At 39.2% G+C, this 288358-nt stretch overlaps 6 protein-coding genes and 1 non-coding gene across 10 annotated transcripts in view; 3 read left to right on the top strand and 4 right to left on the bottom strand.

The window, feature by feature from the left end:
- The window catches only part of LOC123758646 (neuroblast differentiation-associated protein AHNAK), a 124735-nt gene extending 91424 nt beyond the window's left edge, over positions 1-33311 (top strand). Inside the window, exons 3-7 of the mRNA XM_069334370.1 lie at positions 6874-6974; positions 10808-10882; positions 15609-15753; positions 19481-19686; positions 20421-33311. Of these exons, the coding sequence (XP_069190471.1) occupies positions 6874-6974; positions 10808-10882; positions 15609-15753; positions 19481-19686; positions 20421-32471 (12578 nt within the window). The 3' untranslated portion in view covers positions 32472-33311. The remainder of the gene's footprint in view (positions 1-6873; positions 6975-10807; positions 10883-15608; positions 15754-19480; positions 19687-20420) is intronic.
- A 25524-nt stretch (positions 33312-58835) lies between these two features.
- LOC123758647 (citron rho-interacting kinase) lies at positions 58836-128209 on the top strand. Of its 2 annotated transcripts, none has more exons than XM_045743172.2 (40): positions 58836-58976; positions 61814-62041; positions 62248-62423; positions 63329-63409; positions 65847-66010; positions 67918-68104; positions 68412-68525; positions 69537-69696; positions 71171-71348; positions 71759-71891; positions 73612-73758; positions 75177-75317; positions 75607-75738; positions 77157-77465; positions 77580-77672; positions 78383-78560; positions 80014-80228; positions 82680-82811; positions 82995-83111; positions 84488-84601; positions 85367-85495; positions 86410-86507; positions 87997-88216; positions 89770-89978; positions 92301-92439; positions 98187-98358; positions 100138-100315; positions 101782-101896; positions 104144-104274; positions 106061-106265; positions 106512-106625; positions 107727-107840; positions 109175-109322; positions 110568-110754; positions 114470-114624; positions 115799-115884; positions 119100-119226; positions 121884-122048; positions 123396-123537; positions 128108-128209. In XM_045743172.2, coding segments are annotated over exons 2-40 (5817 nt in total). In that variant the 5' UTR covers positions 58836-58976; positions 61814-61830; the 3' UTR covers positions 128109-128209. The 2 variants fall into 2 exon arrangements, with proteins under 2 accessions (XP_045599128.2, XP_045599129.2); XM_045743173.2 differs by having other exon boundaries at positions 58841-58976; positions 61826-62041.
- Positions 128210-138386: 10177 nt separating this feature from the next.
- Positions 138387-142594, bottom strand: LOC123758950 (uncharacterized). Its single transcript, XR_011230072.1, has 3 exons — positions 142471-142594; positions 141861-141947; positions 138387-139555 (listed from the first exon to the last, which is right to left on the bottom strand). It is a non-coding gene; the product is annotated as an uncharacterized protein (transcript).
- A 2575-nt stretch (positions 142595-145169) lies between these two features.
- On the bottom strand, positions 145170-259161 carry LOC123758648 (pre-mRNA cleavage complex 2 protein Pcf11). The gene is made up of 21 exons (XM_045743174.2): positions 258787-259161; positions 226334-226459; positions 216814-217008; positions 212420-212569; positions 210829-210882; positions 204444-204545; positions 198859-199639; positions 177395-177656; positions 172426-172455; positions 170245-170603; positions 168713-168856; positions 168501-168583; positions 166736-166907; positions 163323-165279; positions 162546-162772; positions 161341-161567; positions 153892-154135; positions 152488-152594; positions 151887-152012; positions 150383-150617; positions 145170-147358 (listed from the first exon to the last, which is right to left on the bottom strand). Exons 1-21 carry the CDS (start codon positions 259159-259161, stop codon positions 147189-147191), a joined length of 6126 nt encoding a protein of 2041 aa, XP_045599130.2. The 3' UTR covers positions 145170-147188.
- Positions 259162-268826: 9665 nt separating this feature from the next.
- On the bottom strand, positions 268827-270594 carry LOC123758651 (general transcription factor 3C polypeptide 6). The gene has a single exon (XM_045743176.2). The coding sequence runs from the start codon at positions 270592-270594 to the stop codon at positions 269995-269997; it is 600 nt and encodes a 199-aa protein (XP_045599132.1). The 3' UTR covers positions 268827-269994.
- On the bottom strand, positions 270585-276389 carry LOC123758652 (uncharacterized). Of its 3 annotated transcripts, none has more exons than XM_045743179.2 (3): positions 276250-276389; positions 273149-273276; positions 270585-271055 (listed from the first exon to the last, which is right to left on the bottom strand). In XM_045743179.2, exons 2-3 carry the CDS (start codon positions 273257-273259, stop codon positions 270810-270812), a joined length of 357 nt encoding a protein of 118 aa, XP_045599135.1. In that variant the 5' UTR covers positions 273260-273276; positions 276250-276389; the 3' UTR covers positions 270585-270809. The 3 variants fall into 3 exon arrangements, with proteins under 3 accessions (XP_045599135.1, XP_045599133.1, XP_045599136.1); XM_045743177.2 differs by having other exon boundaries at positions 276182-276336; XM_045743180.2 differs by lacking the exon at positions 276250-276389 and adding an exon at positions 276108-276131.
- Positions 276390-279549: 3160 nt separating this feature from the next.
- Positions 279550-287400, top strand: wbl (endoplasmic reticulum protein 29-like protein wbl). Its single transcript, XM_045743181.2, has 2 exons — positions 279550-279793; positions 282460-287400. The coding sequence occupies exons 1-2, from the start codon at positions 279674-279676 to the stop codon at positions 283084-283086; spliced, it is 747 nt and encodes a 248-aa protein (XP_045599137.1). The 5' UTR covers positions 279550-279673; the 3' UTR covers positions 283087-287400.
- Positions 287401-288358: the final 958 nt, after the last annotated feature.

The raw sequence follows: 288358 nt of genomic DNA, 5'->3' as shown, positions 1-288358 counted from the left end.
TAAAAATGAGGACCTTAAACATAATACAGAGTACAAAACACAATCAAAAGTGCCCATAGTAGGAGAACAGCATGTAAAGGATTTGGGAATAATAATGTCTGACGACCTAATGTTTAAGGAGCATAACCAAGCAAATATTGCGACAGCCAGAAAAATGATAGGATGGATTACGAGAACTTTCAAATCCAGGGATCCCATCACAATGGTTGTACTCTTCAAGGCACTTGTGTTGTCCCGTCTTGAGTACTGCTCAGTACTCACTTCCCCCTTCACAGCAGGAGAGATTGCTGAAATAGAGGGAATACAGAGAACATATACGGCACGCATAGACGCAATAAAGCACCTAAATTATTGGGATCGTCTCAAAGCTCTCCAAATGTACTCACTAGAAAGGAGACGAGAGAGATACCACATAATATACACATGGAAAATACTGGAGGGCCAGGTCCCTAATCTACACAGTAAAATAGCAACATACTGGAGTGAACGATATGGAAGAAAATGCAAGATTGAACCAGTGAAGAGCAGAGGTGCCATAGGCGCAATCAGAGAACACTGTATAAACATCAGAGGTCCACGGTTGTTCAACGTCCTCCCAGCGAGCATAAGAAATATTGCCGGAACAACCGTGGACATCACTGGACTGTTTTCTAAGAGAAGTTCCGGATCAGCCGGGCTGTGGTGGGTATGTGGGCCTGCGGGCCGCTCCAAGCAACAGCCTGGTGGACCAAACTCTCACAAGGCGAGCCTGGCCTCGGGCCGGGCTTGGGGAGTAGAAGAACTCCCAGAACCCCATCAAGCAGGTACTATACAAGGTGTATACTATACAAGGTGTATACTATACACGGGGTATACATGGGGCAGAGGGTGAGGGGCAGCGAGGCAGTGTTGCCATATATTACCAAGGTCACCTGAGGCACAGTGTTGCCAGTGCGAGGGGCGCCACACACCACCCTGGAGAACACTCAAGGTGCAGTGTGTGTGTGTACTCACCTAATTGTGCTTGCGGGGGTTGAGCTTTGGCTCTTTGGTCCCGCCTCTCAACTGTCAATCAACAGGTGTACAGGTTCCTGAGCCTATTGGGCTCTGTCATATCTACACTTGAAACTGTGTATGGAGTCAGCCTCCACCACATCACTGCCTAATGCATTCCATTTACTAACACTGAAAAAGTTCTTTCTAACGTCCCTGTGACTCATGTGGGTACTCAGTTTCCACCTGTGTCCCCTTGTTCGCGTCCCACCAGTGTTGAATAATTTATCCTTTTCTACCCTTTCAATTCCTCTGAGGATTTTGTAGGTAGTGATCATGTCTCCCCTTACTCTTCTGTCTTCCAGTGTCGTGAGGTGCATTTCCCGCAGCCTTTCCTCGTAACTCATGCCTCTTAGTTCTGGGACTAGTCTAGTGGCATACCTTTGGACTTTTTCCAGCTTCGTCTTGTGCTTGACAAGGTACGGGCTCCATGCTGGGGCCGCATACTCCAGGATTGGTCTTACATATGTGGTATACAATGTTCTGAATGATTCCTTACACAGGTTCCTGAACGCTATTCTGATGTTAGCCAGTCTCGCATATGCCGCTGATGTTATTCTTTTTATGTGGGCTTCAGGAGACAGGTTTGGTGTGATATCAACTCCTAGATCTTTCTCTTTGTTTCATTAAGTACTTCGTCTCCTATTCTGTATCCTGTGTCTGGCCTCCTGTTTCCGCCGCTTAGTTTCATTACCTTGCACTTACTCGGGTTGAACTTTAGTAGCCATATGTTGGACCATTCATTCAGTTTGTCTAGGTCATCTTGTAGCCTCCTACTATCATCCTCTGTCTTAATCCTCCTTATAATTTTTGCATCATCAGCAAACAATGAGAGGAACGATTCTATACCCTCTGGGAGATCATTTACATATATCAGAAAGAGGTGAAACCAACACACACACACACACACACACGTGTGTGTGTGGGGGGGGGGAGGGGGGGAGGGGGGTGTAGAGCCTTGGTGTACTCCCCCCTTCCCCCCACACACACATTCGTATAGATGGAGATTCGTTTAATTCGTGCTGTGTGCTGGCAGCCACAGCCGCCTGCATCACAAGGCTGGCAGGCCGAGGGTCTAGGAGCTAGATCTCACTCCCCCGTGGTCACTAACAGGTCAACACAGCCACCACAAACATAGGCAGTGTTGGGAGTGGATATTATCACGGCCACTAGCACCTACCCGTGCTGGGTGGTCAATCGCGCATGTTGTGATCATGTCTCCTCTGATCCTTGGCTCCTCTAGGGCTGTGAGAAGTATCTTCCCCGGCCGGTGCTTGGGTCTGGGACACCCTGGGATGCTTTCACTGTCTGCGCTCTCCACTCACATTTCAGGATACTGTCTCAGCCACCAGGGATACTCACACAGTCACCAGGGATACTCTCTCAGCCACCAGGGATACTCTCTCAGCCACGGCACCAACCACAGGTCCTGGTACAGAACAAGGAGAGCTGCTGATGGTGTGAGAGTATACAAGACCACCCGCCTACACCCAGGAGGTGTAGATGGTCCAGTGGGACTTATACAAGGCCCAGGCAGCGGTCCAAGTCCCAGGGTGGGGCCCCCACTGGGCACAGGGCCTCCCAGCCTGGAGATCTCACCTTGAGAAGGACGTGTGTGTGTGCCAGGGAGAAAGTGGAGAGCCCTCCCAGAACTGGGTCGTCTGGCTCGGTGGTTCAGGGCCATTAACAAGCCTGTGCCCGCTCAAGCCCTTCTACATTCCAAGACGGTATTCCTATTCAAAAACGTTCTTAGGGCGGACCGTTGACAAGCCGTTGGCATCCGGCGCAACCTGTCTTCACGCTTAAGGCATTGTAATTTTGACGGTAGCGCGCATTTGGATATAATTCCGCACATTCTCCCTAAATGTTGAACTAACGATGTCTTTGCGGCCGTTGAGCCGTTATTCAAAATTTTGAATTCAAATTCAAACATTTTAATCATAAATGGTATTTATGGTTAAATTACTTTGCAAGCATAAGTAAAGTTAGGTAGAGAGGGGCAGGGTGAGGTACAGAGGGGCAGGGTGAGGTACAGAGGGGCAGGGTGAGGTACAGAGGGACAGGGTGAGGTACAGAGGGACAGGGTGAGGTACAGAGGGGCAGGGTGAGGTACAGAGGGACAGGGTGAGGTACAGAGGGACAGGGTGAGGTACAGAGGGACAGGGTGAGGTACAGAGGGGCAGGGTGAGGTACAGAGGGACAGGGTGAGGTACAGAGGGGCAGGGTGAGGTACAGAGGGACAGGGTGAGGTACAGAGGGGCAGGGTGAGGTACAGAGGGACAGGGTGAGGTACAGAGGGACAGGGTGAGGTACAGAGAGGGCAGGGTGAGGTACAGAGGGACAGGGTGAGGTACAGAGAGGGCAGGGTGAGGTACAGAAGGGCCGTGGTGCGGTACAGAGGAGCAGGGTGAGGTACAGAGGGGCAGGGTGAGGTACAGAGAGGCAGGGTGAGGTACAGAGGGGCAGGGTGAGGTACAGAGAGGCAGGGTGAGGTACAGAGGGACAGGGCGAGGTACAGATGAACAGGGTGAGGTACAGAGAGGCAGGGTGAGGGGCAGGGTGAGGGGCAGGGTGAGGTACAGAGGGGCAGGGTGAGGTACAGAGGGACAGGGTGAGGTACAGAGGGACAGGGTGAGGTACAGAGGGGCAGGGTGAGGTACAGAGGGACAGGGTGAGGTACAGAGGGACAGGGTGAGGTACAGAGGGGCAGGGTGAGGTACAGAGGGACAGGGTGAGGGGCAGGGTGAAGTACAGAGAGGCAGGGTGAGGGGCAGGGTGAGGTACAGAGGGGCAGGGTGAGGTACAGAGGGACAGGGTGAGGCACAGAGGGGCAGGGTGAGGTACAGAGAGGCAGGGTGAGGGGCAGGGGTGAGGTACAGAGGGACAGGGTGAGGTACAGAGGGGCAGGGTGAGGTACAGAGGGGCAGGGTGAGGCACAGAGGGGCAGGGTGAGGCACAGAGGGGCAGGGTGAGGTACAGAGGGATAGGGTGAGGTACAGAGGGACAGGGTGAGTTACAGAGGGGCAGGGTGAGGTACAGAGGAACAGGGTGAGGTACAGAGGGGCAGGGTGAGGTACAGAGGGACAGGGTGAGGCACAGAGGGGCAGGGTGAGGTACAGAGGGGCAGGGTGAGGTACAGAGGGGCAGGGTGAGGCACAGAGGGGCAGGGTGAGGTACAGAGGGGCAGGGTGAGGTACAGAGGGGCAGGGTGAGGTACAGAGAGGCAGGGTGAGGTACAGAGGGGCAGGGTGAGGTACAGAGGGGCAGGGTGAGGTACAGAGGGGCAGGGTGAGGTACAGAGGGGCAGGGTGAGGTAGAGAACACATGAGAGGTGTCGGGTCTTAGCCCCCGGGGCTGTGTTTCAAGGTCCTCTCTGCTCACTCCCCAGGTGTGTGTGTATGTGTGTGTGTGTGTGTGTGTGTGTGTGTGTGTGTGTGTGTGTGTGTGTGTGTGTGTGTGTCTGTGTGTGTGTGTGTATACTCACCTAGTTGTACTCACCTAGTTGTGTTTGCGGGGGTTGAGCTCTGGCTCTTTGGTCCCGCCTCTCAACCGTCAATCTGTTATACTCAAATTCTGTCAGTTGAAATGTAACCAATCACAGGCGAGTAGGCCTCTGACGTCATGCCAGACAGAGGAGCATCAGGCATGCTCCCAGCAGCCTCAGTTCTCCACACAGACTCAGAGTAGAAGGACCTCGGCTAGGCAGATATATACCTTGCTATCTCAGTCAATAAATATATACAGAAGCGACTACTGTGTCTACCTTCTAACCCGAACAAGGCAAACGAATAAATCAACATGTGTACAGGTTCCTGAGCCTATTGGGCTCTATCATATCTACACTTGAAACTGTGTATGGAGTCAGCCTCCACCACATCACTGCCTAATGTATTCCATTTGTCAACCACTCTGACACTAAAAAAGTTCTTTCTAATATCTCTGTGGCTCATTTGGGCGCTCAGTTTCCACCTGTGTCCCCTTGTGCGTGTGCCCCTTGTGTTAAATAGCCTGTCTTTATCTACCCTATCAATTCCCTTGAGAATCTTGAATGTAGTGATCATGTCCCCCCTAACTCTTCTGTCTTCCAGCGAAGTGAGGTTCAATTCCCGCAGTCTCTCCTCGTAGCTCATACCTCTCAGCTCGGGTACTAGTCTGGTGGCAAATCTTTGAACCTTTTCCAGTTTAGTCATATCCTTGACTAGATATGGACACCATGCTGGGGCTGCATACTCCAGGATTGGCCTGACATATGTGGTATACAAAGTTCTGAATGATTCTTTACACAAATTTCTGAATGCCGTTCGTATGTTGGCCAGCCTGGAATATGCCGCTGATGTTATCCTCTTGATATGTGCTGCAGGAGACAGGTCTGGCGTGATATCAACTCCCAAGTCTTTTTCTTTCTCTGACTCCTGAAGGATTTCCTCTCCCAGATGATACCTTGTATTTGGCCTCCTGCTCCCTACACCTATCTTCATTACATTACATTTGGTTGGGTTGAACTCTAACAACCACTTGTTCGACCATTCCTTCAATTTGTCTAGGTCTTCTTGAAGCCTCAAACAGTCCTCTTCTGTCTTAATCCTTCTCATAATTTTGGCATCATCAGCAAACATTTAGAGAAATGAATCTATACCCTCCGGGAGATCATTTACATATATCAGAAACAAGATAGGACCGAGTACAGAGCCCTGTGGGACTCCACTGGTGACTTCACGCCAATCAGAGGTCTCACCCCTCACCGTAACTCTCTGCTTCCTATTGCTTAGATACTCCCTTATCCACTGGAGCACCTTATACCAGCTACACCTGCCTGTCTCTCCAGCTTATGTACCAGCCTCTTATGCGGTACTGTGTCAAAGGCTTTCCGACAATCCAAGAAAATGCAGTCCGCCCAGCCCTCTCTTTCTTGCTTAATCTGTGTCACCTGGTCATAGATTTCTATTAAGCCAGTCAGGCAAGATTTACCCTCCCTGAACCCATGTTGTCGATTTGTCACTAAGTCCCTTCTCTCTAGATGTGTTACCAGGTTTTTTCTCACGATCTTCTCCATCACCTTGCATGGTATACAAGTCAAGGATACTGGCCTGTAGTTCAGTGCCAGTGTGTGTGTGTGTGTGTGTGTGTGTGTGTGTGTGTGTGTGTGTGTGTGTGTGTGTGTGTGTGTGTGTGTGTGTGTGTGCGCGCGCGCGCGCGTACTCACCTACTCGCCTATTTGTGCTTGTGGAGGTTGAGCTCTGGCTCTTTGGTCCCCCGCCATTCCCCGCTCTCTCTTTGTCTCATAACGTTACAATTGGCAGTAGCTGAACTCTAATAGCCACGTGTCTGCCTAATTCTGCAGCCAGTTGTTACGTTCTGTAATAATAATTATATGGCTCCCCATTGGGCAAGGGAGCCCCTTAGGCTTGTTCTGTTGCCCCTAGCCATCCCCACGGTCACCCACCCATCCACTAACCAGTCCCAGCAGTGTTGGAGCAGACTGCATAGTGTGGACTAGTTCTCACGTCCGTGAACCGTCATCACCACGGGAATATAACGTGTAATATATTATATATATAAAATCACCATTCCTTAACTACACAACTACATTTGATGTGTGTTTTATGTACAACTTTGAGAGAACTTTATAGTTGTGAATTAAGTCAACTGTTATCTATCTCTGTCTCTTTCTGTCTGTCCCTGTCTGTCTCTCACTGTCTCTCTGTCTGTCTGTCTCTCCCTGTCTCTCACTGTCTCTCTGTCTGTCTGTCTCTCCCTGTCTGTCTCTCACTGTCTGTCTGTCTGTCTCTCCTTGTGTGTGTGTGTGTGTGAGCCAGAGAGTAAAGGCCCCATGTGTTACAGAGAGGAGTGACGGAGGTGGAGGCGGGGCGGGTGTGAGCAAGGCGGCCACCACCACGGGCGAGGCGGCAACACCTGAGAAAGCCATGACCACATTAGAGAAGGTGGGTGCTTACTTCTCTATTACACCCCCCCCCCCCTACACCACAGCCTGTGTACTGTGTGGGACACTAGACCACCAGACCACCATAGTGTGGGACACCAGACCACCATAGTGTGGGACACTAGACCACCAGACCATAGTGTGGGACACTAGACCACCATAGTGTGGGACACTAGACCACCAGACCATAGTGTGGGACACCAGACCACCATAGTGTGGGACACTAGACCACCAGACCATAGTGTGGGACACCAGACCACCATAGTGTGGGACACCAGACCACCATAGTGTGGGACACTAGACCACCAGACCCTAGTGTGGGACACCAGACCACCATAGAGTGGGACACTAGACCACCAGACCATAGTGTGGGACACCAGACCACCATAGTGTGGGACACTAGACCACCAGACCACAGTGTGGGACACCAGACCACCATAGTGTGGGACACTAGACCACCAGACCATAGTGTGGGACACCAGACCACCATAGTGTGGGACACTAGACCACCAGACCATAGTGTGGGACACCAGACCACCATAGTGTGGGACACTAGACCACCATAGTGTGGGACACTAGACCACCAGACCATAGTGTGGGACACCAGACCACCATAGTGTGGGACACTAGACCACCAGACCATAGTGTGGGACACCAGACCACCATAGTGTGGGACACCAGACCAACATAGTGTGGGACACCAGACCACCATAGTGTGGGACACCAGACCACCAGACCATAGTGTGGGACACCAGACCACCATAGTGTGGGACACTAGACCACCAGACCATAGTGTGGGACACCAGACCACCATAGTGTGGGACACTAGACCACCATAGTGTGGGACACTAGACCACCATAGTGTGGGACACCAGACCACCATAGTGTGGGACACCAGACCACCATAGTGTGGGACACCAGACCACCATAGTGTGGGACACCAGACCACCATAGTGTGGGACACTAGACCACCATAGTGTGGGACACTAGACCACCATAGTGTGGGACACTAGACCACCATAGTGTGGGACACCAGACCACCATAGTGTGGGACACCAGACCACCATAGTGTGGGACACCAGACCACCAGACCACCATAGTGTGGGACACTAGACCACCATAGTGTGGGACACTAGACCACCAGACCATAGTGTGGGACACCAGACCACCATAGTGTGGGACACTAGACCACCATAGTGTGGGACACTAGACCACCAGACCACCATAGTGTGGGACACCAGACCACCATAGTGTGGGACACTAGACCACCAGACCATAGTGTGGGACACCAGACCACCATAGTGTGGGACACCAGACCACCATAGTGTGGGACACCAGACCACCATAGTGTGGGACACCAGACCACCATAGTGTGGGACACCAGACCACCATAGTGTGGGACACAAGACCACCAGACCATAGTGTGGGACACCAGACCACCATAGTGTGGGACACTAGACCACCATAGTGTGGGACACCAGACCACCATAGTGTGGGACACTAGACCACCATAGTGTGGGACACCAGACCACCATATTGTGGGACACTAGACCACCATAGTGTGGGACACCAGACCACCATAGTGTGGGACACCAGACCACCATAGTGTGGGACACCAGACCACCAGACCATAGTGTGGGACACCAGACCACCATAGTGTGGGACACTAGACCACCAGACCATAGTGTGGGACACCAGACCACCATAGTGTGGGACACTAGACCACCATAGTGTGGGACACCAGACCACCATAGTGTGTGACACCAGACCACCATAGTGTGGGACACTAGACCACCATAGTGTGGGACACCAGACCACCATAGTGTGGGACACCAGACCACCATAGTGTGGGACACTAGACCACCATAGTGTGGGACACCAGACCACCATATTGTGGGACACTAGACCACCAGACCACCATAGTGTGGGACACCAGACCACCATAGTGTGGGACACTAGACCACCAGACCACCATAGTGTGGGACACCAGACCACCATAGTGTGGGACACCAGACCATAGTGTGGGACACCAGACCATCATAGTGTGGGACACTAGACCACCAGACCATAGTGTGGGACACCAGACCACCATAGTGTGGGACACTAGACCACCATAGTGTGGGACACTAGACCACCATAGTGTGGGACACCAGACCACCATAGTGTGGGACACCAGACCACCATAGTGTGGGACACCAGACCACCATAGTGTGGGACACCAGACCACCATAGTGTGGGACACTAGACCACCATAGTGTGGGACACCAGACCACCATATTGTGGGACACTAGACCACCAGACCACCATAGTGTGGGACACCAGACCACCATAGTGTGGGACACTAGACCACCAGACTACCATAGTGTGGGACACCAGACCACCATAGTGTGGGACACCAGACCACCATAGTGTGGGACACCAGACCACCGTAGTGTGGGACACCAGACCACCATAGTGTGGGACACTAGACCACCATAGTGTGGGACACTAGACCACCATAGTGTGGGACACCAGACCACCATAGTGTGGGACACTAGACCACCATAGTGTGGGACACTAGACCACCATAGTGTGGGACACTAGACCACCATAGTGTGGGACACCAGACCACCAGACCACCATAGTGTGGGACACCAGACCACCATAGTGTGGGACACTAGACCACCAGACCATAGTGTGGGACACCAGACCACCATAGTGTGGGACACTAGACCACCAGACCATAGTGTGGGACACCAGACCACCATAGTGTGGGACACTAGACCACCAGACCACCATAGTGTGGGACACCAGACCACCAGACCACCATAGTGTGGGACACCAGACCACCATAGTGTGGGACACCAGACCACCATAGTGTGGGACACTAGACCACCATAGTGTGGGACACTAGACCACCATAGTGTGGGACACTAGACCACCATAGTGTGGGACACCAGACCACCATAGTGTGGGACACTAGACCACCATAGTGTGGGACACTAGACCACCATAGTGTGGGACACTAGACCACCATAGTGTGGGACACTAGACCACCATAGTGTGGGACACTAGACCACCATAGTGTGGGACACTAGACCACCATAGTGTGGGACACTAGACCACCATAGTGTGGGACACTAGACCACCAGACCATAGTGTGGGACACCAGACCACCATAGTGTGGGACACCAGACCACCATAGTGTGGGACACTAGACCACCATAGTGTGGGACACCAGACCACCATAGTGTGGGACACCAGACCACCATAGTGTGGGACACCAGACCACCATAGTGTGGGACACCAGACCACCATAGTGTGGGACACCAGACCACCATAGTGTGGGACACTAGACCACCAGACCACCATAGTGTGGGACACTAGACCACCAGATCACTATCATAGTGTGGGACACTAGACCACCAGACCACCATAGTGTGGGACACTAGACCACCATAGTGTGGGACACTAGACCACCAGACCACCATAGTGTGGGACACTAGACCACCATAGTCTGGGACACTAGACCACCATAGTGTGGGACACTAGACCACCAGACCACCATAGTGTGGGACACCAGACCACCAGACCACCATAGTGTGGGACACCAGACCACCATAGTGTGGGACACTAGACCACCAGACCACCATAGTGTGGGACACCAGACCACCATAGTGTAGATAAAACAATGGTTCATAATACAATGTTCTGGAACTAATTAGTATAATATTTTACACCCTAAATCTAAACTTGTGTTATAATGGAATATAAATGACCTGGCCTTGGAGAACCGGGGTTCGAACCCGCGCCAGACATGGCGATAATGTAAGTGTTGTGTTGTGTCCCTCACAGCTGGTGCAGGCGGTGCGGTCAGGCGGGTCCAGGACCAACTCCCCCAAGAGGGCCATGGACGACTCTCACATGGCGGTGAGTACCTGGGTGGTGGCTGAGTGGAGACAGCTCGGGATTCTTAATCCAGGCTCCGGGGGATCGATCCCCGGCGATGGCGGGGTGGGCAGAGTTTGTAAAGGGCAGTGTTACAGCCTGTTTGAGCCATTAACCGGGTTCTTCCTGCTTATGAGTCTATGATATCACCGCCACGTCAATGGTTAGTTATCAAGAGTTAGCGGTAGCGAGTAATTGTGCGAGGAATAAAGGAGGTAAACAAGATTATATAACACTAATGTATTATGTATGTCATATTACTACACATGTGTACACTGTGTCACTCTCGTACAGGACATTTAATATACCTGCAGTGTTCTTCAAATCGCGGTGAGTCCACTGTGTGACGTGTAATGTTACACCATACACGTCGTCCACGCTCAGTGGGCAGCAGCGGCGTCTTCACCTTCCTCAACCAACCCGTCCTCTTAAAAATAACGTCACTTTTGGCTGGTATGCGCGGCACTATGGCCAAATTTGGACGTAATTTGAAATGAAATCGACTCACAAAAGTGACGTACTGTTCCGTTTTCTGTTCGAGTCGTCCGGCCGACTCTGTAAGGTTAGAATAGGTGACTTTCAATTCACGTTTTTCATACCGTTTGAAACTTTATGAGAATTTCCTGCCCACCTAACCTATCAGAGGACCCTTAACTTACTGCTGTTGAAAAAAAAATCCCAAATTTATTTTCATTTTTTTTTTCATTTTCCAATTACGTCCAAATTCGGCCATACGGGCAAACGGCCAAAAGCGACGTTCTTTTGAAGAGGACCTCACGGCGCGGACCAGGCAGTCCTCGCACCGTGTCGTCACCGTGTCCCAGTATACACCACACATCTGCTCTCCTGGATCACCCTGACAGAGGTCTTCGTCAACACCCTGACAGAGGTCTTCGTCAACACCCTGGCAGTACTCGTACACAGACGGCCAGTATTGTCGTCTGGTAACTGCTCTTGGTCCGTCGGTGGCCACAACCGTGCACCACTACAACAGCCAACACACCATAACCAACTTGTCCTCTCACAGGAACAAGTCAGGACTTCGGGACTGCCCAAAGTGGATTGTTTTCCACAGTGCACTAGACTCTCCATGTCACCTCGGTGGACATACAAGTCATAAACATGCCGGGAGAACATCGGCTGGCAACCTTTCACCGGGGAACTGTAGATGTAAGCGAATGCACAAGCCAGATTCACGAAGTAGTTACGCCAGCACTTACGAACCTGTACATCTTTTCTCAATCTTTGGCGACTTTGTTTTCAATTATTAAACAGTTAATGAGCTCCGACAGCCCGTCCTCCAAACAACACCCGAAAGTGATTCCATCCACCCGCCAACCCCCCTGGTGTTTATGAATGGAAAACGGTTTACACACGACTCACAACTGATGACGTCCGAACACGTCCGGAACAAGTGCTTCACTGACGAGTTGTGTTCGAACCACAACGCTGTAAATGCTTCACCCACGTACTACAAATACTAATAATCGCCAACAGAACCTAAACACCTAACCTAACCTATGCCTATATATGTACAATATGCTAATATATTATAATATTAATTTATATTTGAGAAAATTCCCATTTTGAATGGACAGCATGTTAAAATTGATAAATGCGTCTGTGGGGTCGATCGCTGGATGGAATGGACTTGAGACGAGCACAGGTTGGCTCCGAAGCACCAGGAGGCTGTTTGTAACAATAACAACAGTTGATTGGGAAGTTTTCATGCTTGTAAACTGTTTAATAAATGTAACCAAAGCCGTCAAAGATTGAGGAAAGATGAACACGTTCGTTAGTACTTGCGGTCCAGACATGGGTACTCGGGTTGAACTTTAGTAGCCATATGTTGGTCCATTCGTTCAATTTGTCTAGGTCATCTTGTAGCTTCATACTATCTTCCTCCATCTTAATCCTCCTCATAATTTTTGCATCATCAGTAAACATTGAGAGGAACGAATCTATACCCTCTGGGAGATCCTTTACATATATCAGAAACAGTATAGGTCTAAGGACTGACCCCTGTGGGACTCCACTTGTGACGTCTCGCCAATCCGAGACCTCACCCCTCACACTGACTCGTTGTCTTCTGTTGCTTAGGTACTCCTCTATCCAATGGAGTACCTTCACTTTCATTCCTGCCTGTGTGTGTGTGTGTGTGCGTGTGTGCGTGTGTGCGTATGCGTGTGTGTGTATTCACCTAGTTGTGTTTGCGGGGGTTGAGCTTTGCTCTTTCGGCCCGCCTCTCAACTGTCAATCAACTGTTTAGTAACTACACTAACTACTTTTTTTTCCACCCCCCCCCCCAGGAAGCAGCCCGTGACAGCTGACTAACTCCCAGGTACCTATTTACTGCTAGGTAACAGGGGCATTCACCACCACAATAATCACCACCTCCCCCTTATAAGTATCACCACCTCCCTCTCCCCATCAGCCAACCACTTGGGCTGGATGGTAGAGCGACGGTCTCGCTTCATGCAGGTCGACGTTCAATCCCCGACCGTCCACAAGTGATTGGGGCACCAGTCCTCCCCCCCCCCCCACCCCCACACCGTCCCATCCCAAATCCTTATCCTGCCCCTTCCCAGTGCTAATAGTCATGGTGGCTTGGCGCTTTCCCCTAATAGCCCCCCCCCCCCAGCAGCATCACATGTAGACCCACTACTAGCTAGGGAAGCCCCCCCCCCCTCCGTGGACGTGTCGGCACGCTGCCTGAGCCACATCACCTCCCCCCCCCCCCAGCACAGCCTCTTGCCCTCCTCTCTCTCTCTCCACTAGTACTCTGGAGAAGTGCATCACCGGACAACAAAAATCGTTCTAGAGCTAAGTCAACTCTCGTCCCAGGACAGGTTGAGGGCCTCAGGGCTAACAACACTGCAAACTAGGCATGACAGGGCGGATCTCATCGAATTTTTAAGACTACTGAACAATTTGGAGGATATTGATCCAGACAAGTTCTTCAAAAGTTCAGATGTAACACAAACAAGGAGCAACGGGTTCAAGCTCAAGAAGCCACAGTGTAGGAATTAAAATAGGAGATGGTTTTTTACCACAGGGTTATAGACGCATGGAACCGCCTACCCGCCGAAGCCGTCAATATCAAACACTTCAATTTTAAAACCCAGCCTGAAAGAATCAAGCTGGGGGGACCGTTGGCAAGCCGCCGGCTTCCTGTCCTCGTCGAGGCTACTAGTGTTAGTGATTTTTAGGTAAACTCAGGTAAAATGAACTAAATACACTTAAGTGACAATGTCGATTTTGTACTTAACAGCTGGTGTTGTATTGACCCCAAGATAGTGAGCCTGAGGGGGTCAACACAGTTGTATTGACCATCTTAGCCACCAAGATGGAGACCCTGGGGGGGGGGGGCAACACTTGTATTGACCATCTTAGCCATCAAGATGGAGAACCTGGGGGGGGCAACACTTGTATTGACCATCTTAGCCATCAAGATGGAGACCCTGGGGGGGGGCAACACTTGTATTGACCATCTTAGCCACCAAGATGGAGACCCTGGGGGGGGCAACACTTGTACTGACCATCTTAGCCATCAAGATGGAGACCCTGGGGGGGGGCAACACTTGTATTGACCATCTTAGCCATCAAGATGATGCCAGAAATATTAACCTATAAATCTTATTTTAAAAGATAAATGTTTTCTGTTCCCCTGAGTAGGGAATATAATTTATTTGATCAATTTATGCTGAGGTAGTTGTTATGGGACTTCAAAATCTGTTACAATATATCACTCCAAGAGATGTTAGCTAAAGGGACCCGCTGCCTGAAACGCTGCCCTTAGTGGCTGCGCGAGAATCTAGACGCACATTTAAATTCAAATTCTTATTAAAGTACATACACAGAAGATGAATTACAAACATAATGTTGGATTTATAGATAGGCACAATAACGTGGCTTAAGTAATCGACTTGAGAATGGTCCAGGACGGACCGAAACGTCGTCGTCCCTTCACCTTCTAGTGTGTCAATTTATAGATAGAGCTAGTACATACAATACCTAAAGCCACTAATACGCATCGCGTTTGGGGCAAAACATAATCGTCAACATGTCTGCTTCCACAACCCACTATACCTTCTTGTATATAAAAACTATATATATATATATATATATATATATATATATATATATATATATACACAAGATGAAGTATGTTTGAAATTGGTAATAATAATATATTTTACTAACAAAATATGCAAAGGGTCAGATAAAAATATTTAGCAGGTACAGTGTTTGTACATATATAGTCATAATTACATGCAACATTTTGGACGCGAGCTCAAGATAATGAGTGTACTTATATTTATTTACATTTTAGGGTAATACTAATGAGTGTGTGATGATGTTTAACGTTGCTTGCTAAGGAAGGTCGCATCGGTTGGCCTAGGCCAGATTCACGAAGCACTTACGCAAGTACTTACGAACGTGTACCTCTTTCCTCAATCTTTGACGGCTTTGGTTACATTTATTACAAGCATGAAAACTTGCCAATCAACTGTTGTTATTGTAATAAACAGCCTCCTGGTGCTTCGGAGCTCATTAACTATTTAATAATTGTAAGCAAAGCCGCCAAAGATTGAGAAAAGATGTACAGGTTCGTAAGTGCTTGTAACTGCTTCGTGAATCTGGTCGATTCGTGTTCACGACAAGGGTCCGGTGCAAGATATAGCAGTAATAATGTGTGGTGTTGCAGGAGCCGACGGTGGTGGCGGTGCCTCTTCGCGGTCATGACTTCACTGGACTAGGCTTCAACATCTCCGGGAACATGAGGGACGGCATCTACGTCAGGGACGTCCTGCACCGAGGTCCAGCCTCAGAGTCTGGCAACATCGCTCCAGGTCAGCCATCTTGTCTTACCTTGCCACAGTATGGTAATATTCTTCTGTGGCTTTCCTCCGCCTGGTAATGCTCTTTTGGCTCTTCCTTCTCTGGTAACACTGTTTTTGGTTCATTCCTGTTTGGTAATACTGTTTATGGTAATTACCTGCCTCGCAAATTGTGTTTATTTTCTTGCACTTTCGCGAATCAGCCGCCAAATGTACAGTATTTATTTATTTATATACAAGAAGGTACATTGGGTTTATTAGAGTACAGAGACTTAAAGTTTTACATTCTTGTAGAGCCACTAACACGCATAGCTTTTCGGGCAGAAACGCCCGAAACGTACAGTAGTCAGTCTCCCATCATGGTCTCATTATTCTCTCCTTGATAGTGACCATCTCTGGGAATTCTCATTACCTGCTGATGTAGACCTGACCAAATGTAAACTGTGTCAACAAAATTATTCACACACCCTCCGTCACTATGTGATGGAGTGCGAAAAGATACGTGAATTCAGAGACAATTCTATAACAAATGTTCCAGAAATGTGTAAATATTTAATTCAAAATGATCTGGTACCAGAAATCTTAGCCAAATATCCCCAGTTTGCTAACTGTAGGAGTAACTGAGTGACTGTAACCTATCCACCGCTGCCCACTGGATGGGGGGCGGTGTGCAGGACAAACATATCAATTGTGACACTAGCTCTCCACATATGTCAGTTGCTTAATTTAGAACCTGTACTTGAGGTTGATCTAGAGCCCATTGATGATGTGACGATGTGCATTGAATTTTGTAACTAGCTCATCAAGATTGTAACTTGCTTAGCTAAATGAATTGTGGGGTTCAGTCCCTGAGCCCATTATGTGCCTCTGTAACCCTTTCCACCACCGCCCACAAAATGGGTATGGGGTGCATAATAAATGAACTAACCTCTCACCGTGCGGTACATCCTGGAGCAGGTGCACGCCTTGCTCCTCCGATTGTGCTCCCATTCTCTCCCTCAATTTATCAAGATGATCACCCAAGACATGGACTTGGAGGGACAGACATCTTGCTGCCCATTATGCTGGAGTTCTTCACCAGGGTCTCAACTTGCTCCACGTAGTTGTGTCCTTGTGACTGCCAAGGAAGCCCCAGGCCACTGCGACAAAGGTGTTCCAGCATCTTGCATTCCAGGATCTTATTTGTGGTCCCACAAAAATACCGGCTTTAAACCTTGCTTCAGTAGCTTAGGGAAGAAGTCTTGAAGGTACTTAAAGGTTGCCAACTCGTTATCTAGAGTTGTGACACATTGTTCCACGAGGCCCAATTTGATGTGCGGTGATGAGATTGGAACCTTCCAGAGGCTCCCACTTGACGTTCCTCTCCACACAGAACAATGTTTGTTGTGGTCAGTCGTGGCTGTGATGGTGACCTGCTGTCCCAAAGACAAACATGGGTGGTAAACCTGATAAAACAGCCATGGAGACCCTTCAGGAATTCCATATCTGGAATGTTCTGGAAAACAGTAAATTTAAAATACAGTATCACTGTTCTGGTTACAAACAAGGTTTGCTGAAAATAATAGTCATTTTCTATACTTTGGAGGCATACGCAAGCACGAGATAACACATACTACCCACTTAATATCATAACAATTCTTGTGTTGGAGGACAGGAAGCCAGAATGTATTCATACACGTTAGGCTTTTATCAGAGCTTTACCCTACACTACACTACTATCGAAGCCTTCCCCCCCCCCAGGTCGAATTACTGACCCTGCTCAGGATACAACCCCACAACAAGCTGACTAACTTCTGAGTACCTACTTACTGCTCGGTGAACAGGCACCGAAACACCCACAGATGGCGCCGAAACCACCTTCATAGTCCAATGAAGGTGGAGATACCGTAACAGCATTGTTAAACCCTACATGCAACATCTTGCATTTTTCAATATTGAAAACCATTTGATAGTCTTATGGTCACTTGTGGAGGTCATGTATAGTAGTACAGTACTTATTTCTAAGTGAACAGAGGCATCAGGTGAAAAGAAACTTTATCAACACAGTCCCACCCAGGTATCGAGCCCAGGATCCTTGGTTATGATCTGTGGATGTAGACTACTGTGCTGCAGGACCAATAAAGTTTATTTGCTTACATCTAACATAGTATTCAGTATTACCCCAAAAATGTACAATACACTTTTTATCTTAAATTATGCCCATTAGTGGCTTTATAAAATATACAAATACTGCAGCTACTATGTAACTACTGTAATCTAATTGTAAATAAAATACTATTATTATTATTATTATTATTATTATTATTATTATTATTATTATTATTATTACATAACACTGATGCAGTGCAAATCATACTTTATGAACTCCACAATTAGTCAGAAGACTGACAAATGCTTTTCAATATTGAAAATTGCAAGATCTTGCTTGTAGGGCATAACAATACCCATCATAACTATCATATCAACAGCACAACCATGCAGCAGATTGATAAAGAAAAGAACCGTCTAGAAGTTATGATCCCACCAGTCTTCAGGAGTTGCTCAGCACATAGGAGCTACTGTAAAAAAAAATGCCAACCAAACCTTAGGTATAATAAAATGCTTTGATTTCTAGAAAAATAATGTGGCTATTCAGCTGTAAATCTCTGGTGTGCACCCTTCTGGATTACTATATCCAAGCATGGAGGCCTAAAAGGGATATAACTTCTTTGGAAAAGTTAAATGCAAAACAATATTTATGCTAAAACTAGGCCAACTCTCATACCACCAATGGTTGAGGACCTCACGACTAATAGCACTATAAACCAGACACAACAGAACTAATCTCACCAATAAATTTAAAATACTGAATAAACTTTAAGAGATTTATCCAACCCGCTTCATTCAAAGGTCTAATGTATCTCACACATGGGGGGGGTGGGCAACAACTTCAAGCTCAACAAGCCACAATGTAGGACAAAGCAGGTGATGGTTTTCACCATAGGGTAATAAACCCATGAAATTGCAATTTGATGTAACCTGTAAATGCAAAGACAGAAGTCTAATCTAAAATCCAGTTGAAAAAAATTCTCAGGCATAATGGAGGAAACTTAAACAAGCCTCCATATTCTTGTCTCCATCGAGGTCGCTAGAGATAGTGGCCCTCAGGTAAATAATAGTTATTTAATTTAAGGTATTATCTTCAAGATCATAAACCCTTAGGTTCTTAGCAATCTTTTATGGATTAATTACGGTATGAGAGGCCTTCATAAGCCTACATACACAATGTCAATCTTTTGCATTATTGATTGCTTCAGATATGCTGGAAAAGAATAACAGTAAATTTATTAAACAAGCACAGCCCTTAGTGAAACCATGCTGAGAAACCTTTATTAAACCTTGTTATTCAAGATACAGTATTTGTGGAGGACATTTGCATTATCAGTTCATGCAATTTTCCCCACAATATATGCAAAACTAATTGATCATCAGGTGTTAATATTATTAATATTAATAAATGAGTGTTCTCCGGCCCAACCACTATGACTGGATGGTAGAGCATAGGGTTTTTCTTCTTACAGGTCAGCATTGAATTCCCGACTATCTAAGTACAGTAGGTGGGTGCCATTCACTTCCTCCATCCTATCCTAAATCCTTATCTTCATAGCCCTTCCAAGTGCTAGTCATAATGGCTAAGTGCTTTCTCCTGATAATCACCTTACCTTACTTTCAGGGATTAATAAGCTCTTGTGTTCACCAGGTGACCGGGTGCTGGGGCTAGCTGTCAGCACAGAACACATGGTACACGAGGATGCTCTTACCCTCCTCAGTTATGCCTCGCCATATCCTGTTCTGCTCCTCCTGGAGAAGTCAGTCTCTGGGAGCGAACGTCGTCTCCCAAACGTTTCTGCGGCCCGTCCTGTTCACCCCTTCTACAGGAGTCAGTCCATTGACGACCTGGCCAAGGTAGGTCACTGCCCCTCTGCCTCTACTCGACGTGCAATTCAGCAGTTGCCGAACACACCCCTGTCAAGATCTGAGGTTTGTTGAGCAAACCCTATTCAATATATCAAAAGAAAAATAATAAATAAAACTGCAGAAGGCCTATTGACCCATACGAGACAGCTTGTATTTATGTCCACCCAAACTCATTCAAGTCCTCGTCTAGGCCATTAGTGTGTTAGTGGCCCTCAGGTAAATTCAGGAAACACTCTAACAATCCCATGTCAATTTTGTTACCCTGCAAATAATTTTGACTCCAGATGTGATTGGGGCTTGTTTTGACAAGCATGTCATCAGTATCATATGTGTGTTGACCTAACCCCACTTGATATGTCCAGTCAAAATCAGTTTTGACATCTAACATTGATGAAGGTTATTGATGCTGGATAATAGCTGTTACAAGCATTGTATAGTAACTTTGCATATACGCATCCACTAAAAAGAAATTGCCTGTGTGATACCATGTTGTATTTCTCACTGTATAGTATTACTGATGTTAGTAAGCATGCATTCATGCACTAAACACTTAATCAGAAAATACATTGGGGTCATGTACAAGAACTCTTACATTTATCTTATATGATACACATTATTTGATCAACAATAATTAACACTAGATCTCTCAGTAACATGAATTTTACGAGAACATACATGTTATATGCATGAGAATGGTTTTCAACTCAGGTGAACATTTGCAGATTGGTAAGGCGGACATGTGGAGAGTCAGCCGAGCACGGGTATACGAGGGACGAGCTGGCATATCGGAGGTGCCCCGCCCAGATCTAGTGAGCGGCAGGGTGGAGCTGCCCAACCTCAGGCTCACTCCTGGCATTGGTCTACCTACTGCCATTCCTCCCAGGATGAATGCTGCTGCCCTTGTCAAGCGGGAGGCCCCCGAGCGACACTCTGAGCGGGCTATTGACGTTCCAGGAGCCGTGGTCAACATTCCAAATGTCTTGGTCACAAAGCCTTCTCACACCATAACAGCCGATATTTCAGAACTACATCCGGAAAAATCTGATTCAAGATTAAAGTTTGGCATCAAAGTGTTGCCCGACTTGACCGGAAAAGTGCCAAAGCAGGATCTGGACTTGGAAGCAGGGGGAAAGGTATCGGGAGAGGTGAGTTTGCCTTCCCTCAGCCTGCCACAACCACAAATCAGCGTTGAAAGAGAGGTCGACCCATTGGCAGGGATTGATGGCCTAGATGCTGTAAACAAGAAGACAGCAGGTGTAAAGTTTGGGGTTAAGCTTCCACAAATGAAGCTGGGTGATATGAAGGGTGAGGCCGGCAAGGTGAGTGGTAAGGTGAGAGGCATGCCTGAGGGTGGCCAGGTAAAGGTTGTGGGTGAGGAGAATATTAGTGTGTCCTTGCCTGCTACAGACCTATCTGTTAATACTAGTATAGATCAAGATAAGATATCTCATGAACCCAAAACTGATGATGAGAAACAGAAGGCAAAAGGTTCATTCGGTTTTGGTTTTGGCCTCAAAGGCTTCAGCAAAGGTCAGAATTCAGAATCTGAAAATGTAGATGAGACAGGGGCAAAAGCAAATGAAAAAGACTCAAGAAAATCCAAAGGCCTAGGTCTAAAGGACTTTGGTTTTGGCTTTAAAGGACTTGGCAAAGATGATGATGATGATCACACCGCTGCCTCAGATGAAGAGAAAGTAAAGTCCAAAAACACAATTGGGGTAAGTGTTGATGTACCAGACGTTAACCTGCCCATCGTTGACTTTGAACGTGCGAAAAAGGCATCTGGTGGTGATGATAGTGAACAGTCCTCAAAATCTAAAGAAGGTCCAGGCTTTGGAATTAACTTCAAAGCACCAGAAATATCTATGCCACAGTTCAGTTTAAGGGGAGAAGCGAGAAACAAGGATAAGGAAAATGACTCAAAGACAGAGAGCATGAATGAGAGTGATAAGGACGAAATTGACAGTGGTGGTTTAGCCTTCAGGATGAACGTGCCTGATATCAGCTTACCAGATCTTAGTTTTAAGAGAGGAAAGACTAATGCTGAGGGAGATTTAGCAATTAAAGCTACTGATCAAATGCCAGATATTAATGTACAAAATAGAACCAGTATAAGCTATAAACCTGGAGAAGTTACTCTTCCCAATGTGGATTTGCAAGCTCTTGGTGAGGCCGAAGCCAGCCATGACTCTGATGATAATAGTGACAAAAAGAATAAGGGCTTTAGCTTTGGTCTTAAGGCTCCAGATTTTAGCCTGCCAAGCTTCAGTGTAGGAGGCCGAGGTGGAGGCGATAAGCACTTGGGTAAAGACTCTGACAACTCCAAAATCAAGGATAATGGCAAAAATATAAGTCTTCATGCAGGGTTACAAGGCCCTAATATACAACTTCCAGATGTAGAGCTTAAAGGCAAGGCTGAAGTTAGTGAACTTCATGAAGAAATGGAAAATACATCAGATGATGATAGTGGCAAAAAGAAAACTAAAAAGAACAAAAAGGGCTTCAGTTTGGGTCTTAAAGCTCCAGAATTTAACTTGCCAAGCATAAGTCTAAGAGGCCATGCTGAAGGGACTGGAAATGAGAATTCAGATAATGAAGGTAATGAGGATAAGAAAAGTAACAGAAATTACAGCGTAGAACTGAAAGGTCCGAACATTGACGTCCCAAGTGTGTCTTTGAAGGCACATGGAGATACAGCTGAACCTGATGATGGTAGCATCGTATTAAAGGCTCCAGACATAAATCTTCCAAGTATAAACTGGAGGGGTCGTGGAGAAGGACATGAAGGTGAGGTTGAACTACCTAAGCATCTAGAGAGAACGTCTGACAAATACAGCATCTCCAAAAAAGACATAAATCTTGATCTTCAGGGTCCTGACTTCAGTCTTCCCTCTGTTGATATAACTGCTGAAAAAAGAGACAAAGGCCATCGTGACCAGAATGATGATGATGATGATAATGATAAGGAAAAGAAGGTCAAGAAAGGTCTGAGTTTTGGATTCAAAGGACCAGAGATTAGTTTACCCAGCTTAAGTCTAAAAGGTTATGGGGATGGAGATAAAGAACAAAAGGCAGATTCAGATGATCAGGATAAAACTAATGGCAAATCCAAGAAAGGCTTCAGCTTTGGACTCAAGGGGCCAGACATGAGTTTACCATCCATTAGTTTAAGAGGCCATGGACAGGGTGATAATGAAGAAAATGAAGACCCAGAGGAGAAAGACAGTGATAAGTCAAAGACTGACCTCAGTTTGGGTGTAAAATGTCCAGATGTAAACTTTCCAAGTGTGAGTCTAAGAGGAAGCGCTCAGGAAATAGAACAAGATATCAGGGATTCAGATGATGAAGCAAAGAGTAAGAAGTCCAGGAAAGGTTTCAGCTTTGGATTTAAGGGTCCTGACATTAACTTAGCCAACATGAGTTTAAAAGGTCAAGGAGAAGGAAATGAACATGAAATAGATGAATCAGACGAAGAAGGTAATGCAGAAAAGGGTAAGAAGCCTAAGAAAGGCTTCAGCTTTGGCTTTAAGGGCCCGGATGTTAATTTACCCAGCATGAGTTTAAAAGGTCATGGGGAAGGAAATGAACATGAAATAGATGAATCAGATGAAGACGGTAATGCAGAAAAGGGTAAGAAGGCTAAGAAAGGCTTTAGCTTTGGCTTTAAGGGTCCAGATGTCAATTTACCCAGCATGACCTTAAAAAATCATGGGGAAGGAAATGAGCAAGAAAAAGAGGAATCGGACAAAGATAACCCTGAAAAAGATAAGAAATCCAAGAAAGGCTTCAGCTTTGGATTCAAGGGCCCCGATGTGAATTTACCAAGTGTGAGCTTAAGAACCCATGGGGAAGGAAATGAAGAAAAGGTTGAATCAGATGAAGATAAAACAGACAAAGATAAGAAGTCAAAGAAAGGCTTCAGTTTTGGATTTAAGGGGCCAGACATTAACGTGCCTAGTGTGAGTCTAAAAAGCAGTGGTGCTCATGGACATGATGGCATAGATGTTGAGTCAGATAATGCTGACATCAAAAACAAAGACAAGAAGTCCAAGAAAGGCTTTAATTTTGGCTTTAAGGGCCCAGATGTTAACTTACCTAGCATGAGCTTAAAAGGTCACGGGGAAGGAAATGAACACGTAATAGATGAACTAAACGAGGAAGGTAATGCAGAAAAGAGTAAGAAGTCCAGGAAAGGTTTCAGCTTTGGATTTAAGGGTCCTGACACTAACTTACCCAGCATGAGCTTAAAAGGTCAAGGGGAAGGAAATGAACATGAAATAGATGAATCAGCTGAAGAAGAAGATAATGCAGAAAAAGGTATGAAGTCCAAAAAAGGCTTCAGCTTTGGCTTCAGAGGCCCAGATGTTAATATGCCCAGCATGACCTTAAAAAGCCATGGAGAAGGAAACAAAGAATTTGCTGGGGAAGATGAAACGGAGAAGGAACAATCAAAGAAAGGCTTTGGGTTTGGGTTCAAAGGTCCTGATATTAACCTACCAAGCTTCTCTATGAGTGGTAGAGAACAAGTAGATTTAAAAGGAAAGCCTGAACTAGATGAGGAAAGCAGCAAGGGTGGCAACAGAAAAGGCTTTAGCTTGGGGCTAGTGGGACCAGATGTCACCTTGCCAGATGCAAGCTTGGAAGTTAGTAGTAGTCTCTTAGAGGATGAGGAGAAACGTATGTCTGACAGAGATACGAAGCTAAAGAAAGGTTTCGGGCTAGAATTCAGAGGCCCAGATATAAATGTTCCTAATGTCCGATTGCGGGGTCATGGTGATGGAAAGGAGTCTGAGAAAGAGGAAGCAGATGATAAAGATAGCAACAAAAAGGACAACAAATCAGTAAGAGATTTCAGTTTTGGACTAAAAGCCCCAGATATTAGTGTACCGAGCATTAGTTTAAGAGGGCACGATGAAGTGAAAGATAAAATGGAGTTTGATAATGAAGAGGAGAAAGACAAAAAGTCAAAGAAAGGCTTTAGTTTTGGATTCAAGGGTCCAGATGTTAACTTACCCAGCATGAGCTTGAAGGGGAGCACCCATGAGATGGAAGGCAAAAACAGAGAATCAGATAATGAAGATGGCAAAGACAAGGATAAGAAGCCAAAGAAAGGATTCAGTTTTGGATTCAAGGGTCCAGATGTTAATCTGCCCAGTATGAATCTCAAGGCCAGCGCTCATGGGATGGAAGATGAAAACAAAGAGTCAGATGACGAAGATGGCAAACACGAAGATAAGAAGTCAAAGAAAGGCTTCAGTTTTGGATTCAAAGGTCCAGACGTTAACTTACCCAGTGTGAGCGTCAAGGGAAGCAGCCATGGGATGGAAATGGAAAATAGAGAATCCGATAACGAAGATGGCAAAGACAAAGATAAAAAGCCAAAGAAAGGCTTCAGTTTTGGATTCAAAGGTCCAGACATTAACTTACCCAGCATGAGCTTGAAAGAAAGCGGCCACGAGATAGAAGGCGAAAACAGAGAATCAGATAATGATGAAGATGGCAAAGATAAGGATAAGAAGTCAAAGAAAGGCTTCAATTTTGGATTCAAGGCTCCAGACGTTAACTTACCCAGCATGAGCTTGAAAGGAAGCACCGATGAAACTGAAGGCAAAAGCAGAGGATCAGATGATGAAGAAGATGGCAAAGATAAGGATAAAAAGTCAAAGAAAAGCTTCAGTTTTGGATTCAAGGGTCCAGACGTTAACTTACCCAGCATGAGCTTGAAGGAAAGCAGCCATGAAATGGAAGGTGAAAACAGAGAATCAGATAATGATGAACATGACAAAGATAAGGATAAGAAGTCAAAGAAAGGCTTCAGCTTTGGATTCAAGGGTCCAGACGTTAACTTACCCAGTGTGAGCTTGAAGGAAAGCAGCCATGAAATGGAAAGTGAAAACAGAGAATCAGATAATGATGAACATGACAAAGATAAGGATAAGAAGTCAAAGAAAGGCTTCAGCTTTGGATTCAAGGGTCCAGACGTTAACTTACCCAGTGTGAGCATGAAGGGAAGCAGCCATGGGATGGAAATGGGAAACAGAGAATCCGATAACGAAGATGGCAAAGACAATGATAAAAAGAAGAAAGGATTTGGTTTTGGATTCAAGGGTCCAGATATAAATTTACCGAGCATGAGCTTGAAGGGGAGCACCCACGAGATGGAAGGCAAACACAGAGAATCAGATGAAGAAGAAGCTGGCAAAGACAAGGATAAGAAGTCAAAGAAAGGCTTCAGTTTTGGATTTAAGGGTCCAGACGTTCACTTACCCAGCGTGAGCTTGAAGGAAAGCAGCCATGAAATGGAAGGTGAAAACAGAGAATCAGATGTTGAAGATGGCAAAGATAAAGATAAAAAGTCAAAGAAAGGCTTCAGTTTTGGATTTAAGGGTCCAGATGTTAATCTACCTAGCATGAGTCTCAAGGCCAGCGCTCCTGGAACAGAAGATGAAAACAAAGAGTCAGATAATGAAGATGGCAAAGACGAAGACAAGAAGTCAAGGAAAGCCTTCAAGTTTGGATTCAAGGGTCCAGATGTTAACGTACCCAGCATGAGCTTGAAGGGGAGCACCCATGAGATGGATGGTGAAAGTAGAGAATCAGATAATGAAGATGATAAATACAAAGATAAGAAGTCAAAGAAAGGTTTCGGTTTTGGATTCAAGGGTCCGGATGTTAATTTACCCAGTGTGAGTCTCAAAGGAAGTGCTCACAGAATGGAAGATGGAAATGAAGAGCCAGAAAATGAAGATGGCAAAGATGAAGATAAGAAGTCAAAGAGAGGCTTCAGTTTTGGATTCAAGGGTCCGGATGTTAACGTACCCAGCATGAGCTTGAAGGGAAGCACCCATGGGATTGAAGGTGAAAGCAAAGAATCAGATAATGAAGATGATAAATACAAAGATAAAAAGTCAAAGAAAGGCTTCAGTTTTGGGTTCAAGGGTCCTGATATTAGCCTACCCAGTTTTACCTTAAAAGCTCATAGAGATGGAGAAGAAGGCCAAGATTCGGACAAAGAAGATAATACAGATAAAATGGGTGGGTCAAAGATTAATTTAGGATATGATATTACGAGTCCAATGGTAAGTCTTCCCTCGTTAAGTACGAGAGTCTCTGGTGATTCGGAAGACAAGGAAGAGTCAAGAGCTGAATTAAGAAATAAACACAAAGATCACCAAACCCATGAGGGATTTACGGTTGGTTTGAAACACCCAGACATTAGCCTTCCAAGTGTTAATTTGAAAGGCTCTGAACATGGTGATGGAAACAATGAATCAGATGTTGAAGATAGCAAAGATATTCATAAAAAATCCATGACAGCATTTAGCTTTGGGCTAAAGGGACCAGATATTAAAATGCCCAGCATGAGTTTGAAAGGTCATGGATATGGGGATGATGATGAAGAGACACATGGTGAGAATGACAAAGATAAAAAGTCTAAAAAAGGCTTCAGCTTTGGATTCAAGGGCCCTGATGTTACGATGCCAAATGTCAATCTGAAGGGTCCTGATGTCAAGATGGCAAGTATAGGCATAAAAAGCAGTGTGGAAGCTAACACAGATGATGATAAAACCAGCTACTCACACAGGAAGGAAATGGATCTTGGGACTGCTAAGAGCTTTAACATGGCACTGAAAAGTCCCAGCATAAGCATACCTTCAGTAGATGTGAGAGCTCATGGTCAGCCAGACATCGAGACTACACGAAGAAATGATGAACAAGTGGATTGGGAAGATCAAGATAAGTCAAACAGAGGGTTAAGTTTTGGATTTAAAGGCCCTGATGTTAGCTTCCCTAGTTTAAATTTAAGAGGTGCTGAAGAAGCAAGCATAGATGCTGGTGAGAAAGAATTTGACATAGACAAAACTTCAAAGAAAGGCTTCAGCTTTGGACTGAAAGGTCCTAAGGTGAGTCTTCCTGGCATGATCTTGAGAAGTAGTGGATATCATGAGACAGATAACAAAGACATTAACTATGATGAGCAGGAACCAGAATCTAAAAGAAATTTCAACATTAAACTTAGGGGTCCCGAAGTTGGCGTGCCCAGTTCAAACTTGAAAGTTTCTGGTCAACTTGGACAAAATGATTATGAAAAAGAACCTGATGAAAATGAAGACAAAAAGTTAAATAAAGGCATTAACTTTGGCTTTAAAGGTCCTGATATAAATATACCGAGCTTTAACTTGAGAGGTCGTGGAGAAGAGAGGGATCAAGGCAAGTCAGACGACGAAATGACACACAATGAAGTCGTGAAAAATGAAAAACGATTTAACTTTGGAAGCAAGAGACCTGAAGTTAATCTTCCAAATATAAATTTGAAAAGCAGTGGGCATGAAAGCCTACAAGAGAGAGAGAAATATTCACTGGAAGGTAAACCCAATAGTGGACTCAGCTTTGGAATCCAAGGTCCTGAAGGACACATTCAGGGCTTGTCTTTAAATAGCCAAGAATATAGAGGTAACATAGATACCTCTAATTTTGATAACATTAGCAAGGAAAGATTTGATATAAATTTCAGAGGACCTGATGTCAAAGTATCTAAAGTTAATGTAATTTTGTCTGAAGAAAAGGAAGCATTAAATTCATCAGAAACAGGCAAAAATGAGGCTGCCTTAAAACAAAAAGGTGAGCACTCTCTAGGAATTTCTTTAAATACTCCTGACATAACTTTCCCAAACTTTGGGAGTCAAGTCAACAAGAACAATAATGACACCAAATTAATTTTGGGTAAAGAGCAGAGTGTGAGCCTTCAATTCCATCCTCCAAGTGTGACTGTACCAGCATTATCAGCTGGATCAGTTAGTGTAGCCAGTAACCAAGATGCTTCTGTTTATTTGCACAACCAGAACATTAGTATGAACCTCCAAGATGCTGATATTCCATCTGCTAAGATGGAAATTACCCATGATGATGATGATGTCCTCAATGCTCCAAAGAAAAAAGGAAAATCAGGCTTCGGATTCAACCTAAATACTCCTGATATTAGCTTACCTGACTGGGATCTCCATTTAGGTCAGAAGGGTGAGAGAACCAAAGAATCTCACATGTCTGGGGAAAACAGCCCTGAATTTGACCAAAATGCAGTAGGCATTAGTGGCGGCAAAGTGGTCAAGTCTCACGCTAGTGGCCTGGCAATGGAGATTGAAAATGAACTCCTGTCTCGCAATTTTGGTATTGAAGTGCCAGGTTTTGACGAGTGTGATTTGCCAGAGGTTGATATTGACCTCAAGAAAGCCAAAATTGATTTACCAGAAGTGGATCTACAGTCTAGGGTTTTGGAAGCCAGATATTCTGGAATGAGTTTAGAGGGGGAGCAACCCAAGACAGAAGGAAGCAGTTCTTTGATAGAGATGGAGAATGCCAGACTCTCCCCTGGGTTTGGTATGGCGTTTGGATTTAAAGGCTTTAAGAAACACATCGGTCTTGAGCCTAGAGACAGCGGCATCCTGACTGTAGAACCTGATATTAATTCCAGGAGTATTGAAGCTAAAGTTGAGAGTCCTGCCGTAGCCATCCCCGAGGGCACTGTTGCTGCTATGAAAAAGGAGATACTAGATGCATCCACTGATGCATCAACACCAAATACCAGACATTCTGGTGTTACTGTTACACTGACTGAGCCTCAGACATCATTAGCTACCCCTGAAGGTTTCCACATCAAAAGCAGCAAGTTTGCAGGTGTTGGGGAGAGCACACAGGTCAGACTTAGAGCAAAAGCTCCTGCTATTCCAGTTGTCACCACAGATGATGATGAAGGGGACAAAATAAAAGGAAAATCAAAGTTTAAAGATGAAGAAGATGACGAGAAGACAAAATCAAAGCACAAATTTGGCCTTGGATTTGGATTTCGAGGCTTTAACCGATCATCAGACAGTGAGGAGGATTCACGAGAACCCACTTCCCTGACACCTGATCCCGATCGGCCTGAAGTTAAGGATGACAAAAAGAAAGGACGTGGTAAGATGAGCTTTGGATTTAAAGGCTTTTCACGATCCTCTGACACTGAAGAAGAACATGTAGAAAAAGTCTCAGGGGCACCAATGGACAAAGAGGGTGAGGATGATAAACCTCGACCGAGGGTGAAGGGAGGATTAAATTTTGGATTTAAGGGGAGAGGCAACAGAAGCTCCGACTCGGAAGATAACAATGACCAAGAACGAGTGGGTACTGACCCTCATGCCGAGTCTGGTAGCATCAAGCATAAACTCAAGCCAAGTCTCAGCTTTGGTTTCAAGAGCAAAAACAAGAACTCTGACATGGAAAGCGGGGAGGCAGAGGTTGAGGCGATGCGCCGGGACCAACCAGACGCTGAAGAAGAAATTAAAGTCAAAACCAAATCCAGCCTTAATTTTGGTTTAAAAGGCTTTGGCAAGAATGAAGGCAAATATGATACGAGATCAGATTCTGAGGGAGGAGATGCAGATGAGAGGCGTTCTCTGGACACTCGTGGCGATGATGCCCCACGAGCAAAGACGCAAAAAGGATTGGGCTTTACATTCAGAAACCGAAGTGGGAGAAGTACTTCTGATTCTGAGGGAGTTGAGACAGAGGAACGGGTAGATTATGACACTCGTGGTGGTGATGAAAAAGTTAAGGAACACAAAAGCAAAGGCATCCGTTTAGGCTTTAAAGGCTTCAAGAATCTCAAGGGAAAAATCCAAACAGAATTTAACCGCATGCGACATGACAGTCACTCTAGTGAAGATGAGGCAACACGTGAGGGGGCTGTCAATGACCATCCAGGAACAAATGAAGCCAAGCGGAAAAAGAATGCCAAGAAAAAGAAAGATAAGGAGAAAAAGAACAAGAAAGAAGATGAAGAGGTTCTCAATACATCAGAAGAGAATGCCTTAGCTCTTGCTGCTGCAGCGGCTAAAGAAAATAGACGAAAACGACAAGAGAAAACGTGTAGCTCATCTTCATCCAGTACTTCATCAAGCTCTGATGAAAAGGATGAAACTCCAACGGAATTAAAGAAGAGAAAACGTAACAGAGGGAGGAGTCGCCAAGTGGCCACAGGGATGACAGAAATAACCATTAATGAACGACCTGTTGATGTTGAGGTGAACGAGATGGTGGAGGCAACATCACGACAGGTGGATGTGGTCTTACCCCCACTACTGGCGACATACACCTCCTCACAGCCTGATGAAGTTGATTCTGCCCCATCTAAGCGCCGTGCCCCTGAACCTCCTCATGCCCCTATCCCTGCTGCTCGGAGCAATGTTGTGGTGCGCGAAGTAAAACTCAAGTCCTACCAGCCTCCTGTAGGAGCTGCAGAAGTAGTAGAAGTGATGCAGAGAACAGTACTTGAGCGACGAGTCCCATTAATGTCTTTTAATGATGAAGTCTCCATCGCCTCAGACAGTGAAGGAGAACGGGCTATTATTAGAGCTCACATAGAACCAGTAACGTCATCTACACCAAAGCGACCACCTACAGACTCCGAAGAACTGAAACGAAAAGCAGCTTCTTTGGGAGATCTTTCCCGCCTACATGTGGAGCCCGACACAGTCAATGTTGTGCTGGAACGTGCCATGTCCTTAGATCTGACAAGAGCTAAAGCAACTGTCGCAATAGATAATGCCTCAGGGCTTCACCGTCCACATCGTCTGCAACTTCCAGATTCATCTGCAACTTCCATAGAAGAGGAAGAGGGGGTTCGGGTGGGATTGCGAGTAGAGGGCGGGACTGGACTACGACGTGCAGAGCAGTGGGGTACTCTTGAGCAGGCACTTCTCTACAGAAGAAACAGTAATGGGAATTTAGATGATGCCATATCTACATGTGTGATGGAACCTGAAGGTGAACCTATATCTCACATTGAAATTAGTGGTTCAACATCAGTCACAGATATCTCAAGCCAGTGGGTGACAGCATCAGAGACTTCAAAAAACAGCATCAGTTTGCAGCACAGTGCAATCAATTGTGAGGACTCCCCAGCATTAGCAGCCAGACCTGCTCCTGTGGGTGGCACCACTATAACACTTCTTGATGGTGACACAACAATAATGGGAGGGGCTGTTGAGGTCACTCCTGTCACCACAGCTGAGGACCGCGTGGTGGTGGTACAGGCACATCCACCTTCACCACATGAGAGAAAAATCAGCAGTTTTAGCGTTCAGCTTCGCCACGTAACCTCTCAGCAGACACCTCAAATCCAGAAAATGGTGACCAGCAGCAGCTGTAGCAGCAGTCGTAGTAGTCTGAGCAGTGACAGTGAAATTGAAGCTGGAATGGTTGACGAAGTTGGTAGGAGAGGAGTGACTGTGACTGTTGCACCCCGCATCAGTAGTGTGGATGTGGGTGGCTCAAGCTCTACAGCTGTGCCACCACCCATTCCGCCCAAGCCACGCACATCACGCACTCAGTCACCCCCTCAACTGATAATGGCACGTCATGAGCCTGCACTTGTCACTGTAAGAGAGAATGGTGCTGTGGTGGTGTCCACTGACAATCTTACCCACCTGCAGGAAGGCACCATGGATCACTTTACTACTGATAATGTCAGCATTGAAACAGTAAACATAGCTGGCGACACTATCATAGTGGACTCCCCGGAAAATGGTAACAACTTCCCTGCTTATGTCCTACGTACCGACCACATAGCCACCATGCCCCAGAAGTCGCTCACTCAGATAACAGTAGAAGGAGGAGGGTACAGAGTTAATGATGGAGCCCTGAGTCAGACACTGATTATCTCCACCCCGACACACACACACCTCTCTCCTCCTGGTCCAGACTCCCCACCACCCACTCTACAGCCACCACAGTAGCCGACCTATCATGACTAAGAGTTGCACTAAAATTGACTTATTGTCACCTCTATTACCCACCATGACCTGAGACGTCATTGAGGGACCAGGTGACATGTGGTGGTCACCCCTGCAGAATTAATCAAAATCTTTTGTCATTGCAAGGTGGCTGAAGCCACAACTTGTAATACAGATAGCACATGGGGCTGGCCACTACCTTACACTGCATTGTGCTGGCTATGGCATCACACCATATGGTGCATGCACCTCTTGCACTGTGTGGTTCAAGCCCCTGCCTCACACTGTGTGGTTCAGGCCCCTGCTTCACACTGTGGTGCAGGCTCCTGCCTCACACTGTGTGATGCAGGCTCCTGCCTCACACTGTGTGGTGCAGGCCCCCGCCTCACACTGTGGTGAAGGCCCCTGCCTCACACACTGTGGTGCAGGCCCCTGCTTCACACACTGTGGTGCAGGCTCCTGCCTCACACTGTGTGGTGCAGGCCCCTGCCTCACACACTGTAGTGCAGGCCCCTGCCTCACACACTGTAGTGCAGGCCCCTGCCTCACACACTGTAGTGCAGGCCCCTGCCTCACACACTGTAGTGCAGGCCCCTGCCTCACACACTGTAGTGCAGGCCCCTGCCTCACACACTGTAGTGCAGGCCCCTGCCTCACTTTACCACTCACCTGTAACCAAGGCTCCCCTCATTTTAATCAAATTATTTATATTCAAATTATATATACTGTAAGTTAATATTTCTTGCTTTGACACAAACTAAATATATATATATATATATATGCAATTGACGATCACAAAACACTGATCATTTTATGCGGAAAATCCACAGAGAAATATGAAATGAGGTGAACGTTTCGGCTCTGTTAAAGCCTTTGTCTTGGAGCCTTGGTCAGTCTGGTGTTGACAAAGGCTTTAACAGAGCCGAAACGTTCACCTCATTTCATATTTCTCTGTGGATTTTCCGCATATATATATATATATATATATATATATATATATATATATATATATATATATATATATATATATATATATATATATATATATATATATATATATATATATATATATATATATATATATATATATATATATATATATATATATATATATATATATATATATATATATATATATATATATATATATATATATATATATATATATATATATATATATATATATATATATATATATATATATATATATATATATATATATATATATATATATATATATATATATATATATATATATATATATATATATATATATATATATATATATATATATATATATATATATATATATATATATATATATATATATATATATATATATATATATATATATATATATATATATATATATATATATATATATATATATATATATATATATATATATATATATATATATATATATATATATATATATATATATATATATATATATATATATATATATATATATATATATATATATATATATATATATATATATATATATATATATATATATATATATATATATATATATATATATATATATATATATATATTTAATTAATTAATTAATTAATTAATTAATTAATTAATTTGAAACATTTAATATTTCTCACTTCCAAATTGTGTCAGCTTAAATCCAAATCATGCCTTATAACAGAAAATATAATGCTAACTTACTCTCCTTCTAAACCAAAGCTTCACTCTCCATTACTTTGAAAACATCTTTGATCAAACCACAAAGTCAGGCCATTTGCTCAAGCCCCGCCTTATTCCAGCAGACTGAGTGTGTGCTGGACACGTCCATGTCTTCCAGGAAGCTTGTCACTAGTTCTTGTTGGACGCGTCTTTGTGTCGAGTCATCTGTGTTTAGGTTGTATATTTGGTCTGATTATTCCCTTGCAATTCTTTCTGGATAGTTGAAGTTTAGCATCTTCATCAACCTGCCATGAGGCTCAGTCCTGTGGTGGGCCTCCCATCTAGGTTCTAGTTAGTCCTCCCAGGAGCTTTGTAGCCTCACCCCTTTCCTCCGGTGAGAGCTATCATCCCTTTCCTCTGGAGTGAATTACCACTCCCTTTTCCTGGTGTGAGCTACCACTCCCCTTCCACTGGTGCGAGCTACCACCCCCCTTCCAATGGTGTGAGCTATTACCCCCTGTCCCTGGTGTGAGGTATTGCTGCCTTCCCAAGGTGTGAGCTACCATCCCCCTTCCCAAAGTGTGAGCTACCACCCCTATCCTCGATACAAGCTACAATCCCCTCTCCTGGATAAGAGAAATCTCTCCTGTGGATGCTGCCATCAGGGAAACACTGTGGTATTGTCCACAAGCCAGTGAACAATGTGGCTCACATGGCAGAGTGATCCTGTTTTTGATCATGGCTATTTAGGAGACCATTTTGATAACCATTCAATTTGTACATGCAATGGGTTGCAGTCACCTTCCCTCCTCCCAGGATATATTTTCTCCAAGGAATGGAAGTTGTGATAATGGGCAGTTCTCCTGGTGTATAGTGGTTCCCGTGGTGTTTGAGTCTGTCTAATGTGGCAGTTTCCACGATGATTCCACGTCTCTTGTCCTGTGTGGTAGTTTGCATGCGGGATATTCTTTGTTGTGTGTGATATGAGGTATTCTTTGTCCTGTGCAGCAACCCTTCCCACCGCCTTGATGCGGGGCTGCCATAAAGCTGAGACAGTTCCCATGCAATGACATCCTCAATTTGTAGCCACGCTCTCATAATATTTGTCACCTCATGCACTCTCTTTGCTTCCCCCTCCCCCCCTACACCTCCTTCTGCCATCCCTTGCTCCTCCTCCTCCTCCTCCTCCTTACTTTGCCACCCCCCTTGTTCCACCTCCCTCCGGCATGGGATTTAGCCTGGAGCCACCTCCAGCAGTCCCTAGTGTCCCTTCATCACCCAGATACCTCTTACAGACTGAGGCCCAGTTTTGTACTCTATTTTTATTAGCCTGTTTTTATTTTATTTTTAGAATATTACTCCTTTCTTCCCAGTGTTGTATTTTTAAAGCCCATTGGCCTGTAAATCATGAACAATTGTTTGTATTTGATATTCTATACTATGTATATTGGTTAAAGGTCTGAGATTTATGCAACTGTAATGAATTTTGTATTTAATAATTCAGTTTCATATAGAGGTGTATATAACAGAAACTAATAAATACGAGTAGCATAATCTTATCCATGATAATATTAATAATAATTCTAAGGATAGTGATAAAGATAACAGATTAAATAAATCAGCTGTTGAGATAGGATATAAGGGAGGTGCCATAAACATGGAACTTTGGTTATCTAGCTGTGAACTTGACTAGACATTTGTTGACTGCTGTGGAAGGTGAATGAAGGTCCCAAAGATATCTGAAAGGCTCCTGAAGAGTTCCTGAGAGTGTCCAAGGGGTACCTAAAAAGAGTCCCTGAAAATGTATGAAGGTCTTTGAAAAGTGCCAAAAGGTGTCAATGGGGGCCCTATAGAGTTGCCAGTGGTTTCTTAAGGCCCCTGAAGATGTCTAAAGGTACCTGAAGAGTGCCCAGATTTATCAGAAAGACCTTGAACTGTGCCCAAAGGAGTTTTAAGGTGTCTCAAGGAGTGTGTGCCTAAAGGAGTTTTTAAGGTCTCTCTTCAGACACCCAAAGGTTTTGGAAGTTTCTTGAAGAGTGTTCTAAAGTATGAAGGTGTGTAAGTTCTTGAGGGTGTCTGAAGGTTCTTAAAGAGTACCTGAATGTATCTCTTTTTAAAGACCCTAAACAGAACCTAAAGGTGTCTGAAGGTCACTGAAGAGTGCCTGAAGGTCTGTGCAGTGTTCCTGAAAGTCTACAAACTTTCAGAAGGTCCCCAAAGAGGACATAAAGGTCCTTAAAGAGTACCTGAAGGTCTAAAATCTCTAAAGAACACCTGAAGGATATCTGAAGGTCCCTAAAAAGCACCCTGAAGTTTGCTAAAGAGCACCTGCAGGTCCCCAGGGGGTAACAGAAGAGTCATGCCCCTACTGCCAGTGTTAGCATCATGCCACTCAGCTGTGAATGTGATATATAAATGTCCCAGCTAAGCCCCCGTGCCAATAGCAGTAGATCAAGAAACCAGTGATGTGATGCTAACATCGTGCAGTGCCATGAAACATTAATTCAGGCTGACATTATTGATTGCCATTTTGTATATTTTACTAAGTAGGCCTACTTAAATTTTAATAAGTAGGTTTACTACAATGGGGCTTCCACAGCAGAGTCAGGTCTGTACAGTCTTTACTTTGTACTCTTTAATAATTAGATTATTACGAAGTAAAGTTTGAGTCTGCATATATAGATATTAAAGTTAGAGTAATCAAAAACTAACTGTATCCTAATTCAGAGTAACTCAGCTGATGAGACTGTTATTGAAAGTTAATGTGTCTTCAGTATTAAAACACTCTCATCCTAGAGCTTCAGTGACTCATTCTATTCAAGAGCAAATTTGAAGTTCTGAGATAATAGGCAAAAAGCATAGGAAAATGTCTTGTGTGATAATGGAGACCAATCAGGTGGCCTACAAGGTCATATTTTATAACATAGCATCTATTTATATACATTCCACGACAAACTACACAGGGACAAGCTCAAATCTTGACAGCAGAACTAACCAATCAGCTTCAAGTTCAAAATAAAGCAAACTTTGTATATTTCTGTATGATGTTGGCTCATCAGTGTTAACTCCAAAACTGTACCGGCTGTTCAAAAGTACCGTTGCTTGTTATATTTTTTGTAATAATATATTACTAAAAAAATGTTGCTCTGTGTAATTTTATATCACATAACTTGTTTTGTTCAAGGATGATATAAATGAAAATTATTTTTTAACAATTTCTGTTTTCCTCTTCAATATTCTTACCGTGTGTGTGTATGGCTGTACGTGTGGATGTATGAAAGACCATAACTTGGCATTTACCGCAATACGAAATGTTGTGAAGGTTGTGAACTGCGAGTAAATTAGCGAGGAGTACAAGAACATTGTAACTGTCAGAAGTTAACTCACCCCCCCCCTCCCCACCCCACTCAGTATCATATTACACTACTCTACTCTCTTCTCTGCTACCTTTCTCTCTCTCTAATCTCGTCTACCTCTGATCTCTACTACTTCCATCTCTCTCATCTCTGCTACTCATCTATTTTTCTCTCTATGTCACCCCCCCCCCTTTTCCCTACCTCTCCTCAACTTCTTACCTCCCTTTGTCTCCCTACTTCCCTCGTCTCCGTACTTCCCTCGTCTCCCTGCCTCCTTTCATCTCCCTGCCTTCCCCCCCCATCTCCCTAACTCCCTTCATCTTACTGCCTTCCTCTAGTGACCACTACCAATTTAATTTCTTAACCTGTTGAAAAAAGTATTGTGTAATATATACTGAAGTATTGTGTAATATATACTGTATACAGTATTACATTTGATGAAATATGTATTTTCTCCTCTTGGATACATTACATTATCAGAGTAATTTAAGCAATAATTGTATGAATATTTGTCTAGACTTTCAAGAGAAATCAACAAAATAGATTGTTATGCTGTGTTGGTTCCAATTTTTGTCCAGAGTAACTATTCCTTGAAGTTTATCATGAATTTTTGTAATTGTATTTATGTACTGTAATTTCCAGTACAGGTATTTTATAGATGGAAATACAGTAGATTCAATTATATTTTGTAATTAATATTTTCAAATGAACAATCACTTTAATTTTTTAATAAGAAAAGGAATAATTATACAGTATTTGTATAATAATAATAATAATGATAATAATAATAAATTATTATTATTTGATTCCATTACATTTTAGTCATTATATGTGTTGTTAATTTCTGGCAGTTATGGAAGATGTAAAAATGAGGAAAAACTTTTTATACATTAGCAAACTAACACTTTTCACATATACAAATATATATAAGTTGTCTGTTATCGTTGTCGATCGTTCATATTCTATTTACACTAAATATAAAAACAGTATATGACAATGTGGTTGTGTTGTCTTGTAATCATCAATGTATGCTTAGCAAGTTTGTCAATAAAAAATATATCATTCTGTATATAGATACTTTTATTCAAAATCATATTTAAATGCTTTACAGTATTTATTTACAGTACTGTATTCACCTAGTTGTGCTTGCGGGAGTTGAGCTCTGCTCTTTCGGCCCGCCTCTCAACTGTCAAATCAATCAACCATTACTACTATTTTTTTTTCACACATATCCCCCCCCCCCCCCCAGGAAGCAGCCTGTAGCAGCTGTCTAACTCCCAGGTACCTATTTACTGCTAGGTGAACAGAGGCATCAGGGTGAAAGAAACATTTTGCCCATTTGTCTCCGCCTTCACCGGGGATCGAACCCGGAACCTCAGGACTATGAATCCGAAGCGCTGTCCACCCAGCTGTCAGGCGCCCTCAGGGTGATTGATGTTTATAGCATTCTACAGTGATCTTTTGTAGCATTTTTATAGTATGATCATTATAGCCTACAGTGTGACCTTTATAACATTCTACATTGCCAATTGTAATGTACTCTAGTGTGATTTCTGTAGCATTCTACACTGTGATCCTTATAGCAGTTTACAGTGCGATCTTTATAACATTCTACATTGTGATGTTCATAGTTTACAATTGCAATTTTCATCTTGGGGAGATTCATTACCTGCCATAGATAATGATATCCCCAGCCTAATTCTGGCAATTACAATGTCACACTGTCTACCTCAATCAACCAAGCTGACGAGGTGTTTGACCTGTCATCTTCAATCCGGTGCCCCCAGAAATCACATAAGACAAGCCCATGACATCACCCTAATATGAGAAATGTTGAACAAAAATACCTGTATAAAACCCAAGATGTAAGAAGATTACAAATTCTGGAAGCAATTCACATAAGAATAGAACAAGCTACCATGAACACCCAAATCACGGAACTATTTACTCTACCCACCATGAGAGTAAGGACAAGACCAGAATATAATGAGGCCAACACAGAAGACACTGCTCAACATAACAGGCCTATTACACCTGATAGATAGATAGATAGATAGATAGTTCCTGAGAGGAGAAACCTCAGAGTGGCAAGATGCCATCACAGTTTGTACTGACCTGTCCTGTTTCTGATACAGTATGTAAACAATCTTTAAATGTACAGTATAGACTTTAATTGGTACAGTATTTTTTTTTTACATTCTTGTAAAGACACAAGTATGTGCAGCATTTTGGGCAGGTCCTTAATCTAACAGATAATTTTAAGTAGGTAAATTCTAGCAGAATTTATCAAATGAAAACAAGTACATTGCAAGAAAAAAAAATGAGATGAGAGAGATTAGTAAGTATATTAAAGCACATTGGTATATTAAAGCTCTGATTGATTACATTGACAGCTTGATTGGTAATTTAAACAAGATTAACAGACACCGTACAGCACGTTGATAGCACATATAAGAAGACAGCAATGATCACAATAGTAAAGTTGTTTGGATTAGGTACATAAGGATTGGGAGATTGGGTAGCACTAGATACAGTGCAATTTAAAAGCACAAGGTAGGAAACTATGAAGATAAAATTAGGTACTTTTAGTTTTGTTTTTGAATGAGGCAAAAGTTGGACAGCTTTTCTATTCATTAGGGAGCGAGTTCCATAGACTGGGTCCCGTTATTTGCATAGAGTGTTTACACAGATTAAGTTTGACCCTGAGGATATCAAAGAAATATTTATTTCTGGTGTGGTGATAATGGGTCCTATTACATCTGTCCAGGGAGAGTTTCAGAGCAGGATTTGCACTTAAGAACAGGGTTTTGTAAATGTAGTTGACACAAGAGTGTGTGGAGTAAGTTTATGTTTAGCATGTTTACTGAGTTAAACAAGGGGGCTGAGTGTTGTGTTCCGAACCTTAATGGAATCTGACCCATATATCAATCAGGTCAACCCATGTGTTGCGTTTCCAAAAGGGTCGCCCATGTTAGAATCGGTGAACGCCCTAGTAATATTGTTGAAAACATCTTAATAACTTATTAAACCAAAGGTCTTTTTATGTCAGAAGAACGGCAGAAACTGGATCTATATATGAAAACTCTTTCAGGACAAAATTTAAAGTAAAACTAAAGATATTTGTAGTTGTATAAAAGTTGCATTTTTCATCGGTCGTAGAGCCGGAAATCTGCAATATTCATCTCAGAACAATGCTTATTTCACGCAGAATCGTTAATAAACGTAAGATTTTTATACATCTCAAGAAAGATAGAAACATAATCTTCATTTTAAATGCCTTACCATGGGCATATTTGTATTTAAAGCAAAGATACATGTATTTTTCTAATCGGCGAGCTCCGATCCCGCACAGATCGAGCAACGGAGTAACTCTCTCTCAGAACAATGCTTATTTCACGTAAATTCGTTAATAAACGCAAATGTTTTTATATGTGTTGAGAAAGATAGAAATATAAGCTTCATTTTAAATACTTTACCATAGATATATATAAAGTTCTAATGAAGATACATGTGTTTTAATAATCGCCGAGCTCCGACCCCGCACAGACTGATCGACAGAGCAACTCTCTCTCAGAACAATGCTTATTTCACGTAAATTCATTAATAAACACATATGTTTTATATGTCTCAAGAAAGATAGAAATATAAGCTTCATTTTAAATACTTTAACATAGACATATATAAAGCTCAAGTGAAGATACATACGTTTTTATAGTGGCATTCAGTAGCTTGTCGGTCATGGAATGCAGAAGCCTACGCACTTGCCAATATAGTGTGTAATTAACAAAGATACGCTTATAAAGCCTAAAATATTATATGCCTTCAGAAAGACAGAGATATGCTCGTTATTGTGAGTGCACCAAAGGAAATATATCTTGTTGGAGGACAAAGATATATCAATTCTAAAATAAGTTTCGACTCTAGCTCGGGCGAGAGATAGCGCGACTCTCGCCCCATCTATTGGAGATTCTGTTCACCTAATGACCCAAAGCTACTCAAAGCCTCCTAGCATTACTTAAATAATGAAGAAATATGGTATATTTATTCACTATAATGTTGGTGCTTAATGCAGAACACGAGAAAACATATATTTACTATAAAATAATATACTTCCATTATGAAATAAGTAAATATGTGGCCTCATAGGAAGTCAACGGTCCAGGTGTCAATGTTGTGGAGCGACTTATCCAAGATATATTGTTGTCTGGAAAGTGTTTGTTGGCATATCAACCTTCTGTACACAGTGATCCAGTCGTCGCACTTCTCTCCTTAAATGATCGCAAATTTAGTTTATTATAAAAACAAGTAGAATACGTATTTCTAATAATATCTAACATAACTAGCCAGAAAATATTTAAGACTTATTGAAAAATACATGTCTGGAAGTTAAATCGACTTCATAGAACAATAGTGTTGGTCTATACTAATCGTTATTCGTTAGTATGCGTTCGCTACTTAAAACATTTACTGTACTGATGTAAAATCTCCCATGTCTCTTCGCACATGGAACACCGAACCTTACACATTCTCTGATATATTGTTTAATTAATAGAGATTCACTAATAAAGCTTATAATTGTATATGTTATCAAAAAGGCATAGATAAAGTCGTTCTTACGTTTTAGTCACAGAGATTAGATACTGTATTAGTAAAGTTCATTTTATTCAGGAAAGTACATTTACAAATATAATATTGGATTTATAGATAGAGCTAGTACATACAATACCTAAAGCCACTAGTACGCATAGCGTTTCGGGCATATTATTGAGAGAGGAAAGATATTTATATTTAAACAATTTTTTTTTTTTTTTTACCGACGCTCTCCCTATTGATGAGAACTACAACAAGGGCGGCTCCCCTGGGAGGGGAGTTCTGTAGCGAGTAGATTATCCCAATAATATACTCGCTCCAAATGCTTTGTTAATATTCGTGTCAACCTTTGGAGATGAATGAGGTGAGGCGTTGCCCGGGCAACACGGTGAGGTGTTGCCCGAGCATATAAGCAGCAGAATAGCAAACATTAACCAGAGTCTACTTTCAAGTGTGGTCTAGAGCAGACACTTGCGAGATACTGTTGAGCGCTCAGTGCGCTCAACTCACACCAAAGTATCACCTGTGTACTTCTGTATATTCGACCAAATATATATATAGTATCTTAGTGTCTGTGTTTATTTGTCACCATACTTTACGTAACAATAGAACCGTTACATTAGTGACCCCAGAGAGTTTCGACGATACCCAGCCACGATGGACTACAACATGGACTCTCACTGGACCTCTACTGCTACTGTTTGCTGTGATGGAACACTGCCAACACCCTCGCCACAGCTATGATTTTCATCGCGTCCATCTCTGCATTTTCATCTACTACGGCTTGCTGCTCCACAATCGTTACTCACTCATCTGACAGCCTCATTAATGATTACATCATGTTGGATCTACAGCTTGTCCTGCCGACTCTCCGTCGCTGCCAGGGCACTGCTTGTCCTACGCCCACGACAGCTGCTCTGTCATCAGATTCATCTACACGTTCACTGCATTTTGATACTCGGCCGACTCAAGCCCTTTGCGCAGTACAGGACTTACAGCTTGCGTTTCCGACACTTCGTCGCCTTCAGGACAATTCAGCTCTAGATGTGATTACCTCGTTGTCCTAACTACGTGCCTACATTACCTCCTAATGTCCTGGTGCCCGAGCCCATCCGCCCCGGATCTAAATGCTCCACCAGCGACCCAAGGACGCAACAATTATGCACATTCTTCTCTCCTGCTACACCGAGCTTGTCCACACACTGCCTACATCTTTTAGTACCAGACTACAATTTCCACAGTCAACAATGTAGTACTCGGCATGTACAGTCCTAATCAACCCAAGACGCTACAGCTTCGACACAGAGCAGACAGCAGACTACGACCGCATCGAGCCGCCACGCTCTCGCTCCCCGAGTTTAGACACTCACAATTCTCAATCGAGCCGCCACGCTCTCCCACATAGAGCTCCACGACTTCGGCCTCACTCAGCTCTCTGCTCTGCTCCAGGCTTCGTCTCAAACGTCTGCGACACTGCTAAATCCAGAGACACATCCGCCGACTACGCAGTTCACTTTTCGACCACAGTTACCAGCAGCACCGCCACCTACGACAACGGATGATCCTGTACGACCTCCCACCCTACAACCCCAGTTACCAGCCGCACCACAAACGACGGACGATCCTGTGCGACCTCCCACCCTACGACCCCAGTTAGATGACATCAACGAAGAGGAGGAAGTTAACTTTGATGGTTATGTAACGCGAGCAGGGCGTACAATTCACCGACCAGCTAAGTTCCTTGATCAAGTATTTTTCCTTTCATCCCCTGGGAGGGGGAGTTCTGTAGCGAGTAGATTATCCCAATAATATACTCGCTCCAAATGCATTGTTAATATTCCTGTCAACCTTTGGAGATGAATGAGGTGAGGCGTTGCCCGGGCAACACGGTGAGGTGTTGCCCGAGCATATAAGCAGCAGAATAGCAAACATTAACCAGAGTCTACTTTCAAGTGTGGTCTAGAGCAGACACTTGCGAGATACTGTTGAGCGCTCAGTGCGCTCAACTCACACCAAAGTATCACCTGTGTACTTCTGTATATTCGACCAAATATATATATATAGTATCTTAGTGTCTGTGTTTATTTGTCACCATACTTTACGTAACAATAGAACCGTTACACAGTACATGATAGTTTAAGTAGCGAACGCATACCAACAAATAACGATTAGTATCTATAACAAAAATATTGTTCTATGGAGTTGATTTAACTTCCAACCATGTATTTTTAAATAATCTTTAACGTTTTCTGGCTAGTTATGTTAGATTTGATTAAAAATACGCATTCTACTTGTTAACATCATAAATTAAATTTGCGATAATTTGAGCAGAGAAGTTCGACGACTGGATCACTGTGTACAGAAGGTTGACATGCCAGCAAACACTTTCCAGAGAGCAATATATCTTGGATAAGTCGCTCCACGATATTGTTGCTTGGACCATCGACTTCCTTTGATATTACATATTTACATCTTATTTTGTTATGAAATGATATTTTTTCAGAGTAAAATTATGTTTTCTCATTTTCTGCATCCAGCATCCACATTATAGTGAGTAAATATACCATATTACTTCATTGCTTACGTAATGCTAGGAAGGTTTGAGTAGCTTTGGGTCTTTAGTGGACAGAATCTCCAATAGATGGGGCGAGAGTCGCCCCATCTCTCTCGACCGGGCGGGACTCGAAACTTAAATTAAAATTGCTATATCATTGGTCTCCAACATGATATATTTCCTTTGATGCACTCACAATAACGATTATAGCTCTGTCTTTCTGGAGGCATGTAATATTTTAGGCTTTATTAGCGTATCTTTGTTAATTACACAACATATTGGAAAGTGCGTAGGCGTCTGCACTCCATGACCGAAAAGCTACTGAACGCCACTATAAAAACATATATATCTTAACTTGAGCTTTAAATATGTCTAATGTAATGTATTTAAAATAAAGCTTATATTTCTATCTTTCTTAAGACGTGTAAAACATTTGTGTTTATTAACGAATTTACGTAAAATAAACATTCTTCTGAGAGAGTTGCTCTGTCGCTCAGTCTATGCGGGGGTCGGAGCTCGGCGATTATTAAAATACATGAATCTTCATTAGAACTTTAATTATGTCTATGATAAAGTGTTTAAAATGAGCCTTATATTCCTATCTTTCTTGAGGCATATAAAAAATTTACGATTATTTACAAATTTACGTGAAATAAGCATTGTTCTGAGAGAGAGTTGCTCCGTCGATCGATCTGTCCGGAGTCGGAGCTCGGCTATTATAAAAGTACACGTATCTTCGCTTTAAATTTAAATATGCCCATGGTAAGGTATTTAGAACGAAGCTTATATATCTGTCTTTCTTGTGACATATAAAACTCTTACGTTTATTAAGGAATCTGCGTGAAATAGGCATGGTTCTGAGATGAATGCTGCGGTTTTCGAGTTTGACGAGCGATGAAAACTGCCACTTTTATACAACTACAAATATCTCCGGTTTTACTTAAAATATTTGTCTGGTAGAGGTTTTACATATAGATCGCGTTTCTGTCTTTCTTCTGACTAATAAATAATTTTGGTTTAATCAGTTATCAAGATGTTTTCAACAATATTCTTTCAGCGTTCGTCTTTTCCAACTTGGGCGACCCTTTTGGAAGCGCGATACTTGGGTTAACCCATCCTATAGTTGGGTCTGTTTCCAACTGGGGTTCGAATAGTTGTCTGAAAGCAGAGTTTATTATTCTGATAGTAGATTTTTACTGGATGATGATGGACTTGCGGTGGTTTGCAGTGGTTGAATCCCATGCACAGATACCATAGTTAAGATAGGGAAAGATTAGTGCTTAATATGGTGAGATGAGAGCAGATATAGGTACATAATATCTGATTTTGGAGAGTATACCAACTGTAATAATATCCACTAGACAAGGGTTAAGGAGACGCGTCACTAATTTATAATACACATAATTATATATACACATAATATACATGTGTTATAATACACATAATTATAATACACATATTTATAATACACATATTAATACACATTAATACACATAAACTAACTCTGCTTTCAGACAACACTCAGCTCCCTTGTTTAAATCCCTAAACTTGCTAAATATTAACTCCCTCCACACATTCTCTTGTGTCAACTACATTTACAAAACCCTGTTCTTAAATGCAAACCATGCTCTGAAACTCTCCCTGGACAGATGTAATAGGACCCATTATCACCACACCAGAAATAAATATCTCTTTGATATCCCCAGGGTCAAACTTAATCTGTGTAAACACACTATGCAAATTAAGGGACCTAGTCTATGGAACTCACTCCCTAGTGAATTGAAAAACTGTAAAACTTTTGCCTTATTTAAAAGCAAAACCAAAAAGTACCTAACTTCATCTTCTTAGTTTCCTACACTGAGCTTTAAATTTGCTCTGTACCTAGTGTTACCCAATCTCCTAATTTTTATGTAATATCAAACAACCTTATCATTGTGTTCATTGCTGTCTTCTTTTATGTGCTAGCCATATGCTGTATTGTGACTACCAATTTTTGTCAACTATCATTCAAGCTGTCATTGCAATCAATCTTATATTGTTTCTGCTGTATTGTGCCTACCAATTTGTTGTCAACTACCATTTTAAGCTGTCATTGCAATCAATCTTAGCTGATGATGATGATAAAGATTAAGCCACTCAAAAGGTGGCACGGGCATGAATAGCCCGTAAGTGGTGGCCCTTTTGAGCCATTACCAGTATCAAGAGCTGATACTGGAGATTTGTGGAGGTGCGACTGCACCCTGCGTGACGGGAGATGTCTCCCGTAATTATTAATTAATTTTTTTTTTTTTTTTTTCCCAGTGTTCTGAGGTTGCATTTAACCATCAAGCTGTTATCGTGGGGGAGGATACTGCTTCACAGTCTTTATGAGGGTGTCCAGCTGCTGGACACCTTTGTTGACCAGGAGAGTGGCTGTGTTGATGGCTTCAGGGTGGCCACTGCATGATTCAGGAACTCTTAAAGCTCTTCTAAGGTCATTGGTTGCTTCACATTCCAGAAGATAGTGAAGTAATGGCTTTTCTGTGACAGTTTGGCAGAAGATGCACTCTCTCTGTCGGGTTTCACCAATCTCCCAGTTGCATCTGTAACCTAGACGTAGTCTATATAGCCTAACTGCTATTTCCCTGTGGATTCCTTTTGGGATATTTAACCTTTCTAATTTGGTTGCCTGAAGATACCATGTTGCAGATGGCGAACCTTCAGCTATTCTCTGGTGTAGGTAGGCTTTGTTGAGATGTGAGAGTTTTTTGGTGATGATGTTTTTTATGTTCTCTAGGCTGGGTTGAATTGTTTTATGTATCACTGGATGACGAGTTGCCAATTTAGCAATTTCATCAGCTTTTTCATTTAATGGGATTCCAATATGGGATGGGATCCAGTTTAAAGTTATGTTGAGGCCTTTGCCTTTAGCGACTGCTCCTTGATACAAAATGGTGGTAATTATTTCCACATTATCTTTCCACTGTTTTTGTCCTAGTATTTGAAGTGCAGCTTTTGAGTCTGTGTGTATGATTGCGTTTTGAGTGTTTTGTGCAATCACATATGCGAATGCCTGTTGTATGGCGAACAGCTCAGTTTGGGTTGATGATACTAGTCCTCCCAGTCTCCAATATGCCTGAACGCTGGTCGTGCAAAGAGCAGCGCCAGCACTCTCATTTTCTGTGTCCACCGATCCGTCTGTGAAGATGTGGGTGGCTCCTGCTACTGCTATGCTATACATTTGCTCTTCTATTATGCGCCTTAGGATTGTCGGATCATAGGCAGCCTTTTTCATTGGGAGACTTTCTATTACTATTTTGAAAGTAGGCTCTTCCCACGGGGCGGAAGGAGTGTAATTTGGGTGTGGATGATCACCCTCTCTATCAAGAATCATGTTTTTTAAATGTAGTCTGTTTATGACTTTTCCTGCTCTTGCAACCCAAGAGTTTCCATTGTTTTGGCCTAGTCCAACCACCAAGGCCTGCCGTACTGGGATTGGATCAGAAGAAATAATTATCTTACTGATAATTGTAGCTGTCCTTTGTGATATTCTTTCTTGTAGAGAGGGCAAACCCGTCTCCAGTCTAAGAGTTTCAAGCCTCGTCCACATGGGGGCTCCCAGTGCAGCTCTCATAGCATTGTTTTGGGCAACTTCAAGCTTTTTCCACTGTTGGTGTGATAGATTTGTGAGTGCAGGTGCGGCATAATCGATCACTGATCTGACTGCCTGTACATAGTATGTGCGAAGGACTTGCAGATTGGCTCCTCCAGAAAGGGAGGTTAGCGACCTGAGGATTGCCGTCCGGGCCGCAGTTCGCTCTCTCAAGTATGTGACCTCAGCATTAAAATTCATGTGTGTGTCCAGGATGATTCCTAGATACTGATAGGTGTCGACCCATTCTATTGGTTGACCCTGTACTGTGAGTTGGATGTTGGGCTTCGCTATTTTTATGGGCATGGCCTTTGACTTTGAGGGGTTAAGTTTGATCCCAATCTGTTTTGCCTCTTTACTGATGCAGTCTAAGCATTTGGGTGCAAGGCGCGCCGCATCCCTTCCTTTTATGATGATGACAAAGTCGTCCGCGTAGTTTAGCAGCCTGCAGTGATGTGGGAGTTTCAACCTCATTATTCTTTCCATTAAACAGTTGAAGAGAAGAGGGCTAAGAATACCTCCTTGCGGTGTACCATTTTCATGTCTTTTGTACTCAGAGACTGTGCCATGAAGTTTTACTCTTGCTTCTCTGTTTATGAGACAGTTTTTGGTCCAGGAGAGCAGGTTGCCTTTGACCTCTTTGTCAATGAGGCAGCAGAGAATAGCTGGGGCGCTAGCCAGTTCAAAGGCTTTTTCGAGGTCCAGGAATATCAGCATTCCTGGTCTGTCATTCAAGTGGGCTAACAGAGTTATAATACATTCCACTGTGCCAACCCCTCTTCTATAGGCATACATATCATGGTGCAGTTTAGGCATTTTCCACTCCAGTCTGTTGAGTGCCATTCTGTCAGCCGTCTTGGCTGCACAGCTTTGGAGAGAGATGGGCCTGGGATTAGCTGGATCTTTGGGTTTTGGGATCGGCACTATGTCTGCTCTATTCCAAGCAGAAGGTCTAGTTTGAGAAGTCCAGGCTAAATTAATTAACCTTAGGTATGCAGCGTCTCCCTCTGGGCCGAGGTTTCTAATCATTTTATAGGTTATTTTGTCGGCTCCAGGGGATGTATCTTTGGAGTTTTTCTTAGCCCGATTGAGCTCATCCAGTGTGAAGGGGGCATTAGTGTCAGAGACTTCTTCACATGCTGTAAGGATTTTGTGCCACCTTTCTTCCTCTAGTCCGGTCTGTACTGCTAATACATCTGGTGGAAGTTGATTGCTGGCTGCTCTCTCTGCAAACCTGGTTGCCAGTACTTCGGCTTCCTGTTGAGGATCTTTGGGGTGTGGAGCTTTAGGTGTTTTATTCCCTTTGGCCCCGGTGAATTTGCTGCCACATCTCCCCGAGAGAGGTGTGTTCATTCAGGTGTGAACACCATTCTAGCCACTTTTGTTCTTTTATTTGTCTGGTCTCTCGATGTACATGTTCCTTGACCTCACAAAGTAAGATCCTGTTGCGGTCACTTGGCTGCTTTTTGTATAGCTTTCTTGTTCTATTGAGTCTATGGTTGAGTTCTTTGACGCGTTCGCAATAGTACCAATGATCTTTATGGTGTCCGGTGGACTGTTTTTTCAGTGGGATTGAGTGGTTGGCTGCACTTCGAATCGCTTTGACAAATTCTTGTTCTGCCTGATTAATGTCTTCGGGAAGATCATAGTTTCTTTGCCACTCTGAAATGAGGTTTTGAAATCGGTCCCAGTTTGCTAAAGCAAAGTTCCAGGATTCAGATGGAGGCGGAGGTGGGGTGGGTAGGTCTAACTGAAGATCAATTTGGACCCCATAGTGGTCGCTTGTGAGTGTGGGCTCAACTGACCATGTTGCTGCATCTCTTAGGGAGGCTGAAACGAAGGTTAGGTCTAATCTGCCTCCTTGGATGTGGGTAGGTTCATTCTTGTTTAGGATTTGTATTTCTGGAAGCTGGTCCAGTAGATGTGTAATGTGTATGCCGGCTTCATTTGTTTCGTTCGAGCCCAGTGCCAATCGATGATGGGCATTAAAATCTCCACAAATGATTGTGTTTGTTGTTGTCGCGTGTCCAAATAACACAGAGAGATCCATTTCGGCTTGTGGAGACCTGTACACATTGAACACTTCAAGTTTGTCGTGTCTTAGCTCAATGGTGACTCCCATTACCTCTGTCCCTGCTCCACAATTGGGTGGGCTGGTTATGGATTTGGAGATCAGGTCACTTTTTACATAGATTGCACATCCCCTGGATTGCCCATTGATCCATGGAAGGAAGAAGCCTCGATAGCCTGAGATTTTAGGTTCTAATCCGGCTCGAAGCAAGCTCTCCTGTAGTATCAGGATGTCTATGCCTTTGGTTGCTGCTATGCATTTCAAGTGTTGCAATTTAGTGCGCAGTCCTTGCGCATTCCATTGCAGGATCTTTAGAATTCTAGGTTCTTGGAATGTGCTGATAATTCCGTGGTATCCATGGAGTCTGATGAACACGCCATGGAAGTTGCAATTGGGGTATAGGTTCTTAGTGGTCCTGAAATTGCCTCATCAATGTCGCTTTCCGACGACCTGAACTCTATCTGCTTTTTATGGGGGTGCCTCTTGCCCTGCTGTCTTGACGGTATGGATATTACATCTTCGAATTTTTTGAGCTTGTGCTCAATTGTCTTCCGAGTCTCTGTGGTTTGCTTGATTCCATGTGAAGACAGCAGACTTTCGATTAACTCAGTGACCAAAGTTTTGAGCATTGGCCAGAGAGCGTTCAGTTCAGTGGGAGCACTATTTAATGTTGTGCAGGTTGAGGGCCTAGTGGCTTTTAGACCCTTCTCGGTGGTAACTTTGGCACTGGAATTGCTACTCCTATTGGCCCCAGTGTGCTTGCTGGATGAAATGGGAGGCCGACTGCTTTGAACATGAGTCTTGTGTCCTCCATCTTTCTTTTTGTCCTGTACTGTCTTCTCACCCTTCACCATGGCCGATGGTGAAGGGCCGTGTGCCCCCTCTTCCTGAATGGGTAGACCCCACGCGGTTTTAGTGGGCATGGGAGCTGGTATTCGTTTTGGTGGGGGTTTCGGCTCCGCTGTTGGCGTGGTGGGGTTCGTTTGAAGCCTTTTGAGCCTTTCAGGGCATTTCAAGTTCCAGGCATGATGTGCCTTGGAACAATTTGGGCATTTTGCCTGAACAGGGTGGTTTGCCTTGAATTTATCAATACATGTTTTTGTATCATGGGACTGGCTGCAGACTCCGCACCTCACTGGGCGTTGGCAGCCATCTTTGTGATGCCCAAATCTCTGACATCTAAAGCATCTTAGGGGTTCTGGGGTGTAAGGCCTGTGTTGGAACACCCCCCAGATTCCAAGGTCAAGTTTTTCCGGGATCCGTCCTCTTACTGTGAGAAGGACTTGTCGAGTTTCTTGTTTTGTTCGTACTTGGCATCTCTCTGCTGACACCACATAGTTCAGCTTTTCGAGATGGCCAAGGGCCATATGCAAGGGATAATGGAGGACAATGACTTTACTTATTTTATCCTCTGGTTTCAGTTCCTCACATTTTGCGTAATTTTTTAGAATCGTAGCGGCCGACTCGTCTTTTGGCCTCAGAATGTATTCTCCTTTGAGATTAGGTTTTGCCCTGACCTGGAGCTGGGGGTACTCTTTTTCCAGGTCCACTACAGTAGCGTAGGAAGACTTACCTTCCGTGTGCTGCACTTTGAAGACCGGAAACGTAGATCTAGTCTGAGGCGCTGGGAGAGCTGGAGAAGCTGGAGAGATTAATGGGCGATGGGTCGTCATGGAGTGGCTTGTCCTGTTAGCCTTAGTCACGTGATGCCACTCGCCGTCACTTTCGGAACTGGTGTCCATTATCGATGGTCTTTTCATACTCTGAGCAGCATTGCTGGATCGATTATGAGTCAATTGGAATTCCATGATGAAATTTCAAATGATCACTTGTGGAGTGGTCTGGTGAGTGAAGGACGTGACGTCTGGTGTACAACTGAAAACAACTGACTAATCTTAGCTACCTATTGTGCTTTAATATACTGTACCTACAATTTTCTCTCATCTTCTTTTTTTTTTTCATTTCATGTAATCTGTTATCATTTTTTTGTCTATAAATTTTGCAAGTATTTACCTCCTTAAAATTTTCTTAGATTAAGGACCTGCCCGAAACGCTGCGCGTGCTAGTGGCTTTACAAGATTGTAATTACCATATTTGTATCCTCACATTCCTTATGTACATTCTTGTATATGCATAAATAAATATTCTATAAGTGTACAAACCCGAGTGGGGAGTGAGAGAGCGTCTGGACCTGCAGGTCATAAGCGACCACTCACAACGGTTGTCTCTCACCAGCGCCTCTCCCATTTTCTCTCATCTCCGCTGTGTTATAGGGGACACTGAAGTCATTACATATTCATCCCTCGTAAAAATTGCCGATTCAAATTTTTATTCAGGTAAAAGTACATACATAGAAGATGAGTTACAAACATAATGTTGGATTTATAGATAAAGCTAGTACATACAATACATGCTGATGATGCCATAATTATCAGAGGGATTAAGACAGTGGAAGATCGCAAGAGAATACCCGAAACCCGAAACCTGCCCGAAACGCTGCGCGTACTAGTGGCTTTACAAGAGTGTAATTACTGTACTATGCTATGTATTCTCACAAACCCAATGTACCTTCTTGTATGTATATAAATAAATAAATAAATAAATAAATAAATAAATAAATAAATACAAGATGACCTCTGGACAAACTGAAGGGAAGGGCAAAATTTAAAATTACTACAGTGTAACGCATGTTTACTTGTATGTATGTGAGTGATAAGACACGAAGAGTTTAGTGTTTTTTTTTACATTTGTTTAGGATAGTCTTGGTTACAGCAGTCGGTTTGTTGATATAATGAGATGTTGTGATACCTGCAACCCGTCCTCGACTCAAGTCCATTACATCCAGTGGTCGTCCCCACAGACGCATTCAGATTCAGATTCAGATTCAGATTCAGATGTTTATTCAGGTAAGGTATATACATACAAGTGATGTTACATTAATGGATTGATATATAGATAGAGCTAGTACATACAATGCCTAAAGCCACTATTACGCAATGCGTTTCGGGCAAGAAAAACATTAATATCTAGAACTTAATACTAATTGAGCATAAAGAATAAAAAGTGTTGAGAACAAATACAAATAAAGATAAAAAAAGGGGGAACATGACTGAAAAAGCAGCACAAATACAATAGGTTGACAAACAGTGTTGATTAAAAAAAAAGAAAAGAAAATAACAGACATGGGTTGACAATAGAGGAGTGAGGTAGATTACAGGGAATTTATTAGGTAGTGTTTAGTTTTTATCTTAAACTGGTTGAGAGAGGTACAGTCTTTAACATGGTTGGGAAGGTCATTCCACATTCTGGGCCCCTTGATTTGCAGAGCATTTCTAGTTTGATTAAGACGTACTCTAGGAATATCAAAACTGTATTTATTTCTGGTGTGGTGCTCATGGGTTCTGTTACAACCTTCTATGAAGCTTTTAAGATCAGGATTGGCATTATAGTTTAGCGTTTTATATATGTATAAAACACATGAGAGAATGTGCAGTGACTTAATATCTAACATATTCAGAGATTTGAGTAGGGGTACCGAGTGATGTCTGGGGCCAGAGTTGGATATTGTTCTAATAGCGGCTTTGTGTTGGGTAATTAGAGGACGTAAGTGATTTTGGGTAGTAGAACCCCAAGCACAAATACCATAGTTGAGATAAGGATATATAAGGGAGTAATAGAGAGTCACCAGGGCAGGGCGTGGTACATAATATCTGATCTTAGAAAGAATGCCCACAGTTTTTGAAACTTTTTTTGATATATTTAGAATGTGTCCCTGGAAATTCAGCTTGTGGTCAATGAGAATGCCAAGGAATTTGCCATCTAATTTGTTACAAATTTGGGTATTGTTTATTTTGAGATTTATAAGACTAGAGGATTTATTGCCAAACAGAATATAGAAAGTTTTGTCAATGTTAAGGGTGAGTTTGTTGGCAGTTAGCCAAAGATGGACTTTATTTAGCTCAGTATTTACTGTGGCATTTAGAGCAAGAGGGTCAGGACTGGAGTAAATGAAGGTTGTGTCGTCAGCAAATAGAATTGCAAATAGAATACAAATTGAATTCATATGTTGTTGTTATAGATTCAGCTACTCGGAACAAGTTCCAAGTAGCACGGGCTATGGTGAGCCCGTAACTTACCTGGCACAGGAACGGGGCAAGTAGCACGGGCTTTGGTGAGCCCGTAGTTGCGCATTCATAAGTTTTTACATGCTGTTCATTCAAAACGGGAATTTTCTCAAATACAAATTAATAATAAAATATATTAGCATATTGTGCATATATAGGCATAGGTTAGGTTAGTTTAGGTGTTTATGTTCTGTTGGCGATTATTTGTATTTGTAGTACGTGAGTGAAGCATTTACAGCGTTGTATTTTTTTTTTTTAGATATATACAAGAGTTGTTACATTCTTGTACAGCCACTAGTACGCGTAGCGTTTCGGGCAGGTCCCTGGAATACGACCCCCGCCGCGAAGAATAGTTTTTACAACCAAGTACACATTTTACTGTTAAGTTAAACAGAGGCTACAGTTAAGGAATTGCACCCAGTAAATCCTCCCCGGCCAGGATACGAACCCATGACAAAGCGCTGGCGGAACGCCAAGTGAGTGTCTTACCACTACACCACGGAGACTGATGATCAAGTTCGAACAAAATTCGTCAGTGAAGCACTTGTTCTGGAAGTGTTGGAACGAAATCAGTTGTAAGTTGTGTGTAAACTGTTTTTCACTCATAAACAGGGGGTTTGGCGGGTGCATAGAATCACTTTTGGGTCTATTTGGAGGACGGGCTGAAGTGGCTTGTTTGATAAATGCTGAGGGTATAGAGGGGAATTGTCTTACTGTGGATGAAATGCTAAGTGATCATTTTGCATTACAAATACAGCTTAAACTAGATAAAAAGCATGCCTGCCTTCAGAGGAAAAGGTTAAAGTTTAATGAGGGAGAATTAAGGGGTCTTGTTGGCCATATTAAGTCTTGGTATGATACTTATAAGCCAGTTTCGGCAGAAGCATTTTATGAAGATTTAATTAAGGAGGTCGATGTATTTAATGCAACATTGAACCGGAAAACATCTAGTATAAAAAGGCATCCCCCCAGAAAAGAAAATTATATACATGACAAGATGCTTAAAGGGTGGACATTAACAATGAGGAGAGCTCACAGGGATTGGAATAGGAATGGTAGGACTGAGGAAGGGAAGAATGCTTTACTGGCAGTTGCTAGGCTGTGTGGGGAGAAGAGAAAGGAAATTAGGAGCAAGTATTGGCAGGAATTTGCAGAGAAAGTTGGGAGTAACAGAAACTTGAAGGAAATCTGGCAAGACGTAAATAAAATAAGGGGTAAAAAGCACAATTTTGTTGCACATCCAGACCCGCAAGGAATTGCAAATGGGCTCGTAAATAAATGGGCGGAAGCTGCCAAACTTAGTTCATTACCCGCTGTAACGAGAGAGTCATTAGATTCTTGGAAAGATTTAAGAAAGGATTTTATACTTATAGCAGGTAACAGTGGTGATGTCACTTGCACAGTGACATTACCAGAGAAGAACTAATAATGGCGATTAAAGTTGGGAAATCTACAGCACCTGGGGAGGATGGAGTAACTTATGAAATACTTAATGAACTTGCCACTATGACGAAAAGCCCACTTTTAGACCTCTTTAATATTAGTTATAAAGAGGGCAGTATTCCCAGTAAATGGAAAAAAGCTATGATCATCCCTATCCCTAAAGCCAATGGAGAGTATAGACCTGTGTCTTTAACCTCGTGTTTTTGTAAAATGATGGAGAGGATCATTTTAAATAGACTTTTATATATAATAGGTGATCAGCTGTCTAGTAATTTGTTCGGGTTCCTCAAAGGAAAAAGTACCTCTGATTGTATTATTAAATGTCTAGCTAATGAAAATGATTATTATAGAATTTTCATTGATTTACAAGGAGCTTTTGATAAAGCCAACAAAGAGGTTATTTTATATGAATTAGCTGGTCTTGGTGTTAAAGGGAAATTATTGCGCTGGATAGGGGATTATCTTTACGAAAGGAAGGCTCAGGTGTGGTATCAAGGTTGTATGTCAGGTGTGAGGTCTTTTGAACTCGGCACACCTCAGGGAGGAGTGTTGAGTCCCACCCTGTTTAATGTACTAATGAATAAGATAGCATCTGAGAGATACTCAAATGGGGTAACTCCGATCATATATGCCGATGATATTTTGTTTCAGGGCAAAGATATTTCAAAGGTTCAAACAGTGTTGGACAATTTCGGAAACCTGTGTCACCATATGGGATTGGTGGTTAATGAAAACAAAACTAAGTTTGAATGTAGAAGTCGGAGCCCCATTGTTTTGAAAATAAACGATAAAAATATAGAGAGAGTTAATATATATAAATATTTAGGCATATATGTTGGATATACCCATGAGAGTTTGGAAGCTGAGATGAACAGACTGTTGGGTCAATGTCGGAAGAGATTACAACCTCTGAAGGCTTTGGCATGCTGTGGAAAGGGAGTGGGAGTCCCTGTGCTACGAATGTTATACTTGAGTACTGTAAGATCTCTTATTGATTATGCTGCATCTGTCATTTTTTGTTTTGGTAAAGGTAGGATGGGCAAGTTGGAGAAGGTACAAAATGAAGCAATGAGAATTATCTTAGGATGCCCAAGAAATGCTATGATTGAGATAATGAGGATGGAGTTGAATCTGCAGAGTATTGGGGATAGAATTTCAGAGATAAATGTAGCCTCTGCCATTAGATTAATGAGAGGTGGGGGAGCTAATGAATTAATCCTCTCGGTTCAAAAGGTGGGAAGTAGTGAACAGTGTATGATGAAGAAGAGAGTATATATGAATAAATTATGTTATAATGTTATAAAGTATGATGTTATTACAGAGTGTGTTGCTGTGCCCAAGAAAAAATTTACACCACCATGGGAGGATTGTAATGTAGATGTAGTAATTACTCCCTTGCATAAGAAAAAAAGTATGTATGAAATAGGAGAGCTGAGGGCAACATATGATTGTATAATTAGAAAACTGCCTACGGAAAACACTCTACATGTATATTGTGATGGGTCAGTAGCTAGGGATGGGAAGGCAGGATGTGGAGTCTTGATCAGGGAGTACACTGACATCGGCACTGTAGATACTGTTATTGGACGCCGCTTAACTGACAATGTCTCTTCAACGCCGGCTGAACTCCAAGGAGTATTAGCAGGATTACAGGAAGTAGTCAAATGTGGTAAACATGCTTGCTTCTTTATTGACAGCAGAGGAGCGTTAGAGTCTTTGAGGAGGCGTCTGCTCACGTTAGAGGAGCGGGAGCAGACGCCCAGTATATCAGAATATTGTGATAGAGTGTAGAGAGAATGTTAAGAGACTAGAAAACACTGGGTATAAAGTAAGATTCATGTGGATCCCTTCACATGTGGGAATACTGTTGAATGAGGTAGTTGATGACATAGCGAAGAGAGCCACTGAAAAAACTCTTGTTGATGTTGTATGTCAGTTAACCTTGAAACAAATAAAAACAAGACTCAAGGTGATTCAGGAGGGTGAAGAAATGATAAAGAGAATGGCAATGGTGGACAGTAGTAACACACTTAAGAATTATTCAATAATAAATACAAATTCGTCCTTCACTTATGGTAAAGGGAAGTCTACTTGGAAGGATTCCATTTACATGAGATTACGATTAGGATACAAATATATCTGGCAATACGGTGTTGATGTCAGTGAAAAAGAGAAGGAGTGTAAATTATGTAGTATGCCGTACGCCCACACCTTAGAACATTATGTATTAGATTGTCACCTTATTGAAAAATATAGAAATAAGGAAATAAATAGTGTACCACATCAAATTGTTTGGATGTGTGATAATGATATAATAGACAGTATACTTAGGAGCTACAAGAATTTTGCCCCAAGAATGTAACAATTATATGCTGTACTTGCTGTATGCAATGTTAAATGGGATTCTTGTACTGTTATATGTCTATTTGTACTCACTGAATTTGTGCGCCCCTTGAGGGACTTGAAGTAGAGGGGGGTAGAAATAGCCTAAGCTACTCTATCCCTTTGAGATGTATTTATTGCTTATCTCAATAAACATACTTGAACTTGAACTTGAAATGTCTCCCGGACCAAATGGTGCTCAATATACATTTAAGATTTTCTGTATGTATAAACTGGCTGCCTGTTCCCCGACAAAATAATTTAGTATTAAATTCAGGTAAATAAAAGTCGATATGTATTTAAAACCAATTTAATATAGTCTACCATAAGATTATAAAACTAGTTTTCTGTAACGTCGTGTTTATATTAGATAAGTAGCAGTTAGGTAAGACACTAAATTTAAATTTTATGAAATACATATTACTGAAAGGCCATATATTTTAAGCTGGACTAAATTAATTATAATATAAAAAATAAAAATATGTTGCATTTACTAAGCAAAATGTCATAGAATGATGATTTAATATGTGAAGTTAAGTGTTCGCTTGAGCCTCTGGGATGACAGGAGGACCAATCAGTGCGAGACGAGGAGATGAACACAGTTTAAACCTGGTGTGAGGTGTGTGTGTGTCGTTAATACTCTCCCTGGCGAGCTTCCGCGCCTCCTGCTGCTGTGTGTGTCCCTCCAGCGGCCAGGTTGCCTCGTCCTGCAGGTGAAGAACCTTCCACACTGTTAAACATAACATTATTGTTAAATTACATCACTTGTCTGTAGTCACTCTCTTCAATACATTGCAGTACATCGGATATTTATCTGAATTTACCTGAGGGCCACTATCTCTAGTGGCCTCGACGAGAACAGGAAGCCGGCGGCTTGTTTAAGGTCTTCATTGTTCCTGACGATTTTTTCCAACTGGATTTTGAACGGCAGTATTCTTGGCATATACGGCTTCGGCGGGTAGGTGGTTCCATGGGTTCAGATTCAGATTCAGATTCAGATGTTTATTCAGGTAAGGTATATACATACAAGTGATGTTACATTAATGGATTGATATATAGATAGAGCTAGTACATACAATGCCTAAAGCCACTATTACGCAATGCGTTTCGGGCAAAATCTAATAACCTTGTGTGTGGAAAAGCATCTCCTGTTCTCAGTCCTACAGTGTGGCTTATTGAGCTTGACACCGTTGTTCCTTGTGTTACATCTGACCTTTTGAACAAATTGTCTGGATCAATATCCTGCAATTTGTTCAGTACAGTATTTCAAGTTTCAATGAGCTCCTCATGTCTGGTTTTCAGTGTTGTAACGTACGGTTATGTTACGTTGTTGGGTAGATTAGATACAGTGTTTGGTGGGTTTTCATATTCATTTAGTAGTCTTGGATACAGCAGTCAGTTGTTGGCAGTGTTGTAGACGTTGAAACGGAGTTTGGAGCAGTGAGGCTGAGTGAGGCCGAAGTCACGGAGCTCTATGCAGGAGAGAGTGGCGGCCCGATCAGGAATGGTGAGTGTCTAAACACGATGGGGAGCGAGAGCATTGTAGCTCGATGGGGTTGTAGTCTGTCTGCTCTGTCTAATTTTTGTTGCCCGATGTTACACTTTCTCCAAAGCAGCTATTTCCTTCTGAAGGTGAGGTCTCCATGCCTGGATACAATAATCAAAGTGAGGGCGCACCAGAGATTTATGCAGATGAATAACTGCCTTACTACCTTCCCGCCAAACACACATCGAAACTATGACGTTGGTTCAACGTTCGAACAAGTTTTAACACCTAACCAGTTATAACAACCAATATAGCAAGTTGTAACAACGTTTTAATACGTCATAAACACGTTAAGTCAAGATGTAACAACTTTATTACGTTGTAACAAGCGGAAAATAGAGACAGTTTCGGTTTGTGTTTCCAGGGTTGTTACACTATGGGTGAAAAGGTATTGCCTGTTTTCTTCCCTGCATCATGGCAGATGTCAGTACATTTCTGTGAATGATGCTATGATGCACTGCCCTTAAATATTGCCATTCCACAGTATACTATAAAGGGTTCACTCCTCTCATTTAAGGAACTTGGTACATCATTGCCATATTTACTAGGTAAATTCAGGTAACTACATATGTGATTTAGAAAGATCTATGCAACACCTTAAGCCAATACTCATTGCTGATGATACAACCTTTTATTTTCTCAAACATGATCCCAGTTATCCAGACACAATACACTAAAATAAAAAAAAAAGTCTACATGTGGCTGACCACAAACACTTGCCCTTAACACTGATAACATAGGGCATACAGTATAGTACGTATTGGGAAACTCTGCCAGTCAAATAGATGAAATGATAAAAAATACCAAAAACCAAGAGCAGAGCAGAAGGGAAATTGCTTGGCATACTCCTGGACAACAAATTGAACTTCAGTTGCTTCAGAACTTTTGTGTTTCGTATTTTCCTGTTGTCAGGAACAAAATGCCTGTACTGTATTTTAGCTTATCGATGTCCCTCTTGGCCAGTAATTGACTCATGGTGCAATCTATAGCAATTGGCTAACTCTGGTACAGTACCTGTTTACTACTAGGTAAATATAGGCATTAGGTGATAGGAAATGTCCAGATGCTCATGCCCTGCTATGGAGATTGACTCCAGGTGATGATGTAGACTCCTATACTATTATATCTGTACCTTGCTTTGTCCTGATGACACCAAACTTCACTCGTCTAACCATCTCGCTTATGGTATCTGTGCCCGGGGACCTACGACTCAAAACTACTTCAGACACATGTTTACTCGATACAAATTAGCAATTAGAACAATAACACACTCCAACCCCAGACAGCATGCTGCACCCATAAATCCATGAACATGCTAAATATACAACACGGCACATACTGCACTTAAATGTTCTGTACTCTCTATAGAACTCTGAAGTACAATACTACTCCTGCCCTCAAACATTCCTTAGGGGACTGTAATAGAACCCATGGGCACCACATGAGAAATGGGTACAGTACTGTATACTGTATTTTTTATACAAAAGCCTAACTGTACTAAAGCAGAAGTTCGATAAAATGCTGTATAGTACTGTAATTATATTAACAATTTAAAAGAGAAATAAAAAATATTTTATTAGCATAAAGTACTGTAGTTTATATATCTGCTTTACCAAATAACATTTTATCATGTACAATATATATTTCTTCATCATAATAAAACCAATTGTTTTCCTGTAATTGTTAGTATGTATTAAATACATGCTGTAAATGGGTTTTTATAATTATGTGCCACTAAGCTATAGAATCTAAAATGAAGTACTGTAGTCTGTTCCTTTTAGCATTAAGCATCACTAAAAACTATTGTCTGCAAAGTTTTAAAATTTTGTTAATTTATTGAATATACAGTATATTTTTAGATATAATGACCAAAGTTTACACTTAAACAAGTCTCCTAGTACACTGCAGTATACTGTACTGTATACTATGTAGGGTATTTATCTTATATTGTGTTCACAATGGATATGATGTATAAATGTTATAAAAGTATAAATTCTTGTACAGCACCTTTGACAGGAACCATGGAAGAGCCTGGCGTGGAGCCAATTGTTAAGCGCATCAGACACTTGAGCACTCTGGTGAGCAGCTCGGGACTGGACGTTGACTCGGACGTGTCGGCCCGACAGCTTGTTGGCCAAGAGTGGCTCCTGGATGCTCTCCTTGTGCTGTATGAAGAGTGCAACAATGATCAACTCAAGCAGGAAAAATGCATAGCCGATTTTGTGGATAAATGTAAGGAATTATTTTAAATCTGTTCTTAAATAGTGGATGCTTTACTCTTGTACAGTATTTTGTTCTAGGATTAGTTTTGTTGAAAGGTACATCAGCAATGGTGGAGAAACTTGTTTAACCAGAAAGTTGCTGTGCATATGGTTCTTTCAGTTATATAATATTTGTATAAGGTGATGAACAAATTTACTCAATTCTTTCCTTTTCAGATCGCAGCACTGTTCATGAACTACGAAAATTAAGAGTCAACTTGAATGATTTTGAGCAGAAGAAAGTAATTGGGAAAGGCCACTTTGGCATTGTGCAAGTAGTTAGAGAGAAAGCCACCGGAAATGTGTTTGCACTCAAGAGTCTTAGGAAATCTGACACAATAACACGGCAACATGTAAGTGGTTTGAACTCTTAACTTATTGGGATAGTGAAGGGCAGTACACTAGGTAATAATTACTAGGTAAAATGCCACAAACCTGCTGAATACAAGCAGGTAACTTCTTGGTTGAGGAAGAGGCATTCCTGGAGGTGATGTTTATAGTGATCTCTTGAAAGATGTGTTAATATTTTGTACTTTTTAAATAATACAGTATTATTAAATGGAATTGAATAAACTCTAATTTTCACCTATTATTCTAATTTATCAATTCAGTGCTTGAAGAAAATAGACATTGAGGCTCTTGAGATGCAGCATTGAATATCATAGTGAAATGAAAGTTGCACTAGGCAGCTAAAACATCATAAATTGTTACACTTCAGTAATGAAGGTTTTCACATTGTGTAACACTCGTACATCTTGGAAATTGTTTCATGTTGAATACAGCACATAGTATGGCTTTGAACGTGTGATAGTGTTACAGTGGTTAGTATTGCTGATCTACTGGATTACATTAGATCTGTCAGTGGTTGGCAGTAGCTGTTCATCCCTCCTTATAGCGGGTAGATAATGGGTTATAAAATGTCTGGACAGTAATTAACACACTACTGTGATAGGCACCTCTAAAATGAGTCAGTGGGTATAAATTGTACAAATATTTTGTACTATATATTTTTGTTGCCCCTTGTCTCTTGAATTAAGACAGTATGGGATTATTAGTTAAATGTGTTAACTTTACAAATTCTTTCCTAATGAACACTTGACCTACATGTTAAAAACAGGAAAAATTACATTCTGACCTTCCTGGAATCTTGTCATATGTAGGTTATGGTCTTGGTCAGACCAGAAATTCATAATGCCATTTCTAAATTTACTGTTCTGTTTATTCCATTCATGTTATTACAGCTTAATTTTTTCTGCAGATTGCCTTTTACGAAGAAGAAAGGGACATCATGGCAAAGAGCACCTCTTTCTGGATAACGCAGCTGCAATATGCCTTTCAGGTAAGCTGCCCTTATGTTGTGAAGAAAAGAAGTAGGTAAAGAACCCATAAGTTGTAATGAAAGTTGTAAATTATCAGAAAGCTTGTTTACTATTGTATGAAGCTGAGCATTTAAGAGTACAAAATGATTAGGGCAAAGCCATGGTGAATTTTGAATATTTATAGAATCTCTGTACAATATTGGAGACGGAGTCATAATAACGTGGCTGAAGATATGAAGACTAAACCATGTACCAGAACATGAGGAGACTACGACGTTTCGGTCCGTCCTGGGCCATTATCAAGTTGATTGTGTGATCTTTACGTGATAATGGACACAATTGACTTAATAATGGTCCAGAACAGACTGAAATGTTGTCTCCATTTTCTGGTGTGTATTCACCTAGTTTTCACCTAGTTGTGCTTGCGGGGATTGAGCTTTGCTCTTTCGGCCCGCCTCTCAACTGTCACTAACTATGTACTATTTCTCTCTCTCCCCCCCCCCCCCCCCACACACACACACACACACTGGCCAACATACGAACGGCATTTAGAAACTTGTGTAAAGAATCATTCAGAACTTTGTATACCACATATGTCAGGCCAATCCTGGAGTATGCAGCCCCAGCATGGAGTCCATATCTAGTCAAGGATAAGACTAAACTGGAAAAGGTTCAAAGGTTTGCCACCAGACTAGTACCCGAGCTGAGAGGTATGAGCTACGAGGAGAGACTACGGGAATTAAACCTCGCTTCGCTGGAAGACAGAAGAGTTAGAGGGGGACATGATCACCACATTCAAGATTCTGAAGGGAATTGATAGGGTAGATAAAGACAGTCTATTTAACACAAGGGGACACAGGTGGAAACTGAGTGCCCAAATGAGCCACAGAGATATTAGAAAGAACTTTTTTAGTGTCAGAGTGGTTGACAAATGGAATGCATTAGGAAGTGATGTGGCTAGGTCACAGGGGCATCAGAGTGAAAGAAACTCTGCCCATTTTTGTTTCTCGCCGGCGCCGGGAATTGAACCCTGGCCACAGGATTGTGTCCAGTGTGTTATCCACACAGCCACCGACGCCCGTGTGGTTTAGTCTTCTGTACAGTCTTGGTATAGTGCTAGCTACTCCTCCCCAATCCCACTTATATTTGCCTAACATTATATAATTTTTTTTTAAACCTTAGGCAGCGGTTATAGTCTTATGTTGATTGGTGGGGTAATGCAGTTGTCATCATTTGATTAAAACAATTATTGTCTGGGTTTTACACGTGTATGATGCAAATAAGGATATAATGCCTCTGTGGATGTAATGGAGTTTACCTTGACCCGTGAAAAAGTCCTGCTATCATTTAATGGGTACATTACTTGGTGAATGCTGTTATCGTCATACATATTACTAGGTGAATGCGATCTTTGTATAAAATTCCTTCATAATTACATATGTATACCAATGATGTTCATATGGTTTCCACAACTCTCTATGGTTGTAATGAGGTATTCTGGGTAAACTAATCATCAGTTGAACTCTTATCATGCCTTACGTGTACCAGGAGCCCGACCTCATCTGTGGAGGCCACATTGGTGACTTATGCCTTGGTTTCCATCTATTCTCTAGCCCATGTGATGCCATATTAATTCATCGCCCAGAGCATAACACTGTTGAATATTATGTTCATAACCTTTTCACTAATCTATTCTAGTTGTAGTGGAGTATATCGGGTAAATCGGTCCTCGAATGAAACATTATCATATGTTATGTGAATTATGTGTTTTATCAAGTTCTTCAGCACACACACTTGTAAATAAAGAGAAACAAGTAATAAACAGTAAAACATCCAAGGATAACACGGGAAGCTTCGGTAAAGTCGGGCATCATGTGTTGACAGATGCTAGACACGGCCACCACGCAACCTTCCAGAGTGCCTCCACCCGGTGAAACGATAAATGTTCACATATCATGTTTTTCTTACATTTTGCATATAAATTAAAAACTCTGTAATGGATTTTTTTTTTTTTTTTAAATTTGGTCATAAGCAGGAATGACCATTTTGCAATAGTTGTCTAAGAGTTAATTAATGGGTACTGTATGTGTGTGTGTATATACTGTACTGCACTATTAACTCCCATACTGCCCTCACCAAGATACAGTACCTTGTTCAATGGGTGGTGCGCTCACTGAGAAAACTTGTTTGTAGGTATAGCAAACAATTCAAAAGTCTAGAGTACATAGGGCTCGCATCTGCTTCCTCGGGCCTCCAGTAAACAGACGTTATCTTGAAAAGCGATAGTCCCTCCTGGCTGTGATAGCCTCGGTTGTGAGTGAGTGTCCAAGGATTTCCAAGGCATTCAGTATAATTCTCCGTATCACACTGAATGCTGGTGCTAAACATGGCTCCATATTACTCTTTCTCACCCTCTGTGGATGACAATCACTTGCTAATATCTTATTTTTTTTGCAGGATGACTTGCAGTTATACCTTGTGATGGAGTTCCATCCTGGAGGTGATCTGTTGTCACTCTTGGATCGGTATGATGGCTTTTTCTCTGAGGACATGGCCCGCTTCTACCTGGCAGAAATTACACTGGCAATTCATGCATTGCATTCCATGGGTTACGTTCACAGGTAAGGAAGAACTCTGCTACATTAAAATTAGTATTTATGCCCATCAACCTGGCCCCTCTGCTAATGAGATGGGTGACATTTTTATACTGTTATTTCTATCTGGTAGAACCTACAGTTTACCTTGGAAACAGACAATTAAATATTCTTTGCCTAGACATGAATAGACAAGGTTTGTGATGTACTGTACTTGCCTAGTTGTTTGTGATGTACTTGCCTAGTTGTGTGGGGGTTGAACTTTGGATCTTTGGTCCCGCCTCTCAACTGTCAATCAGCTGGTGTACAGATTCTTGAGCCTATTGGGCTCTATCAAATCTACACTTGAAACTATGTATGGAGTCTTCCTCCACTGCATCACTGCCTAATGCATTCCATTTGTTAACTACTGACGCTGAGAAAATTCTTTCTAAATGTCTGTGGCTAAATGTTTCAGTAGGATACTAAGTTTCCACCTGTGTCCCTTTGTGTTCCACCCAAGCTAAATAGGTTCTTTGTCCACCCTGTCAATTCCTCTGAAACTTTTGTAGGTGGTGATCATGTTTCCCCGTACTCTTGTCTTCCAGGGACATGGGGTTTAGCTCCCATAGCCATGCATCGTAGCTCATACCTCTCGTGAGCAAATCCACAAGGCCCGTGATGAGGGGTTCCATGACAGGTGGCAGCGGTATCATACCTCTGAATCTTCTCAATGCACTCCAGTTCAAAATCTACAAAACCAACTTCTTAAAATTATTTCACTTTTACTCACCTTGATAAAAGGATGAAAAGAGGCATAATAATCAGGTTCCTTCTTAAGACCTTTAGAATTTGTAGCTCTGAGACAAGGATCAATATATTAGTGAATGTGTCCTCACCTTTGAGGCTTTGTATATTTCATTAGAGAATGCAATAAGAGGGGGCAACAAATTTACAGTAACACCAATAGACTGGAGCGAGAACAATGGCTCGTCCTTTTAATGTGACACTGTAAACATCATCATTAACACTCGCTCATCTTAGACAGGTAAGCAGTTCGCTAAAGTTGGTTTATATCCAAATTAAGAACAAGAAGTTATGGTTCAAAGTGTTGCATTTTGGTAAATAAGCTATTTTGTTCAGAAAATTTATGAGCAGTGAACAGGAGGTCCTTAATTGGGTCCCACAAGATGTAAAAAGAAAAAAAAAGATAAAAAGATTTGCAAAGTTGACTTGGGGAGAGAAAATTTAACCATGGAGCACTGCAGCAAGCCTGTTGGCCTGTCCTAAATGAGTCCCAAAGGTTCATGATGTAAAATTTGAGCATATAGAGATGATACACAGAATATAAATAGCCTGGTATGTTGTCTGGCACAATTGGGGTTGATGGACTAGAAATGGTGAATGTTTGGTACTGAACTAGATCAAATACTTACCATTTTGTGGCAGTCAATTTTTGTAAAGTGCTCACTCGCACTTTGAGCACAAAATGGTTATTAAACCTTTCCTGGAATATGGCTTGATCTACTTAAAAAATTTATCAAAGCATCTTTTTAAATTGCAAGAAAAGATCTGGCCCCTTCAAAGCTTGAATATTCATACTTTTGAAAATGCAACAATGAATTTTGTGCACCAATGCACCAAATGTATCACATTTGAAAAGAGAGGGACAACATTTCAGTCTAAAACGGACCAAAATGTTCGCTCTTCCTTTCTTTTCACCTGCGAGAGTTGGATGTTTAATTTTTGGCTATGTTATTGTGACAGTCTGCACAGGATGCTAAGCCTCTGAACTTGTGTTGCTTTAAATAGTATTATAGTTTGTATGAATGATATGAACATAAACAAAAGAATTTTGCTGAAGTCTTATTCTAGGCATTTAAGTATCACTTGCTCTATTAGCCAAATTATTTATAATGGCAGTGTAATAAATTATAATTTGATTTGGTTTTTAGGGACATTAAGCCTGACAACATTCTTATTGACCGTTGTGGACATATCAAGCTGGCAGACTTTGGGTCTTCAGCAAAACTTACATCCAGTGGAGTTGTGCGAAGTAAAATGCCCGTAGGAACTGCTGACTATATAGCACCGGAGGTTCTCCAGTCGGTCAATGATATGGCCGGAGACATAACATACGGGGTAAGTATACTTTCCAACTTTCTCGGCATAACAACTGGTAAATAAGAGATTCTCGTGCAAATGTGGCTGTATCCTCATGAAAGTGCATGCGTGTAGGTACATGCTCAAATGTACCTATGTGAGCATGCAGCGGAGAATATTTATCCACTTATAAATGATTGATAACTTGGTTAATTGTGACAGCTGTTACAACAGCCTTATGCAAAAGTGTCAGTGTAATGCCTTTATAAATGAAACTGATTTTTTTTTTTTTTTTTTTTTTTTTTTTTTTTTTTTTTTTTTTTTTTTTTTTTTTTTTTATATACAGATTGAGTGTGACCTTTGGTCTCTGGGAATAATGGCTTATGAAATGCTATATGGCCGCACACCATTTAAAGGAGATCAAGTTGGAACAACCTACAGTAGTATCATGGATCATAAAGTAAGTCTTGCCTTTTATTAAACAAGCGTTCTATATGTTTAATGAATTGCTAAAGTTGATTTCTTGACAATGAATGATAGGAGATGCAATATTCTATTTTTTTTCCACATCTGGTCTGTTCTCGCATCATAATACAAATTTCCATCTAGTCTATATACTGTAACACTCTTTATTATTGCTAAATGGACTGTATCAAATTTGACATTGCTCAAATTATTTACACTAGGCCTATACATTAGGTTTATGCTCTTTGTTTACGTTCTTAGCTTGACTTCCCTCAAGACCACATACATATACTGAATAACCTGTGTGACATCTCGCAGTCCTGGCATACACTTTATATCAAACCACTCGCTCATTTACAGCATTAATTTTCATATGCACTGCCTTGTACATGGAAACTTATCACATCATTTAGACACAGTTGACTAGCCCTATACATTGGTCTCCATTGTCCATTCTATATTAACTTTTGTCATGTGCACTTTCCCCAGACTATTAAAACTATGTACTCATTATAATCTGTCCGACATGCTTTCTGTCGGTTATTTTTATACGAACCACAATACCCTCTTTGTTCATCACTGATAAATATCCCTAATTTACTGCACTTTTTGTATGACTATTCTGCTATACATTTTGCCCACTGCACTTTGTAAACTAATGCCTTTTTAATTTTCACTTATGGTCACTTTGGTTTATATAAAATTTTACAATTATTTTCCTGTCTTGTGCAGTTTTGTAGTCCTTGCTTCCTGGCAAATTTTCTGCACCCACTGTTCCTTTTTCTCCAACATACAATAATTTTTGTAGAATTTACATATTTTGGCTTCTCCCCTCTTCTATATTGGCTGTCATACGATCATGCACTCTCCTCACACCTTCAAATCTAATCATGTTGACATTGGTATTACTTTTATTGCTTCCACCCATCAAACTTTCAAGTATTCTCCTCACCTTTTTTCTAATGTATAGAAGGATTATTAGGTGATTTTATAATTTCCATTTCAGAATACACTTGTATTTGATGCCAACAATGAAAACCCAGTGAGTGAATCGGCTAAGGATTTGATTCGTAATTTGTTGGTAGATTCAAACCACCGTCTAAGCCATTCGGGTCTCCTGCAGCACAAGTTCTTCCTCCATATTAACTGGAATGATCTTAGAAATTGTAAGCTTTACTTATTATATTACACATTCTGGTAATCTATTGAAGCTTGTTTTAATGTAATGTATTACTAGTATTATTATGGTATTACCCTCCCCTCTCCCTTCACTTTCTCTTTCTGATTTCTGTTCTTTATTATGATATAGATTCCTTCTGGTCTCCTGTCATATTTTTTCATTATCATTACCTTGCACTTGGTTGTTAGTTATTTCTTGGTTATACTGTAACTTGGTTGTTACAGTTCAACCCCAACATGTATGGGCCTAATTCTGAAGTTTGTAAAGGTCTTTTTGTAGGGCTCGACAGGCCTTAGTTGCTACTTTCCTCATTAGCTTGGCATTTACAGTATATGCAAATATTGACATGCATAAATTCACTCTTGAGTAGGTCGGTCACAAAGCTTCAGAACAGCAATGGGCCTAAGATAATGTCTAGTCCTGTTTCTGTTGGGGAACTTAACTTGCAACATTCTACTAGTTTGACTTCTGTGACTTATTTTTCCTGTTTATCATTTATTTCCTTACCCAGTTTCTTGTTATCCTAGCTTGCCTCTCCATCTTGTACACAAGACTTCTATGAGGTACATTAGCAAATGCTTTGGGTAGCAAGCATTTTTTGTTTTTTTCTAGATTGTTGGTTTCCATTTTCCTGTTGTTTTATTGGTGACATTGTCATGAAAGTATTGACAAGTGTCATATATGATTGTTACCCTCTAAAGTTGGGGTGTCCCTTCCATAATGAAGATTATCCTTACCAGTTGCTTCACCAATTTCTTTCTGATTAATTTCTCCAAGGCTTATCCTAGATATTGGCACTCATTCCTGGTCTTAACACTTGTTCCTGTGTGTTCTTAGCTCAGTGGTCAGTTCACTTGGCTCTCGACTATATGGTCGTAGGTTGGATTCCCCATGTAGGGGAGACATTTGGGCACATTTCCTTGCACTTTGATACCTCTACTTGCATTGCAGTAAATAGGTACCCGGGAGTTAGGCAACTGTTATGGGTTGCATCCTGAGAAAGGTCAGTCATTAGCCTAGGAGGGAACTCGATAAGCCTAACGGGCTTCCTGTCCCCCAACAATTGGGAACGCGTTCTTGCATATTGAGCCTAGACCTAATTCTAGACCCTGGTTAATTACCTCACTCCTGAGTAATCTATTTGCACAAGGTCCAAATGTTGGCAGTCGTACTAGAAATGATGTTTACAGGACAGTTATGGGGGTGCATAATAGACGAACTAAACTAACTTACCAGAATGGTGGTTCAAGTCCCACTTCATATAGGTTTGAAGGTTCAGAGTGGTATGTAGGTTCACTCGCACTACCACTGAGTGTAGTAGGAGTATCTCTTGCCTCTGCAGACTTTTGTTTAGCTTTTAATTTCTAATCTACTCGGGGTGTTAAGTCGTGGACGTCTTTCTTACCAGCCGGTCGTCTCTCGGAACTCAACTAATACGTGCCTTATTGCCTTCTTTGCAGCTGCTCCACCATTTGTTCCTGTTGTCAACGGAGTAGATGACACAAGTAATTTTGAGGAGTTTGAAAATGAGAAGAGACTACCTAGTGTTGATGCCTTTCTTATCAGGCAAGGATTCACAGGGAAGAATCTTCCTTTTGTGGGCTTTACCTACAACAGGAAACAAGAAAATGGTGAAGGGTGAGTGTATAAAACTGTTTAAATCTTGGTGTGTTATAATTTTTGTTAGTTTATATTATTTACCTATTTCTTTTATCCTGTAATATATTCTAATGTTGTATTTATAATAATAATAATGTTTATTCGGGTAAAAGTACATATATACAAAATGAGTTACAAACAGAATGTTTGATTTTTAGATAGAGCTACAGTACTGTATTTACATTTAGAGGTTTAATGTTCTGCCAATGAGAGCCATGCCTTGCATCCATATCTATTGACACTTTTCTCTGTTGATCTCATGCATTCAAACCACATCTACTCCATTCACATACATCTGGCCAGACTGGTTATAGGAAAACTTATCTTAATTTGCCATGAGTACATGATTAAATTAATATTTTTTATGATAACATTACATAAATTTGCAGAAGCTGTTCCTGTAAATCCCGAGGTAATGCAGCAATAAACATATCGATTCTTGATGAATCAATCAGAGAACCATCATACCTAGAAGCCCAGCTGAAGGCTCAGAAGAAGGAAAATCATGAACTTAAATATAAGGTGACAGTGCATTGATTATTGTATGTCTTTACAAGATGGATTGTATGTCTTTAAGCCACAGTAAGTTATCGTTCATTGTCTTTATAGATGGCTCGTTCACCATTTCTTCCATGTATCTTAATTTGTACATGAGATGATCCTTATGTTTTCTATTCTCAATGTGCTTCTGACACACTCCTAGTTAGTCTTCCTCTCTTCGTCTTTACTCATGAAGCGTTTTGGCACTTTTTGTGACATTTCAAACACTATACATAATCAACAGAGAGGAAGTAGGCTAATTATAGGAATGGATAACCAAGCCAGGGAGGAAATACAGTAATTGCAAGTGAGAGAGAACATAGGAGAAGACGAAAGAAGTGAACTGGAATGATGAAAGTGCTCAGAGAGAGATGTGGAGCAAGGGAAGCACGACAAATATAGGAACAGGGCATAGGTGAATAAAGGAAAGAAAGTGATAGATCATAGAACTGCAATAAAACATAGTGAAAGCAAAGGAACACTTTCTAACAATACCAGCACTGTATTGCCAATATTCCTAACCCGGGTTTTTAATAACCGAGAAAAGGAAGTATTTTGAATGAGAGTAATATATGTAGTTTAGGAAGAGTCGTTCACAAGTACCAATACTGTGTAATTAACTGACACTACTTGATAAGGATACTAGGTTGTTTGTGGGATAATAATTTAATTGAAGGAAAGGATATTTGTAAGAACTATGGGAAAATAAAGTTAAGAGCTGAATGTATTACCTAGAGGGCACATGTCTATAGCCCTATGAGACGGTTGATCTTAAGGAAAGACATTGATATTGGAAAATGGTAACATGAGTTTGAAGCAAGTTACAGTAAGCATCAGGTAAGAAGTTGTGATGCTGAAATATGTTGCTACAAATGAGGTAACGGCTCCTTATGCCTTGTGGTTACTTTGTGGTGATTCTGGGGATCAACGTCCCCGTGGTTGGTGTTTTCTGGTCAACCAGGCTCTCCGACATGACTGCTCGCTGCCTGATGTATGAATCACAGTCTGGTTGATCAAGTATCCTTTGGATATCTGATGCACAAACATTGTGACTAGCCTGATGGCACTGTTTTTTATCATGATTTACCTAGTGATAAAGTGCCTGGAATGTTATTAAAATGCAGGTATCTGTACTTCAGAATAAATAATGCATTGGTTTCCCTCCCCACTAGCAAGCATTGAATAACCTGTGTTTTAGTATTTGATTCAAATCTAAATTCCATTATCCAATCCAGTCAGTTACCAGACTAGCCCAGGAAACTAGCACTTGTGTTCATTGTTTTTTTCTATGTAACACTTATTAGTGAGGCAGAGTTATGTCCTTGAGTGTGGATAACAAAGATGTGTGGTTCTGCCTCCTCAGGGTGGGCAAGGATTGTTGTTTTCTCTTCATGGTGGAAGAGCAGTGTTGGTATGTCATGACACTTTTATCATTGGTTTAGACAACAATATATGCTACCATGAGCTGTGTTCTCTCTCCACATTCTCTTCCCCAATTCAAGTTACTGTACCAGATATTTATAATTGGTAAGTTTTTTTGAATCATTCCAGGATGTACCTATTAGTATGTTTAATCATTTGCTGTGTCTTGATCCAAATTGTATCCTCAGCCAACAAGGTTCCTGACAGTGTTTATCTAAAATATGATTGTTTTTAATATATAATTTATTTCAAATTTCGCATTGGAATGTTTTATGTTTAGCTTATGAACATGCAAGAGAGTGAAGTTGGGCAACTGATAAAGGCAAAGGACTTCAAGCTAATAGAAGCACAGTGTCGTATCGAGTTCCTGGAGAAGGAGCGGCAACGCCTAGAGGAAGAGAATGGCAAGAAGGGGCGTGCTGCTGTGGTTAGTACATCCCATCTTGTGTATGTAAGCATGTTCTTATGCAGGCGATGAGTCACAATAACGTGGCTAAAGTATGTTGACCAGACCACACCATTGAGTCCTGGCTTTGTTGTTTTTGTCAACAAGCATGTTCTTGGTTTTTTAAATTAGCAATCTGGTCCTATACTGCTTCCCTATCTTCTGGATGATGCGTCTTCACTCAATGAAAGTGGTGAATAAGAGATTGACTCAATATCATTATTGATAGTTCTTGTCTTAAAATTACTGTATTTTAAGCATTGCTATATAGCCAATAGTATTCATATAAATGATGTGGCTTAAGTCTGCTTATTGCTGTACCATCGGATAATCGGTACCATCGGTACCATTGCTGTAATTTAGGATATTAACCTCCAATAAACCGTCATCATCATTTGCTGACTATCATTATAATTGCCAGGTTTTTTACCTGTACATGTACAAAATATACATGTGTTGAAGGCTAGTCCAAATGCAGGCACCATGTGGAATAAACCTCATATTGAATGAGGTGGAGATTAAGGCAAGAGGCAATTCTTCCTGGCCAGGACATGAACCCAGATTAAATTGCCCCACGTCTCTCAAAAGATTTGATTTGGGTTCCTGGTCAGGGAGGCTTGTCCAGGTCCCAATTTAACTGTTTGTCATGTTCACCCAGCAGTAATTGGGTGCCTAGTTTTTAATGGATTGGCAGGTCATGTTCCGGGAAAAATTAGTAGGTAAGGCTTACCAAGAGTTATGTGCAGGGATGCATGCTAACAGGAATCTGCATGCAGCTCTGGTTAGCTGCAAATCTAAATAGTAAATCTGCAGGTTAGCTCTGCATGCTAACAGGAATCGGTAGTAGTCGGTTCCTGTACCCACCTGTGTGTAGGAAAAATGCAAATGCAATAGATAAAAGCCTGTTTTATCCTGGAGTGACTACAGAAAGCCACTAGTGAACATAATATTTTGAAGCCCTATTTGGCATTAAAGGGTTCACCAGTTGGTTTTTCTCCCGTCTTCTTTCCCTGATTGCCAACAAATGGCAACACCTATAACCTGCATTTATGATCTAAATCATACTAAGTAAAATAAAAAGTGTGCAGTACTCAAACTAAACAATTATTATTCCTTGTCAGCAACCATCTGTTGGGCAAACAGTGTACAGAATTTCCACGAAGTGAAAGACTTTGTTACAGAGTGTCTGATGTAATGGGTGCAATATATCGTTATATATGTAGTTTGATAAAACTGAGATGGAAATGTAAAATTGTCAGTTGATACAATTAGGGCCGGGGCATGATTAGTCACTTCGCATCATGACAGGAAATATTGGTAAATGGTTAATAAAACTGTGTGGGTCTTGGAAGTAACCTTATACTTTATTGGAATAATTAATAATGTTTTTTCTCCCTTAGACATATAAGAGGGACTTGGCATTGGAGAGGGCAGATCGGGCCAAAATTGAGAGTCAGACTATTGAATTAATTAGGAGTATGAAGAAGAAATGGAAGGATGCAGAAACTGAGAAAATTGATGAGCTGCATAATAAATTAGAGGTAAGTCTTTTCTTGTCTATTGAAAACTGAATAATAAGTTAGAGGTACCCTAAGTATTTTGCATCTTTTTTTTTTTTTTTTCATAATTTTTATGCCAAATACTGTGCCATAACTGGCAAACAAAAAAATATTTAATGCAAGATTTCTAGATTCTCAAACATTTAATATATTCTTAAATAAAAATTAAATAATGAACATTATTTCTAACATAATTAATTCTAATGACAATTAGAATCCTTTTACTTTTTCCACCTTCATGTGTTTAATAATTTTATTGGCTTTGTTGTAGGCGTACGCTGAAGAGCTAAATTTCGTACGAACGCGGCACCATGAGGTTGGAAAAATGCTTGTCGAAAGAGAGAAGGAGTACAGAGTAATAGAAATTGAGAAATTGAAGTTATTGAAGATGCTTAAGGAAAAGGTAATGACTAAAATTATTTGAGTGTGACTTAGTAGGCACGTTAAAATTAACAAATAAATTTGACTTATTTTTCTGCTGGTAATATTTTGAACATAAATAAAGGACATATGAAATGCCTGGATAGATTTTACCAACTCTGCTGTCAATGAAGTACACTTGTCTTTAGATAGAGCAAGTTATGAGGTTTTTAAAATGGATCTAAAATAATTATCTTTTCGGTTCATTATATTGCGATCTCGGGTGTGTGTGTGAGATGGGTGGGAGGGGAAAGGAGGTTATGTTGCCTGCTCTGGGACACTTGGTCTAGACGAGGTAATGGTGCTAATGTTGGATACCCGTGCTCAGGTCTCCCTCTTCCTGGGAGACCTGAGCCTGATTGGTTTCTGGATGTTGTGCACAACTTCTTGTCCTCTCTTCTGTGCCTAGTGTCATCTTTATTCGAAGATGTTACTATGGCTGTTGTACTTTTGTTAGTGCTGGCCACGAGGAATACTTTTCAAGCTACATGCATTGCAGCATCTGACAAATTCATTGCGGGTTTCGTGTAGGCAGTCTGTTTGTGTATGGCACTGCATCGTTGCAATTTTTTTTTCATAAAGGAAAAGTTAAAGTTCAGCCAGTCATGTGTTTACACTCTTGATCATAGTCTATCAAAACCCTGCTATTGCAACATTCTTCTTGGCAAAGTCCCATTCTGGGATTCAGGCTTAGTGCTTTTTGGAGCTTGGACAGGGCCATTGCCTCCCTCTTACCTACAGCTCCTTCTCTGGCAGGGTGTCACTATGGGCCGGCAGTTATGTGTTTCCTTCAGTTGACCTCATCCATGGGTCACCTTTGCTTCGTAGTGCTTCCTGGGGCAAGTCCCTGTTTACTTGTGGTAGGTTCTAGTTTGTGCACCATGGGGTTCCTCAGAGGAGCACTTGAGGGGCTGTGTTCAGTAATTGTGTGTCAAGTGGAATGAAGACTTCCTTTCTTAGCAGTCCTGTGGTTATTCCCTAATTGTCAATCTTTGGTTAATTTTTCCAGAATGTAGTGGTTTGTTCTTTTTGTATTGGTGATCAATCTTTGTTGGTGACTTGAGGCTTGTTTTCAATCCCTAAATTACATGGCAAGAGTCCATTTGCAAAGTTCCTTGTTACAGTATATCCCCAAATCGACCAGAGACAGTCATGTTGACAGTAACCTGTGTGGACCCCAGGCCCTGGCTAAAGAATCGACTTAATGATGTATATAAAAGATGTGTATAATTGCTCTAGTATGTTCATTCATGATGTTATCAATGGACAAGGGATACAGTATTTTTAATGTTATCGCCTTTTATTTTTCATTATTGTTTTATGGGCTGATTCCTTTACTGCATGAATTCTGAAAATAGGAAATGGGGGTAATGATGATGGATTTAATTTCCAACCAAACAGGAGAAGCAGGAATGCATTAAGAATGAGTGTAAAGGAACATGTCAGGCAACCAGTGAAGCCAAGAAGCAGCTAGAAGATGCAATGTTAAAACTGGAGACTGAAAGAGAGAGGGCCTCGAGTACCACAACACAGTTGGAGGAAGCATTGATACAAATAAATACATTAGAGACAGAAATTAGTGAGAAGAATCATGTTGCACAAGAGCGGAAAATTGTAGAGGAAAGATTACAGGTGCTGCAGGAGAAGTTAGAGAAGGCAAATGACGAACTGACTGCATCTCACGCACTCCTCAAGAATGCTAAAGAAACGGTAAGTAACTTCCCACATGTTCCATTATAATTCCAAATTGAGAAACTGATTATAGGAAATAATTCTAATAATTAAAATATATAATAATTTCTTTGTTTCTTATTATATCTTCAGGAGAAACTTGAGAAACGGAAGCAAATTGGTAATCTTGAGGACCAGTTAGCAAGAGAGAGAGGGGAATGTTCTCGGTTGCGGCATCAGTTACAGGTAATAACTGGGATGGGTGTAGTTTTTCACTTTGTTTACCCTTATTATTCAACCTGTAATGTGATTTAATCGAGAATTAATTTCAGCATCTTGAGGCAAGGCTTAAATTTTTACCCAAAAATTGACTCATAATATCCAATTTCAAAATAAACTTTTCTGTGTTTACAGGAGGTAACAGCTGTATTGTGCCAATTGATTCCTTAAATGCCTGAAATATTCTTAAAATCATATCTTCAAAAGATTGAGAAAGTGGATAAAGCAACATTTTTGAGATTGCTAACTTTTAACAGTAGTGGCAATACCGTACTGAAAACCTGGGTGTTATTGTTTGCTGAATTTACTAGTACAAAATTAGATAAAACTGGCAGTGGAAGCAGTCATTGATATACAGTAGTAACAGAAGGTTAAGATGACAGTAGGGACTGTCACTGATGGAGTACGGGAGAAAGGATAGAACTTAATAGTCTGTAGAATAAACACATTCTCAGGGTAACAGTAGCAGATGAAGGAGTATTGATCAGCTAAAATAGGAAGCGATTAACCTGAGAGTTTGCTCATGAAAAAACAAAACTATTAAAATAAGTTAGCATAGACAGTCTGTTTAAATAAATTTAAATGGTTTTATAATGGTTTACAAGAGAAGTAAGTTGTCCTTGCAAATGGAAGGCATTAATCAGTCCTTTACTGATAAATGAATTTTATTCATTCAGGAAATGTCTGGGCAATTGAATGAGTCTATGGCAAGTTTAGAGAGTGTAAGCTCTACTCGCAGTCTGAAGGAGGAGGAACAGGAAGGCAAGATAAGAGAGCTCCAGCAGGAATTGAAGAGTATAGCATCCGATAGGGTGAACCTCCAAAGCCAGCTTATGCAGGTCAAAGTCAGAGAAGGTAAGTGCTTTAATTCTTGTCACTTGGAAAAAATGATCATTTTTGGAATAGGTTTTGTAGAAAAAACAAAAAAAAATATTGAAGAGAAAGAGCAAAGAAGAAATCCTTGAATTTGCACAGTTTATCAAAGTACAGGATTTGTGCAGATGTTTGGGTAGGGTTTGTTTCAACAGATGCCTCTGTTCACCAAGCAATAAATGAGGTATCAGGAAGTTTGTACCCAGCTGTTGTGGGATGTATCCTGAGTGAAGAGCAGTTGTTGGCTATGGGCACCTAGATAAGCCTTACAGGTTTTTTATATCTGCAACAGTAAGAACTTTTCAGTACAGCAATTAATTTGTATTTGGTGTGGTTTATCTCTGGTAAACCTCGGGATAACTTAGACTTTAATATATTTGATAGTACCTCAGCCCGTGTTATAATGATGTACCTCGGGCCCATGGTTCAGTAAAGTACTGTAATAATACTTCAGTACCTGAAGCAACTGTTGATGTTTGTTTATTTACCATGTGTGTGAAGTGCTTACATGTCGGCGAAGAAACTGTAGGGAGTGTGAAGGAATGAATGTGTGTGTGTGTGAAATGTAGAAAATAGTAGTCAATAAGTGCAACAATGAGTCTGGGGGTAGAAATAAAGTTGTCGTTGTTTTCTTGTCATTACATAACTGCTCCTTTTATATTCTGGTGCATTCTCCAGGTTGTAGGATCATTGTAATTATTCCCACCAGGAGCTACTGTATTGTATACTCCGTACTCATCCTGTGAGCGGTAGCACGAAAGAATTACAGAAGACATTAAAGATCTCGGAGTAAACAGTGGGAATAGCTGGGTAAAAAGGGTAGCCACAAAAAAATTTAGAAGTTATTAATTTTTGGACATTTCAGGAAAGAAAATCTGCAGTGACAAATGTTCAGCTAACTTGAGTGGTGGTGGGCACCATGTGATTTGGATTAACGAGCAGTCAGTACAGTATTTGCTTAATGGCTGGAAAGTGGAATGAGATTTTAGTATTAATGTTACAATACTATGCATGTTTTTTTTCCGCATGATATGGGAAAGTGGTTGTTATTTGGTCTTGTGGATTTACTTCCATATACCTTTGACATACAGGATGTTGAGAGGTGTGTATACTCCGTGCCAAATAAGGGTCGTTCTGTATTGGAGTGTACAGTATACACATGTATAAGGTCCAAAGTAAATCAGTTAAAAGTGCCTCTAGTTTTTCTCTGGTGCTGTCTTGCATAATTTTATTGAATTAATTTGCTTCTGTTGTCAATTTAATTTTTTATTATAAATTTCCCATTCAGTGGGATGGGGACCCATTAACCTGGGAAACAAAATGGTATTAGTCAGTTTAGCATTCTGTTTCCATTATACATTGTTCAGTATATATATTTCTCGGGTGTTTTTGTTCATGTAATGCATTGACCTTTTTCCTTTCCTATTATTAACAGGAGAACACAAGTCAAAGATTTCCGAATTGGAGTTTCTCCTCTCCAGACTTGATGAAACTGTCCGCACCTTGGAAAGCAAGAAGTCTTCCACTCAGGCTTGTGAAGAGATGTATCGGGCAAAGTTGCAGGTACTGGAGACCCAGCTGGAAGCTGCTCGCAGTGCTCAGGTTCAGGAGAATGAAAATACAAAGAAGTTATCAAATGAGCTAACAGAGGTAATGTTAATAATTGTATGGAAGTGACGATAGAACATGTAATTGTCTGTATTACTTGACTGAAATGTTGGTTTCTACAGTTACTGAATTTGTATCTGTCTTTGATGTCTTGCTTCATATGGTGGAGACATAGAATCTTGGGCAGATCTGTGTCTGCCCAAGGCCCAAAAAATCCAGACCATGATTTTTTTCCAATACAGTATGGCATATTTTTACTGCCATATTGGAAAAAAAGTAAATATCCCCGTTTACTGGAGGTTTGAGGAAGCAGATGTGAGCCCTGTGTACCCACGGGAAGTTTTATATCTTGATAGTACTTTAAGACATCCTTTATTGTCTCGCGCAGTGGGGTCATAAATGACGAGACCATCCCTCATTGTCATGCACATTTGAAGGATTAAGATTGCGAGATTAAAAGTGGAAATTCCTGAAGGCAAGCATTGGCTTGATATTTGTTTAGTTCTCAGCCAAGAGCACTGACCACTTCCCCATATCTTCAATTACTATTGCTACTACAGTACTGTATTTTCCAATTTACCTACTACAGTAAATCTTGCTATTTTAGTCCAAATTTTTTATTTCCTTTAAATTCTCACCTGTGGTAATTTTAGAAATATTGATTAAGGTTGCAAGAGCAAATAGAGTAAATTTACTTTGTTTTCATTACTAATTGCACTAAAGGAATATATTGTAAATATCCATCTTATTTCTTAAACGGGAGGTAAGTTTGGGTAAAATTTGAGATTAACAATAACACTGAAGGAAAACATTTTATCGTTTATAAAATTAATGGAATTGTTTAAATTTGATTTGTTTAATTTGATTAAATTTAAAGGATTTGTTTAAATTTGATTAGGTTAGGTACATTATATATCACAGAATTTAATAGTAATAGTGAACCTATCACAGAATAGAATAGAATAATAACGTTGAATAATAATTTAATGTTAAGGCACTTGGGTGGTTTAGATTGAAGGGTTGTGTGTGTGAGTGATTGACCCCAATGTTTGGAGATAGGCAATTTCAACAGAATTTCTTTTTGATAATCCAAGGAAAATGTTAATATTTTCATCGTTGTGTGTATACAGGTACTGTATTATGATAATTTTGGGGAGCATTGTTTACTTGTGTGTATTTAAGAATTTTGATAAGGTTGCTTGGTTGAGAATAGATTCAAAATGAAAATGTAATATATCATAAATTACTCTTAATAAAGATTTAAGGTGCACTTTTCTTTAGCATAAATAGAATAGTCTTCCTTTAACAGGATTAAATTTTTTGCACTCGGGAATTATACGCATTAGATTTGTTATCTAGTGGTGAAATTGCACTTGTGATGGTTTTACAATAATAAACAAAAACAGGTTTTGTGTTTTTTGAAAGATTGAAATTGGTCCATTCTCAAGAAAATCAAATGACAACTTTTCAGTTTGTACAGTATTTTACATGTTCAACTAAGCCTCGCCCACAAATCTTAAATCACGTCATTTTGGGTCTTTACTTAACATTTCATCCAAACTTATATTTGCCTTAAAACCCCAATTAAAGGTAGATTTATTCATTCTATTTAATAACAATTGGGATATGCACAAAATATTGTCGCATAGTATCGTACGATAATTTACTTTCAATATCAGTGTTGTGCAGGGGATGAGACACAATAACGTGGCTAAAGTAAGTTGACCAGAACACACACTAGAAGGTGAAGGGACGACGACGTTTCGGTCCGTCCTGGACCATTCTCAAGTCGATTGTGATAGACTTGAGAATGGTCCAGGACGGACCGAAACGTCGTCGTCGCTTCACCTTCTAGTGTGTGGTCTGGTCATCATCAGTGTTATGTTTAAGATACAATGATTGCACAGGCATGTCACAAAACATTTGAGACAAAGATTTATTATTGCCTTCCTGTGAAGCTACTCATGGATGGGATAGTGTTGAGAGAAGGTCTTGTGTGAAACTGCCCCTCGGTGATAGTTCCAGGAGCAACACGGTTATGTACTGGTATATACTGTACCTGGTAGCAAATTAATACTAAAAATGTTAATTTATGCAGGATTAGAAGTTTAGTAGTTTATTTTAAGCTGTAGGAGTAAAGTTGAAAGTTTTGATACTTGATTATCTTGCAAATGTGTGAAAATTTACTAAAGGCTTAGCATAATTAGACAGTTTGTTTAAAGACATGGTTAGTTTTATTCAAATATTTTTTATGTAAATCAGTGACTGAATTTTGAGGGTTAAGTTACAGTTGTACAATATACACTTTAATGATAATGTCTGTGCTCTCTGTTATTGTGCCTCTCAATTTAATGTGTAATTTATGTAAACCAATTACAACTGTAATACCATTTATGAATATAGCTTTTGATTTGAGTGAGAGCTATGTAAGTTTATTTTTTAATACTTTATACTGGGTATATTTAAAAATACACAATGTAATTGATTCAACAGGTACAGAAGCAACTATCGGACAGCAGGCTGGATATGCGTGTTGCTCAAAGAGAACTGAAATCCGCCCAAGACACCATCTCATATCTACGTGACAAAATTCGAGAGCAACGTGGTCAGCTGGATGAAAAGGAGGTACTGTAGATGCAATTACTTACCATTTTGCTTTATTTATTTTGTTGAATATGCCCTTACAATGCTGTCTTGTCTCTCTTTCTCTCTCCAGAATTAATGTACTCTTTTCCAGTCTCTTCCCTCTAACTTAATAAAAGAATGGAATGGGGTGTGTGGGTGATTTTAATGTTAAACTTTTTGTAGACTGTTGTGCAAGAAGCGGCTGATGCAGATCGTGATCTTCGTATGACTATTGATGATTTAGAGAAGAAAATAAAATCTCGGGAGGAGGAGATGGAAAAGCAGAAGGCTGATCACCAGGTTGGTAATTTGAATTAAATTTTCATCAGATTTGAATGATGTAAATTTCCACTTTGCCTTGCATTTATTCAAATTTTCCTTACCCTCAATTGTTTTTTCTTCCTTGAATATCTGTGTATTTACTTTACAAATTCACTTGTGTTTCTTGATGGCACTTCTCACCTTTTAAGTGAAATGTGTGTGTACTCACCTAGTTGTGCTTGCAGGGGTTGAGCTATGACTCTTTTGGTCCTGTATTTGTGTCCTGCTGCATGCTAATTGGTACCGGTACCTGGTGCTTAAAGAACTGAATATTGTAGCTCGGTGTTGTATTCACTCTGGTAACTAATTAGTGTTTGATGGCCGACCGGCATGTTGAAAACTTGGATAAATGTATTGTTTTCTTAAAGATGTGTAATTCTTTAAGGTGTTTGGGGAGGATTTGACATGAAGCCAAAAATAAACCTCTTGCACAAGGAAGAATTTCTTATCACTATAGCAGTTCACACTCTTTCCTTGAGTCGGTGCATAAAAGATCTACCCCTACTTGGGTTGCTTAAAATATTTAAATACAGTATAGTATTAAGTTTTTTATACAGTACCAATATCTATGAATTTTGTGTCAATGTTTCAAAATAAATGCTCTAGAGCATAGAGGCAAGAAAATTGGCTCTGTATATGTATTATTGTTTAAATAGTATTCCTGAGCATAATTTTTTTAAAAGCCTTTCAGCGTTCTTAAAAAAATAGTATTGAAAAGCTGCAGTAATGATATAAAAAGGATTGTTAAGGAAACAATTTTCATCATTTGAGATGTAATGAGAATGATTTGCATTATCAGAGGAATAACATTAACATAGTGTGCTACACTGAAACTAGTCCTCTGACTGCTGTAGCACTAAGAATACAAGAAACCAAAGAATTACTATAATATAAATGGGCATATTTTTAGCCACACTAGTTCATTTATTTATTTAAACATGCAAATATTCAAATAGTGGGTACTAACCATTTCAAAACAGGGCTTGGCTTGTATGGAAATTATATCAAATAATACTGTAATTGGGATGTTTTGTGTTCTCCGTGCATGTTTTCAATGCCTGTCGAGGCTGGAGGTGCACCACCATAAATTGTGAAGTCAATCTACAGTACTTAAAATTAGGTACATATAATCAAATTTATTTTATCCAATTTAAAAAATAATTTCCTGAAGGTGGTTATTATAAAACTCTCGTGCCCATCAAAGGTAGCCACTGACTTGCATGCTGATTCTTCACTGTACATCAGTAACCTCGCAAACATTATATGAACTTCAGCGATGGTCCATGCTACACTTATTTTACTTCCTTAATCTTCTGTTTACAGTATTTAAATACAATTGCTTGTCTTTGTTTTAGCAAATAATATCAAGAATGGAGGAGAAAATCAAAAGTCAGGAAGATGTCAAAAAATCATTGGAGCAAATGGAAAAGCAGCTTCGTGAAGCTCGCCAAAAATCTGACAGCATTAAGGTATGTAATCTGGTTTACCAGAAGTTTATACTAGGGATTTGCAGTTTGATTTTATTTGATTGTCATAATTTATATTGCATAATTAGATGAAACTTGGTGTGGCTTTTTTTTTTTTTTTTTTTTTGAGGATAATTCTTCAGGTTATAATTGGGAGTCTTTTGGGCAAACCAGATTTGAGGAGAGGGTAATTGACCCCTGACTACCAGTGTTTAGAATTACTCTGCAGTACTATCTTCTCTCGGATCACAAAAGATGAACTATGTAGTAACATTAATATTGGTAGTTGTAATGATGATTTTATTTTTGAACAGCATTGATATGTTGATTATAGTTTGATGACATTGGTAGCTCTCTTGCTCCTCGCCCTGATGTTTCCTCCGAAACACTCGGATGGCTGAACATAGTGTACTGTCTTGGAGCCTAAACATGCATGTTGAAGAGGAAGAATGTTTGGTCATTGTTGATAATTATGATTTTATTGTTCATAACCTCTGATCACTGAGTGTTCATAACCTCTGATCACTGAATTACATAACATTTAAGCACATTCTAACAACGTGGTGTGTATATAATGTATCTTCTCAGTGTTCAAGCCACAGAATTAACATTATTTCTCATTAATCCAGAAAATTTAACATTTCCAATGCTTTGATATTTCATAAAGCAATTAGTTTGCTTGTGTTCCTAGCATTCAAATAAGAGTTTAATGTGAGATTGGTTCACTTGATATACATTGAGAGTTCTGATGTTTGCTTTTTATTTTAGCTTGAAAAAAGAGGATTGGAATCGCAGATAAAGATGATGGAGTCAGCCAGGGAAAATGACAAACAAGACAAGCAGACTATTCAAGGGAAAGTTGATGACCTTCAGAAGAAATTGGTGCATTCAGAGTTGGTAAGTGACTTGAATATGATTTGTAAAGGCTACCGGTATTCTGAAAATGGATATGAAACCATATCTCCATAATTATTTATAAGAACAAGTTCCAAAGATATTTAATTGGAAAATCTAAGGGTAAAGAGTTTTGCATGTGGAGAAGTCAGTGGGCGTGGTTCATTGTGTCATAGTCCTACTTAGAAAAATAAGTTTTATTGTGCTAGATTCTGAGAAATACTGGTAATGGAAAAAGAAATCTCTTAATAGACAGGTTTTCCTGGCAGTTGTTAATATGATAGGATCAAATTTAAAAGTGAGTAAAAATTTACTTTCAGAGCATGGGAAATATTAGGATATGAATGCTATCATTCCAAATGCATTTGTTTAAAATTGGTCCCAGTTAATCATATTTTGCCATGTGCCACTTCCAGTCTGGATTCTCTTCGTCTTAGTGTATGTCACCTCTCCTCCCTGGAAAGTCCTATTTTTGTTCTGTTAGCTTCATGGAGCCATCAGGAGCTACCCCAGGAACCCAATATTGAATATACAGTAATGAAATGCCTCTTCTTATATGAATGGCAGTGGCTTCCTGACTCCTTCCATCCTCTACAGGTTAGTCAGTTCATTGGTGTACTGTTCATCAGCTCCAGAACTGACTAGAAGCCAGGCTGCCTGCTGCTGGTATTTGGTACTATGAGTATCATGATACAGTACAGTACTTTTGAATGTTTCTCTTGTTCTGTGTAAATTGTTTGCAGAGTTCTTTGTGTTTTTTGGGCTTTGGTTTTTGTTGATGCTCCAGTTGTCTGTAAAGCCGGTCTTTACTCAAATCTGGATCGGGTCTGAAATGACATTATCCACATTTGGAGATGTGCCTGCACAGTTGTATAACAAAAGCAGCCTTTTAATACCCTCTGCATCATCTTTTCCAGGTAATATCTCAGTTAAAGGAAGTGTGTTCGTCTCAAGATGAGGAGCTCTCTCTGATGGAATCCCTGTCAGACAAGATTGAGCTGCATGAAAATGAAGAGTATGTATAAATTTGTCTTGGTATTAGTAAAGTTATACTTGAGAGCCTGACAAGATTTCAAATTACTCTTTAAGAATTATATGCAGAGACTAGATTATATAGAATGTAAAGCCAGGGTTAGAATTTATATTGTTGGTAAGTCAACATTGACTTAGTCAATGGTAAGTCACTATACTGTACTTTAGGAATGTTATAGTGAATGTAGGTTTTAGCAACATGATAATATAGGATCCTTTTATTGTATCTTTGGTCATTTGTATTGCCCATCAAATATTCACATCATTGATCACGGTATTTACTCATTTCTTTCCACAATGTATCCGTAATATTTTCCTCGCTCATTACGAGGTATATACATGACCACAACATGTATCTTTCACTGTTAGAATGCAATTATAGTGGTAAGTCCCATATTTTCCTCCCATGTTCCTCACCATCTGTATGCATACTCTCCTGTATACTTGCACTGCCAGTCCGCCACAGAAAACACCAACGTATAATTCACACTTAGTGAAGCACAAAGCCAAACTTGGAAAGTGCAGAGGTTTACTGCAAGAAATGTCCCTGAAATAAGTGGATTTGGCTCTGAAGTTAGCTGTAGAGAAGTGAATCGTACATCCCTAGAAAAGGAATATATATACTGTATATCATATAACTATTACATGCAAGATACTTGAGGGAATAGACAATATAGAAGGGCAAAATCATCTTTTCTAAATTTATAAAAAATTTTAACTAAAGGACATAGGTGGAAGTTGGGAAAACTCCAGTGACTAATAAATGTAAGGAAATACTCGTACACTGTATGGGCGGTTGACAAGTAGTGAATACAGAACTGACAAGTAGTTGCCAACTGACTAGTTGGCAGGGATTAAAGAGCTGAGCCTCCCTCCCTCTTTACTGTGTTAGGCAAGCACGTACTCTCAAATCTCGCACTGTGTAAACATGTTTTCCCACCTTGTTTTGTTTCATGTAGATTTTGTATGTCTAATTATCCTTTCTTATAAGCAAGGATATTTCTTGTATTAATTTCATTCACCATTTGGGTTTTCAATGTTTAGACTGGTATGAGGTGTATATAATTGTGTGTGTTTTAATGAAATTGAAATATAATAGAGTATATGGTAGTGAAAGTTGGATGTGTACATATGCATCAGTATTTCTGATACTGGCCGATTTTTACTATGTCTGTCTGAAACTGTAGCCAGTGCTTTGGTAACAAAAATTTTGTTTATACAAAGGTACAGTTGTAACATTGACACAAATATCAAGTACTGTATCATTATTTTATAGCATCAGAGTATCGGTTAATAATAATACGATATTGGTCAAAAATTTATATTGATACATCTCTAGCAAGTAGGTGTATAACTGTAAAAGTGAGGTTGTCGTTTGTTGATCTGCAAGGTAACATGGTTATCATAACTTGGATATTATCAAATGTTTAATTATTTATTGATTTTTATGAACTGCCATTGCTTTTTTAAAGGACCAAATTAAAGCAAGATATAGAGAAGCTTCAGGATGAATTGAAAACAACAAAGGCAGCTGTCAATGAAGAGAAATCTCTCAAGCTGTTCCAGGAGAGGAAAGTCAAGGACCTGGAGACTCGCCTTCGCGAAGCAGATCAGGAAACGGATAAACAAATCCAGTGCCTCAATAATGAGTTGCAAGAGTCTGGGAGAATCAATCTGGAGCTGCATGAGCAGGTAACATTTTGTTATTCTCCATTATTTTTTTTTTTTTTTTTTTTTTTTTTAATTTCTCCTTGTTCCATTCACCTGGGCTCTAGGAGACTCGAACTGCGGACCTCGCATGTGTGTGAGGCCGAAGCTCTATGGACCGAGCTATTGAGTAGTCTTAGAGCCCAGGTGAACGGAATGTTTATTTCCACATAAGTGTGGATGACGCCTTATATTTCTCCTCTCGTCTTGTTTTTGCACTGTTTGGCAATAAGTTATCAAGTCAGCTTTACAGTATAGTTAATGAAAACCCTAGATTTCAAATGAGCTTTTATAACATGTCAATACAGCAGCAGCCTTTGGTGTAGCACTTTGTACCCTCACCCACTTGCCTCATGAGTGACAGCAACCAGGAATTGAACCATGGGGTGAATGAGATAGTTGGTTGCTGAGCCTTCACAGTTTACCCAATGCACCCAACAACATCTGGGGTCCTGGATGCAAAATGTTGAGCTGCTAATGTTCCAGGAAAATACTGTTGAATAAGCAAACTAATTAAAGAAAGAGATTCCTCATCTTCCCCCAGTTTACCAGATATGATAACAATTACCTGCACTATAAGTGAAAGCAAGATTAGGAATAGAACTCTGGACTGAATTATATTCAGATGGGGATAGAGACCTTGGGTAGAACAAGTGTTCTCATCCAGATATGAAGATGGACAAAAATTCTGTTGATAAAAGGTCTCACAATGAATTGTGGCAACATTTACAAAGAATTTCACTCAAATTAACATACATTTTCTTATCCATCCCACAGTGCAATTTCTGGATCTCAAGTTTCTTGCTTTATAAAAATAAACATTCCACCTAGCTAAAAATATACATAAAACAATCTAACTTCAGATTTAACAGAGATAATGCAAACATAGTAATTTGATTATAAATTTGTCCTTGCCCTGTTGCTGCTGCTGCTTTGTTAGCCTGTTTTATTACTTCTATGTTAGGTTTGCTTTCTTAGGTTTGGTACATATGCCTACCTTTGATAGGTCTGTTCAGTTGTTCCTATTTCTACCTTTACAGTGCACTCTTGAAAATATAGGTAATTATGCTCCAGATTTGGGAGCATCATCCAAATCCCCGTACTCGGAAGGCTTTAATATTTTTGGTGCTGTTACTACCACTGGTCTCCATTTTACTTTGACTTTACAAGTGACTTGTCTTGAGTGTTGGTCGATATTTTATTCCCATGTGTGTCTTTGAGGAGGCTATGTATCGGCTGTAGCTTCCCATAGTCAGAGAAAGTCTTGAACACATTAAAGGGTGCCCTTAGCATATCATTGCCTAAACTCTGAAGAGCTACTATGGTGGTGGTACTACACTCAAACTGGAGTTTCATTACACTCGCCGCTATATTTCATTACTTGTAATTATACTGCACAGTACTTTCCTTTATGAGAATGCTGCTCTATATTTAATTTTTGTTTAGAGTTGTGGCAGCATAGGAAACCGCTGGGTACCTTTTTTATTGCTTTCATGTGATTGAACCACATCTTGTATTAATTTGTTTTCTCTTGACAGATTGAGGCACTAGATAAAGAAGTGAATGAAGCAATGGCTCTTATTCGAAATTTAGAGCAAAAATTATCTGAAGTACGAGGCCAGCGTGATCTTGTAGAACAGGAGGCTGCTGGGCACATCCAACACATACACACCCTCAAAGACTCAAACTTCAAGCTGACAGAAGGACTGGAGACGGCGATATCAAAAGCAGAGCTCTATAAAAAAAGGTGTGTAATTTAACGGAAGTAATTTTTGCAAGCCGAGTGCCGTTTTAAAAAGATAGGACATTCAGCCATTAGAACTTGCTATTAAAGGAAGCTGCATAAGCTTTTTGGCCCTGTAAGGCTGCTCCTATTTTTATCTACCCAAACTTGTTTATGTATATGTCTAACCTTCACTTGAAACACTCTAGCAATCTCACATCAATTATGTTATCTGGAAATTTGTTCTAGAAATCTATAGCCCTATTTCCAAACTGACTCATTTACCAAGATCTTTTCTGAATCAAAACTTATCCTATTTGTTTTCATTAATATTTTTGTATTAGTATTTTGTCAATATGTTTAACACCTCATAACAGTATTCCCTTTGTTATATGGGTCACAGAAACTAACATGTTTAACTAGAATAAGTTCCAGTTACTGCACTATGTAAAAAACTAAAATATCAAAATGGAAACCTCACATAAGTCAAATTACACTATTGAAAGAAAAAAGTGTAAAAGATTTAGGAGTAATCATATTGGAAGACCTTTTAAAGAACACTACAAAGTAGCTGTCGCAACTGCAAGAAAAATTACAGGTTGGATAACGAGAACCTTTCAAACAAGAGATGCCATTCCAATGATACTTTTAAGACACTAATGCTCTCTTGAGTGGAATATTGTTGCACAACCACATTCAAAGCTGGTGATATTGCTGACTTGGAGAGCATGCAAAGATCTTTTATTGCTTGAATCCACTCGATACAATGTCTAAATTATTGGGATTGCTTTAAAATTTTAAATCACTATTTCCTAGAAGGGAGACATGAGAGGTACATAATAATTTAAATTTGGGAAGTACTAGCTCCAAATCTGTCCACTCAGACGTAACACCCCATGAGACTAGATGGCACGGCAGGATATGTAAAATTGACCCATTGAAAAGCAGAGGTGCAATAGGCATGCTGAGAGAGGACTCAATCAACATCAAAGGCCCAAGACTTTTCAATTATAATTTCAATTATATCATCCTTTACTCTCTCTTTCTAGTGAATGTAAAAAAGCTTTCTCAAATTTTCAAATTTCTGGGATTAGCATCGTCACCCTTCTCTGTACTTGGTCAACGGAATTTATGTCCATGCTATAACATGGTGACCAAAACTGGACGGCATAATCTGAATGAAACCTAAAAAGGCCCAGATTAAACTGAATAATAATAGATGTCTTATTTCTAACACTTGGATATAAATCCCAGTATACTATTTGCATTCTTTTGCATCATTACACATTGATATTTTGGCTTATGATCCCAGCTAATCATGAATCCCTTTATTATTATTATTATTATTATTATTATTATACAGATTTTGCAATTGCAACATTGTCCATCTGCTATCTAGTAACTTTGCTATCATTACCTAGGCTCAAACACCACATTTGTCAACATTAAACTGTATCTGCTAATCTTTCATCAGTTATAACAGCACCTGTAGATTGTCTTGGTGCAAATTTGGAAGTATTGCTGTTCAATCCGATGTCTAAACCATTTATATATGATAAACAAGAAAGGTCCCAGGACAGAGTTATGGGACACTTCACTTGTAATGGTTACCATTCAGACTGAACTCCATTTATGCTGGCCTTCAGTTTTCTTTGAAATAACAGAGGCCCATATTCAACTTAGGATAACCCCCTCCAATACTATAGAATATTGCCAAACACATCACATCATCACTCACTAAACTCTTGATCACATCACTCCCATGAGTGATGTGACTGGTAGGTTGGAGCAATCTTGAGGTAGCTATAGGGAGCCACCAAGAGCTCAAAAATTGCTTTTATCTTGGCCAGTATGAAGTGCCAACAGTATTTTCTAAGACCTTTTCATTTACAATGTTATTTCCACTGAAGTCCCTTAATACATACACTAGTGTTTATAGTACAGAAATATGTCAAAATTGTCATCCCCACACATTTAGCGTGGGGATGGCAATTTTGACCTCACCTGGCACAGAAGCGGGGCTGTAACTGGCAAGTCCACTACGGGCTCACCATAGCCCGTGCTTCTTACCCCGCTCCTGTGCCGGGTAAGTCCACTACGGGCTCACCATAGCCCGTGCTTCTTACCCCACTCCTGTGCCGGGTAAGTCCACTACGGGCTCACCATAGCCCCGTACTATTTATAATTTTTTGTTCTGAGTAGCTGAATCTAAAACAACAATAGCAAACAATTTTGAGGATATATCATTTTGAAAGTTCTTCCTATTCTTAATACAGTATTAATTTCATAGATTATCATTTATTAAATCATCTATATGTATTTCCTAAAATGTTTAACTCTTTACAGAATAGAAGACGTGGAACAAAAACTGCTGGATCAGCAGACCTCACATGAAGATGACAAACTGAAAATGAAGGGCACAATTGATCAGCAGACAAAGCTTATTGACTTCTTGCAATCAAAGATGGACTGTAAAAAGAAAAAGGTTTGGGAATTTCTTTGAAATAATTTCATATTAGGTGTCATTTTCTCAGTACCATGGTTTCAAAGTATAGTGTATGCATTTATTGTATTTTCTGTATATATCCTTTAAACAATCATAAAACAAAATGCTGGAGATTTAGCTTTCTAAGTCAAGTGTTCACTGTATTGTATTGAAACGGGTATGTCAGTCTTCAGTATATCGCTGGAGATAAACCATACTATTTGGATCATATACCCTATCAACAAACCCAGTACTATGAACACCTTATTTAGGTGCAAAAGTAAAACTTCATTGTCTTTATTTACTTACAGGAATGTATATTAATTTCTATAATGAGCACTACACTACTTCTTTCTGCTAATGATGGAGCAGTTTCTGCTTTGGAAGGAAATATTCCTTCCGTATGTGGATTCTTTGATTTTTCCCTCGTTTGCATTTTCTGGCTCGGTTTACGGTGGAAGATAACTAGGTAACGTGTGATATGGTTTGCATCAAGTGTGAAGCTGTGGTTACATGATCAGATATGCACCGTTCTTTATACAATTCAGCTGCTTCTGGCTACTCTAGAACTAAATTGATTCCTCTAGATATCTTGCCATTGTTGAATATTTTTCACTAAACTTTTGACCTTGGCCAGTGATGAGGATTATGGTGGCAGGCAATATAGCTTTTGTCAATATTGCATAAAGTTTTCACTTGATAATATTTTGTACAATGTTTTGTATGGATTTTCAAGATTTTTGACAACTCTAATATGGATCAAGTAAATTGCATTTAAATTATTGTCTCTAGTCATATAGGTAGTACAGTTTCTGTCCAAGTCTGATATATGGGAGTGACACATGGACATGGAATGGGACATAGTGTCCAGGCTGTGCAAATTATCTAAGATGCATATGGTGAAACCAAGTTGGAATAAGTAACGTAGAAGCATGTGGGATAGCAAAGTAGGCCCATTTGTGCTTAGCTATGGGGGAGCAAGATGTATCCTTAGGGTCTTGCTTCATAGGTATTTACATGGTATATTTATGTATACCGACGCTTTAGTACTTTGTGTGAGGTTGTAGAGAAACAGCTGCCCTAATTCATGGCTTTGTGATCATCTGGAGGAAACTTTAGAAACTAGTTAGGTATATCATGTAGGGATGCTTGTTATTTTTCTTCTCACTATTGTATGTTCTATGTAGCATCTTGTATCTACATATCAACGTGAATTTTTTACATTTAGGTACAATATAGATGAGAAATTTGCATGGTTGGACGAGTTATGCATTTGATTACATCAGTCATGTCTGTTGTGTTTACCATGAAATTTAAAGTTAGGATGGGTTCTCCTTTCTCAGTTGTTTGTCTACTGGTGGCTGGGGAAATGTATTAGGCAGCAAGACTAACATTTTGAAGAAGATGCTTGTCTTTCATGACTGCCCTCTGATTATTTCGCACTTTGATGGTGCTACATAGCCTTCCCGGTTTGGTGCCTTCTTTTGATAATTACCTTAACTTGTCTTTCATGACCAGTTATGCTGGTAAATGAATAGGAATAATTTACTCAAAACTTAACCCTCAGGACATGGTTGTAATGGAAGACAGGATAATCTTGAGTACGGGTAGGCATTTTCATATTTTCAAGAGACGAGATATTCCTATTTGTGGGGATCCCAGGCTAGTCTGTGATTGGCTCATGTGCAATTAAATCTTTACCAATGGGTTTGGGCCATTTGCTAAACTTTTTGTGCATAATACTGAGGAAATATTACCAGGTGTAATTATATTTTTGTATAAAGAACTCTAGTTGCAAAGATATAATTAAGTTGGTACTGAACTGGTTGGCATTCTTTTATCGGTTATCCATGGAGGCTGCAAAGATAGGAAAATATATTCCCTCACAGATGAGTGTTGTTTAGATACTGTACTTGTAGAGCTTTATCTCTCCCTCACCCTCAGTAAATGGTGTACAATGTTTCTGCTGTATATTTGGCCCAATATAAACCCATAAAAAGGTCTGCCTACCTTAAACTATCAGGCCAACTTATTTACAAAACAGTTTATTTGCAAAACACAAATACAATACCACTAATGTGGGAACATTAAATGCACTGTAAAGTCAACTGCACTATGCAGGCTTGTTGGGGACTTGATTTAAAAGCTGCTTTTAATGTTAGACTTGAAACATTTCCATAGGTTATAGACACCCTCTGGAATTTTCCCTTATATCCACACACTGTACTAGATCACTGAATGACAAAGTTCCAGTGCCTTGTAGTGAAAACTTCCTCGTTCTTACCCACCTGTCAGTTTGTCAAGTTGATGCTAATGTTTAATGTTATGTATACCTTATACTGTAATTTCTTGACAGCTGTCTGAAATTATATGATCATTTTCATGTTAATAAAGACACTACAACAGTTAGATGTTTCATTTCATAAAGCGTGTCAATTTTCAAATAATATTCAAATGTTCAGGTTTAAACAATATTCTGGTTACAGCCACAACAAAAATGCAAACAGGAATATAATAGCATTATATTAGAGTTCCAGTACTGTTCAAAATTATTCATGTGTAAAATCCACTGTAGTGATATTTCTCTTTAAAGTGCTCTCATGTCTGCCATGTTTTATCATGTAGTACGAACTTGATTGCAATTGTCTAATTGTTCTTGTGATGGTTTAGCTTTGCCCCTTTGACCTCGCCTCTCGACCTCGAGTTGACTGGTGTATAGAATCTTGAGCTATTAGACTCCTTCATATCTACATTCAAAGCTGTGTATGTAGTGTATCCACTACCTCTTAGAACATATTATTTGTTTACTTCTGACACTGAACAAAACTTTCAAATTTGGGTACTGAATTTTCATTTGTCCCCTTGTTTGCGAATCACATATTCTGATAATTTTTTTGTTAAGTAAATGTCTTCTCTGACGTTTAAATATTCCAGAAATTTGAGGGCAAATTTCTTTAGTCTTTCCTCGTAATGGATACTTCTTGTCTCTGGGATTAGTCTGGTGTACTTCTGGCCCTTCTCTACCTTTTTGTTTGACAAGATGAGGACTCCATTCTGATGCTGCATAATCCAGACTTGGTCTGATGTGTGGTATACAGGATCCTTAATGCTTCCTTGTTCAAATTTATGTAGGCATTTCTTATGTTGTCTAACATCAACCTGTCCTCTTAGATAATGTTGCATATTTTACTTTATTATAACTGTTATAAATACAACCTATTAAGAAAATAATGTCTCGCAAGTATTTGCATTTTCTATGAAATTACTATATAGTTTAGATGGATTACTTGGGTTTTATGTTTCTGAATAGATTAAAATGATGTATATTTTTTTTAATGATGTCCATCACTTCATATATACATAGGTGTAACGAACGCTGGTCTATAGTTTAATGTCTCTCGTCTCCAATTTGGTATATTGGTTAAAGTGGATATCCAACTTTCTGACAGTTCTCCAATTTCTAGTAACTTGTATTCCATACTAAGTGGCAAGCATGGGACTGTTGCTCTTTCTCTTTACTATTCATAGTGAGATTTTTTTAATGTAAGTGCATGGAGGGATATATATAACTCTTAGTCTCAGAGTGAAACATGTGTTGCATGACTGTTGACAATATGCAGGGGCAGCTGCTGCAATAAATAAGTGAAGATAATCTTGAAGGATTTTGTAGAGGTTAGAGTATGGTGGGGTCGTGGAGAATGAGAAGATAGGTTGAAATAAAGGTGCTAAAGTGTTGGCCAGGATGTGGATCTTGGGTTAAAGTGAGCGAGGGCCGTGGCCTCGCCTTGCAATCCTATGATCCAGGGGTTCAATTCCTTCCAGTGATGAAATTGCTGGGCACATTTTCTTACACCAGTTTCAGCTGTTCACTTAGCAGTAAATGGGTACCCAAGAGTTAGTAGATCATTTTGGTTTTCATTCTAGGGAAGGTCAGCAGTTGGCCTTGAAAGATTTCGATAAGCGTAACAGCCTTTCTGTCCCTGACAATGGAAAAACTTTTTTTTTTTAATGTACTGTACTTGCCATATTTTTTTTTTTACAATTGTAGTGTACAAATATACAAAATATCATATAAAGAAGTTACCCTTTTTAATGGGGCCCATCATCTAAACTTTCTCCTTGAATGAACCACCTCTGGCCCCCTGCTGCATGACTGTCTCCTTTCATATGTCATCATTTTATATATAAGTACTTTTATACAGCTCTGCTTCCTAGGTATTAGTACCCAACACTTGAATGTCTTGATGCTCTGGGTCACTCTTGATTGCTGATGGAGGCTTCAAAGTCCTCCAAGTACTCTTCAAGTCACTTGTGTTGTCCCATCCCGAGTACTGCTCGGTACTTGCTTCCCCTTTCAGATCAGGAGAGATTGCGGAAATAGAGGGAATACAAAGAACATATACGGCACGCATAGACGCAATAAAGCACCTAAATTATTGGAATCGTCTCAAAGCTCTCCCAATGTACTCACTATCTTGAGGTTATCTTGAGATGATTTCGTTTTTTTTTTTTTTTTTTTTTTTTTTTTTTTTTTTATCCCCGCGGCCCGGTCCTCGACCAGGCCTCCACCCCCATGAAGCAGCCCGTGACAGCTGGCTAACACCTAGGTACCTATTTACTGCTAGGTAACAGGGGCATTCAGGGTGAAAAAAACTTTGCCCATTTGTTTCTGCCTCGTGCGGGAATCGAACCCGCGCCACAGAATCACGAGTCCTGCACGCTATCCACCAGGCTATGAGGCCCCACTGTTCTAGAAAGACTAGACTGTTCTGTTCAAACTGGACTGTTCAAAGACTAGAAAGGAGATGAGAGATACTAAATAATATACACATGGAAAATACTGGAGGGCCAGATCCCAAATCTACACATTTAAACAACAACGTACTGGAGTGAACGATATGGAAGAAATTGCAGAATAGAACTAGTGCCTATGCATCCCTGCTTTTCACAATCGGAGAACACTGTATAAACATCAGAGGTCCGCGGTTGTTCAACATCCTCCCAGCGAGCATAAGAAATATTGCCAGAACAACCGTGGACATAAAGAGAAAACTAAATTGTTTTCTTCAAGGAGTGCCAGACGAACCAGGCTGTGGTGGGTATGTGGGCCTGCGGGCCGCTCCAAGCAACAGCCTGGTGGACCAAACTCACGAGTCAAGCCTGGCCTCGGGCCGGGCTTGGGGAGTAGAAGAACTCCCAGAGCCCCATCAACCAGGTATCAAACAGCACACATTTTCTATGCATTTCTCTTGTTAACTGTCCACAGCATTGAAATGTTTTCTGGCATCTCTCGACTTGTCAACATTTGTAACTTCCTCCCATGTGAAAATTGTAGTCTATAAGGCCCAAGAGGGATGGAAGTAATTGTCCAGTTTTATTTTCATCACTAAAGATATATAAACATTTAACAAAATTGCCTATATTAATAATATAGGAAGGTTTTAGTTATTAGACAAATGAGTACAAAGTATGAGTATTAGACAAAATACAAAGATGTTTTATACTCATAACAGTTCTGGTGTTGACCAGCAGAAATTAAGGTTCTTTAAAGGACTTTGGAAGGATAAGTGGCTGAGCTATAGGTAAGTGAATTTCCAGTATGGTAGGATTGGCTGGTGTAATACAGTATATGAACACGCTTGGGAGATATTTCTTTTCCTACCAGACAGTGAGGAAGTACAGTAGTCTTAGTTGAGGATGGTCACAAATTAGCTGTGGTCTTTCAATGGTTATCTTTCTTTTTGCAGAATTTCAAAGACAAATTGTTTGGAAAGGAGAACAAGGAGAACACGGGCTTTTCTATGCCTCATCAGTACCGAGAGTTGGAAGACCTGTTGGCTCGGGAACGAATAACGAGCAGACAGCTGGAAAAGCAGCTTGCCGATGCTCATGCTGAAATTTTTGTTAGGAAAGCTAACGGTAAGTGTGTGGAGAGATAATGTAAAAGATTTTTCATGCATGCACATATTGAAAATTAAGTATAATTTAAGAAAATCTAACCACTAGCCATCTTAGTTGAGATGACATAATTGAAGCTGTTTTGTCTGTTAAATCATCTTCAATAGAGTATGCTCTCGACTTTCTCTTAAACTGTACTTTTTTTCTTTAGATCTTGAATAAATCTTTTGTTGCATGTGGAACATGTAACACTAATGCTCTTTAAGCATTGTTGTTATGAATATTGGAACAGAATGAAAATTATCATAAAACAGTGTGTGAAAGAGTGACTTCATCCTCTCGCTAACTTGCATCAAGAAGTTGGAAGGTTCTTTGGACCCACAACCAGTGGGGGAGCATGAGAGCTATGGTACATGACTGGGAAGACAGGATGGGGAGGGGGGGGGGAGTAATTATCTAACAAATCCCAAGCCAAACCCATCAAGCCAATCTTGGAGCCTTGACGCACAGGTCAAAGCCACAGGATAAACTAGACCCTGTTAGACGGGAGACTAAGACTAGACTAGACTAGACGGGAGTCGGTCGGCCGAGCGGAGAGCACGCTGGACTTGTGATCCTGTGGTCCCGGGTTCGATCCTGGGCGCCGGCGAGAAACAATGGACAGAGTTTCTTTCACCCTATGCCCCTGTTACCTAGCAGTAAATAGGTGCTGTACCTGGGTGTTAGTCAGCTGTCACGGGCTGCTTCCTGGGGGTGGAGGCCTGATCGAGGACCGGGCCGCGGGGACACTAAAAAGCCTTGAAATCAACTCAAGATAACCCTCCAGAATAGGAGGATACTAAATTCAGCAATCGTTGGTGAAACTGGGCGGTAAGAACAATAATGGCAGAGGTCCAGTTGCAGATATCCAGAGGTTATTACAGATGTAACATTGACTGCATGTTAGTGTTAAGATGAGCTATGTGAAGGACAAGCTCTAATCCTCTTAGCAAACGTGACAAAATTCATCTGCTTCTAAACTCGCCTGTGTATTAAAAATGCAGAATTTTGTTAGTGATGTAAAGAAGTGAAATACTGTATCTTCATAATGTCAAAATATGCCTGTCGTTAGAAATTTTGTAAACAGTTGTTTAATATCTTATAATATTCATCTTGTCCATAATCCTGCATCAGGATTATAGTGTGCCTGTGCTGGTATTTAGAGCCAACAAGATGTGTTTTTGAGTCGTACTCGGGATGAGTATGTCATCACAAGGCTGTATAATTAGAAGACAATCTGAACACATTAATATTCAAATGTGTTGTTTATATCAGATGTGTTGTAAGGTGTTTGCCAATATAACAATGTGTAGTATGTATATAATACAACAACAAACTTTCCATTTGTACAAATAAAAAAAAAAAAATTTGGATGTCTGGCATTTCTCCACAGTGCTGATATTAGAGAAGACATTCGGAATTCTCAAGGGGCAATAGCGTAGATAGATGGATTATTTAGCATGGGTGGTATTTGCACAAGAGGATACAAGTGGAAACTGAATACCCAGATGAGCCACAGACATTAGAAAGAACTTTTTCAGTGTCAGTAGTTAATAAATGGAATGCATTAGGAAGTGATGTGGTGGAGGCTGACTCCATACACAGTTTCAAATGTAGATATGTTTGAGCCCAGTAGGCTCAGGAACCTGTACACCAGTTAACAGTAGAGGTGGAACCAAAGAGTTGACGCTCAACCCCTTACAAACACCATTCGGCAAGTACAGTACATTCTACAGCATGAATTTCTCCATTAATTTTCAGGTGGAAGTATAGACAAGAAGGGGAACACAGCGACACCGCGTATCTCCCGGACGCCACTCGCACCACGAACACCTGTACCAACTTGCACGCCACATGATAAGAGAGCTGTGCAAAGTTTTGTCAACTCTTCTGCTCAGCGAAGCTCATCAAAGTCGCGTACGAGAAATACATCTCATAGGTAAGCTTTTATTAATTTATATACCGGGATATTAATTTGTCTGGGTGCTTCAGTCCCTTGAGGAAAAAGAGGAGAGGAAGGGGGAATTAAAAAAAAAAAAATGAAGCTAACTACAATATAGATTTTGAAGTCACCTTATGGAAATAAATGCCTATACTCCCCTTGCCAAATTTGGTATTGAAACCCTTTCATATACCCAAGCCATGTTTGCTGTCTTTACCCTCCCATAGCAGATGAAGCAAGTGATACAGTAGCATTGAGCAAGATGATATGGGATCACATTAGTAGTAAAATAAAGTGAGAGAAGTAGCTGTACAAGCAAAGAATGGAGGAAGTGACCTAATTATGAGGTCATTTAGATGCTCTAGATGAGGAGCAGTCACAGAGTTGAAGTAAGCCAACAGAACCTGAAATAGTAAAATCTCAAGCAAGTCGATAGAACAAAGAAAACAAAAATTGCGCTGAATAATAAGTTTTCACAGGGAAATGGTGGAGGTTAATGGATGTGCTGAGAGAATAATGTCAAGAAAGGATGGCCAGAATACAGTGTTTCAACAAATAAAGCAACTGAGGAGAAAGGTGGATAAAGGAGAGAGAGAGAGAGAGAGAGAGAGAGAGAGAGAGAGGCATAAACAAGATGAAAAAGGACACAAGGAGAATGAATGATAGAGGTGGTGCATGCGCTTCAGTAGAAGCCTCCAGACTTCCTGTGGATTTAGTGAAATCCCAGGTTGTATACCTGGCATTCAGTAGCATTGTACTCCTTTACCATGTTGTGGTACAGGGGTGAGATGCCTGACTGGAAGTGCCCCGATTGCTGGTTCAAGCCACCTCGGTGCTCCAATTGATTTTCTCCTTGAAGTTATTTGTACTAGTTGATACCAGTTAAGTTTCTGAATCTGATAATGGCAGTGCGTGTGTGGTATGCTCTCATTGAGACACTCTTATACTGTATAGTTAATGTACTGTCCTTTACTTTCCGTGTAAACTTTCCGAATCATGAATGTACTACCATTTATGAATAAAGTATTTCATTGATTTAGTATGAGGACAAGTAAAGTGATGGATTACACCCCATGCTTCTGACTGGTCAATGCCGCCTATGTTGCCGTCCAGCAGACATGCAGCAACTATGCCAATTTTACAGTCCAAGTTGTGATAAAATGTTCGTCAGAGAATCACAGCTCGCCTCGGTTACCCAGCTGAAAGGGTACAAGTCACTCGACAAGTGACTGGTCGAGTGTTCACTCTAGATTAGCTTGGTATGTACTGCCTGCCCACATTCATGCTGTACAAGGCCACGCCTCGTCATAAACCAAATATGCCAATAAGGGACGGTAGAAATGTATGATCTAATCATTGTTACATTTAATGGCTTTTCATTTGCCACAAGAATGTGGAACGTGCCGCATGCCGGAGAACATATTTACTCTTTGTTCCCGTTCTATAGTGTTAAACTTTTGCAGATGGCAGGCTTGTCTGCAGATGCGTGCTACCAGATGTGCTGGTTGTACAGAAAGCATCCCTTTTGCTCGAAATGCTGCCAGATGTTTTGAGTGCGGTATTATTGCTCATAACAAGGTAATTTTATAAGTTTTATGTAAGCTGTTTTTATTTCTTCCAGACTTGCTTGAATTTATAGACTATGTATAAAAATAAATTCTATACTTAAATAATTATTATTCACATCAACAGACAGAAATCACATTAACGTGATATATATCAATGAGAAAATCCACTGGGACTATATTTTTTCATTGTACACATTTATTATTCAGTTCCCATTTTCATGAGATGGGAATCAGTACATTTGCAAGTCAGTAAATAATAAATTTAGTTTTTTAGCTTTTCCACTCTGTAGCTCCCTAAGGTAAGTCTGGCAGGATGACAGTTGGCACCAGCACCCCAGGATACTTTTCACATGGTCCCTAGAGGGTTATACCCGCCAAACACACACCGAAACTACGACATTGGTACAACGTTCGAACAAGTTTTAACACCACCTAACCAGTTATAACAACCAATATAGCAAGTTGTAACAACGTTCTAATACGTCATAAACACGTTAAGCCAAGATGTAACAACTTTATTACAAGTTGTAACAAGCGGAAAATAGAGACAGTTTCGGTTTGTGTTTCCAGGGAATTATTCTGGTGCTTGGGAGTACCAGATAAAATTAAGTCTACTTCAGAATGACTTTCTCAAGGTTTATTTATTTAAACTGTGCACTTCCTTACCTGTCTGGGCCTCACAAGTGTGACCATCAGTGGAGCACATACACACTGATAACCACAAGGCAGTGACCTTCTGTATACTACAGGGTTAACTGGCCAAACTATCTCACATTCTTCCTGCCTCTGTCCCACATCAGTTCAGTAGTTGGGGACCGGATTTCAGTTGTGATATTTTTCATCCAATGACATACTGCCATTTTGTCGTAAGCATCCTTGTTTAGAATTCATGCAGCTGCCAAACAGTTAAAGCTGGAATTATGGGATTCATCTATTGGGCTCTATCTTTAAGACAGGTTTCCGTGGTTGGCCGCTTCTTCTCTCCAGGTGGGTGATGGCTGTTGGCCGGAGCAGTTTTCAAGAGTAGTGGCTGGTTTCCTTATGATCCTTCTTGGGGTTTTAGCATCCATGCCTCTTAGAACCTTCTTTCGTGTTTGGCAAGTACTGTACTGTACCCACTTCTTGAAATGTGAGCGAGTTCGATGCCCCCATCTTGCTCCTTGCGTGGTTTGCCTGTGTCTCGCAAGGTGGAATACGTTTCACTCCTTTGTAGATTCTCTTAGTTATGCCTTTATTTCTTACTAAATCCAGCAGGATTGGTTATTTGTAATGAAGAATAGAAACTGCACATTTGAACCGGGTCCTTTTGTTGAATTTGAGTCCCTTTTTCCGCTTTTCAGATGTACCAGATCCCTTTTTTTCTCTGACTAGTATCATTTGAGGATTTTCTCCTTCCATGTGCTAGGCATACTGTTCTTTGCATCAGGAAGTATGTAGGCAATTTCAATCAGGAAACAGTTGTGCTGTGATGCTACTGTTTGGTGGTAGGTGGTTTGGTGTTTGGTAAAGTTGTCTGAGCACACCAGTTAATAGTTATTGAGTGTGCTCCATTGGTTTGTAAGGGCTTAGCTGTTTATGATTGAACCTTCCCTTTGAGCATTCATTAAACAAAAGAATGATTTTTCTTAAACAAAAAATTTGCCTATGGTTTTTTTCTACCACAGACATGACCATTCATTTACAATGGTAACCAGCATATTTACATTTTCTTTTGTCCTCCACGGACAGGGTTAGAGATCTGTTAGAGATCATGTAGTATAGTGAGTTATTGAGCACTCAAACATAGATGGCGATTGAAGTGGTTTTTCAATGCAAACCCTGCATTAATACAGTTTCATCTGTACTACATAGAAAGGGTCAGAGAGCTACTACAAGACATAATGAGTTGAGTATTAGATCAAATAAGGTGATTGGAGTGCTTTCACAATGCTAACCAGCATATGTGCAATATATATATTTACATCTGTCTTGCATAAATAGGTTGAGATAGTACAATTTGTTAGAGTATTGAACCACAGAATGTGATTAATGTGCATTTACAAAGGTAAATGCAATTTTAACCAGTCTACTCATAAGTACCAGTGGCAGAATGTCGTCTCCTATTTGCATTATCCTCTAAGACAACAGTGGATCTTACATTAGAGAGAAACAGAGCGAGTTATTCAAAAAAGGAACTTGGTCATTCAGAGCATTTGTATGCAAGATATCATTATGAATACTGTATTAAAAGTTGTGTTCTCTTGCTTGTGTTAAACAGTGCTCTCAGGAGTTACAATCCAGCTGTGGGCATGCAGAACGCTACTCAAAGACTGCAGACTCTCCTGGAAAGAAAAGAGGAACCCAGCCTAATTCAGATATTTTGATCCAGGGATGGCTCAAGATGCCCAGGTAAGTGCTGTTAGCTTGCTGTCCTCGAGGAGTGCCAAAGCCAACTGATAATGGTTGAGGTATTAGTTCCAAGGATCAAATACTGACACTATTTAACAAAATTAATTTATTTAACCATGAAAATCTTTTTAATAGTCGTTTCCACTCGTAATGTAATTTTGAAAAGTATTAATTTAATAAACTCTTATAAATTTAAGCCACGGATTGAATTGGTTTATGTTGATACAACAAATTATTAACCGTCCTCTGTGTCTTTGTTCCTATGATTCAGTCATTCACTAAGAAAGTAAGGAAAGGCAGTGCTGAAAAGTGGGTCAAATATATTTAAAGATTTATCCTGCTTTCCTCTGTGTTGCTTCCACATGCAGTCTTCATTGTTAAATACTTGATAGTTATTTGTGTAATGTGGATAGTTTGCAGCATTCCACTACCAGGTGAATGGTGCCTATCATGGTAATAGAAAATTAGGAATTTCAGTAGAGGTACACCAGGTACTTGTTTTTTAAGTATGGTCTGTCAGGATCTCTCTCAAGCTGCTTCTTTTAGATATTAAAGAGATCACATAGAAGAAACCCTGATTGTGATGAACATTGTGGAATAAATTCATGTTGCAAATGGAAATCATCAAATGTACCAGGAAATTTGGCCCAGTTTTCCTCTTGCTCTGCAACATTGGAAAGTGGCAACATTGCCCCCTTTGAGCAGCTTCTAATATTTGTATAATGAAAAATCTTGGCACTTGCACATTTAAGTTACATGAACATTGAAAGACTACTGATATCCATTTAGTGTGGATTGCTAGTAAACCAATACTGCATTATTTTGGGAAATCATCTCTGCCAATTGTATGAGCAGTACGTAAGTGTTGCACTGTACGACAACCCATCCAGGCACTGGACTTACTCTTAATCCCATCGTAATAATAGTTGCACAAGTGTTTAGATTTAAACTATTAATGCTTGTAATGTCCCAACAATTTAGTGGTCATTGCTACTAAAAGTGGCTGCCGGGAGATAGGTGGTACGCCACAAAGGTAAACACTGTAACAATTGGGACATGGAAGCACAAAGATGTTTAAAAAACTGGAAATGTTTTACCGCTATTAAAGAAAAAGAGACAAACAGGAAGTCCTGAACTATACAGCATATTGGCATCTTCGATATACATTCTCCTTCAAAGTACCGGAGAAAGTAATCCGGAAAGGGGGGCTTATGGACCATCTGGAGAAGACAAAGATTGCAGCTAAGAGATAACATAGATTTAAAGTGAGTAAATCATGCCTGGCAAATCTGATGGACAATTGTGAAGAGATTTAACACTACACAAAAAATTTAAGTTTTTACAGCACCGTAATTACTTTAATTATGAAAAGAGTTAAATCTCTAATATATATTTTCAGTACTTTGAGATTGTTTTATTGCATATTACCCTTAAATCTGATCTTTAGTGCTCTCAGTTTTCACTATCAAAATTAGTCTCTCTGCTTGTGTTTATATATCATAATGTTTTAGTGGAGTTGATGCGTAGTTCCTATGATTTCTTCGTATTACTTCTAAACATATTATAACTAAGAAGACTTTGAAAGATGCTTTTGCTCAACAGCTCAACATTCTTTAAGTTAAACATAACCACATACTGGCTACTTTATAGTCTATATGCCATATGTTGTAGAAAGTTAGTATGAAGTTAACAAGTGATGATGAATACCTCGTTATTTGATGCCCCAAGTATATTGGTAAATATGTTCCACTCATATTCAGTACACTTAAAATATTTGTTTATATAGGGCAGGCAAAGCTTGCTGGGAGAGTCACTTTGTCCGTCTGGAAAAGGAAGAACTTCTCGTATACGATCACGTACCATCTTCTGGCATGGAACCTCGTTCGAGAATCCAGCTCTGCCAACCTGGCTGCATGACGAGAGTAATGTCGGCTGTTCCAAGGTCTGAATTACCAAACACAAGCCTCGTGGATCTTCCTTATGTTCTTAAGGTGTGTGATTACATTCATTCTCATTGTTATCAACTTATATTTACTGGTAATAAGAACTAATGACCACTTTACAGATTTATCATAATACATTGAAGACAGGAATTGTACTACTGTATTTAAATAAGTTATAAGTAATACTGTTTTCTTCACAGTACATAAATTTTTGTAAGCCTTTAAATAATTAAGGGAGCAAGAAGTTTATTTTTTGCGAGACTATTCAGATATTCTGTGTATTTTATCTTACAGATTGAAATTCGAGCAAGTGCTGCAGCTAGACAATTGAATTCGGTGTACCTTATGACCACCAATTTTGAAGAAAAAAAACTCTGGGCATCAGCACTTGACAACATCATAGACGAGGTAAATTGCACTGCACTGGTGATATCCTCATTATTATTTTACAAGGTTATCAACTTCCATGGAGTGGGAATGTGTTTACATGTATGACTGGTCCTGTTTAGTACTCCGTTGGTTACACAAGTGTCACACTGTAGTTGTAATAGTAGTTATGTTATAAAATTGTTACCCTGGGTACTGTAGGCAAAAGAATTTTAATGCAAAAATTTGCACAAGAGTCCCATGTTTACACAGTAATATGAGGTGGGAAAGCTAGATCTTGCTTCTTACAGCATTACTGAGGACGAGCAGCACTCCCCTCCATGTATACTCTAAATCAAAAATATATTTTATACATTTAGTTTTTCCTGATAAACTAGTAGTTAATGTAATTATGTACAATTGGGTCAAGCTTTTGTAAGAGTGAAGGATGTGCTTAATTTCCAGCAGTTTGTAATACTGTAGTAGAGGGTCATTGGGGGCTGACAACTGCAGTGGGCGAGGCAAATATGTGGAGACGTCGGGAAAGCACCACATTTCCAGAACTTTTCATTGTGGAGTGCCAACACTACAGTACCCCTGATGTGACTCCACACTTGTGTTGTTGTGTTCTTGCATCACAGCACCCCCCCAGATATTCCTCAAGTTCTGTTCCTCCAGATACAAATGTTAGGAAATGTAATATAAGGTTGACATGATATTATCAAATGGTTTGGGAGTGGCAAATGCTACCTTTCTTGGACATACCAAATCGAATCAAGCATGCAGTATGCATAGTTAAGAGAATGTGGCTAAATTTAAAAAGCTTTGTGACCGAATCAAGTTCATCATCTGAGCCTTTAGTGAAGTAAGGTTTTTGTTTGACTCCAAAGACCTATCACCACTTTCCCTATGCCATCTTGCTTTCATTAAATGCATTAAATTTTTTTTTAAATTTGTAATGATTTTTCTATAGGACAAGAGTATCTGTCAAAAGATTTTACTATATTTGTAAATAAAGTCAAGCTTGATTATCAATAAGAGAGCTGTATATGGGAGAACTGAAGCGTGTTACCAGTTGCCTTACTTACTGTTTGAAGCAACTCTGATATATATCCATCTTAAAGCCCATTTATATTTTCCCAGATAATAAAGAAAGATGGTGATAGCCAGGCAGACTACATAGAGCTAAATACTCTACTAGCAATGAGCAGCCCCAACCTGCTGGATATTAACTCCCTGGTCTACCTTAACAAGACGGTAGGTGGTTGATTATATCTTAAATGTTTAGTCTTTAGAAGAAAGTTGTAATAAATTAAATATTATTAATATTGTAGGTGGCTATTTGCATAATGTTTGGAAAGTATATTATATTGGTACTGTTTTTAAATCCACTTTGTGGGGGCATAAGAAATTCTTTCATGGAACTTTGTAATATCATTGAATGTGCAATGTGTTTATAAGAAAGATAATGAATTTTTCACTTTGTTGAAAAGCAGTTAAGAAATATTACTACCCAGGAACAAATTTTAATTTGTAATGTAATAGAATTATTTAATGCCCCGGTACTGGGTAGTATTTAACTATCTTGAATACTTGGTTTACTTTACCATGTCTAGTAATAGGATTTCTATCTGTCTGATACCATTCAGTGAACCATTATTGGCAAAATCCAGTACCTGAAACATCAGAAGATTACGCTGCTGCTGCCAAGACTTATGACGATGATTTACTGCATCTGCAGGTGCAAAGTCTCGGCAGACACACACGTTCTTTGGTATATCTGGCAGAGGAAAAGGGCTGACACTGTCCTCCCCTGTCTCCCTTTCTTCAAGTCATTCTGTTTGCTGATTTTATATTAGTTTGGTGTGGGTTTCTCAGCATTTCATCAAGAGATTAGTTAATTTGGCAACATTCAGAAAATCTCTTGAGGTCTTCAACAAACTCCTGAACTGATGTTTGAAAGCATATATGAAACTTACATTGTACAGCAAACTAGAGAGAGCCTTGGATTGTCTGAGTATTGATGGTATGAGCATGGAGCACATTGGAAGGCCTCCTTCCAATGTGCTCCATGCACATTGGAGCTCCATGCACATCAACCTTCTAGAGCAGGTTGATATTTTGAAAGGCTGAAAGTATTTGCTCTTTGTTACAGATGTTATTAGATGTAAAATATTTGTTCTTTCTGCCCATTACTCCTGCCTGCCTTCCTGTGGCTGGTTCAGCATTACTTGTTGGTATTGTCACTTTAGAATATCTGTAAAATACACTGACAGTCGTTCACTGTACTTCATTTCCTATTTGATAAAATGTGTTTGAGAAACTTTAGTAGAGCAGGTCTATTCCTGACTCCTAGTCTGGTCATAGCGACTAAATGGAATGCTTTTAGGTCATACATATATTATACATATATACATACATACACATTTTAAGCTTTTATGATACAGTACAGTATTACTATGGCTTTGGCATTCCTATAAATTTCACTTAAAATCTACACAATCCTTATATGCATGCACATTTATTATTAAATTTTTGTTGACAATTTTTGGTATATGTACATTTATTGATTTATTCTTTCTTTTCATTAGACAGTTCTTGCTGGAGCAGTGGAAGGGCTGTACTCATTTGAAGCCGATCAGAGTGGTAATCTAAAGTCACGAGCACGCATCGAAGGACTCTCGGCTGTTCATCAAATTTTACTGGTCGATGGAGCTGGAGTGGTACTTTTTATTGCTGGTATGCAATTATATGTCTTTAACTTTTTTGCTAATATAAGCACAATCATCTAAGCTCTTAAGTTATTCAGCTGTCGAACTGAATGCCAGTAAATCTGTTAATGAACTAGGTAAGAGTCAAGTTAACCAGTGGAACAGATGTTAACATTAGGTAAACGGTTCTGTACTGGCAGTGCCAGATTATCCATTAGGCACAGTACCTAAGGCCTAAGAGGTAGTAGGGGGACCTATAAAAAATATAAAACTGTTCTTCCCCCATTTTCTACGGGATATTATTAAATTTGTACCAAAGGCATATTCTGGTCAGAGATGAAAGCCCAAATCTGTAGTAGGTACTCGCTTGTGTTCTTAGTGAATATTGTTGGGATCACTCCCTGGGGAAGATACTCCCCCTCCCCCTTCCCCCAACTGTTGATTGAGAGTCGAGCCAAAAGATCCACTCGACAGTGACCTCTAGCATAACCTCGACAATTATCATTTCAGGGGCACTGGAAACAACTAGCCTGGCCATTGTTATATGCAATGCACTTATGTAAATGGCTGAGCCCTAATAATCTTGTTTGTTTTCTTTAGGGAAAACAAATCATTTTATGCATGTATGATAATGCATGATTATGCATACTGCTCTTCATCCACATAATATTTTTAGGAAATACTATTGAAATACATTAAACAACCTGACTTTATATATGTAACTCCAAAGGCAAGATTTATTTTAAAAATTACACACTGGTACAGTAGTATTATTTATTGTATTATTTACTTAGACATTTTTTCATTTAATTTCTTTATTATGTACCCTATACCAATTCCCATGGGCGGTGGTAGAAAGAGTTACAGAGGCACATAATCGGTTCAGGAACTGAACCCCAGAGTTCGTTTAGCTAAGCAAGTGACAGTCTTGTGAAGCTACTTACACAATTATGAATGTTATATATGAATGTACACATATCCATATACATATCATTAATCATTTTATATCACAAGCGATTTAACAAGAGGCTCACAAGTCTCTATACAAGGGCACTTTTACATCTACAGTAAGTCACAGTTACTAGTCGTGCTCCACACCCATCAACTGAGCAGCAGCTTTACAGTCATGTGCAAGCCGCACCTACAGTAAGCAAGTTTTGGATACTTCACTAAGATGTGCATCTTAGTGAAGAATTGGCACATTTTGTGTTAGAAAAATCATTCAGAATAAACTTAAGGATATTTCTAAGTCAACCCACTTGTTTTATTTTAGGGAAGGATAACTTGGTGTTTAAGACTGATGTGAGATCACTGACGGCAACAGCTGAAGCCATGCAACTTACCAAGCCGAGCGTGAATCCCACACGTGTGGAGCCTCTACAGGGTTGTCATCTCCTTGCCTCAGGTCGTACAAAATTAGGAGAAATATTTGTGTGCGCAGCTGCCACAGATCGAATAAGGTACAGAGATAATTGCCATACTACTTCTATTACGACGCTGCTTTTTTGAACGCATACTTATTTGTATGTAGTATATTTGAGGCATATATATATATATATATATATATATATATATATATATATTATTTAATTAATTAATTAATCTACTTCCTGTTTAGAGTACATCAAATTTCTTTAACTAGTCAGTTTGTATCCACTGTAATTACTAAAAATTTTCAGGCTTTCACTTCTCATTTTGGTATAAAAAAAAAGTTTATTGGTAAGGAATTAGTTGTTTGTATGAGTTTGAGCAAAGCTTGAGAAATAAAACAATGGTGCTTCTAGTGGATATGATAATAGAGCCAAGTTTTTAGAAGAATACACAGAATGTCATATTTCCCTAAAAGTTAAGATGGTGCATTTTAACATCATACAAGAGAATGTTTTATAAAGTCAATCATAACTTTAACTTATTAAAGTTATGACAACAAACATTAACTTGACTTACTCTAACTTGGGTTAACATTAGACCTAAAAAAAAAAAAAAAAGTTGACGGGTGTTGGAGTAAATATGAAAAATTCTTTCCTGAGCAGATCATTTGGTTGCAGTCCAAGATTAGAGCCACAAATTCTATAGGAGAGGTTCACAAACAATTAGGCAGGTGGATATTCTGGCACTGGCAACGTGTGAAACCTTTGAAGCATCGCTGCAGAGTAATACTAGTGCTACAGTCAACAGAACAGAACCTCTTGCATGACCTGTGATGGATCCCAGATCTTAAGCCTTTGACCCAACCATGAAGAAACCTGGATTCTAGAATCTACATTATCTAAGCTAACAGTCTGTTAATGGCAGATAACTAAAGATGAGCAATGCTAATGATACAATAACCAATATGGCTGCTAACTTGGCCAAAGCAAAGCCTGCTATTTTTTGGTAAATGGAATAGAGAGAGCGAGAGCCCACATACTAAGTGAAGTAACAACTGAACATCCATATTGAGCAGCAACATACACCTTCATATCTGTGCTACATTGTAGAGGACCATGAATCCTGTGGTATACAGTTATGTTCCAGAAACTCAGTGGAGTGAAGCTCTTGCACAAAGAGCGCAGATCAATGTATACACATGACGTTTTATGATATATAATATGTGTATATACAGTGGAACCTCGACTTACAAATTTTTCGAGTCACTATCCTAATTTCATCGGAAAATTTGACTCGACTTACGACCTTTGTCTCGACTTGCGACTTTGTTGATACATGTATGGGTCGACGGAGCACGTGAGTCCTGGTGGGACAGACAACCCCGCTTTAGTTTACCAAACCACCTACTTAGTGATGATCGCACTCGACTTCTTTGTTAAGAATTTCATTGTTTTTGTGATTTTGTTTTTTGAACATAAAAGTAATTATTATATATCATGCCATGAGTCACAATAAAGTCAGTGGGAAGGTTCAACCTAAGAAAATACATGTCAGGATGACCACAGAGGAAAAAAACAAGAGATCATTCGTAAACACGAAGATGGTGTGTTGGTTGTTGATCTTGCTAGGCAGTACAACAAATCTATGTTAACCATATCCACCATACTTGCTAAGAAAAAGGACATTTGAGTGCTAAAGTGGCAAAAGGTGTATCAATACAACTTTTAAAAGGGGAAAACCGCAGGGAAAAATTAGTTTTTCCCAGTAACGTAGGGGAAAAAAAGTCTGTGGAAAGGTTCTTAATGAGAAAAACAAGCAGTCACAACCAGGTCCTGGTGGTATGCAGGCAAAATGTAGGAGAGAGTACCCCAGAAAAATCACTTCCTGATGTTATAATGGAAGCGGACTCTCCTTCCAAACAGTAACACCTCTCCTCCCCCCCCTCCTCACCGTCTTCTATATGCCCACAAGTCATCAATTAAGGTAAGCTATAACTTGAACATACTGTAGTACAAAATACAGGTGTATTATGTATGAAATGTATTTTGAAGGTAATATTTTTGAGTGTGGAACAGATTAATTCAATTTACATTATTTCTATTGAGAACATTCGTTTCGAGTTACAAATTTTCGAGTTACGACCCATCTCTGGGAATGGATTAAATTCGTAATTGGAGGTACCACTGTATATGTATATACTTATACTACTTGAATATGATCCTTTATGAATTATTGTTCAATGTTTTCCTAGCACTAGTATGCCACAAAGGAAATAGTGTGAAAGTTTTCCCTGTAACAATGGATAAGGTTGACTTCCCCTGCTTGCTCCAGATCCTAATCTGAGGGTTGTCAATACAGTCATTCATTAGAGAGCAACTGAGTAGGATAGCTCAGAAAAGAGCTTTTTGTGTGTACAGGCTATTGACTGCTTATTTACCTTTGCTTTTTAATGTACCTGTTTGTCTACATAAGTGATATGTAGTGTGATGGAGGCAGATAAATGTGCATTTTTTTACAAATTTCACTCCAGCACGGTGCCACTATTTATTACCCCCCCCCCCCCCCCATAACACAGGGAAAAAAATACACTTCGTGATAATATTTTAAAAATGCATTACATAGTCACAGGAAAATGAGAAGCTATTGTATGTGAATTACTTTGGTTATGGTGAAGCCCAGAAGTTATATGATTCAAGAGCATTCATTCAGCATTCTCCCCATAGTGGTCTGCCCAAGTCCACCATGGAGCAAGAGTTGCCTCACAAGATTTTTAACTATTTCAATGTCTGATTTGTTTTTCTGTTTGTTTTTTTCTTGCCAGAAAAATTATTCAACAGTTTATCATTTAGAAAATGTACATAATAAAATATGTGGAACATTGGAATGCTCAAATATATTAGTGTCACTGATATGTGCACAAAATTATATGCTTATAACCATAACACATACAATGTTTGCTGTTAGTGCACTATATACACAAGTCATTTATAACTACATTTTTATGCACCATTATGAACCACTAAGCAGTTCCAGTGGATATGTAGTGAAATCCAAGCATAGCATAGTGACACAGGCAGACAATGTCACCCCTTTCCAGAAAAATACCTCCAATATACTACTTTGCACATTGCTAAATCTAGCCACAACACTGCTCTTATTATCAAGATTCCTGTTACTAAATCATGAATATAAATGTGAATACACAAATCATGAATACACAAGAAACCTTGTGTTCCTTTATAAAACTCGTGGAAACATTCCATGATGTGTAAATGCACAGAACCACAGCTGAGTACTGTGAATGTCTGCCTGCCTCCCATTGTGAACATCATAACCAATATTTCGTGTTCACTGATATCTGAACATTGTACATAGTTTTTGTCACGGTCAGGATCTTATGACACCATCAATGTAATCATAATTATTTTTGTTCATATTAAGTGATGGCGTGGGTACAAGCTGCACGGTGGTGTTGTGAGTGCTGCTCCAGCATGTGCTACCCCATGCTCCCTTTCTCAATAATGAGGCCTTCACACTGAGGAGGAGGTACCCATGAATGTTTTCAGAGATGGCATCTGTTTACTGGAGGCCTGAGGAAGCAAATGTGAGCCCTGTGTATGGGCAGGACTTAAATTGTACGTGATGCTTTTAATCATCTCTCTTTGACTCCCGTAGTAGGGTCAGATATGGCACAAGTTTCCCTGTTTGACATGCACAGTAGATGGGGAAATTAGTTGATGCTCACATGATTTCTGAATTTGTTTGTGAAGTAAAAAAATAATTATAGATTTCTTGTATTAACAGCATCCTAGTCTGGAACAACTTGCAAGAGGTGTTCACAGTGTGTCGGCAGTATAGCACACAGGAGCCCTGCAGCTGCCTACACTTCACCCAGGTTTCACTCATTGTCGGAGCAGAGAAATTCTACGAAATTGACCTCAAGACGTTTGATATTGATGGTACGGTATTTGTGATGGCCATTGAAAATGATTTCAATACACAATTCCATATATTTTTTTCCACATGAGAGGGAAAAGTGGTAGGAAAAATCATATTAGGAGTTAAAGCCTTTTAACTGTGAGGTTTTGTCAATATTTTTTTTTTTAAGAGTACTGTAATTAACATTCAAACATTTGAAGATTAAAACATTAATGTAATCCAAGCAGCTGAATGAGTGTAAAATTACTTTTAAATGGCTTTGAAACTATATGATCTAGGATTTGGAATCGAATGTTAGGTAAGAATGAGTTTTATATTTATATACTGCATATCTCTCACTCTTCATTCCCCTACTTTGTTTGTGTTGGTCATTATAAACTCCCTTAACATTATAAAGTGTTGATCCTCCCATCCCACAGCTACATTAACCACTGCACTGCGCCAAACAACAAATGTCGTTTTGAGAGTTGTGCGTTTTTTTTTTTTTAACTAGGCTATATTTTAATGTTTTTAAATGTTTTCATCAGTCTTTATGTTTTGAAATTAAAATAGTTGAGTTTGGAAACATTTTGACATTAACTTTACCTGAACATTTATAAAAACAACAAAAATATGTCCTTAACAATTGGACTATGAGGTTTTTGCCACAAACAGGTGCGCAGTGCAGGGGTTAAGGGATCGCTGGCATACATCACTAATTCAGGTGCTTCTCAGTATTGGTACGTTGACTTTTTCCCAACATTAGGGGTGCAGATCTTGTCCTCCTTTGCATAAAGATCTCGGAGTATCCCTCACTATGTGAGAAATTCTGTATTCTAGTCACTTTGATTTTTGGTAAAGGATTGAGGAAAAAATGTTCATGGTATTTATGACTTCTTGACACCTTTGTAGAGTGTTTAACCCTTAAATGATTTGGCTAATTGTCTTTCATCATCATGCACATGACAAAAAAAAATTTACGAAACAAATTAAAAAATTTTGCATTTAGCAATTCGAGCACAGAAGGCAACTAGAGGTTGCTACCAGAGCTGTTAAGGGTTAAGCATAATTGTAAACTGTGTTTAAATTGTGACCAAACATAATACTGTAGTGAATTATGTCATATGTAAGTCTAACTGTATTGTACGTTTAGAAGTTGATCGACTTTAAATCATTTCTTTAATTTTATTTTAATGACTGCTATTTCCTTTCCAGAATTTCTTGATGTATCTGATGCCTCACTTGCCTATGCTATACATGGATCTTCTCAGATGTCTTCATTTCCAGTTGCTATAATGCAGGTAATTATTACACATGGTGTCAAAGCTTTACATTATCAGATTAATCCAAACAAATTACTATTTATCCCCAGCAGGTCTAAATATGTAGTTTATTTCTCTGAATGCTTTTAGAGATGGCAGCTTTGCTTAGGTATTTAGCCATTGGGCGTGTATTGATACATGAGCGTGTCTAAAGACCGACACACTCGCACACACGCACACATGCACACGCACGCGCAATGACAATCACACTTGGGAAATTGATTAATATAAACCCAAACATTTTTCTTTCTCCAAAACAGGTGTTTGGAATGTGATATTTTTCATAGTCCAAGAAGTTCTTGCTGTCTGTACCATCTTAAACAGGTTACAATTAGATTATTACTCACATTTTCCATTATTAAAGTTTTTTAAATTCATGTTTTGTGTAATAGCTAAGATTAATGTAAAGTTAGCCAACATATCTTATGAAGAGTGCATCTTTAATCCTAAATTTATTTACATGTCATTGATGTGTATGCAGTGTATAGTACTGGAATAAACCATTAGGAAAAGGGTCATAGAACACTACTTCTGTAATGTACAGTATTTGCCTTGTAGATAAAGGCCACCTTACCAAAAAAAAAAAAGAATATAACTAAAGGCCTCTTTCTGGGCGAGCCCCGGTGGCTCCCCGGAACTGTCTCGCTGAGATGGCTCTCAACTACAGGGGACCAGAGCCAGAACCTGGCCACCCCTCCTCACAGAGGAGCAGTGACAGTGTGACACACTGCCACCCCACTGGGAAAACATCTAGAAAATAAACAACTTAAAGCTGCATATAGTCAAAGTTCCCTTTCCTTAGTGCTCTGTAACGCTGCCCCTACACTTACAGGTCTCCTCTGGTATGTTTAGGAACTCCTTCTCTTGGAGGCTGGATCTCTAGGGTGGTGAAGTCTCCTTGGGTAAGTTGAGGGTCTTACTGCCTCTGTCTAGGGTTTGGGGTCAGGAGTGAGCATTTTGGTTGGTTGGGGTACACTGGTGGTTGTACACTTGTCACTGGTGGTGGTACACTTGTCCACACAGCACACCGAGGTTGGCCTTCTCAGCCACGTTGCCTAGGCTGGGTCAGCTTACTTTATTATATTCGGTGAATGTCCCCAGTGCCTGGGTGTCTTGTCCTTTAGGCGCTAAAAATTTCCTGTGGGTTCATTATGGCCTGTGGACATCCCCTCGATATGGATAACCCACTCTTGCCTTCAGAGTTTTAGGGCTGTTTGTCATGCGTGCCATGAAGCAACGATTATTTTTTCTGCCTCTGCCATGCTGCCTGTTAGGTTGGTGACACCTGCAACCCTGAGTCCTTTGGGGGTTTGCTTTCCCCATGTGGCTCTTCTTTCTAAGCCTCCTGATGCTGTTAAAGAGTATTAGGCAGCTTACATGTTGCAGGCTCGTTTAGCCCACCTCATTAGTCCTGGTGGGCGTTTTCTTCATCTGCAGCCGTCTCCTTTTTTGGCGACGAGTCAGAGGGCTTCTGTAGGGGTCCTTTGATAATTGAAGCTTGATTAGTTTGGCCGGGGTGTATCATTTGGTATCCGATGGCAGCTCTTCGCTACTACCTCAATGACACCAAATCTGCCTTAGTGGATCTTTATTGGTTGAGCTTCTTTCCTTGGTCCCCTGTTCCAAGGTCTGCATTTCTCAGGTCATCCACAGTGCTATCAAGTCTAACCAGCCTGCAGTCTACCCTCACACCCTTGATGTTTGCAAATATACTGTGCAGGGGGGGGTGGGGCATTATTTTTCTCTCTCAAATGTGTCCTGGGGTTGATATTTGAGCACATGGATTTAAGTGGTCTAACATGGTCTTGGCAGCCCAGTATTTAGTATTCCTGGGGCCTGTTGTACCCATGTTCCTTTGGGCTGTGTTTCCCAGCCTCGTGGCAGTACATACTTTGCTCTTGTACTAGCCGTATCTTCTCTGCCCTGGTAAGTCCCTTGTTGTTGTCTTTGTGGTTATTTAGTTTCAAGGAGCCATGAAGGGGTTCCTCCAGAAACCAGCATTTAATGTAATACCTTTTACTGGTTGAGCCTTGGTGGCTCCCCGACATCTTTCCTCCTGTGATAGAAAAGTGAAAGAATAGAGCAGTGGCTATTCTGGCTGGTGAAATGCCAATCACATTAAATAAAAAAGTAAATAAAACTGCTCCTGACCTCTTTACAGTGTGAGAATTGCAGGATAAATTCCAAAAGAATGAAAAATTTAAATATTTAATGTAACAAAAATGGCTTTAACAACAAATAAAACAATTCCCCTATGATACTTGGCAAAACACAATGCAAAATGAACAGGTGACAGTTACGTTAATAGCAAATACAGGTGCAAAACCTAATACTTTATTCAAGAGCTGCTCGAGTCTACCGACACTCGGGGGAGCGAGAGTAGATCTTGCAGCTTGGAGCATGAAGAGTATTCTGAGGTCTGGCCGGTGGTGAGCTGCTTACATAGGTGGCCAGGCCTATTGTAGGTGGTGTTGATGTGCATGTAACTATCTTTAACTAGCGGTTCAGCTGGTTGACCGGCGAGTGGAGTTGGCCCCCAGTCAGTTGTCTCGGGTACTTGAGGGTGGAGGTGGGGGTCTGCTCCCGACACAGGCTTCTGAACACGTATTATCATTGTTGATTACTTATACTGGAGTATGCAGATATGTTGTTGAATAGGCAGTAAAGGAATAGGCAGGATCTCCTTGCCTAAGCAACGGATTTCTGTAACACTCCTTTCCAGATCATTGGTCGGTGGGTTCATCTGCTATAGCAGTGACTTGGGAGAGTTGGTGGAGGACTGGGGCTCTGGGCCCACTGGTGGTGGTGGTTTGTGGGTACTAAAAGCTTGAGCTAGTTTAGAGTGATTTGATAGTTTTGTTTGAATTATTTGAGGAGTCTTTTTAGCAGCTTTTGAGACTTTGGTTTCTATGAAGGTTGTAATTTAATTCTGTAATGTGGAGCCAACTTTCTGAAGGAGTGGCAGAATGTCACCTGCTCTCTGCACCTCTGCGGGGGAAGGCCAGGTTCTAGCTGTGGTCCCCAAGAAGCCAAAGTGAACTTCCACAACAGAAGTGACCTAGTGAATAGAGGCTCCCTGAAGCTATCTCAGTGAGAGCCTCAGAAAGCTACTGGGCCTCAACTAGAAAAAAAGGGTTTCGTTACATTCAACTCTGAAAGGAATTAAAAAAAATCCAATTATATTTTTGTTTCAGGTTTCCAAACCAGGGAAACATGAAGAATATTTGTTATGCTTCCATGAATTTGCCGTCTTCGTGGATCCCTGTGGACAGCGTTCAAGAGAGCACGATATAAAGTTCACTCGACTGCCAATAGCAATTGGTAAGAATTTTTTAGTTAATGTTTACCTGAAAATTTTACTTTTAGGAATGTTAAATATTGTTTAAATTTAGATCCTTATTAGCAAGCCTCATCAATGTCAACGGTCTGATCTTGTAATGCCCTTACCATATATTTTAACACTAACAGTTCAATGACACTAAAATGCATCATCCAACTCACTGCAGTAAATGTTCTTGAAATGCTAAAATATGCCATCCATCTGTAATTAACCAAAAATCACTTATTACCATTATTATTTTTGTTGTTGTTGGGTGGGAAGGATGGGGAGCACTGTGTGGGCATACCCTCTCTGGTGGGCATTGCCTCTCTGGTGGGCATAGCCTGATGCAAACCAAAGTATCGAGAAACCACTGAGAAATCACCTCGGCTGGCTACCAGTCACTCAAGACAATTTATCTGTTTGCAAGTTTTATCACAATGCTTTGCAAATTACCTGCCAGAAAAGTATAAACATTTTGTTTTTTACAGCAATATAGACTGATCATGTGCACACATTTCCATATTTATTTATTAAAAAAATAGAGAATTGTTGAAAAATGACGAATGTTCAAATGTTCAACATTCAAGAATTTTTATATATCCAGCACTCACCCATAATCTGCTATCAAAATACATTTTATTTTACATCTACTACATACTCTAGAAAATTAATTTGTTGAACATTTTTACACCAAATTTATAGTTATAGCTCAAAACCTATCTTGAGAAAACAAAAAGAATATAAACATCTTGTGCCTCACTGAATGGGAGCTGGAGATGCCCAGAATGTTTACAGAGGTATGCAACAATGGATCAGCACGTTAAAAGTGTTAAAGCATTATCTGAATATTGTATTCACATCGAGCTACTGCATTTAAGAAGTACGAGACAAATATGCAGTAAATATCATTCAGTTTACCAATACAGTGTGATCAGCGCATCCTCCTGTTTTGATAGTACGACTTATAAGAAGGATGAGGACCATAGTACCATATACTGACATACAATGCAACTAGAAAGAACTCTATACTATTGAATTTGGACAACCCAGAAAATAATTTTCTACTTACATTGCAAAGACCAACTTACCTAACCTACCTAAGATATTTAATTTATTTTAAACTTCATTTTTTCTGACTATAAAGTAAATAGTACCAAATTCTATTATCTAATTGCTTAGTATGTCAATGTTTGTACTATGGTGCACATAGTTCCAAAAAGTACTATGTAAACAGGAGGACGGGTTGGTGTGTTGCACAGTTCTCTGGTTTAACATTTTTATATTTCACTGGATATATCTTCTGTTCAGAGCTTGAGTAGTGCAGTCATATTGTTGAACAATTTGTGAGGCAGTACTGTAATTCATACCACTAATCCTAGTACAGTACTTTATATTTAACAGATAACTGATCCATTACGGCTGCTACTGGTCTGAACCATTCATAAATATTTTCATTACAGAGAGATTAATCACACTTGTGTGATGTATCAATGAGAAAGTCCATAGGAGCCGTGATGAAGATTGGAACCTATGCCGTGGGTAGTCCCACTTCCTGGTCTGGCTTCAGTGGAAGCTTAAGGAAGTCCTCGTGTGTTCAGTAGAACTCCGGGTTGCAATCCTTTTGACTATGTCGTGGCCTGGTTGTCTGGGGCGCGTGCAGGGGACTACCCATTGCATAGGTTCGAGTCCTCGTCATGACTCCTGCCCCTTTTCTCAATATTTATATCATTAAAACACTTAGGCAGACAAGCCAGTAAGAAATCGGTGCCTTATGTGGGTCTGTTGGAAATTGACAGACCAGTGATAGATAGGGAGCCAGAATCCATGGGAAAATCAATTATGGAAGTTTGCAATCTGGTTCATTGTTTTTAGTCGATCGCAATCCAGCATGAGTACCATGCCAAACTGGCCCCCACAAGATGTGTTCCTTGCACTTTTACTCTTCCTCATCCTGACAAAAGGCAGGATGACAACCAAATCTCATGTGAACCTTTGCAGGCAAAGGTTAAATGAAAATGAAAATTGGAACAGTATAAGACAGAAAACTGGAATTGGATATCAGTGAAGTTTTCCAATGAACAACAGAAAATGTTCAAAGATGATTAATTCAGATTACTTTATGGGAAAAACTAAAATCTTAAGACAAGTACAGGATACATGACCCTGTCAGATAAACTTCATTGCTCCTGTCTATATTAAGACCTAAGGAATAATTATGCAAGAAGATGGATCTTTAAGAGAGCATAAAAAAAAACATATCAACAGCCAAGAAAATCATAGGGTGGATAATAAAAATCTTTAAAACCAAAATGCTATATCAATCATCATGCTGTTGAAAGCACTAATCTATTTCAAAGGTAATGTTGCTTGGTCCTTGCATACTCTTTCAATGCAGCCAAGATACCTTTCTTGCCTGCATTGAAATCCTTTACTGGCTGCAGGGAATCTGCTTTTTTTTTTTTTTTTAGGTGGTTTTCAATTAGACAACTTGTCCAAACACGGTGCAAAGCCTATCCATATTTAATAGCTTTACCGAATGGCTGAAGTGTTTGTACACACTGTAATCATTCACTAAACCAACTGAAGTTTACCCGTAAATGAGTTATTCTAGCCTAGTAAAATGTGTTATTGAATCTGATTTTTTGTTTCTCTTCAGCATACAGGAGCCCGTATTTGTACATCCTACATCAGAATGCTGTGGAAGTGATCGAGATCCGTCCAGACTGCTTTACAAAGGTATCACCAGATGCAGAATCAGACAGTGATTTGTGTCTACCTGTCAGAACAGCTTCCAAAAATATGCCAAGGCCTTCTTTTCTGGGTATGTCCAATTTGTTTACATAGCAAGAGTTTTTGTGTTTTTTTGTTTTTGAGTAAGCTATATCAAAGGAGTTCATTTTGAAAATAGTAATAAAAAATTAAATTGAATAAACAGTCATTTTGAAAATATTAATAAATAGTAACAGGTGTAAAATCTAATGGTAATGTTAAAGAAAAATATTGGGGTAGGTAAACTGGTGAAGAAAAATTTGAAATACTACGGGTGGAGAAAACAGTGTGAAAGTGATGAAAGAAGTGTAAATGTGAAGATAATTTGTGTGAGAAGAGTGCAAGGTACAACACCAGCACATGTGTCTGCTGGTGTTACACCTTGCATCAGTGCAAAAGCTGAAATAGCAATATTGGCAACATTTCCATAATACAAAAACTTTGTGAAAATTGTCTCTGTAGTTTTTCAGTCTCCTCATAATGAGAGATGAAAAAATTTTCGGTGAACAATGTAAAACATGTTCAATGGTGACAAATTCCATTTACTGTGGAACAGAAAAAGCAAGATCTTAAAATGAGAATAGAATAAAGAGAATAGAATGAGAATAAAGCAAATGTAGTAAGGAAAGGTACAGGTTGTACAAGGTGAACCTTCAAAACGAAGAATTCCTCTTCGATATTGATACTTTTCCAAGCACTGATGTTTTCTCACAATGAATACTGCTCTGTGGTCATATTCCCTTTCAAGGCAGGCAGATTTCGGAGCCAGAACATGTACAATGCAGAACATTTTCTGTCTACGACGGATTGGTTAGGCATTTGAATTGCATGTTCTGGGACTGCCTCAAAAGTATACAGTTTGAGTATACACTCAAACTGTATACTCTGGATGGAAACAAGATAGGTACCTAATAACATGCTCATGGAATATACAGTGACAATAACAACTACAGTACTGTATTCCAACCCACTGGTGTGTGTGTGTGTGTGTGTCTGTCCTCCATTCTGGTCATCATAAGCTGTGTTCTAGGCAACCAGGATCACTGAGATGTGCATCCGGTATCTTGGGGCTGGTGCCTTCCTCTTTCAAGGGGGCATGATCCTGGTTCTGGTGGCCTTCTTTGACTGTTCATGTCAGAAAATAATTTATCTAATTTCCTATTTTCATTGCCACAAGGAGGTCCTTAGCATTAGAAGAGAGATGACACAAATGGTGTGAAGGTGTCGCTACATGAATATCACTTTGGCTGACTACTTAAACTATTTGCATCATTGTTGATGTGCATGAATAATTATTTATACACTAGTTCTTATGATAGATAAATCTTGCAGCCCATCAAAATGATTCAAACCATAATTAAAACCTATTGGCATGTGAATTGTTATTCTTTACCAACAGGGCCAGCTTTATCTCCAGAAAGTATTGTTGTAGCCTCAAGAAGTTCAGATAAACTGGGAGTTGTGGAGATCTGTGCGAGCTTCCCCGAAGACATGGACCTTAACTCCACATGGGGTACTCTACTGTCGGTCTCTCCAAAATGGTTTGTACACTTTTGCACTAAGTATTGTACTTAAATTATTGCAGAAATTTCAACTCAAAGGTATAAATTTAAAATATTGTGACTGGAATAATCCTAAAGTCAAAATTGTTGTAGTTAAAGAAGAAATATACCATGCAGATGCTGTATTTGTGAACATTTAGCTTTTTCCATTTTTCAGTGCACATTCCTGTGTGATAATTTAACGTCAGCTCATTTCCAAACAAAAAAAAAACTAAAAATATATATAATATTTAAGCACTGTCATCATAATCTTGGTGTAATGGATGTGATGTAAATAAAGATGGTAATACTAGTTTTAGTACTGCAGTGTGTGTGTATGAAGTTTAGTTATGCTGGTCTTGAATGGTCTTTCTCCCCCCCACCCCCCTCTCTCTCTCCTGCATGTGTGACTAGTGTCGGGTGTAGATGGTGAATCTGTTTGAGGCTGTTAATTGCGTCACTACTTATGATGTAGCTACTCTATTAATGCCCATGCATTTGTGTATTCATTACATTCAACCCCAAGTTGAATGTAATGAAATGTCCCTTTCTGGTGGAGCCCCAGTGACTTTCTGTAGATATCTCACTAAGATTGCTCAGTACTATCAGTTCCATCAGATGTGGAGTTCTGTTTGGCCTACCAGAACCTGACCCCTATCACAAAGGTGCAAAGCAAGTGACATTCTGCCATTTTGCTGAAAAAGCCTCCAGAAAGTCAGGGAAGCTTGATGGACAGCTGATGGGTTCACAACATTCGGAACCTCGAAACTACCAAACAAAGAAAATACTTGAAAGTGGCTAGAACCTGTTAAAAGTGAATGCCACCACCAGATCTTAGTTTTGGAGCAGATGAACATGGAAGGGAGGATGGAGACAGGGCACTGGGGCACTACCAGAAAGAGGCATTTTATTACATTCAACACTGGGTTTCTAGGGGGAGCCCCGTGATGGCTCCCTAAGGTAAATAACCACAGAGAAAGATACAGACTTGCTATGGAAGAGGGGCAGCAGGCACCGAGTTGAAGAGACCAACAGCTAGGAAACATGACCAAGGGCAACTAAAGACCAAAGAAGGCCAAGGACATTGAATAAATACTTAACCACCATGACCCTATTAGACTGGAAAAACCCCAAGCCCAAATACAGCATCCATCCAAGGTATGCTGAGTGGATATTTGGTTAGTTTTGTCTGCCGCAAATCTCCCGTAAAGGTATACCTTATTCCTACTTTTACCCAGTTATTCATTCCTCCATCCTTGCCTGTTGGCAGGATTGTTGGTCTTCTGTTGCTGGTAACACACTGCGTACTCTTAACACTTTCGCGCTCTCCGCAAAGGTCACTCAGCCAACCGAATGTGCGCGCTGCGTTTTTATCGCTTAAGCGTAAAAACAAAAATGTGTATACTCTTTTTACTCTTCTGACCTTAGTTCTCATGCTACGTATTTCATTTTGGTACCAACGTGTTCGCAATAAAATTCTCTAGAAGAACATCATTAAAAAAAGTCACGAAACGTATAGGGATACCAGCACCAAATAAATAACTACGAAGATGACTCGCCGTGAGCGCCCATCAGCAACAAAATGTTTTTACTCTTGGGATTGTAATCACCTCCACACTTGTTCTACAGCGTTAATTTTGGTATCAATGGACTCGCAATGAAATTCCCAACACGGTGATATGAATATAAGCGTAGAATAATGATTGCGGCCCGCCCGCAAGAGTGTGGGAACTGGTGAAATTGTTACCCGGTATCGGTGACGGGACGACGCACGGCGCTTTGAAAGTTTATACTTATTTCACTCTCATGACATTAATTTTCTATGTACGTCATTCATTTTTGTGTCAATGTGTTCGCAATAGAATGTTCTATGTGTCCATAGGTAAAAAATATCAACAAAGCGTAAGTTAGAATAGCGCCAAATATAAAACAACGCTGGAACATATCAGTGAGCGTCAAACACACACGAAATGTTTTTACTTTTGTTATGTTTATCAAGTTTATACTTGATGCACACAGTTATTTTTGTTTGTACATTGATCGGAATAAAATTCCCTAAACAGACATATGCATATAATACATGATATGGGGGAAGCATTACCAGTATAAACGGCTAAAGTCACCCACCTGCAACCCGTTTGGGACAAAATACCATTTGATCGAAGTTATCCACACCTTTCATGAACGTATTGTACCATGCAGCCTAGTGGTGAGAAAGAGAGCCTCATAGCGCGCAGTTTAAAACAAACCCAAAGTAATTTGGATAAAAATTGAATTTTATACAAATATTTTAAAAGTTGACATAACTTTATGTCCACTATGCGTTTACGTTAGACGAAACCGGACGCGCCGGCGCGTTCAGATAGCGCGAAAGTGTTAAGTATAGTGTGTCCCCATGGCCTTCTTCCTACCACCGTAATCATCGATGGGAAACTGCTCTGGCAAGGTTGCGTATTGGCCATACACGCTTAACTCACGGTCACTTAATGGAGCGCCACCTTGCTCCTTATTGTCCAAACTGCATTGTACCTCTTACAGTCGTGCATATCCTTGTTGAATGTCCCCACGTCCAGGACGAGCATGTGTCTTGCTTTCCGACCGTCCCTCGCGGTCACTTGTTCCTCAATAGAATTCTTTTCTATCAGATTCTTTTGATATCGTTTGCCTTATGCGTTTCTGTCCTCGTATTAGCAACCTTGGTGATATTTAGCACCCTCTGATTATTCTGCACATTTGATGGTGCTACATAGCCTTCCTGGTTTGGTGCCTTCTTTTGATACAGTAATTACTTAGTCTGCCGCAAGTGCAGCATGCTTGCGAACATCATGGGGGAGGGGGCCCAGGGGTAGACCACAGGCTGGGTAGCCATGATGACACTGGACAACCTGAGAAATAAGATCCTTGAAACAGGATGAAGGAGATCCCATTCCAAGACAATAACCACAAGCAGCCCCTCTACTTGTGCTGCAAATGACAGGTACAGGGTTGCATGTGGTTTCCATTTTCAGGGCAAGCATCCTCAATGCATGGGAACACCTGTCTGTTTTTTTACTGTTGGTTTTGCACCTATTGGGTCTGTGATGCTTACAATCCTGAATCCTCTGGGACTTGCTCTTCACGGATCCTGATCCTCTCTAATTCTGCTTCTGAAGTGAAAGCATTTCAGGTAGGTGCCACATTACGAGATAGGATTGGCCCAGTTTCAGCATTTGTGGTTTTGTACTCGGATGGAAGCCCCAGAATTGCCCTATGTGGTGCTTAGGAACCCAGACTTGGAGGTGTTTATCTCCACCTTGGCTCCAGCTGTGCCTCCTCTTCCATCCTTGCAGGTGTGGTTCACCCTGCTTCAGTTCCTCCCCTTTGCCCGGCCCCCACTTCTGGCTCCAAAACATCCGAGGGTTTCAAAGCTGGAGCGGAGTTTAGCTTGGAGTGTAGCTCTGCAAGTTCCAAGGGTTTCTCCCTCCTCCTCGAGCATGGAGGTAGTTGAGCCATATAGTCCAGCCAAGGTTATGGAGTTTTCTTCTTTACAGCTGCAAGTTTCCTCCATACCTTCTCCTTTAGAGGATACCTTTCTTTACCAAGTGTTGGATGATTACTTTGGTTCTGCCCCAGAATTTTCATGGCGTGTTTTGGGGCTGGATGATCCCGAATTTGGCCCCAAGATTCTTTTGTTACTTCCATTTAGTGTCATATGCTCACGGAGGAATTCTCTTCTCCTGATTGGTCCGAGTTTGATTGAGCTGCAGCTTTCACCAAGATACATTTCTGTATACTGTTCAGTCCTGTGGCTTTGTCTTTCCAGAGGTTTCCCTCTTTCCAAATCTCCCCTTCGGTCACTTGTGAAGACCTTTTGCAGTACTTCCTGTGGCATTCAGACCTCGCTTCTATTATGGACCCCTGCTTCTTTAGAGTTTAGGTGTTGGCTTCTCTCTATACAGTATATCTCTCTCTCTTCTTTTGGCCTCATCCTGGCTGGCTGACAACCCCCTTTCCCCTTTTTTCCTGCCACTTTCCAGCGAGATGGCTCAGGGTTTCTTTGCTCCTGGCAGGGAATGTGGTTCCAGTTCATTAGTTTATCATGAATGATTTCCCTTCTGTCCGCAACTAGTTTTGGGCAGTTTCGGTCTTAATCAAGGAAGAGGCAGCAATGTCTACTTTGGCATATTTGGGTGATAATCAAGAGCCTTTCTTAGACTTACCAGCTGTCTACTCTGTACCCAGATTTAGCCAACATTCCATAAAAGGCATGACATCTGTGGTCCCTGCTCTTCAATAGACAAGGTCATTTTATTTTTAAACTATTAGTTAACAGGATAATTGTCATTCCATATGCTTCTGATAATTGTTTACAGGGAAGTGTTGAGGGTATTAGTCATGCTTTTTGTATTTGTGAGCCTGCTCCCTGGTGGAGGCTTGATAAGACTTGCCACTGGGGAATGAGGTAGATGAGAGCTTAGTGGGGGAATGGAGATTTAAGCAGACTATCTTGGATCTGGTTCAGGGAGTATCTAAGGGATCAACTCTAGTTTATTTCACTACACTCAGCCTCCTATTTTCTTCTCTTTTACAGATAATGGTTTATGCTGAATTAACAAGACTTAGGAATCCTATGTGATACAACCAGCAGACAAGTCGGCATTTTATTTATTTATACTGTATATATACAAGAAGGTACATTGGGTTTGAGAGTACAGAGCATTGAAGTTTACAGTCTTGCAAACATATGCACTAGCATGCATAGCATTTCAAGCAGAACACAACCTACTACTGTATCCATGTTCTGTTCATGCAGTTTGTCTCCGAATTACAATAAAAAAAAAAGTGACCAGAAATCATTAAGTGATAACCCAGGCATTTCCCTATTGGTCCAGGTAAATTAAGCCATAAAAGCATACTGGGTTATACAGACCTCTTAACTTTAGCTTTATTGGGTCTTGCAATTAAAGGTGCAACATGTGGTCATGAGTTTATTACATGCTTGTCTGTGCACTTTAAAATATAATGTACCAGTAGGTAAGAAGATATTTTCTGACATACTATTTATTAAAAATGGGAACAGTATATTAAGATTTAATGTTGAAGGATTACATTTACATGGCTTTTAAACCTAACAATTAGCAGAGTAAATTGTGAAATTCTGCCAGTGTTTACAAATACTTCCATCTTGTGGAAGTGTTTTGGGTTTCCTCTCAACTCCATTAACCATACAGCCATGTTCTTTGCCAAGTTTCCATGAAGATTTGTTACTTGGCTGCTTGTCAGTCAAGTTTGTAATTGTTCGAGTAGATAGGTAATAACACGGCAATCTTTACTTTTATGTACTAATGCTGTGTCAGTAGCAAGGTGCATTAATGAAATAACTAGCACAAGTAGTTACATTTATTTGGGTTCTACACTAGCTTCTGGAGCTAACAGTTCAAGTTTACATGTGGCTTTCTGGGAATCCTGGTAAAACATTCAATTAAATTAATACAGTATTGTAAGTGAATTTGAAATGTTCATAGCCTTTACCAAAGTACCCTATAGTGCTTTTATGGAATGACATTCTATATGAGAAGCATATTTTAAGTTTTTTACTAGTGATGGTACGATTACTTGGTATCGAAAACCTGATGAATTGAGTATTTTTCAGTAATCTGAATTAAGAGAAATTTATCATGATATCCGAATCAAATAGATTCTGGAACATTTAATGACAAAATTAATTTTTATTTTCTTATTTTGTAGATTAAGGATTACTTTAAGTAAACAGGCATTAGCTATACTAATTCCTGTTTACAAAAATAAAATGACAACACAGAGAATGGAAGCTTTTCCATGAACTGTACGAGAAAGGGTGTGTACTGTAGGAATATTAAGATGGATTTACTATACAGGTAGCATATATGTTGTACATTAATGTAAATAATATAGCAAATTTAAACGGTTATAAATATAGTATAGTTTTGTGACTACATACATTACTACTTTAGTAAGAATATCTTCTAGTTTGTTGCTTTCATTCTTATTATGTTGCAAGGCCCATTTTCTTCTGAATATTATAAAACTTTTTATAAGATTTAGGGGGAAGCTATAACCACTATGAATTTATTGCAAAGACAAGCACTTAGACAGGCATCCATTCATTACTGACTCCATTAGTATTCCACAGGGAGCATCTTGAAAAGGTAATGACAGAGCGTGCTGATAAAGGGAGCAAGTTAACATGTCGTGCAGTAAGCTCACAGTCGATTGGTCCTGGATTAGATTCCCGGCCAGGGCGAGACAGTAATGCACGTTTCCTTGCACCCAATACTTCTGTCCGCCTAGTTGTAGATACTTCGGAGTTGGACAGCAGCTGTAGATTGCACCCTAGTCAGTTGCCTAGGAAGACCTGCTAATGCCTATTCACCTAGCAGCAAAGAAATACCTGAGAGGTAGTAAATAGTTTTTCATCATGGGGTATCAGTCATTGACTAGTGATAGATAAAAGGCCAATAGGCTTCCTGTCCCCGATACTTTGAAACCATTTGTCATTTCAACTGTTCCCACTGTCACGGAGCAGTAAAGCATCAACACGAAAGAATCCAGAGGACAAACAAAAAAGGTAGAATGAAAATATTGTTCAAATAATACATATAGAGGTAGTCCTTGATTTGTACTGGTATGTTTTAGCAAAATCTTCCCAAATCAAAGTGGGAGGTTCTGTATGTATGAAAAAATGTTTCACATGCCTCAAATATATATAAAAACTATTTCCACTACTATAAAGGACCTTTTTAACATTAAAAACTAATGCTTCCTCCACTTTCCAGTTACAAATTCAGCACAAAATGCTTTGGATGTGCAATAATGTATAAGTATAACCTAAACAGTTATACAGTATGGTGATACACTGCTGATATTGCTGTATAGCAGATGTTCTGGGTTATCAGTCTGTTTGCATTTAGCATGTAAAATATGGAGTAAACCTACCTACCTGTTAATTTCGAGGATAAATGTCTCTGTGGCCCAGTTTGATTAGGCCTCCTGCCCAAATCATAGTTTAAAATATATAGAAAATTGAGTTTAAATTGTTTTGGAAAAGGGTAAAATAAATAAAACTATTTAGAGTAAGACTAGACTTGATATATTCATTGAATTTTATTACATTAGATAAAGCAGCTAGAATTTAAGGGGATGTAAAGTCATAAACCATGAAAAGAGTAATTTAAAACAAGAGCTGAAGAGGAATGAACATCAATGTGCAGAAAAGTTGCTTTACAGCACATGAAAGGTATTATGAAAGTAACAGGATTCCAATTGTAATGTGAAAAAAGTTTGTAGTCATTTGGAGAAGTGGCAGAGTGCCGGAAGACAATATCAGTAAACTCCTCTATAAAGGGTGTAGTAATAGAAATTAAAATTGTAACACCATAAATGGGTTTTGTATATTATTTTACATAAAACGAGAGTTCAGTCACACAGGATACTGGTGTTAGCAGTTTATCTGCCCTTAGCAATTAAGAAATAACACCTTTAGAGATTTAATGGTCACATTTTGAGTAGGTGTGTGAAGATTGTGTGAAGTGACCTTGCTAAGCTGCTAATTGCAGCCGGTTGGCCGTGTTTCCATCAAACAAGCCGCTATCTAGGTGATGTAAGTAGATAGCCAGAGGCTATCTTTTGGAAAGCAGAGCATAGCTTCCGGTCCCCTCATATATACCATGGAACTGTACATTTGAGACATTGAGCAGGACAGCGGTAGGTAGATAGATCGCTTGTCAAAGTTCCCACAGCCAGATTATACTTGTCATGAGCCGGGTGGGGACTATCAGCTGTAAGCACCCCCATCCCCCCTCCATCCCCCTCTCAAGCTTAGTCTCAAGAGACTTTGGCGAGTGAACTTGTAAGGCGACGCATTTTGTGTTTTCCAACTTAGGCGTGTGATTTTCAGGGGCAGTCAGCCATAATGCTCTCAATTTCTTGTATGGTGACTCAAATTTGTGTATTAATGTTGATGTATTGAACATAAAATGAAATGGGCGATATATGATCCCCATAAGTAAATATATAATTAACTTATTTTTTTAAATTGTCTTTTAGTCTGATCCCTAGATCTTAGATTTTGAAAGTTAGAGTGGAGAGCCCTCTGAAGTTTACTGGCTTAAGATTTTGACAAATATTCTTGGTTATACGAGTACCTGCTTACAGTTGATACATGATAAAATCAGATATTGTGCAAACAAGTTCCATTCCTTGTCTTATATATAATTGAATGGATGGTGGCAGTAACCTTTCAATCTTTCTACTATTCTAGTACTTTTACTTTCTATTCTGCTTTCCTTACTCTCATTTTCTCCCTCTCATTCTAAACTCCCTTTCTCCTGACCACTCTTCCTCACATTACCTTTCCACCTCTATCACCTTCACCCTTTTCATTTTCCAATACGTTACAGTATAACTATAAAAAAAGTCTAGTAGTTTGGAAAAGGGAGGCAATGTAATTAAATACCAAATGTTTTGGATTTTGAGTGCCAGAGAGACTGATGCCTCTGTTATTGTGGCGTTTTGTATAGGACAACTTCAATGTTCACACAGTTTCCGTTCAATTTCAAGTTAAATTGGGATAGTTTGCAATAGGATGCAATTTCTCTATTTATAGGCATTGGGAAGAAATTCCTGACTCCATATAGTACATGCAGGCATCAACATAAGGTACATGTGCAATTAACTGTTCAATTTTTTTTACTTGACATTATTTTAGGATAGAGAAATTTGGGTGAAACCACTTTCCCAGTGACAGTAAATTAAAGATACTCATTGACCAAAATACTGTACAGTATTGTAAATATCTTGGTAGAAGAGTATTGTCAAATTCACCAATGTATTTATGATTATCTGTAGTCTTGTACATAGTCAATAAAATAGTGTAGAACAGTGTCTTTTCATCCTACACCCAACAAGCATCAGTGGACTCTCAGCTCTGTATTTGGGAATGTTTCTGCTTTGGTAATTTGAGTTGTACAAGATGTCTCATTTAAATCCTTAGTGAACCTGATGCCATTGCTCTTGTCATTTCTCATATTGGTATCCTGAATGGCACTTTGATAATTGCAAGCTTTACACAATTTACTAAAGCCACTGAGGCTGTACAATTGACCCTTGTAGTAGTGCTTCATCATCAAAAACCATGAGTATCTAATCAGTACCTTTATTTTTGTAATGTACTCTTACATTTGTAGTGTCAAGGTCCACTTAAAATTTACGTACTAGATACAAGATTTGCTGTCAACACACTGGTAAACTCTGGTTCAGTGCACAAGCTGCTTAACCATACCCACGATCACAATTAGTATATCTCTCGATATTAAAAAGACTACCACCAGTGCAGCAGTGTTGGACCTCATCATTTGACTACTTCATTGCTAAGGTCAAGTGGGTGGTTGATGTGAAGTTAATCACAATATGAAAGGTGGTTAAACAAAGCAAAACTGGTTGGAGAAGATTTCATAATGAATTGAAAAGGAGTCGAGCCTTTGGCTTAGTATCGGGCACAAATTAAAGACTTCTCAAATTTGTTCGATGGTTTAGAGAGGAGGAATGCACCAACCTTTTTCCCATCAGGTGTGATGTATATATTTGATACTTTCCCTTACCACCTATCCTATCACCACTGCCATACAACCTATTCTGACCCTTGCTGCACATCTAATTCTATTTCTCTAAAACTGCTAAACATTAAATCAATCTTGTCACCCCCTCTGACCTAGACAGCATATTCCTCTCTAATACACCTTAAACTAGTGTGTCCTTCCCTCTACACACATTGTCTTTTGTAGCCCACATTTGACATTTGTTCCATAACTGTTGCTACGTTCTTCCCATGATTATTTTAATCCCGTCCCACACCTCAACCCTATTCTCCCACTCCAACTGCCTTTCACACTGCTACTCAACCCAGTCTCTCCCATCCACAGTCAACCCACTTTTTCCTAATGCCACAACCTATTCTCTTCATACTGCTACAAAACCTATTTTCTCCCCTCAACCTTCCTCCACAACCTACCATCTAACTTATCCCTCCCCCTCACTGCTACAAAGTCTATTACCCACATCCCATTGTCACAACCTATTCACTCCCCATCCCACCGCCAAACAACCTAGGTATGTTCACTACCAAACATCCTATTCTCTACCCCCTTGTCATAACCTATTGTTTACACCCCACTGCTACAAAGCCTTTTCTCCTCTCCTACACATTTAAATCTCCTTTCACTGTCAAACCTATTCTTTCCCTCTCCCATAGCCTATCACCCCTTCCCCACCTTTCTTTGCTACCCACAAACTCTTGTCACCACACTGCTAAACTTATTATCAATTCTTTCCCCTTCTGCAATTTATTTTCCACCCCCACCTTTTCCTAATCACCCTATCCCCTCCACACCACTGTCCCAACCTACTGTCTCACCTATCCTTACCCTTTCGAATTCTTTACAACCTATTCTCCTTCCATTACTATGAAACCTATTTCCCAATCCCCTCTCACAATACATTGTGCATAGCCACATTATCTACTCTCCAACTTTTCTCTCCCCCAACTCTCAGAACCTATTCTTATCCCGTCTCGCCCTCCATAATCTATTCCCCTCGCCCAACCGAGTATCTCTCCATTCCCACATAATAGGTTACCTCCCACTTAAATATCAAACGCCTCTTCACGGATAACCTATTTGGTCACTACACCTATTCATTCACACCCCTAATCTCTCCCCCTATCATGCATTTTCTAAAAATTATGGACCTGCTGCTACACAATGGAGCGGCAGGAAAATCTGAAAATCTTACCTGAAGCCAGGTATTGTAGAACAGTTTGATGATTGTAAGTGGTGTCCCACCAAACAAAAAAAAATATACGAGGAATTTAAAAAAAAACAAAGTGCAAATTTTGAGCAAGTAAAGTAATTTAAAACAAAAGGAGTAGACAACAAAGATGGCCACAATCATAAGAAATAAAAGTACAACAGGTGGAAATTAAGTGTTTCACTAAGGTAGAAATATTGAAAGGAGGTTCAAGCCACAATGCTGGACAGAAAACAGGAGATATGCTCTTTCAGCCATACGTTTATAAATCCAGGAAGCCGAGAATGCCAAAACCTTGATGCAGTTCAAAATCCAGCTGGATAAACATATCAGGAAAAAATGGAGTGACCTTCGACAAGGCGCTGGTTTCCTGTCCTCGTCAACACCATTACAGAGATGGTGGGCCTATACCTCAGATGACCTTTTACCTATACCTCAGGTAAACCTAGGTATAGGGTTATAAAAAAACTCCAGAGCTGTTAGAATACAACGAGTTTACCATAAAGGAAAAGGAATGTTGACGTCTAAAAAGCAGCTAACAAAGAGAAGGCAAAATTGCTTAATTCGAGCTCCACCGTAGAGATAGTCTAAGGAGGCGGGCGGTTCAGAGGTTTGATCAAGAACAGTGGAATAGCCAACACCGTCGACAGACAAGACCCGTCCATGAACAGGGCAATTGAGTGGGAGCGAGAGGAATAATGTAGGAAGGGTACAAGCCTTCGCTATGCAAGAACGGACTTTTTAAAACTGCACTCCTTGGGGCAAGGTAGGAACAAGAGTAGATACGGCAGACGTGCATCAAGAGAATCTTGCAAACGAGCCATTGTTGTAGGAAAAGGAAGGTAGCAAGAGATCCCTCCCGAGTGGCAGTGGTCCAAGCACAGCACAAGCGGGTGTGGGGACGATAGAGGGACGCCACGAGGTAGTGAAGGCAGTAACTACTACTACTGTGACCTGTAAAGATAGCACGCTTTCAACGTACAAGCTCTGGGTGGTGGACAAACTAAAGGGCTTATCTCGGTATCATGCAGAACATGAAGTTTTTGAAATGTCGAGGAACATTAAGTCATATCAGCAAAGAAAAAGATACTAAATTGGCGTCCACCCAGGAAGGGAGGAGCCGTTGACAAGATGCATCTCTATGGCGGCTCCCAACTTTACATAGTAAAGAGTCAAAAAGAGACAAACCTTGGCCTTGAGGTTTTAATTTAATGCACGAATACGTTATGTCAGAGTGAGTTAGACAACAGACTTGCATTGCGTCTTCTCAGAGAAGTAAGTAATTATCAAAAAGCACCAAACCGGGAAGGCTATGTAGCACTATCAAATGTGCGGGATAATCAGAGGGCGCTAAATATCAAGGATGCCAATAGGAGAACAGAAACGCATAAGGCGAGCGATATCAAAAGTATCCAAGTCACCAAGAATACTTGCGGTCGAGGGACAAGCGACCGCGGGGGACGGTCGGAAAACAAGACACGAGCTCGTCCTGGAAGTCAGGACATTCAACAAGTATATGCACGCCCGTAAGAGGGACAATGCAATTTAGACAATAAGGAGCAGGGCGGCGCTCATTAAGTGACCACGAGTTAAGTGAGTATGGCCAATTCGCAACCTCGCCAGAGCCGTTTCCCATCGCCGGTTACGGTGGTAGGAGGACGGCCACGAGGACAACTCTTAAGAGTACGCAGTTTGTTACCAGTAACAGAAGACCAACAAGCCTGCCAACGGGTAAGGACGGAGGAATGGATAACCGGGTAAAAGTCAGAATATGGAATATCTTTACGAGAGATGGGACAAGAGCGGACAGCTTCCTTGGCGGAAGCATCCGCACGCCCATTTAAAGACACACCAATATGACTGGGAACCCAACAAAACTCAACCGACTTAAATTTACTGTGAACAAAAAACAGCCAATGCTGGATCTCGACAACCACTGGATGAACCGGATTAAAGGACCCGAGAGCCATGAGGGCATTACGAGAGGCAATGACAACCACAAAGGAAGACTGACAACGAGAAAGCAGGAGACGAAGAGCATAGAGAATAGCATAAAGTTCCGTTGTGAAGATGCTAGTCTCCGGAGGTAAGCGACACATATAAGTGCAATCAGGAAAAAACAACAGAGTAGCCAACACCGTCCGCAGACTTAGACCCATCGGTGAAGACGGAAACGGAGCGGGAGCGAGAAGAAAAGTGCTCAAGGAAAAGGCGTTTTACAACCGTAAGAGGGGTAAAAGCTTTAGTGATGCAGGTTAAGGATGTACAAAACTGCGGAAGGGGGGGGGGAGGGGACTCCACGGGGGGCAAAGAAGGAACAACACGAGGAGAAATATTAGAAATACGAACTGAAAGAATCCTGTAAGCGAGATAACCGGACAGAAAGAGGGAGGTGGTAAAGAGGAACAGGAACCTCAGGGACAAAAGCCAAAGCACGACAGACGCGAGAGGAAGGATGTTGCAAGGACCGCGCAAGACAGCAAAGACAGTTGTCTCATAGAAACAGCTGCCCGTCCTCGCCAGTGTCCCCAACGTCAAGAAACTATTTATTTATATACAAGAAGATACTTTTGGGTTTGCGATTAGATAACATTGGTGCTTTTACATACATTGGTGCACTGTCTTACTAACGTGCCTTATCCTAACCAACCAGATTACCCACGAGTTCTAGTGTACCAATGGCGCAGTGATCCACCTCTGGATCACGGTAAAAAGAGCAGCTGTTGTCACGAGAAAAAGATGGAGCAAACAGGTGACAAGATAGTCGCCACTTGCAACTCTTGCAAGAGAGCCTGTAACGTACGGTTAGGTTACGTTGTTGGGTAGATTAGATACACAGTGTTTAGCGAGTTTCATATTTATTTAGTAGTCCTGGATACAGCAGTGTCGTAGACGTTGAGACGGAGCTTGGAGCAGAGCAGAGCCGAGAGCCGAGTGTGGCCGGAGTCGCGGAGCTCTATGTGGGAGAGCGTTGTAGCTCGATGTGGTCCTAGTCTACTGTCTGTTCTGTGTCGAAGCTGTAGCGTCTTTGAGAAGATTAGAACTGCCTACGCAGAGTGCTACACTTGTACTGTTGTCTATTCTCATGTCGCTTCCTTATATTTGGTGACTACCCCCATACCTTTCTCTACTAGGATAGGAGGATGTGAGAACTGTTACCTGTAATTAGGGATATGATTATAGCTTGTGTAGTTAGCACTAATTAGTTACGCCATTACGATAATGGAGCGAGTATAAGGATTACTCGCTACAAGCCCACCACCTAGGTGGGCTAAATGCGTGGGGCTCAACCATGCCAAGGAAGTGGAACAGAATCAATCAGCTTGGAGAATCAATCAGCGTCAGAGATGAAGCCCGGTCTGGGTCCAATATAGCTGGGACTACAGAGCCAAATCTTTCATCGCCCTACTCGGGGAAGGGGAAGCTCTTGTCGCATATTCTTCGAGCCCGAGTTTGAGATTTAATTTTCCATGCATCACTTTTAAACGTTTAGACCCTGGAGCCAAGGGATGCCAACTACAGTACATCAAGGGAAGCGCAGCGAGAGCCAGTGCAGATAAAAAAAAAAAAAAAAAAAAAAAAAAAAAAAAAAAAAAAAAATAGTGCGCGCGTCATCCCCAGAGATCCCCGCCATTTTAACATGGGGCAATCCTACTGCATCGTACATTTTTCTTTTCACTGGTGCAAAGACCTCTTTGTCCTTCGCCACAGCCTGGACACTCCAAGGGTGGCCCCTCACTGGCGACTCCTCCAGAGGGTGGGCCTACTTTGCACGTACAAGCCCCAGACAGAGTAAAAGAGGGGACCCAGTGACAATAACGCCAGCCCCCTCACCATGAGGTGAAACCTCTTGAGAGGAATTATGGAAGTTTTATAATAGTTTGTTTTGAAATTCTAAAACCTTGTTGTAGTTGTTGCTTAAGCAAGTTATAATTTATTTAGTATAAACTTCACCGATATAATGTGTTTGGAGTAAACCTTATATTGATAAAGAATGTATTTTTGTGCGCCGGGTGAAAATAAATACCTTGTACCATAAGCGATATCACTTTTATTAATTTAAATTATCATCAAATATTTGCAACTGTATGGAACGTTTTGACACTGCGAGTTGTAGCCTATGGTGTGCATGTGCAGGGATGCATGTTAAGCGATCTTAATAACAATTTACTTGTATGCATATTATACTTTAGTATATACACCCGAACATAGTACGTAACTAAAGTATACAAGGTGAGAGAATGCATCTCACAATTATAAATGGTGCACTTAACAACGAAGGATGCTTATCGCCTATGCATCTTAAATAATTAGTAGTTACTTAAGCTACTATTTTAACGATGATGAACATTAAAGAATCCCTTTTAATGTTACCAAAATATCTTAAGCAGACATTAAAAATCAAGACGTGTTCAAATAATTAACCGAAAATTTTGTAAACTTCATTAGAACTCTTCATTGTAAGTTTATTTGAAAAACGCAGCGATTACCATCACCAAAAACACTAATGTTTAACACTAGTAGTCTATTTACAATTATAAATCTTTAGAAACAATAATGAGTGTCTGTTTAAGACATTCCATACTTAAATAATCTAATAGCTTTATATTAACATCCTTCTCTGAACATTGGCTATAACTGCCTATCTGGATTCCTGCATGTTCCAATGTTTCTAAAATACCGAGACAACGAGTTCTATTTAACTCTTTTTAAGTAACATTCATGAGGGAAATCCTAGTAGTTGAAAAGTTATCATTCACATGTTGTTCCTTGTGCCTTGATAGAGCAGCTTTGGTTTTGTACATCAACTGGCATATAGGACACTGGTATGGTACATCCGTGGTGTGATTCTTTATATGTTGAGCTGCATCAATTTTGAGTGCAAAGTCTTGTAGACAAACTGCACATTGGTACGGCTTGGGAATGTATTCCGCCTCGTGACGAGTTGTATGGATAGGCTTCGAACTCTTATCACATTCCAAACACCATCTCGGCTTTTTCTTTAAATGAACACTTTTTATGTGTCTCATTAATGCAGGTTCTGTTGGCAAGTCCATGAAACACTTTGTACACTTGAATGGTTTCTTTCTAGTGTGAATTAGAGAATGCTTTTCTATCTGAGAGTACCTGGCAAAGAGACGAAAACAGATGGAGCACTGATAAGGTTCTCGCAGCGAGACAGATATCCTCGAAGACACTGCAATTAGAACAAAGTTACTTTTAATGAAGCGACTACGAGTCATTTTGAGACATTAACGACTTTCTTTTGCGCCATATTTTATTGAAAAGTTAAAGCTGTATAGATTTCATTGGCATTTAAATGCTTGGAGGCTTTGTATTCTATCTACTCTTAAAGCTATACAACTGGCTGACCCCCCCCCCCCATCCCCTAGAGCGGCCCTTATAGTTACACTGTAGGTTTTCGTTTGCTTGGGCAACCCCCCACCCCCCCCCCCACCCCTCCCGCCTCTACCATTTATGCTGCTTCCGCCAATTTCTGTACATTAATAGAGCATATAAAGCCGATTTGGGTTAATTAGCCAATATATCTCCACTCTGCTAATGTATAGGCAACCCTTTCAGTCACTTCACCTCGCACGCAGATACCAATATTACAAAATAGAGAATCCCCGACACAAACTACATATAGAAAAAAAAAAAAAACTTCCCCCACCCTCTGTTCCTTCCCTAATTGCCCAAAAGAAGGATTGATTGCTTGATGGCTAGAGATTAAGCCACTCAAGAGGTGGCACGGGCATGAATGGCCATTCATGCCCGCGCCATGCAGGAAAACAGCATGTCAAGGATTTGGGAATAATGATGTCCGACGATCTAACGTTAAGGGAGCATAACCAAGCAAATATCGCGTCAGCCAGAAAAATGATCGGATGGATTACGAGAACTTTCAAATCCAGGGATCCCATCACAATGGTTGTACTCTTCAAGTCACTTGTGTTGTCCCGTCTTTAGTACTGCTCAGTACTCACTTCCCCTTTCAGAGCAGGAGAGATTGCTGAAATTGAGGGAATACAGAGAACATATACGGCACGCATAGACGAGATAAAACACCTAAATTATTGGGATCGTCTCAAAGCTCTCCAAATGTACTCACTAGAAAGGAGACTAGAGATATACCAAATAATATACACATGGAAAATACTGGAGGGACAGGTCCCAAATCTACACAGTAAAATAACAACGTACTGGAGTGAACGACATGGAAGAAAATGCAGAATAGAACCAGTGAAGAGCAGAGGTGCCATAGGCACAATCAGAGAACACTGTATGAACATTAGAGGTCCACGGTTGTTCAACGTCCTACTAGCGAATATCAAATATTACAGGAACAACCGTTGACATCTTCAAGAGGAAACTAGATTGTTTCCTTCAAGGAATGCCGGACCAACCGGGCTGTGGTGGGTATGTGGGCCTGCGGGCCACTCCAAGCAACAGCCTGGTGGACCAAACTCTCAAGTCAAGTCTGGCCTCGGGCCGGGCTTGGGGAGTAGAACAACTCCCAGAACATCAACCAGGTATCAACCAACCAGGCCTGTAAGTTGCACACAAGGGCAATCTTTCCTAAATGTACCTGAACGAGGACAACCACCACCTGGGCCCTGTACCCTTCATGCTCCGAGGCTTGGCATGATCTGAGCATGTCCCGGCACTCACTCCTCGCCAGCCTGGCCTCCGCACTCTCCTGCACGCTACAACATCTAGGCAAATTATTTACTACTAAACTAATTCATAGCTTGTTACCGTGTCTTAACCAGGCGAAGAGTTAGGGGTGACATGATAGAGGTTTACAAGTGGATGAATGGACATAACCGGGGGGATATTAATAGGGTATTAAAAGTATCAACACAGGACAGAACACGAAACAATGGATATAAATTGGATAAGTTTAGATTTAGGAAAGACTTGGGTAAATACTGGTTCAGTAACAGGGTTGTTGATTTGTGGAACCAATTGCCGCGTAACATTGTGGAGGTGGGGTCCCTCGATTGTTTCAAGCACGGGTTGGACAAGTATATGAGTGGGATTGGGTGGTTATAGAATAGGAGCTGCCTCGTATGGGCCAAAAGGCCTTCTGCAGTTACCTTTGTTCTTATGTTCTTCTTATGTTCTTACTTTGTTGTCGATAAAAACTGACACCATAGGAAGCAAGACTAATCACTAGTGTCAAGTGTAATATTGGATAATCTACCTTACAAGTTGATAGAAGTATGGTATGCTATTAGTTATTGTATTAAAGATGACCAAACTATTGACTTGAGAATGGTCCAGGACGGACCGAAACGTCGGCATCCCTTCACCTTCTAGTGTGTGGTCTGGGCAACATTTCTGCCACGTTGTGACTCCTCGTCTACATGACCAAACTATTGTGAAAAAAAACTTGGGTGAAATTATCGTCCAGTCTATCAATATTTGTGCAGCAGAAGTTATTCGTAGTTAATGTCTTTAGTAAATCAACAAGTGAAAAGATAAACGAGTATAATTACCGTTAAATGATGAAGATTTCGACAAACTGTAAAGTCCCATTTTGAAGCCTGTCTTGCGGCAAGCTGGTGTTACCCGCCACACAGTACCTGCAACAAGGATACTCTCTACACCCCTGCAACACATAGCATAGGACTTTGTATGTTCAACGAAGCAGACACCTCTGTGTTTGTTGCAGGGGTGTACACCCCTGCAACACCAGCAAACACATCGAGAGGGGTGTGGTTCGTTGAATATACAAAGTCCTATGCTATGTTCAGTACAAAAGTGTATTTGCAGCGAGCACTTGTGGCCTTAGGAGGTTAAGGCCACAGGTGTTAACTTGCACTATCACAGTAAACAGTACCCATGATCTTTCGGCACAGTTTTCCCTGTTATCTTATATCACACCAGATGGTTTGTCAAGTTGGCTTACAGGCGGTCCTATCTAGCAGTTAACTAACTCCGTGTTAGTTAACCGTTGTGGGTTGCATCCTAGGGAAGATCAGAAGCCTAATTTGGGCCATCTTCCTAAGGTTAACACGCTTTTTCTCCCAGACATTAAACTTCACCTGCCATGCCTCTTTCGGTGGTATTTATAGTAACGATGAGAACCATAGTATATATACTGACATACAACAATTAGAAAGTAGAAATCGGTACACAGGGCGAGCAGCACACTGGGTGGTGGGCGAGCGACGACACACTGAGCACTCTGGTACACCTGGCTACCCTTCTCACCTCTTGCTCGTTAACATTACACGGTTTTCCTCTTTAATGTGATGGGAGAGGCATCTAGCTCGGGAAGGAAAAATGGAGACCAATGCAGTGAGACATTATGCATGTTATAAGCAAATGTTTAATGTATATATCACTTATTTTATACTACATATCATGAGGGGCAAATTAGCACCAACACACTGAAGCGGTCGTGCCCCAACCCGTCCTCACACTTGGCTGTTTAATGCAGCGGCCGCCCTCCCCAGACGCATTCATCAATTTTAACATACTTTGTATTAAAAATTGGTTTGTTCTCATATAAATTATTATTATAATACATAAAAATTTTATGTATAGCTAGGCGTAGGTTAGGTTAGGTGTTTAGGTTCTGTTGGCGATTATTTGTGTTTGAAGTACGTGGGTGAAGCATTTATAGATTTGTGACTCGAACAGAGGGCGTGAGCGAAGCACTTGCTCGGGAAGTATTAAGACGTCATCATTTGTGAATCGTTTTTCATCAGACCATCCTCCGAATAGACAGTACGTTTTAATACTAAATGTAATAAATGGGTATATATTGGAGAAGTTTAGATTTAGGAAAGACTTGGGTAAATTGCCGCCCGAAACGCTTTGCGTAATAGTGGCTTTAGGCATTGTATGTACTAGCTCTATCTATAAATCCATCAACTTTGTATCTTACCTTGTATGTATGTACCTTACCTGAATACAAATTTATTTATTTATTTATTTATGAAATACTGGTTCGGTAACAGGGTTGTTGATTTGTGGAACCAATTACCGCGTAACGTGGTGGAGGTGGGGTCCCTCGATTATTTCAAGCGTGGGTTGGACATGTATATGAGTGGGATTGGGTGGTTATAGATAGGAGCTGCCTCGTATTAAAGTCACCCATGACATAAATACTGTTAGATCTAGATGCTCTAGATATTTCATCCCATAGATGCTTTGCTTCCATTCTGTCTAAATTTGGTGGCTATATATAACTCCTATTATAATATTATTTGCTTTTTCGTTTAATTCTATCCAAATAGTTTCTGTGTGTGGCTCAGTTTTGATTCCCTCTTTAAGACTACATTTCAAATTGTCCCTAACATATATGGCTACTCCACCTCCTCGTCTAATATATCTATCTGTGTGAAATAGTTTAAATCCATTTATTTGATATTCAGCTAATAGTTCTCTATTTTCTACATTCATCCACGTTTCGGTAAGTGCAATAATATCTATTTTTCTGCACAGACAAGAGCATTTAATTCGTTTATTTTGTTCCTAAGACTTCTATTCTTAGTGTAATATACCCTAAGTGTATTGTTATTTTGATGCATCATTTTGCCAATTTGTTTCTCCCACAAACACATACTTTTACTACCTCCTTCCTCCCTATCAATTCCCATACCACTATCTACTAACAGTTTAAACCCAAACAAACACCTCTAACCACTGGTTCCAACGAGTTCGCAACAGCAACAACCCCAGCCCTCGATAGATGCACCCCATCACGAGCATACATTTCATTTCTTCCATAGAAGTGTTCCCAGTTATCTATGAAAGATATTGCATTTGATTTGCAATATCTTTCCGGCCGGCAATTGACACCAAGTGCCCTCGACAACCATTCATTTCCAACTCCTGTGTCATTCCATCCTTGACCCTATGGAGGGTCCCACTTACAAAGTGTTGCAAGATCCTAACTTACATGGTAAAATCTTATACCCATCCTAGTTATGAAACTTCTTTTCCTCTAACACTTTTCTTCACAATTTATTGCCCTATTCACAGATGGATCTAAGTCTGCGGACAATGTTGGTTACTCCATTGACTTTCCTGACCAAAGCTAGAATGTGCCACCTGCCCTGGACACTAGCATCATTACCGAGGAACTTTATGCAGTCTTGCATGTACTTCAACTGCTTCTCTGAGGTCAGCGTTCCAAGTTTCATTGTGGTTGACTCTCAGTGCCCTCATGGCATTAGTCATTCAACACAACAGTATGTATCCTGTATACTGGCTGTTTCTTGAGGTTATCTTGAGATGATTTTGGGTCCCAGTCCGGTTTTCAGCGTAGCATCCCGGTCCTCGACCAGGCCTCCTTTTTGTTACACATCCCCAGGAAGCAGCCCATAGCAGCTATCTAACTCCCAGGTACCAATTTACTGCTAGATGAACAGGACCATCAGGGTGAAAGAAACTCTGCCCATTTGTTTCCGCCTCTGCCGGGGATTAAACTTGGAATCTTAGTGCTACAAATCCGGAGCGCTGTCCACTCTGCCGTGAGGCCACTTTTGTTGCTAGCAGATTTTTGCAGGGTTCCCAGCCATATTGGTATTGCCTTCAATAAACATGCAGCTACTGCCACTAAGGAGGCAATTTGCATTTTTCCTATTTCCAAAATAGGCATTCCTTATTCAGAGTAATACTGTCATTCATTCCTCAATCCAAGACTGCTGGTGGGGTCATTGGTCTTCCCAGTTTGGCACCTTCTTTTGATAATTACTCATTAAGCTACAATTTATAGTAACAATGTATAATTTTTCTTTCCTCTTCAGACACAAAATACACAACTAGATCAAAAGTATCAATGAAACTCAAGGTAACCATTTATCCAATTTATTATTTTAACTATAGATATTACAAGAAAACCTTCAAAGCATTTTCACTAATAATCACAAACATTTTCTGTTGAGAACAATACATTATTACACTTGCTATAATAATTTTATTTTGCTTCCTTAGGAATACCACAAAATGAAACAAAAACAAGTATTTTTGTATTTTAATGTTACTTCGATAAATATGAATTAAACAAATATCACTTGCTAAAACTAATAGATATGACCTATATACAGCTATTTTTCTAAGGGTGAAATGAAGGAAAGAAACTTAGGAAAATATAATTTATTTTACAATTTACAAATGTACAAAACTATATATATATATACTCTATGTATATAATATAAAAATGAAAAACTATATTCACAACAATTGAGCCTGCATGCAGAACTCTGCCATGTTAAGCCACTAGGCAGGGCTGGTGCCTGCCTCAATCATATCACTACATGGTAACCATTGTATATTGTTGAGAGCCTAAACCCAGCCTACACATTGAGTACAGTACTTCTTTTTTTATTTCAAGATGCAAGATGAACTAATTTCTTTGCAAAGCTTCACATCTTAACAGACACCACTGCTTTGTGGCATGCTAACATGTTGCATAATGGCACATTCTTATCTGGTATTAAGATTGGAAAATATACATTGTGAAATAACATAGGACTAGACTTCATCTTTTTTACACACGCAAACCTAACAAACATCCACATAACATTTGGAAGAATGGTGAACGTCAATACTTTGCACAGCCAGAATCGTAGAAACGAATGTGTTGACCACATTCATTTAACAATGGACATGGTATGGTCATTTAAATTATCATTCACCCACCTACACCCAAAACTCATCTTTCGAGGCACAGATATTTCTACTACAGAGGCTGACAATTTTCTTTTTGCATTAGAGGCACTTCATTCAACACAATGGACACATGACAGCCGACAAACTCTCCCATCATACAATCATAACACTCATAAAAATATATGCCACCAGAGTAGACACACGTAGTACAGATTGAGCATTAATGAGCCGTACCCTTGTACATATATACTTTAAATTTCGTGATTTACACACATACTGTATATTTTATATTCAATAACTTACGGCAGCCAAAGTAAAAATGTCACTATACATCAGTAGAGTGAAAACTGCATGAATTTGGTAAAGGCAAAAAGATTTTGTCGAAATTTTCTGTCGAGCCAGTACACAAACTGTCGACTTCTTAAGAAATACATAACCAAAATCATCAAGAACATTATGGAGAAGCATCTATATTAATGTCAATGATATTTCCCTGCATGATCAATATAAAATATTTTTTTTTCAGTAATGAAGTACAGTACCTCAATTTAATATGTTCAGAAAAGATAACATCATTCCAAAAATGAATTAACCAGGATTAAATTGTTTGAATGTTAAGAAATCAATTTATTTTAAAATTTGCATCACAAATATTCCAACCGAGATGTAAATCACTGGTAATCCCAAACTAAAAAGTATAAAAAAAAATATTTACTGTAAATAGAAGTGATTGAAAATAGAGAACTTTACTCTAAGAAGAGGAATTTTAAATAAAATGAAAAATAATAAGCATTGCTGTACGACTAATACCTGCAGATTGTGACTCGGGAAGGAAGAATACGAGCTTGAAATTTGGTGCAGAATAACCCTCAGCACCAAGACTTTTTCATCCATTTTGAAAATAAAACTTTGACGTCTCATCACAACTCAACACACACACAAATAATGAGAATCTAGTTTAGAATGCCCATCATCTGGGAACTCAACAACTGTTTTAATCCACAGTGCACATTACACCTTAAATACACACTGCACTATTATACTTTTTTATAGTACAAGCAACAATTTCCTAGTGCTTCCAGATGAGCTAAAAACATCAAATTGTGAGAAATGTCAATTAACACACGTCATAATAAAATGCATTGTTCATTCAATCACAATTTAGAATGGGGTTTCATCGGCATAATTATTAATGAAGTTTACATAATTGAGCACAGCCCAGACAACTCCACACCACGTCCTACTGATGGCTGTTCTATCAATTCAACATCTTTGAAAGACGGCTTCAGCTCGTAGTCTACTGTGAATGGTGGCGGTACAAATTCTTCTATGTCTTCCTCAATGCTACTGGAATTAAGTAAGCTGTGATCTGAAAAGTAAAGTACAATTTTAGTTTATGAATAATTAGCAAGTTTAATTTTATTAATCAACCTCCTGACTAAATATAATCCCTGAGCTTGCTTCAGGGTACAGTATTTTCCAAAATATTGTGCATCAGATTATTTTGACAACTGAAATAATTACTAAAGAGTTTGACATTTACCAATCAGCTGTTACTGGCTTGTAATTAACAACAAATAGGGAATGATCATATATTATTACCCCCCAATTTCCCACTTTTACAAGGTGGCGAGATATTTGAAGACGATAGGACCAGAAAAAGAAATTATTTCTATAATTTCTGTCTGTAACACACAATTCTTTATGTTTGACGTTTTACATTGTCTCAGCCACACACGTCTGCAAGCTGCCACTCATTCATGCTGACATCTACCTCCATCTATTCATAATCTTTTTATAACTATGGTTCTCACTGTACTAGCCAATTATTCTACTTTCAATTTCTATTACAAAATCCCTCTTATCAACCCCACATCTCAGGGTTGTAGACAGACTGAACACTTTCAACATTCGTAATTCACAGTTCCATTTCTCTCTCTACCATTAGAACTTTTACTGTTGTGTCTACTTTCATTTTTATCACACCTCGCCACAATTTCACTCTTGTCTATGCATATAACTTATCTCACTTCGATAAAGGAATTATCATCTGCACACATCAAATTTGACATGCTCCAAATGCTCTTACTAGGCCTATACATTTTGTTTACCGCTCACTAGCCTTGACCTCCCTCATGATCCTATCCATGTACAATATATACCAAATAACCAGAGTAACATTGCATAGCCCTGGTGTACATTTGCATTATTATCAATATAGTCACTACACTATAAGCTCTTGTACAGTACATACAAACTTTTGACAGCACTTAAAATTTGGCTAACTTGATACTCATCACTCTCCAAAGTTCTCCTCACTTGATTAAATGCCTTTTCAGTCCATCCTCTCCTTTTGGTAGTATAGTACTTATAGTAGTGATGAGGACCATAGTACAGTATATATACCAACGTACACCAAAATTAGAAATTAGAAATCTGAACTATTGAGTTACTATAACCAGAAACCAGAAAATATACATATATCCTTTAGTACAGTACTTCCAACAGAGAATCACTTGAGCTTTTAAACTACTGGGATTGCCTGATAGCACTGAAAGTGTACACCTTGGAGTGGAGATAAGATATACCGTAAATGTACACATGAATATTATGGGAAGGTCAGGTTCTAACAGTGCACAATAAAATTATATAGTTCTGGAGCACAGCGTACACAGAAACGATAAAATATCTAAATTACTGGAACTGTCTCAAAGCCCTTAAAACGTAATCTCTGGAAAAGAGATGGGAAAGGTATCAAATAACATATACATGGAAGATACTTGAAATCCAGGTCCCAAATTTGTACAGTAGAACAACAACATACTGGAGCAAAAGGTATGGAAGGAAATGCAGAATAGAACCAGTGAGGAGTAGAGTTGCCATAGGCACAATCAGAGAACACTGTCTGAACATCAGAGGTGCACAGCTGTTCAACACCCTCCCAACAAGCATTAGAAATATTGCTAGAACAAAGGTGGATGTATTCTAGAGGCACTTGGACAGGGTCTTGCAGGAAGTGCCAGACCAACCAGGCCGTAGTGGATATGTGGGCCTGCAGGCCACTCCCAGCAACAGAAGTGGACCAAGTTATCACAAGTTGAGCCTGGCCTAAGGCCGTGCTCAGTGAGTAGAACTCTCGAAACTCTCTCCAGGTAGTAAAGAGATACAGAAGGAAATAATAAATACAGTAAACCCAATAAAATGTAGGGTGCCATTAGTACAAGTGGATATGATGGCCGAGTGGGTCTGAGCGTTACGAGGACAACCTCACAGCCCAGAAAATCACCAGAAATTTTAGGCTGAGCAGAAATTTTGCTGAAATTTTCTACATATATTTTCCATCTAATAATTCACATCAACTAATACAATTATTCTATATTTTCTGAATAACATACCAATTGCATTTTTTAAGCTACCCTAATATGACTTTATATTCATGCCTTCTCCAGATTTTACTAACACTCGCTCCTCTCCTCATGATTTACAAACATGCATAAGCATTACAATCACCTTCTGTAGTTGAGTGTTCAATAACCCAGTGCACAATATATAGGAAAACAGATCTCCAACACTATAATAAGACAGATGAAAATATGCAGTATCTATGCAGGTTGGCAATATAGAAGCACTTCAATCACCTTTTGTGGTTGAGAGCTCCATAACTTACTACACTGTAAATTGTCTAACAGTTCTCTAACTCTGCCCTGTAGACACCAGAAGAAAATGTATATATGATGAATCCACCTCAAGGCTGTTGACCAGACCACACACTAGAAGGTGAAGGGACGACGACGTTTCGGTCCGTCCTGGACCATTCTCAAGTTGAATCGACTTGAGAATGGTCCAGGACGGACCGAAACGTCGTCGTTCCTTCACCTTCTAGTTTGTGGTCTGGTCAACATACTTTAGCCACGTTATTGTGACTCATCGCCTGCACCTCAAGGCTCCTACTGATTTTCTCATATATACTGCTGGTTACCATTGTAAATGAACAACCGCATCAGTGGTAGAAACTAACAAATAACTAACAAATATATATACATATATAACTAACAATAATGTAGCTCCAAAATATACTAACACTCACTCACTTCTCTCCATAATTTATCAACATTAACTTCCCTATTATATGATTTACAAACAACTATTCCCAAGCTAGTTATATATAATATCTATAATCCAAAATATAGGTATAAAACAAGCTAGAACAATTCACAGCTGTACTTGACAACAATCAATAGCTATACCTAAACAATAATCCACAGTTGTACCCCAACAACAATCAATGCCTCTACCCTAACAATAATCCACAGCTATACCCTATGAACAGTCTACAGCTGTACCCAAACAACATTTTACAGCTGTACCCAAACAATACAAATATATAACTTACCAAGTTTTTTATTTTCGCTACTATTTTCATTATTATTTAAATTGTTGTTATTGTTGTTGGTGCTGCTGTTACTTAGACTTGGCTTGGACATGTTAAATTTAATCTTTGTGACAGTGGGGTTTGTATGGGATGTGCCCGAGTTGGACAGCTCTGTGTTCCCGTCAATGGAACTGGCAATGTCTGTTTCCGCTGCATTAACCGGCACAATCGTTGGTTCAACCATCTCTTCGTTGCTCTGCAGAAACAAACAAGCAATGATTTAAATGATAACATTTACTCAGGCTTTCATCTTTTAATGCATTTGTCTTATAGTGAATCAATTTCAAGATGGTTTACGAAAACTATCGAGATCACACACAAATTCACTAAACAAATTCCTGCATATGAAATTATATAAAATGTAAAAATAAACTATAAGCAAATGAAGATAATACAAAGCTCTAAAGCACCATAAATAGTTCATTGTACTTAATTAATAATTGATTACACTTAATTACTTTAATTATAATATTTTCCCTTGACTTAAAACCCAGAGGTGAGAATGCCCATTGCTGGAGTTAGAGCTTTCTACCTGAAGGGAACTTATGAAAACTTGAAATAAAGGTCACAGTATTAAAAAGCTTCAAGCCAGGACACTACAGGGATCAGTCTCAAGCACTATCTCAGCAATCATTACCTGACTTAAAAACTGACCTCACGGTGCTAAAGCACCTCAAGAAGTCTATTCATATCTTGGATTTGTAGTGAAGCATAAGCATACTCCCTCTAATGAGTATACACCGGCACTCACACAAGAAAACAATGAAAACAAATTCACTGATATACCTAAACCCAAGTTTTGATCTGATTTATTATAACCATCTCAACAACCACTGGTAAGGTCTTCCATTTTAATCTTACAGCTTCTACCCATATTGGAATACCTAAACTTGGCCTTAACCTTCTTACACCTATAAATACTTTAAAACTGATATGGTCCAAATCCCTTGCATTCACTCTCCCTGCTTAAATACATCTAACACTGATAGAAATTTGAGTCACTATAGCTTTTAAAATCTGTTAAACATAATGCCAACAACACCTATACTTTCTCTTCACCTCTCTTGTCCATGTACCACCCGGCTATCAACACCACAATACTGCAAAATGCTCGACCTTAACCTCATCATAATTACCTGTAACTAAATCTGTCCTATAATACCACAGACACCAATCTTCTCCCCAATACAGTACCAGTTTTTGAGCATTACATCTACCCCCCCAATCACAACCATAACATGCACCCAATCTTATCAAATATAATCAAATTTGGATTTGATCACTAAAATCCCAGATCAAGCTGTAGCCTATTCCCAAACTGTCACCTCCAAAGCTTATATCAATTCCTAGTTTATAATCATTCTATAAATTCTATCTTCTATATTCTATATTCCTACTCCTGAATATTATATATATTCCTAGACCATAATCAATCAAGTGCATGTCAAGGGCTCCATCTATTAACCTCATTGGGCAAAATGCTGGAATCATCTTCGTCCTCAGGTGATCTGGAAATGAGATCGGCTTCGTTGCATTCGGCAGGTTCCTGTTTCACCTCCTGCTTGATCATCATACCCACTGGGAGAGACTGCTGGAGAACAGGGAAGCATGTGCTCAATGGGCTATGACAAAATTGATTGGATGGGACATATAGGCAAACTACCAAGCAACTAAACAAAATATTCTTAGGGATAAAAATTAAACTAGGTAGAAATAAAGCTGATAAATGAGATACGATACTACAACAAAATATTCAGGGATAAAGGAATGATGGCTGCTTATAATTTTCAGAATAAACACTAAACATTGGTATTATCTACTAATATACAGTATATGATTTCATAAAATGCAACTCAAACTTGACCACGAGGTAAAATGAGATAGTATCTAGTCTTTGTAAATAAAACCAAAAGGAAAACTTGCAAATGTATCCTCAGTTTTGGGTATAGCAAAAATTGCTGAATAAAATTTTGTTAGTGTCCGTATTTCTATTCCAAAACCCAATACCATTCAATATGACTTAAGATAGCCTCAGTTATCGGCCCCACACAGCTTTCCTTTCTTACCGATGAATTTCCACCATCGAGATCAATTTCTTCAACTTCCATTGGCTCCTCTTTGATGCGAAGAGCTGACTTAGACTCCAGGGACATCTCCTCTAGTTTCTCCGTCACTAGAAATACACACAGTAAAAATATAATTCAACTACATCCATTCAGTTACAGATAATAAAATCCTTTTACAACAATTAATATTGTATGTAACTAAAACCTTATTAGCCCTCCAATGGGAAAAATTCCCTTCAGATACTCAACTATGGAATCTAAAAGCTAAGAAATATTATACTTTAAATTTTAATTTTATTTCAAAAACCATGTTTTCTCCTGGACATGAGAGCACATCCAGTTTGATCCTGAACAATACCTTCCATAACACAAGGGCACAACCACAGTTAACATATAATTTAGAAAAAACTGTCTCTTCCTTACATTATGGGACAAATATGTTAAGTGTTTACCTGGATTGTACCTATACCTGGATGGGGTTCTAGGAGTTCTTCCACTCCCCAAGTCTGGCCAGGAGCCAGGATTGATTTGTGAGAGCTTGGTCCAACAGGCTGTTGCTTGGAGGCCCACATAGGCCCACATATCAACCACAGCCCGGTTGACCCAGCACTTCTTGAAGAAAACTATCTAGTTTTCGCTTGAAGATGTCCACGGTTGCTCCGGTAATAGTTCTTATACTGTAATCACTGGGATGATGAACAACCGTGGACCTCTGATGTTTATACAGCGTTCTCTGATTGTGCCTATGGAACCTCTGCTCTTCTACATTTCCTCCATATCATTCATTCCATTACGTTATTTTACTGTATAGATTTGGGACCTGGCCCTCCAGTATTTACCATGTGTATATTATTTGATACCTCTCTCATCTCCTTTCTAGTGAGTACATTTGGAGAGCTTTGAGATGATCAAAATAGTTTAGGTGCTTTATCATACTTATGTATGCTGTATATGTTCTCTGTATTCCCTCTAACCCTGCTCAGAAGGTGGAAGTGAGTATCGAGCAGTACTCAAAACAAAACAGCACAACTTATTTGAACAGTACATACAACCATCATGATCAAATCCCTGGATTTGAATAGTACATACAACCATTATGATCGGATCCCTGGATTTGAAGGTTCTCATAATCCATTCTATAATTTTTCTGCTTGATATTATATTTGCTTGGTAATGCTCCCTAAATGTTAGGTTATCAGACATCATTATTCCCAAATCCTTTACATGCTGCTTTCCTTTTATGGGCAGATTTGATTGTATTTTGTACCCTGTATTTTGCTTAAGGTTCTCATACCTAACTGTTCCTAGATGAAGCACAATTTAGCTCTTGGTCCACACCTCATAGCTAGTGTGCTTTAATATTTAGTAAACCAAAAACTAAATAAAGTAGAAGCAGTGACATACCTGAACCTTGACTATCCACTGGTACCTCCTCACTCCCTTTGTCGGCTCCTTTCTCTGGTGCTTGGTCTGAATCCTCCTTGTCCTCTTTATTCTTCTCAGCCCCATCTTCTTTATCCTCTTCTCCTTTTTCCTTTTCACCATCTTCTTTCTCCTCCTCTGCCTTTTCCTTCTCTGCTGCTTCCTTCTCAGCTGCTTCCTTCTCTGCTGCTTCTTTCTCAGCTGCTTCCTTCTCTGCTGCTTCAGCCTAAGTAAATAGATAATATATCAGATGTAAGCCAAACACTAATTTTATAACTTCATATTTCATGAGATCTTGTTTACATAAATTTCTATACCAATAACAATTATTTTTGAGTACAAATACAAGCATTACTTGGATGCAAAGTCAATGGCATGGCATTTATGGATAACAGTTGTGAATACGACAGTCGGTAAATTATAATATCCAAGTGAGACAACTTGAAACCTTACTGCAATCTATGAACTAAGGATCAGGTAAAACTAGAAACCAATATTTCTCACCTTCTATTTTTTTAAATGGATGCCAATGCAAAAGAAATTCCATTTATCAGTACAATACACATTAAACAAATTACATGAAAGTAGTGTACTCAATGACTCACGATAGTGGATAAAGGACTTATAAGTAGTACGACTTATATATAAACAACAACCACAATACCAGTGACCAAGTAACACAATCGGGAAGAAAAGGGCAAGAAGCATCATGGTGAAATCCACATAATAATAATAATAATAATAATAATAATAATAATAATAATAATAATAATAATAATAATAATAATAATATAGAGAAATCACATTATCGTGATATATCAATGAGAAAATTCTCAAGAACCGTGAAGAAGATTCGAACCCATGTTCCCAGATGCACACTCTAGACGATTGCGCCACGACACGGTAAAAAAAATTGCAACCTGGGGTACTACTGCACCCTCGTGGATTCCTGCGGCTTCTATTGAAGCCGAACCAAGGTTTCACACACCTTCCCCCGTGCACTTTCGCTCTGTCAGAGTGCAAGTCTAGAGCGTGCATCTGGGAACACCCAGCGCATAGGTTCGAATCCTCATCACGGCTCCTGTGGATTTTCTCAATAATAATAATAATAAATAATAATAATAATAACTATTTATTTGTTGACCAGACCACACACACTAGGAAGTGAAGAGACGACAATGTGACGTTTCGGTCCGTTCTAGACCATTCTCAAGTCGATTGTGAGAATGACTTGTGACTTGAGAATGGTCCAAGACGGACCAAAACATCATGTCGTTATCCCTTCACTTTCTAGTGTGGGGTCTGACCAACATACTTCAGCCACGTTATTGTGACTCATTGCCAACTATTTATTTGTATAAAAAAAAAAAAAAAAAAAAATACCAATTATGTTATAATGATTACCACGTACTGTACAGGAAGATATTAATTTAAGTGGTTCACAGGAATATCAGCATGATGCCACCACCATTGACCACTTTCCGTCCACGAAGCATAATACTACTACAACACACTAAGTCATGTGAATATTGTTTTAAGACATAAAAACAAAATCACGATCGAACAGAGTACACATGTATGCTAAAGTACATGTGCATGCTGAAGTGATGTTCATGTGTGTGTATGCTGAAGTGATGTTCATGTGTGTATGCTGAAGTGAATGTTCATGTGTGTATGCTGAAGTGAATGTTCATGTGTGTATGCTGAAGTGATGTTCATATACTGTATGTGTATGCTAGTGACGTTCATATACTGTATGTGTATGCTGGTGACGTTCATATATGTGTATGCTTGTGACGTTCATACATATGTATGCTGGTGACATTCATATAGGTGCAGATATGAATCACAATAATGTGGCTAAAGAATGTTAACCAAACAACACATTAGAAGATCAACCCTTCCGCCGAAAAGACAGTACGTTTTAATACTAAAAGTAATAATTAGATTCCTGACTGTCTGAATTGTACATAAACACACTTAATTAAACACACTTAATTGTGCTGTTACATTTACCTCCCCATATACAGTATTTTCCTAATTTTGTGTTAATACACTCAAAATTTTTAGGTTGAAGTTTTAGTGTTCAATTCTATATACACAAGTTTTAAATGTTAAGAATATCTTTTTCAGTTCTATTAAACAATAGAGATTTTATACAAAATTTGAAAATATCCTGAATTACATTATAATTTATTGAAAGATTTTAATTTTGTTTTATTAGTTTTATAAAATTGTAATATCACTATAGCTATAAGTACTAATTGTAATTAAGCAGCAATAAATGCTATTTACATGCTTGTCTTCCTACACTCCCAAGGTTAGGTTAGGTCATGGTTTTCTAAACAGCATTTCAGGTAAACTCTAATACTATATTCACAATATTTTGGTGCGATGCTGGCGATTAAGTGTATTTATGTACTATGCCGATAGTCAGGATAGTACTTATTACATTAAGTATTAAAACGTTCTGTCTATTCAGAGGATGGGCCGAGAAGATGAAAAGATGACGACATTTATGTCCGTCCTGGACCCTTATCAAGTCGATTGTGATGAGACGAGAGAGGCACGGGCATAAGTAAGGCAAGAGAGAGGCGAGGAGGAGGAACTCTTAAGAGGAAGGTAAGAGCACGGTGAAAGATAGGTGCAATAAAGGATATGTAGAGGGGTAATAATAGAAATAAATGGGAACGAAAGAAAAAGTAAAAGAAAAAACCAGCGTTGAATGTAATGAAACGCCATTTTCTGGGTGAGACCCAGAGGCTCACCAGAGCTATACCTGACTGACCATGGCAACAGTCAATCGATGGAGTTCTACCAAACCAAGCACCATGAGCCAGAACCTGGCCCTCTCAGAGAGACATGAGGACACCTCTATGAAGTTGGAAGCAGTCTATGTCTGTCATCTACCAGGTTAGGCACCTAGAAAGGTAGGAATCCCAAAACAAACTACAGCTGGTTATAAACTGCAAACCGAAAGACGAACAAGTAAGCAAGGCTCCCCAATAAGAAAAAAAGCAAACAAGCATGATGTCACCACAGCCGCTGTCTGTGAAGGCAGACATCCCGCGCTGGCTACCCAACCCCAGTTCAGAGGCTGAATATAAAAAATGCGAAAAACTGCTGAGCGGAGGGAGGGATGCCGGGAAGCCTCTGGGTCTCACCCAGAAAATGGTGTTTCATTACATTCAACTTTTAAGTTTTCTGTGGAGAGCTCCTTCGGCTCCCCGGAGGTACCTAACCAAAGATAAAGGAAAGAGAGGGACTTACCTGGGGGGGCGGCCGCCACTCGCTCCTCATCTCGAAACAACTGGCTGCAACCGGCGACCCAAGGCTACATATGCCTGAGGGCCAGGAACAATAACAAGGTATCTCGGGCAAGGACCCTGTTCGCCGTTCAAAAACCTCATGCCCGAAAGTCAGCCCAGGACATATTACCAAAAACAGCAGTCAAAGTCGCAAACTTACAAACGTCGTGGGCACGGGGATAGATCGCAGGCTGGCTGGACTGAATAATCCTGTGAACAACCTGGGAAACCTGTGCCCTGGAACAGGGAAGTAGGGAAACTGGGTCAACCCAAAGCACTTCCTCCTGCCATGGAGGTCATGTCGTGCGAGTAGTAGCGCGGGCACAAAATATGGTGCACCCCCAGCCGAAGTAACAAACCCAAAGACCCCTCTGGAAAGCAGCAGTCTCGTTCTTCTCCAGAAAAGAACGACAGCTACAAATGAACAAAACAACCACCAGGACCGAAAAAGCAGAAACTCTTGCGCTGGAGGAGAGCATGAAGCTCCCCGACTCAACCCCCCAGACGCCAATACCAACAAGAAAAAGAGCCTTAGAACCAAAGGGGCCAATACAAACTGAGGAGAAAAGAGAGCACCTGGTCCAACGACTAGGACGACTCAGGCGACACATTAGCAGGCTGGAGGTGAAACAACGCCCTCGAAAGCTTGCGGAACGGAGCATAAGTGACACCCATCCCAAATGCAAGCTGAAGTGGCTTCGCCAGCACTGCCGATACGAGGTAACAGTATTCGGTATCAACTGCAAAAACACCGTTTGATCAATTGTAGAATATAATATATTCATATGTCACATATATGAGCCCATAATTTTGAGCATAGCGATGTTCCACACATTGAACTATATAAATTCCACAAATTAAACACTTTTTAATAATATTACATAAAAAACAAAAGAAACTAATGAGAAACATCAAAATACTGTAACCCCGCGATTATCCGGGATTCGAACATCCGAAAAACGCCCTTATACGGCCAAAATCGTGAACGGATAAAGTTATCACAATATCCGGCCAAAATAGCCACAGGGACCGGATTAAAGCAGGTTTTCTGCAGAAATTACACTATCCGGTGAGTCCCCCAGATAATTGTGCCTTTGTCCGTATATGAAAACATGAGGCAGGCCATACGGTATTAATCCCGTCTGCCCGAGACTCGAGGCGCATGGTGTAGGTGGGGGTGGGGTGGGTGGGTGGTGTTGGGAGGGTGGGAGGGGTGCGTCAGGAGGGACTACCTGGGTACAGGAATTACCATTAATTTTAGAACAATTAATCATAGCCAAAAACAAATAAAATAACTACTAGTAATTATGTAATAACAAATAAATAAGTTTCCTAAAAGCATTGTGCACAGGCTGAAGTTTCCTTAAAAAATATTGTGAATTTTTTTCCTCCTGGCGGCCTACGTAACGCTATGGCTGCCCCAAGTGGACCTGTCCAACACTGGTCAACCCATGTGCGTCCGTTCCTCGTGTTATACACAGTGCTGCGCCATTAGTGAAATATTTTTTTAAATAACTTTTTTATTTTCATAGTAACTTTGAACATTTTTGGCCAAGACTATGTCTGGTAGCAGCATCAATCGTTCTGGAGGTGTTAAGAGGAAGAAAGTTGTCCTAACAATTAAAGACAAGTCACAGTTATACGCCTCAACCAGTGCGGCCTCACAGTGTTGCGCCATTAGTGAAATATTTTTTTAAATAACTTTCTTAATTTTCATAGTAATTTTGAACATTTTTGGCCAAGAATATGTCTGGTAGCAGCATCAATCGTTCTGGAAGTGTTAAGAGGAAGAAGATTGTCCTAGCAATTAAAGACAAGTTACGTGTTGTTCAAACAGTGAGGCGTCACAGGCAGCCAAGCGCCTTCAACAAGTGAGGCGCCACAGGCAAGCCAAGCGCCTTCAACAAGTGAGGCGCCACAGGCAAGCCAAGCTCCTTCAACAAGTGAGGCATTATAGGCAAGCCAAGCGCTTTCAACAAGTGAGGCGCCACAGGCAAGCCAAGCGCTTTCAACAAGTGAGGCGCAAGCAAGCGCCTTTAACAAGTGAGGCGCAAGCAAGCGCCTTTAACAAGTGAGGCGTCACAGGCAAGCCAAGCGCCTTCAACAAGTGAGGGCATGCAAGCGCTTCAACAAGTGAGGTGCAAGCAAGCACCTTCAACAAGTGAGGCCTCACAGGCAACCCAAATGCCCTCAACCAGTGAGGCTTCAGCAGCTGGCAGTCAAAACTAACTTAGCTTAATGAACTGTACAGTAATTTTAAGTGTTAATTTTAGTGTTGTGTTAGTATAGGTTACGTAAATTGTTAAGAATTTTTAACTTCAAGATGTGTGGCATCAATCAAGAAAACGAACACCAACAAGGTAAGTTGAGGTTTCTAGTTGAATATTTAATAATTGTATGTGGCAAGGCAATTCAAATTATGTTGTTTGTAGTATAAAAATAGTTGGAAATGGTCACTTTTGGACTCGTAGGTGAAAAAGTACCATTATCCGAAAAATGTGATAATCTGGCTGGGGGTCCTTCCCATATAGTCCGGATGATCGAGTGGAGACAGTAATTGTAAAAATTTATATTCGTAGCAACTGCCGCCCCACGGAGTGGTGGGGCCAAGTGTTAGAGAGCGCTTCTTCACTTGGTGTCCATAATTTGTTTAACTTCTCGGCTCCATCACGGCTAAAGTATATCACATGTAATATTTTATTTTAGTTTCCCGTGATCAGAGACAATATTTTAACAATATACGAAGAAAAAAATCATTTTTTTTTAATAAATTATTTTCGGCACAGCACGTTGGTTAAACATCACATTTTCAGTAGACCATAGAAAAATGAGATTAACATCAGATTGGAGGTTTGCTGAGTCCTCTATATTGTATAATATCATGAAAATCCTAGTGTCATCTGCAAAGGATGATACAGTACTCTAGTTTGTATTCGTGCGTGTCTGATAAGAGGATGAGAAAATGTACTGGAGCAGGCACAGTATCTTCAGGGACTGAGCTTTTTTTTTCATGGTGGAATATGATATGGATTTCATTTTGTTGACTATTATACTCTGGGTTTTGTTCATTAGGGGGTTAAAGATCCATCTCCCTACTTTACCAGAAATTCCATTAATTCACATTTTGTGCACAATAACACCATGGTCACATTTACCAAAAGCTTTTGCAAAATCCGTGTACATTACATCAGCATTTTGTTTGTCTTCTATGGCATCTAAGACCATGTTAAAGTGGTCGTGTAACTGTGAGAGGCAAGAATACCCTGTCCTGAACCCATGTTGCTCAGTGTTATGTAGACACTGTGACTGCATGTGTTTTGTGATCTTACTTCTTAGCACTTTTTGGCTCCAAGTTGCGCAGATTTTTAGTGCTAATGTGCCTATTTTCTCAAAGCACTGGTTTAAGTTTGCATTACCTAGCTGTCTTTCCCAGCATATTTCTGTGAGGACTTTATTTAATTGTTCTCAGTTAATCCATTTATCTACTAAAAATACTTCATTATTTAATCCATTATAAACTTCAGCACAGTATGCAGGCGATGAGTCACAATAACGTGGCTGAAGTATGTAGACCAGACCACACACTAGAAAGTGAAGGGATGAACCGAAACGTCGTCGTCCCTTCACTTTCTAGTGTGTGGTCTGGTCAACATACTTCAGCATTCAGCACAGTACTTTCAATGCAAATATTATGAAATATCTTTCTCGTCTCTGTTGCAGAACACAATATAAGTGCTCCGAGATGGTCCCAGTTGGTTAAATGCTTATCATTTCCATACAGGCAGTAAAAGTGTCTTAATATTTTCTAGCTCTGACAATTTACCTACTTTGAAGGAAGATGTCAGGATGCCATTTGAAAGAGCACCAGTGCTTAGAATAGTGTTGCATCCCTTGTTTTGAAGTTTCTTAGTATCCACTATCTCAAGGAGATGCTACAATCTTACATGTTTTCATCAAGACCTCAAACTAGTCAACATGCAGTATGGTAAACAAACTAAAACGCCAAAATAAATAATTTAACCAAAGTTCCTAAAATTCCCCACTTACATACTATATGGTTATAATGGCAAAAAATGTTAGAACTTATATTTTCCACTATCCATATGACTGAAGTTTTACGTACCCTAAGCATATCCTGGTGACAGGCTGGGTGGAAGTTAACCCCTTCAACTTGGATCGCATTGTGATACCTCCATTCCTCAGTCTCCTGATGGAAGAACTGGGAGAAGGTGTCGTGGCAGCTAGGACACACTCCTAACGTAGAGTCCGAAGACACGGCCACACTTGGTTCTTCTGCATCTTCTGCTTGTATGGCCTCATCCATGCCCTCAGATTCAAACATACTAGGCACTGTTAAAACAAAGACATAGGTCAATACAGTACAATTACTGAATACAAGACATTGATGAACAGTAAGGAATATCTAATGTGAAAAAAGGAAGGGGAAAGAAAATTTACTTGCATTAAAGTTATCTATAATAAAATACAATAACTTACTAAAACCCATCCAGATGACACCTTGTAATGGTATCTACATCCAGTATTCTCACATAGTCTTCTCCTACACTTTATGACTACTTGCTACCTTTACTCACATGTACTTCAGGTATACTGTCTACATAGAAAACACTACTGACTTCTGTGCTTCACAGCCTGTCAGCTAATCTCTAGACGTGTCTCGCATACACTGCTACACACCACTAGTCATTCTGTTCTATTTCCTACACTGATCAACACATTTTCCAGCAACTCATTCATAAAAGGGCATCAAGTAAAATATACCCATGTTTTAAATGATGTTTAAATCTTGTGCAGCTAATAAAATTTAGAGAGCTGTTTTCATTCACTGATTAATATTGCATTACCTCCCACCATTCAATGGTGTAATTCAAAGCAAGTATCTCTCTAACTTGCACTTTATTTTCTGCAGCCATTCTGTAGTTCTATAGAACTAGATACAACAAATGTCATAGGGTCAATCTATAGTCATAGCATCAATATGACTCCTGGAGTACTTTGGTTGTAGCAATCTCTGACATAGGCCATATCAATAAATTAAGCTACAAATCCTTTATCGTTCTTTGCCAGAAGATGTTTTATTATCTGCAGACACAAGTTACATCCTTCTGATGCTTTTACCTTGACCTTCCCGTCACGACCCCATTTATATGTGTTTACCTTGGATACCTTGGATGTTAGATACCAGATAACCCTGATGTACACCTACAGTTATATTAAATCATTACATTTTTATACCATTAATAGTTATATAGGACAATACGACTAAAGAATGCAAACAAATTTTAATATTTTCAAATAATTATTTACCTCTTTCCTCAACATCTTCAATTTCTTCATATTGTAACCAATCATCAGTAGAGAAATAGAATCTTCGTGTATTTGCTTTTTTCGTTGATTCTTGTTGGCGTCGATTCTGCCGGAAGTGCCAATCCAAGTGATGGGAGTACTGGAGGGTTTGTTCAGGAGGATATCGTAACCCACACGACGAACACTGCATCCCACGGTATAGACACTCAATTAGCCATTTTCTTCGTCTGCAAGAAAATACAACATACCAGTAACATTAATGAGCAATATTACTAAGTAGGCTAATATAACAAATTTCCCAGTTAAATTAATAGAATAGGTAAATTACTGCATAGTGTCAGTATGCAATTAATTTTTAGTTTTGAAAGTGAAAAGGGTTTACCAACAACCCAAGTTTTATTCTTTTCCATTTAGCATTTAAATTTCAGTCAATTATGAATGCAACATGCAATATCTATCCTGCTTTAATTATAAGAATTAACTGCTCTAACAATACAAATACAAAAACTGCCTAGCTATGAAGCTTTAGGTTCTATAATCTTTAGGTTGTGCAATATAGAACACCATTTTCTGCCTCTCCTGTTATTAGTAAATCTTATTTTATCTTCTACACCTATTTGTCTATAGTTAACCAATATCAATTTTTGTAAACCATCCCAAGTACCTAACTTTCTTGCATCCTTATTATTCAATTTTCTACATTTTCCTCTCCCAAAACAACATTCATCAAATACAATACATCACTATGCTAACAAAAATCCACGTCTATTCACTTACCTTCGGAGATGCTCTGTGTTGAACATAAATTCAAATGATATCAGCTCGTCTTTCTCTCTCTCTTTTTCCTCCTCCTCCTCCTCTTTCTTTTTCTCTAATTCCTCTTTCTTATTCTTGACTTTGTCATGTGCTTTGGCATCAATGAGGCCAGTCCGAGTCAGGTTTTCTAATAACGTGTTAAGGTCAAGTGGCACAGACGAGAGTGGTTGTGATGGTTTGACCAAATTTGGGGGTAACTGACTGGTCATATACGAGCCTGGTATTGCATTGGGAGGTGGATGACTCATGTTCGCAAGAGTAACAGGAACTGCCAATCCTTTTTGTTGAGGCATTTGGCTTCCCATACTTGAGACCTGCATAACCCCACTTGGCGCAGGAACAGCCGGCGGAGCTTGGGACATCATGGCACCAGGGCCATGTGATACAGGAACTTGAGGTGGTGGACCCTGAGATGGTGGACCTTGAGGTGGTGGACACTGTAGTGGTGGACCCTGGAGTGGTGGACCCTGAAGTGGAGGGCCCTGAGGTGGGGGACCTTGAGGTGGTGGGCCCTGATGTGGTAGGCCCTGGCGTGGTAGGCCATGAGGCAGAAGGCCGTGGGGTGGAGGTCCTGTATGTAGAGGTCTCGGTGGTGGAAGTCCTGGAAGTGCCTGTGATACTGGCCCCTTTGGGGGTGGTCCTTGGTGAGGAACAAAAACACTGTCAGATGGGGACGACATTCCCATTGAAGGGTGTCCGACACCCTTGCTAGAAGTTTTATCAGCAGGATAACCCATTGGAGGCTTCCGAGTCATCTCTAGAGAAGGTGAACTACGATTAGGTTTCATTGCACTTTCAATTTTATCCTGTGCTGGACTACCTGGCAGACTTGACACTTTCTGGCCGTCGGGTTCCATCCCTCGAATGACCACTTGCCCTGGGATAATACCTTGTGGGAGTGATGTGAAACGTAAGAAACGTCTGTAACCCCGCACGCTGATACTAAGAGGAAGCCCTCCAAATTCAACTGGGAATCTGACATTATTTATGGCAACTGCCCTAAGAGCATCAACGAACTGAATAACAAATGGTTTTCCATCAATGTTGAACCGCTGTGGCTTAGCATCCAAGAATAGATGAACCACTTTTGTTGCATTGATAACAAGCTGGATTTTACCTGCCAGGAATTCTGTGTTTCTAACGGGACCTATATTTACATTTGGGGGCTTCCCATCGAGGCTGACAGTACGAGGCTGGCCGGCCAGGTGAACAGTAATGGGTTTGCCACCAAAGAAACATTGGTAGCCTCTACCATCAAGCATTAGCTCTTGGGTAGGTACCCCAAGTTTTATGCGGTGACTCTCTCCAGCAATTGTGAATTCCTTATAATCGTCCCCTATTCTCATGGGCAGCATAAACTTTCCTTCGTCAAAAACAATGTTACAGTGTCCCTCCCCAAATGTCAATATACGAGGGTCATTCCAATCCAGAAGAATTACAGCATTCTCTCCATAAGTACGGATCTCTCGCGGAATGCCATCAATCTCGATAGTCCTTGTTTCCGCATCACGAGCGACAGCCTTCAGAATCTCATCGGTAACAAAAGGTAGATCCGGCTCTCCAGTCCACTCATCCTCCAGCGTGGCATCTTTAGGAGTCCAACCACGATCATCTTGCTGATATCCACCCCTTCCCCTTCTGCCACGTCCTCTTCCTCTACCCCAGCCATCATCTTCACTTCCTGGACCTCCTCTTCCTGCTCTTCCCATGCCTCGTGCTGCAGGAGGAGCACCAGGCCCCATGAAAGCACCTCGGCCACCTCTTACACCCTGAGCAAAACTTAAGTGACCTTCCCGACTGCCTCGTCCTCGCCCTGAGCCTGGAACAGCAGCAGTCGGACCAAGACCAGGGCCACCTGGACCCAGACTCCCCACACCAGATGGCAGTCCAACAGATGAGACAGGTGGGCCATCACCAGCTGGGTAAAGGAAACATCAGTGTAAATAGCTGAATCCAAATCAACAAACTTTAAATAAACTGATGGAAATATATTACACTACATTTCATGATTTAGTATACTCATAAAATAAATTTGATAAAGAATATTTATAACTACAGTGGTACCTCGAATAACGAATTTAATCTGTTCCGGCGTCGGCGTCGTCATGTGAAATGGACGTCATACAAAACGAATGTCCCCATTGACATTTATGGTAATCAAATTAATCCATTCTACCACCGAGAAACATCAATATGATATTTGATGTTTTAAATAATGGAGCAGCCTACCTTACATACACTGCACAAACCTTTATGACATTTTTCTTTCTTCAAATTTGTTCAATATTTATTTTTCATTTGTCTTATAGCAAAAGGTTCGTTCGGTGGTTGGCAGGTAGGCTGCTCCATTATAACAAACTTTTTTTTTTCTTTCTAATGTGTTCCACACGTTTTGTATTTTTCATTTACGTCTCAATAATGGAGCAGCCTACCCGACAAACACTGAACAAACCTTTATGGCATTTGTCCATTTATCAAATTGTTTCAACTTTTTTTTTTTTTTAAGAAACATGGAGCAGCCTACCTGTAGACAACCGAACGAACCTTTTTCACATTTGTTCTGGTTTTCAAAATTCTTCATTTTTTATTATTTTTTTTTATGTACGAAACATTGCGCAGCCTACCTGCTGACCACCGAACGAATCTTTTGCTATAAGACAAATAAAAAATAAATATTGAACAAATTTGAAGAAAGAAAAATGTCATAAAGGTTTGTGCAGTGTATGTAAGGTAGGCTGCTCCATTATTGAGACGTAAATGACAAATACAAAACAAATGGAACACTTTTGAAACAAAGAAAGATTGTTATAATGGAGCAGCCCACCTGCCGAACACCGAACGAACCTTTTTGACATTTGTTGTATTTCAGAATTTTCTTTTCATTTATTTTTTCTATAAAAACATCAATGCTTTGCAACATCTCAGCAGTCACCCCTTTATATCCCAGCATCATTAGCATCTTTAAACAAGAACAACATAATTTATTTGCATTGTCAGAGGCGTCCAAGAATGTGCAAGAAGCAGTGCGACCTCACCATGTGCTGTTGACGTTACTCAAACAAGCGTTCGCCATACGGGACGATTTGTCGCCGATCGGGCCGGTCGTTATCCAAAATGTTCGCCTTTTGGGGCGATCGTTATGCGAGGTACCACTGTATTCAGAAAAACAATAGGTTTGCACATTCACCAGATGCATTGTAATTATCACAAGGCCATAACAAAATAAGAAACTAGAAATAAATCAACTCCTACTTATCTTTAAGATTGTTCAATAAATTTGACATTACAAATTTTTAGAATATTTGTGGGAAACAGATTTGTGGGGAACAGTAAAGATGAACATCACTTCAAACCCTGCAGTAAAGTATGCCTACCCTGAAAAGGTTGAGACTGCTGCAAACTTCGGTGTTTAAGTCTCTCACGCTCACGTGCCTCTCTGATCTGCTCTTGTTCCGTCAGAAGTCTCAGTTTGTTAGCCATGTCTTGATACTGGTGTTCACTGATCTCACCGCGATCCCTTTGTTCCAGTGCTTGCTTCAGAATCATCTGTTAACCAAAAAATGCAAAGATATTTATATATATGGGGTCAGGTGAAAACAAGTAGACCAATAAGAACAAAGGTAACTGCAGAAGGCCTATTGGCCCATATGAGGCAGCTCCTAGTTATAACCACCCAATCCCACTCATGCTCATGTCCTACCCACGTTTGAAACAATCGAGGGATCCCACCTCCACTACGTTACGTGGTAATTGGTTCCACAAATCAACAACCCTGTTACCGAACCAGTATTTACCCAAGTCTTTCCTAAATCTAAACTTATCCAATTTATACACATTGTTTCGTGTTGTCTTGTGTTGATACTTTTAATACCCTATTAATTAACATTATTGCACTCTTCGAATGTCCCTGGTGTCTGATTTTTTTCTCTCGAGTCCGAGCATCGGACTGTACTCACATCCGATAAAATATTTGTATAAAATTTGTTTATTATCCAATCGACTTTGGGATAGTTTCAAAATGAGTGCCTTTAGAGTGCGCACAAAATATTTGTATAAGATTCATTTATTATTTGATCGACTTCGGGATAGTTCCAAAATAAGTGCCTTTAGAGTGTGCACAATGTGATACCAAAATGAAAGATGTAACAGGAAACTTGATGTCAGAGCACTTGAATGACTATATATACGTTTTTTTGTTTCAAATTTTAAAATATTTGTTAAAATTCTATTTATTGTGCTATTATTATGGGACTAGTTTTAAAATGCGCGCCTTTAGAATGTGAACAATTTGATACCACAATTAAAGATATAACACGAAAATTTATGTCAGAACACTGGAATGATATAAATAATTTTGTGATGATGAGCATCCAAAATTAAAATTTGTTAAAATTCCAGTTATTGCTCTATTATTTTGGGAATAGTTTTAAAATATGCGCCTGAATATTGCGAACAATTTGATACCAAAATGAAAGACGTAACATGAAAATTAATTTTATCAAACTGAACGAGTATACAAATTAGGCTGCGGTGTACAAATTGGTGCTCGTTCACGGGTAAATTTAGGCTTTGCTACGGGGAGTCACGCCGGGCTTTTGGACATCATATGCACATACACTTGTAGGGAATTCTATTCCATTGCAAACGCAATGATACCAAAACAAACGACTTTGCACATAAATTAAGATAAGAAAACTGAAATGAGTATACGCATTTTACGGATTTTGTGCGCTCAAGGGTAACTTTTGCCGACTTTAGGCTTTGCTGCGGGGAGTCACGCCGGGCTTTTGGATGTTATATGCACATACACCTGTAAGGAGGGAAGGAAATATGGGGGACAAAACTAGAAGAAAGTACCAACAGGTATTTTCTGAAGCAGCACATAACACAAGACAAGAAAGATCAGAGGATGATTTAGAAATGATTGATCTGGTGTTCACCCAGAGCATGGTGGAATGGGTAAATATCAAAATGATACGATATGAGCTGGCGGATGTGAGAAGGCGATGTAGCCGAAAACGTGTTAAGCATTCTCTATTTTTCACATGTGGTTTTTCCGCATACTGTACTTAGTGCCAGTGACTAACAAAAACAAAAGAAAAGAGCATTCAGCTATATTTTTGAAACATGAGAATTTACCTTAAAATTTTCCTGTGCAGCTTTGCTCCGTCCTTGTGGACCAAGACTATCTTCATCTTCCTCCCCCCAATATCGCCTCCCATCTGTAACAAATAAAAATTATATTAATTCTTGCCTTTACATATGCCAATAGTAAATTATAGGCTAATATAAACAAATACCTACTATACATATTGTTAAGTGTAGTAGCATAATTCATACGGTCATATTACCTCTGTGTCTGCCTGGTCCTCCATCTTTCCAATTTCCATAGGTCCTGCTTCGGAAGTTGTGCACACGACTTGGTGGCCCATGTGGACTATCACAGAAAGGCATGTCCTCATCTTCATCACCCAGGAAGATACTCCTGTCCGGTTCTGTAGGGAATAAGTTCTCAATAATGGAAAGGTTTAAACCATGCGACAGTTTAACACAATTAATAGGGCTATTCCTTCTTTATTACTATTTTCAACCTATTCTGTCAACTATTGTACACTGTACTTGTAAAATGAGAATGTTCTATCACATATATATACCTGCAAGTGATTTTACAGTGATTAAGATTATTTATTTATATTTATATATATATATATATATATATATATATATATATATATATATATATATATATATATATATATATATATATATATATATATATATATATATATATATATATATATATATATATATATATATATATATATATATATATATATATATATATATGTCGTACCTAATAGCCAGAACGCACTTCTCAGCCTACTATTCAAGGCCCGATTTGCCTAATAAGCCAAGTTTTCATGAATTAATGTTTTTTCGTCTACCTAACCTACCTAACCTAACCTAACCTAACCTAGCTTTTTTTGGCTACCTAACCTAACCTTACCTATAAATATAGGTTAGGTTAGGTTCGGTCATATATCTACTTTAATTTTAACTCCAATAAAAAAAAATTTACCTCATACATAGAGAAAAGGGTTGCTTTATCATTTCATAAGAAAAAAATTATAGTAAATATATTAATTCAGGAAAACTTGGCTTATTAGGCAAATCGGGCCTTGAATAGTAGGCCGAGAAGTGAGTTCTGGCTACTAGGTACGACATATATATATATATATATATATATATATATATATATATATTATATATATATATATATATATATATATATATATATATATATATATATATATATATATGACAATGTCAGACCACGGAGGAAAAATGAAACAGGAAATTTCCTTTAAGTACTTTCGTATATTCGACCTTCTGAAGATGTATTTAATATACGAAAGTACTTAAGGAAATTTCCTGTTTCATTTTTCCTCCGTGGTCTGACATTGTCACATTCTTAATCACTTGTTTATTTTCGTGATATACACATATATATATATATATATATATATATATATATATATATATATATATATATATATATATATATATATATATATATATATATATATATATATTTTTTTTATTTGTTTGTTTATTTGTTTATTTTTTTGTGTGTGTATATCACGAAAATTTACATGTGATGAAAAATGTGACAGTGTCAGACCACCAAGGAAGAATTGAAACAGGAATTTCCTTAAGTACTTTCGTATATTAATTTAGTTTCTTTCTGAAGATGTATTAATATACGAAAGTACTTAAGGAAATTTCTGTTGCAATTCTTCCTCCGCGGTCTACGTTATGTACTGTTGGTTTTAAATGCCAAAAATATTATACATTTATGTTTTATTACGATGCCATCACTCACCTGACATGCTAGCCTGCCGTTGGTACTCTTTAAACTCCGGATTTTTCTCTCTAAACTTCTCCCAAGATGCTGCGTGAGGGCTGTTAAAGCTGTGTTTCCTCATGCGAGGATCTACAGCACCTGGAAGTGGGCTTTCTATTCCAATTGGGACAAGTTCTCTTTTAGAATGCGTTATGTTAGAATCCTGATTTTCGGATGTGCTCAGAGGAGCAAGGGGGTCACGCGGTGGCTGATCTCTATTGCTAGGATTTCGATCATCTTGGTCCATCATGTTAAATGCTGCAGGTAGGCCCGGAGTGGGCAGGAGGCCTGGTCTGGGTAGAAGTTGCCGGTAATCCACATCCTTTTTACTAAACAGTCTGTAACAGGATAGAGGTAACAAACTGTAAAAGTACGGCACACTTTAGAAAGTGTCCAACATGCACACAGCCCATAAGTTTTCTGTTGTTACACCATTGTGAACATCAGTTTGAATGTTTGATCTGCACTGCTACTGATAATATAAACAATTGTTTCATTACATTTATTTTCAGTTGTCCTACATCAATTTATGAAAGAGGCAATACTGTAAGAATGACACTATTTTATTATAAACTCCATTCTCAATATTAAATTTGATATTATTTCACTAATACAGTGGAGTTTCCCTGTAATGGATAAATTAGTATTGGACCTAGATAGAATAGGATAGAACTGAACAGAAGTTTACATTATACAGTAGTGATTTTTAAGAAAAATATTAAACAAAAACAAAGCAATGGGGACCCTCAGTCTACAAGTGTTCAGAGAAGTGAACGTTTACTCTGGTTGTTTGGTGTGTTAATACAAAAATTAATGTGTGCAGATTTGTTTTTGAAGCCAAAAATAAGTATAGACTTTTGAGTTTACCCACATATATGTTGCGCATAACACTGACATTGCCCAGACGATTTGGTACATGATGTCGAAATACTATTATCATCTGCATAAAAACTATAAGTTATGTGGATATAGGAGAAGGGAGACCATTAGCTAGGGCTGGTTGGAGCCATTATGGGAATGATTTGACATCTGCCACCCTTGTTATTGAGCATATACCTTAATGGAGGCTTGGGATAATACACACTGTATGTCTTCTGTCTTGGATAGGCGTATTTGGTTAGGCTAGGGCTGGTTAAAGTGATTACTGTCACTTTTTTCAAATAAGTGACCATCGCTTGGCAATGACTTGGTACTTGAGATGGTCAGTGTTTTATTAATTTACCAACAGTATGTTTCTAAATTTAAACTCACACCATATTTTTTATTGCTGGCTTATTCAAGAAATCAGTAAATGGATAACCAAAGTACCAATATACCTGGAGAAATTACCATACAGATTTCAAATGACTTGATTAGACATTTATTGGACTGAGTCCATAAGAGGAAGAATCAAATGCTATATATTATTCTGACCAGCAGCCATTAAGCCAAAATACTTGCTTCATTATATAGTATGAAGTACTTAATACTTTCTGGGAGTTTATGTAATAATTATACATTTAGCAAAGCACTATTCCGTAATTGTTTACAATAGAGTTTATTCTAAAATCAACAATTTGCAATTGCAAGATATTAAAATGACAAAAAGAAATGTAACAATGACAAGTCACAACATGAAGAATTTCTCAACACTCAAGTTGCTGGGCAGAAGAAACTCTGTGCAGCTCTTACGAACCTGAAGATTCAAGATGGTTAGCGCATGTGTACTCTCTGGCAGACAGACTCCGTACACAATTACCAACTGTGTCATAAAGACTCATCAACAATGCAAAAACTTGCCTTGGCTGGTCACTGGAGGGAGTAAGTTCAACTTCAGTGTGCAATGGCAACCCCTGCCCTAAACCCATTAACTAACAAAAGTGTAAATCTAAATTAATATTTACATTAAATTTTCTTGCAACTAATAATGTTATTTTATAAAATGATATACAACTACGTTATTAAATCTCCTTTTTTTTTTTTTACAACTAAGTACCAGTTCACCAGATGGAGCCCCTTCCACAACTAACAGTTGAGTATTATAACTATTATATAACCAGTGAAACATCAGAGCCCTTAAGGCTGCCCTGCTCTCTCACCCGGGCACAAGCAATGTACAGTATATCTGCCCCCCCCCCCCCCCCCACCTCTATGCCCCAGTTCATCACAACAAAGACTTACCCAAGATCTTGATGCGGCTCGGGCGGTTTCCTGCAAAACAGAGGTGTAAAAAAACATGTGTTGGTGATCAGACATGATTAATTCAACAATAACACATGTGAGTGAACAGATGTGACTAGTGGAGCATTAACATATGTGAGTGAACAGATGTGACTAGTGGAGCATTAACATATGTGAGTGAACAGATGTGACTAGTGGAGCATAAACATATGTGAGTGAACAGATGTGACTAGTGGAGCATTAACATATGTGAGTGAACAGATTGACTAGTGCAACAGTAACGCATGTGGATGATTAAATGCTACTAGTGGATTATTAACATATGTGAGCGATCTTGTGAGACTGATGCAACATACATGGGTGATAAGATGCAATATAGCATAACAAAGAAAAGAATATCAGGCCTACAGCAGTAGGCCTAATAGCCAATGTGAGGCAGGTACCAATTACAACCCACAACTTTCATTCTAGTATCTGTTTGTTTTACCTTTAAAACATCAAGGAAGTACATAATTATCAAACAGTTTCAAACCCACAACTTACCAAAGTATTTACTTTAATAATAATTCTTAGGCAACTTCTTCCACTTGCTTAAGAGTTTACCAATATCCCATTTAATATCAAATACTTCTATTTCAATTTCATCCATTGGCAAGAAATTGCCAATGGATGAAACTGGGCATGGGTGATCAACACCATGTTTTTACCTATTCTCTCCTCATCATACCTTTAAACGTGATTTAACTTCATTGCTCTTAATCTATTTTGTAAACAACATTTATAATGCTGGTCATTACCATTCGTTCTTTATTGCAAGTTTCAGGAGAATTTGTGTACACTTTACAGTAGGGTGTCAAAGTACAGTACTTTAATTATCAAAAGAAAAGAATTACTGTATGCTAAAATAATAGTAGTACTATGCAAGTCACTGTGATTCAGTGTCCTACACACAACTTAAGATGACCATATAATCTCAAGACACCTCAACTTCACTCATATTTAACAAGTTGCATTCAAAGAGGATTTTATTAAGAAACCTCTGGTACAAAGCAAGATTTACGAAGCAAATATTCCGATAATCTTGAAAATAAGAACATTCCAGTGTGCTTTACTGTACGGTTGTAAACAAAATACTGCACTTTTGACAGAAAAATGGGATTTCTGTTCAGTTAAGAAACCACGAGGTAACTTTATGGCCAACACATAATTGGCATATGAACATTTCCCAGTTTCTATTTTACTTATATAATGAAGGCCAAGGATGAAAGATCAAACCCATGGCATAATTTATTATATACTCCTTGTAGCCAGATATCCATTTTCAAATATATGTCTACAACCTTCTGAATTGCAGGATAGAAAAACAAATGGGGGATGGATCTTAGGAAGATAGTACACGTTCACAGGGCTTCTCTAGCTACATTTGCTTACAACAAATGGTGACAAACTGTACAGAATAATCCAACCCAATAGAGAAGCAGTGTACAATGAACATTGTACAATGAATACTAGATACCATAAATGCTAAAAAGCATTATTCAAAATCTTTATTTCTCACAAAGTGAAATCCTGAAATGAATTGACCCTTACAAGTTACACTAGCTCGAGTAAAATATATATATATTTTACATCTTATTATACTTTAGTAAATTCCAACTTCATTACTAAATAAATAGGATTACTGTAACAAAAAAAAATTAGCATACTGTATTCGTTTTCATGCTGTTATTGAGCACTTTCAATCCCTAGAATGTAATATAGCTTTATAATTATACAATTCCAGTTTGTTAAAATACAATCACAACACTTTCTTTAGCCTTTTCCAACATTCCAACCAAATAGAGCACAATCCAATATTTAGATTGCATTAATAGTTATTATTTCATTAATTTTTTTGGTAGAGTCAATAAAGGTAGCAATGGATTATTTCTTTAGAGATTACACAAGATATAATGCTTATAAAGTCAAGTAACTCGCAAACTTTTACCTAAAAATGTAAATTATTCTGGAAAGACAATTTCCCAAATTTATTGTATAAAGAGTCTCCAATTTCCCAGTGTGGGTACCTAACATCCACACTGTTGTTCAGTCCCAGTGTGGGTACCTAACATCCACACTGTTGTTCAGTCCCAGTGTGGGTACCTAACATCCACACTGTTGTTCAGTCCCAGTGTGGGTACCTAACATACATATTGTTGTTCTGTCCCAGTGTGGGTACCTAACATCCACACTGTTGTTCAGTCCCAGTGTGGGTACCTAACATCTGCGCCAGTGCTGGTACCTAACATCTGCAACATCGTTATTAATTAAGTTCTGTGCCACAATGTGCATGATAATACATCACCTTGATACAGATAACACCAAAATAATGTATAATGTGTCCCCCCCCTCCCTTCCACACACACACGTTAAAGAATGACGAGTGGAAACAAATTAACAAATTCTGATGTACGTACCACAGACTGAAATCCTCGACATATTTGCTGGTTGAAAATTAAAAAAAATGACTATTTGGAAATTAAACTTAAATATTAGAATATAAAGAACCTTTACATTTTAATACAAAGGAAATAAACACCCCAGTTAAAACCATTTATTTTGATCCTGTTTCCTGTGGTAAAAATGTCCAATGTAGATCATGCCATTTACATGCATCTTGAAGAAATTTCTCATGTAGCAAGTAATACTTTACTAATGAATAAGCACAGTATAAAGAATTGCAATCTTTACTGTTACTTATTGCTTCAAATTGGTTTTGAAGAAAAAACTTGCTGGGTTCTAAAATTTTTGTCCAGTTCCTTGAAAGTGGCTAATAAGCCTGCGATGGTAAGTATTTATAATGAATATTATATCCCCGCACTATAAATAAGATTGTATCTGATTGGGGGTTCTAGGATTTTTTTTTATTCCCCAACCCAGGGCCAAGATATATTCAACAAGTGTGTAAACGGTTTCAGTTCACCAGCAATTGGAGTCATGCCATCTACTGGCAACACCCACCACCCCCTGTGTTAAAAGTTGCCAACTCTCATTTACAAGCATTAGGTCCTGCTTTAGTCCCTCATAATCAGTTTCATATAAATCTTTTATGAACCAGATTTCTTTATGACCATTTCTCTCCAATTGTCACCAATGTTTTATTAATGTGTTTACTTGCTACTACAGTTTGCAATAAATTAAAATTTATCTTCTTTCCTTGATGATTTGCTAAGATAATGTTTTAGAAAGTATATAGTCTAAAGCCAAACCTCCAAAACTCTTCTGCTACACCATTTCCTGTTTGTCTGTTATTTTACTAAGATAATTACTTTATCTACATTGTAAGACCCTTACAATGCAGATATTATTACACCTATACGTCTTAAATGTCTGCCAAAAAATTCTTTCCTTCCTTACATTACAAGGAAATTTAAACAGGAACAGATAATTAAATCCAAATGTGCTTGTTTACATAAAATTATTGTGCTACAACATAAGGTGCACATTTTAAAATTAGTAATTACTCATCAAGCTTTCAAAATTATTGTTCACTGAGGCACGGAAATTTTCCATTTAAAAAAAATATGCAGTACATCTGCATTGTTCTTGATTATATCAGTTGCCAACTGGTCTCGTATGCTTGCCACCCAAAGGGCCCATACTTTGCATCACTGGAGACAAGCTGTTAAACTATAATTTTAAAGCCATAGTTACATGTTAAAATTATTTTTCAGTCAAGATTGTAGTGGCTTTTCTATATCTTAAATGCTTGTACAGGTATTAAATTACTTCTTACATTCTTATATACAGTATATATATATTGCTTTAAATGTGGTGATCATGTCAGGTTATTAACTTTCATTAGCTCTATGGTGTTCACACAATACTTTGTATTTTTAGCTTGTTTCCAATATGTACCACCATTTACTAAATTAGCATTTAACATCAGGTGTCACTCTTAAATGAATTAACTAGCTTGTAATCTCTAACATTACTGAAGTTTTAACTTGGTGCCCTGGTTTAGTTTTAGAGGCAAATTGTTATATTGTACAACATAACCATTAATGGAGCTGATTTTTGTAAATTTAGAGAAAACTACTGTATTCCCAAGACTGACCACAGCAACAACACTGTCAGCCCTAAGCAATACTATGTGACAACCCGCCTTTTTGACCATCTTTCGGCTACATCAGCTAACTGAAGTCTCCTGCCTTGCCACGGGCAGTGACTTATGTTTCCCATGACATACACCATTAGAGCCAAAATTTATATTTATATTGTTATACCTGTGTAATTCAAATTTTTTACTGACTATAATAGTTTTGAAAAGAATTTGCTGGATCCGGCTGCTTTATTTGGCTTCATCATATTGAGCATTCGTACAGTACAGTACTGTGAACCATTTTGCAAACACTAATACAATATATATCCATACAGTCGTAGGAATTTTTTCTCTTCTCTAGTACAGTAATGGTGTTAGTAAAGGAATGTTTGTTATTAAAGTAACATATGCTTAATTTTAATAGGCAGCCTCCAGTATTATCCCCCAGTACTTTTTACTTATTTTGTTTAATCCAAGAATTTATACCACCCTGTTTCACCATGAAGTAATCTCTCTTATTACATATTGTGATATGAATAACCCCTTTATCAAGAATTAAACTTTCAATACTAGATTTTTTACATTCTGCCAAACATTTTCTTTTAAACAAAAGTAACAATCATTTCATGCAAGATTAGAAAAGATCACTAACAGTACTACCACAGTCATATGATAAAGAATCTTACTAGGTCTTACAATATACATAAAATAAATTAGCATGGAGAAACATGCACATCACTCCAAATAATGATACACCATACAAATAAAAAGATACAAAAGATAATAAGTGCAGGTTGATGGAATGTTGTTGTCAGTTCTCTTGACAAACAAAACATTTACGTCAACCAATGTCCCATTTACAAAAATAAAAAATAAATGTCTACTTACTCATCAATAATCGTGTCCTTTGGTGGGGAAATATTTTCATCAGTTGCTTGTCTCTTGGGAGGAGAGGTGAACTGACGGTAATCCGTGTCCCCAATGCCGGTGGTTGATGTAGCGGGACTGCCGACTTCTGGCTTCTTGGCTGAAATGCAGTTTGTGGTTGTTGGCATAGGACAAGGATTGTACTCATTTGAAGACTCCAATACCAAGTGATTCCCAGATGACCACTTGTTCTTACAAGGCATTCCTGTGTTCAATCCTTGACCTTTACACAGGGAAAACAAAAAAGTCCAAGAAAAATTAAAACAGTTATTTGTAAGCACATAAACCTGACTAGTGCACACGTATTGGGTCAGTGACTGGGGAGTTGAAAACTCTGCAGACACCAGCTTACAAGCTCGTTTCAAGACCACGTAATTAAAGTAATGAACTTGTACATTTATTTAATGTATACATCTATGTACAAATTTGAGTATACGTAATACCGTAGTTAGATGCAACTGCTTCTTGCATATGCACTAACTGCATGTTGTTTATAAATGTACTTCATATGTGAATAAAAGAATTCAACAGGAACCTCTGAAGTGGTCTACTCATCATATAATAAGTTATTTCCAGAAATAAACTTTAATCACAGGTCATCAATTATTAATCAAAATCTCGCCTTCGAGCTGAACACTTTAACTAAACTGAGCATGTTAAAGTACAGAGTTGTAACAAATCTAATTTGAACAATTGAATTGGTAACCTTTTATAGATATAATAATAAAATAATACAATTATTTCTAGATATTGTACAAATATGTGTAAACCAGAAGGCCACTGAATCCAAACTATAATGATGCTTATATATCCGTAAACTGAATATACACATACACACACATGAGAGTTACTGTGAGGGGTGAGACCTCAGACTGGCGTGATGTCACCAGAAGAGTGCTGCAGGGTTCTGTACTTGGATCTATCCTGTTTCTGATATACGCGAATGATCTTCCTCCTGAAGGTATTACTCATTCCTCTCAATGTTTGCTGATGATGCATAAATTATGAGAAGGATTAAGACAGAGGAGGACAGCAAGAGGCTACATGATGACCTGGGCAGACTGAAGAAATGGTCCAACAAATGGCTACTAGAGCTTAACTCGAGCAAGTACAAAGTGATGAAGATAGGTATAGGGAGCAGGCTAAACGCAAGGTACCAACTGGAAGAGGAAATGCTTCAGGAGTCAGGACAAGAGAAAGATCTAGGGATTGATATCACACCAGACCTGCCTCTGAAGCCTACATCAAAAGGATAACATTAGTGGTATATGCAAGGCTGGCAAACATAAGAATTGCCTTTAGAAAGTTGTGCAAGGAATCATTCAGAACCTTGTATACCTTATATGTCAAACCAATACTGGAATATGTGGCTCCAGCATGGATTCCACATCTAGTCAAACACAAAATGAAGTTAGAAAAGGTTCAGAGGTATGTCACCAGGCTAGTCCCCGAGCCGAGTGGAATGAGAAATGAGGAAAGATTACTGGAACTGAACCTCATGACACTGGAAGACAGAAGAGTTAGGGGAGACATGATCACTACCTACAAAATTTTCAGAGGAACTGACAGGATAGATAAAGATAAACTGTTTAACACGGGTAGTATGCAAACAAGGGAACAGCTGGAAACCGAGTACCCAAATGAGCCACAGGGACATTAGAAAAGCTTTTTTCTAATGATTATTTTCAGTGTCAGAGTAATTAACAGATGGAATGCATTAGGCAGTGATGTGGTGGAGGCTGACTCCATACACAGTTTCAAGGTCAAGTACAACAATACTGGAATGTTAGGAGGGAAATGCACCAAGCACAAAACCTATAAGATGAGAATCTACTAAAGACACCGTACCTTCTTCCTGCTTCCTCATTTGCTAACACATCGTGCACTCTCATTTGTTTTCTACTCCTTTGCTAATCAACCACCCATCTTTCTTCCACTTCCCCCATTTGCCTTTTCAATAAACTATCCACTTCTTAAACTTCTATGCACTTATTATACAACTTGCAAAAAAGAACTGAAAACTTAAAATTATCACTTTAGAAAACAACCCTGTATATTTTTGGAATATATGACTAGCTATTCATTAAATCTTAAATTAATCAAGGCCGAATGCAAACACGATTGCCATTGGCATTGACACTCAAAATTAACTGCCACTGACAAAAAATTTTGGTCTAAATATTCTAAACATTTAGTCTTTGTTCTTAAAAGTTGTGAAATAGATGTAAGCTGCTCATCTCAGTCACCATATATATATATATATATATATATATATCTATTCCTCAAACATTAAAACAAAAGTATATCCTCTCATTACCCACTGACTATATACAGTATACTAATCCACTAACTAGATAACTCAAGAATCTTCTCCCAAGCATTCACATCAATCCTCACTGTCCTCCATGCAGTACTTGGGACCATTCCAATACTCCCTTAATGCTCCTCCATTTCATTTCGTAAATCTGTGTGTACTAGCATTTTACCTGAGGTTAAGTTAGAGACCTTGTGACACCCACACTCCCTGCACCTATGGTAATTTTTGGCTACATGGCTACCCTACACACACAAAAAATGGAGGCCAAACTGTCAATAGTTTCAAAGTGTTATACGACAAAGTGCTGGGAAGATGGAACACCGTGTGTGTAGCTTTCATCCTGTAATACTTCGGTAATTACACAAAAGTGTGACTATACACATGAAGGAAAGAGGGCAATGATACTAGAGAGGACACATAGCAATATAGATAACCAACTTCTTCAGAACAACAAGTGAAAACTGTTAAAAAAAAAAAAATATATATAATTAGCTTGGTCATAAGGGTGTTCAAATTTACTGTGTGAAGCAAAGTAAACATAAGCCTAATATTTTTTTATCCAGGTTTCTACGCCATGTAAAAATTAACCAATAAATAACAGCCTATGCCATGGAAAGCTGGAAACAATATTAAATAATCCAATGAAAACCTTTATTGCCATTTTGTTTTAAGAGATTTTCTATAACAATACATAAAAGAACAATTTAAATTTATGATCATATACCGGCATTAGAATTATGTTTTGCTCAGTTTAAAAAGGCTTGCTGCATGTCTCATTAATAATAACTTTACAATACACACACAAGCACAATCACTGCATCTTAACTCTTTAATTAATATGACAATTTTATTTACAGTATATAGCAAATACAAAATCCCATATTTTAAACACACACACAACCATTATGTATTTCAGATTTACAGGTCAATTAATAGCTTTACATTAAAGAGACAAATAAATAAGACCAAAAGATACTTTTTTTTAGGTGAAGCAGAAATGCAGAAATTATTCAATACTGTACATTGATTACAAACTCAATCTTCCATAAATAAGGGCAAACTGAACATATTTTGCTTAATTGAATGTTCAGCTATTGTGATTATACAAATACCAAATAAAACATAATATTTACGTAAAATGTATCAAGTATTGGACATCAGACTCGGTCTCAATATTAAATTTTTAATTTAATTTGGTGTTTAAGAGAGAGAACAAGCACGCACACGTCAGGACACGTGATTCTTCTCTCTGGCAACTCAGAGATTAAGTAATAGGGAGGTAGGGGAAAGGCTGTACTAACTATAAAGGCTGTACAACAAAACTAACTATAAAATTCAAATTCTTGTCTCTTGCACTTGGAAAGAAACATTAAATGTGACATCAACATTACGTCCTGAAATTTTTCCCTATCATTTAAAATTTTCTCCAAAATTAGGACCTGGCAATTTAAGCAAAATTTTACAAACATTAAATCATCTATACTCAAAATGAATCCAATTCTAACTGAATTTATTGCATTAATATATTTTTCTTCAGCAAATATAAAAAAATTTAACAGTAAATCTTAAATTACAAAGACAAATTGGTAAAAAAATTAACCATATAGTAAAATCTTCAAGTAATACAGTTTTTGATGTCAGCATAGAATAAAATTCTCTAAATTTAATTTTCCCTATTTATAATACAGTACAGTACAGCCATCAATGGGAAAATAAACTATTTGTTAATACTGATTAAACTGTAGTTCTCTTACATGGACTGACCTACAGAAAAATCTTTCATTTAATGTGTGTAACTTTCACAAACGATCACAAACCCTTTTTTTTTTATCCCATATTCAGTTTGAATTATTAAGCTATGCCAAACTGGCTCAATCCTGACAAATTAAGAAAATTGCTTACTGGTCAACACAAGGCTCCTGTGCTAAATTAATGGTATATGAGCAACTTAAAATTTTCACCAATTCAGTTGTTTGAATAACCTTTACATTATTTTCAAGACATCAAAGAATGAAGAAAAAGCTCTTTCTGTAGAAGAACATTCACTGAAATCTATGGACAGTACTAGTGGGAATATAACTGGGGTTTCAAAATGTTCCAATCTTGAATTTTAATTAGAAATGTGGAGCAACTGTGGTTGAAACTTAAAATTAAAAAGTCAGTTTAACACTAATGTTTGTGTTTGTTGCAGGTTATTATCAAGCTATTTACTGTATTACTTTACACTATTAACCCCCAGCCTGTGTGAGAAGCTTCGAGGCCTTTCAAAACGTGAGGAGTCGTTTACAGAATTGACGGCACGAATAGTTATGCCAGGGTCAACAGATGGCTATGGAGCTCATTTAAGTTACTAAAAAAAATCCATTTGCCTTGATGTAAGTGTAACCATAATGTTTAACGTGTTAAAAAAAATACTGTATCTAACATTTGTCAATACGTACAGTTTATTAATCAACTAATATTTATTCATAAATAGTAATCAAATATTTGTTACAGGCATCCCTCAACTTACAGCCTCCCAATTAGTTGCAGTTACCTTTTAGGACATTTTTATTGAAAATATCTGGAAGTTTTTGCTAGCTACGATGCACACTTCCATTCATATAGTATGCTTTTACAGATGAAGCAAGAAAATTTTTGCATAACACAGACAGGAAAACCATTTATTTAGCAATGAAAAGGAGTGTTAAATGGGTGCTTGTTCAGAGCAGTCAGCACAGATTGTGTCTGCACTCAGCCAGCCAACTACATCTGCATGGAAACTTATTGCATCTCTCAATTTAGGGTTAGAAATACTTTCCTGGAATCGAGATAAATTTAATGCATTCCTGCAAGTTGAAAGGCAAATTTAATGCATTCCTGCAAGTCGAGAGGCAAATTTAATACATTCCTATGAGTTGAAACAATTAAAAAGCTGGAGCACACCATCAAAGAATGAGAATAAATGGGGGAATAAGCAAGATGGGTTTTTATGCTAGTATAAACCACTAATGAAAATAAAATGAACAACAAGCAAGAAAACAATGAAGGTGAGTGCACAATACTGTAATATAATATTGATAGGCTACTGTACTATACATATTGATACACAATATTGATAAGCTGAAATTGAGGAACTCTGGGATTCAATTCAAGAAATGCAAGTTACACTGGACAAAACAACATAAGGATATTAGAGGTCTCAAGACGGGATCTAGATAATGAGAGAATAAAGGAACAAAGTTATCAAGGCAGTAAATGTAACAATACAGTAGTTAAAACAAAACGATCTTAAAAGCCATTAAAGGGGTAAAGATTATTCAACGACGATAAAGAATTGTCAACTCGATTCAAAATGTCTGTATCAGAGAATATAAGCAATTAATTTTTACTGTAAAAGACAAATACCAATCTGAACTAGTAAGCACACATGCAAATTAGGCTCAGTAATAACAATTTCAAATTCTCCAAAAATGTTTATACAGTATAAAAATAAAAATAAATCCATTGTAGCAGCAACAACTTTATTTTGTGTACCTTCATGAGAGAGGAGCTTTCTGAGGTTACAATCAAAACTGGCTTATTGGGTTATATTATAAGGAAAGCCATTACTAATTTCTTGTTTGTCTATTATAATTAGATGACCTTTGCCTAAACCAAGAACCAAAATAATTAAGTTTAACAATTTTCCACAGCTTTTCTACATGTATGCCATAATAGGTAGCCTTTGACTTGTGTGAATACTGGAGAAAATGGGAAGTTTCAACATTACAGAGAATCATTGACTCTACTATATTCTCAGCAGTATGTTGGGCTCTCTCACCTGCACCACATTTCTTTTTCTGCAAATTTGAAAGTGGGAAGTGCACTATTTCATGTCACCACATGGCAGCCATATTATGAAACATTACCTCTGCCGTCAGCAGATGCCACCGATAGCAAATTACTGGTAAGGATTCCCACTCCTTTGTAAGAACAAAGCAAATGAATCAATAGTACTTAAAAAATATATCCTTTGAAAATACACAAGGCAGAGGTGTTAGTGTTTCAGAAATATTAATTAAGATAATATTGTAGTGATAGCCGATGATAAAAAAAAAAAGGTTTAAATGCACAAACACTTACATATTGATGTGCAAAAACACTTGACGTACGCAAGCAGTTGCTGTAGTTATAACAGTGATAATTGTTACAGTGCAAGGTCTTAAACTTTTTGGATTACTATACATTCTTGCATTATTGTACCTAACACCCTGCACTTCACTACGTACTGAATTTGTAGCTGAAAAGAGGGAGTATTAAACATTATGTTCAAATACTGTATGTGCTTTATTGAGGAGTGGAAAAATGGACCAAGTTCTCTGAAAAATAACCCTATTTTCACAATAAACATTTGTTAGATTGGCATGGTTTTTCACAATACTGTAACACGTGTAAATCGAGGGCTGCCTGTATACAATTTGAATTTTCATAATTATTTTTCAATTACAGATACCTCAATTAGCAAATGAACATTTAGCTTTATGCTGCAAAACTGGAAATATCTTAACTTGTACATAACACATTTTAAACAATTCAAAGATGGACTAAACTCCCAATTATGATTCTGCACACATCAACTTACATTGAATGTGGGAAAACACTACATAATTATTCTTCATGAAGGAAACTTTAAAATCACTGAATGACAATTAAATTTAAATTACTTATTCTTACATCGTAAGACTTGAATCCCTTCCCACTTTCATTGGGTGAGAGGCATCTGTCTGGAGATAATTAAGAATACAGAGAAACATTAAACCCTTATTTGGCTTGGTTCAGTAGATGAGAAAAGTAGGAAAATTTTTGCATTAAAACAAAGTTATGGAAGCCATGTTTCAACGTTAACTCCCGTACAAGATTTCCTAGTAGTGTACTCAAAAATGAGTTGAACTCGAGGCTGAAAATATATGTTTTATGAATGTGGTTATTTATAGCTTTACGAATAAAGATGGAAAAATATCAATATTACAATCCCTTGAATCCCTACAATCAATATTGCAAATTCATAAATAATCTAAATGCTTTCAACTTTTTTTCCTGGCAAATTGGTTTGAAAGAATACAAAGATTTACAAAATATTGTATATCTTAAAAGTCATGCCTAAGCAACTTCTCGTTTAATAAACGGGAATTTTAAAAGAAAACTGCAGTAGCATAGTCTCCTTTTATGCCAATTTGCAGCCTGGCTATATCCATTCTGTATCAATCTCTGACATGTCCTGCCAGGAACTCTTAGCATTCATCATCTACTTTCATCACTAACTTCATCATATGGGTATTCACACATGTTTCTTTAACAGAGTAAGGAAAAAGTAGTGTGAAGTCTAGATCAGGCAAGCAGGGTGAGTGAGGCACAAGTTCAAGGGGGAGGAAATGCATCACAATTTTTTTTAATTGCCATGAAGGCATTTGGTCACCTCTCAATTTTTTTTCAATTTTGTGACTAAGTAATTAGCACAATTTCTTCAAATAAAACTCTTTTTAAAGCCCAAATTACTATGTTTATGACCTTTACAGCAAGTAAGTTGTTTAACAACTTTTGTTAACCCCAGCATAAGACCTTATGCTTCCTATTGTTTCCTCTGTTCACCTCTGCTACAAACAATTTCTTGATGGCATAACAATTAGCAGGAGTTACTCCAATTTCCTTCATTCTGATCTCCTCTTAACAGCTGTGTAAACAACAAGATTAACAGTGCATAATATTTAAAGAACTACTGTTCCTGGCAATGCAATGCTGATGCCAAGTGTGCCTCAGGTGTGTACCTGATGTTTGTTATTACCGCTCCTCCAGTGATCACCCTAATGACAACCTGGCCTGAGTCACTTCTCATACTTCTGCTCTTCAACTCAACCAGACATTTCTTGCCAATGAAATGTGAAAAAGTTTCACCAAATACTGTCAATGCATCATGAATGTGCATATAAATCAAGTGGCAAGACTAAATTGGGAAATTTCAAATACAATGTCCTCAGAGATCAACCAGCAGGTTGTCACTATATATTTTATAAGTAAAACAAAACGTTCTAAAACCATAAATTTAACACAATATTAACAACATCGCACTTTTTTCTTCGTACTATGTATTACATTTTTAATCGTCGCTCCTACAACAAGTGAAAAAGTGTTTGTTTTTTGTTGGTATAATACTTAATGAGAATTGTAGAGTTGTGTATTACACAATGGAATTATGCCGCTGATCACTACAATTGATTATTATTGTGTTGTCTGATATAGTCAAAATTCATCAGCAACTGGTTCAAACCCCCAAAAGTATATTTTGTCACATAAATCAGATAGATTCAATCCTACACCGTCAGCTTCCTGAAAATTTGAACTGCATGTTCATACCCATCCTTTAGTCTTCTCCTTCAACCATAAATATGAACAAAATAGAATACATGCATAGTTCTTAGCTTAAAGAGAGTCTAAACAAATGGAAGCCAAACTGTACACCCGAAATGGCTGGAGAATCAGAGAAGAGCTAAACAAAACTTATCCAGCAGCTTGTTTGTCCGGCCTGCAGTAAATCATGCAGTTATTTCCAATATAATGACACCCTGGTTGGTTGATAACCAGTATGATAACCACCCAATAGCCTGGTTGATCAGTCCAACAACCAGGAGGCCTGGTCGACGACCGGGCCGCGGGGACACTAAGCCCCGGAAGCACCTCAAGGTAACCTCAAGGTAACCCATGGTATGTGCACCTGTTTAAAAGATCCATAATGTGCAACAAGGAAACAAATTTCAACTTATATGGTGACAATGTTGGGGGGTATGTTACACAGAGGGCTTTCCCTTCACCTCTCCATCTCCATACATAAGCTTACATTACAATAGATTTAATCATTGGAAATAATTCTTATTAGATAAACTTATGCTAAACTAACAAAATATATTTAAGGTAGAGTGTATATTTGTACTTAATAAAGAACCACATTAATTAGTCAAATAGGCAACTGCCAGAGTATTTTTGCTTATTTTCTAATAACTATGCACGTATTACTTTGCATTAATAAAATTATTATAGTTACATAAATTACAAATTTAGGCCAATTCTTACCCACATTACGCAGTATATATATTTCAGTAGGATGAAGTGAAGTGTTAACCCAGTTGAAGGGACTGGGTATTCTTCCCTACATTCTCAGTGGCCAGCTGGGAAAGTAGGTGTGGTGTAAACTGGCAGATCTGTCTTATTGATGGTAGGATGTACGAGCTGGTTCTTGATAACTAGACGAGTACTTTATGTCAACTGCTTTGGATTGTTTAACATCTTATTGTTGCTATACCCATTGATTCCTGTACTTCAGTGTTGCTGGTGAGGAAATCTCTGATCTGGTTGTGCAGAAATGATGAGATCTTTGAAAGACCCTTTGCTTATAGTGCATTGTTAGGTACCTTACCTACAATCCAGGTACCTTAAAAGAGGAGATGTTTTGTCGATATACAGTATTATGCTCATTAGGGCTGACAATCTCTAAGTGGGCATGTAAAGGGACAGACAACATTTCTCTCTCTCTCAAAGCATTATATTTGATGTCAGTTGACATCAGGAGGAAGCTGGCACTCTTCTTACCCTTCTAGTATAATACCGAGCTGTATCTTCTTTTTAGAATTGATGGCGTTCACGTATGTTGACTTTTTAAATGCATCCAATCATCTAAAAGACCAAGTGAGAACTACCATTTATCACCATACCTACTGCCCAGCAAACCAATGAGAATGCAGGACAAAATTACAGCCCCCTCACTTTTTTTCAAAATGCATCTGACCCATTAAGTAGAAAATGAACTTTGTAAAATTCATGTAAGAATCATTGATCTACCCACTTCTGATTATATTAAACACACATTTTAGTACAATTATACATCCCTTCTTGTATTGGCCCCGAGTGATAAATTCAGCCCCGGCCACTAAATTCCACATTTCCAAAGGCCAAAACATAGGTTATGATTTAATATTACTTTTGCAGACAACACCCATAACTCTACCCCACCCTCCAAAAATAGTGTACAAGGCCTGCCGGATGATGCCACTGATGATTACAAGCAAACAGTAAAACGATATGTCTATATTCTGTATTCAAATTTGGGCAATGAAAATTTGAGTGAAAATTGACAAAACTAGTTTGCATGCATTTCTTTGTTTTAATCAATACCTTTCTTCTTAACACTTTAGCGCTTTGGGCGAGCGTGCATTTCTCCTACCCTAGTGGTTTTGGACGTTCAGCGGGAGCGCGAGGTAATACTGAGAAGTGTATACTCTTTCAACTTTAATTCTCCTTAATTCTCGTCCTAGGTTTTCCAATTTGATGTCAATGCGTTCGCAATAGAATTCTCTACACGATTAAATGCATATAAAGTCCGAAAGCCCAGCTTACCATCCGCAGCAAACAGAGAAAGTGAGAGAAAGTTACCCAAGAGCGCTAAAGAGCAATGAAATGTGTACACTCTTTTCACTTTGGTCACCTCAATTCTCGTCTTTGGTCTTTCATTTTTATATCAGTGTTCGCAATAGATTCTCTACAGGAGTATATGCATATATAAAGTCCAAAAGCACGGCTTACCACCCATAGCAAACAGAGAAAGTGACAGTGCGTTACCCCAGTGAGCGCTAATAAAGAGCAATAAAATGGGTTTGCTCTTTAACTTTGTTACCTCAATTCTGGTCCTAGGTCTTTCATTTTGGTATCAATGAATTTGCAATGAAATTCCCTACAGGTGTATGTGCATATAAAGCCCAAAAGAACGGCGAGAAAGCGAGAGCAAGTTACCCGGGAGTGCTAAAAAGCAATAAAATGTGTACACTCTTCACATTGGACATCTCAATTCTCGTCCTAGGTCTTTTATCTTGGTATCATTGTGTTTGCAGAAGAATTCCCTACACGATTAAATGCATGTGAAGTCCAAAAGCCTGGCGTACCATCCACAACAGAGAAAGTGACAGAGCATTACCCCACTGAGCGCTAATAAAGAGCAATAAAATGGGTTTGCTCTTTTCAACTTTTGTTACCTCAATTCTGGCCCTAGGTCTTTCATTTTGGTATCAATGGATTCGCAATGAAATTCCCTTCAAGGGATATATGCATATAATGTCCAAAACTGCGGCGAAAGCAAGCCAATTTTTTTTTAATTTCTTACTCCATACTTCGTCATCGGAGGCTATTAAAAAGTAAAATTTTGACGGCATACTTCGTCATCGGTGGGCGAAAGTGCTAAGGAATGGTGGAAAATTTAATTTTCCTAAAAAATTCAAAATTCCTAAAAATTCCCCTAAAATAATCTATCCCCATTTCCTATATCACAGCATTTTCAAAGTCTTTTTCACTGTATTTTCTTAATATTACACAATGCATACTCAGATTTCTGAAGCTTAATTTACCTTAACTGTGCCACATCTGATACATCTATTTTAACGTATTTAGGACACTTACTGCATTATACTTGATGAAACTACACATTTCAAAGCACATATTTGGTGCACTGAATTTATCAAATTTTCTTGGAAAGCATTCATTGGTACGAAACTCAAACCACCCTGCCACTTAATTCAGTAACAATGTTATTCATTCATTTGCACTGTCAAATACCTGGAAATTGGAATAACAATTACAGAAAACAAATAACAGCAAGATTCCTCTAATGCATGAAACAAAGTGAAGGATATTCTTGCCCTTGGCAGATTACTATAGTTAGCATTCCTATTTCAAGATACATTTCAGTACAAATAACTATTCCACAGCTAAAGCAAGATTAAATTTCACTAGTTCTTGACACTTCAAATACCTCCTATAACAAACTAGAGCATCTCAACCCTCCTCCTAATATGCTTCAAGTGCCATGATAGCATATTGGGTGTCATGATGAGAGCATTAGTGCCCCTGAGTATGCTCGACCTCAAGAAACTAATCCTATTTGATAAGACAAAGCAAGCATAACAACAAGGAGAAACTACCAATGACACGACACTATTGTAGCGCAGAAAACGGAAAGAATCACATTAGATACAAATCTGACACTTTGGTTTACTGATGGAACCAAATCAGTATTCAAAGTGACCGGTAAGTTTTATTAAATGATAGCACGTGCTTAAAAAAAATATATATATATACACCATTGTGCTTAGACATTTATATTGGCATTTATGCCCAATTAAATGTGGAAAAGTAAGCCCACATTTATTTAAATCCTAACAGAAACACTGAAATTGTGAAGAGTGGTATATTTTCTTCCAATACCTATATGAATATGAAGTTCATTCTAATATGCTTCAATAGATTCAATGTTTTCTCCAAGCCTTGAGTAATGCTGCAAGAGCAGATTTGACTCTCCAAACTTCTCGGGTTTAGTGTGTGCCGCCCATACCAATCGCTCTTTCAGTTTATCCTTGACTTATCAATGAGATACAAAGGTTTAACGTGTTTAAACAGCTACTTCTCTTTTGAGTTAAACAGCTGAAAACTGTATATAATATGCTCATCTTGCTGTCACAGGCACATAGGCTGAGTGCACCAAAAATTGTTAAAGTGAATACTTTTCTTGCTCCTGTTAGAAAACTAATACACCATTCACACTGCACACAAACATGTATCACACCAAACTAACAGTTTTATTTACTGGCTTCTGCAACACAAGACATCTGACCTCTCAACCTACAACCTAAAATATCTAGTGCATTTCTCCAAAATACCAATGAAACTTTCCAGTATGATACTTAAAACATTATATTCTGAATGGCATTTGTAAGATTTTTTGTTGTTGTTTTGAGGGGGAGGGGGGTGGCACTAGACTCAAAGACCATAGTTAGAACCACAAGTTATTATCACTTAAATTTTTTTCCATAAATATGCATCCTGTTTAAAATATGAAAAGTATTGGTCCAGTGAATTTGATCGCAGGAAATATTAGCTTTCTAGGCTGAAAATTTAAATGCTGTACAGTATATCACATTCTGCAGAGTAAACCCTCTCTTTCTGAGAGATCAAAATGTCATGGCCAAACAAAAATTCTCCACTTCAATTAACAGTTTGAAGGTTCAGGAATTCATATGATTATTTAACATGATATATTTGCAAAATCATGCAAGTCCTTATAATAAAGTGTGTTACATAGAATAAACTTTATGACAAACAATTGAGCTACCTCAAGCACACGAATAATGGTGTCGGGAAAGAGGTTCATGAATCTATTTTTCCTTGTAGCAAATATGACTAAGAGCAACCCCCTCCCTTCAGTCAAGATATTTTCCAAGGTAAAGATGAATAAATAATATATAAAACATAACAGATTGGTGTATTGATTTTTTTTTAAACAGCATATTTAGGGACGGGAAGTACAAGAGCTCTCACCAAGAAAGTTGCACGATTTGGGCTCGAGTGTTGATGTTTGCATTATTTACCTCTGTCTGGTAGACGGAGCACAAGTGTGTTAATAGGTATGTCGGAGCAAGATACTGTGGACACATGAACCTGTGATTTGCAGGAAGTAGGAAGTGAAAAAAGTCAACAAGAAAAAGTAAGATTTTAAAGATCCAAAGTGAATAAAAGAAAAGGCATATGAAAGCCTATATAAACAAATAAAAACATTAAAAAGCATTTTGAATGATAAGCACGTAGTGTGTGTTTGGCTCTGCCCGATGTTGAGGAAAGTTTTCGTGTTGGAAGGAGTGCATGCTAAAAATAAATCGGTGACTGGCTTGATATTTATGCAGGCATATGCCACAGTTGTGTGATGTCACCTTGGTATTTCAGTATATACATGGATGGGGTCAGAGTAAGAATATTTAAGATATAAAGCTAGGAGAGGCCAAATGCACTTTATTGGTGTATGTGAAATTTCTTGTATGCATCTTGTGGTTCTTGTAGTAGAAAATGAATGGCATCTCTGTAGACTAGTTGAAAAGTGAAGAGGTATGTCTAGAAAGTTATGGTGGCAAAATTGGCATTTTTTGTTTGATACAAATACTGTATAAAAGGTGAAGTACTGAAGGTGGTTGACCAGTTTAAATACCATGGATATGACTGATAGACTAATTTATGCAAATAAAGTTTCATTCAAATTAGATAAGGAAATTAATTGGTGCAATGAAGTTCTGGTTACAGAGATTCGTGCCAAATAGCTGCAAAATGGTACTGTAGTGCCAACCCTAACATGGCATGTGAAAAATAAAGAATTACGAATTAGAGTAATACAAATGACATGTCAGAAGCATGAGAGATCGAGACAAGCATTCAGATATGGTTTGTGCATGTTGACTGACCTCACAATGGGAGGCTGGTGAAGAGAATACTGGGAAAATTGTTTGGTTTGGGAAGAAGGGGAAGGGAGGAATCACGTGTGAACAATGGTTAGGTTATTTTAAGGGCGAAGATAGGGGTGGAAGATTGTTAAGTGAATGAATGTAAATTCATTAATTTAATGTACATTCAGTACAAATGTGATATTTGTATTGTACATGACAATTAATGGGGTGGACAGTACACCTAGTCTTATAAACAGTAGGGTGTTATTGTACATGACTGTAGAGTGTGGACGGTACTTTTTTATCCTTGTACTCGCCTGGTTGTGCTTGCGGGAGTAGAGCTTCGGCTCTTTGGTCCCACCTCTCAATCATCAATCAACTGGTTCCTGAGCCTATTGGGCTCTATTATATCTACATTTGAAACAGTAGTGCCTCCACCACATCACTTCCTAATGGAATCTATTTGTTAACTACTGCCACTGAAAAAAAACAATTCTAATGTCTGTGGCTCATTTGGATCCAGTTTCCACCTGTGTCCCATTGTGCGTGTTTCACCCATGCAAAATGGTTTATCTACCCTGTCAATTCCTTTGAGAATTGTGTAGGTGATAATGTCTTCCCTAACTGTTCAGTCTCTCAGTGACATGAGGTTCAATTCCAGTAGTCTTTCCTAATAGCTCAGGGACCCCGGCATTGTCAGTTGCATACTTTACCACTAGGCCGGCTTCTAAGTCATACAACTGGATTTCTACTGAAATCACAGGAAGTCTTGGAGGCCCCTACTGAAGCCAGTCTAAGTCTTTACGTGTGACCCACAAGCACTCGGGCAGAAAGGCAGAGTGGCCACAAACCTTACGCCACAACTTCTGAAACACCTTTTGTTTGATTTCAATAGAAATCCGGTTGTATGACTTTTTACAAGTCAGCAGTGGTCTAGCAGTAGAGTAAGTGACTGGCAATGTCAGGGTCGTAGGTTTGCGTCCACCTCATTGCTTTAGTGGATTTTCTCAGGTATAGACTCCACGCTGGATCTGCATACTCCAGGATAATGGTTAAGTTATATTTTTCTTTAAATTTAATATCCACTGTTATTCCCTTCTCTCCTAGGGCTGATGCAGCCCACCCCATGATAGTGGGAAGATGGTTTGTTAGTAATGATGAAGAAATGTTAACAGTAAAATCTGGCAGGCAAGAGGCAGCCTTGCCTCTTTACTACTAGTATCTGCTACTTTTATTTCAATTCCAAATGCTTACTTATCTTTCCTTAGAACTGCCGATTGTAGTTTAAACCACTTCTCCCAGTGCATTCCACTTGTCTATGACTTGCACTGCATATTTGTACATTCTTGCATCAGAATTAATAATGTCCTGGAACCATGTTTTCACTTACAGTCTACATTTAGGTTCAGTTTAGCATCTTGCAATCATATCTCCGTGGTCCTTTCTTTCAGGATTCCCTTAATCTTCATAGCTTAGTTTCATTTCTGGAACCAATCTTTCAGTCAATACCATCTCTTACATTTTCTTGTGCTTCACAAAATAAGGACTTTACCCCAATACTGCATATTGTAGCAGCAGTCTGACATATGCTGTGCATGTTGCTTTAATGTAGCACCTATTTATTAGTGTAAAGGCCATGGGTATGTAATGCTAGTTTCAAGCATACTTTTATATGCTATTTACACGCATCTCCTGTGCTAATGATGGCCTAACATTCACTCCAAATTTCATCTCTTGCCAATTTGAACTACCTCCTCTATAATGAAGTACCTTACTTGTCTCATTTCTCCCATTCTGTTCTGGTTCTCATTGTCACCCATGATATGGTTAAACAGCAACTCTGTAAACAAAGGCCCAAAGGTTTTCAACACTCTTACCTTAAGTATAAGAGGCATTACTACCAGGTGCATGCCTGTTTAAGAGGAGCTTAACAAAGAGAACCTGATCAACCAAGCAGTGATTCTTTTGTCAGACAGTGTGCATTAGAATTTAACATTCTGGTCAACCAAATCATTAATCAGTACACATGGTCAGGGACCGATATGCAGGACAAATTGATCCATCCTTGGAATAACATTATGTATGTCATTTACACAAAGTACCGCAGAGCAATAATTCAGCTTTGAGAGACACCACTTGTTATTTTCCCCATTTTCAACTAAGTTCTAATTTCCTGCTTCTGGAGTACTGTACTTCCATATCCCATATAGTACCTACCCAGTTATTCCAGTTTCTTCCGTCTTATTTACCAAAATATTTTACGACATACTGGAGTGAGCGACAAGGAAGAAAATGCAGAATTGAACCAGTGAAGAGCAGAGGTGCCTTAGGCACAATCAGAGAACTCTGTATGAACATCAGAGGTCCACAGTTGTTCAACATACTCCCAGTGAGTACAAGAAATACGGCTGGAACCAACATGGACACCTTCAACAGAAAAAGACAGTTTTCTTCAAAAAGTGCCAGACCAACCGGGCTATGGTGGATATGTGGTTCTGCACGCCACTCCAAGCAACAGCCTGTTGGACGAAGTACTCACAAGTCAAGCCCCTTGTTAGAGGGGCCAGGCTTGGGGAATAGAAGAACTCCCAGAACTCTCTCCAGGTATAAATGATATTTAATGCATGCATTCACTTACATAAACATACTGAGTGACATAGCCCTAGGACCCTACCTATTAATAAGTACCTGGTGCATTTATTCCACTCAACATTGTATTGCTCATTAAAACTGTGTATGGAGGTGGCTTCCACAACCTCTGACTCTGGTTCACTCCCTTGTTTACCGCACCATCACTAAACTTTAGTGCAAAAATCTTCCTTATAATTATATATAAAAATGGCAAACATTTATCAATTTCAGTCTCTATAGTCAATTAATATAGAGGTGACTTGATCACTAAGTTTAGCTACAAATTCGTCTGAATTTACATTTCTAGTATTTATGCATATTTACACATATACTACAAATGTAAATTTGTAGTATGTGTGCCATATACACAAAATATCATCAACATATCTAAACCATGGAATAATTCCAGGGGTAATTTTTTAAACAAATTTCTTTTCAAAAAATTCCATGTACAAGTTTGAAAGCAATGGCGATAAAGGATTCCCCACTGCCACCCCAAAAGTCTGCAAATAATACTCATTCTTAAAAGCAAACTTACATTCCTTTAAACACAGCTTAATGAGATTGACAATAACATCAGCTGGCAGAGGTAATACGTGGTTGACTAATTCATAAGCAAGGTAATCAAGAATATCATCAACAGGAACCTTGGTAAACAAAGAAACGTCAAAACTGATTAACTGATAATTTTATATTTCAGATAATTTCAGATATAAAACTGATTATTTTAAATAATTAAAATTACAACTGAATAAATCAATCAGGATTGATTGGAACATTATTCTATTTGTTAAGTAATCCAAAAAAATTGGTCAAATGAGAAGATGAAATATGTCCTAACAAGATTTTGGCGAGGCATTTAGAAAGCTTGTAAGAAATGGATCCCACAGAACTGATGATAGGCCTCATCATCAGGCTTATGAGTCTTGACAAGGCCATAGGGAGATGGCAATGAAGGAAATGAGGTAGTAAATTGATCAAGAAGATCTTTATGGTTTCTTAAAAACTTCAAGCTGCTATGAAGGACTGGATGATGTCATCAAGAGGATTTTTCCCGAGATTGGTGCATGTAGAAGAATCTTGGAGATCATTCATTTTGGAAATGTATTCCTCCTTGTTTAAAATAACAAGAGTGCTGGATTTGTCAGCCTTAGTTGTATGAATGGAGGGGTCAGCTTTTAACTCCTGTAAACATCATCTGAACCTTTCAGGGAAATCCAAGATTCTTCTACATACACTAAAATTGGAAAAATTCTCTATGACATCCAAGTCCTTCAGTGGCAGCTTGGGGAAGTTTTTAAGAAACCGTAAAGGTCTTCTTAATCAATTTACTATCACATTTCCTTCATTGCCATATCTGTATGGCCTTGTCAAGACTCATAAGACTAACTATCCCATGAGGTTTATCATCAGTTCTGCAGAATCCATTTCTTACAAGCATTCTAAATGGCTCGCCAAAATCCTGTCCCCATTATTAGGAACTATTGCATCTTCTCATTTGACCAATTCTATTGAATTAGTTAACAAATTGTATAGTCCGATCAATCTGATTAACTGATGTCAAGTTAATCAGTTTAACATTTGTTCTTTGTTTACTAAAGTTCTGGTTGATGAGACAAATTGATAAATATTTGTCATTTTTAGATATACTTATTCATAGGGATGATTTTTCACTAAGTTTAGTGTTTACAGAAAGCCTACGAATAATTTATCTTATGTTCAATGTATCTATGCCCTGGGAAATAATGTGAAACAATCATTTTTTTCCTCTATGTATTTAAGAGATCTTCGGGTTGTTAGTCCAGAATTCTTGGATGAAGAATAAGAATTCATTTGTCTCAAGCTTTGTTACCCACTGAGTTTTTTGGAAGTTTGCTGGAGTAATGCACATTGTGCATATAAATTAATAATATATGCAGTGAGAAAATTTGCCCAAGAAAAGCTATGTTTATCAGATTTTTCAGAGTTCAAAAATATTGTCAAGGCCTTGAAACTTTTAGACATATATATATGTATTGTTTAGTTATGAAAATACTGTTGGAAAACTATAAGAAACGGTCCCCATAGTGGTAATTGTATTTTACAAAATAAATTGTAAAGACTGTAATAGGTTCTATGTTGAGCATCCGTCCGAAGATTTGAAATTTTGAATTTCGCAACATAATTACTCTGTAGGACATGGCCAATTGTCTAATGCCTTGTTTGATCATTTGTCAGAAAGTTCTCACCAAAATGATTGGGAGATGGCTTCTTCAATAACATTTGAAGTAAAGCATTTTCCATATTAACATTATTGAATCTGCTTTAATACAGATTACAAAATAATGTAATTTGAACATTAGCAGTGGTTTGTATAACTTGGATCCATTTTTGATTAATCAGTTAAAGGGCAATTTGAGTAGATTCAACACACATTTATCTCACAAATATCTTATTAATATCCCATTAAAGACATTGTATTTCACCTATCTCCTGCCTATATATCCACACCCACTGAACTGTAAATCCATCCTTCTGAAGATGTATTATTAAATACAAAAGTATTTGAGGAAATTCCTGCCTTAATCCTCCTTTCAGACAGTGTCTGCTGACACTCATTATAATTTTATTATATAAATTAAAATTATATAAATTAATTTTATAATTATTATATAAATTTATAATATAATTCAGTTTATAATTATAATATTAATATAATTATTATAATTAATTTTATATATATATTAAAATTTACCCATCTCTCTCTCAATGAATCTTCAAATTTTTCATGCACAGGATTTAAATGCACCAGATACATTAACTGACTTTCGAACTTTAGTACTATTGATCAACTAAATTTTATCAGCCACTTTTGCTAAGAGGAACCAAGGTCATTAGTGATGATTGGAATGATCATGTAATCTTTTGGGGGAGTGTTTTTCCAATTTGAGTTTAATTTACAGATCTTCGGTAGGTAACCTTGCTATAGACCTAATATTCCGGTAACTCCTGGTCCTGTGTATTATCTGACCAACCTCTCAAATTATAATTGCAGAAGTGTACAGTTCCTGTTCAACTAGCATGCAACCAGTATCCACACATATCAACAGCAATAACTTTCCTTCTGATCCACAATTACCCTGTACTCATAACAAGTTCAGCTGCTTCACAAATTCCAACTAATATCCACAAAAAAAAACAAAGAAAAAAAAAAGAAATTTACCAGTAAATGTAATGGTAAATTTCTTAAAAAGAAATTTACCATTACACACAAGTCATCTTCACATGCAACAGACTTTAAGCTCCATACCTTCTCCAGACCCATAAATAGAAAACGTACCATCATCGTCCAAGATATTTTCTACCGATTTCTATTTTCTACTATACTGAACAAACTTTCATTTAATCATCCTTGTCTCTGATATCCCGAGCACCAAATAGATTTTTTATGTCGACAATCGTTACCCTACCATATACCTTTCAAACTAATACAAAGTATTATTTCTTTGGAGCTTGTATTCACTCTGATTTCCTTTGAATTCGTATCTGGGGACAATCAGTGTATCTGTCCAATCTTCAGGCACTCTGCCACTTCACGGGTTCATATAAACATTGTAATAATGTAACACCAGCGGGAAAGAAGGAAAAAACTGCAGCACCCCATTTGCATGAAGATCCAGGTCGCTGCACCAATGTACAAGATTTCTAACTCTTTCTAATATACTTTTTAGTTTTCACAAATGGCAAAAAATATAAAAAAAATGTCTCCAAGATCACATGACACCCACAATAGTTTTATGTTCATATTATAACTCCCCCAATAAATTACTTATGTCTGATCTGAAAAGTGATGGAAATTAAATGTAATACTGTACATAAAAGAAATCCAGTAACCCTGTTTATAAAACGAATCTATAAGGGATGGGATTTATTTCAATAAGCTATGTTTACAAACAAATATGATTTATAATATAGAACATTTAACCTTTTAAACATATTTGCACAAGTAAAACTATATATATTTTTAAATCTTGCGAATAATATATATATAAAATATAAATATAAAAATACATTATAAAAATCTCGAAATCCAAAGTTTACATGTATAAAAAGCTTCCGGCTGAGGATATAGAAGTCCTCCTCCTGAAGTGAACAATCTTGGCTGACAAATGCGAGCCTGGTGTGCACATTCCCGTTCACATCTTCCCAATCCAACCTACCCCTATACTCACCAGTTTTATTGTACAATGCAGGGCTAGGTCTATTAGCCTGATAATGGTCACTGTCATCTGAGTCAGAGAGAGCATCTTCATGAGGGCGTTTTCTTCGAGGTGACGATTGCTTCCCATCTTCAGGACTCTCCACTCGAGGCTTGTATGTGCGCTGCTTGTTCCTTCTGGTGCTCTTGAAAGTAGTAGAGTTGTCAGAAACATCTGGAGCAGATGCCTCTACTGGTTTCTTTATTTGATTTATGTCTGGTTTAGGAGATGACGACGACGAAACTGGAGATTCCTTCTCCTTTTTCTCCTTGTCTTTCGCGCGATGAATTGACCGTGTCGACCGAGTCTCTGACTTTATCGGCTTTAATTCCTTTTCTTTTTTGTGTTTTGATGGAGATTCCTTCTTTCTCTTTCTTTGTTCTTTAAGTTTTTCCTTCTCTTTCTCCTTCTCTTTTTCTTTTTCTTTCTCTTTTTCCTTTGCCTGCTCACTGTGGGCAACTCGAGGGTCACGAGAGGACGTAACCTGTGGCTCAATTGACTTCGGAATTTTTGCACTGTTCATGGAAAGGGCAGAATTGAGTCGTGGATCGCGTGAATTTTCAGCACTGAGTCTGGGATCGCGTGAATTCTCCAAAACAACTCTAGGATCACGATTGCCTTCAATGTTTAATCGAGGATCTCTAGTCATTTCACCTATTCGTCTGGGATCTTGTGATGCAACTGGGTTAGATGCAGCAACCACAGGAAGCACCTGGTGGACACGCCGTGGGTCCACATGGATGGTTGAGCTCACCTGTTGGGTATAAATACTCAGGGTAAATTTAGCAAAGTGCAAAAAAATCTTTACACAAGTATTTTAAGTCAGCAATATTTAGGCCTCGCGAACTGCATGACCGAATAATAATTCCCTCTAACATTCCATTTCTGAAGCTACAAGAAAACAACTATTTACTGTTTATGAACGTTAAACCATTAAATTATATTGCATTTGGAAACAAATAGAAAAAACAGTTTTATGAACCTCAGACTAAGATTAAAATCTCTGAATAAGTATTTAATTAATGAGAAGTTAAAAGGATAGTTAAAGAATTAACTAGTCCCCCCTCATTACTATATGCAATAAAATCCAAGCAAAGGGATTACAGTACTTTCAATTACTGTTCAATATAAATGGCTTAAAGTTGTACTATTAACCCCTTGCACACCATCATACAAGCACCAGTGGGAGTCATGTGTTTGAACAATGTCTAGTCATTTACTTCACCCTCAACATGCAGTCATCATTGTTGATCTCATGGATTTTGAACGCAAAAATTATTACCCGATTTGTACACTAATGTACAAATCCTCATTATTACCAATAATTATGGTAATCTACATCTAAATGGATGTAATGGATTTAAACAAGACCCATGACAAATTTTGCTATCATTTTGTAACTGCTTACCATGAGATTTAGGTTAACGTGTAGTAAGGCCCTGCAACTACTAGTATTGTCAAGTAATTCTCTAGTTTTAGCCACCAGAGTTGAAGCCATGCCTGGACAACATTCTCAATCACAATTCTCAAACTCAATCACAGTAAAGCACTGAGTTGCAAGACAATTCCTTTCAGCTGTGCCAGTAATTTGCTTCAATGCAATATTCCTATATATAAAATGCTAAACCACTTAATTATTTTTACAGTTTTTCATCACTACTGTGTAAACTAATAAAAGAACCAATGAGTAAACATCCAAGGTCAAGAGGAGTCCTGTTTCCCACACCAGTCAGCAAACCTTGCACATGACATCTAACTTGATGTCGAGAGATGCACTGAGCTCTCCACCTGGCTTCCTTCTACGGCTTTTTAAACCATTAAAGTATTTTTTTTTCTTTTTGGCACACAGGCAAGCTGATAATTTTGAGGTTAGCCATATATTGTGGGTTAATGCTTCGAGTGAATTGTCTCGTCACATCTGTGTTCAGACTACATAATATTGGCTATTCTCAAAACTAGAAACAATGAAGCTGTAGATATATACAGTGTCATTTGACCCCCAGCATAATGACCATGTATGGAGCACATATCAATGAGACACCATATCTTTGAAATCACAACCAAATCTGAACACACTTCTGTACTCTAATTTGCTCCCTGGAAAATTCTACCCCATTAAATTATGGGATAGATTAAATTCTACCCCATTAAATTATACATTCTGATAAGCCAATAAATCAGATGTTGCATAGCTGGATGTGTGAAGAGAAGTAAAAGTAGCATGCAAAATCACTCAAGAAATAACAACATTCTTGATGTGAAAGAATGCAACAATTACCTGATCAAAATCTAGAAACACTAAGATTCAAAAACATGATCCAAATTCATTGCAGATCAGAATACATAATTCTCTAGATAAATGTATAAAAAATGCTAGAGAAAATACAATACAATGTAAGCCAATAACCATAATACTGTTAATACTTAACCTACAGGAGAAAAAATGACCATCACAAGAGCAATGTACAACTAGCACCATACCTGGAGAGAAAATGTCCCCAAAGCTAAGGATATGCTAAAAGTGGATTTGGCCAAAACCTCATCTTTCATTACAAACCATAAATAAGTACTACTACATACTGAAAGTACATATCATAAAACTTGGCCTCTGACATGCCATGAGTTTTAAATTACAGTACCGCGTATCTATTTTTCTTGAATTTCATTTAATCGTATTAAGCAATATCAAGATGTTACACCACAATTTACAAACAAATAAAAAAACTTAAATTTTCCTTAACATTCACACCTTAACCATTTGTTCAGGAAAATGACGATAAATCAGCTCCAGCCCTAGTTAATGCCTTTGTGCACAAGGATTAAAGTGAGAAAAAAACGAATGAGAAAGTGAAACTTAATACTATCCTCATTATGACCCCATTACCCACTTAAATGGGCCAGGGATAAACCCTTGGCACCTCATTACCAGAATGTGCAATATATCAGCTTGAATCCTAGATATATCCTTATCTAATGATCTCTCTTATGGAATATTTTGATAAAGGAATACCCAACAGAACTAGTTGTAGCAAAGGCACCTACGTCCACGGATATTAAAGAAGGCTGTTAGATTACTTTGTAAACTACTAGTAAACATACGCAATACCAGTAAACTGTGAATGTGAAGAAGATATTAAAGGGGACGTACAGGATGCTCTAAATTACAGAACAAGCAGCTGTGGAGGAAGCCAGAGTGCAGATCTGGGGAGCACCGGCTTTGTAAGAGAAAAGTGACCCAGAGGAGGGGTCATATCTGTCAGGCATCATTAAGTCCAATGTCTGGGTAAAGACAGAAGGGAGGGAGGCTGGGTAAATTCACCATACCTTTACTGCCAGATGGCTAACATTACAAATGAAGTTGACCAAAATGTGTGTGGGCAGGTGCCTCACCGAACAAGGAAAAAAAAAGTGAAAAAATGTTAAGAGCAGCAGTACGTGGGGCCCACATGGCCCAACTTTGGGCCCTTGCTGTTCCAGAATTAAACAAAGAGGTAAACTCCCATAAGTCAATGTTTAGAGATGAAAAACTGATGATGAAGATTAAGCCACCCAAGAGGTGGCACGGGCATGAATAGCCCGTAAGTGGTACAATTTTTTTTTCTCAGTATTCTGAGTTTGCATTTAACCATCAAGCTGTTATCGCGGGGGAGGATACTGCTTCACAGTCTTTATGAGGGTGTCCAGCTGCTGAAAAACTGATGAGGAGAGCAAGTTACAATCTCAATATACTGCATAACTGAGTAGACAAATGGTTACTGAATGAAATCAAAGTAAATGCCTAATTGATGAGAGTGGTATTAAGACTTGAAAGGCCATCAAAAGTAAATGCAGATGAGAAGGGAGAATTATAGGAAATGATATGAATGACCTGGGCATGGACACCACACCAGGTATTTAACAGCTTATCAATGCATACAGGCCTTACATTTAATACCCACACAGTAACTGAACTGGCTTCAGTAACTCTTATGTTAGACTACATGCAGCAATGTCCAACAGCCAGATTGACCAGACTTAACCAGGAGGCCTCATCGGAGACCGAACCATGGGAACACTTGATCCTCGGATAAGGTAACCAATCAAGATAACCTTATTTATGTAATATGAATAAATATAATTAAAGAAAGAATTATAGTGGTAAGTGTTACAATGTTAGTATAAATATACTTGAAAATTACAATATGTATCTCTTACCCCATGCAAAAATAATCAGGTTTGCTAGCAGATATAATAGGAATATATTAACCATACAACTAGCTCAAATTGTAAAAAGAAAACAATGTTTCAACTCAACAGTAGATAACAACTACAACATTTTGGGGGAACATTTCAAACAAGATGGCACATTACTGCAAATATAATGCATCCATATTAAGTGCCAAGTCAACTACAAGAACATCTCAAGTTACAATGCAACATGATTATGGACAAAAAGAAATATTCAATTTTGAGGCCAAACAACAATGAAGTTTAAGCTGCCCAATCAACTCCTCTGCCTGCATTCTGGATCTATGGGAAACTATGACACTTAAGGAGCCATACATGTCACTCAAAAGTGAGCTTAACCTCACTCATTTCAGCAAAAAGTTTAAGGGAACTTAAAAAAGTCTTAATTCATCAACTTGTTGAAGTCGTTCAAGCCATTTCATATATACTGTGGGCTCAAGTTGAAGTTTAGTAACACAGACACATGCCAATTGCCCTCAGTTACCAAGAACCCTACAATATTCATGCAGTTGTAAACCTTTAACTGTTCATATAACCTACAAAACTTTATAGTAGACCACTATTGCATTGGCTCAAAAATCCCAACCCTCAAGACAAATGTATCATCTATGTTGTAGCATACTCTTATTACTGAACAGCTATGCAGAAAATAATCCAATTGCAAGCAAAATAATCATTGAATTGGGTAAGCATATACAGTAAAATGTGAAAGCTCTACAATCAGAACCATTTCCTAAATCTGGCATGAAATACAGTGACAGTTATTTATCTTAACAAAACAAATTATAATATAATTAATATATATATATATATATTAAATTAAAGCCATGTTAGTTCAACAGTTCTAAATGTTATCAAATAATTGGCAAACTGAAGACCTAGTGTCAAACATTTACATTACATCTTGACATTAAATTTAACCAAATTGCACTTCAATAACTGTAACTAAGGGTCCTCAGTTTACCACAATCACAACTATTTAAAGATGCATGCCAAGTAACTTCTCTAAATGTACACCTTAACAGAAGTGCACCAAAGTACCAGAAACACCTTAAGTACCCAATACACCTTGAATTCTCAAGGTATTCAAAGGTGTTCATATTATTAAGTGCAGTTCTAGGCCATACTGACTGCAAATCATAGAGCACAAAATTAGCAAGTGTGTGCACCCAAAATAATACACCAAATCATAGCAATGAAGCCATACTACTTATACATTCCCTCCACCAACATAATGAACCTATAAACAATGAAACTGACATCATTCTTCTCCACATAATATTCTATGCAAGAAAAAAGACGAGTTTCAAAAACGATAGGCTGACATGGACCTGTGGTTCTTCCTTAGCTTGGGTCTTTTTCTTTATCTTGTATGATCGCAGAAATTCGGAGCGTCGTTCACTGGATATAGTTGGGTCATCGATGGGCTTGACCTAGGCAGCAGCAGCAGAGGGGTAGAGCACAAGGGAGGGAAGGGGTAAAAGAGCGGCTGTTAGTGGCCATCACCATCTCTGGCATCACCTTCAGATGCACAACTCTCAAAAAACAAATAGCAAACATGGAATTCCAACCTAATGATTGATTACCTTCAAATGCTGCCAGTTTGCTTACCACACAAGAGATAATGCTTGCATTTTGAACTTAAAACAAATTACAAAATTAATTGAACAATCAGTTCTCTGGATAATCTGATAACGCTATCACAAACATGTAAGCTTTTAATCATAAAATTTACCAACATTTCAATTTACCAACATTTCAAGTTATGAGTGCAATGCTTATCTTAGCATCTGAAAACTTAAAAAGCTTTAAATATACAAAAATAAAACATTTGCATTTCATACAATCCAATCCAGGTGGTATCATTGTAAAAAAAAAATGTATTCTTTACATAACCACCATACAAATGTATTATACACACTGTCCAATTACAGCAATTTAAGCAGCCAGAATCTTCACCGAGTGCAATAAATAAACATGCACACAAACTACTATTGCTGCACACTTTCTAAACACAAAGGGGCAGAAGAGTCCATCACAGTCTTAAAAGGTATTGTATAGAAAGCCAATTTACTACTACAGGACTCAGTACTTGAGTGCAGAGTAGGACCACTGCTCTTTTAATGTATGTGAATGACCTTGCAGAGGGAGTGAGCTTGTACATGTCTAAACTTTCAGACAATGTCAATGTCAAGTTGATGAGGAGAGTAAAACAAAAAAAATTATGACTGTAGAGAGATTCAAGAAGACCCTGACAAACTTCAGGAGAGAACAGATAAATAGGTGCTTGAATTCGCCCAAAATAAGTGTGTGTATAGTAATGAAAATGAGTAAGGGAGATAGGGGACCTGTATTTATATGACTATATACAAGATCTTGACAGGAATAGATAAGTAGATAAAGGAAGCCAATTTCAGTTAAAGAGAGGTAGAACAATGGGACATTGATGGAAGCTGGACATGCAATCAAGAGATTGGAGAGATGTAAATAGCTCTTGTTCCCCGTATAGGTGGTCAGCAAGTGGAATGCATTGAAGGAAGAGGCTGTTAAAGCCAATTCCATCCACAATATAAATGACAAAAACGCTACGTTGAGATTACTTAATATTTTATGTACAGTAACTGCCCATCACATTAATTACCTCACAAAGGCTATAATGAGGCACAGCAGCAACTAACATGACTCACGGCAGCACAGCCTTATACACAAGCCATGCTTGCAGAGCCCATTGGTGCAAATTTCAAATCGAGACAAATTTCAATGACAGACTCTACATTTACAAATGAATGTAGAGAGACTGGCCCTCTCTAAGATGTCACTACAATAAAGTGTCATACTACACTCACTCTCACTGAGTTGCACTATTCCTAGAGAGCACAAGTGGCTTACAGGAGTAATCAAGTATCCTATTTTAGACTGCATTTCCTCCATAGTCAAATAGGCTACCACTGTATAATTATGGCTACTTGAATGATTTTGTGAATTTTGGCTGCAAGTTCATAATAACACATGCTTATTATTTACACATGTTTCTTATCTAACACATGACATTACTGGTAGCAGCAACAAATACAGTGTGTGTGTTTGTGACCCCACACACACACACTGTGATTATACACACAGTATGTCACATACCGTGTGTATAATTTGTATTGTTCTATCATATTTGACATGTAAAATAATAATTGAGTAATAAATGAATTGATTTCTTTTAATTTACCAATTTACCAAAGTGGGTTAAGATAGATTTGTACTTACCTAAATGATATTTACCACAAAGAAATTTTACTACATTACTCTCCTGGTAACAAACTTGCATAGAGATCACAGCGGGAATTGCCCTTCCAATTGTGCAAGCCATGATATCATAGGTACAGCGTGTACCACCCAACATACGATGTTTGTTAGTACAGTATATAGCAAGATTCCAAACTCCCACAAAAACACAGGGCTCGCATCATGTTCACCCGAACTTCAGTAACCAGATGTCATCTTAAAAAAAAAAAAAAAAAAAAATTGGTTCCCTCCTGGCTCTGAGAACCTCAGTACATCCAGAGCAACTAAGGTTGGCACATGCAGATGCAGTTCACAGCACAGCTGTGCAGGTTATGGCCACAGCATCACTTAACCCTTAATCACTGGAGGGAGGGGGGGATGACCTGTCAATCTGGAGTTGCCACAAAAATATTATTACCTAATTATTTCAAATGTCTCATTAATTTTTCCAGTTTTTTGCTGAACTATTATATTATTAATAGTGCACAGTAAGAAAATACTATTTTCTTAAGTCAATAGTGTATAGTGCAATATATTTTAATAATAAGATGTGTCCACCATCGCTATACTCAAAAGTATGGTGTGCATATTAGTAATTCAATTATTATATTCATAAAACAATAAAATAATATTTTTGCTGTCATTACACTAATTACACTATATACACAGTATATACAAGTTTCTACATATTTTGTTCATCATAACGAACCACTAAGCTGATATGGTGGCCAAACAGCATAGTTGCCACCATACTGCATGACAAGTCACACACACCAGCCAGCAGACACCACCACTTCCCTCCCCAAAATGGTTCCTCCCAACAACATACTCTTTTTGCTGTTATTTCATTATATACACACATTGTATATAAGTACCGGTAGAGTGTACCTGTATCTACATTTTTGTTATCATAATGGACCACTAAGTGGACATGGAGAGTCCAAACAATACCAGTGGCTGCCACTGGTATGAGGTAGAGTCAGCTGATGACCCTACCTCCCACTTCAACATTCCTCCTCCCACCACACTACGTCGTAATTCTCACCACAATGCAGTCGTTATCAGAATCCTGGTCACTAAATCCTGTAAATGAATAATTTTCCAAAAGCTTATTTTGTAAAGGAGTATGAAAAGTTTTTTCAAGATTCTTAGACCAAACAATGGCAGTGTGCAGTGGCTACCTGCCTAGCACTGTGAACATCTTTAACAGCATTGTGTTCACTGATATCAGAACACTGTACAGTCTTTATCCCAGTCAGGCACTTCTGTAATAATATCATCAGTAAATAATAGCAGTTACTTGTATATATTATGACATTTTTTAAGCAATGCTGTGGTCACAAGCTGAACGATGTAGTGGTAATTATCTTTTGAATTTCTTCTTGCCTGATAGGCTGTCCAGGGAGACGGCAGTGTGAGCTTCTCTACAGATGATGCACAGTTGGGTGGTCACCTGACAGGCCTTGTAGTTGTGATCTTGTGTGATCTGTTTTAATTGGAGGTACTTTTCTATCTTGATGGTGTAAGGGGTTATTGAGATATCGAGGCATCTGAAACCTTTTTCCACAGCTTGAGTTACTGCAGAAGCAGTGGAGAATGCCACCTTCAGTGTCGGGCATAGGTTTTTGTCGTTCTTGATGACCTTCAATTAACCATACCTTACCTTGAGGTGTTTTCGGGGCTTAGTGTCCTCGCTGCCCGGTCTTCGACCAGGCCTCCTGGTTGCTGTACTGGTTGACCAGGTTGTTGGATGCGGCTGCTCACAGCCTGACGTATATGAGACACAGCCTGGTTGATCAGGTATCCTTTGGAGGGGCTTGTCAAATTCTCTCTTAAACACTGTGAGGGGTCCAGTTATGCCTCTTATGTACAGTGGAAGCGTTTTGAACAGTCTCGGGCTTCTGATGTTGATAAGAGTTCTTTCTCAGAGTACCTATTGCACCTCTGCTTTTCAACGGGAGTATTCTGCATATCCTGCCATGCCTCATGGTCCCATGTGGTGTTATTTCTGTGTGCAGGTATGGGACCAGTCCCTCTACTATTTTCCATGTGTAAATTATTATGTATTTCTTCTGCCTGTGCTCAAGAGAACACATATTTAGGCATGCTCAAGAGAATACAGATTTAGGCATTTCAGTCGGTCCAAATAGTAAAGATGTTTTAATAAGTGGATTCTAACAGTAAAGGATCTCTTCATGCTCTCCAGATCAGCAATTTCTCCAGCTTGGAAAGGGGGCTGTCATTGTGCAGCAGTATATCACTCTAGAGCGCACTAGCATCTTGAAGAGTATCATCATTGGCAGACGAGGAGTCACAATAACGTGGGTAAAATATGTTGACCAAACAACACACTAGAAAGTGAAGGGACGACGACGTTTCGGTCCGTCCTGGACCATCCTCAAGTCAATTGTGAATGACTTGAGACATAATCAACTTGAGAATGGTCCAGGACAGACTGAGATGTTGCCATCCCTTCACTTTCTAGTGTGTGGTTTGGTCAACATCATCATTGATATAGCATCTCTACAGAGATGTGTATAGTGTCTCTAGTTGGAAAAGTTCTTGTTATCCATCCTGTATATTTCTTGCAGTTGTGACAGCTACTTTATTGTGATCTTTAAAGGTAAGGTCTTCTGACATGAGTACACCTAAATCCTTTACACTGCTTTTTCGTTCTATGTTATGACTGCGTTTTTGTACGTGGTTTCTGCTTTTATATTTTAATGTTTTCCGTGGCACAAGAACTGGAACTTATCTTCATTAAATACCATATTATTTTCTGTAGCACATTGAAAGGACTGATTTACATATGATTGGAGGTTTGCTGTGCTTTCTCTGTTGTCTACTCATAAAAATCCTAGTGTCATCTGCAAAGGATGATACAGTGTTATAAATAGTGTCCTTGTCTAAGTCCGATATGAGGAAGCGAAAAAGTACCGGAGCAATCACAGTACCCTGGGGGACCGAGCTCCTCACAGCCGATGGTCCGGATGTTATTTTGTCGACTATTACACATTATTACACACTTACACATTTGATATGTCTAATACTGTAGTTGCACAATTTACGTAAAATTTACGTAAACACATCGAGCCCCATATTTGTCAAGCTCAACTAGTTTAGTTGTTGAACAAAACAAAATTAGGTCTACAAGAATTGAAGGTGAGGAGTAATGGTTTATGTGGCAAGTACTGTATTAGGGGATAATATAAAGCCATATCAGAAAGTTAAGAATCTTTTCTGTCACCCTTATCTATTCAATATTTTAGGGTTACATCATTGATTAATGATGCAGGTGGAAATGCTCAACATTGAAATAATGGAGCCACAAAAACTACAGAACTTGAGACCTACAGTATTTAATTAGTGCACTAGTCTTGGGTTTTTCTTTTGTAGATATATTCCTGGATGGGCCTCTGGCTGGTCTAGTGTAGTCAATCATGACAAGCCTGGCCTCGGGCCGGGCTTGGGGAGTAGAAGAACTCCCAGAACCCCATCAACCAGGTATCATGACAACTATTATGCACTATCTGTGTATTTCACTGGTCTTGTACAGTGCAGTCACAATATATCATATATTCAAACTGCAAAGCTAAGAGTTAACTGGAAATAGTAAGTGATAACTTAAATTTATCGGAAAAGAAAGTGTTGTTATACTGTATATAAACTATGAACAACAACATGAACTTTGAATGGGGAAAGAGAATATGAATGGGAAAAGGACTTTCTTCACGCAACTTTCTATTTTTGACAGTTCTGCCCGTTTCACTTCATGTTTGACAATGCACTAAGGTTGACGAGGAAATCGGGATAACCCAGAAATTCCCAATTGTTTAACAAAAAGCTTTTAACTTCCAAACATTTTCCAGTGAAAATAATATGAAGACTTGCTAATTTTGTCCAAACCGTATGTCCATACAACCTACATATTTCTACTGTCCAGCAATAAACACAACGAAGTTGATTAACTAATATTACAAATAATTATGTTGACAAAATTTGTATACAGACAAGAAAACATACTCAAGCTCTAAGCATATTCATTATGCCATACAGCTAATACACAACCATCAGAACAATAAAACAAAGTTAGAATTATCAACATTGCTATAAAGGTTCCTCTAAAAATGTTCACAGTTTCCAACCATTCATAAACAATATTTTCTTGCCAATTTTTTTTTTTCAATATTAAAAACACAGTACTGATTTTATACACAGTACAAAATTTGTTTACATGCCAATGCTATTGTTTTTTTAAGGGTGCAATGAACAATTTTCTCAAGAGCCTCACAATAACAAGGCAACTATAGCAAACACAACACACAAAACATTAATAAAGAATAATGACACCAATAAAACTAATGACGCTAACGCAAGATTCCACGTCATGTATAACAATGACAAGTGCCAAAACAAAACAAAAATATAGCAAGTACTCACAATAGGTTTCTCTGGTTCAGCCTTTACCAATTTGTTATCCTTGATTTGTCGACTCTGTTTGGGAAAAACACAAAAAAAAGGAGAAAAGAACACTAGTTAGCAAGACCAATTATATGATATATAAAAGTAATCAACTATAGTTTGTCTTAATAACTAATTTTTAAATCAATTCTGACACCTTGTTCCCTACATGAGCACCCAAGTCTTGACAGGGAACCAAATGCACAATCACCCTTCCCTTCTAATGCCATAACTTTCCAATGAAAAGATTATAAAAAACTGAATAATTTGTCCAAGACATCTAAATGCTGACTTGCAAGGTGTACAACTGTACTAATGTTTGCACAGAGTGCAGGTAGAGTTGAGGGAAGGGTAAGTACTGTATTGCAGAGGAATGAGTGCAAAGAAAGAATGAGCAGTGCAATAGGAAATGAGAGAGGAAGAGTAAGAAAGAAAAGCAGCATCATACAAAGAATGAACATATGCAGGAGATAAGAAAACCCCATAAGACACTGTAGTAGTGCATACGTGCATCCAAGACAACACCATATTTGTGCACAAGTGTGGCCGAGGAGACACCACAGTAGTGGGTGTGGCCGAGGAGACACCACAGTAGTGAGTGTGGCCGAGGAGACACCACAGTAGTGAGTGTAGCCAAGGAGACACCACAGTAGTGAGTGTAGCCAAGGAGACACCACAGTAGTGAGTGTAGCCAAGGAGACACCACAGTAGTGAGTGTAGCCAAGGAGACACCACAGTAGTGAGTGTAGCCAAGGAGACACCACAGTAGTGAGTGTAGCCAAGGAGACACCACAGTAGTGAGTGTAGCCAAGGAGACACCACAGTAGTGAGTGTAGCCGAGGAGACACCACAGTAGTGAGTGTAGCCGAGGAGACACCACAGTAGTGAGTGTAGCCGAGGAGACACCACAGTAGTGAGTGTAGCCGAGGAGACACCACAGTAGTGAGTGTAGCCGAGGAGACACCACAGTAGTGAGTGTAGCCGAGGAGACACCACAGTAGTGAGTGTAGCCGAGGAGACACCACAGTAGTGAGTGTAGCCGAGGAGACACCACAGTAGTGAGTGTAGCCGAGGAGACACCACAGTAGTGAGTGTGGACAAGGAGACACCACAGTAGTGAGTGTGGACAAGGAGACACCACAGTAGTGAGTGTAGCCGAGGAGAAAGAGAGAGAGATCATTACTTCCCCATAATAGTGCCACTATTGATAGTAACAGGTAACAAGTCAACTTCCACTTTCATTAAATAACTATACTGTACCAAACTACTCCCACCCTTAAAACACAGATTTATATAAAATTCATGTCAATAATTATCACAACCTTATATAATAATACATTAACAATCTATAATAATACATTAACAATCAAAGGCACAAATATGAAGATCAACACATGAGTGCATTTCAGGTTTACTCTTGAAAATACTTCCAAAGGCATGTTATTCCCAAACACAACCCAACTGATAACAAAAGCTCATAGCTGCAGCAGCCAAGATATTCACTTTGTTCCATATGGATATCAAAGAAATTACAGTACTTTTCAGTATGGCTTCAACAAGTAAAGCATACCTGCTCCAAGAGTATTTTCTTCTTTTCCAACATCAACTTTTGACGTTCTAATTCCAAAATCTGTTCCTCGCGTTTGAGGATTTCGAGGTCCTTCTTGCTCTTGTGACCTGATGAAGATGACGCTAAAGATGTCCCCTTAACCACTCCAGGCTGAGAAAGACCAATTTGATTTTGATAATACACCTTATTTGCAAGACTAACTAGACCTGAACCTGACTATAAACAATATATTTTCTTATTTCATATGACGGGAGACCCAAGCAAGAAGTGAACTTCATTCAAAACCTTGACATAACAGTGGTTGGCTAGTTTCAAGGCTTTAAGCTTTTAGAATTTATCTTTGATATATGACTTTAGTCCTGTATCATTGAAAGGATCCCACTATATGCATAATCTTTATAAATTATTCAATTTGAAAGAATATACTGTAATGTATTTATAGATTTTTCAATTTAATATACATATGGATTTGTCTTTATTTGAGTAAAAAAGCTTAGCAGTGTGACCTAACCTCAATATTCTGGCAAAAGCTTGACCTATATATATAACTATCGTCTAAGACCTGAGGAAATTTTCACCACCTTACAGCAATGCTACTTTAAGTAAACCTTAAAGTAGCCCCCCCCCCATAGGTTTAGAGGGAGCTTACAATAGTTAAGAGCCGATATAGTACCAACATTTGTAAATTAAGCTGACAAATTCAGCACTTGTTTATACAATTTGAATATATTTGATCCTCAGGATTCCTCTACTTGCACTAAGCTGAGAAAAATCCATCTTGATCAACCTTATCAAGACCTAACTAATGAGGATCTCGTCACATCATGAGGATCTTACTCCCTCATCACCTTCCTTGGCGTATCTTTATTGGCTTGGTAAATACACATGTTTAACTATCCCGTGAGACCTATTATTAGTACTGTACTGTGGGATCTGTGACCTACAAGCTTTACATTTGGCTCACCTGTCACCTCTGTTGGATACTATTTCAGGTTGTCATTGATAAATTCCAATGAGTTGTTAACAGTAAAAATATTTTAATCAGAATATTCAATTAGTTTTGATAGTATTTTATTTAATAAAGTTCTTGTATACCTGGAGAGGGTTTTGGGAGTTCTGATATTGTCAATCTTGAAAGACTTTGTATAAAAGATTGAAAATTTACTTTAAGCATTATCTTTTCAAATGGTAATTGGAAATCCACTACTTCCATTGTTTTAAAATTCGTACATGCAATGTTTAAAAAGTAATTTGTAAAATAAAACCCAGGAATTATTCCATATTTAGGTGCATAAAATCACACACAAAAATGTAAGGTATGTTCACATTTTCGCATATTTGGTCACGTGTAAAAATGTTTATGAAACAATGACCTAATCTCTTCTATAAAAATTTACTAGTACAGAATGCTGAAAAGGATAATTATTGGCCATTTCTAGATACACCATCTTAATTCATAGGAAACCCCACAACAATTTGTCATTTGTACATTACTTCTCGGGTCCATACATGTCAATGAATCTATTTTGTACTTAATCTATTTTGTTAGCATTAAACTGCATTTACATATCTTTCACGCATTTAAAAAGCCTATTTAAATTGTCCTGAAGTAATTTAAAACCCCTGCCCTATTTTTGTATCATCTGCAAATTTCCATATACTGTTATTTAATTCTGCATCTAAATCAGAATTATATTCTGCATCGAAAAACGGTAATCAATAGAAGTCCCAGGACAGTGAAATCCCTATGGCACTTCACTTAACTTAGAATAGCATCCCCAATACCAACCGCCTCCACTTTTCGTGAGAGCACAGTATCTAAAGCTTTGCTAATGTACACAATGTTGCAATCTTTCCACTATCAATTGTCTCAAATATGATATGAAAAGATCAGGAGCAAACTTGTCAAACAAGAGTAACCCGTACTGAATAATAGTTCATCCTTTGAATTGTCTCATTCTGATTTCATGCACTATTTTCTGCCAATTTAAGTCTCACTTCTCGAATTGAAAAATATTAGTTTTTTATTTCCATTAACTCAAGCCACAACGGTAAAAAATTATAAATCACTGAATTTCTAAAGATAATTTAATTTCTACATTTACAGTACACAATGGTTACATATTAGGCTATTATTATTATGACTGTAAATAATGCACTGCAATTGTTTAAACTAACAAATAATAAATGATCGACCATTAATGAATCAAGTTTTGACACGATATTAATTTATACTTTTTAAGATGTATGCAAAAGGCGTTTGCAATTATTTATTCAAACAATATTTTGACAATGAACATCTATCTAATTGAGCAATGGTCTGACTTAAGTGATTCATCGCTCGTGTTAAAGATCGGCCCATCATTTGCAACTCTCCACGATGTACTTCCCCTTGGTCTAGCACCTCTGGCCTTCACTGTCATTTTTAAATACTTCACACACACACACACACATATATACAGTCCAGAGAACAGCAAGTGCATCACACCATTTACCTGGGGTGGTAGTGTTGGAGTGAGGTATGCAAGTGGTGTTCCCAATACCATAAATATACAGAGATCAGCAATACAAAGTGGAGTAGAGTTTGTTAATAAAACAATACAAATCTGAGGAATGAGAAGGTGATGCCTAACAGAGGCAGAAGACGTGCCAAAACAAAACAAAAAAAATTCAGACTCGATTCATTCGTCCACTGAAGCACCAACAAGTGATGAATACTTCAAGGGTTTCATTAAACAAGAAACAAATAAAGGTTTCCTTGGCAGGTCAGTGATATTTGAGGGTTTGATAGGAAAGTTACTTATATTCAAAAGAAATATTTGACAGCAGCAGGAGGAAACTACCAGCTTGACTGACAAGGTGAAGAAACAGTAAAAATCAGAGGGTAAAAATGCCCAGATGGAGTTTCACCTTGGGGTTTTGAGAGAATTCTCATTTGAGTTCAACACACCACTTCAGTTGATTTTTCAGTCAGCTTTGTGTACATGTAACAGAAGATATATAGAAAAAAAGCAAACAGTTCCAATCTACAGAAATGGTAGCAGTAAAGATCCTCTTACTTATAGGCCTGTATCCTTAACAAGGTAGTTAAAACACTTGAAAAATTAATTAAAACCAAGTGGGTAAAAATTCCTGTGACTCGCCCAAGAATTTTTAACACTTATGCTACAAGTAAGGAGCATAACTTTGGAGAACACCTCCAAAGAATACCTAAGGCTGTGATCCATATGTCAGGCTGTGAGCAGCTATTTCCAACAGCCTGGTTGACCAGACGATCAACCGGGAGCCCTGGTTTCTGACCGGGCCACGGGGCTGTTGATTCCCGGAAGCTACACAAGGTAGACCCCCCCCCCAAAAAAAACCTGCAACTACCTATATCCACATGTTGTGGTTATGAAGGGTGTTTGAAGTCTTCTCACAGGATGTTCATCAGAAAAATTTTGTGGAAACTAAACACAGTTCCTGACTTTTAGACTCGTATTATTGTATATTTTTAATACATCCATAATTACTTTACTATTTAATTTAAGACACTGTGCCTCATAGATGGGTTTCCTTCGCTTCAAACAAGAAGTTGGTGGTTGGTGTTCAATACCAATTTTAATTGGCCAAATTTATCACTCCTTTTTCTACTGTTACCTCTTAATTATCACTTAAGCTCAAGTTACTCCTGTTTCCTAGAAGGGGCTGGAAGGGAAGGGACTGTTGAGGTGTATGTGGTGCATCTGTTTGCATCTGTGCACGACTCCTACATCCAAAAGCATGCTTGCCTGTACGAAATCACCCTGTACGAAATGTCTCGTGCAATTCCAGGTGTTCCTCCCCCTCCCAACTTAATTCTGAAAACCCCATACACAATGGGAAATGCTGCCTAACCCACTATTTCATAACAGTTTAAAATGACTGAATTCTCATGCAATGCAATATGGTGCAATAATATATGCAATACAGTGCCAATGCAGTACTGAACAGTGGACACCAGCTTGAACAGAATATCTCAACACACTGCTTCTGCTTCATCCAACATAAGCCAATTTTTACTATTTTTTGACCACTAATATTATACAGCATTTTTGTATAGTGAAAACTTTAAACGTGCCTTTGTGCATTTTCTAAGCAAAAACAAATTTCAATAAAAACTTTATGAATTGTTTTTACAGTTCTCTGCTTTACACTGCTCTCTAGTCCTGCAATGTTCTCTACTATAAATCCTTCTTTCCATAAAATACCAAAATACAGTGCACTCCTACCATGATAAAACTTGCCACATGTATAACCACATGTGTTATGTCATCAAATCACCATCTTTAAGAATGCATCATCTTGATGCATTCTTCTAAAACATGAAAATCAAAACCTCAGGCATCCATTTTTACACTTTCGGAGATGCTTACCTTGATGATGTTTGGGTTGATGTGAATATTGGGCTTGCTGGTCGACTGGGAAGTCATCGCCAAACCTGTTGGTAGAGGCCACGCAGGGTCCAAGGACTGTACTTTTACATCCAGCCCATACAGGCGAGACTTTGGGAATACCTCATTCCAAGTGTGTCTCAGCTCGTAAAGCTTCTTTCTGGTCCTTTCATCGACCTGCCAAGGATAAAAAGAGAATACTTATAGCAAAGCCAACAGCCAATAAACTTTAAGCTAATGATAAATTATAATCTCATTTTTCAGCTAATAATGACAATAAAATTGACCAGGATGGATGCCTGTCATTATTATTATATTACTAATAGATTCCTTGACAACTATCTTAGCCTGTTGGAAGAGTCCAACAGGCTGTTGCTTGGATCGGCCCGCAGGCCCACGTATCTACTACAACCCAGCTAGTCCAGCTCTTAAAGAAAACTATCCAGTTCTCTCTTAAATGCATCCATGTTTGTTCTGACAATATTTCTTATGCTCACTGGGAGGATGGTGAACAACCGTGGCCCTCTGATGTGCATGCAGTGTTCCTCTGTGCTTATTGCACCTTTGTTCTTCACTAGCCCTATTCTGCTTTTCCTTCCATATCATTCACTCCAGTATGATATGGCCTGGCCCTCCAGCATTTTCCATGTGTATATTATTTGATAACTCTCTCATCCCCTTACTAAGGAGTACATTTGGAGAGCTCTGAGGAAATCCCAATAGCTTAGGTGCTATACCATGTCTGAAACGGGAATAGTTCCCATATGTTCTCTATATCAGTATTCACTCGATTTAAAGACCTTATTTACCATTCAGTAAATATGTTCTAACATTTCGTCAGTTCTAACAACCGAATTTTAGATTATTAACTGGTGCCTTATTTACCGAGCCATTGGCCATTAAGTCCTGTTTACAGAGTCCGACACGTTAAACTGGAGGCCAGTATTATGTTTGTTGTGACAACTGTGCCTTCGCTAGACCAGCGGTTACATTTTCCCTTCAGATTTCACTGATCCTGCTATGCAGCATGTAGTCAGAGGTAGGCACTCACAATCACGAGGCAAGCATTCACGAGTCAGGCAGGCAATCACGAGCCAGGCAGGCAATCACGAGCCAGGCAGGCAATCACAATCACGAGCCAGGCAGGCAATCACAATCACGAGCCAGGCAGGCAATCACAATCACGAGCCAGGCAGGCATTCACAATCACAAGTCAGGCAGGAATTCACAATCACAAGTCAGGCAGGAATTCACAATAACAAGTCAGGCAGGAATTCACAATCACAAGTCAGGCAGGAACTCACAATCACAAGTCAGGCAGGAACTCACAATCACAAGTCAGGCAGGAACTCACAATCACAAGTCAGGCAGGAACTCACAATCACAAGTCAGGCAGGAACTCACAATCACAAGTCAGGCAGGAACTCACAATCACAAGTCAGGCAGGAATTCACAATCACAAGTCAGGCAGGAATTCACAATCACAAGTCAGGCAGGCAGGCATTCCCAATCACAAGTCAGACAGGCAGGCATTCCCAATCACAAGTCAGACAGGCAGGCATTCCCAATCACAAGTCAGGCAGGCAGGCATTCCCAATCACAAGTCAGGCAGGTAGGCAGGCATTCCCAATCACAAGTCAGGCAGGTAGGCAGGCACTCCCAATCACAGGTCAGGCAGGCACTCCCAATCACAGGTCAGGCAGGCACTCCCAATCACAAGGTGAGTGGCATCACATTGAGAAGTCACACTGCTGCAGTCTCCAGGATTATTTAAATTATCTAAGTGTTGGGAGTAGAGTGAGGGTTGCAAGTGGTGTCCCAGAATACATAAAGGTGTATGGAATTTAAAAAGAAACCAGTAGATAAGAAGTCTGTGAATTAAAAGTCTGTGAATTAAAAATATTTGCTAGAAAAGTTGATCTTTCAAAACAGCATAATGTCAACAAAGATGGCCACCACCACAGGAAAGGACAGTACCCCAACAAAGGAATGTTTTGCAGGTTTCTCGCAACAAGATGTAATGAAAGGTGGTTTTCTTGGCAGGTTAGTGTTATTGAGGAATTATCATACTAAAGAATTATGAAGAAAAGATAATTAAATTAGAACAAGCAAATGAACGTCTCAAGGTTGAGTTTTGTAATTTAAAAGGAAGTATTTTCCAGCAAGGTAAGGAAATTACCAGCTTGAGTAATAAGGTAAGGATACAAGAGGAACACACACATCAAGGAACTAGTAAAGGATAATGAGGCATGGAAAGTGAAGAGTAGGGAATTTGAAGAAATTAAAAAATGTAATTAACAAAATAATTAAGAAATGAAATGGGCGCCTGACAGCTGAGGGGACAGTGCTTCGGATTCGTAGGCCTGAGGTTCTGGGTTCGATCCCCGGTGGAGGCGGAGAAAAAATGGGCAAAAAAATTCTCTCACCCTAATGCCCCCTGTTACCTAGCAGGAAATAGGTACCTGGGAGTTAAGACAGCTGCTACGGGCTGATTCCTGGGGGTGTGTAACAAAAAGGAGGCCTGGTCGAGGACCGGGCTGTGGGGACGCTAACCCCCGAAATCATCTCAAGATAAAAAACAAGAAAATACTCATATGGTGAACAACTCCAAGGGACCCTGAGGGCTAACATGGAGTTAGGCAAGGAGATGCAATGAGAAACTTCATTAGCAACTCAAATAGATGAGGTTAATAAAGAACTAGAAAAGTATAAAGAAGAAATAAAAGAGACGTATGCACAAGTTGCAAAAGAGAGAGACACAATCGAAGAAGTGTGTTTGAAAGTCAAAACCAGAAATTACAAACAAGAAGCGGATCTTAGGCAAGCAATTAGGAAAGAACTGGTAACCAACAGTAAACTAATTCAAAACACTGCAGATAGAAGTGAGTCCATAATAACTTTTGGATGTTTAGAGATGGAAATTTCATCTAAGGTGGACCGAGCAGCAGAAGAGATGAAAATCAGAAAAATTAGTAGGATTAGGAGAAGGCCTAAATTCAAAGGAGCATGTCAGTGATTTTAGGAGGATTGGAAAATATGAGAGAGACATGAACCGCCCCTTAAGGGTGACGTTTAATGGAGTGAAGTATGTGACAGAAGTGCTTCGGAATACCAGAAAACTGCAATGTGATGAGGATAGCAAACTTTGGTCAATAAGACAAGACCTCTCAAAAGAGGACAGAGAAAAGCTGAAAATGAACCTTATTGGAGCAAAACATCTAAAAGGGGATAGAAATGAGAAAGGAATTCTTTTTTTCTACAAAGTTTCAGGGACTGGAAAGCTTGTGAAATGGTACATAAGGACAAAGCAACAAAATCATTAAAGGAAGGGGAACATGTTCCTGAAAATAGTATATACCAACAGTGATGGAGTGAGATAAAAAATATTGGAGTTAAAGGATATAATTCAGCTATATAATATAAGTTCCAAAATTGTCTCATTAACAGACGAAACTTGAAAATATTTTAAATGAGGTTGTATTCCCAAGGGGCTATTCAGTTTGGAGACATGACAGGAAAACTAGGAAGGGAGGAGTGGCATTGCTGGTGAAAGAACACCTAAAGGTAAGAGAGTTAATTGAAAACCTTTGAGATATTGACATAATGGCATTGCAGGTCTGGAATCAATATGATAAGATGATAATTTTAAATGTCTATAGCCCACCATCAAGCAACACATGGACAAAATAAGAACTGGATAACAAACGAGAGGACCTCATAATGGTCATGAGAGAGATTATGGTAAGAGCTTACAAAGATAAATCCCGATTGTTGGTATTGGGGGACTTCAACTTTAAGGCAATAGACTGGGAGGCCTAAGAGGGCATTTGTACAGGCAGATTTGTTAACCTCATCTTGGAGACATTCATATATCGACACGTCAAGCAGGCCACAAGAATGAGGGAAGGGATGCTCTGTTAGTACTGGATCTAGTATTCACCAGGAAAGAAGAAGAGGTATTTGACATCCAGTACCTTCCTCCCTTGGGAAAAAGTGATCACGTCCTCTTGGACATTAAATACACTATGCGATATAATCTAGTAGAGAATGGGGACATTGAAACAGTTGTTAAAACTTGATTTCAAGGGGGGACGCTATGGGGAACTTGGAAAAAAATTTCATGGGTATAATTGGAGTGACTTGTTGCTAGGCAAGGAAGTAAATAAGATATATGCCAAATTTTGTGAAATATACGATGAAGGCACAAACATTCATACCAAAACAGAGATGCAGACCTAGGAAACAGGGCTGGTTCAACAGAAATTGGGAGAGAGCCAGATATCAAAAGACAAGCATGGAATCCTTATAGGAAGATGCCAAACCCCCAAATATACCGGCGATACAAAGATGCAAGAAACAACTACACGTCAGTAAGGAGAGAGGCAGAGAGGAACTTTGAGAATGGTATAGCAGACAAATGTAAATCAGATCCAGGCCTTTTCTATAAATTCATTAAAAGCAAGCTGCAGGTAAAGGATAATATTCAGAGGTTGAAAATGGGGGGACAGATACATGGAAAATTAAAAGGAAATGTGTGAAACATTAAACAAAAAGTTCCAAAGTGTGTTTGTACAAAATGAAATCTCCAGAGAACCAGACACAATAAGAATTCCAGAGAACAGCATTCAGTTTCTATGATCGAGTCAGAGATTTTACAGGAAAGAGATGGTTGGGTGGACTGCATCTATCTGGACCTAAAAAAGGCTTTGAACAGTTTCACATAAGAGGTTGTTCTGGAAACTGGAAAATATTGGAGGGGTGACAGGTAAGCTTCTAACATGGATGAAAAATTTTCTGACAGAAAAATGAGGGCAGTAATCAGAGGCAATGTATCAGACTGAGAAATGTCACAAGTGGAGTACCAGTGGGTTCAGTTCTTGCACCAGTGATGTTCATTGTCTACATAAGTGATCTACCAGATGGAATACAGAATTATATGAACATGTTTGCTGATGATGCTAAGATAATAGGAAGGATAAGAAACTTAGATGATTGTCATGCCCTTCATGATGATCTGGACAAAACAAGTACTGTATATGGAGCACCACTTGGCAAATGGAATTTAATGTGAATAAATACCATGTTATGGAATGTGGAATAGGAGAACAGAGACCCCACTCAACCTATAAATTATGTGAGAAATCTTTAAAGAATTCTGATAAAGATCTAGGGGTGGTTCTAGGTAGAAAACTATCACCTGAGGACCACATAAAGAACGTTGTGCGAGGAGCCTATGCTACACTTTCTAACTACAGAATTGCTTTTAAATACATGGATGGCAAAATACTAAAGAAATTGTTCACGACTTTTGTTAGGCCAAAGCTAGAACATGCAGCAGTTGTGTGGTACAGTACCCATATCTTGAGAAGCACATCAATAAACTGGAAAAGGTGCAAAGACATGCTACTTAGTGGCTCCCAGAACTGAAGGCAGGCCAAGAGCTACGAGGAGAGGTTAGAGGCATTAAACATGCCAAAACTAGAAGACAAGAAAAAGAGGTGATATGATCACTACGTACAAAATAGTAACAGGAATTGATTAAATTGATAGGGAAGATTTCCCGAGACCTGGAACTTCAAGAACAAGAGGTCGTAGATTTAAACTAACTAAACAAAGATGCCGAAGAAATATAAGAAAATTCACTTTTGCAGAGAGTGGTAGACGGTTGGAACAAGTTAGGTGAGAAGGTGGAGGAGGCCAAAACCGTCCGTAGTTTCAAAGCGTTATAAGACAGTGTTGGGTAGACAGGACACCACGAGCGTAGCTCTCATCCTGTAACCACACTTAGGTAATTACAAGTCAAGCAGGCATTCACGAGTCAGGCAGGCATTCCCAATGTCAAGTCAGGCAGGCATTCCCAATGCCTGCCTGACTGTGGACTGTGGTGTTGTGCTGCCACTCTAGTTCACTGTACCATCATCATCACTATTGTGGTGTTGAGCTGCCACTCTAGTTCACTGTACCACCACCATCACTACTGTGGTGTTGTGCTGCCACTAATTCACTGTACCACCATCACCTCACTATCACTGCCATATCACCATCACCTCACTACCACTGCCATATCTTAAGCAATTACAGATAAGTCGCCGGAACTTGTGCTTGCGGGGATTGAGCTCTGGCTCTTTAGTCCCACCTGTGATAGTCTCCGCTCGCCTACCCACCTGAACCCACCAAGCCTGCTCACCCAGCCCCTCCATCCACCCGCCCAGCCACCAATTCATCCGCCCGCCCACTCACCCAGCCAGTCTGCCTGCCTGCCTGCCAGCCCACCCAACCAATCCATCTGCCTGCCTGCAAGCCTGCCCACTAACCCAGCCGGTCTTCCTGCCAACCTGACTGACTGCCCATTCACCTACCCACCTCACCCGCCTTCCAACCAACCAGCCACCAATACATCCATCCAGACGCCCACTTGCTAACCCTGCCTGAATCCTGCCCACCTGCCAGTTAGCAACCAATCCATCCACCCACCCTGCCCTCCCACTAGCCAGCCAGTCCACCTGCCAGTTATTCATTTACCCATCCATCCAACCAGCCTACTTCCTACCCACCCACCTACCAGTCAGGGAACAAGCTAACCAACCAAGTGGTAAGTCCCGGATTTTATGACCTGGGTACAGCCCATACATGTCATTAAATCGAGTGGATACTGTATTCCCTTTATTTTAGTTCTTTGAAAGTAAGGTCTTCGGTTATGATTATTCCCAAATAGTTTACATTGCTTTTTCTTTTAACAGTGTAGTTTGACCAAGTTGTGTGGGGTTTTAGTTTTTATATTTTCGTTTTCTCCATAGTGCAGTAGCTGGCATTTATTCTTATTTGCTGTGTCCTCTATATTGTCTACCCTCACAAAAATCCTAATGTCATCTGCAAAGGATGTTACATTACTATAGACTGTATAGACTGTTTGGGTGTACTATGTCGGAAGATCTTACCTTCAAAGAACACAATAAAGTAGCCGTCACAACTGCAAAAAAGTGACAGGTTGGATAACAAGAACCTTACACACTGGAGAAGATATACCGATGATGATACTTTTCAAGACGCTAGTGCTCTCTAGTGGAATACTGTTGCACAATGACAGCCCCTTTCAAAGCTGGAGAAATTACTGACCTGGAGAGCATGCAGAGATCCTTTACTGCCAAAATCCACTCAGTAAAACATCTAAACTACTGGGACCGACTAAAATGCCTAAATCTGTATTCTCACGAGCGCAGGCGGGAGAGATACATAATAATCTATACGTGGAAAATATTGGAGGGGCTGGTCCCAAACCTGCACACAGAAATAACACCACATGAGACTAGAAGGCATGGCAGGTTGTGCAAAATACCCCCGTTGAATAGCAGAGGTACAACAGGTACTCAGAGAGAACTCTATCAACATCAGAGGCCCGAGACTGTTCAACACGCTTCCACTACACAACCAGGCTGTGATTCATACATCAGGCTGCGAGCAGCTGCGTCAAACAGCCTGGTTGACCAGTCCAGCAACGAGGAGGCCTGGTCGACAACCGGGCCACGGGGGACGCTAAGCCCCGAAACAACTCAAGGTAACTCCAAGGTGTACCCTTGTCTGTCTGAAAGGATGAGAAAAAGTACCGGAGCAAATACAGTACCTTCGGGACTGTGTTTTGTTGACTATTACAATCTGGGTTCTGCTCATTAGGAAGGCTGAAATGTGCAAAGGCAATAAAAGACCTTTGCATATTTATCAGGTCAGTAATTTCTCTAGCTCTGAATGAGGCTGTTATTGTGCAACAATATTACACCCTCCCTGTCTACCTGTTAAAGATTACAGGGATCAATGTCCCTCCTGGTTACTGGTTTAATCAACCAGGCTCTTTGATGCGGTTGCTCACAGCCTGACGTGCGTCACAGCCTCGTTGATCAGGTATCCTTTGAAAGGTAAACCTTCATCCTTTGAAGGTAAACAAATTCACTAGGGCCGTGATGAGGGTTCGAACTTACGTCTGGGATGATCCCAGACGTGCCTTAGTTGATTGCGCCACAACATGGTTAAAAGAATCCGTGTGAGAGCAGTGGCATTCCCGGTTGCAATTCTTTTAACCATGTCATGACACAATTGACTAAGGCGTGCCTGGGATCATCCCGGACGTAAGTTCAAACCCTAATCACAGCCCTTGTGGATTTGTTCATTTGATGTATCACATTTTATGTATGTCACATTGTACTGATGTATCATTTGATGTATGTCCATTCATCCACTTGTACAGTACACCTCTTATCATTAGAGGTCGAACAAAGATTAGAGAAAGGATAGGTCCATTAAAAACTGAGACAGGTCAGATAAAGGATAATGCCAAAGAGATGAGTAGTATTTTTAATAAATATTTTATCTCTGTATTTACTAAAGAAGAGCTTAACTCTTTGCCTTCAGCCGAATAAGTCTATGTGAGTGGGGACGAGGAAAGGTTGAATAGGAATTAAAGAGAAGGCGACATTTCGGCCAGTCCTGGACCCTTATCAAGTCGATAGTGATGAGACGAGGGAGAATGCAGAGATATTATGCATCTATCCAGCCTGCACTCAAGAAGATACAGATTTAGGTATTCTAGTCGGTCCCAATCCTACTCTAGAGAGAATTAATGCTTGCCATCTCTCATTTGAAATGTTGTTGTTATCCAGTAATTTTCTTTTAGTTGTGACAGCAACTTTGTGTTCATTAAAAGTAAGGTTTTCCAACAATTTTTTTAAACCTTATACATGCACACTGCTTTTTTATTAAAATAGTGTGGTTTGACTGTTTTATATGTGGTTTCTGCTTTCATGTTGCAGTTTTTTCCATAATGCAGTAATTGGGACTTATCCTCATTAAACACACATAACACCCCTACACATAAGGGGCATAACTGGCCGACCCCTCACAGTGTTCAAGAGAGAACTGGATAAGCACCTCCAAAGGATACCTGATCAACCAGGCTGTGACTCGTACGTCAGGCTGCGAGCAACCGCGTCCAACAGCCTGGTTGATCAGTCCGGCAACCAGGAGGCCTGGTCGACGACCGGGCCGCGGGGACGCTAAGCCCCGGAAGCACCTCAAGGTAACCTCAAGGTAAGGTAACATCATGCTATTTTCTATGGCCCATTGAAAGATTTTATATCGGTGTGGAGGTTTGCTGTGTCCTCTATATCTGCAAATTAGACTATTGCAGACTTAAATGTCAACAGAGTTGACACTTATGAAGATTTAAAAGGCTATTGTGATAGTTCAGTACACTAAAAATGCCATATGTGTAGAATGTCAAATTTGATAGGGCTTTTTGAAGATGTTTATTTTTTAATAATTTTGCATATACAGTATATACTTTTCTCTCTTTCCTTTTGGGCTACGAACCTGAATTTGGAACCAGTTGGAGGTCTTATGCAGTACACATAACCATTCAATTTTAATTCCAATCGAACAATTTTGAATTCCCATGTACCCTGGTCTCTTAAGCCTCAAGCAAATTATAGAAATTAACCTAATCTGAACTTACCTTTTCAAAAACACAACTAAATGTGCTTATGATGTTGTGGCCAAAAAGCTTAATATAATCCTGACCAACATTCTTCATGATGGAGTCAATCAGGTACATGACTGGCAGCTTCTGTGGACCAGCAACCTGCAAAGAAAACAATCTTAATTTGCATTCTTCAATACAAAAATTTGACAGACTTGCAAACTCTAGGTACATGAATAAAAAAAAATGCCCAGAATAATTAAATCACCACAATATTTTAGAGACAGTAGTGGTCTTTGGCAAGTAACAAAGAATTGCAAGATTTTGAGAGAGTATGGTGCAAGAGTAGAAAGTTGACGATCAAGATCAATGTAGAAAAAAGTAATATTAAAATGACATGAAATGACAAATGAAATTGAGAATTTTATAGATTCTTAGATTGCTAGTCAATTGAACTGATGAATGAAAATGGGGAAAGGGATGTCATATGAGGTAGCAAGTCCTTAATACATGGGATCTGTTACATCAAAATGGAAACACCTAAGGTGTAATGAGTGATAGGAGAATGAAGTGAGTAGTACAATAAAGGAGCCTGAATGTAAGAGAGACCCTTGTATAGGGAGAAATAGCAGTGTTAAATGTTGAAAAACAGTCTGGAACTCTGACGCCTTTCAGATGCCCAGAGCATCATCTCAACAGGAAAATGTAATCTCCTAAAAAAAAAAAAAAAAAAATGGCCGGCCCCTAAAAAAAAATGTAAACAAAAGGGATAAAATGGCTAAGAAAAAGCAGATTCAATGCAAGAAAATATAGAGAAAAAACAGTTAAATGTAGAAAAACAGTCTGGAACATTATCTTGAGATGATTTCTTGAGGTTATCTTGAGATGATTTCGGGGCTTTAGTGTTCCCGCGGCCCGGTCCTCGACCAGGCCTCCACCCCCCAGGAAGCAGCCCGTGACAGCTGACTAACACCCAGGTACCTAATTTACTGCTAGGTAACAGGGGCATAGGGTGAAAGAAACTCTGCCCATTGTTTCTCGCCGGCGCCTGGGATCGAACCCAGGACCACAGGATCACAAGTCCCGCGTGCTGTCAGCTCGGCTGACCGGCTCCCCCGGTCGGCCGAGCTCCCACCGGTTATAAGGCATAGAAATGAAGTATTGGGAAATGTGTACGACATGTATAGGGATGGGACATTATTGGAACCAGGCAGGCAGGGACATGCGTAAGCCCCTATCAGTCACTTGGGAGAGGGAGGCAGTGAGAACAAGACCAGTGTTGTGGATGGTCTCCAACAAATTATTTTTTTTTTTTTTTTTTTTTTTTTTTGAGATACATACAAGAGTTGTTACATTCTTGTACAGCCACTAGTACGCGTAGCGTTTCGGGCAAGTCCTTAATCCTATGGTCCCTGGAATACGATCCCCTGCCGCGAAGATTTTTTTTTTTTTTTTTTTTTGGATAAGTGCAGTATTATAGATGTTCATAGGAATGTGGAAATAATAGGAATTTGAGATAGGGATTTGTGGAAATAAGGATTTTTGGAACCCTGTGTGTAGGGAGAGTGGTGTGTTGTTAATTCAGGTGTATGTGCTCAGCTGTGTGTCACATCCACATTTATATTGTATATCCATTTGTAAACCCAGGCCCTTTGTAGTGACCTATGAGGAGTGGAATAATGACCTTAAATCCCAGGTTGTAGAGGGAGAAGGAACCTCCCTCCCCCCCTTTTTGTCTATCAATCCTGCGGGGAATCCAAGTAACCCCCCCCCCCCAACCCCCCCGTTCTAAGTGTGAGGAAAACTAGTATTTGTTAAATAAAATCCTTTTTTGTAAAATTGTACCCTAAGGTGTATTTCTTGTTCCATGTAGTTAGAACTGGTGACCATTACTGTATAAACCCCTGCACTTCCATTATTTATAAGAAAGTAAGAATGGGTGGTGTTAGCAATGCTTTAGGTACAGCTTTCAATCTCGTACCTTACATGAATGGCATTCATTCATACAACATTCACAATGTCTCATTCTTATTAAAATTTATTTACAAAATCTAACATACAAGATAACCCTTCAACCTAGTTTCAGCATTGTAACCTGCATGAAAACAAAACATAACACAGAAAATGGCAAAGTTTCAAAAATTCCAAAATTTCAGAATTTAACTAATTTTTGAAATACTGCATTGAATTTTATCAAGTACAGTACAGTAGAATAGTCAAAAGTAACATTCTGAAAGAGAATACTGTATTACATAAAGTTTAGTTGTTGACAAATGAATTGTCAAGTTAGACCCATTACAGTATTTGGCTCGAAAACTGCACTTGAAAACTGTATCAAATTATAATTTAAAAATTATAATTTGCTCTTTCCAAATTGTAGACCTATATATGAGGAACACAACATCACTGCTGTTATTATGGAAAGGGACTCCCCTTCCTCACTGTCTTCCATATGCCAACAAGTCCTCAATAAAGGTAAGGTACCTAAGAGTATTATTCAGTATAAAATGTATTTTTTAGTCAATATATTTGGGTGTGGAACGGATTAATTCAATTTACACTATTTCTTATGGGAAAATTCGTTTCGGTTGGGTTTTCGTACCGTCTAGGAATGGATTAACTAGGAAAACTAAGGTACCCCTGTACTTGTATTTAGGATATTTTTGCTATTTCCTGGGTGATTATATAACAATTTATATTAATTAATAATTCATTGTAACATTGGATTAACACGTAGTGATTCCAAGGATCAAGGTACTGTACCTGTAACCCGGTGTGTGACCAGGCCTCCTGGTCAACCAGACTGCCAACCACACTATGATTCATACGTATCATACGATTCATATGAATCTTTTGTAAGCTTTTACAAAATCTGTGTATACATCAGTCTTCCACATCTGATATATGATTTGATGATGGCATAACATTCATGAATACGTTTGGGTTATCGATCTTCAGTGTGTTCAATGGTTTACTGAAAACAGAATCATACTGTACCATCAGTATTTCACCCTTTTGTTAACATCTGTGAAAGTTCCATCTCCCGTGCACAAGGGCAAAATACTAGAAATACTTTGTTTTAGATTTTGCATAGGAGAAAATGTATTTTGGATTACTCTCTATTTCACCAATGACCTTTTGCCCATTGGTGAATTGGTTTTTTCACCAATGGCTCTCTGCCACTATAATTGGTTTCTATACCTGTATATGGATTTTATATAACTTATAGGTTTAGCTCAATCACTTTGTTACGGACCCAAGTCCATCGTCGGAGCACGGAGCAATGACGACGCCATCTGTGAGTCCGCTCCCGAAAACCCCACAACATGGACAACGCCATCTAGTGGCGACAGGATATGCCGGCCACAGGCGCTGGATTCCTGTCCTAGTCGGCTCGCGAAGTAGCCGCTGCTGACCTCTGGCAAGGTGGCGCTTAGACAGTGAACGTCATCTATGGAGCAAAGGGGTGGACGTTTGTGTCTAAGCTAGTAAGTGATGTTTCCTAGTGGTCCCATGTAGTGTCCCCAGTACTGATGACGTGTCTGTTTTCAGAGTCAACCTAGCATGGTTGGGAGGTACGTGGAATGAGTCTACCCAAGGCAGCCAAGGTCTCTTCACCAGTCTGCTTTGTAGAAGCTGTGAGCCACCCCCAGACGAACTCTGCTGAGTGTGTGATTGCCTGCCTGAGGAGTGGCAGTAACGGGATTCGCCGTATCCGGGGCTGGCTGGTGGAAGAGACCACCCACTAAGGTGACAACCGAGGAGGGTGACCAGCGAGTCACACGAGGTTCCTGCCTAGGGCTCGCAACCCTAGTATTAGTCGAGGAGTGGCCTGACAGCGAAGCCGACTAGTACCTGCCAGCTACAGGCTAGACCGTGGTTGCAGGCCATCACGACGAGGCACCCAGTGGGATTGTGGTTTGGCTGGCCTGTGGTCAGGGTGGATTCATCGTGGGTTCTGGGCCACGGCAGAGGAGACCAGGAAAGGCTACCCAGAGTGAGCATCGCCGAGTATCCAGTGTCTTCGGAGGAAGACGAAGCTGTATATATTTTGTGTAGTAATAATTCCCGTGTGTGACTTTCTATTCATATATGGTGGTGGAAATTATATATATAGAGGAAAGTGTATATTTAATGTACCTTCCTTGTTGATTTTACCTGCATTACGGGGCTCACCCCTTGAAATCCTCTACTAACTTGGGGCCGGATACCCAAACAACTATTACCATCAGTAAAGAACCCGGTTGTGTCCCAGTAGGGCCGTAACACACTTTTATTTCTCTACATAGTCTTCCTCATCATTCCTGGGATTGGGTGAGGAATTCAAGTTGTTCTACTATTTGTTTACTTTACCTATAGAGTAAATGCTGTTCCCATTCCAATTTGCATCTCTTAACTTTTACTTTGTAGCATGTGAATTGAAAAAATTCCTACAGCTAGTGAATCTTTTTTTTTTTTTTTTTTTTTTTGAGGCATTGATTTTGGTTTGCATTTTCTAGCTGTTCTTCCCACCCTTGGTTTATTAGTTATGAAATAGAATTTGCTGAATTCTCCTCTAGAATTTGGGACAAGCTGTGCAGGTCTCTTGGCAATACATTCCCAGCCAATTCCATGGAAAACACCACCAAGTTCCCAGCCACTCCTGGGGTAATGTAATGGAGTTTACCTTGTCTCTTGAAAAAAATTCCTGCTCTCATTAGTTACTAGTAAATTCTGTTAATCATTAGCTACTTACTAGGAGAATGTGGTTGTCATAACGATCATCTGTGCGTTATGCTTTTGATTCTATCTAATCTATCCCATCCATATGGTGCCAATTAGGTCATGTTATCACACTGTTTACTACTTTATACTGGATGAAATGGAGTATATTGGGTAAACCAATCAACAATTGAAACATTATCATGTGTTATGTATGTGAATGTTTAAAGTCCCTAGATCCCCTCTCCGAGTAACGATCCTACCCCCCCCCTGTGAACTGTGTGAATGTGAATTATGCAACTAATCAAGTTATGCAACTCACATACTTTTATAAATAGAGAGAAAGGAGTGGCAAAACACCCCAGGATACAGATGAAGTGTCAGCAAAGTCGAACATAGGGCACTGACAGGCGCCAGACACAGCCACCACACAACCTTTGAGAGCGCCCCCACCCAATGAAACTATAAATACCGTATTCACTTATTTTCGAGTTTTTCTTACATATTGCATACAAATTAATAATTCTAGAATGATTTATATTTTGCACATAGGCAGGTATGGCCATTTTCTCATAGCCTCTACCCATGGGATAAAATGAGTACGTGGGTAATGTACATTCAATACTGTATGAATAAGTTTGGGTGGGCCTGCGGGCCTCTCCAAGTAACAGGCTATTGGTCCAAGTTTTCGCAAGCCGAGCCTAGCCTCAGGCCGGGCTTGAGGAGTATAACTCCCAGAACCCAATCAAGCAGGTGTATATAAATAGGATCTGCCTCACATGGACCAATATGCCTTCTTCAGTTTCTTTTATTCTTATGATATCAATCATTTACATTGATTGATATCAATGTAAATGATATCAATTGTTTCTCTGTTTCTTCCTGCCCAGGGCTTTCCTTGCAATAGCCACTTTCCTTACATGAATATACAGTGGTACCTCGGAATGTGATTGTCCCTGTATGCGAGGTTTTCGGAAGGCGAGCAGTATTTACTCCAAAAATTTGTCTCAGAAGGCGAGGGTTACTTCGGGACGCGAGTTTGTTGATACGCGTACAGGCCGACCTAGCGCGTGGTGGTTCGGCAATCGTCGCCCCTCCGCCCCGCCGCCCCTCAGTTTACCATTGTCTCGCGCTCAGTGACTACCCCCACATCAATTCTTCTCGCGGATTTTCAGTGTTTTGTTGGATTTTTGGTGATTTGTCTATACAATTTGTTATTATATATCTCACCATGGGTCCCAAGAAAGCCAGTGGTAAGGATAAAGGCCAGAAAGCTCATGTGAGGATGACAATAGAGGAGAAACAAGAGATCATTCGGAAGCATGAGAACGGTACACGTGTTGTTGAACTTTGTAGGCAGTACAACAAAGCCACATCAACAATATGCACTATACTTAAGAAGAAAAATAAGATTATGGGTGCTAAAGTGGCAAAAGGAGTAAGAACATTAACGGCACAAAGACCACAAATACTTGAAGTGGAAAAGTTGTTATTAATTTGGATACACGACAAGGAGTTGAGGGGTGATAGTGTTTCGGAGGCCATTATTTGTGAGAAAGCCAGGGTGTTGCACGAAGACCTTCTAAAGAATACCCCTGCAACGAGTGATGCAGATAAGAAAGAGTTTAAGGCAAGCAGGGGCTGGTTTGAAAAATTTAGAAAGAGAAGTGGTATCCATAGTGTTACAAGGCATGGGGTTATGTGATGTGATTATGGAAGGGGACTCCCCTTCCAAACAGTAACTCCTCTCCTCCTCCCCCTTCCTCACCATCTTCCATACGCCTACAGCACTCGACAGCAAGGTAAGTAATAACTGGAACACAGTTTTGTAGGTTTATTTAGATGAATTAGGTATAAAAATTTAGTTTGATGTGGGCTTTTTGGGGTAGTCAGGAACGGATTAATTCATTTCCCTTTATTTCTTATGGGGAAATTAACTTCGGAATGCGAGTTTTCGGAAGGCGAGGCGTCTCCAGGAACGGATTAAACTCGCATTCTGAGGTATGCCTGTACTCTATGGTACTGCTCTCATAACATGTTCTAAAATAACCTACCTCTGAAATATAGACTTTTTATTTAAAACTGATCAACATTGGAGGACTTCTATTATTTACTCATATTTCACACCCCTTTCTGTAAAATATTTCCAAATCAGTAACATACTCTTTCAATCCCCAAACTGAACACCACAAGGTTAACGCTCAATCTGCGCATGGCGTATATATACGCCATGAGTAGCATGTCCCATGGTACGACCTATGGCGTATATATACGCCATAGGGTGCCAGGCACGATAGAAATGGCCCGCGGCTACACGGGGTTCACATTAGCTTCCTCAGGGCTCTTGTAAACAGATGCCATGTTTAAAAAAAATAGTGGGCAATATTCTCCGGTGTGAGCCACAGTACTGTTGGAGCAACCAAGGCTGGCACACGCAGCATGAGCGAACAGCGTTGTTGTTTAGCTTGTGACCACAGTATCGCCGAAAAATGTCAAAATAAATATATAACTGCTATTATTTAGTGACGATAGTATTACAAATGACTCCTGACTGTGATAAAAATGACAAGAATTGTGATAATAGCAGGATTGTTGAGATAGCATCGGAGGGAGATAGCATCGTTTACTGTGTGGCCACCTGTTATTGTCTGCATTCACCATACCAGCTCAGTGGTTCTCTATGGTGAACACAAATGTAGATACTTGACTTGTCACAAATGACTTGAACACAAATGTTGATACTTGTACATGACTTGTCTGGGTGTGTGGAAGGTGGCCACAATGCTCTTTGGGAACCCTACAAGCTTAGGTGTACAGTTACGGTGCATACAACATGTAGATATTTATATATAATGTGTGTATATAATGTAATAACACTGCAAACAGTATTGTTGCGGGAGAAATTTAGTACGTGTGACCTTGAATGAGTGAGGGAGGCAGCCGTCAGCTGACTGTATGTAGCGACGTCTCTTAGTGCCTAAACTAACTATATCAGCTTAGTTGTACAGATGAGGTGAACAAAACATAGGTACTTGTATATAACGTCTGTATATAGTGAATAAAATAAAAAACAGGATGGTGGGAGGAGAAAGCGGGCGAGTGAGGTGTTGTTGAGGGAATGGCAACGAGTGGCTGGCTGGTGTGTGGCGGTCACTCCTCGTTGCTTTTCGACTCGATACCAACTTAGTGGTTTGTTATGGTGAACAAAACATGCAGATACTTATATATAATCTGTGTATAGAGTGTAATAACTGCAAAACTATTTATTTATTGTTTTATGAGTATAATAATTGAATCACTAATATGCACACCATTGAGTATAGCGATGATTCACCCCTTTTATTATATAAATCTATCACACTACGCACTATTGAATAATATTACTGCAAAAAAACTAAGAAAAAATCAATCAGAGACAATGAAATAATTAGGTAATAATATCTCTGTGGCAACTCCCACCTGTCAGCTCGGGCGACGCTGACCGGCTCTGACGACTGCTGTCAACGCCCACTTTTTGCCAGACTTCCTCGGCCTATTGCCCCCAAAATATGTCACCTATGATATCGCCCCCCCCCCCGTGCTCAAGGAACACAAATAACATTTTTAGAAGATGAAATAATTTTTTAGATTTTTTTTTCTTTCTCACAGGGGTGTAAATCTCCTCAGGACCCCGTAGCAGCTTAAGGGTTAAGGAAGAAAGTAGACAAGCGGGACAAGAAAATGCATGTGGAATAGCAACAGAAAAATAAAAAAAGAATCCCACAGTACTATTACAAAGCGGTGAGCAGCAGCAGGAAGTTTAAGTACAGTACAGTACTATGAAATAAAATAGAAAATAGCAACAGGCAAGTTAGTGTCAAACTTGTAAAGTTGAAACTGCATCATTTATTGTTGCCTTTGTTCTTGCTTTGTTCCAGAGCAGAGCCTCGGCAGACACCATCTCAATTGCAAACATGATAACAGTACGATGACAGTTGCTGTCTGTCTGCGCCTGCTTGCTGCTGCAACAAACCACACAACTTCTCCAATGAATCTCAAATATTAAACAAACGACCTTTACCCCTTTTGTCTCTGAACAATCACGATCAACAAAAAATTCTTGAGCCAAAATCATTCTCCCAATGTTTATTCGTGTGCATGAAAGTACTGTATACAAGAAACAGCCTGTGCAGTAAGAGGAAAAATCATAAATATTTAGCCAACAATTGTCAGGAAAATAGAAATGCAAGTGGTGAATTTTCAATGAAAGTTAAAGCCAGACAAAAAAAAAGGGAATGGGGGTAGGATCAAATTGGCCCACTAAACTAAAGATACGATATACCAATACTGATTTACGTAGACGATACAGACACTTCGATATATGATAAAAGCAGATATCAATACTATTAAATACTGTATTATCTTAAGATATTAAGATTTAAGAGATTTCTTCTTGCAATCTCAATGTTTGCAAAAGATGACAAAGTAAATTAATAACTACAGTAACACTAAAAATCATAGCAAATATGCCTACAGTCAATAAATTAAACCTGCATTAAATGGACTCACCAGCAGCATTTCCCCATTACTAAAATAAATCAATAAATATTTATATAACCCACTTTCCTAACCATGCTGGTTTTGAAACTTAGTTCTGTGAATAAATGCCATGTTATGGAATGTTGAATAGGAGAAAATAAGCCACATGCAACCTAAAATTACTGTATGTGGAGATGTTTTAAAAAATTCTGACAGATCTAGAGGTGGTTCTGAATAGTAGACTGTTATTTAAGGAAAACATATACTGCATAGGACATTGTGTGAGGAACATTTGCTCTGCTTTTCTACTTTAGAATAGTTTTTAAATACTGTATATGGACGGTGAAATGTTAAAAAAAAAATATAAACTTTTGTGAAATAAAAATTGGAATATGCAACAGTTAAATGATGTTCTCAACAAGCACATCAATAAACTGGAAAAGGTGCAGACTATGAAATGGCTTCTGAAACTGAGCAATAAGAGCCATGAGACGAGGCTAGAAGTGCTGTATATGAAAAGATAGAAAATAGAATAAAGAGGCAACATGATCACTACATAAAATAGTAACTAGAATCTATAAAACTGAGTTATTCTTGAAACCTGTAACTTCAAGAATAAGGTCTAAGCAAATGTGTGCACTGAAAAAATATTAGGTTCTCTTTTGTAAAGAGTGGTACAGTAGATAGTTGGAACATGTTATTTAAGGAGATGGAAGTCAAAACCGTCAGCAGTTTCACCATCATATTACAAAAAGTACCGAGAAGACAGGAGACCATAAGCATAGCTCTCATCATGTAACTACACTTAGGTAATTACAGAGCTGATGCAAACATGGATGGGTGGGGAAGCAATGTATTGCAAAACATAGATGAGAAACCTGAAGAGCAGCATTCAGGTGAGGAGTTAAACAAGGTTTGACAAAAATATGGAAACAGTGAAACAGCTCCATTCCTCAGGACCACATTCACAGACCCAAAGAAACCAATGACGAACCATCACAAGACAATCCAGAAACACAACCCCAGGGGTAAAAACCAGCATCTGGACCCAAGAGTGTTTCAAATCCCCCAACCAGAGAAGCGAAGGATAATCCCAACACACACAAAACCAGATGGGCACAGGGAATTCATTTGAATACAACACCCTACACAACGGCCAGAAAAGCAGAAACCAAAGTTGGCTCTAGGTAAAGGTACTTCCAAGGCTGCACATTATTTTTACCTCTAGTCTATTCAGAAAGTTGCTTTATTCCGCAAGCTTGGCTTAAGACCAGACTTATCGATTACGGTACATGTTCTAGAAGGCTGTTGCTAGAGGCATCCCACTGGCCCAATTATCCTTTGCAACAAGATTAGTCCAGCACTTTCTGCAGAAATTTGCCTTTTATTTTAACACATTCCACTTTTGTTCCAGCAATATTGCACATACAGTACAGTATTTACTGGGAGGCGATTGAAGAGCAGTGGACCTCTGATTGGTACCTCTACTCTTCACCAAATCTATTCTATTTCCTACCTATACATTGTCATTTTGCTGTACAAAATGGCTTTATCTGGCTTTACAGTATCTTTCATGTACGTACTGTATATATTATGTGCTTACCCATTAATGATTATGGGAAAGTGAGATCTAGCTCTTCATGTCCAGCCTTCTAGCCAATTATAACTGGCATGCTAATTACATCTCTCAACAAACATTTTAATGATATTTTTTCCTGAAAAGTTGTGGCTGGAATTGGCTTCAACAACCTCTTCCTTCAATGTATTCCACTTGCCGACCACCCATACCGGGAATGAGAACTTCCTTTATCTCTGACTCCCAGAACCTTCTCCAGGTGTGCTCAGGTACTGTATACTCAACTGAGCATCCAGCTTCCATAGATGTTACCTTGATCTGTCCATTTTTAATTTAATCTGGCTTCCTTTGTCCACTCTGTCTCCCCCCCCCTGAACTTGTGTACAGTTATCATATCAACTCTGATTCTTCTCTTTTTCTAATAAGTTCATTCAAGCTGTCCTCATAGCAGAGCCTTTGAATTTTGGTATCTGCTTGATACCTGCTTGATGGTGTTCTGGGAGTAGTTCTACTCCCGAAGCCCTGCCTGAGGCTAGGCTTGACTTGTGAGAGTTTGGTCCACCAGATGGATACAACACTAGAAGCCATTGAAGCCTTGGGAAAGCCACTGAGCACATTTCAAAATTATATGGATCATTTTCAAATTGGCACAGTTTTTGTTTACCCAGCCCTACAACTGGGAGAGTGGGAAGCAAGTATGATGTAGTGAAATATCTCTATATAGATAGGTACTTGTCTTGTGATTAGGTACTCCTAGGTACCTAGGTACTTGATTTGTACTCACTAGGTACTCCTAGTGGTTGTTGATCATTAAACAAAATTTGTAGATCTATGAATCACTAGGAGAATTGCAGAATCATACAAATGCCTCTTGAAGACATCTCTAGTTACAATGAATTGAGTTTCCTATCATCAGGGATCTGAAATCTGCTAGGTCTAAAGAGACCTAGCAGGTCTCTAGGTCAGATTATCTAGGTCTCTTTAGGCCAAGCCTAAGTTTTTTTTTTAAGTTTTGCCCCGAGGGGAGAGTTTATTGGGCAGCGGCACTCATCCTGTGAGAGGACACACCACCATAGCAGCATGTTCAACACTTCCCGATAAGAAGAAAACCCGCTGAGTTGAAGGCCAACAACCATGTTTCCTCAGGATACAACCATCAACGAACTCTCGGGTATAAGATTAGACCATACAAAAATAAAAATACTAAATACACACACAAATCACACTAGCGTGATATATCCATTGAATAAATCCACAAGGGATTAAGTCGCGTCAGGGATCATCCTGGACGCAAGTTCAAACCCTCATCAGCCCTTTATGTATTTATTCAAAGATACTAAATTACGAACAAAAAGTAAAAAAAAAAAATAGGAGAGGGTTCAAAGAATGCATAATTACCAATTTATGGAGCTAAAACAAACATTAGATAAACTTAAAAAAAAATTATATAAAGACATAGATTAACCCTTAAATGGCGCATAGCTATATACCATTTGACACCCACAGGCGCATACCAAAAAAAAAAAAAAAAATTATTTTTTCTTCCTAACCTGTTAATTTGTGTTCACTGATCACGGGAAAAATAATAAAAAAATCGTAAGTGGCATATATTGCCCGCTATAGGGCGGGAAATTCTGGGAAAAATCAGGCGCTGACTGAGTGTGCGTCCCAGGCGGTCTGTTGATCGCCAGCTGTCAGGCCGGAGTTTCCACAAAGAGATAATTACCTAATTATTTCAATGTCTCTGATTGATTTTTCGCAGTTTTTTTGCTGTAATATTATTAAATAGTGTGTAGTGTGATATATTTATATAATAAAATGAGTGAATCATCGCTGTACTCAAAAATATGGTGTGCATATTGTCGATTCAATTATGTTCATCAAACAGTGAACAAAACTTTGTCGGTTATTACACTATATACACAGGTTATATATAAGTATCTGCATGTTTTGTTCACCATGACGAACCACTAAGTTGGTATGCTGAGTGGCAGTGGCAGGCAGTGACTGGCTGCCACTGGCTGCCACTGGCTGCCACTCCCTCCCTCACCTCACCTCACCTGACTTGCCACCATTCTCCACCCACCATACTCTTTTTGCTTTTATATACAGACGTTATATATAAGTATTTACATGTTTTGTTCACCATAACTGTACATCTAAACTTGTATGGTGAGTAAAGGCACAAAGACGTAGCTACTCACACAGTTAGCTGGTGGCGGCCGCCCTCAAGGCCAGACGCACTAATATTTCTCCTACAACAATACTGTTTGTGGTGTTATTACGCTATATACACACATTATATATAAATATCTACCTGTTTTATTCACCATACTTGTACAAGTAAACTGGTATGGTGCCCAAAGACCATCGTGGTCATCAGTAAACAACATGGTAAGTCCTGCAGACGACGCTCCTCCCTCACCAAAATGGCGGCTCCCAACCTCTTACTCTCGCTGTTATCTCACACTATACACACACGTTATATATATATATATAAGTATCTACATTTGTGTTCACCATAGCGAACCACTAAGCTGGTATGGTGAGTGCAGTCAATAAAAGGTGGCCACACACACTCAAAAGACAACGCCACCATCCTCCCTCCCACAGCATTACTCCTTCCTCCATGGCGCACAGCGCCAATTATCACCACAATCCTGCTATTATCAGAACTCTGGTCAGTTTTATCACAGTCAGGGGTCTTCTGTAATAATATCATTGCTACATAATAGCATGAACAAGTATATTATGGCATTTTTAGGCGATGCTGTGGTCACAAGCTGAACAGCAGTGCTGTGAGTTCATGCTGCGTGCGTCAGGCTTGGTAGCTGACTCAATACTGAGGCCCCTAACACCCGGGAGTTTGGCCCACGATTTTTTTTTAAAATGGCGTCTGTTTACAAGAGCCCTGATGAAGGTGTGGTGAACCCCGTGTATCCGCGGGCCGTTTAAATCTTGCGTAGTACTCCAAAGCATCACATGATGCGATGCGCAATTAACTGCAAGTCAGTCAAAGCCTCATATGATGCGATGCGCAATTGAAGGGTTAAACATCACAGCCTTGGTCAATTTTTTGTGGGGTCAACCAATTCTATTGCCGGAACAACCGTGGACATCTTCAAGAGAGAACTAGTTATTTTGCTTCAAGGAGTGTCGGACCAACTGGACTGTGGTGTATATGTGGGTCTGCAGACCGCTCCAAGCAGCAGCCTAGTGGACCAAACTCTCACAAGTCAAGCCTGGCCTCGGGCCGGGCTTGGGGAGTAGAACAACTCCCAGAACCCCCATTAAGCAGGTATTATTGCAGCCAAAAGGATACTGTAATAGGAAACCTTGGCACTGGTCTGAAACGTGGATCTGGCTGTTCTTAGACACAGCCAGAGCCACAGAACAAATTGACATCCCATGCTGAAGCAACATCAACAAATTTCAAAAGATATCTCTGGGACCATTGTCTCCAACAAACGGGGCAAGGGACGACACTGGAAAAAATCTATAGTGGACCTAGTCACATAGCAAGCCCAGGTTAAATTTACTAGTCTCTTAACCACCACGCTGCACTGCCGTGGTTAACATCAAACATGGTGTTAACATGGTTGACACACCCGTGGTGCACCAAAAATTAATTATTTACAAAATACAGTATTACTTTCTATTCATATACTTGAGGTTATCTTGAGATGATTTCGGGGCTTTTTAGTGTCCCCGCGGCCCGGTCCTCGACAAGGCCTGCACCCCCAGGAAGCAGCCTGTGACAGCTGACTAACTCCCAGGTACCTATTTACTGCTAGGTAACAGGGGCATTCAGGGTGAAAGAAACTTTGCCCATTTGTTTCTGCCTCGTGCGGGAATCGAACCCGCGCCACAGAATTACGAGTCCTGCACGCTATCCACCAGGCTACGAGGCCCCTGTATTGTTAAATTGCAGTCTCTGATCACAGGAAACTAAAATAAAATTTTGTATGCAACATACTTTATCCGTGATGGAAACGGAGAAGTTCAGAAAATTATGGGAGCTGAGCGATAAAGTTCTCGGGGTCACTTGACCTCACCATCCCGTGGGGCGGTAGTTGCCGCGAATATAAATTTTCACAATTATTTTTATATTTCTCGTACATTTCTTCTGTTCTTTTTTTGCTGTAATATTATTCAAAAATGTGTAATTTGTGGAAATTATATAGTTCAATGTGTGAAACATCTTTATGCTCAAAATTATTGGGCTCATATACAGTATGTGACATGTATATTATATTCTATGATCAAATAGTATTTTTGCTGTTATTACATTATATACACAGGTTGTATATACCTATCTGGTTGATACCTGGTTGATCTACATGTGTATCTACATGATTATCTACACGTGTGCTCACCATAACAAACCACTAAGTTGCTACAGTGAGTCCAAACTAGAGTGGCCACCACACACCAGCTAGCAGACGCCATCTCCCTTCCCTCCAACACTTCACTCGGCAACATTCCTCCTCCCACCATACTGTTATTGTTTTTATTACACTATTCACACACACTATATAAGTACAGTACAGTATCTACATGTTTTGTTCACCATAACTGTACAACTAAGCTGGTACTGCGTCCAAACAGCATAGTGGCCACCCTACACAGCATGACAGTCACACACCAGCCAGCAGACAATGCCACCTCCCTCACCAAAATGGTGCCTCCAAACATACTTTTTTTGCTGTTATTAAACTATATAAACATGATATACATAAGTATCTACATTTGGGTTCACCATAGTGAACCACTAAGCGGGTATGGCGAGTCCAGACAATTAACAGGTCTCCACACAGTCAGCAGACGATGTTACCTCCCTCCCTCATCAAGATTACTCCTCCCACTATACTTTGCACATCATTAATTATCACAACAATCCTGCTATTATCAGAATCCTAGTTCCTGGTGACACGGACAACCCTGCCTCAGTTTACCAGAGCCGTCCGCGCTTGTAAAGAATTTTTGTTTTTGTGCTTTTTTGTGTTTTGAACATAAAAGTAATTATTATACATCATAATAATTGATATGGGTCCCAAGAAAGTCAGTGGTAAGGTTCAAAATTTTTGTGAGTACAAGCAGCAGAGGATGTCTTCCTCATTAAAAAAATGTGTGAAGTATGGGAAGAACTGCAAATTTAAAAAAAAAAAACTCACCCATATAAAGCTGTGGCAGGCTGTTGCATTCAGCTTTTAACTGCACTTGATTTTGTGTGTTTCATGTGTTTAAAATGTTACTCTGTGGTCTGTTCAACAGAAAACCGAGTATCCAGTGTCCTACTTTACCAGTTATTCCCATTGACCTCATTTTGTGTGCTATCACTCCATGTGATAGCACACACTGTGTGCTATCACATGCCACTCCTTTTCCAAACAGTAACACCTCTCCTCATCGTCTTCCACACACCAACAAGTCCTCAACATGGGTATGATTTACATACTGTATTGAAGCTATTGATACTGTATTGCTATTTTACATACTGCTACATAATGTTATTGCTATTTTACATACTGCTACATAATGTTATTGCTATTTACATACTGTATTGATTGATGATTACAAATACCTGCTACTCAGATCACAACTTAATTGAAGTTCTGACTAGCATGAGGAATAAACCTTCAAAACCAGTCCCGATTCCCGGTGGAGATTTCAGCAAATTCAACTTTAATAACAGATAAACTGGGAACAAATAAACCAAGACTTCACAGAAATAAGCTGGGAAGAACAGCTAGAAAATGCAAACCTGAACCAGTGCCTGGAAAAAATAAGCTCAGTAGCACTAGAAATATGTTCAAACCGCATACCCCTAAAAAAAAAAAAAAGAGGAAGAGATGCAGATTGGAATGGGAACGTCGTTCCCTCTACAGGCGAAGAAAACGAATCGTGGAACAACTTGAGTCACACCCTATCTCAAGAACGGCGAAGAAGGTTAGGTAGAGAAATAGAAACAATTGAACTAAAGCTACAAGAATCATACAAAACCCAGGAGAGGCAAAGAGAGCAAAAGGCCATCAGTGAAAGAGAGAAATCCAAAATATTTCTTCTCCTTTGCAAAATCAAGATCAAAATCCACATCTAGTATCGGGTCCCTGCAAAAGGGAGATGGAACTTTCACTGATGACAACAAAGAAATGAGCGAAATACTGAGGAATCAGTACGACTCTGTTTTCAGTGAGCCACTGAACACACTGAAGATTGATAAGCCAAATGAATTTTTCATGGACATGATACCAACATCAAATTATATATCAAATGTCACCCTATCCCCACTGGATTTTGAAGGAGCTATAGACAGTATGCCTGTGTACTCTGCACCAGGCCCCGACTCTTGGAACTATATTCATCAAGAACTGTAAAAAAAATTGCTATCGCAGGCCCTTCACATTCTTTGGAGACAAAGCCTAGATACTGGCATTATCCCTGACATATTAAAAACAGCAGAGATAGCACCGCTCCATAAAGGAGGAAATAAGGCAGAGGCAAAAAATTACATACCGATAGCACTAACATCGCACATCATAAAAATCTTTGAGTGCGCGCTAAGAAGTAAGATCACAAAATACATGGAATCACAGCATCTCCATAACCCCGGACAACATGGTTTCAGAACAGGGCACTCTTGCCTATCACAATTGCTGGACCACTGTTATCCTTTGCAAATGACACTAGGCTTTTTATGAGAATAGACAACATAGAGGACACGACAAACCTCCAATCAAATTTAAATCGGGTCTTTTTATGGGCTACAGAAAATAACATGGTGTTTAACGAAAATAAGTTTCACCTCATGTGCTACGGAAAAAATGAATATATAAAAACAGAAACCACGTACAAAACTCAAATCATAACATAGAACGGAAAGGCAATGTAAAGGATTTGGGTGTACTCATGTCAGAAGGCCTTACGTTTAAAGAACACAATAAAGTAGCCGTCACAACTGCAAGAAAAATGACAGGTTGGATAACAAGAACTTTCACACTAGAGATGCTATACCGATGATGATACTTTTCAAGACGCTAGTGCTCTCTAGAGTGGAATACTGCTGCACAATGACAGCCCCTTTCGAAGCTGGAGAAATTGCTGACCTGGAGAGCGTGCAGAGATCCTTTACTGCTAGAATCCACTCAGTAAAACATCTAAACTATTGGGACCGACTAAAGACCCTAAACCTGTATTCTCTTGAGCGCATGCAGGAGATACATAATAATTTACACATGGAAAATAGTAGAGGCTGGTCCCAAATCTGCACACAGAAATAACAGCACATGAGACCAGAAGGCATGGCAGGATGTGCAGAATACCTCCGTTAAAGAGCAGAGGTGCAACAGGTACTCAGAGAGAACTCTATCAACATCAGAGGCCCGAGACTGTTCAACCCGCTTCCACTACACATAAGGGGCATAACTGGCCGACCCCTCAGTGTTCAAGAGAGAACTTAAACATCTCCAAAGGATAGCTGATCAACCAGGCTGTGACTCATACGTCAGGCTGCGAGCAGCCGCGTCCAACGACCTGGTTGACCAGTCCAGCAACGATGAGGCCTGGTCGATGACCGGGCCACGGGGGTCGCTGAGCCCCGGAATCGCCTCAAGGTAACCAAGGTAAGCTAGTACAAAAAGTGGTATTCAGTATAAAATATTTTTCAGTTAATATTTTTGGGGGTGTGGAACAGATTAATTAAATTTACATTATTTGTTATGGGAAAATTTGTTTCGAGTTACAAATTTGAGTTACTGCCCATCTCTTGGAATGGATTAAATTGGTAAGTGGAGGTACCACTGTACTGTACTTTGCACTTATTTGGATTTAAATCCAGCAGCCATTTATCTGCCCACTCCTGAAGTTTGCTAAGATCTCTCCCACACCAACAGTCCTCTTCAAATCTTACTCTCGCCATTAACTTTGAATCGTCCACAAACGACGACACGTATGAGCTAAATCCCATTTTTTAAATCATTTACATAAATTAATAACAGCAATGGTCCTAAGACAGCTGTGTGGTACAACACTTATAACTCCTCTCAAGCCTGACATATCCTCTGACTATGATCCCTTGTTTCCTGTCACCAGCTCACTGCCTTTCCTGTCATCCCCATTTGTTTCTCAACCTTGCGTATTAATTTGTGTGAGGAACTGTATCAAAAGCTTTTTGATAAACTAGAAAGATGCAATCTACCCATCCTACCTTCTCTTGTCTTATTTTGGTGACTGCTATAGAATTCAATCAAGTTTGTTAAGCACAATTTCCCCCTCTAAAGCAATGTTGTGCCTCTGTTTTTTAAATTTATTCTCTCCAAATGTTCTACAATCTTTTTTCTGATGGCAGAATATTGCATGGAATGCATGTTAATCACACTGGTCAATAATTTTATGCTTCATATCTGTCCCCTTTCTTGAATATTTGAACTACATTTGCATTTTTCCAGATTTCTGGTAGCTCTCCCATCTCTAGTGTAATGTTTGTAACAGTGTAAGTGTATTTCACTGTTCTGTGTGTATAGAATAACAAACAATAATCATATGATTCGAACGGAGGTCATTTCCCCGTGATTTGAATTAGAGCATAGACAATATTGACAAATGTCTAAGAAACGTACAGTACTTTTCGAACATGTGCAAGTACATGTGTAAGCTATTACAATGAACTGTTCTTCAGATATCTCATGAAAATATTGCAGAAAGAAAGGAAAACAACAAAAATTTATGTGAATACTGTACATAACTGACATCCCAACTACATCTAAACTAACAAACTTTGAATCACAACTCCATCTATATTTTTTAATATTAATTCTTATACTGTACAGTACCAATATTTCAATCTCCCAATACATCCTAGTAATACAAAATATGTCTGAGACTTATACTACCGTACAATCCAAACTATTAGAATGCAGGCCCTGAAGTCTCAATTTTACTTCTACCACACACAGGATAACTAACAAATTAGTACTTACATTTGCTAGAATATATACTATGAACCTCATGTGGATAAGTTAAGAGCCAGGAAAATGGATGCATTAAGTATAAAATACTGTAACATCCAAAAGCTGAAGTACAATATGGTACCTACTAGTACAAATTCCCCCAATAAACTTAATCCTACAAAATTTGCAATTCTAATTCAATAAATAGTTCTTACCATAACACAATTATTCAAAATTACAAAAATCTGTCATTAACCACATTTTTGCCTATTTGTCATCGGACGTAACTATCACTAGTCTCATCCAAACTCAAAATACTGTACAACAATTATAAAAATACTATCAAAGCATTAACTAAAACATACAAAACGTAAATGATAATGAACCCAAGCCACAAGTGTTCCAACGCTGACAAATTATTTCCAACAGACCAGGCACACTTGGTCCCAGAAGGAAAATATAATGGTTAAATATTTGCAAACAAAATTAAAATTTATTAATAAATTAATTGGATAAATTTCATTTTATGCTAATTGTTCACATTTTAACAGTTCTAATGGGCAATAACTGTCTCAAATATCTAATATTATAGCATTTACCATGTGCTACAAAACAAAAAATTAAATAGTAAATGTATTTTGTAAAAAAAAAAATTATGTAGCCACACCTTTCAGCATAAGTCTATCCATATTTTCCTGTGAACATGGATAGACTAATGTAAACAAAGTATACAGGTTTCCCAAAGACGGAAAATTAACCCATTTTAAACATTCACAGTTTATAGAGGTACAAGTAAAGTTATCTTGAGATGATTTCGGGGCTTAGCGTCCCTGCGGCCCGGTCCTCGACCAGGCCTCCTTTTTGTTACACACCCCCAGGAAGCAGCCCGTAGCAGCTGTCTAACTCCCAGGTACCTATTTACTGTTAGGTAACAGGGGCATGAGGGGTGAAAGATACATTTTGCCTATTTGTTTCCGCCTCCACCGGGGATCGAACCCGGAACATCAGGACTACGAATCCAAAGCGCTGTCCGCCCAGCTGTTAAGCACCCTAACAACTGGGTGCTGATTGGTACTTGGAAGATACGAAACATTAATAACCTAAAGAAACATATTCAAAACGAAATTTCACGCATACCAGATGTAATAAAGTGTGTTCACCATGAGTAGTCGAGTCATATTTGTATGGGGTTTCAAAGTAATGGCAACCATGTGGTGCATATTTTGTAAAGAAATTTACACTTTACACCAGGAGTCATGGCAGCATGCAAAAAGATCCCCATTGAAAAGCATAGGTGCAACAGGAATGTTTAGAGAATTCTATCAACATCGAGTGATCAAAGATTTTCAACACTCCCTCTACACATAAGGGGCACAGGTGGAAACTGAGTACCCAAATGAGCCAAACACATTGGATTTTTTTTCAGTTTCACATAGTTACTTAACAAATGGAATGCATTAGGCAATGCTGTGGTGAAGACAGACTCATTACAAAGTTTCAAATGTAGATACTTGTATGACAAAATCTATTAGCAGAAATCTGTACAGTTTTTGTACACTGTACAATCCAGTTGATTGACAGTTCAGAGGTGAGACCAAAGAGCCAAAATTCAACCCCACACAAGCACAACTAGGCAAGTTGCGCTTTTGGACCACCCTGTATTAATATACAGAACTTGTAGGTTACGTATATGTAGTACAGCAGTTAAAGGTCTATCCAGAACAGTGGAGAAAAACCGGGATTGGATGAGCAAAATCCTGTCTGACAATAAAGTTCCCCTATATGTATATAAATTAGTTTAAGTTTGTATTTAGGAAAGACCTGGGGTAAATACTGTTCTGGAAACTGAGTTATTGATAAAGGAAACGGGTAAAATAGTTGTGGTATCGCTCGATTATTTGAAGGACTGGTTATGAATGCGTTTGGGTAGACATAAATAGGAGATGCCATAAATAGGTCAATAAACCTGCAGTTTCCTAAATTCTAGTGTTCTTATAAACAGTATTGTACTATGTACAAAATACCATTTTTGGAGCAAGAATCCACTGTATAAACACAAAGATAATCCACCATGATAAGACCACAAAGAGGGAAAACCCAGAACAAACCATAACAGCCCAACAAAACCTGCAGGAGGGTACGGGACCATTTTTAGGCTAATCCTACCAGAGTATGGTAAATGGAAATGAAAGGGACAGGCCCCAGAAGTAAAAAATGCACTGAATGCAATCATATTAAGCTAAAAAATCCAGGTTAATAGAACTTGACAAGATCAAGAAATATCTCTATCATGAAAGCTGAATGCTAGTTGAACACCAGAAACTGCAATGGAAGAACTAACATGCACAATCAATCTGTGAACAAGGTTTGGTCAAAGGCTGTGTCATGCACTCCTAAGTTGCCTTCTCAGAGTACACTTTTAGATGTTGTCAACATATGTAGAAGTAGAATGAGATGTTCCTAATATAAAAATATTCACAGAAGTCATAACCAAAAAGAGGTTATGACTTCTGAATGCTGTTATGATCGCCCAGTCCATCTTAAGATTCACCAGTTCCCAAATTTGGGACCTAGCCTTAAAGTATCTTCCATGTACTGTACTGTATTTATTATTTGGCACCTTTCGTCTCCTTTCCAGAGTACGTTTTGAGAGCTTTGAGACAATCCCAATAATTTAGGTGTTTTATCATGTCTATTCCAGCCTGTTCTCTGTATTCCCTCTACTTCAGATATCTCCTGCAATGAAAGGGAAAGCGAGTACAGTACTGAGCAGTACTCGGGACAGGACAGCACCAGTAAATTTATAATACAGTATTAGCTTTGTTGTGGAATTTCTGGATTTTAACTCTCATAATCCATCCTATCATTTTCCTGGCTGCTGCTATATTTACTCAGTTATGTTCAATAAATGTCAGGCCACCAGTCATCATAATTCCCAGAGCTTTAACATGTTGCTTTCCTTCTACAATTAAATCTGTGTCCTATACCCTGTATTTTATTTAAGTTCCTCAATTCCACCATGCCTAGGTAATGTACCTGAAACTTATGACTGTTAAAATGATACTTACTGTTGCCCAATCGAAGACTATTAATTAATATAGACTATCATCTACAAAGGATGACACGAAGCTGTGAATAGTATATTTGTCTATACAGTATCTGAGAGCAGTAGTGCAAAGACTGTGGCTGTGGGGTATAGAGCTTTTCACTGTACTTGGACTCGGGAGTTGTGTGGGGGCAACATCACTGTGGTGCTGCAAGATTGATGGTACAGGATTTTATTTGACTGTTACTCTCTGCATTCTGTTTGACAAAGCAGAAAATCCAACACCCCACTTTACCAGTTATTCCTATTGATCTCATTTTATGGGCCATCATCCCATGGTCACACACTTATCGGATGACGTAAATAAAGTCTGTGTATACCACAGACTGCATTTTGTTTTTCTTCCAATGCTTCTGTGATTTTTTCATAGTGCTTGAGATATGACAGACAGGATCTTCCTGCTCTAAATCCATGATGTCCTGGGTTGTGAAATTCCCTACTTTCCATTGAAGATGATTTTTATTCCTAATCATTTTTCCAAAAACTATTATTATGTGATGTTAGTGTAGCTGGTCTATAATTTTTGCCAGAGCTATACTAGCTCCCTTGTGCAGAGGAGCTACAGTATATAGGTCCAAATTAAACCTATTGGTTTTATTGAGAAACCTATATAGTTACAGAATTATAAAGAGTGCATTAGATCCTGCGGTATCATTACGGGAGGTGGTGGTCTGTGCCACTGTTGACCAGGAACAATTGACATCTCTCTCTGTCGGCTAGTTATCAGCATGGTGGAGACGTGCCAGATGCAACCAATGAGCGAATAGGAGTGTTCCAAGATATTAATACATATTTTATATTCATGTTTCTTATTGTAGTATTTAGTTTATGGATTACTGCAGGGTAGACTTAGGGAGAGAGACAGGGGAAGTGGAGGAAGATGAGTGGAAAGTTAAATGAGTTAGAAGTAGAGTAGATAGTGTATAGATTCATAGGAAGAGGTCGAAGGGCTATATCCTATTTTCCAATACATTACAGTGGCACAGGTGAGGCTGTTGTGTGTGGGTGAGGCGGTTATATATGTGACCCACTACACAAACTTTCACCTCTGTTCACTTTCATTTCTCACTGCATTCCTACTTCTGCTTAATTTTTTTAAACTTTAAAACAATTACAATTAATTATAAAGTTCGCAATTATTTCTACTACCTCATTTGTAGCATTTAAGAACTCTGCATACCAATTCCTCTAGCATACAGACCTACTTCTCAATTTGACCTCTTTACTTTATCACATCTGTACAAATTATTATTTTGAATCCAGATTTCACTATCCATGTAACCTTTCTTATGGGTTTCTATGAAAGTTCCAAATACTGAATTCAACTATTATGAGTTATGGTTATCAACTGAACTTTATTTCTTGCATTTTCCATTTAAGAAAAATTTGCCAATCTTTCGACCATGTTATTTTCACTTCCTACTCCACCAAAAAGCTTAGTGCAAGTTCTTCTGTCAGATTCAATTCCATTCAGGATAATCATTTGCATTCTTTGTTTAAACCACTGTTTTATCCATTCTAGTATTCTAAATTTACTGGAAGTCCTTTGTCAAAGTAGCTGGTTACCATTCCCAAAATTGTGGGAGATTTTGTAAGCCAAATTTATTTATAACAAAACCATGTTATGTTGATTATACAGTACTAGCTTGCAGATATGAAAGGTCAGACTCGTCAGAATGGAAATATTCTGAGAGTTCATTTTCATTAGAAAATAGGGGTGATATCTGCATATTTCCAATCTACAGTAACTATCCCTTAGTCAAGAAATTTTCTGAAAAACATTTCAGTGGAAGACATAAGACCCTCGATACAAAATTCGTCATTCAACAAACTAACACATTCCTAGTGTTAGTGCTGCTGGAGTTCACTATTTCCTGTTCAACTTGAACTCGCTAATACATTGATGAAACTGAAAGTCTGTGAATAACAAGCTAAAAGGACACAATAAGTGTTAAGTATGCTGACACAACAATTCTCTCTTGTCATATTAGGAACTGATCCTCCTATAGATTGATCTCCTAAAATAGCCTTTCCTGCCTCTACTCTCTACATATATCATCTTGTCAAATTGGCGAATACTCAACATGCCCAACATGAATCTTAGCCCTCGCTTTGTTGCTGTGACCCTTTCAGTTACATAATAAACACTTAAATACTATATTGTAACCTTAACAAATCTGATCTGATTTAGCTTTAGTCCCTCTAGGTGCTTCCATTTCTTTCTCTCATGTTGCTATTTTTATCTTCATTATTTGGCCTTCTGTTTTATTATATACTTTTATGTTTTTATTTCTTTTTCATATATTTATACCTATTTCTATTCTTTGTTTTCCTTTCCTTTACTTTCAAGTTTACCTATAATTTACCTACATTTTCTTATTTCTTACCCATCTCACTCTCTTGCCTTTAGATGAAAATTATCCTGTAAATGAAAATTATTCATTTACAGGATTTAGTGACCAGGCTTCTGGTAATAACAGCATTGTGCCAGTGGGGATATGGTGCCCATATCTTAAGAAGCACATCAACCAACTGGAAAAGGTGCAAAGACATGCCACTAAGTGGCTCCCAGAACTGAAGGACAAGAGCTACGAGGAGAGATTAGAGGCATTAAATAGGCAAAAACTAGAAGATAGAAGAAAAAGAAGCGATATGATCACTACATACAAAAAAGTAACAGGAATCGATGGAATTGATATGGAATAATTCCCGAGACCTGGAACTTCAAGAACAAGAAGTCATAGATTTAAACTAGCTAAACACAGATGCCGAAGAAATATAAGAAAATTCACTTTCGCAAACAGAGTGGTAGACGGTTGGAACAATTTAGGTATGAAGGTGGGAGGCCAAAACCGTCAGTAATTTCAAAGTGTCATATGACAAGAGTGCTGGGAAGACGTGACACCATGAGCGTAGCTCTCATCCTGTAACTACACTTAAGTAATTACGCTTCCAGGTGGTAGGCTGACTTTGGATCATGTTTCAAAACCATCATGTTGCATGCCATCTTGGTGGATAGATACGGTGCAAATTCTGTTTTCAGTGAACCTGACCACACCGAAGATCGATCCAAATTCTTCATGAATGTGACACCAACATCGAACCACATATCAGATGTCACCATAACCCCACTGGATTTTGTAGTAGTCATGCACTCTGCACCAGGCCCAGACTCGTGGAATTCTATATTCATCAAGAAGTTCAGAACACCAACATCACAGGCCCTAAACATCTTTTGGAGATGGAGCCTAGATACTGGCATCATTCCTGACATACTTAAAACAGCAGATGCAAAAAATTATAGACCAATAGCTAACCTCATAAATCATAAAAATCTTTGAAAAGTGCTAAGATTACAAATCACATGGAATCACTATATCTATGACATGGCCTTAGGTGCCATAGAAGATGCAGCTGCATCTTCCATCAGATGCAAAATGCAGTTGTAATATATACAGACTTTGTACAAGCTTTCAACAAGTGACCATGGTGTTAATGCACACAAAATGTGTGCAAAAGGAATTACTGGCAAAGTTGGGTGATGAATCTACAACTTCCTAACGAACAAAATGCAGTGTCACGTGAATACCTCTTTCCTCTCTAGAGGGATTCCCTTTTTCCCCTCACCTTCAATGCCTGTGCACTGGAAGTCCACCTCTACACCAGCCCAGATGAGTCCTCAGTCCTGCCACCTCTCTGTACCTCCCCAGGGCCTGGCATGATTCAAAGGCAAGCCGGGCTCCACTGCTAACCGGTAGTTTGCCTTCACAAACAAGCAGTTAGCCGCCTTCAACTAGCAGTGGGGCACCTCAACACAAAGGCACCACCAACCACAAACTAGCAGTTTGCTAGTTGACCAGATGTCCACCTTGTGTTGATACCAGACGAGTCATCACCGCCGGACTATATAAAGGGCACCGCCTCCCTGGAGAGGCAGTCTCTCAGTGTACTTGGGTCACCTTGGTCTCTCGCTCGTCATCTGCTTTCAGCCTACACCGTACTCGCCTAATTGTGCTTGTGGGGGTTGAGCTTTGGCTCTTTGGCATCAGACCGTGTCTGATGCCGTGGTGGTATGGTAGCTGTCTTCAGTACACCAGTATATCTTCATGCATTGTATACATTGATTTTTTTACAGTTAATTTTTGTATTAATTTTCATATGATCTTGTCCCCTTTGCATTATATGATCGCCAAGTGTTCTCAGGAGCCATTTTTGTACATTAATATTTCAGTATATTGTTTAACTATTTATTTGATGATTTTTATTTGTTTCCACCTGCGATTTACACACTGCAAGGTCAATAGCAGCATTTTTGTGCTTATTTGTGATGGAGAGTCATGCCATCTTGGTTCAGTATAACTACAATGCCACAACCCGTCACAAGTGTAATAGTCAATACAGTACAATCTCGATTCAACGTACCCCGATTCAAGGAATTTTTAACTGGTGGAAAACTTTCCCATTCTATCACAGATTACAATTAATAATTCGCTCATATGACAAGTTCGATCACACAAGTGGTCCACAAGCTTACGATGTTGGGACAAAGTTCACAGAGTGGTGGAAAACTGTTTCATTCTATCACAGATTACAATTAATAATCGTGATTCCGGTTCAAACAAGTGAGCCAGCCAGAATGGTCCACACAAGAAGTTACGCATATTAACCAAACACCAGCCAGAGTGGTCCACACAAGTGAACGACTGAGTTTCAATGACATTCGTTCATTGATTTGTGCCACGTGTATCTTTGTAAATTAATTTAAAGGCCGAAGCGTGAATAGCTAGCTAATGTGTTGAAATCTTCTTGTATACATTTTTTGTGATGAAACAAGATGAGTGAAGGTTGACAGATAAGGGAATACTGTACAGTACACCTCACTTTACAGCAAGGTTTCACTCACTTTCGTCTGTGTCGTCACAGTTCAGTGACCCATGACTTTGAACGTTTCAAATTAATAAATCATTTCTAAAACTGATGTTTTAATAACTATTATCCTAATTAAGGGGCCAATAGATTCAAAAATTAAAATGGTTCGATTTCACTCAAACTTTGACGAGTTGTATATGAAAAGGGTTTCATCTGGTTCAAGTCTCAGCATCGTAGCATAAATTGGAAGGGAGAAAAAATATTGAAGTAAACATCAAAAATTTTCCAAAATGGTCAAAAACGATTATCAAACACAAGTGTCAACTTAAATCATGTCTATGACTCTTGGCTATCACAATAGCATATATTAAAAAAATATATAATTATTTTTATTACAAAAAAAAATTAAGTTAAAAAAAAAATTTTGATTTTTGTTTTTCTTTTTTTGATTTGTTTGTTTTTCTTTTTTCAATTTTATTTGTCTTATTTGTTTATCGGACGATTTGCATGAAACTTATACACCTGACAGCACGTAAGCCAATTTGTAAGGGTGCCAAGGGGGCCAGGAAATTGGTTGATGTCAACCTCAGCCACAGATGGCAGCACCTTAGACTTTATTTTTTTACTAAATCAGTAAAAATACTGTACTACATACAGTATTTTCAAGTAACAAACGTTCAAATTTCTCTTTCATTTTTTTTATTCAATTTACATGAAACTTACACCTTATATGTACAGGTGTATGTCTCTAAAATATAATGCCAGCTTTGTTTCCTAAGTTCATTTATTGATTTTATAATAGCAATTAGCATGACATACAGTATTTGCATAATTTTGGGGGGGAACTTTGACTATTTGTATTAGGAAAATTAAAGGTGTTTTGGAAAATAACTGGCAACAGATCCTTTATTATATGCTAATGTGACAGAAAAGTGTCATAGAATGATTATATCTGAAAGGTGTGGTTGTAAATAAACACTTGAAAATGTGTAAAATTCATTAAAAAAAATAAAAAAATTAAAAATCTCCCTTTCTATTTAGGCTACAGTACTGAAACTTGGAACAATTGCAGCCCTTTTCATATACAACTAGTAAAAAAAAATATGGGTTGACACTGAACTTTTAAAAAACTATCTATTGGCCCCTTAAACTAAACTAAATAAAACCAAAAATATACTGTAATATGATGGATATCTTCTATTTGAGAAATTATTCATATTATTGGAGGCACAACTCCAGCGCGAGTGGACTGGTCTAATCCGTGTGCACGCAACACTGCGTGTTTTGTTCGAGTTCATCGCCACAGTTCAGTGACTTACGGCTTCGAAATAATAAAATAATTAAATCAGTACAAAAATAATTATTATTTATAGCTTTTATTATTTAAAATATATAATTTGATGTAAATCGAATATTTAAAGAGAAATTTATGTTACTGGATCTGGCTTAAACACGAGCCTACTGTAAGGTGTATGCATAGACCTAGTCTGCGTTCGTACAGTATGCACCCAGTGCCCTCAGCATTGTCCGTGATTGACGTACAGTATTTATCCGCCGGTAGAAGAATAATCGTGGAATTAACCATTTTTTTATTACAGCTGTACTGTTATTCAACAAAATGTCTCAGGGGCTTACTAATAGTGCCTTATTAATGCCAAAAACGAAGCAATATTTTGCAAGAACTAGTAACAGAAAATCAACCAGCACGAGCACAGCCATACCCAGCACAGGCACAGCTGTACCCAGCACTGGTACAACAGCAGCCAGCACCAGCTCAGAAGCAGCCGAGCTGGTGCTGGTTGCAATGCAAACTTCTATAAACATCGTGTGTGTGGTGTTACGAATCCATATATTTGATTCTAACATTCATTGTGATAAATGTGCATGTCAATTATTTCCTTTCCTCAGTTATTAAATAAAACATTGTATCCAGTTACGTTCCAGCATATATACGTTTGATTTAAATGTAGCATGCTGTAGTGTGCCTGCATTGAATATTTGGTTAAGGCTATTGGATGCTCATTCCTGTGGGGAGAGACAGTGGCATCTCATGGGGGGGGATGACCATATTTGGGATGTTCCAGTAATGCGTGCAGTGTATCCTGCTAACATCACTGATTCACCCTTGTAATTATTTCTGTTCATTGATTGTACTTAATTTCTTATTCACACCTTAGCAGTGTTATAGGCATAAGTTAGTTATAATTATGTTCTTTAGTATTACTCTCTGATAGCAGAGTATCTAGAGGTTTCATGTGGGTTTTTAGTTGGTAACTTATAGACGCCACACCGTGCATGCTCGAGCAACGCAATCACGTGGGTGGAACTGGCTGGCGTGGACGTGTTGGGAGTAAAGTCTGTGGTCCCTGTTATTGTTTAGTAACATAGTTGATTTCCTGGTTAGACCATTATGTGCATACTCATCTATCCATTTAAGTTGTAATATATTGATCAGTGCTTGTATAATGATATTGTGCTGTATTCTGATGCATTAATATTTCTGGCTGCCTGTATTTCCATTTATATATTTGTATGTTCTTTGTTACCTTCAAGTATACTTACTTTAAGTATATTGATTTGTTAAATAAGCAGTGGTATTAATTACCCCTAGACACTTTCAATTTCAATTCTAAAATTTCAATTTTAATAATTTAAACTACCACCTTTAAATAGATTTCAAAAGCACGAAAGAAACACGAATGCAGCAGTGAGGTAAGAGAGTTACAACTTCTAAAAATAGACATGACTTAACCATTAAGCTGGCCTAAATTTCTTTTCAGTTTTTTAACCAGTGATTTTATTATTAACTTACATTTTTTATTTTTCAGATAAATTTCATATGATAAACATCATCTTTAACATGGCTAGTACTCCTCCAGCCAAGAGAAAAAAGAAACAGCAAAGAAGGGCGAGTGTTAAGAAATTGCCACACCAAAAGAATACAACTTTAAAAAGATCATAAAACAAATCATCGGTCTTACGATAAATATGCAGGCCCAATGTGTGTCTCGAGAGTCAAGGAACTGAAGGTCAACTTGTGAAAGCAACGGCCTTTTACAAAATTTGGTAGAGGGAATGTCACTTTTGTTACTGTAAGCTATGAACACGGCCAAATGATTGTCATGAGTGGGAAATCTTACAGTGAAGGCGTTGTAAAGTCATCACTTAGTGGGCAGCTCTGGTAAAGTGAGGCGGGGACATCAGTAAGTAGAGACATTCGTAAGTCGAGGTTCCACTGTAACTGCAGAAGGCCTATTGACCCATACAAGGCAGCTCCTATTTATATCCACCAGGTAAATACTGGTGGATATAAATGATATAGTTCAGGTAAATACTGGTTTGTTTAACCAATTACAGCATAACATAATAGAAGTAGGATCCCTTGATCGTTTCAAGCTTAGGTTAGACAGGTGTATGAATGAGACCAGGGTGGATTTAAACCAGAGCTGCCTCAAATGGGCCAATAGGTCTTCTGTAGTTACCTTCATTCCTATATTTGTATTATAAAGAATCCCTAAGAATACCCAATATCAGCATTTAAAGTACTGTGCATTTATTCCCATGACAAATTTACACCGAGTTACTCAAATAGCTATTAATAATTCAATGTGTCGGGGGACAGGTAGTCAGTGTGTGCCTCAAGGTTACATTGAGGTCACCCCTACCCCCCCTGGAAGGTCAAATTACTGACCCTCCCCAGGATGCAACCCCTCAACTAGCTGACTAACTCCTGAACCTACTTTACTACTAGATGAACAGGGCATGATAGGAAATGCACCCTACCTGATGCAATGCCTACATGAGTGACGTTGAAAATCAAGGCACAGTTGGTAATCATCCAGCCACGAGTTCGAGCACAGCTGCCACAGAATCTCATGATCATGCCAAGATCCACGAGTAAGGATGCTGCATACCCTCTTTAACAAGAGGTCATAGATTTAAACTAGCTAAACACAGATGCTGAAGAAATATAAGAAAATTCACTTTCGCAAACAGAGTGGTAGACGGTTGGAACAAGTTAGGTGAGAAGGTGGTGGAGGCCAAGACCGTCAGTAGCTTCAAAGCGTTATATGACAAAGAGTGCTGGGTAGACGGACACCACGAGCGTAGCTCTCATCCTGTAACTACACTTAGGTAATTACCCAACTGTGTCCCGACCAGGATTCGAACCCGAAATTCTCGACTGCAAGTTGAGAACTAACCAGACTGTACTACCGGGACCATCTTTACACCCAGATACACTCATACCTTGTGATAATATCACCAAATAATTTACTTGCAATAAAAAACAAAACTATGTAAAAAGGGAAAAATGAAACCAGAAAAGAAGGCAAAATAGTGTTACATGAGGCAATTCCCAGCGAGGCCCTCCACAACGCACCGGGGGGGGAAAAAAAGTGTGACAATTCCAGGTAATACGTGGACCCAGTATTGGTCTATATTAAGCCTCTTACCCTGCAGAAAACGCTAAAATATTGCAGCCATCATCAGTGTTACTTCAGCAAAGGTTGATAACGTCCAATATCCGGACACTGGAGATGGATAATGGGCCAAAACTGGATAAATACTGAGTATTGAGTTTCGTCACACGGGAATAAGATGGCGGCCGAGCCAAGCCACCCACCTCCTGATTTCTCTCTCATATTCCGCCTTTCCTCCCTCCTCCGCCAGGAACCCCACTCCCCATACACCACCACAAACGCCAAACATCCATGAAACGCCGCAAAATGCTCCGGTGGGAGGGTGAACTGGGAAGCAATATGGCACCCACCTCGTGAATGTGCTCCTCTATCACTTTGACGATGACGGTTGCGTGAGGCCTATTTTCGTCGGCCAGCATCGTCAACATGGTGATGAGCGGCTTAGAGTTGATCGTCAGGTCCTTCAGTGACGACCGGTACTCCTCCGCCACGTCTTCCAAGTCGCTGCCCGCCATTATCCCGGGAATATCGCAAGAATCTTTCACTAGGACGCGACGAGGCTTGGCATGATCACTTTCCCCCCCCTGAGAGCGGCACGAAGCACCTCCACCTAACACCGTGTCTGCCGCGCAACTACTGCCGCCCGCACTGCGCACCCTCGGTTGTACTCCCACGCCGCCACCCATTATCAACCCCCTCATCCACCTCACCCATTCATAACCCATAGGGATTTCTCTGCTCCTCACCCACCTCACGCAATAATAAACCAAGGATTTATCTGGCACTCACAAACCTCACCCAATAATAAACCAAGGATTTCTCTAGCACTCACAAACCTCACCCAATAATAAACCAAGGATTTCTCTAGCACTCACAAACCTCACCCAATAATAAACCAAGGATTTATCTGGCACTCACAAACCTCACCCAATAATAAACCAAGGATTTATCTGGCACTCACAAACCTCACCCAATAATGAACCAGCACTGACACCTCACCCAATAATAAACCAGCACTGACAAACCTCACCGAATAATAAACCAAGGATTTATCTGGCACTCACAAACCTCACCCAATAATAAACCAAGGATTTATCTGGCACTCACAAACCTCACCCAATAATAAACCAGCACTGACAAACCTCACCCAATAATAAACCAGCACTCACAAACCTCACCCAATAATAAACCAGCACTGACAAACCTCACCCAATAATAAACCAAGGATTTATCTGGCACTCACAAACCTCACCCAATAATAAACCAAGGATTTATCTGGCACTCACAAACCTCACCCAATAATAAACCAGCACACACAAACCTCACCCAATAATAAACCAGCACACACAAACCTCACCCAATAATAAACCAGCACACACAAACCTCGCGCAATAATAAACCAGCACTGACAAACCTCACCCAATAATAAACCAGCACTGACAAACCTCGCGCAATAATAAACCAGCACTGACAAACCTCACCCAATAATAAACCAGCACACACAAACCTCGCGCAATAATAAACCAGGTATTTCTCTGGCACTCGCAAACCTCACGCAATAATATCGAAGTTGTTTGAATCGATAATTGGAAATGCCATTCGTCTTCATTTTCAAAAAATAGATTAATAAATGATTCACAACATGGTTTTAACTCATGGCCGTTCATATTTAACTCATTTTATTCCAGTATAGTTGAGGCAGTTGATAGTGGTAAGATTTGTGATGTTGTGTATCTTGACTTTAGCAAAGCTTTTGATACAGTGCCACATGAAAGATTGATTGATTTATATATATCATAAACAACAGAGGGCCCAGGACAGAACCTTGAGGCACTCCACTTACAACATTTTCCCATTCTGACTTAACCCCATTTATACTACCTCTTTGTTTTCTTTGGTATGGCCATGCACTAATCCAACTTAATATAGCACCCCCAATACCATGAGCCTCTATCTTTTTAATCAGTCTTTCATGTGGCACTGAATCAAAAGCTTTGCTAAAGTCAAGGTACACAACATCACAAACCTTACCACTATCAACTGCCTCAACTATGCTGGAATAAAAAATTGCAAATTTTTTAAATATGAACGGCCATTTGTAAATCTATGTTGTGAATCATTTATTAATTTTTTTCAAGATGAAGACGAATTGTATTTGCAATTATCGATTTAAGTAACTTTCCCACAATAGACGTTAGACTAATTGGCCGATAGTTTGACGCAAGTGATCTATCTCCTTTCTTAAATATTGGTACCACATTAGCAACCTTCCATGACTGCATGGCACTCTGCATGACTCTATTGATATATTAAATATGGTAGACAGTGGCTCGCAAAGCCTTTCTTTGCATTCTTTAAGCACCCTGGCAAACACTTCATCCGGCCCTGGGGATTTGTTTGTTTTGAGTTTTACTATTTGTTTAATTACAGCCTCCCTGGTAACTGCTAAACTAGTCAACCTGTCCTCGTCCCCACCCACATAGACTTGTTCGGCTGAAGGCATATTGTTAAGTTCCTCTTTAGTAAATACAGAGGTAAAATATTAAAAAAAAAAATACTACTCATCTCTTCGTCATTATCCGTTATCTGACCTGTCTCAGTTTTAAATGGACCTATCCTTTCCCTAATCTTTGTTCTATATAAATGAAAAAACTTTAGGATTTGTCCTTGCTTGGCCTATGCGAACTTCATAGTTTCTTTTTGCCTTCCTTATCTCTTTTTTAACATTTCTAACCAGTTGTACGAATTCCTGTTCTAAACTGACTTCCCTATTCTTAATCCTTTTGTACCACGCTCTTTTTTTACCTATAATTGTTTGTTGCCGCCGAAGGAAAGAGAGAGCTCTCTTTAAAAAGAGAGCTTGGTACAAAAGGATTAAAAATGGGGAGGTCACTTTAGAACAGGAATTCGTACAACTGGTTAGAAATGTTAAAAAAGAGATAAGGAAAGCAAAAAGAAACTATGAAGTTCGCATAGCAGGGCAAGCAAAGACAAATCCTAAAGGGTTTTTTCAGTTATATCGTACTAAGACTAGGGAAAGGATAGGTCCATTAAAAACTGAGACAGGTCAAATAACAGATAGTGATGAAGAGATGAGTAGTATTTTTAATAAATATTTTGTATCTGTATTTACTAAAGAGGAACTTAACAATATGCCTTCAGCCGAACAAGTCTATGTGGGTGGGGACGAGGACAGGTTGACGAGTTTAGCAGTTACCAGGGAGGATGTTCTTAAACAAATAGTAAAACTCAAACCAAACAAATCCCCAGGGCCGGATGAAGTGTTTGCTAGGGTGCTTAAAGAATGCAAAGAGGAGCTTTGTGACCCACTGTCAACCATATTTAATAAATCAATAGAGTCAGGCAGAGTGCCAGAGTTTTGGAAAGTTGCTAATGTGATACCAGTTTTTAAGAAAGGAGATAGATCACTTGCGTCTAACTATCGACCAATTAGCCTAACGTCTATTGTGGGAAAGTTACTCGAATCTATAATAGCAAATAAAATTCGTCTTCATCTTGAAAAACATAAATTAATAATTGAGTCGCAACATGGTTTTATAAATGGCCGTTCATGTTTAACAAATTTGTTATCTTTTTATTCTAGCATTGTTGAGGCAGTTGATAGTGGTAAGGATTGCGATGTTGTATACCTTGACTTTAGCAAAGCTTTTGATACAGTGCCACATGAAAGACTGATTAAAAAAATAGAGTCTCATGGTATTGGGGGTGCTATATTAAGCTGGATTAGGGCATGGCTATACCAAAGGAAACAGAGAGTTAGTATAAATGGAATCAAGTCAGAGTGGGAAAATGTTGTAAGTGGAGTGCCTCAAGGCTCTGTCCTGGGACCTCTGTTGTTTATAATATATATAAATGATTTAGATTCAGGTTTGAGTAGCAACATTTGCAAATTTGCCGATGATACGAAAATCGGTAGGGAAATTAATTCGGAGGAGGACTCACTATCACTTCAAGTTGATCTAGATAGGGTTTTGAAATGGTCAAAGGATTGGCAGATGCAGTTTAATGCTGATAAATGTAAAGTTCTGAGGTTAGGTAATGATGATAGAGTTACAAGATACGAGCTAGATGGTGTTGTGATTGCGAAGTCGGATTGCGAAAGGGATCTGGGAGTTATGATTAGTAAGAATTTAAAACAAAAGGATCAATGCATAAATGTTCGTAATAAGGCAAATCGGACACTTGGATTTATTAATCGCAGCGTTAGTAACAAGACACCTGGTGTGGTTCTCAAGCTATATCTTGCTCTAGTTAGGCCCCATTTAGATTATGCAGTTCAGTTTTGGTCGCCATATTATAGAATGGATATAAATTCACTTGAACGTGTCCAGCGTAGGATGACTAAGTTAATTCCCCAAATTAGAAATCTTTCATATGAAGAAAGATTAACAAAGCTTAAGTTGCATTCACTGGAAAGGCGAAGAGTTAGGGGTGACATGATAGAGGTTTACAAGTGGATGAATGGACATAACCGGGGGGATATTAATAGGGTATTAAAAGTATCAACACAGGACAGAACACGAAACAATGGATATAAATTGGATAAGTTTAGATTTAGGAAAGACTTGGGTAAATACTGGTTCAGTAACAGGGTTGTTGATTTGTGGAACCAATTGCCGCGTAACATTGTGGAGGTGGGGTCCCTCGATTGTTTCAAGCACGGGTTGGACAAGTATATGAGTGGGATTGGGTGGTTATAGAATAGGAGCTGCCTCGTATGGGCCAATAGGCCTTCTGCAGTTACCTTTGTTCTTATGTTCTTATGTTCTTCTTAAGGCGGCTAGTTTATTGTGCACCCCATACTCATCCTGTGAGCGGTAGCGCAAAAGCATTACAGAGGGCACAAAAGGTCTTTATCAGACCTCATCTTAGAGGTTCTTCAGATACTTTGTTGTCCATTTTGGGTCATTAGTATTCGATCTATTCAATTTGTATGGTATACTACGTTCCTGTGCTTTACTTAGAATATTTTTAAATAAGTTATATTTTGAATCCACATCGAAATCCCTTTTTACATCACCTATTGCTGGGTTCATGTCTCACTCCAAGACCGCCCCCCCCCCATGTGGTGGTTAATGAAGACAAAACTAAGTTTGAATGTAGAAGTCGGAGGCCCATTATATTGAAAATAAATGGTAAAAATATAGAGTTAATAAATATAAATATTTAGGCACATACGTTGGATATACCCATGACAGTTTGGAAGCTGAGATGAACAGACTGTTGGGTCAATGTCGGAAGAGATTACAACCTCTGAAGGCCTTGGCATGCTGTGGAAAGGGAGTGGGAGTCCCTGTGCTACGAATGATATACTTGAGTACTGTAAGATCCCTTATTGATTATGCTGCATCTGTCATTTTTTGTTTTGGTAAAGGTAGGATGGGCAAGTTGGAGAAGGTACAAAATGAAGCCATGAGAATTATCTTAGGATGCCCAACAAATGCTATGATTGAGATAATGAGGATGGAGTTGAATCTGCAGAGTATTGTGGATAGAATTTCAGAGATAAATGTAGCCTCTGCCATTAGGTTAATGAGAGGTGGGAGAGCTAATGAATTGGTCCTCTCAGGACAAAAGGTGGGGAGTAATGAACAATAGATCCCGCGACTTGGTCCACGGGAGACATCTCCCGTCACGCAGGGTGCAGTCGCACCTCCACAGATCTCCAGTATCATCTATTGATACTGGTAATGGCTCAAAAGGGCCACTACTTACGAGCTATTCATGCCTGTGTCACCTTTTGGGTGGCTTAATCTTCATCAATCACCATTTGGATTGACGGCAGACATCTCCCGTCACGCAGAGTGCAGTCGTATCTCCATAGATCTTCAGTATCATCTATTGATACTGGAAATGCCTCAAAAGGGCCACCACTTACGGGCTATTCATGCCCGTGCCACCTTTTGGGTGGCTTAATCTCCATCAATCAATCAATCAATCGAACAATGTATCACATTCATCGGACGACGGGGGAGACATCTCCCGCCAACACATCACAAGGCGCAGTGTGGTCACAATGCGATCCAAACGTCTTAAGGTCAGAGCTACTCCACTTGACGGTCATGCTATCGGGAGAAGCAATACTTTAAAGGTCCTGAAGGACGTTACTGGCCTCGAACCCGCTGACATTAGTCAGAAAGGTGAAGATATCGTGCTCTTCTTTTCATGTGAAGAGGAGCTGGAAAAACTCCTCACTAACAATGCCATTCTTCACAAAGAGCACTACCTACATCCTCACTTCCCACGTCAGTTCCTGGCCGGAAGAACTGTTTTTACCAGCAGGACCAGCCAGTGGATCGCTGAGCGACCTCAACATCATATCATGGACAATATCGAGGACGAAAATCCAAACCTGTCGGTATTCAACCTAGAGTTCTGCAACACCGACAAAACATCAATGAAGATTACGTTCACCACCATAGCTGCGGCCACCCAGGCTGCCACACAAGGATTCTACTGCTTCGGCCTAAAAATACCATCCCACCAAATAAAAAAGGAACGATACCATGAGATCCAGCAGTGCTTTAAGTGCTACGAGCTCTCCCACCCGACCAAGTGTCAGCACCCTGTCCAGAGGTGCAGCCTATGCGCACTGGACCATCACTACTCCATATGCAAGGCAACAGTCCATCGCTGCTTGCTCTGTGATGGCAATCACCCTGCAATTTCCTACCGCTGCCCTCGCAGACAGGAAAGCATCAAGGCCCAGATTGAAGCCAAGAGAAACAACCCTTCTACCTCCTCGACCAGAGCCCCAAGCGTTCAACCCACCACCTTAGCTCTCACTAGTCGACCAGAAGACTTTCCAGTCTTACCAACATGTGGCTCCTCCCAGCAGGCGACACAGCCTTCTCATTGGGGGCCCCAAGGTCCCACAGGCTCCTTCACAGCCCTCTGCATCACGTGCTGGCATTATCCCTAGTCTTATTAGACTTGCGGAAAGGCTAGCAGGACCAGACAACCAGTGCTTTGTCAGTGAACTAAACGCATTATACATAGACAATGGCCTGGCCCCCATCATAGCCACTAGCGTAAATCTCACTGCCTCCTCTACCACTCCGGAGACTACCACCAGGACGACCTGGTGGTCAACTTCAACACCGACTCCAGAACCGCTCATGACCCGGGCGACACAGAGGTAATTCCCTCTCCAGCTCCCAGCACTCCTACCATCACTATCTCAGCAGCAGCGCTAGCAGACGTACTGTCTACAAACGATAACAGCACCACCAGCGCAACCGAAATAGCTACAATTACCACCAATCAACGACACCTAAGCCTACCTAAGGCTGCGAGGCGAAAGACAAAAACGCCCACTACGGAGGTTACGGACTCCTCAGACGAGGAAATCATAGTAGGAGCTCCACCACCGCATCACAAGTACGACACCTACACGGTTCAAGACTTCCTCATGGAGGCCACGTCACCAAACTCCAACGACAGCACTGCTCAGCCAAGTCGCAGGCAAAGAAAAAACGGAAAACCTAGAGGTCTACACTAACCCCACCAGCTCCATAACTGGTATAGACAGCCTTCCAGGCTGAAAACCATCATGAAGACCCCCATCCATCACCAGATCTCTAGTATCAGCCACTAATACAGATAACGGCTCCAAAGAGCCTCCACTTACGGGCTCACCATAGCCCGTGCTACTGGAACTTATTGTTCTGAGTAGCGAATCTTAAACAACAACAGAACAATGTATGATAAAGACGAGAGCATATACGAGTACCTTATGCTCTAATGTTATAAAGTATAATGTTATTGGAGAATGTATTGCTCTGCCTAAGACACAATTCACACCACCATGGGAGGATTGTAATGTAGATGTAGTAATTACTCCCTTGCAAAAGAAAAAAGTATGTACGAGATGGGAGAGCTGAGGGCAACTTATGATTGTATAATTAGAAAATTCCCTACAGAAAACACTCTACATGCATTTTGTGATGGGTCAGTAGCTAGGGATGGGAAGGCAGGATGTGGAGTCTTGATCAGGGAGCACACTGACATCGGCACTGTAGATACTATTATATAGCCGCCGCTTAACTGACAATGTCTCTTCAACTCAGGCTGAACTCCAAGGAGTATTAGCAGGATTACAGGAAGTAATCAAATGTGGTAAAAATGCCTGCTTCTTTATTGACAGTAGAGGAGCGTTAGAGTCTTTAAATAGCAGACGTCCAGTTTATCAGAATATTGTGATAGAGTGTAGAGAGAATGTTAAGAAATTAGAAAAAAATGGGTATAAAGTAAGATTCATGTGGATCCCTTCACTTGTGGGAATACTGTTGAATGAGATAGTTGATGAGATAGCGAAGAGAGCCACGGAAAAAAATCTTGTTGATGTTGTATGTCAGATAACCTTGAAACAAATAAAAACAAGAATCAAGATGATCCAAGAGGGTGAAGAAATAGTAGAGAATGGCAATGGTGGAGAGTAGTAATACACTTAAGAATTATTTAATAATAAATAAAAATGCTGATTTTATTGGATGATCCATAGATCATGCAAGAGGAGCCACACATCTATGGATCATCCAATAAAATCAGCAGACTTCTAGATGTTACTACTGCTCGGCTTAGACTCGGTTACAAGTATCTCTGGGAATTCTCATTATCTGCTGATGTAGACCTGACCAAATGTAAACTGTGTCAACAAAATTATTCGCACACCCTCCGTCACTATGTGATGGAGTGCAAAAAGATACGTGAATATAGAGACAATTCTATAACCAATGTTCCAGCGATGTGTCAATATTTCATTCAAAATGATCTGCTACCAGAAATTTTAGCCAAATATCCCCAGTTTGCTAACTGTAGGTAGTAACTAAGCGATTGTAACCTATCCACCGCTGCCCACTGGATGGGGGGCGGTGTGCAGGACAAACATATCAATTTTGACACTAGCTCTCCACATATGTCAGTTGCTTAATTTAGAACCTGTACTTGAGGTCGATCTCGAACCCATTGTTGATGTGACGACTTATATTGAATATTGTAACTAGCTCATCAAGATTGTAACTTGCTTAGCTAAATGAATTGTGGGGTTCAGTCCCTGAGCCCATTATGCGCCTCTGTAACCCTTTCCACTACCGCCCACAAGATGGGTATGGGGTGCATAATAAATGAACTAAACTAACCTATGGTAAAGGAAAGTCTACTTGGAAGGATTCAATTTACATGAGATTAAGATTAGGATACAAATATATCTGGCAATACGGTGTTGATGTCGGTGAAAAAGATAAGGAGTGTAAATTATGTAGTATGCCGCACGCCCACACCTTAGAACATTATGTATTAGTGTGTCAACTTATTGATAACTATAGAAATAATGAAATAAGTAGTGTACCACATCAAATTGTTTGGATGTGTGATAATGGTATGATACAGTATACTTAGGAGCTACAAAAATTTTGCCACAAGAGTGTAACAATTATATGCTGTACTTACTATATTAACCTGCAATGTTAAATGGGATTCTTGTACTGTATTGTGATTTGTGTATTTGTACTCACTGAATTTGTGCGCCCCTTGAGGGACTTGAAGTGGATAGGGGTAGTAGCCTAAACTACTCTATCCCTTTGAGATGTATTTTTTTCCTTGTCTCAATAAACTTACTTGAACTTGGTGCTACATAGCCTTCCCAGCTTGGTGCCTTCTTTTAATAATTACATTACATCTGCAATGGTGGATGTGATTCCATAAGAACAATTATGAACAGTAGCACTTATAATACTTCCTTGTGGAATTCATTGCTGTTAAGCAGATAATAAAGTGGGTCACTTTAAAAAAAAATCTGAAAATGCAGTGTCAAAGGCTTTCTCAAGGTAAAAATGTATGGTTATTACAGATTCACCTAAAGTGAAATTATTCTGATTATAATCGTCCATAGCCTGGCGGCTGCTCCAAGCAATAGCCTGGTGGCCTCGGGCCGGGCTTTGGGGAAAAGAACTCTCAGAACCGCCATCAAGCAGATCAAACAAGTTATATGATTTAGGAAACAAGATCACTTCCCTCTAACCTCATTTTTCATTAATTTGCCTCATTAATCATGCAAATGTTACATGACCCAGTAACTTAAATATTTTTCTTGTTCTGTATCATCATACATAAATTTAATAGGTTTCAAGTAATAATCATAGTGTCCTTGTGTTGTGCACACACCGATTTGGAGAAGGGGGGGGGGGGGGGGGGGCGTTGAATACCTGGATACATCGTCTGTTCGAGACCTCAAAATTCATCATTGTTGTATTCAAAATTAATACCGTTTATTATGGGATTAGGAGGGCCAGTAACAGGGTCTCCTGATAACAATCACTTATCACAAATACATTTTGAGCTTCATATAATTAAGGAAATTACCACCAAGTTTAGTACAAATATTCACTTTTTATTTTCCTAGTTTAATCAATATATCTGTATTAATTTCCACCATATTGAAAATTCAAAGAACATTACTGGTCTGGAAAGTATGAAAATAATTCCTTTTGGTATTGCATTAAGAGCATCCAAAATCATTTTTTTAACACTAATGTAAGAAACAACATTCAGCATCTGACTGAAAAACAACAAATCAGGATAACACATTAATATTAATTTTGTTCTTAAATGACCATTTTAATGGAAATGTAAAATATAAATTAAAGGTAACATGAAATAATTGAGTTAAATACAGTACTGTAGACGAACATCGATGGAGTGCAGTTTCTGAAGAAGAGCCATGAACCACACTATATAATTGTGCAGCTACAGTAGCAAAACATTACTGTAAATACCTAAAATTTGTATACCTGTATATGCAAGTATATAATATATAATTTAATATATATATTATATAATGAAATTCTTAGTAACCACAAAGACAAACTGAAGCCACCTTGAAAATATGGCAAATCTAAAATATTAAACTTGTCATGGGCCACTTTCTGTTTTACGCTATCTAAGATGGAATTTCCATGGATTCCATAGTAGTCAACCATCCTATTTTGTTGTCATCCAGTGGCAAAGCAGTACAAAGTGGTTAACCATTACATGTAGGAGTAAACATTTAGTGTTACCTCTATTCAATGCCGATATCAAACTCAAAACTATTCTGTAGTTAAATATTTATTTCTATTTTCCTTACAAGGCCTACTGAACCTATTCCTCTCCAGAGAAAAATGTGAAGGTTGAAAGACTGATCCTTCACCATTAAAATATATACAGTATTTTATATAATATATATATACAATATATAATATAATATATAATATAATATATATTTATATTATATATATTATATATATATATATATATATATATATATTGCACAAACAATTGTAACAAAATATTAGAAGGTACCTGAAGAACATTAGCTAATTCTAACTTCCATATTCTAAATTTCAATTAATGAATTGTTAAAACATATAACTCAAAGATAGGGTTAAGTAGTACAGTATGTTAAAAAATGTATAAAAAGGTTAATTTGGCATGTACCGATTATGCTGAAGTCAATGCAACAAAATTAATACAGTACTGTATATCAAGCCTAATTTCAACTAAATCATACTACTGTCAACTTCTCTACACTCAGGATCATCTATCAATTCAAGATTGCTTATAGGATCCTCTTCACCTGTGTGACTAGTATCGATGTCTTCTACCGATAATGGGTCACTCACACAGTCATCCTCATTTAGATGAGCCTCTTCTGCTTCATCAGTCGACACAACATCGCTCACATTTAAGCTGCATCCTGTAGCAAGCGGGTCACCATCCTCAGAGTGTTCCATCTTCAAGCTTCTGTTATCTTCATCTTCAGCTAGCTTCTCCGATATAAACACTCGCTTCATTGTGAGCTTCTTGCTAGTCTTGCAAACATATTTGAGCATTCTCGACGGCTTCTTACAAAATACAGGATCACATTTCTTAACCCTTTTATCTTCCTCTTCAAAGAAAACTGCTGTACCCATTGTGTGTTCATAGTCACCCGTGAACACAAAATTTTCAACCTGCAAAATGGGGTGTTCAGAGTCTATGGACAGTATCTTGAACTTATCAAAAGAATCTTGTGCAAAAATCTCTGAGTCAATGACCCCATGTAACTCTACCATGACTAGGGTTTCCTCTTCTTCATATTCACTGTCAGACTCCGCCATATTAAGACTTCTTGGCTTTCAAGTTTTGAAAATTAGTTTTTCCAAGGTAAGCACCTATGATTGAAATTCTTCTACAGTAGTCTGCAGAAAACAGCCACCAGACTACTCTGAAGCACACACTAATGAAGCAAATCTAACACTTCTTCAATTAGCCACATATTAAAATAATAAGTCCAATTTATGCTACACAAATAGATTTCCCATTCCATATTATTTTACATTTCCAAAATTGCCAAATTTGGCTCTTCATTGGAATCAGTGTCCATAGCCTCTTCCTCCCTGCCGGTAAAAGACTGAAGTTTTTGGTTGATACGTTCTAGTTCCTGAGACTTTACTGAACAATAATTGAGGTAGACAATTTTCAGACCCATGATCACTGCTAGTTTCTGGCGTAGATTGTAGCGAGCCGAGTGTTTTTTGTGTTTGATGGCCGTTTTAAACTGAACCTCCAGATCTTGCACCTATTAAAAAAAATTTACTGTTTATAGGTACTGTATTTGAATAGTTAAATCATTTTAAAACTTCCATATCTAGCAACTAAAAGTGTTTTAAATAGCTAATTGTAGTTCTGAAGACAATGAACTGAAAAAGTTTGGAATATTACCTGTAGTTGTTTAGTTAGTGTGTGTGTGTGTGTGTGTGTGTGTGTGTGTGTGTGTGTGTGTGTGTGTGTGTGTGTGTGTGTGTGTGTGTGTGTGTGTGTGTGTGTGTGTATGAGATCACACAATACATAAATATATATTAGACACACACACAATACATAAATACAAACTAGAATAAAGATAACTGTAAAAGGCCTATTGGCCAATACAATATAGCTCATGTATTTTCACCAAAAATCATTCCTATATACAGTATATCTAGACTATGCTCAAAACAATCCAGTTATCCTAGGTCTTATGTTCCAAGATGCAGTAATTTCTTCCATATACTGTAGATCTAACATCCTTTTTCTAAACCAAGGTCTTTCCTGAATCTAAATTTATTAAGGCTTTTACTTCAGCCTTCAGCTTTTTCTGAATTTGGAAATCATTCACACTTTTTTTTTTTTTTGCAAAAAATTATTGTGAAACAAGCCAAGAGAAACAGTATACATAAACCAAGCATTTTTAGTGGAAGCCTATCCAGGTAGTTTTGCAATGATCTTGGCTTAGTAGCCTTCCCAACAATTGTCATTTTAAGTGCATTACCAAACCATAGCAAAAACCTATTCTTTATGAACTTTAGTGTCTGGAATAGTTTTCACTAATCTACTTGTCTGTCTGATAGTGATCCTCTCCAATAATGTTTCAACTGTATTGTAAACCTGAAAATAATTCAACTCCTTGGTCATCACACCATACAGTTATCTTTAGTGACTCCAAGGCTGCCACATCAACTCGTCCTCCTGTTTAGATAGTACCTATTATGACGGTCGTCAATAGTCTCGAATTCGTATGTACTTAGTTTTTAGACGGTAGTACTGCATACTGACTAGTAAGGAATTTTTTTAAATTAAATGAAGCTAAAAAAACAAACTTAAATAGTCCTAGGCCTAGTATAGTACACATATGCACTATATTAAACCTCTTCTCCTCAATACTTTAGTAGGTGCAGTTTGCCTGATGGGTTTGTCCTCCCGATGACTGCACCGGTACAGATGTTGGGAGACGCGTTTATGTTGAGGATGATACGTTTCAAAAATGCTTGTTGCGTTGTGCTGTAGATAGAGGAGCGGCGACTAAAACAGAGGTGTACGTTAGAGGAAGACTTGCCGCTCCGTAGGGCAGTATGTTGTGTTTATGGTGTAAGCTGATCATGGTGTTGTGACAAGGCATTTGTTTTCAGTGTTTAAATGTTGGTGGCGCCAGGTATAAATGTGGCACGGGGTCAAATGTGATATTAAACCTCAGATATATGTATTAAGCTTAGTAAAGTTAGGTTTGTTTAGTTTAGTTTGTCAAAGCAACAAGTAAAAATTTGTTTTCCAGTTTGTCTAATAAACAGTTCAGATTCCTACTGTCTAATTTTGTTGTACATCAGTATATAAACTATGGTCCACATCGTTACTATAAGTACTGTACTACCAAAACAGGAGGATGGGCTGGCCACATCAGCACTCGCCCTCCTCAAATATACAATGGCTCCTGTTAAAATTGAGCAGCCACCTTGAACTGACTTTGAAGTCTTTAATGCCCATATTATGTAACATCCTTTCCACTAGATTGAATTTGCTAGCCCCAATAGGTACCCTAAATATGCATATTGCACGATACTGCAAAACCAAACAGCACTGTCTAGCTACTGGTATGCAGTGCAATCTCGACTTCGTGAACTGTAAGAGATCAAGCTCGATTGGCTCCAGGCAGAAATACTGTACCTTCACGAGTCTTATTTTTACAAGACAAGAAAAATACATTGCTATGCCTGTTTCTCTTACCATTTCATTCATTATAAAGTTACCTTTAAAATATGTAGTATCATGCATGGTACATGCATATTTTAATGAATATAGTAGAAGTATATAAATGAGTAAAGTAAAAATGGTGATGGGTAAACCAAGCCAAGAACTGACCTGAGTATACAGAGTACTGATGTGTCTGTTGGCAAGGTTCAGCTTAAAGCGTGTCTCTGCTTGCCGTCGCTTTATGGACTCTAGATCTTCACCAGGCTCTTCCTTTGACATTGTACACTTCACAGTTCCTGCAAGGACCACTAATGATAAAATTCAAGTTTAAAGTTATTTAAGTAGAGCAAATTATATATGTATATGCTAACAATGACAATCCAGGAATCTGTACAAAAGCTTTAACTAATGAAACTCAATTAAGAAGTGGTCAAAACTTTAAACCCAAATTATTAATAGGGTTCATAATATGTATCCAGTACAGTGAGCATTAGAAATATTGCCGGAACAACAGTGAACATCTCCTTGGAGAAAATGATCTAGTTCTCTTTTGGAGTGTCTGACCAACCGGGCTGTGGTGGATATGTGGGCCTGCGGACCACTCCACGCAACAGCCTAGTGGACCAAACTCTCACAAGTTAAGCCTGGCCACGGGCCGGGCTTAGGGAGTAGAAGAAATGCACGAGGAATGTTGCTCGATCCACAGGTCTCTGGCAAACCCCTAGGGACGACTAGCTACCATAATGCACTTGCAGGTTTACCTAATGATCAATTACTCTATGGACAAATAATTTATTGTACATTACTGGTACTTCACATTAATATATCTTGAGAATAATGCATAGGTTAATAATTTGTGTTGCTAACCTTATGACAAGACAACAGTAACAACTTATTATTATCCCTCAAGCACAGTTGGGTGGGCACAGTCACTTGGCAAATGGAATTTAATGTTATGGAATGTTATGGAATGCCATGTTATGGAATGTGGAATAGGAGAACATAGACCCCACACAACCTATATATTATGTGAGAAATCTTTAAAGAATTCTGATAAAGAAAGATCTAGGGGTGGTTCTAGATAGAAAACTATCACCCGAGGACCACAAAGAATATTGTGCGAGGAGCCTATGCCACGCTTTCTAGCTTCAGAATTGCTTTTAAATACGTACATGGATGACAATATACTAAAGAAATTGTTCACGACTTTTGTTAGGCCAAAGCTAGAATATGCAGCAGTTGTGTGGTGCCCGTATCTTAAGAAGCACATCAACAAACTGGAAAAGGTACAAAGACATGCTACCAAGTGGCTCCCAGAACTGAAGGGCAAGAGCTACGAGGAGAGGTTAGAGGCATTAAATATGCCAAAACTAGAAGACAGAAGAAAAAGAGGCGATATGATCACTACATACAAAACAGTAACAGGAATTGATAAAATCGATAGGGAAGATTTCCCGAGACCTGGAACTTTAAGAACAAGAGGTCATAGATTTAAACTAGCTAAACACAGATGCCAAAGAAATATAAGAAAATTCACTTTCACAGAGTGGTAGACGGTTGGAACAAGTTAGGTGAGTAGGTGGAGGAGACCAAGACCGTCAGTAGTTTCAAAGCGTTATATGACAGAGTGCTGGGAAGACGGGACACCATGAGCGTAGCTCTCATCCTGTAACTATACTTAGGTAATTAGTCCCATTATTATGTAACCAGCTCCAATACCACATTAAAGAAATCCAACAAGAATTTATTTATAATGCCATTTTTATTTTTATAGACTTACACGACTGAGGAAGTGAACATTCTAGAACCTAACAATTGTATTTAAAAATTATTTCTGGTAAAAAAATATGAAAATTAATGTACCATCTCTAAACAGGACTTGGTCGTCAGTTGTAAAACATTACTGTAATTTTTTCTTTTTCAAGACTTAACCACTAGTAGTTATAATTATTGATGGTAAATAATGTATAGAATATGTTAATGTTAATAGAAATACAATGTATGGCAAAAGTGGTTTTTATTTAGTTGAACAAGATTCCTTGTAGAGCGATTGCTGGTTATGATATACCCCACACGAGTACTGTACTTGTGTCCTGGTATTTCAGTTACTTGCTACTGAAGTAGCTACTTCAAGTGGAGTAGTACTTCACTTGAAGTAGCAAGTTACTATTACCTAGAAAGAAAAAACAAGATCAATTTAACGCAATCAGCATTACAGTGGTTTTGTACTCGACTCGCATATGAGGAGCCCAGGTTCGATCCCGGGGCAAGGCAGAAATAGTTAAGGCATGTTTCCTTTCACCTGATGTTCCTGTTCACCTAGCAGTAAATAAGTATCCAGGAGGAAGAACTTTTGGGAGGCTGCATCCTTGGGTCGGGGGCTTGACCTTCAGAGGGACCCCATGGCAGCCCCGAGTGTATGTACTGTGAACAAGAGCCGAGACATACTCTCAAACACTATATTCTGCCCGAAACGCTGCACGTACTAGTGGCTTTACAAGATTGTAATTACTATGCTATGTATCCTCACAATCCCAATGTACCTTCTTGTATATATATAAATAAATAATATAAATAAATATCTGATTGTCCTGCTACCAGTGACTTCAGACAAAATAGTATGAGGTACTTGAACTAGTACTTGGAGCTCTGTAATTACTTCATACACTTGGAATATTGGAAGATATTCTTGTGCTGTACCAAGAGTTTGCTTATTGGGGGCTAATAGCCTTACATTTCTTGTTCTCTTCCGATTCCATTTCCATGTATGACTAACCATCCTGCGAGATGTGGGACATTAAACGAACTTATGAAACCTTACACAGTGTAGATTAAAAACTAGCTACATAGAACAGGGTCGTAGCAGATTGCTGTGTATACCTAAGCTTGTTAATAATAATAATAATAATAAAAAAGTATAACCACACCTAAGCAAAGTGAACTAAAATGTTTTATATAGTGTGGCCGAGGTGCATGGCGCCTTAACTTTAATACCAGCACACCTTTAGGTTGGTTGTGGTTGCAACCTCACACTCCAAGGACAACCTTCACACACACACTACACCAACACCTTCATGGTCAACCCTATTACTCATCAGCAACCCTTAGCTCCTGCACGACACACAACCTCTTCAAATGTTCAACATGGCCTCTCAAACACTTCTCCAGCATCCAGCCCACAAAACTCCGTCACCACCTCACCACAGGAGACACGCGACTCAAGACACACTACTTCCTCCGGGCGAGACTCTCCACACTGTGATGTTCACCTCGGGGATGAGGAGAACAAGATGGGAATCTCGTCCTTATCAACACAGGTGATGAACATTTCGGGAGATGTTAGACAAGAGAGGAATATCAACTTCAGTGTGACGGGTGCAAGTGTGACGCGCCTGGCCGATGGCAGTGCCTCTCGTGGTCTAAAGCGCAACTATGTTTGTAAAAAATATGTTTAGGGGACACTTATATAGCATTATCAACGAGCTGGACAAATCTTTCTCTTCCTATATAGCATTAATAATTTACTTGAAACAGTACAGTGGCTTCGTTTATTTATTTATTTATATACAAGAATGAACATTGGGTGGTGATCTTACATTCCTGCAAAGCCATCCACCCATAGCGTTTCGGACAGAAACAAATTTGCAATTATGTTTCAGACTCATACTCACATACCCGGAGGAAAATTAGTAATAGAGTAGATGGTAAATTCCTTAGTGTTCTCATTGACCGTATGCTCCACAAAGAAGATGAATGCAACGTTCCCTTTACTGAGTTTGAATTATTTTCGGCCCTAGACAAGTAAAGCCACATCCCCCTGTGGCGATGGTATCTCTTATGGTATATTGCGTTTTCTTCCTCTAGTACGAGGAAATCTTCTTGAGCTGTATATTATCAGCTACATTACTGGAGAACTTCTTATCTTATGAACCAACAGTGTAATCATTCCAATTCCCAAGCCAAATTAAGAGAATACTTTCCGCCCAATTTCCCTTACTAGCTGCATCTGCAAAACATGGGAGAGAATGGTCCTAAACCGTCTCCTCCATAGAATAAGAACCATGCTACCCCACCAGATATATGGCTTCATGCATGGAAGGAGTGTGCATCATTGCATCACCACCTTTCTTACCCTACACACTGAAAAGTCATATACCACCTTCCTAAATCTCAAGTCTACCTTTAATATTGCAAACCGACATGTTATCTTGAGTGAACTTGCGAGAATGAATATTGGTGATCGGTTTCTTTTATCTTTAGTGGATTATGCTGCACCTCTCCTTGCTTTGATGCCTGAAAGAAAGCTTGGAGGGCTTAACAAATTGCAGTACGAAGCCTTGAGGTTAATCATTTGTGGTGCCCTCGTACCACAAATATACTTAACATGAGAAAGGAACTTAATATTCCGAATGTTATTGCTCGTGTTACTGAAATTAACTATCAAATTGGTATAAAAATGCTTAGGCTAGCTCATCCTAACCCTTGCACAGAAGCTCTCCAAAATTTCTTTATTGAAGGTTAACATTGTTCCAGATGGATAACTAAAACTGGAACTGAGCTCAGAATGTATCAGATTTATAATTTGTACCAAGAGACAAGAACGGCACTTTCCTACACCGTGGGAGATTACACCCTTTTTTTTTAACCCTTTCGTATTTTAATCCGTCCCATTCCACCCAAGAAGCAAATTAGAGATCAGCCCAAGCTTCGTCTTGAGGCAAAGCTCAACGCCTTAAGAAATATTGCTGCTTTGTCCACGATGATGATGAAGATTAAGCCACCCAAAAGGTGGCACGGGTATGAATAGCCCGTAAGTGGTGGCCCTTTTGAGCCATTACCAGTATCAAGAGATGATACTGGAGATCTGTGGAGGTGCGACTGCACCCTGCGTGACGGGAGATGTCTCCCGTCTGCTCTGTCCACAGAACATTCTTTTCTGATAACGGAGGAATAAGACACCGACAGCATTGGGACCTATTTATTTAATTTTTTAGTAGTAACAAAATAATTAAATTTTTTCAGACCATGTTAATGAACAGGTAACTTGTATAATTTTACAACAGCATAAATACATGTATAACTTGGCTACAATGACTTAATAACATTAATATATATGCTTATATCCGGTAACTAAATAGAACATGGTCTGAAGAACGCGGAATCCTTATTAACTATTGGTACAAGTAAGGCAAACGTTTAACATAATTTTTTAAGTAGAATCGGGGCTTAAAGAGTAGCATATAGTGGCCTAACACATGACATAAATAATGTGGCAAATCCCAGACATAATGTGAAATGGTAAATTACTAGTAGCTGTAGAATACACCTATAGGACAAATTTAACAATACTCTTACAAGTGAGAGTAAGTAGCTGCGGACAGCGTAATACTTAGGGGCCGGCGCTGCACCCCCCTGTTGACCACCAATAAAGGACAAAGACATAGTACTGTGCATAGGGTTATATTGCCGCTGAACATTGGAAGGGGAGGAGGGTGGGAAAATTTTTTCTAAGACTTGTGAAGCGGAGCGAGGCTGGAACAAGAAAGAACGCATGACCCCTCCTCTGTGCTATATATAGGCCCCCCCGCGGCGCTCCGCGCGCTGCGGATCGCGCTGTGCAACTGTCTTCTCCTCCATCAGAAATTCCTCCGCATTCCTACATAATGCAGCGGTTATCTCTTAAATCATATTCACTGATGGTTCCCTGCACCGCACCACGGGTGCAGCTAGAAGTGCAGTTATCCTGACTTCTTGTCATAGATTCAGCTACTCGGAACAAGTTCCAAGTAGCACGGGCTATGGTGAGCCCGTAACTTACCTGGCACAGGAGCGAGGCAAGTAGCACGGGCTATGGTGAGCCAGCCCGTAGTGGACTTACCTGGCACAGGAGCGGGGCAAGTAGCACGGGCTATGATGAGCCCGTAGTGGACTTACTTGGCACAGGAGCGGTGCTCGTTTTGTTTGTCCTGACTGATTGATTGATGAAGATTAAGCCACTCAAAAGGTGGCAGGGGCATGAATAGCCCGTGAGTGGAGGCCCTTTTGAGCCATTACCAGTATCAATAGATGATACTGGAGATCTGTGGAGGTGCGACTGTACCCTGCGTGACGGGAGATGTCTCCCTGTTGTCTTGTCAAGTCTTCAAACTTGATACATTAATTGTAAGTGACTCTTTATCATCCTTAATGGGATGAAATAAAGCACCTATGGGTGCTTGCCTTGTGGTCCTTCACCGTGATATTATCAAGTTTGAGACTGGTCTAGAACGTTCCTGGCAATCTTAGATATTAGACTCTACCCTGTGAAATATTGTTCCATTATTTTAATAGTTGTATTTCAGGTAAATTATCTTTATCAGAACTTAATTAATCGAGCACTGTAACCGGTAAATAATAAATGAGACGGTATGTCACTCGCACCCTAAAATTCCAATCCATGTTTTGCCTTTTTTATGATGATTTTCGTAGAATGATTCGATATTTGTGTATTACTAATGTATAAGTAAGTGTGTTTTTAATTGCTATGTATATTGTATATATGTATTTTTTTGTATTTTGTTGTGTTTCCGTGAAATAAGTTAGTGTTAGTGTGCAGACGATATCGACGGGAGGTGTGCGAGTGGTGGCGACTCCTCTCTCTCTCTCTCTCCAACACTGCTCACTCACCCGCAACACTGCTCATACACCTGCACAATGGCCCAGCACACCTGCAACACCCTGCTGTGGCTGGTGGCCCTGGCACTAGTGATGCATCTGGCTGGGGCCATGAATGCTAAGGGCTGTACGCCCCTAGACTCGTGGACCTTCGATAAGGTAACCTTTCACACCTTTATATAATAATAATAATAATAATTTATTTAGGAATTTATTTATAATTTATATCTCCAGTTTTCGCAATTTACTCAACAAATCAGCATACCTGTGGACATATAATATATTTTTAGACAAGATAAATACCGAGGGAGGTGATGCAAGTCTGTCTCTATTATCAGGACAAGTCGCCCCCTTTACCTGAATTTACCTAAGAGCTATTAAAATAATAAAATAAATAAATGTTTATTTAGGTAAGGTACATACATAAAGAGATTTGACAAAGTTTGTTGGATTAATAGATAGAGCTAGTACATACAATGCCTAAAGCCACTATTACGCAGAGCGTTTCGGGCAGGAAAAACATTAATGACTAAAGCTTAATACTAATGGGTAAAAAGAATAAAATGTGTTGAAAACAAATAAAAATAGAGGTAAAAGAGGGGGGAACATGGCTGAAAAAGCAGCACAAATACAATTACAAATTATTACAGACAATTACATTCAAACAGCGTTGTTTTGAAAAAAAAAAAAAAAAAACATGGGTTGACAACAGAGGGGTAAGGTAGGTTACAGGGAATTTATTAGGTAGTGCTTCGTTTTTATCTTAAACTGGTTGAGAGAGGTACAGTCTTTAACATGGTTGGGAAGATCATTCCACATTCTGGGTCCCTTGATTTGAAGAGCATTTCTAGTTTAAGTCGTACTCTAGGAATATCAAAACTGTATTTATTTAACACTAGTGGCCTCGACGAGGACAGGAAGCCGGCGGCTTGTTGAAGGTTCTCCCCCCTCATTTGACTTGATAATTATTTAATAAACAATAATTATACCTACCAATAAACCAATATCATGTTTATATATGTTATAACTAAAATTTGTATTAATATTGTCTGCAGACATCCATCCATCAGAGCAGACAATGATGATTGTTCAAGTTTTGACACCTTACCATTTTTGTTTTCTAAAAAAAATTAATATTTTGGATTTACTTTTTTTTTTTTTTGCCTTAATTTCCAATGAGGAGGTGGACTGACAGGGGTCTTAATGCATAGGGGTTCTGTACAGCTAAATCATATTTATAATGATTTGTATGTATCTATGTATCTATGTGTAATATATATATATATATATAATTACACATATATATATTGTATATATTACTGATATATATTAGTATTTAGATATATAGATAGAAGCTGTACATAATTTGTTAGGTAAGGCTGTGCTAGGTTAGGTACAGTTGGATAAGGTTAGGTAGGCTTTTAAATGTCTGTACATTGGCACACAGTATTGTATTGGGTATGCTGCTATTGTATCCATTAATCTATTGGGAGCTTTTAACAGAGTAGTTTATACTCTACAGTACTTTGAAACCTGGTTGGAGTATCATCAGCAATGTCTGTGCCGTTTTGTGCATTTTTTGGCTGATTTTTAGGCTTTAAGGTTACCTGATCATTCAAGCTGTGATTCATAAGTCAGGGTGATAGAAGCCACATCCAACAGCCTGGTTGACCAGCCCAGCAACAAGGCCTGGTCAAGGACCGGGCCACAGGGATGTTGAACCCCAAAATCATTGCAAGGTAACAGCAAGGTACATTGCATGATGGTAATTTATATAAAAATTAAACGGCTCCTTATTAGCCTGTATATAAGTTTTCATATACTGTATACTATGAATTACATACAAAATATTTATTCCTTACAGTAATATAAAATACTGGTCAAGTAACTAGCTGCATTGTGTATTTATCACAGTTGTAGCACAACAGTCAATCAGTTAAAATCATTATGAGGCAATGGAGTGACCTGAACCCACATTCTGGTGAATCCCAGACACCTGCCTATATTTTATTTTATTTTGTATTTTATTGTATTTATTTTATATGCAAGAGTCCTTGCATTCTTGTAAAGCCACTAGTACGCACAGCATTTTGGGCAGGTCCTTAATCCTAATTTTCCCTGGAATATGACTTACCAAATCGTTTAACAACCAGGTACCCATTCACTGCTGGGTAAATAGAGGGTGTCCAGTTAAGGACTGGCACTCGGTCAATCCTCCCCGGCCAAGATACGACGGACTCGCCAGAACGTGGGTTCAAGCCATGCCATGACCTCAAAATGATTTGCATTGATATATCATGCCATTGTGATTTCTTTGCAAGTCAATCAGTTTATAGCTTTTTTTTTAATTACAATTTTATTTTGGTTTACAAGACAGTATAATGAGTAGTGTCAATAGATTTTGGTAGTTGGTTTCATACATGATTCTCAATCAAGGATTCTGGGTTTGATTCCTGAGTGGGACAAAAATAGTTGGGCACATTTACATTCACCTAATACCTCTGTTCACCTAGCAGTAAATATTAACCAGGGCATTAGGCAACTGTTGTGTTGTTGTATGCTGGGGAAGGTCAATTGTTTCAATTGATGATTGGTTTACTTTGTATACATCGTTACAACCATATACAGTATAGTAATGAAAGCCATATAAAAATATATATAATTTTGTTGGGCTCTTGGTGATGACATATGGCCTAATTAACACCATTTTATATTAACTTTTATTAATACTGTAGCTTATTAATAAAGTTTATTCTATTAACTTTTTAATACTCTTTAATAAAGTTAAATTGTTTGCAGTCTAACATTTATTTTTGTCTCGACAGATTATTCCCAAGTTCCATGCTGCTGTTGTGAAGTTTGACATAGCCTATCCTTATGGCAAGAAACATGAGGAATATACCAAACTGTCAGCAGCAGGAAGGGGCTCACCAGAGCTCCTCGTAGCAGAAGTTGGTGTCAAGGATTATGGTGACATGGAAAACATGGATCTTGCTGAAAGATTTGGAGTGGTAAAGGATGATTTTCCTAAGGTAAAACTTTTTGTAAGTGGTAAAGATGACCCCATAGACTTTGATGGGGAGTTTAATAGTGAAGAGTTGAAGAAATTTATTCGTCGCCACTCGGAAGTTTACATTGGTCTAGAAGGGTGCCTTGAAGCCTTCGATCGTATTGTGGATCGTTTTATGATCACTGAAAATCTGAGCGATAAAAAGGCACTTCTCAGAAAGGCTGAGGATGAATGGGACAAGTTTAAAAGCCCATCAGATCAACAGATTGCAGAAACTTATGTGAAGATTATGAGGAAGGTCCTCGAAAGAGGCGGTGACTTTATTGCTCATGAAAAAACTAGAGTAGAAGGTCTGATGAATGGACGAATTACAAAAGAGAAGAAAGAAGAGATGCAAGGACGGCTAAATATACTTAAATCTTTTGCTCGTGATGAATTGTGAGCAGCTACAACTTGGAACTGACAGTGTTTAAGGTTTCTATGTAGCAACAAGCAATTAGTCTTTAGTGTGAATTGGAATATGGAAACTTAGAGGTTGTCAGAATGTCTTGTTGTTCATGTCCTGATGAATGTAACTTTGCTAAAGATTTTATGTTAATATATTTGTTTTATGTAAATGTAGTCATTGTTATGTTAATTTAAATTGTTAGGCAGTAACTAAAGTCTTGTTTATCATTTCACAATACTTTAAAAGTCATTTATAGATTCTCAACAAAAATATTTAATTTTCAAATGATGGTCTGGACATGAAATTCTTATATTTCAAGGGCTGTACCATTGTAGGGAAACACAAAGCAGACTATTTGAACCCTATTAGGTTTCCTGTTAGTCTCTCATGTCACAATTCAGTCAAGTTGTTCAAGACAGCATCTTGGATGGCTTTTGACTAGTAATGCAATACTTTATCGAGAGTGCTGCTGATGGTGCTTCGCTATTGTGTTATTAGATGCACAGAAGTAGGAAATGTCTGGAATAGAGGTTTTTTTTATTTATATTTATCTGGTAAGTATATGTATTCAGGTATAACACCACTGGGATTCTCTTACAGGTATGGTATTCAACTTGTACTGGTATTTTCCTGTGGATATGGGACCCTAAATAAATTAATCTATTAGTCCACAATTTTTCCACCCTTCACATGTGTTTTGTATAACATAGATTCTATAGTCTTTTGGGAAAGATGATTTAATAAGAATTAGCCGAGCAGGTGCCACCCTCTCCCCATACCCACATTAAAAAATATATATTAGATGATATAATTCCACCATATCAAATGCAAACCTGTTTAGATAACTAAGCATGTAGACAGGAACTTTATTGTACAAGAGTTGAGAAAGCTTTTAGCGAGTATAATGTATTCTACAATAAAGTACGTTTCCCAATACTGTTTCTTTATAAATTTGAGGAGCTGATCTACAATTAAAAATGCAGAACAAAAATTAATTCCTTAAATACAATATAAAGGATTTCTACTGTGTTTTAATTTGTATTTTGTATTGATTGGTTTTCTTATATCAAAATTCAAATGGAATGTACATCAAAATTCTACATGATTCTGATTTTAATTTATTTATTTTAATGATAATATTTTATTTATAAGATGGGATCATAGGATCAGATTAAAGTGGTTACTTAGTAGATAAATATTTATGTAGATTATAAAAATAATAATTACATAAATATTCTGGCCATGTTTTTACTGTACCAATAAATAAAGCAAGCAGAATATTATTTATGTAACATAGGTCTAGTTGGTGCCAATGACAATTGTGTAATGATTGGTGGCAATATGACAAGTCTAATGACTGGTAGCTATATGACATGGTCTAACACACTGGTGGCAATATGTTTGGTCAAATGGACTGGTGGCAGTTTGACATGGTCTAATGGACTGGTGGCAGTTTGACATGGTCTAATGGACTGGTGGCAGTTTGACATGGAATAACAGACTGGTGGTAGTTTAACATGGTTCTAATTGGCTGGTCACGATATAATGTTACTTTATGATCAATAACCATTGCAGTTGCCTGTGTAGTTTTCCATTCATAGCTGTATAATGTTAATTTTGTTTAGATTACATCTTCATGGTGATTTTTTACATTTCATAAAATAACTACTGTACTGTATGGTTGACTTTGATAGATATTTTTTCAGTAATTGATGCAGTAATTTGTTAAGGCATGATATAAATATTACATGCTGATGTCGTAATTGTTCCAGTATTGTATAGCTAAAATTTGGCCCACCATTAATCAACCTTGACTATCCTAGTGCCTGGTTGTAGTGCCAAAATTTCTTGTCTCTTTTGAATGCCTTATTTAATTTATCTGTAATAGATTAAAATACTGTCCATGGAATACTTTGTCTCCTGTCATATATTTCTATATTTCTACTGCTTAAAATTATTTAAGTGATAAGGAGGCAAAAAAAAAAAAAAAAAAGGTGATCACTAGTCACTGAATGATTAACATAACAAAGGTAGACAAACTTTGCTGTATGTGATTTATGCAGTTGAACTAAAGAGTGGTGTATGTCAATATGGAGATTCAAGATGATTCATGCCTAATATATTCACTTGTATCTGAAATTTCTCTATGGTACTGCAATGTTGTACCATCTTAAATGGTGCTACATAATCTACCCAGCTTGGCACCTTCTTTTGATAATTACTTATTATACCATCTTAAACTGGCTGAAAAGAAGGTAAATTATCTTGCCTTAGAGTAAAACATAGTACAGTACTGTATATGTATTTATCTTGAAACATTTTGGTTATGTTTGTTATTCCTCATTCAAGCACAAGTGTAGCACTGCTCAGACTGTACACTATGCTCTTAAGTATTCAATGTTATATGAATAGATACAGTTTCTTAAAATGGTTTTCAACATTTAGTGTGTAGTGTGTTCTTTACAAGGCATTTGATGCACATAAAACAGCAGGTTAATTGTAGTTGAAGTGGGAGCCAAGGTATAAGGAAAGAAACCTAGAATAAAACTGTTTGTATAAAGGCCAACACAAAAACAACAACATTCTGTTCACTGTATTAGGTTTTTTGTGAAATAACATGAAATTTTAGTATGGCTGCATGTTTATGCTAGCTTCAGTCATTGACTCAACTGAATTAATTCAGTTTCATTCCTGATGAGGACAAGACATCTGCACATATTTCCTTACACATAATTTCCCCCTGATCACCTAGTAGTAAATAGGTACCCCCGAGAGTTAGTTGTGGGCTGCATCCTTGGGAAGGTCAGTCGTTAGCGTAGTGGGACCTCGATAAACCTAACAGACTTGTTTATTAAGGTACACAAAATATAGCTATTCAGTTCCGTTCTCGGATTATAATCGATGTAAATCCTAGAATGTTTTGTTAAGATCCATATCACCTTGATAGATGACCAAGATCAGTAAAGAATTTAATTTACACTGAATACTGCACTAAAGCAAGAAACATCTCATGCTGAAAGATTAAATTCCTGTATTTTATAACTTAATTTCATGGGTTGCCTTGTGCAACTGAGTACATCTAAATGTTTGGGGCAGTTGACTACAGTTATTGAGCAAGATTGCAAGATAGTTGCTCAGTAAATGATAGAGGATTAGGTGAATAGAAGTGATTGCCAGATACTGTTCTGTATGTATGTTCATTATTGTGTTTTAGTTCTGAATGTTAGCAGTCATGTAACCTTGCAAGAGTTGCATAAATGTAAGCATGAATAAACAGAGGAATGTATTTCAACATTGTACACGACTCAGATTTTAATTTATTTTAATAATCATTTATTTATAAGATATACAAAGGATCTGATTAAAGTGGTTACTGAGTAGATAAATATTTATGTAGATTATAAAAATACTAATTACATAAACAGTCATATTCATATACAGTATATTTATAATCATGGGAAAAGTCTGTGTGTGTTCACACTTTTGGATGTCCACACACGAAGCTCAGAGTTCCATCATCCACAATGCTAGACAGTGGCTGTGAATCAAATGCAGGTGTAGTATTTATTCAATGTTCATTTTGTACCTATCAAATTTTACATGCAATGGTAGCATAAAAGATCTTATAAAAACCTAATTGTAACTTAAAAAAATCATACAAAAACATAATTTGAACTTACTAAAATGTTATAAAAGTCCCTTGCAATCTGTGTCTACTCTAATTGCTTGCCTTTGAGCCAAGACCATAGTGTAAATGGAAGTCCTTAGTACATATTCTCTATGCTCCCATGCTCGGTTAAGAAAGGATGCCTCAGATGCCTCTTAATGCTATGCTACCTCATAATGCTTAATGCTACCTAAACATCAGACAGCTGTCCCTAACGTTATCACCCCCACTTTATCCTGTTATCCATTGTTAGAGATACAGTACTGTACATTTAATTTGACCTCGGCTTTAAATATTATCTGGATGCAGGTAGACAATCCATATCCATGATTAAAATACTGTACTGTGAAAGACTTTGCTTTGGTTCTCAGGTTGGTTATTTGGTAATGGGATTTATTAATTAAAATACCTGTGATGCTTTAATAGCACTGTCATTGGTGGTGGGTAATAAGAATGTTTGGAAACTGTTGTGTGGATGATGCAAGACTACTGTAACAGTATTTAGTTAATTTGAACTTTGTTTAGTTCATACTGTATGTACCTATATTGCCGTCATGAAACTTATTATTTTCTTACATCACTAGCACGTGTCTCCAGTTTCTATTTTATAGAATAAGCAAATACAACTTGTGGCAAGAAAATATTGGTATTTTTACTGCCCTCTTTATTGAATTCAACTGTACTGTATACATGATGTATATTGGGATTTATACTTCAGGCCACGTATCATATATATAAATATACATGGCCATGTATATATGGTGTATGTTGGGATTCATGTCTCAGGCTATAGCAGTATACCAAAATTAATTTAGAAAAAATCTCGACTTAATAGCTGTCCCTATATATAGTAGTTATCAGAATAGATTTATATCAGGTCATATACAAATGATAAAATTCGAAGTAGTTTATTTATTAAAGTAACTATAATATATTTAGGGGACTAGTAGTAGTCAGGCTTGTTCACGACTCTCAATTGGGAATTCAGAGTTCTAATCCCAGCCGGTTGGGTGCGTTTCCTGTCACCTAATGCATCTTTTCACCTAGCAGTAAATAGGTATCCGGGAGTCAGCTTGTTGAGGAGTAGCATCCTGGGTGGGGTCAGTAATTCGACCTTTTGGGGGATACCTCGATATAAGCGTATATATACACTGGCTGCCTGTCCCCAACAAAAATTAATTATTTCTACCTGAAACACTAGGCGTGTTAGTGGCATTATAAGAATGTAAGAACAATATTATGTACTCTCACACACAATATACGTCTCTGATATAAATTAATAAATTGTTGTTGTGTTGATTTAGGGGCGACGACGATCGTGGGATCGGATGCGCCCCGGCTGCCCGATACCGGGAAATAGCGAAGGGATGGGGCCCCTATAGTCTCTTCAGGCCATAGACCCTACAATCTCCTCAGGCGACAAATTTTACAGTCTCTTCAGGCCGCGGACATGACGGATGAAGCGGAAGGTATGGCGAAGGATGTCATGACGGACGTCTTCGTCTCTCGCACCTGCCCCGTCAAGGAGAACGGGAACTGTGAGGCGGGGAATATTCAGCCTACGAACGGAACTCTGTAGTCTGACGCGAGCGCTATGAA

The sequence above is a fragment of the Procambarus clarkii genome, chromosome 31, assembly GCF_040958095.1.
Source record: "Procambarus clarkii isolate CNS0578487 chromosome 31, FALCON_Pclarkii_2.0, whole genome shotgun sequence".
NCBI classification, from domain to species: domain Eukaryota; kingdom Metazoa; phylum Arthropoda; class Malacostraca; order Decapoda; family Cambaridae; genus Procambarus; species Procambarus clarkii.
This window is presented reverse-complemented; position numbering and strand designations above follow the sequence as displayed.

Excerpts from the sequence above, each read along its gene's own strand:
- LOC123758647 (XM_045743172.2), top strand. The coding sequence starts at position 61,831 with ATGGAAGAGCCTGGCGTGGAGCCAATTGTTAAGCGCATCAGACACTTG. Across the intron at positions 101,897-104,143 it reads GTATTATTGCTCATAACAAG|TGCTCTCAGGAGTTACAATC; the intron begins GTAATTTTATAA and ends TGTGTTAAACAG. Across the intron at positions 106,626-107,726 it reads TTGACAACATCATAGACGAG|ATAATAAAGAAAGATGGTGA; the intron begins GTAAATTGCACT and ends ATATTTTCCCAG.
- LOC123758648 (XM_045743174.2), bottom strand. The coding sequence starts at position 259,161 with ATGGGTTATGAATGGGTGAGGTGGATGAGGGGGTTGATAATGGGTGGC. Across the intron at positions 212,570-216,813 it reads TCAACCCAAACATCATCAAG|CCTGGAGTGGTTAAGGGGAC; the intron begins GTAAGCATCTCC and ends GGTCTTTCTCAG. Across the intron at positions 170,604-172,425 it reads GAGCCGCATCAAGATCTTGG|ACTGTTTAGTAAAAAGGATG; the intron begins GTAAGTCTTTGT and ends ATCCTGTTACAG.
- LOC123758651 (XM_045743176.2), bottom strand. The coding sequence starts at position 270,594 with ATGGCGGAGTCTGACAGTGAATATGAAGAAGAGGAAACCCTAGTCATG.
- LOC123758652 (XM_045743179.2), bottom strand. The coding sequence starts at position 273,259 with ATGTCAAAGGAAGAGCCTGGTGAAGATCTAGAGTCCATAAAGCGACGG. Across the intron at positions 271,056-273,148 it reads TCAGTACTCTGTATACTCAG|GTGCAAGATCTGGAGGTTCA; the intron begins GTCAGTTCTTGG and ends TTTTTTTAATAG.
- wbl (XM_045743181.2), top strand. The coding sequence starts at position 279,674 with ATGGCCCAGCACACCTGCAACACCCTGCTGTGGCTGGTGGCCCTGGCA. Across the intron at positions 279,794-282,459 it reads ACTCGTGGACCTTCGATAAG|ATTATTCCCAAGTTCCATGC; the intron begins GTAACCTTTCAC and ends TTGTCTCGACAG.